At 41.2% G+C, this 256,220-nt stretch overlaps 2 protein-coding genes across 5 annotated transcripts; both read right to left on the bottom strand.

Moving 5' to 3' along the window:
- Window positions 1-21,467: 21,467 nt before the first annotated feature.
- Window positions 21,468-93,577, bottom strand: Pawr (pro-apoptotic WT1 regulator). The gene is made up of 6 exons (XM_051206394.1): window positions 92,991-93,577; window positions 46,406-46,537; window positions 39,135-39,169; window positions 25,073-25,220; window positions 23,602-23,706; window positions 21,468-21,915 (listed from the first exon to the last, which is right to left on the bottom strand). Exons 1-6 carry the CDS (start codon window positions 93,504-93,506, stop codon window positions 21,829-21,831), a joined length of 1,023 nt encoding a protein of 340 aa, XP_051062351.1. The 5' UTR covers window positions 93,507-93,577; the 3' UTR covers window positions 21,468-21,828.
- A 43,432-nt stretch (window positions 93,578-137,009) lies between these two features.
- Ppp1r12a (protein phosphatase 1 regulatory subunit 12A) lies at window positions 137,010-239,202 on the bottom strand. 4 transcript variants are annotated; one of them, XM_051206430.1, is made up of 26 exons: window positions 238,906-239,202; window positions 204,638-204,768; window positions 192,127-192,245; window positions 184,035-184,194; window positions 180,533-180,677; window positions 174,416-174,490; window positions 173,742-173,830; window positions 173,438-173,595; window positions 171,547-171,671; window positions 166,030-166,245; window positions 164,480-164,574; window positions 164,115-164,219; window positions 163,073-163,240; window positions 162,498-162,674; window positions 155,414-155,504; window positions 154,418-154,618; window positions 154,015-154,186; window positions 153,073-153,194; window positions 151,909-151,974; window positions 149,512-149,528; window positions 148,250-148,385; window positions 147,480-147,584; window positions 145,091-145,138; window positions 143,202-143,232; window positions 142,418-142,468; window positions 139,358-139,460 (listed from the first exon to the last, which is right to left on the bottom strand). In XM_051206430.1, exons 1-25 carry the CDS (start codon window positions 239,140-239,142, stop codon window positions 142,437-142,439), a joined length of 3,021 nt encoding a protein of 1,006 aa, XP_051062387.1. In that variant the 5' UTR covers window positions 239,143-239,202; the 3' UTR covers window positions 139,358-139,460; window positions 142,418-142,436. The 4 variants fall into 4 exon arrangements, with proteins under 4 accessions (XP_051062386.1, XP_051062389.1, XP_051062388.1 ...); XM_051206429.1 differs by lacking the exon at window positions 143,202-143,232 and having other exon boundaries at window positions 137,010-139,460; XM_051206432.1 differs by lacking the exons at window positions 143,202-143,232; window positions 162,498-162,674 and having other exon boundaries at window positions 137,010-139,460.
- Window positions 239,203-256,220: the final 17,018 nt, after the last annotated feature.

The raw sequence follows: 256,220 nt of genomic DNA, 5'->3' as shown, positions 1-256,220 counted from the left end.
GGGAAGTGGGAGGGTGTGGGACAAAGGAGGAAGACCAAATCAATGCTTAGGAAAGGGTAGAGCATGCCCAGTGCTGGGGGGGTACAATAGGGCACACTGTCCACTGGAGGGCTGTGGCCGTTAATCCTGATGGGCTGAAGCAGTGTTTGCAGTGGTCAGTGGACGGCACTGGGGGTGGGGAATGAAAAGAGCTGACAGGCTAGAGTGTGGACTTCACCCCACAATCAACAGGAACCCTGAGGGAAGGAGACAGGCAAACAAGATCTCAGTGATTCTGCTTTGCAAAGGCAAAGTGGAGAATGGGCTGGAGGTGGGGCAAAAGCTGGGAGGGTTAGCTTGGAGGTTATTGGGCTAAATCAGAACTGGCTCTTCCCAAACTGTGAGGTAAGAGAAGTCCTTCCACGCTCCCCGTAATTCTCTGCCAACCGTAACAGCACCAGGCTCCACCAGGAAGATAGATGTGGTTTTATCGGGGCATGGTGCTGATGCTGAGGCCATAGGCACGTTTGCCAGCAAGCCCTGCTCTGGGTTCTGGCCCAGTTTGTAAGTTCAATCCCCTCTACACCCAAGTTCCCTTGTCAGACCAACATGATGACAAGGATCCCTAACATTTGCCACATAAAAAGGTCTACGACAAGGACTATGAACTTAAGAGTCAAAAGCACTCAAGTTCAAGTTCCTACCTTCCCACCGCCAAGCTCGAGCTCTAGCCTCTTTCCTTAGCTGTGAGTCATGCATGGAGCACTACACAGAGCACCTGAGAATATGTGGTTACATCAGAGCCTCAATAGAAAACTCTGCAGCAACTGGACAGTGGTGGCACACACCTTTAATCCCAGCACTCAGGAGGCAGAGGCAGGCAGGTCTCTGTGAGTTCAAGGCCAGCCTGGTCTACAGAGTGAGTTCCAGGACAACCAGGGATGTTTCACAGAGAAACCCTATCTCAAAAAACAAAACACAAAAACCTCTGCACCATTCAGGCCACTAGAATTCTAATTCTATAGTTATACAACTATATGCTTCAATGTGAACCCTGTATCAAAGAATAACTTTCTCTTTGACCTGGCACGTTCAACATTTTAGTAGCTCAAGCATGGGCATTTCAGTATCATCCTAGATGACTTGCATCCATTTCAAATACCATTTCAAAGTCAAATGCGGTTCAACTGATCCCATAAAGTTCCCAGAGCATCTCAGAAAGGCCATCAAGCCAAGCTCTTTTACTTTCAAACCAGGGGAGGCCAAAGTTCCAGGTAAAGGCTCCTAGAACTCAACATAACTCCAGGCCAGCAGACCATACAAAGAGTTTGAGGCTCCCCTCCCCCAAACAAATGGAATGTTGTCTGGAATGATAATGTGGGAAGAGAAAAACAGTCTGTGTAAACACAGCAGGCTATTTAATTTACAGAGGACCATCTTGAAAGCTACTGAGGCATTCCAGGCACAGTTGTCTTTCAGGATTTTTCTGCAGGGCTGTTGACTGGCCTTTGCCAGGATGCGGTTCCTAATGGTAAAATCGAATTCTCGTTCTGATCTAATGAAGTGAAGACAAGCCCCCAGATCTCTGGAAAGATGTAGGCGAAGAGGAAGCCATTGGTGAGATCCTTCCTTTCAAGGCTATGAAATCACAGTGACATTGTTCCTGAAGGGGATTCCCTCTGCTGGGTTCTTACCGAGGAGACTCACTCCAGAGTCTGTGACAACTGAATTTCTTCTCCTGGAAGTCAGTGTTTTGTTCTCTCTCCCTCCCTCTCTCTCCCTCTCTCTCTCTCTCTCTCACACACACACACTCTCACACACACACACAACACACACTATCACTCACACACACAGACACACACTTTCACACACATTCTCTCACACACACACAGACACACTCTCTCACACACACATACACACACACACACACTCACACACTCTCTCACACACACACTCTCTCACACACACAGACACACACTCTCACACGCATTCTCTCACACACACACTCTCTCACACACACACACTCTCTCACACACAGACACACACCCACTCACACACACTGTCACACACACACATACTCACACACACATACACTCATACTCTCTCACTCACACACACACACCCACACACACACACACACACCCTTATGGATCTTCCAGGCATCTGAAAATGTTGTTGCCCCCTCCCACATTGTCGGAGGTTAATCTGATTTATCCCCCACACCCTCAAAACACCCTTGTTAAGTATGACGATCACTGCAGTGGATTTGAAGAAGCACAAGGTGGCAGAAACACTCTAGAAATGCAGCTTCAAAGAAACCTAGGGCAACCTGAAGGGCTTGGAAGCTGGAAAAAAATCCTCTTCCGGCCCGCAAACCTGATCTGTGACATGTGAGACAAGATGCAGGATAGGGAAATGGACCATGCTGGAGTATGGATAAGTGTTTGCGTTTTCATCCTGTGCTTATTAGCTGTAACTATGCCAGACAGGCAACTTCTATCATCCTTTACATTTTATTGTAATTTTAAATTATTTAATTTAAAAATGTAATATTGTAATTTTTGCTTTGGGTTTTTTTTTTTTTTTTCCATGACAGGGTTTTTCTGTAAACAGCCCTGGCTTTTACAGATCACTCTGTAGATCAGGCTGGCCTCGGACTCACAGAGATTCCCAAGTGCAGGGATTAAAAGCGTGAGCCACCACCGTCCAGCAGTATTGTTAATTCTAAAATGGCCAAACTTTTAAAAGCAGCGGCAGGATCACATCTAACCTCAAATACCCAAGCATTGATTTCACAAAAGATCTAAGGCAGCAGCATGGGTCCATATTTGTTATGTAAAGTCCTGAACAAGCCCACTGATCAGAGTGGGAGTCATTTTAGCAACAACTTTTTTTTTTATCGGAGGTTATCAACCTTGAACGAATGAAATCGTGAACTTCTTGATTCAGAAACATAACGATACAGAATTCCTTTCTGTCAGAACAGCTTTCACCCGAGACCTGGGTCACTCTGGCCTTTGAGCTGACCTGTAACTGCTCAAACTTGCATGGTCTTATTTTACTCTCTCAAACCGGTCTCTTCGGTGGGTGTACACACCCTTTTACACACGTACACGTCATAAAATTATTTCTTAGATAACTCATCGAAATCAAAGCCAATTTACACTTTTCATAGATGGCAGCTAATGAGATTTGCTTGTGCAAAATTCACCAGAGCCATAATTCATCGGCCGCTTTTGAGTTACTAAAGCTGAAGCAGGGAGGAGCCATAAGAAATCATTTTGTCACCTGCTTCAGACAGCCAAAAACTCACCTGACAAGGACTGCGGGGATCTCAGGTAATTGAGTGGGGGACAGATGTACCCCGACCCTACATCAAATGCCGGTAAAATTGCGTATTACAAATCTTCATTTCTGTGACCTTAATTCAATTTTCTTTTAATCTGTTGGTCAATGTAGGCTCAGTTAAAAGTAATGTGAAGAAACTGTTTTGCTCTTAAATGAATGCTAAGTTTTCTCTAGTCTAAGATCAAAACACTGCCTTTTGGGAGAAGAAATTCAATTGTCAGGAACGAACGTTACCCAGACTCTGGAGTGAATCTCCTGGCTAAGAACTCAGCAGAGGGAATCCCCTTCAGGAACAATGTCACTAGGATCCCATAGCCTTGAACAGAAGGATCTCACTGATAGCTTCCTCTTTGCCCAGAAACTAGGACCAAGTTCCCATCTTGTTCAGATACTTCCAGCCAACTCAGAAAGGGGATTTCCTGGCCTCTGTGTACCTAGGTTAAGTCTGCAATGCCTCACACATCACGTGATGCAGAGAAGGCAAGGAAAGGTCACCTTAAAAGAAACCACAAGAGTTGGGTGCTCCTGATGTATCCAGCACTCCTCCTGGGAGTGCATAAAAAAATAAAGACTAGAGTTCCATCATGTGATATCAGCATTAGGACTTTTTTCTCTTTTCTTCCCTGGTTCACAAGGTCTCTGAGAAATTGAGGGTATACGTTTCCAGAGCCCTAGAAAAGATTTAAAAACATGAACTATATTAAGTACTGTGTCTTGTCTCGGAAGCATCCACATTTTAAAAGCCTGGAGATCTTGGCTTGGGAAATCTTGCAGAACTAACACTAACTCAGATGACTGGAGAAATTAATCTCGATGCCTTTGCTTTCAATCTTGTCCCCAACCTCTAGTTTAAATGTTGGCCCTAAATGTGCTTGCTGTTCTACACGAATAGCCCGTTTTTGTTTGTCTTTCTCCACTTGTGTTCTTCCCACATGGATTACACCAAGTAAGATTAGCTGAACCTAAACTGATTCCAGTCCAAGCCACACAGCCTGTGAGCGCCATTCCAAATCAAGTTTAATTTACTGACTTCCTTGGGTCACAAATGCATGGCCCTACTGGAATCCATGTCAGGGTCACAGAATGAGAGTACAATGAAGGAATGCAAAAAAAAAAAAAAAAAAAAAAAAAGAAAGAAAGAAAGAAAGAAAGAAAAAGAAAAGAAAAGCAGACTGGGAACAACCCCAGCCCAGGTCATTACTTAGGAAAGACGTTTGTTGCAGAATTTGAATGTAAAACACTAATTCTTCCCCCAAGAAATGCATCCAACAGACAGCAGCTGCACCTGAATCAATCATTCATTCATTTGTACTAGACATATTGTAAAATTTGAGGGAGATATTGTCATGGCTACTCTTTGTAACAGGAAGCAGAGGTACAAGAAATAGAAGTGAAGGCCCCTTAACCATGATCAGAGTTCTAGGAGTAGTTTAGAATTTAAGCCTTTGGGTCAGCAATGTCGCTGGGTGGGTGGAGGTGCTGCCTCAGGCTTGGCAACCTGACTTCAATCTCTGGGTCCCACAAGGTGACACTGGAGAATACATTCAGGGTGGTCCTCTAACCTTCAGAGGCACATCAAGGCACGTGCACACCAAGGGTGGGAACACTCACACATACACAAACACACACACTCACTCATACACACACACATACATACACATGTATAAGACACACTCACTCACTCATACACACACACATACATATGTATAAATACACACACACAAACAGACATATATGTACTCAAATAAACACACATATACACACACAGGTACACACCTACATATATGTACAGACATAAATAAATAAAATTTAAGTCTGTGTGTTCTTTTTACCAGGGTTTAGGGGTGCTATGTTTCCTTAAAATTCAAAACATTTTTTACTTCATCTTAATCTCTGTTTAAAAACAAAAATTAGACGCATAAGAACACCTGAATAGTCACTGCCTGAGCCCATCAGCAGGCAGGTGAGAAAATGGGGGGGGGGGGAACGATGTTAGGCACTGTTTTAGCATTACCTAGTGAGGGTACCTTGGTCTCTCAGATTGTGTCTCTTACTCACTATTATTACATGGGCAGAAAACTGTATTATAAGTTTTCTAAGCATAAGAACTCGTTAGTTATAAAATGTTTCAAATAGTGCCTAGGGTTTTTGTTGTTGTGTTAGTGTAAGGATATTTAAGCGGGGGGTGGGGGAGTGGGGGGGTGGGGGGGGCAAAGTCCCAGCTTCACATGATGTAATCTTACTAGACTCACACTCCCTGCCTCCTCTTCTAATGCTTAGAGTTTCCTCTCCAGAACACTGAGCCCACATTCAGTGAATTCCTTACATTCCTTTACTGGCATCCCTCTGAAACACGAATCCAAATTAGGTAGTCCTTTTACCTGTTACACAATAAATCGATTGTTGTGTACAGGTTTCACAGTGTATCAGTAACAAGAAGAAAGGTCAAATGTCTGATGCTATCCTAACCACACTAGGATCATTAGTGCACGGCATAGCTAACATGATCTCCTGTGACCACCCCCCCCCCCATGCAGTTCTCAGAGTCGGGCCTCGGTTAATCGTCATTTAGCTTCTAGAGGCTCAAGATTTTGTTTGTTTATAACCAGCGTTGGCTCTTTTTGTCTATTCATTCTAGAGAAACAGTAATACAGTTAAAAAAAAAAAAAAGCTGTAAAAGCCAAAAGCAATAACTAGACACCTAGACAAGCCTACTGACTCCAGGAGCATTAGTGACACAACCTTCCGTTCCAAGGCTTAGAAAGAAATGTTTGTCAATCCTGAGAGTTTGAGAGTTTCTGCATCTAACTGCAAGGTATGGGGTAAATTCAGAACAAAACCCTATTTTCATGAAACTTCTGTTGTTTGTTTTTGAGACAGGGTTTCTCTTTGTAACAGCCCTGGCTGTCCTGGAATTCTCTCTGCAGATCAGGCTGGCCTCAAACTCAGATCATCAGCCTTCCTCTTCCTCCTGAGTGCTGGGATTGAAGGCATGAGCTTCCCCTGGCTATTCATGAACTATTTTGATAGCCACTGTTACAAAACTGAAATTAGAAAAATGCATCAGTTGGTTTAAAAACAGAAAAGAGGAAGAGACATATAAGGAAAGCCCATCCATCACCGGGGCAAAACATGTTAAAGAGAAAGCACACGCACACGCATGCACACACCTTAACAAGGAAAGTCTATACAGAAAGCACCCAGGATGGTGGTACACTTGACTAGTGTGAACAAGGTCCTAGCTTCAGATACCAGAAGACAGCATAAGACAAAACACAAATCGATAGCTCTCCACAGCACAGGCACTCTCTCTCAAAGGTCTAGTCTCGGTTTCTCTGTATAGCCCTGACTTATCCTGGAACTTACTCTGTAGCGTCACAGAGATGTACCTACCTCTCCTACCTCCGTCTCCCAACTGCTGAGATTGAAGGTGTGTGCTACAACTGCCCTGCAGCTTTTTCTTTTTTAAGAAAATGTATTTATGTCCGATGGTGGTGGCACACTCCTGTAATTCCAGCAACTGGGAGGCAGAGGCTGGTGGATCTCTCTGAGTTCCACACCAGCCTGGTCTACAAGAGCTAGTTCCAGGACAGGCTCCAAAGCTACACTGAGAAACCTTGTCTCAAAAAAAAAAAAAAGTCTTTATTTATTTTATAGATGTCGGTGTTTTGCCTGTATCTATGTTTGTGTGAGGGTGTCAGGCCCTGGAGCTGGAGTTACAGGCAATTGTGAGCTGCCATGTGGGTACTAAGACTTGAACCTGAGTCCTCTGGAAAAGCAGTCAGTGCTCCCACCTGCCAAGCCATGTCTCCAGCTTGGACATGTAGTTTACACAAATGCTATATATGTGTACTTCCTGCAGACAACGTATGGAGGCTAGAATCCCTTATTCAGATGAGAGTGACTTTGAACTCATGACCCTCCTGCCTCTACATCCTGAGTGCTGGATAACAGGTGGACGGTCCTGTTCCCGGTTTATGCGGAGCTGGAGTCTAAAAGGGTTAAACCCAGGTTTTCACAGATGATCATAAGCACCCTGATTACTCCCTCAGCCCAGAAATATTTTCCTGTGCTATTGCCTCATTTGGGCACCTTTCAGCTGTTCAAAAAACATTTCCAGCTCACGTTAAATCTACATTATTTGGCAATTCCTTTCCATTCTAATTGACGTCCAAAATATTTTTAGTTAAAAAGATTCTGTCACGCACTTTTTTTTCCCCTTTTAATTTCACTCACCAGGAATGGTGGCGGTCCAATTATTGCTGAACTAAATTTAAACAAGAGACTAAACTTTATTGTATTTCACAAAAATCACAAGTAAATACAGAGTGCTTGAGATGAGCAGGGTTAGTGTGTAACCGGACTATATTCATTAGCTGTGTGAGGAAGGCGTGAAAATGGACAATATGAAATCCAGAATGTTTGAAAATACAGCACAGAGGATTTAGCCTTTGTTTAATTTCAATGATGCAAATCTACCTTCCAGTTAGGTCCTTTTTCTAAATCATAGGGTAGACACTACTTTCAAACTTGCCCAGTTCAGCAGGAAATACATTTTGTTCTGAACTCTTTTTTTTTTTTTTTTTTTTAATGTATTGTGTGGCCTTCTGCAATGAGGACATCTTTCCTCATGCCAAACATCTGCCATTGTGTTTCTGCCGTCTTGTACTTGTCCATGAAAACAGTAATCTGCTTGCTATTCAGAAAGAAGCTGGACCAGGAACCATGTGTCACTTTGATCTGCTATTTAGGACACAGTTTTTACGGGTGACAAACAAAGCAAGTCACAAGTAGAGAAAGAAACCGTCTTGTTAAAGGCCTACCTATCCCAGCTAATTCACCTGTGAGCTTAGCTGCAGCCACTCGGCTAATGACATGCCTGGGAATATATCTGTTTCATAGTCCAGACAGAGACTTCTCATGAAGGTAGCAGACCTAGGTTTTACCTGGGCGATCTGTGAGGAAGAGTAAGGTAAAATGGGGGTTCTGGGAAATGTTCGAGTAAATTAGCTGCCGACCTTTTCTTCCTAAAGGTTATTTTCCTTCCTTCCAGACTTTTCAGTCTCTTGAGTTGCTAAAATTCACAGCCGTGATGATATATACTGCATCCTTTACTAGCCAAGTTCTCATTTACTTCTGTTGAGTTTCTAAGGTTGGGCTTTTCCTAGCAGACCCAATAGTAGCTTATTTAATGCAGAAGCTCCCTCATAATCATTTTCCATTTCTGGAGAAAGAGACATTATAATGGCCTCAGCTTCCCCACTGGTACAACATACATGATGCCGTGCAGAGTAACATTGTCACAAAGTGATTACTTCATTCTTCACAGTGTTGATGAGTAAATGGTAAAGCAGCTTGTATAAGGTCACACAGCTGCCTGGGATTTGGGTTGAAGTCAGTTTGAACAGAAGTTCGTACCCAGGGTGAGTGTCATAAATTAGGATCACTCCTTCATTAATCAGTGTGTTCCTTGAGCCTCATAAAAGGGGCCCTCGAATGCAACATGGTGGCTCTTCAGAAACTGGGTATCTTTTTCTCGTATTCCTGACTAACACCCATCCTAGCACTTTTCCAATGCTTGCCTCAAAAGCTAGATCCTAAAGGATTCTCCTTCTGGTGTGTGTGTGTGTGTGTGTGTGAGAGAGAGAGAGAGAGAGAGAGAGAGAGAGAGAGAGAGAGAGAGAGAGAGACAGAGAGAGACACAGAGAGACAGAGACAGAGACAGAGAATAGGAGAATTCTGGGAAGAGGAATGCTGAGCAAGTCTCGAAGAGATGCCATGTAGCTACTGGGAAGATAGAATGCCAGGGTATTCTCCAGGAAGCCAAGACCATGTGGAGATACACAGATTAGTAGAAATGGGTTAATAATTAACAGAGAGCTAGCCAATAAGAATCCCAAGCCATAGACCAAACAGTTTATAATCAGTGTGTTTATTTGGGACGAAATGGCTGCAGGACCAGGCAGGACAGGAACTTCCATCCACACTCCCAAGGAAAGGAGCTAGTTAAGTGTTCCAGTTGTTTCCAAAAGATTCCAAGTTGGTAAGTAAATCCTGCAAACTTCATCTAATGCTCTCAAGTATGTTCTTCCCCCAGAAAGAAATCCCTAGACAGGAATGACAACAAAGGGAGAAAGTGTCTGCAATACTGTGGTTACAAAAAGAAAGAAAGAAAGAAAGAAAGAAAGAGAGAGAGAGAGAGAGAGAGAGAGAGAGAGAGAGAGAGAGGGAGGGAGGGAGGGAGGGAGGGAGGGAGGGAGGGAGGGAGGGAGGAAGGAAGGAAGGAAGGGAAGGAAAGGAAGGAAAGGAAAGGAAGGAAGAAAGAAGGAAAGAAAGGAAAGAAAGGAAGGAAGAAAGGAAAAGAAGGGAGGGAGGGAGGAAGGAAGGGAGGAAGGAAGGAAGGAAGGAAGGAAGGAAGGAAGGGAGGAAGGAAGGAAGGAAGGGTGATCAACCATGGAGAGAATATTTTTGAGGGAACCAGATACAAAGAGCTTGCCAAGCGCTGGTCTTGGTTCCGGTTCAATCGCAAAGCTCGAAAGGAAAGAAAGGCAGAACAAACGATTCGACTTTACCATAGTGGCTGTGGGGATTTTATGAACTATATAATCACAGACACTTGGAAACTCATTACAGAATTAAGAACATTCTGAAACCATCTTGGCACTCAAGCCGACCAGAATGTACTAGAATATGTAGGGCTTTGACCCTTCCTGAGGCCTTAAAAGCAACAGTCATTAAAAATAAGGCTCCTGGGCAAAAGTAAAATCCAAATTAATGGAAACAGGACTTTGTCCTTCAAACCCCTGTTCGCTCAGTTTCTCGGGATCCATGTCACTTCAGTGCCATTACCCAGAGTAGGTCCTACGGTGGTCCCAACACGAGTTCAGAGCTCACTTTTGGAAAGGACCAGAGGATTTATTTTGAGAAACAACCCCTCCTCAGCAGTTATAAAATGGTGTGGGCTAGGATTTCAAGTCCGCAGTACCTACCACAAAGGAGGTATGACAGTGCACTTCTGGTATGACATCTAAGGTATAAAATAAAAGAATTCTAGCTGGTTTTCACATCTAAAAAACAAACAAACAAAAAACCAAAACAGTGGGTGTGGTAGTTCTAATGTATTTGGCCCCCATCATCTCATAGGGAGTGGCACTATTAGGAGGTGTGGCTTTGTTGGAGTGGGCATGGCCTTGTTGGAGGAAGTGTGTCACTGTGTGGGCGGGCTTTGAGGATACTGCCCAGTGTCTCAGTCAACTTCCCGTTGCCTGCAAGATGTAGGACTCTGAGCTATTTACTCCAGTACCACATCTGCTGGCATGATGCCCTGCTCCCCACCATAATGGACTGAACCTCTGAAAGAGTAAGTGAGCCACCCCAATTAAATGTTTCCTTTATCAGTTGCCATGGGCACAGTGTCTCTTCACAGCATTTGAAACCCTAAGACAGCGGACCCTCCTTTTTCAATGGAGAGGTCATTAGTAGTAAAGGAAGGGTTTGCCAGTTTTCATGGCTAAATGGTCCCCTAGGGAAAAGCTGCGGGCCACCAGGCTTTATTCCAAGCACCTAAGAGGTTCTTAGTTTGTTAATCATCACAGCCAAGTACATGACTTGCTTCTGACCATCAGCAAACACCCCCACATCAGAACTAGCAGTGAGAATTTACCAGTCATTGTACCTCTGCTCACACACACACAAACACACACACCTGAGCACATACCCATCCACAATGAAATGAGACCTTGTTAGGTATGAACTGTGGAACCTCTAGTAAAAGCTATGCATCTGGATCAAGTTTTAATGACTGGGCAAAGCACGGCCTGGGCATCTCGCTCTCGCTCTCGCTCTGTGTGTGTGTGTGTAAGCCCTAGTGAGTATGCACGAGTGTAGATAGGGCTGTGATTGACATCAAGTATCTTCCTCAAGCCTTCTCTGTGTTTGAGATAGGTTCTCTCAAGGAACCCGGAGCTCAGTGCTTGAGCTAGGCTAGCTTGCCTGGAGCCCCAGGGATCCTCCAGTTTCCCCCTCCCTCTGCTAGGGTTTCAGGGCTCGTCACCAGGCAGGGCGTTTCTATGTGGGCTCTGGGAACTCAAATTCAGGTCCATCTCATTCTTTAAATGACAGTTTTACTTTTTTATATACCTCTTTGTCTTTTTCACTCGTAACTCAGTTACCTATACATTTTTATATAATGTGGCTGCATACTAATTTGCATGCAACTTTTAGAGTGCTTTTAACTACTGAAAATAAAACACACACACACACACACAACCCTCAACATTTCTGACCAATCTTGAGCAGATGTTTTCCAAGAAGAATGAAGCTAAGCCTAAGAATGAGAAAAATGAAGAAACGGCCAAAAACCAAAACAACCAAACACACACCTTGGATCTCGAGCTGAATCTTAAACATTGACAGCAAAAGCAGATGTTAGATAATGTTTCATCCAGTATCTTGTAGATTTCACAACTAAGAACAAGGCTAGCAAGGCTTTCATTCTCTGCAAAAGGTGTAACTCTCAATGTCACATCCTGAAAGTGACTCGCCTACGCCAGCAAACAAGCACATGCAGGAACTGGATGGATAGAGGCGTCCACTTGAGAGTACCCACTGGCTCAGGATCACACAACTCAGACATAAAAATGACTACGGCTGGATAAAACACAAAAGCTTTTAAAATAAACTCGTGACTTACCTTTGATGGTGGCCATTTGAGACTCTCTAGTCCATGATTATAAAACTGATAAATAATGGGACTGGAGAGATGGTTCAGTAGTTAAGAGCACTGGCAGCTTTTTCCCCGAGGACTTGGGTTTGATTAGCAGCGCCCTTACAACCCAGATGGATCATAACCATCTGTAACTTGTTGGCGGATCAGGTGCCCCCTTCTGGCCTCTACACGCAACTGGCACACAAGTACGCGTGGAAGTGAATGCAGGCAAAACACCCATGCACATAAAATAATTTTTTAAATGAAAGAATCAAGAGCTTCTCTCGTTGCATTTTGGGAAACCAAGTAGTTCTCGCTCTCTCTCCCTCTCTCCTCCCCCCCCCCTCTCTCTCTCTCTCACACACACACACACACACACACACACACACACACACACGTTGTTTCTTTTTGGTTTTGAAACAGTCTCACTATGTAGTACAGGCTAGCCTCAAGTCTAAGATCTTCCGCCCCACTGAAATGCTGTGAGTGTAGGCAGGGAGGGCCATTATGTCGAGCTGAAAAATTCCTCTTTAAAAGAGTTCTGATAATCACACCAGACCGCCTGAAACAGAGTACAAGCTGATCCTACATTCCAAACAGCTGGACAAAACAGCCCTACAGACTACAGCTAGGATATCTGAATCTTCTTCGAATCCCCCAAGACAGCGCCCCTTACCAGCAGGAAGTAGTTTGGAAAGAACGACGCCCAAATTCCCAAATATTGTGTATAAATGTTTGTTTTCATTTAATTGGACTTTGTTATATAAAATTAAAAAAATACTCTATATGCATAAAAAAAAATTAAAAAAAAAAAAAGAGTTCTGATAAACCAGTCAGCCTCCATCTTAGGCTTGAAACCCATTTTATAGTAAAGGCACACCAGGTTTACCCTCTTTACAAAGGAAATGTAGCTACTAAAGTAAATGGAATGATAGAATTAGAAAACAGTCCCTTCACAAAACTTAATAATCATCTGATTCCTAAAAACATTGTGGAGATGTAGGCTGGACCTAGCAGTGAGCCCTGCTGCAGGGGTAGGCTGAGGAAGGAGAATGCTAACTGAATGCTTGCCTGGGATCTCCAGGGCAACTTGCATACCTAGCCTAGCATGTGTGAGGCCTTAGGTTCGACTCCAAGGGAGGGAGGGAGATAAGGAGGGGACAGAGGGTGGACGAATGAGGTTCAAAATAGAGAAAACAGGCTAGAAACATTTGAATAAACGTTCTTTATATCTTGAAAAGACAAGCAGACATGGCTTCTCATGTGATGTATTGGGAATTGCAAGCTGTCTTTTCAGTCTAATAAACAGAAAAATAGGGGTATGTTAGATCGTATCAGAAAGATCCAAACAGCCAAATCCTGACTGTAGGGAATTCTCCAAAGCCAATTATCCAAGGACTTCCATTTAAAAAAAGTGGCTTTAAATGGAATGTGAGACTGATTACTAGGTTAAAAGAGACTTAGCTATACCAAATGCAACACGTGACTCTCAAAGCAGATCCTTACCAGAAAAAGCCAAGAGGCAAAGGACCCTTTCTTTTTCCTTTAGTATCCGAAGGAAATCTGAACACACAATATTGGATTGTGGGACAGCCCGCCACAGTAGACTTGTCAGGTGTCTGGAGTTTAACTGAAGGACTGCAGAGCACTGAATTCAGTATGGACTTCAGCTGAGGCTGCCTTCTTGCTGGCTTCACAGCGGCAAGCAATGAACAGAGCATGAACACAGCAGGCCCAACCCTCGAGGCACGAGGCTCATCAACGGAAAGCTCCTTGAGCTGGAGGATTCTCCATCCATTTTAAGAACGTCTTAACAGAACCCTTCCACCAATTAGCCCTACATCTTCTCCAGCTCCCTCCTAATTTTCATGAGGAAAGTTTTCTTCTCATAAATCCGACATGACCATTTCTCCAAGAACCCCACCAAAATACGTATGAAAGCCACACTCATTTTATTGCCATGGCAATACTGTGGTGGTTGTTATTTATTTTTTAGTTCTCAGTACAGGAAAGCCAGAAGGAAACGTTTATAGGAAAACAGACTTTGAAAACCCCAGGGAAAAGTGGGTAGATGGTAAAATAAGATCAGTTCAGGCTCAGATTTCCTGTACTTGTTGTGTATGTGTGTTGCCTAAAGGTAGATGTGACCGATGCTAGAAACAGCTAAGGTTGTCAAAACCAAGGGACATCTGAGAAATGGTCGCAACCAGGAGCCTGAGATATAAAGACAGAATGTGTAATGTGCAGTCTGGAGTAGGTCTTGAAACACACATGCTTTCTCTCTCTCTCTCTCTCTCTCTCTCTCTCTCTCTCTCTCTCTCTTTCTCTCTCTCTCTCTCTCTCTCACACACACACACACACACACACACGGAAACAATGAAGAAATGGGAATTAACTCATCAGTATTGGTTCATTATGAACAATATGCAATATGAAATGTAAGATGCAATATGGGAAGGACACAGGACTTAATAATTCTCTGTGAAACTTTAATTCTCTAAAGCTAAACATGTACAAAAGCTTTTTTTTTCTTCTCCAAATCTTTTTTTGTTGGTGATGGTAGCATGAAATCTTTAATCCCAGTATTTGTGGGGCAGAGGTAGGTGGATCTCTGTGAATTCAGTGACACCCTGATCTGCCTAAAGAGTCCCAGGTCAGTCAATGATTAAACATAGTAATACCCTCTAAAAATATAATACTTTTTTTTTAACTTAAAAGCTTATTTAAAAACATCATGTTTAAGAAACTAATGACCCCAAATTGAGTTTCTCTTTATTCACAGGAATGCCAACTGTGTATCTGTCACCAATAAGCCATTGGCTAGAAAGTGCCACTTAAGCCTGGGTGGTGGTTGTACACGGCTTTAATCCCAGCACTCCCGAGGCAGAGGCAGGCAGATCTCTGTGAGTTTGAGGCCACCCTGGTCTACAGAGTGAGTTTCAGGACAGCCAGGGCTGTTACACAGAGAAACACAGTCTTGGTGGGGGAAGGGATGACATTTGATTTTTCTGAAGAAAATTTGAAACTTTATAGACTCTTTGAGAATCCCCATAGTGTCTGCATTGCATGTACAAAACAGAAACAAAACCCAGCACCCATGAAACACTTACTTATTTGTTTCAATCAAGTTTTACAATTTGATAAAAATTCATGCTTGTTACTACAACAACCTTCAGGAAATAATCGTCAAGAAAGACAACAACCAGGGCTGGAGACATGGCTCAGAGGTTAAGAGCACTGGTTGGTTGTTCTTCCAGAGGTCCTGAGTTCAATTCCCATGATGGCTTGAAACCATCCCTAATGAGATCTGGTGTCCTCTTCTGGCCTGCAGGGATACATGCAGACAGAACACTGTATACATAATAAGTATGTAATCTAAAAAAGAAAAGAGAGAGAGAACAACCAAGATTCTGTCGATTTCTTGGACTTGTGATGGTACCTGATTTCAAACGATAACACTATACTTAAGTTAAGAGGGCACGAGATGCTCTTAAAGCCCGTGCTAGGATTTCCTGATTTATCAATAAAAGCAACAAAGACCAAAATTCACACTGTTCTCTTTAGACAATACGTCTAAAACAAAAACCAACATAAAGAGAAATCTTTGCTTTGACTGAAACATGGCGATGCATTTCAGTGACTTACAGATTTCACCTGCCAGGGTTACCTGAAGCCTTGACAATTACCCTCTGAGTTTCTGATTCAGGTGTTGTATGGGGTCAAAGACTTGTATTCCTATAGGTTCCTAACTAAGCAAGATTAACGCCTGACAGATGAGAGAACACAGGAGAACCCTGAGACCACAGGCTAAACACTTCATAGGGCGGTGAGTACAGCCTCGAGGTCCAGGTGTTTACAGCTCACAATGTCCTGCAGTCAAATAAATGCAGGAGCTTGGTGAGATCTGCAAATTTACCTCTGAAGCATGGAGCACACTGGGACGAGAGACGGACGGATGGACGGACGGACACACACACGTTGCCGAAGCCATCAGAAGCTAAAGCATTCTGATCTTGAAGGGGTTAGAAGAGGTGACGGCCTGTGAGCACCGCCGTCTATAAGGTCTCACACTCATTCCATGAGAATGTCTGATGCCCTCGGTGATCTCAGTAGGTAGCTGACCCTGAACTGGAGTGACACCACCATCATACTTTGCACTACTACTGCTATTCACCGGCTATGAACATCTGCTCCATGTCCCACGGAAGGCGAAGCCAGCTAATGGTTGCTAACGAGTGTTTTCTATCAGAAGTGATTTTCCGATTCCTCCCTGTGGATTCCTTACCTTTGCTTATATCTATCCACTACAAAAACAGTAAAAGAAACCTGATACCTTCCTATTCACTTTTCTTAACAATTTCCGTCTATAAAGTTAAAATGCCCAAGGACAGCTTGCTTCTACCTCAGGTTAACCACAAGAGACAGTTCAGATTTTAGAGGGAGGAAAAACATTTCTCTGGCTAGAAGCCTGTAACAAAAATATGTGCTGTTTATGCTCCCCGCCCCCGAATGTCTAAGTAAGAATAGCAATTATTTTTTGAGGTCCTCTTGTAAGGATTCAGGCATTATGCTGGTCTGTCCCTGTCACCTGGCAGAATGCATTCAGGCAATACCCTGGTCAGCCCAGGGTTCCATGGTTGCATAGCAGGTGCAAAGGACCCCTTTAACAGAAAGACCCCTCCCCATTTAAGCTTTCTTTCTGTTCTCTTTCCCACGGTTCCCCTGGAGCAGACAGGATTTCTCCTGTCTCCCTCTTCTCTTCTGTCCTCTCTCCCTGTCTTCTTACCTCTCTCTCCTTCCCCCTCCCTCCCCTTTCTAATAAAACTTCTCACTTAAGGTCTGCCTGCCTGGCATGTTTGTCCCTTCTCCTGGGTCACCCTCGCCTGCTATGGAATCTGCCAAGGTTCACCACAGGCTTTATCATAACAGCACATTTTAACATAAAAAAAAAAAAAAAAAAAAAAAAAAGCAGCCATCCAGAGGATCTGATACCCTTACACCAATGCACATTAAGTTAAAAAAAAAAAAAAAAAGAATTAAAAAAGCAAACTTAACAATAACTTTTATTTTTTTCACGGCTATAAAATAATAGCTCGATCATTTCTACTGACTCACTGATCCCCCCCCCCCCAATCGGCTGCATTCTTAACACAGGGTGCCTTTCCCTAGTTTAAAGACATTACCATCTGCAGCATAGCCCATTAGCAGGGTACTTAGCATGGAAATTTTCTGTGATGGTGAAAGCGTTTGTAGCCCGAGATTAAGAAAAGGTTTTGTGGGGCTGGAGAGATGGCTGCTCTTCCAGAGGGGCTGGAGAGATGGCTGCTCTTCCAGAGGGCCGGGGGTTCAATTCCCAGCACCCACATGGCAGCTGCATTTCCAGAGGATCTGACAATGCACATAAAATAAACTTAGATAAATTATTTTAAAAAGGAAAAGTTTTGTGTTCTAGCTTTCTTTTTAGCCCAATTGGGGAGGGGGAGGCTGCAAAGGCCATTATAACCAGTCCCATGTTTAACATGAAGGTTTAACACCATAAATTTTTTTCTGAGAGGCAACGAAAGATAAAATGTGGGGAACGGAGGAGTCCTCACCTCAGCAGCTGACTAATGTGCGCATGTACGCTGAGTCTGCAACGGAATAGCCCGGAGTTCTCATGAAATCTAGGAAGAAGGTTTCCGTTTCCATTCAGATTACGAGAGCTGTGAATCTGAAGGAGCTTGGAGGGAGGAAAGAGAATGGAAAAATGCTGGCATTGTCATAATCTCGGAAACAAAAAGTAAGATTGGGTTTTTGCACAGACTTTCTCAATGTGCTAATTAGAGGGATATGTTCTTACAGGAGACATTAGCAAACCCCGTGACAAGCGTGTCCGCCCACTTGCTAGAAATGTATTACTGAGATTAGCCGGGAGTTCTCAGCGGAGAGAGGGCTGCTTAGCCTGTGCAGGTGTACAAAGAATGACACCTTAGCTAAAAGGTTATGTAAACCATTTGCTGGGAAAACAAAGGTTATATACTTTTACATTCCCAAACCCTATTATCTGTTAGAAGCTATTTGAGATCTGGAATTCTTCGAACATCACCAGATTGGATTAGTAACAATTCCAACTCTGAGTTAAGAAATCGTTTTTCTGTAGGTTTTTTTTTTCTTTAATTTTAAAAGTATTTTTCATTTTACATACTAACTCCAGTTCCTCCTTGCCCCCCCCCCCACTCCTCCTTAGATGGGGGGAGGAGACCTTCTTTGGGGAGTCAACAAAGTCCGGCATACCAAATTGAGGTAGGACCGAGCCCCTCTGCACCCTGTAGTTTTAAAACACAAAAGCATTTTCAGGCACAATTGGACCCACACACACCTTTTCACACTTCAGTCAAAATGAATAAAAACATAAAACAAGAAGCCCCATCATTAAATGAATCCTGATCTTAACACTGCTATTTCTTATTGCTTCTTCTTAAGTAATACAAAGATTTTTAAAGCACCATTATTGTTCCGGTGCAAGCTGATGAGGGTATCGCATAACTTCTAAATAAATTCCTGGAGGGGATTCCACTAATGGCATAGAAGGGAAACAATCAGCCAGCGTTGAAAAGGAGATGAAAATGTACTTTTTATTGAGGAGTCTTTTTTTTTTGCTGATTCTGTCACGGTCAAGCCCACACAATGGGGCTGTCTAAAGCTGTCCACACAACACTTCTTACTTAATCCAGATAATTTTCACCAACATTTGGGTTCAGAACTCCTGATCTTAACCACACAGCAAATCTTAGCTGTCTTGTGACTTCTGCTGGTAACAATGGCCGTTTGGTTTTTATATTTAGGGAAAAACAAAAACACACGAGAATAAAATCCCCTCATAGCAAAGGCAAAATTTTCAAGGAGTAAGTTGACAAAACAAAACAACACAACAGTAACAAAACAAAACAGAGCAAACCATATACTCAATTTGGCATGCAGAAGGGAAAACCAAAATAAAATGGGGCAATCAATCAATGTCCATCGAGTGGTTGTCCTTAACGTTTAATTACCAGAGTGACTGACAACGTATGAATGAATGAAAGGTTATATAGATGACAGCATACAAGTTTGAATATAACCAACCAATTCCATTCGAAGATAACCAACACTTTTGTATGTGACATACATTGAATTCTTTTTACTTTATGACATTTCTTAATGATCTTTTCCTAACTTGTAATTACATTAAAACAGGGTAATGTTGCAGCAAATGAAACAGTCCCTACCAACTAGACCTACCAGACAAGAGCTGGACAGTGGTCTACTCTGGAACCAGCCATTTAGAAGGGACAGATTTATGCTAGCTATGGCTGTACTTCACGCTACTGGTACACACTACATGGAGTATACTTGGCTAATTGGAAGAGTTAGCAGATGACCACTTAAATGTCTGCTTGAAATGCATATGAAAATTTTAATACAAAATAGACTTATATCTCACTGCTAGGCTCGGGATCAGGGTGAAGATGTAACTCTAACATGTTAGGATATATAGCTAAGCAAAATAAAATCAAATAAATAAAAATTTTAAAAAGGCCTAGTAGGGGGATCATGACTTTGAGGCTGGCCTACGTGACAGAATGAGTTCCCAAGCCAGCCTGAGCTATAAAAGGGAGACCTTAAAAATTCAAAACAAAAGATGAATATGGGCTCAGGTTTTCTTAGTGGTTCCTTTTATTATTTTTACATTTAGTGTGAATGTGTCTCTGTGTGTAGTTTACATGACTCATTAGAAGACATACAGAAGTCATGAGGGTAACTGACGGGAGTGGGTCTTCTACCACCACGTAGGTTCTGGAGTTTGAAGCCTGAGGCTTGCCAGTGTTGGGGGAGGAGCTTTTACCAGGTGGGCCATTGCAGGCCCTGGTTCAAGTCTTCAAGCACAGAATGACAGTGTCGCCATCTACACATCTAAGAGCAAGTGAACAGCACAGAGAGCAGAGGCACTTTGGCAGGGGCTGACCAGACCAAAGTCTAAACTACGCCTCTCCCGGTTCCTCAAGTGGTTCTGATGGTCAATCCCAAACTTCTCAAGTGAGGGGTTAGAGAGACACGTGTGTCGAAATGCAGAGATTTCTAGAAGGCAGTATCTTAAAATGGATCACTACTCCTCCATGCTTCCCGCAATTGTCTTATCGTCCCTGTTTTTCCAGCAGTGGATAAATGAATGGATTTGTTAAGTGGAAAAAATAAAGTCAGCAGGGCACCCAACGGGGGCTTTACCATGTTCAAGTTCTGAATGCTAAGGAACAGGCTATCTACCTGAAATTACCTATCCAGAGTGCCTGCTGGGTTCAGTCCCCAGAACCTCTAAAACGAGGGAAGAAAAGGGGAAAGATTCAACTACAAGGTGTCCGTGTGTTAAGGGAAGGTAAGGGGTCTTAATACAGAAACACAACACAAGACAACCATAAATACTAAGGACATTTAACAGAAGACAACTTTATTTTATAAATTTTCAAATTAAGTCGTGTTAGAATTTTCAGTGTTAGGAAGCAGTAGCCCTTGGGACATGGGACTATTCTCTCATAAAGAAAGGCCAAATCCCAGTGTTTCTCCAACTCAGGAATCAGCTGAGCTATTCTGCATAACAAATGTACACATATTTTAAGTGTGGAAAAATTTTGGTTCTGATTTTGAACATGGTATTAAAAGCATCAATTTTCTTCTTTAACATTGAAACTATACACAACTTAAGGCCAGAAGAATACACAACTTTTTAAATATCCCACATTTACTAATAAACTCTAGAGCAATAAAAAAACGAAAACAAACAAACAAACAAAAAACCCGATAGATAGTACCTACATAAGAAACTATACATTACAGGGCCCCATGGGAATAGAGGAGATATCTGGAGACTTTGCAAGCCTGAGCTCTTGGGGCCTTCTTATCAGCTCAGGGTGAGGCACTGTGGGTGGGGGGCAGAGAGGGGACACTGTCCAAGACCAGTTTCTGCTCTTTGCAAATTACTTAAGAAAATCTGCTATGTCATTTTATTAGAAAGATACCAGTGTGTCAGTTTCTTAGATCACATTGCTTTTTCATGATAAAAACTCATTTAAAAAAAAAGAGAAACTATACATTAACTGCTTTTCCGAAGTAATTGAAGTTTTCAAATATTCAAACACAGAAGAGTAAATTTTCATTTACTATAACACAGTTTCAAGTATTCTCTTAAGTTTATATTTAGCCAGCTAGAACATATTATGTAACTCTGTAAAATAGATTTCCTTTTCAAAGATTACTGCTATACAAAAATAGTGTGTCTACTACTACTGGAAATCATCTGAGTGGAAAGAGAAGGTGAGGACAGCTTACTCTTTGTGAGTAAGCATTGACACACAGAAGGCTGCACACATTAGGAATAAGGCATTTGTAGGCAATTCCCCCAAGTATTTGAATTTCATGTAAACAAAGACTGTGCTTATTCCTTTAGGGAGAATATGTACTGACAGAGATAAAATATATGCAAATGGCTGTTACTCTGAACCAAAGATTACTGAGATATCACACACAAAACCAAGAGGCGTTACCTGTATCATTTGATAACTAATGTATTAACTATCATTTGTGAAATACAAGGCTGATGCCTTTTTAAAACTAATAGGGGAAAAGCGTTAATTTTGAAAACCAATATCCATCTGGTGTCTGGAAATAAATATACAGTTATCTCAATGTATTGCATCACAGGAACATCATCTTTGCCTTAGCCATGACATTCACAATCAGTAGTTTAAAAACAGCGTACTCCACACAGAATCTTGGGTCTTCTACCTCGTCAGCTGTCCCACAACTTTCAAAAGAGTTTTATTTTCTTGCTTTAATTGTTCATTTTCATCTTCTATGTCATCTAGGTCCTGGGGGAATGGGAGAAAGCAACACTTTAGAAATACTGGAAAATATTCTAAAGGAGAGTTGAAATAAACATAAAACATAAAGATAACTCAGTTACTCAATTAATGTTTAAGTACTAAGTTCTAAAACTGACACCAGATATGCCCTCGACATTACTTGAACAGGCGTTGTTTTCAAAAATAGCCAGAGGTCAAGTTTCTAAAATGGTGAATCTAGACACACACACACACACACACACACAGAGAGAGAGAGAGAGAGAGAGAGAGAGAGAGAGAGAGAGAGAGAGAGAGAAATGTGTTAGAATTGTAGCCACAAATACATAACTATGGTTTTAGTACTGAGCATATGGCTAAGTTTTAGTTATGAGAAATGTCACTTGAAGGAAACACAACCATGTAAAGTCTTATCTTTGCAATTTATAATATTAAAAATTGACAAAATCCAACTACATGGCAAGTGCCACATGGCTGCAGGATTGTCGTGAACTTACACTTCGTGGTTGGACTACCAGGCAGATGACCAAAATGTTAGCAAAGTTAAAATTTGCACTTATTCACAGACTGAATAAGGACAAGAAACAAGTCTGTTCAAACTATTATAAAAATAAGATTAAAAAAAAAATCACAACTGAGATCTGCCTAAATTTAAAATTAAATAAAGGCAGTACCCTTGGAAAAGGCTCCTAAAATTAAAACTGTTAGAAACACACTCATGAATCATGACTAAATTATAAACTTAGGCAGGGAAGAGATTTTTCTGATTATTTTTAATGCTCTTGGTGTCTGAGACAGCACAAACACACCATGGACATCACAAATATTTGCCAAGCCTCTTAAACTGAATTCCAGCACAAATAAAGACATGCTTATAGTAGGATCAAGATGAAAGACTACATAAGACCCAAGTCAAATACTGGCTCAGCCGCCGCCGCCATACATACTTGAGCAAGTTAACTGGGGTGCTCTGTGCTCACGTACAACTTGAAATCACTGCCTTTGAGCTGCATCAGAAGAGGCCGACACTGGAGACCCTCCATTTGTGTGGCATATGGGATCACACCCGTGCCACTGCCCAGCAGAGGCAAGCACTGTACCATTCATTTTGTGTAGGAGCTGAGACTGGATTGCAAACTCTTCTTTCGCCTCTTAAAAAGCACAGCAGTGGGTTCTCATCTCACCACAATCACCTTAGTAGATGCTCTGGCTGGGGCAGCAAGGACATTCTAGGGCTGAGCTCAAAAAAAGAAGAGCTCCAAACTGAACACTTCAGAGCTTCGAACCTCAACCCAGAGCTGGGAAAAGTCCTAGTATCATCTGGAGAACTGTCGAGGATACACAGCTTATGGAACGAAAAACGGTAGATCTCACCACTAATGACTATCTTATTAACCAAAGAGCAAACCAGGGCAACAGACAGGCTCTTCACTTTTACACGCTTTCATCCAATTACTCAAAAAACAAGACAAACAAAAACCCCAAACTTTGCACCTGGTGGTGATGGTGGTGGTGTATGCCTTTAATCCCAGCATTCGGGAGGCAGAGGCAGGGGGATCTCTGAGTTTAAGATCAGCCTGGCCTACAGAATGAGATCCAGGACAGCTAGGGCTACACAGAGAAACCCTGTCTCGAACAATCATAGATAAATAAATAAATAGAACAAACCTGGCATTCAAATGCAGAAATACTTACTCTATTTAACAAATCAATCTCTTCCTTGAGTTTTCCGATCATTTCTTCTTTATCTTGCATGAGTCTCATGAGCCTAAGGTTTTCTTGCCTTTCTCTTACTACTTCCTGGTGAATAAAATCACAAAGCATTAACCAGGAACAGGTTGGTCACAGTATTTTTAAATGGCCAACACCCATCAACAGCAGCGCAAGGCTGCAAATGCTGGCCCCTTTCAGCCACAACGGACACTGGAGACACGGCCGGCCATGACAGGCCACTGTCCCTCTGTCAGAGAAGGACGGCGTCTGCATATGTTTTGAAAGAACAGTATCGAAGACTTTGTGAATTAAAGAGGGAACGGTGTATTTGCCGCTGTTCTTATTTTTTCCTTTAAAAGAGATTCTGCTCAGGGGGATGGTGGACCTTACTTAGGGTTGCAGTCAGGAGTCTGAGGCAGAGGGATAACTGGAGCTTAGGAGTTCAGAGCTACCCTAACCCTGCTAAAAATGAAACGGTGGGGGTGGACGTAGAGGCATTTTCTTTAGGGTGTAGTTACTGGAGAGATGCCCATGAGCCTGTAAGTGGCCCCAAAGAAACTCCGTGCGAGCATCTCTCGCATGCACGCACGGGCTTATTATTTCTTATAACTGCCAGGCCTTTGCTTAGCTTGTTTCTACACAGCTTTTCTTACGTCTGTATATCTTACTTTCACTCTTACTCCATGGCTGGCCGGGCAGCTGGCCCCTGATATCCTCTATCTTGCTCCTCCTCTCCCAGATTTATTATCCTGTCTGCCTGCCAGCCCCACCCATTCTGGCTTCTGCCTCGCTATTGGCAGGTCAGTTCTTTATGAGACAGGCAAAGAATCACAGCTTCACAGAGCTAAACAAACGCAGCACAGACAAAAGCAACACATCTTTTTTTATCATTAAACAAATGTTCCACAGCATAAGTAAAAGTAACACACCTCAAAATAATATTCTACTTCAGATCGATGCCTGAGATTTTGGGGTTCATAGCTTTGGGGCAACGTTCATTCCAACTGATGCCAAAACATCTGCAAGTTTGTCTTATTCTTACATAAAAATGGCCAAACAGGGTCCTAACTCAGAATCGCTGAAAGGTTACAAATAACAACCCATTGGATGATGCAGCTCACAGGAAATACCAGGGCAGACACCTGAGCCCTCAGAACCCTGCAATTCACACAGTCAGAGTCGACAGAATAGCAACGGCTACTTTTTTGAAGAGTTCAAGAAGTTGGCCCATTTCTGAAGTTTGGCTATCACAAGCGGACAGAAAAGCATTAAGGAAACAGGGAAATACCTAGCCACCCGGATCTAGGAGCAAATGCATAGGATGCAGTAAAAGTTGCTCCTGGAGTAGAACCTGCTAGTGTCCTCCTCTCCTTTTTGGGGGCATAATGCCACGAAACCAACAGAGGAATGCTAAGACACCTTAATTTTATTTTGAATAATTAGTGACTCATACCTTCTCGAGATCTTCAATTCTCTTCTCCAGTGCGCTACTGGAGGCGAAATTCCCTGCAGCATTTGCGTCTCTGTTGTGTCTGTTGAAGCCACTTCTGTCTGGTCGGGGGTACCTACTTGAGACATCGTCTTCCGAGGCTGTGGTTGTGCTGTGGGAATAAAAGTCAGTATTTCGTAAACAACCCTAGCACTCTGAAAGAAAAATTCCTCTTCAGCCTGAACAATTAGCACTCCCTGAGGACTCGAGGTTAGAACTCATTACAGCTGCAGGATTTAATCCTCATTCTAACACAATGGGGAACAAAGTATTAAAGCACATGAATTCTTTCAGCGAATACCCAAGTGACTGTTCGTGTCACGGACTATTCTTGGTACTGAAGATGTCGATAGCAACCACAAACACATGCTGTCCTGCCAACAAGGAATGCCACCAGGTACAATACAGTAATATGACCAGCACTTTTAGGTCAAGGCTAGACACACTAGGAACCAGAACAGAATGGATCTCCTAGACCACCTACGGTGAAAATTGACTTCTCTTTATATTTTATTGTTTGGTTTTTTGACATAGGGCTCTGTGTAGTCCTGGCTGTCCTCAAACTCACGGAGATCCTGTCTCCTGAGTGTTGAGATTAAAGGCATACACTACCATAGCCTGGCTTATGTTTTCTTTTTAAAAGTGCCTTTTATTTTTAAAGTTCAGTGTCTCGTTAAATTCCAAAACACAACCTCAAAATATAATTGGAACAGAAAAAAACAGTTGCATATTTCCGAGTTTGCATACAGGCAACTACTTAAACACTGTTAACTCACTGTTCATGCTGCAAACTTAGCCAGCACTTCCTCAAACTAAATACTAGCTTACAGCTGACCAACAGCACTGTCGATATTTAAAGTATCTCGTGCAACAAGCTTTGTTTTGCTCTCTGTATTGTCTCCATCTACATAAAAATTACCAAACTTTGTGACTTAAGGAAACATACATTCACTGCCTCAAATCTTCTGTGTCTCGGGAATTTGGAAGCAGCTTAGGAGGTAATTAAGACTGAGGGTCTCCTGTGAGCCTTCTGTAAAGATGTTGGCCAGTGCTACAGATATCTGAAGGCTTGACTGAGCCTTGACTTGGCCTCCAAGCACACTCAGGCATCAATGGGCAAATGGATTCAGTGCCTCTCTGGCTACAGGCCAGAAGCCTCAATTCCTCCCTGTGTAGGGCCTTCTAGTGGGCTACTTAACATATGGCAGCAGGATTCTAGGGAGGACTGACTTAGGATCCAGGCCAGAAGCTGCAGTGTTTGCCACACCCTAGTCTCAAGATGGCATCCCATCAACTTCTGCCCTCCTTTTAAAAGCATATGGATTATTCTGCTGTAACACTGACAGAGAGGATCACACAGGCCTAAGTACCGGAGGGAGGGCTTGTCAGGCCAGCTTGAAGGCTAGTTACTACATTCATTGATTATGTATACTAAATTACATTAGTATACTGTAAGTCTACAGCAAAACACTTTGTTTCGATAGCACTTAGAAACTAGCCCCATAGAAGCATGTTGACAAAAATAATTTAAAGCAACTCCAGAAAGCTCAGAATAATCATTCTTTAAAAACATTAGCTGGGCCAGGCACTTAGCGCACACCTTTAATCCCAGCGCTTGGGAGGCAGAGGCAGGTGGAACTGAGTGAGTTTGAGGCCAGCCTGGTCTACAGAGCAAGTTCCAGGACAGCCAGGATTACACAAAGAGACTCTGTGGTGACACTTTATGATCTACTAAAGCTTGCCTGAAGATCAGAAATCAGAGTTCTCCGGGCTGAGGGGAACATAAAGCGGGAGGAGACAGGAACTCATTGCAGTCTAAAAGGGGTCTGAGGTTTGGTGGAGATCAGGGCAGTCTGGAGATGCAATCTGAGGACAGGATCACCCTTTTGGTCTGAGCATTGGTTGAGGTGAGAACTCTCTAGTGGCTGGCCGCTTTGAATCTCTGATCTTCAGGCAAGCGTTGCTAGATCATAAGGAAAACACTACCACAAAAGTCTATTGGGGGGGGGGAGATCCAAAACAACCAAAAAACATTAATCAAAAGTCTACAGCCTATTTTTAATTTTTTGTTTTCAATATTTCACTAGTGGCCACCTGAAATATTTTATATGCAAAATCATTGTAAAATAGTCTTCATAGGACAAATGGGCTCCTGGTGTATGAACTTGCCAGGCATATGTCTTTTCATCCTATTTAGGGGATCTGGCAGTAATTCTCAGATGTGTGCAATGCCACAGCAACCACTGACTTGGTTGATTATTCTCACTTACTGTGAACCCATGACGGCAAGCTATAGAAACTTCACCCTATAATTTCTACCTTTTGTTTCTTTCTTTGATCTTATCTGTCAATGAAAAACATCAGACATTCCTTCCTTGCACAAAAGGTTAAGATAATTAAAAAAAGAGACAAGCGGGGTGGGGGGGGGGGAGGTGTGCCAGCAGCCAAGTAAGTCTAAGGCATGTATTTATAAAGCTGGCGGCCAAACTACGCTCTTATCTTGCAAAAACAGCCAAAGTTCACCCCGACGTTCAAATACTTCTGATGAAATTTTCCCTTTGAAAGCCAATGCATAAGCACTCGGCATACAAGAGTTGATTAGCCTGAGTGATAAGATCGACCCCGAGCTAACAGTTTTCAGGGGTCTCAGATTTGAAGCATTAGTGTTCATTCCCCAGTGCACTAGTGGACCACTGTGAACTCAGTTGATGGAGTTGGGCTAACGCAGGGAGGTTTGCTCAAAGAGGAAGGTAGCTCACAGCTTACACTCTGCTGCATGCTCCGCTCCGGCATCTTTCAGGAACGAGTACTGCATCATAATCACTGTGAATTATTACAAAAGCAAAGCAAGGGGGTGGAGAGATGGCTTGACTGTTAGGAGCACTCACTGGCTTGCTCTTCCAGAGGTTCTGAGTTTGATCCCCCAGCAACCACATGGCGGCTCACAACCACCCGAAGTGAGATCTGGTGCCCTCTTCTGGCCTGCAGGTGTAAATGCAGGAGGACACACCACACAACAAAAGCAGAGCAAAACTGCAAACTTCATGTAGCCCTTTAAAACTCACGTATTTTACAGCAAGCTGGGTCTACCAGCAACGGAAACTGAAAAACAATGTGTTCCATGTTGTGGCAACAATCAATGCGTTCATCAGTCTATGGGAGTGCTTATGTGTCTGAGACCTGAGTGCTCTTGAATGCTGTCTTGTTCCGTGCAACTTCCCATGGTTCCTTTACCAATCTATGCCCTATACACAGATCAGTTTAGGGTTACAAATGCACAATTATAGAAGCCAGAGGACAGGATCGAGTGTCATTCCTTAAGCACCGTCGCATTTATTTATTTATTTACTTACTTACTTATTTCGTTTTTAAGTTGAGATGGGGTCTCCTCATTTGCCCAAAGCTCACTAAACAGCCCTCCCAACCCATCTCCGCTTCCACAGCACAGGGATGACAATGGCAGGCTCAGGCTGCCATAGCTGATTTTTTTAATGTGGGCTCTGAGGATCAAACTCAGGTCCCTGAAATTTAGGGCAGAGCCATTCCTCCAGGCCTGTCCTGTTTTAACATGGGCAAGCAGAAGAAAGGCTTGGTAAGAAACTCACAAAATACTAATTAATGGTTACAATAATCCTGAATGCCTTTTTTTTTTTTTTTTATGATGAAGCCAACTACATTCTATCAATCAATTTCTCTTGAGCTCATTTATGTCCTGCATTCAAACACCATCTAAATTTTCATGCGTACCCTGTTTCATTAGCCAGTGTGTTCGCGAGCAATGCCCTCTGGGCTTAGTACTCCTCTATCATCAGGGCAAAGACTGAACTCAGTTACACCGAGAAATGACACCTCTCAAGCAAACTCCTCAAGACTGGTCCTGTATCTCTTTGGAATGACCTCTGCTGTCATGGTTCAATTTTCTGCTGCTACTGTCACAATAGGAAAAGTGACTGACCTCGTCCAAAAAAGTTCTGGAAAGCTTGCTTGGTTGTTAGTAAATTAGAATCCAAGATAAACAAAAGTCTCCCAAAATTTAGCAAACATTTTAAAAAGCAGAAACTTAAAATGATGAAAATACAATTTTAATTTATTTTAGTAGTCACTTTTGTAGAATTCACATTGTTTTATTTATGGAACACAAATCCGACTAACATTAACACAGAGTTTTTAAGCATAATAAATGCTCACACCTTCCTCAATTCTTACACATTTTTCTTTTGAGTTATAAATGCCTGATATAAAGGTACTATATGCTTGAACAGCTTCTATGTGCCCAACTAACAGGCAACTTCCCATGGTCCTTGTAGCAATCTAACTCTGCAAATATGACAAATCTATACCCTCTGCAAAGATATGAACAGTGCACCCTCTGCAGAGATGTGAACAGTGTACCCTCTGCAGAGATGTGAACAGTGCACCCTTCACAGAGATGTGAACAGTGTACCCTTCACAGAGATGTGAACAGTGTACCCTTCACAGAGATGTGAACAGTGCACCCTTCACAGAGATGTGAACAGTGTACCCTTCACAGAGATGTGAACAGTGTACCCTATGCATGGATCTGTCCAACAGCATGAACTTGGAGGCAAGGATGACCACACAAAATGCAACTCAGGATGTTAATGCTTCCCCTAGAATTCTTCCATTGGTTGTCCTGGATTAAAACAAACTGTAGCAACACTATGCTACAATGTTTAAATTATATTCACAAGAATCAGAGCTAGTATCCCATTTGAGAAGCAGGACAGCCCAATAAGGCTAAAACATAAAATGTAACCAGAAGATAAGAAGATAGGAAAGCAAGCAGAAAACCTGATAGCTATTTCATAGAAGAATTCAAGCTAATACAAATTTTAAAAGTCTCCATACTGGAAGGCATGTTCACTTACCACTATTTTGTGTGATTTGTGATGATCATATAAAAGTAGTAAATATTATCTGTTTTGCCAAAATATAGAATACAAAGACTTGAAAAAGACTAAAATTTGTCTTATTCATTTATGCTACAAATATCCATTCTTACAGGAAATTATATGCTTCTTCCTAAGGACCTAATTTAACAAGGATTTAATACCTCATGATACATTGACTTGTAGCTTTGCCTTTAATGGCTATTTCAGAAGTACAAAATCTGGAAATGTCTTACTTAAAATCTCAAAATCATTTTTAGTTCCTGAGAAGAGACTTACTTTGTGTTATTTTACCAGGTGACCAACCACATGTCATCTCTGCACTTAGGCCACTTTACTAGTAGTAAAGCCCAAGCTCCGGCTGACTTAACCTATTTTGCGATCATGAGCTAAACTAGGTAAGTTATAAACCCATTAAACAGACAGTCTAACCTCAATATTGTGCAACGGGGAAAAAGTGAACGAAGAACCTCGCTTTCTGCCATAGGACAAGGGGTTCAAGATAGAATGCCTAAACAGCCAAGCACAGGACTGGCTGTAAAATAGCAAATGGCTGCTCCCCCCCCCCCCGCCCCGAGAAAAAGGTAAGTATAATCAGGATGGGGTTAACACCCTTAATCCACGCTCCTGAAGGAGGCTGAGTCTGCTACTTGGGGCCTGGAGTTTGAGTCCAGCCTAGGCAGTATAGTGAAACCCCAACTAAAAGCAAAACTAAACCAATAAATTAATTTACTCAGAGTAAACAGAGATTGTTGCAAGGAACACCTGCACCCTGACTGATAACTTGTACACAAACCCACTCGGGAAAGCGCTGACTTAGGCCCAGCTAAAGCTAACAGGGGCTGGGAATGCAGCGCAGCAGTGGAATCCTGACCTCACACATATAAGGGCCCAAGTTCAACGCCCAGCACCCAACACAAACAAGGGTAACGGGAAGCTATTAAAGCAAGAAAGGGAACCAAATCCCTTTTCTAAAACACACGATGGCTCAGCGAAGGCAGCACAGGCCAGCAGTTAGGGTTGGGTACCGTGGTCATCCTAGGAGGCTATGGCGGCAGAGGGATGAACAGCCCACAGCTGATCTCAAGAAGGGTTGCACAAGCAGGTGAGGTGAGGTAATGAGAAATCAACAATACAGCAATACAGCAGTCCTAGCATGTCCGAGGCCCTGGGTTCACGCACTGCCTAAGCCCTCATGCATGTACTACCGACATGTGCTGCTTAACAGTCACTGCTGAACACGCTGAGCTTAGCGTGCTTCTCGGGCACCTAACACTTGACGGCGTCTTCTAGTACATCTGATTGCTAACCAATGCAAATAAACACAGAGAGAGAAGGACAAAGGAGGCTGGGGTGGGCAGAAAGTCGAGACAGGACTGCATTTATGAAACCGTGCGACAATACAGAAGAACACTGAAACCATGTTAAAGGGTCCTTACATACTTTCCTCTTCTGTTTTATTTCTTTATTGCACTCTGTCTGCATGTATCACTTCAGACCAGCAGAGGGCACCACATCTCATTACAGATGGCTGTGAGCCACCATGTGGGTGCTGGGAATTGAACTCAGGACCTCTGGAAGAGCAGCCTGTGCTCTTAACTTCTGAGCCATCTCTTCAGGCCCTCTTTTTAAAGTCCAAATTTTCAGTACTAACCACAGATATCCCAGAAGAAATGACTTGACAAACATAACGTTAAAACAGGGCCTTCTCTTAGTGGTTCGGGGTTTGCTCCAAGAACGAGCTTAATTAAAAGGACGTGTTGGAAAGAGGATGGAAGACAGCTGAATAAAGCCAGCGCACACCATTTTCCTCACAGGAGAATCTTAACACCCCAGGGAGCATGAGCAAGGGGGAATGACAAGAAACCCAGGGAGACCAGGGATGGCATCATCTCGTGTAATAAATACGGTGCACTATAAACGTGACTCTTGCCGCAAGCCAGGGCTAACTCTGGGAACCTCTATTGTCATGGCGCACTCCGGTTCCAACAACGAAAGAGTCTCTCAGTCCTCACCGGCTCTGAATCCAATCTGCAGGAGTGCCTGATTGTCTAGGCACACTAATTCACAGAAAGAAAGGACACAGCCGGGACCTCTCTCCTACTGCTTAAGAAGAGTCCAAATTCCCACACAGCAGGCAGCCGTCTGAAGAATGGAGCCGCCGCGGCCACTGTCTCTTGTCATCGCTGGACTCTCACAAATACTTTGACACACTTGCAGAGAAAGCTGCAGTCTCACGGACCTGGCTAGATCGGTTACAGAGCTGTGACCCTACAACACAAGTCTATGTGACACCCGTACCTCCAGATGAGATAAGCCAGCTCGAGCCAGGTGCGCTGGCAAGCCTAGGCCTAAAGCTTTATCTCCTCCAACCTCCTTCTACTCGGTGCTTCTGGCTGCAGTCTTCGGCACTCCTGACATGCCCCATCGGGATACCGACACCATTACTTTTGATCATATCGTGCGTGGGGCCTGAAAGCATACTCCCCGGCATCGGCGCTTACTTCTGCAAGGTCCTAGACGTACCTCCTCCTCCACGGCCATGTCCCAACTATCAGCGCTCACCTTTGCACGCTTGTCCTTCAGCAGGACCTGTGGCTGCACACGCTGGGTGCCCCTGTCCACCACAGGGCTGCACTAACGACTGTCTCCACAAACGGCTGCAGTTTAGACGGTCCAGGCAATGATAACACTGACTGGAGGAAACACATATGGAGGCTACACTTCTACACTGACAGCCAAAGCCAGGACATCTATCTAAATAACCCCTACAACTCATATAAAGGTAAACGCTTCTCCCTGGAAAACCTACTGGATACAACTGAAAGAAGATGCCACAGCAGCTGTGCAGACAACACAGGGAACACAGGACACATGGGAAAAAAAATGCAGGGAAACATTTATCCAATAGAACAGACCAACTCTAGGACACCGGTTCTCAGCCTGTGGGCCACAAGCCCTTTGGGTCAAATGACCCTTTCATAAGGACTGTGTATCAAATGTCCTGGATATCAGATATTTACATTACGATTCATAACAGTAACAACATTAAAGTTATGAAGTAGCAACAAAAATAACTTTATGGTTGGGGGTGACCACAGCGTGAGGAACTGTGTTAAAGAGTCGCAGCACTAGGAAGGCTGAGAGACACTGGGATAAAGGGAGAGCCTAACATGAAAGAAATCTGTTAAGTTCTTGAAAAGAAATAATTCAAAAATAATGATCCCCAAGTGAGATACAAGAGAACATAAGTAAATAATTCAACACGTGAAGGACACAGCCATGATATCAATGAGAAGTTCAACAGAGATAAGAACCATAAAAAAGAAACCGAGAAACTTAATCATTAATCAATGAAAGGGTCACAAGACAGACAGACAGACAGACACACACACACACACACACACACACACACACACACACAGAGGGGCAGTGGAGATGAAGCAGGATGAGGGCAGATGTTAAGCAAAATGCACTACAAATGTGCAAGAAACTGCCCACAAAGAAGAAAATGCAGCATTCGTATATGAGCATAAGTAATAAAAACACACTTCTGCCACTCTCGGAGAAATGAAAGGTACGGAAGGCCAGGTACAAAGGTCGATCTCAGAGATGACAGGAGAGTAGTGATCACTAGAGGATGGGGGGACACGGAGGCTACTTACTGCATGTGAACATATGGTTACATAGAAGGAACTTGCTATGGCATTCGGGATCACAGTAGGAGAATTTAGTCCACACTTGTTTATGACATACTTCAAAATAAATATGAGTACAGAAATTTCTAAAATAGAAAGATAATAGACTTAAGGGACTGATATCCCAATTGCCCTAATTTGATCATTATACTATACCCATGCAGTGATTACATTACTCTGTAAATATGAACAAATAAACATCAATTAAAAAAAAATAAAACTACGTTTTAGAAGCTTCTCTTAACTGTTAAGACCCTTGAATGTTGGGCGTGTCAATACATACATGAAACCCTATGCATGTATAAAAGCAAAGAATAACTGCTGAACAATTAAATTTGCTCTCTGGCCCTCAGACATACTAGATTTGAAAGAAATGCGGCCATAACCATGAAGGCCTGTGGTACTTGATTCTGTTGCCAAAGTTAGCTCTTTATCCTAAAACAGAAATGTTTTCAATCTACTTTGTGGGACGGATATGCACAATGGAAAATATTCAGGATAAAAAAAATTGTTTCATGAACTCCAAAAGGCTTGTGATGTTCTCATTAGGAATGTTAACACAAACCTAAGATCCAAAGAGAGCTGTCTACTCTTGGCCACAAAGATATAAAATACGATGTTCAGTAAAGGGAAAATAATAAGTAGGATCATCACAGATAAAATAGCACCCTTTACTGGAAGTTTTCCCCCTTCTGGGAATTTTCACATCTTCTGTGGAAAGATGAGAGGGTGCCGCTGTGTTCAGGAAAACAACACTGTTATTCTAAAGCTATCATGAGAACAAGATTGGTAGCATTAAGAGATCACAGTCAGAGGAATTTTCCACTAATACAGACATTTGAAAGCTCAGCAAAGGGACGAAATACAAGACTCATGAGTAAAATCCTACTAAACAATGGGTATCAAACATTCAGAGGTGTTAGAGGATCATGACCTTCTAAGTTACCACGGAGCAACCGCACACTGCTGGATTGGACGTCCCTCCAGGTCCCACAATCTTCCATATTCTTCCCCTTCCTTTAAATGCACGCACACACAAATAAAACTCAAACTCTATTAAACACCCAGACTCTATTAAAACTGTAAGAAACGGTAAAAAAAGGAACCGCTTGCCACAGCCCCATCTCAAAGTCCTGACTGTCTTTCCAGACTTTTTTTTGGTTTTACAAGACAGGGTTTCTCTGTAGCTTTGGAGGCTGTCCTGGAACTTGCCCTGTAGACAAGGCTCGAACTCAGAGATCCACCTGCCTCTGCCTCTTGAGTCCTGGGATTAAAGGTGTGCATCAGCATGGCCTGGTCATTTCTTTCCTTCCTTCCTTTCTTCCTTTACTCAAAAGATTTTCTCCAGTTTATCTCTGTCCAGTTTCTCTTACCCCCCAAGCTCCTATGTTGACTGCTGGGTTTGAGAGAACCAGAATGAGAGGTAACCTATGTAGTGACAACTAAGGATGCCAGTAAGGGTCAATTTATCCCTACATCACTTCCAGTCTGAAATGTATAAATCTAAGAGTATCTTGGGGCTGGATGAATGGCTCTGTGGTTAAGAGCACTTGTTATTCTTGCAGAGGACACAAATTTGGTTCCCAGCATCCACATGGCAGCTCACAACCATTTAAGTCCAGTTCTGCGGGGTCTCCAGCCCTCTCCTGACCTTTGCTGGCACCAGGCACATATACAGGCACACACAAAGTAAGATATTAAAATCTTTAAGTGTTTTCCCAGAGATATTAAATCTGATACATTTGTGTATCAAGAGAAGTCTTGCCAGGTGGTGGTGGCAGTGGCGCACACCTTTGATCCCAGCACTTGAGAGAGACAGAGGCAGGAGGATCTCAGTGAGTTCAAGGCCAGCCTGGCCTACAGAGTGAGTTCTCGGACAGCCAGAACTGTTACACAGAGAAACCCTGTCTGAAGCCCCTCCAACGCCCTGCAAAACAACAACAACAAAAAGTAGTTTACATAACGAAACAGCTAACACTGTTAGCTGCTCCGAACCAGGGAGTGGCTATGTAACTGTGAGAATGAAAAGCCTTCCTTACTACCTGTTGGTTGAACTCTACATCCAAAGGACGAAAGCAGCACCACACAACCCCACCCTTGCTGAGTCCCTCAAGGGCCTGCCTTCCTTCTGTAAATGTAGCCAACGTACTAGAACCCTAACCAAGCACACAGGCTACTGACAGACCTGCACACCGGGAAAAGGGAAACACACAGACCCCCTACTGCGTCATCTTTCCCACACTGAATATCAGAGATGTCACGGTCTTCATCTCCAGACGTGAAACTGAAAATGGAAAACCCACAAGACACTTTTCTAGATGGACAGGGTTCCAAGCATTCTCGACATTCGTAAGAGAAAGGGAGTGTGCAGTGCAAGAGATGAGTGCGCAGAGCCAGAGCCTGGAAACCCCGAGAGACTTCTCAGGCATTGCCAGCTGAATGTCTGCACAAGTCATTTCGTTTACAGAGAAGACCGACTAACACGTGATCGAAGCGTTTATCTTTTAGGCCATTCCTCATTCGTGTCGGCCCCATTTGTCAAGAGACACCCATCTTCTGAGCGTTGCTACAACGTGCTGACAGATTAGTGAAAGTAATGGTCTGCTGACAGACCTTGTGAGATAGTCCTGGGAGATAAAGAGTGGACCATTTCAGAGACACGCTCTCAGCTCTACGCTGTACTTCTTCGACTATCCTAAAATAGGGTGCCCACAGCTCAATGAGAAATTATTACACGTCTACATCTCTTCATTTACTCATTCAAGCCGTTTCTCACTAAGCAGCTCAGGCTAGCCTCAAATGCACCACTTCCCTTGTCTTCCCAGGTGATTTGGATATTTAAAAGCATTCTCTAGGAAATATTAACCAGGGCTAGATCTTTGAAAGCTCAGAAGTAACAGAACACATGCTTTAGGTTACGAAAATAAAAGTGCTAAGTGGACGAACATGTCACATGGAAAAATAACGGTTTCCTACCTTAAAAATAGAAAAATACATACCCCGGGAAACAATTTCCTACTAATTTAACACAACAATTTTGTAACAGCTTTGGAAAGGACTGTTTATTTTTGTTACTGTTTTGTGTGTGTGTGTGCGCATGCTCACATCTCTGTTGTCTGTGTTTATCTCTGTGTGTGTGTGTTTGTGTATACATGTTGTGTCAGGGTGGTTTTGCATCTGTGTTGTATTGCCTATGTGTGTGAGTGCGCTTGTGTTGTGCATGCCTCTGTGTGTGTGTGTGTGTGTGTGTGTGTGTGTGTGTGTGTGTGTGTGTGTAAGTGCAATACCCATGGAGGCCAGAAGAGGGTGACAGAGCTGCAGCTACCAGCAACTGTGAGTTGCTTGATGTAGTGCTAGGAATTGAACTGCAATCCTCTGCTAAAGCAGACCTCACTCTGAACTGCGGGGCCATGTTCCCAGCCCCTTGATGAGAATTTATGGGGGTGGGGAGGAAGTTTTCCTTCACTGAATTCAATTCAAGAACACAAATATAAAAGTACTGTTTGTAATTTAAATTTTGATTAGAAAAATATGTATAACACAGTTGATAAATTATCAAATTTTATCTTAGTTTCCCCAACAAACAAAGCAATGATGGTAATTTTTGTTATTTTGAAAATATGTCTGTGACTAGTTCATGTCAAAGTTAATCTCAGCATTGTTTCTGGCAAAAGAGAATTTATTCTTTTTGGATTAATCTAGTCATGGCAAATAAAAGCTGCTCAGCACGCTATTAAAGAGGCATGTTTCCTTATTTATACGCACATAAAGACTGTGCAGACATGAAAATAAAATCAACATCTTGTTCAGTTCCTGCCACAATGGCCTCTCATCCTTCCCTTACCATAGGTCCCAGCAAAGACAAAAACACAATCACATTTTACTTTTTACTTGGTATTAAAACTGAGAGTTCTTATTAGTAAATGTCTTACATTTTAACAAATGAATAGGCAAAAACAAAGTCATATACATGTAAGCCTTGGCGGATGACCTTGTGTATTTAGTGAGTGTATGAGTTGGACTGAGACCATCTGAACTCTAATCTGATATATGCTTCTCAACTGGGTTTGTAGTCTCAGGAAGCTCTTCTACCTTTTAAGCCCTGCTTCCTTTATAAAATACATGTAGATGGGGGGCTGGAGATGGCTCAGTGGTTAAGAGTACTGGCCGCTCTTCCAAAGGTCCTAAGTTCAATTCCCAACAACCACATAGCGGCTCACAACCGTAAATGAGACCTGGTGTCTTCTTCTGGCCGGCAGGGATACAATCAGACAGAACACTGTATACACAATAAATAAATAAGTCTTTTAAAAAAGCACTATAGATATTTTATCTACTTTACAAGCCAAGCTTGAGAGCCACATGATCGCTACATGTGAGCATCTTAACATCTCAACAAAACCCTTGTTTAAGTAGAGCACACAATCTTTGCAACCTTTGTGTCTCCACAGGGTAGAAGGTGAGATGATACAGTGTCTCAACCAGGCACAGAAGCCCTAACAACCGCTATGGAGATAACAACTCTGGGAAAGAATTAGGTTCACACGGGGTCATGGGGTAGACACCCTCACAGTGTGGTCAGTGCCCATATAAAGACAGAGAATTTGACTTCAGCTCTGTCAAAAGAACACAGCAAGATGAGCAACTGCAAACCAGGTCTTAACAAATACCACTTTCCTCAACAAATAAATAAATGCCACTGTCTGATGGGGGATGTCCTTCTGTACGCTGTGAATATATGTTTCTCTTTTTGGTTGGTGAAGAAATGCTGACTGGCCATTAGCCAGGCATGAAGAATAGGCGAGGCTACCAGACAAAGGGAATGCTGGGAAAAGGAAGGCAGGGAGGATCATGAGGGGAGAGACACCAAGTAGCCGCCGAAGGAGTAATATGCCAGTGTTACAGGTAAGCCACAGCCTCGTGGCAATACAAAGTTTAATGGGTTAATAGTTAAGAGAGAGCTAGCCAATAAGAAGCCCAAGCCATCAGCCAAACAGATTATAGTTAATATGAGCCTCTGAGTGTTTATTTGGAACTGAACGGCTATGGGACAGGCTACCAATGCCATTGCCACCACAGGATCCCCAGTTTTCTTGGTTAATATAACTAGTTTATAGCATTTTGTCGGACCCCTTGTATTGTCAGCGTGTAACTGTATGGAGGGAAACTAATTCTAAGTTTCTATTTCAGACCCATGAAGATTCACGCTGCAGTTCTGAGAGTTTGCAGGATAGGTCAGAAACAAATGGGGTTGACAGATGCTGCGTTTCTGTCTACAAGGGAATTTCTTTTGAAGAACACAGCATTAAGGTTTTGTTTTTTGGTTTTTGAAGAAAAGGTGAGTGAAAGCAGGCTCTAATTATTCAAGTCAACATTTAGACAGGCCCTAGGCTCAAGCCTGTAAGTTACAATTCTTACCTTTTGTATCTGCCTGGAACTGTTCTTGAAGGGTCCTGTAAAGGAAAATAGGAGAAATCAGCTGTGCCTGCTTCAGTACAACAACTACCGATTGCAGAAAAACACAACAGCAACCACTAAAGAACTGTGTAGAGCAACTGCAGTTGCACTAAGAGCGTGTCACAGCGCTGGTCAAACAAAAGACACCGTATTGGGCTTTTCAGCCCAACCAACCAGGTTTTAAATATGGAAATATTTTGGTTGTGAAGACAAATATGGGGTTGTAGCATGAGTATTCAAAAAACAGAATTGTTACAATTTTCTTCTTTTCTTTTTTAGTGAGGGTTTCACATAAACAAGGCTGGTCTGGAACTAGCTAGGGAGCAGGGGCAGACTTGAACATCTGACCTTCTTGCCTCTACCCCTGACCATTGAGGTAATATATGTGCACCATCATACCCAGATTACAGCAGGGGATGGAGCCCAAGCATGCTAAGCCAGCACCCTGTCCTCAGGCACCTCTCCAACCTGACAATCATTCTAATCTTAATGCTAACTCCTGTCTTTTATTACGCTCTCATTTAATAAATAAAACAGCAAAAAAAAAAAAAAAAAAAAAAAAACAAGCTGGCCTGGTGGTACACTCCTTTAATCTCAGCACTCAGAAGGCAAAGTCGGGAGGATCTCTGTGAACTTCGACCAGCCTGGCCTACAAAGTGAGTTCTAGGACATCCAGGACTACATGGGGAGACCCTGTTTCAGAAAAACAAAACAAAAACAAAAAGCGAAAAAGACCAAAGAACAAAAACAAAACCAACAAGCAAACGGGGCAAGAGGGGGGGGGGGGGCTTCAGTCCTCGGAGCACTGGCAGTTCCTTCAGGCTGGAGTCCAAATCCCAGCTTCCAACCAGCAGCTCACATTCACTTATATAATCCCAGTTCCTGGGCGCCCTCTTTTGACACTTCTACTTACACAGATACACACATACACAGAGAAATATTAACAGCTTAAAAAACCCGTAACTAAGCCGGGTGTTGGTAGTGCACGCCTTTAGCACCAACACTGGGGAAACAGAAGCAGGTGGATCTCTGTGAGTTCGAGACCAGCCTGGTCTACATGAGCTAGTTCCAGGACAGGTTCCAAAACTACAGAGAAACCCTGTCTCGACAAACAAAAATAAAACCAAAAAACCAAAAAGAAAAAAGACCTGTAACTCACCACACAGAGGTTAACGTCTTAAAACTATAGCTAAAAATAAAAAGTGAGAAACGTGCATATCACTGCAATGATCCTAAGCTACAAAAATAAAAAAAGAGGAGACAGACTGCTTAAAGTTAATATTAACTAGAGTGGAAAATTACTGTGCAAATAAGTAGTTAAGTGATAAATCTGGGCTCCTCGCATACTTCTTTAGTTTCATCTTAATAAAACACATCAAATTTAAGTGGTGAGCCCCCTTCAAACTGATAATCATGTTACATCTAAGGAAGGTTACATAATTAAAGAATTTCTGGTCTGGTTAGAAGGAAAAGATAAGCTTGCTTTCCAAGGCAACCAGTTCCACAGTGAAATACTAACAACTGACTGCCATTAACTCCATGGCGTAGCAACCCTGGCAACAGTCTGGCAAACTGTTCAGGAGGAAGAACCAAGCCACCCTCCAACCAGACCTGCTGCTCAGCAGGCAGCTGTGACTAAGGGTTCAGGTTTCTCCCAGTCCCCCAACAGGAAGCAGCAGCAATGCCCATTGTATTGTGGGATTACAGGCTATAAGAAGGGATCAATCGGCCCAACAGGCACAAAGTGCAACTTTAGAAGGCTAGCTGGGGTACAAAAACCTTTATCAGCTTTTCCCATATACATTAAATACTTCATAAATTCTCACTAAAACATCGTAAACCACTAAAAGATACTGTTAGTGTTCAGGCATTGTACTGGCCTGCCCTGGGGGTTCTGACAGGATAGGCCCTCAGCTTCAGCCACTAAGACCACCACCTGTGCACTTTAAAAGGGCCCTGCCCACCTCCCATCTTCCTTCCTTTCTCTCTGCTTCTCTACCTATTCCCCCCCCCCCCACTTCTCTGCCACTCCTGTCCACGGAGGCCAGTCTCCCCTCTCCCCTTTTCCCACTCACTGTCCCCTAATTAAAAACCCCTCCACCCAAGCTCTGTTAAATGGTGTCTTTCTCTCTGCACTGATGTTTAAAATAACAGATGCCCTCATCCCAATGTTTCATTTTTTTTTATCCCTTATTTCTTAAGTAAAATATGAGCTTTTGGAAGCTTGTTCCTGCCCCCAAATCTAGAGAAATTACTTTCTTAGCAATCTAATTTTACAAGAAAGGAAAACAAAACAAAACAAAACAAAAAAAACCCCAAGCACTCAGGAAGTTATCAGGGGTACAAAAAACCCAAATAACTGGATCCTGGAGTGTCTGGGTGGGCCTGATCCCCATGGACAATACTCAACTATTTCTGGGGAAGCCTCCCTAAAGACAACTCCACTGCCTGTTGATCCGCTGGTGTGGAGAGAGCAACAAAACCCTGGCCAGATGTGTATGACATTTCTTCCCATCTGTCATTAGAAAGGCATCCCCTAAAACAAGGGAAGGCCAGTCTTTGCTTTCATGTGCAATTAAGTAAAATAGATCCTGTTTATAAAAACATGCTTATCTTCAGAGAATAACAGGAAAGAACAGATAGGTCAACTCTAGCTACCCATGTAAGCACAACACGGGTCTTTTATAAGGGGGAGGGTGTTCATTCTTCCTCCAGGGAAGAGCACAATTCTACAAATATAAACTCTACCTTAGATCTGCATGACCACAAAAAAAAATTCCCAGGCAGAGGAGCTAACTAACTTTATAATTACTAGGGACCTTCGTTAATAACTACAAGTAATTAGTGCTAAATGGGACAAGTTCGCTCTATGTGTAAACTAATCTATGTGTGCTTGTATTTCCCTGTCTTATTGCACGTTTGCTTTCTGTCTGTTTACGCATCACAGGATCTCAACAGCCTCTGCACCTGTGAGGACTGTGCTCCTGAGTTTTCCTTATTGACCATTCTGTGTTCCAACGAAGCCAGAGCTTTATTTAAACTTAAGCCAAACAGTTTGCGCTTTGCCAACGTTTTTGCAGCTCTGCCTAGGTATTCCCCCTCCCTTTAGCAGGATAAACTATATCCCTGCAAGGAAGATTATGTCAGGAAAAGTAGGCTTGAAATCTGTTGTGTAACAGACCCGGGGCTTTCAAAGGATCTCATTACATGGTCTCTGGGACTTCCAAAACTAGGAACAAGTTCAGCAGCACTTTCTACAAGCAGTTTTAGTGCACGAGACTTTCTCTGCTTTTTTACATGTCAGCTTCTTGTAAGTAAGCATGACACAACCCAAATTGTTGGCTATGTCATCAAGTCCTTTGTAGTTAGGGACAGTTAGGAAAGGTCAGGAAAGACTAGAGCGCTTTCAGACTGAGAGAGAGTCACAGGCAGTGAGTGTAATTCTGAAGCGAATTCCTCGGCTCTGCCTTGGGACATGACTGGGACAACTAGAAAAGCTGTAAAGAGGCCTGAGTATGAGTGAAACGATGTAAGGAAGTATTCCAGAAGCACTTTTAGAAGAAAAATGTCTTCTAGGCGTCCTTGTGACTTTGTAGCAAGTCTTCGGAAACTGTTGTGGAGGAAAAAAAAAATGACTAGAGCCCTCTCAGGAACTACCACTGAGGACAAACAGATAAATCTTACAAGTACCTTAGAATATATGCAGCAAGCACGTTTCTCCTTTCTTCCTTTCTGCCTTTCTTTCTTTCTTTTTGGGGCGTGGGGTGGGGTGGGGGGTAGGGTGGGATAGGATGGGGAGTGTTTCAAGACAGGGCTGTCCTGGAACTAGCTTTGTAGACCAGGCTGGCCTTGAACACCCAGAGATCCAATTGCCTCTGCCAGCCAAGTGTTGGGATTAAAGGCGTGCACCACCGCCACCACCACCACCTATTTCATGATGGTGGAAGACAGCACATGACCCTCCTTTCGGACTAGGAGCCATACTCCAATCATGCCATCAGATTATGCAATAGAATAAAGCTTTGATGACATCAGAGTGACAATTAAACACTGCTGTGGGACATGCCACTTTTTTTTTTGAAGAACATTTAGTATGGAAAGAGAGACGGGATAGATGAATGAATGGATGGACAAACAGATATAGCTTTCATTTGTAGGTTAATTCTGAAGCTGTATGTAGAAAAGAAATAACTAGTTGCTTCCAGGAAGGGAGCCAGGTATCTGACAACTTTTTTCTTTTTTCTTTTTAACCACACAGTTATGCCTTTTGAATTTGTGCCTTCAAAAACTTAAAAGAGTAAGATTTAATAGTTGATAGAAAACAGAAGAACATAACGGAATGTAACAACCACCCCACGTACCATTTCTTCTATGTTCCCTTATTTCCTAAATTTAACCTAATTAGAAAGCGTTTACTTAAGGTATCAATGCTTTGTCAAGGCATGTATGCCTACATGCCAATAGAGGGCATCTCATCCCGCTACAGATGGCCGTGAGCCACCCTGTGGTTGTTGGGAAGAGAACTATGGACCTTTGGAAGAGCAGCCAGTGCTCTGAACCTCGGAGCCATCTCTCCAGCCCCAGAAAATGTTTACTTAAAAAAACTAGCATGACCACGTTTAAAGGCTGTATGAAGCCATAGCTAAAAATAAAGTGACTGAATCTCCATTTTTCTATTACCACTGTCGGTATTACATACAAAATTTAAACCAGAAGTAAAATATTCTAACCACTCGTAGAGCAGCTGTCAAGTCACACTCCGACTGGCATTGGCAGTCCGCTTCTAAAGGCCTGTTTCCCTGAGTCCTTTCTCTCGGTCCTATTAAAGTAAAACTAGGACTCTGTCCTTCTCCCTCCTCCCCCCCACCCCCAGTTCCTCTAGATTTCTGTGCTGTAGCTCAGGGAGATATCAACTATGAGGACAGGGCACTTCCTGTTCCCAATGCCATCTCTGATGAGTTTCACTCTCGTGCTAGGCAAACAGCCTGGCAGAGTACAATTGGAGCCACATTCCCCAGTGACTGACCAACCTTTAATCCCAATTAGTGAGAAAACAGACAGACAGACAGATAATGAAGAGAACAAGAGCCGGCCTGGGAAGAGCTCAGAGAGTTAAATGAGGAAGATGCTTCTGCGCAGCGAATCTTGAGGGCCAGCTCACCTGAGCTAGAAGCCCACGTGAGGGTGTACACACTGGACATAGCCACAGCGCCGCAGACAGAGCCTTTGTCTGTAGAAAGGAACCAGCCCTTTGTCTCCAGGCGCTGTCTGATACTGTGGTCACGTGTGTCCAGAGATGGGCAAGAACTAAACCAGGCCTAGACTTTCAATCACAATGGTGTGTTTTCTCCACCACAGAGAAAGCTAAACCTTCACGGTGTGGAAGGCATCACCAAAAGAGGGCCAGGGTTAATGTCAATTTTGTTAAAAAGAAAGAAAGAAAACAAAAGTACTAAGGCATCTAGAGTATGACCAAGCACAGTCAGTTAGGGAAGCAGTGTGGTCGGCACTGTGACAGGGCACTGTTTTACACAGAGCCACAGCGATCATTACTGACAGTAACAGCAAACTGGGGGAATGGCGGACACACACACACACACACACACACACACACACACACATGAACCGCGTCACTCGATGAGTCTCTGTGTCACTAACTTCAGCCTTAGGGAAGAGAGAGAAGTTCTGATGTACAATTCCTAACCATTTCAAAATAGTCTGCCTCCCTCTGTCAAAGGTCTTCACAACGTTGCAGAATAGCAAATATAAATGTATTTAATCTTTCCACCAATTAAGCACAGAAAGGTGTGTGATCCTCCAAGTCACACAATAATAAAATGAATTTAGAAACTCGGGACCAGGGGCAGGAGATGCCTTCAGTTGGTAGATTACTTGCCTAAAAGCATAAAGGCCTGGGTTTATTTACCAGCACACCCGTAATCTTAGCACTCAGCTGTCAGAGAAAGGAAAACCAGAGGTTCAAGGCAAGGTTGAGGTTAGAAGCCTCAACACATTAGACTTTTCTAGAGACAAGGGGGAGGGGAGAGGAGGGGGAAGGAGCAGGAAAGGGAAGACTGGAACTCTGAAAACATGACGATCTTGGGATGCAAAGTGTGTGGTGCCGGCATCGGAAGGCAGAGACAGGACGGTCACAACTTTGAGGCCAACCTGGGAGATACACAGCAAGTTCAAGGCCAGCCTAGGCTACATCAAAAGACCCTGTTCTATAAAAACAAAATCCTGGGTGTGGTGACCCGTAATTATAATCCCAGCTGTAGGGAGGCAGAGACAGGCAGACCCCTGAGGCTGACTGGCCAGGCAACCTAGCCTAGTTGGCAAGTACCAGGACAACCAAAGAGAAGTGGGCAGTATCCGGGGAATGGCATCTGAGGTGAGTTATAGCTTCTGGCCTGTGTTTGTACACACAAGTGTGGAGGAGAGAGACACAGGAGGTAAAGAGGGAGGACGAGGAGGGAAAGGCAGATAAAAACGGGGAGTGGGAGGGTGGGTAAGCGGACTTAAGGCAATCGTGGAAATTAACGAGACCAGGACAAATTATACCAATACTATTTCAAAAACATTTAACATAACTGATTCTAGAGATGACAGGCAGATATATCAGGGCCGTGGATTCTGTGTCCTGAGAAGCATTCCTCCCCCCAAAAAACACTCTACAGAGTGGTTTGTTCCATCGTCAAAGTAAGCAATCGAAGGGAAACTGCAATAAGTTTTATTTTCAGAAGTACCTTATACTATTCAGAGATGCAAAGGGTTTCTGGGAACTTAAACATGACACTATTCACAACACTGCACTCTGCATAACAATACTGTGTCACGTGTAAACAGTTGATTGGGGAAACCAAGTGAAACCTTTTCTTTTTCTATGCTTAGGACCCAAAAGTCAGTCTAGAACAGAATGGGATACTACTCAGCTCAGCCATTTCACTCTTAACTTTTCAGTAATGAAGAAGTGATTGTTTTTCTTGGTTATTTTTACACCCGATGTTACCTAAACCCTGCCAGTCAGTCAGATTATACTCTTTACTCAGGGATGGAGAGCCAAGCAGTGATCAAGTCAGTAAGTCTGCGGAGAAGAGACCGGTGGCTGAGCCCACAGGAAATGCTTGGGCCAGCCTGATGCTACCAAGACGGGCCTGGAAAAACTATTAGGAGCAGTTTAAAAGACTGCTGTTCAAATAGCCAGTGACTTCCTGGCCATTCTCAATGCTCACCTGGGACAGGTAGGAAGTGCCTGGATCCAAGAGGCTGGCGGCTTCGTTCTGGATGGTGTTCTGCTGTGTGATGGCATCTTCTCGCTTCCGTTCTTTCTGTCCGGCTTCATCATCTTCGTACTCATCTAAGCACTGAGAGAAAGGACAGTCTCCGTTTCACACCCCATAAAAGTAACAGAGTGCTTTAACTGCATTTAAAAGTACAACATCTAGCATTAAAAAAAAAAAAAAAAAAAAAAAAAAAAAAAAAAACCTGGCGGTGGCAGTGCTGAAGAGGTAGAGGCAGGTGGGCCTCTGAGCTCAAGGCCAGCCTGGTCTACCGAGCCAAGTTCTAGGACAGGCAGGGCTACACTGAGAAACCCAAATAAACCAAAAAAATCAAGCAAACAAACAAAACAAAACAAAAAAACTCCGTATGCGATCATAAATTAAGTTTATACAATAAAGATGCTCCCTTTCAGCAATATATACGCTCTATTCCTATAAACTAAATTCTCTGCTAAATCCCAACACTTTCATACTCGCACCCATGGCAACACTTTCAAAGATCTAGTTAGTAACGACAAGCTTCTCAAAGAGATGGCTCATTCGTCCTCTCCCATTCATTTAACACGGTAACCCACTATCCCTGCCTTAAACAGACACTCTGCAGAACGCTGCGCTATAAGCATGGAATTTATAATTCAGTAAGGAAGGTATGTGTGTGCCTGCATGAGTGTGTGTGAGTGTGTGTGTGTGTATTAGTGACAGGGCTATTTTCTACCTTCACACTGCCTGTAGGGCAATAAAGAAAGAATATTTTCACGTGGGAGTTAAGAAAGGCTCTGAGCAACTAGTAATTTCAAGGATGGGTATAATGTGGAAGTACACATCTGGACAAAGGGGCATTTCAGGTGGTGAGAAGGACACACTAAAGATGCTTACTAGAGGGTTACTAAAGAGCTGAATCGACAGCAGCAATTATCGATCTCCAAACCTGCTGCAAGGAAACCAAACGGAAACAACTCCCTATCCACTATGCTATTGCAAGCACTGGCTATGAGATCCTCAGAGAACACATCTAATCCAGACACTGACTCCCTTAGGTTCTCTATGAGACCCAAACACTCATCTCTGTAGGCTCATAAAGACATCAGGACACTGACTGAAGTCCAGGGTGGCATGGAGACACCACCAGGGTCTACCTGCAAGATCAGAGCAGGCCACTGTGCCAACCAAGAAGGGCCACCAGGCGATGTGGAGAGCGAACGCGGTGAAGGCGAAGGAGCTGCTAGCTTGTCAAAGGCAATTCAAAGGCGACGTGGGCCGTGAGAGACTTGGAAAGGCATCTACCTAGATGACAAGGAGTCTGGCAACAGACCAGAAGGGCAAACGAGACGGCAGAGTGCGGTTAGACCCTTCTGGAGAGCAGCAGTGTGCTTACACAGATGACTGAGCTGCGGCTCAGCGGACCAGCCGGTGAGAACTGGGGTGAGGGAAGGTATGCCCCTGTGCTACTGTTACTGTTGTAAGCCTACTGCTCTTGACTCCAAGCCAGGAGATCACTCGCTGACTTCTGCTGCGACTCACAGGTTGACCTGTAAGCAGGGTACAAGTTCAGCACACAGCTCTTGAGGTGAGGACTGGAAAGGCATATAAGATACTCTCACCTCCAAGAAACACAGACAGTAAATAACTCCGAGGAGTTTAGACAGAAAGCTGTTAAAGGACTTGGAACATCAATGCATGACCAAAACTGCTGTGTGTGTGTGTGTGTGTGTGTGTGTGTGTGTGTGTGTGTACTCCAAATTAATAAGAACAGAGAATAAAAGTGTTAAGGCTAGTTAACAAAATTGATAACCTGAGTTTAAAAAAATAAAATATAAACTCTAGGCAAAAAAAAAAGCACAATCAACAAAAGAAATCCAATACACGGTGCGACATTGCCCAGTAGTCCTAATGGGAAAAAGATTCTCTTATGAGTTTAAGGGGGAAAATCCCCAAATCCTCCTTAAACCAACCCATCGTGTTTAGTGACAAAATACCAACAATATTCAAGAGTAAAATCAGACTCAAGACAGTGGCATCCTATACCATGTTTCGTGAAGTGCTGGGTAACAAACCAGCTCTGAAGATTATGGGGCTCACGTGTTAGAAAGGAAGCAACTATCGTTGTTTTATATGATTTTTAACTATAAGCTAAAAATATTTATTACTGATAAACATGAGGAATAAATACCTTTCCAGCACAACAGCAATGCACACGTTTGCAATGCCAACACTTCAATGCACAGAAGAGGCTAAGAAGCAAGAGTAAAAGATTCTGGAAGAGGGCCAGGCATGGTGGCACACGCCGTTAGTCCCAGCACTCGGGAGGCAGAGGCAGGCGGATCTCTGTGAGTTCGAGGCCAGCCTGGTCTACAGAGCGAGAGTTCCAGGAACAAGTAATCCCATCTGTGGTCTTCTGCTTTGCTAGCAATGACGAGGCTCACTACCCAGGACCTGAGCAGTGAAAGTCCCTGAGCATGAGATGTGACATCGGGAACTCACAGGTGTACGGACAGAGAACCAAAGTTGAGGTGGGGGGTGGGGGGTTGGGGTGGGGTGGGGGATGGGTGGGGGTGGGGGTGGGGGGTTGGGGGGGTGAACTCTCTGAACACTGGATGCTCTTTGGTTCATACTTATTTCCATTTTTGAGCGCCTGCATCTGTTAACCACCCTCTCCTCTGCCACCCCCTTGGTAACTGCAGACCGCCCCCACGGCTAGCAAATTAAAAGGCTAAAGTGAAGAATCCAGGACATACTTGATAATGAATCACCAAGATGAGACAAACTGAGAAGCCAAATAAAGTTTCCCCCATTAAAACTCTGTGCCTTCTTCCCACGGTACACCCTTTACCTGACCCATTCCTTTGCACACGGCTGTACTACAGAAGGATGCACCTCACAGGCAGGCAGCTTTCGGAAGGGATTACAAACTCTCTGGAACCAGTTGGCAACCAGTCCAGATCTATCTTCTACATATATTCTACAAATCTTTGAGCTGTTTTATCTACCTGAGATAAAGATCTGAAAAACAGACATTTTAATTTGGGGCTGGGAGGATGTTTGGTGAGCAAGAGTGTGTGCTATGCAAGTTTGAGGACTCGGGTTCAAATCTCCAGCACCCATGTGCAAAGTTAGTTTTAGTCATAGGAGCAGCTGTAACCCAGGCTTCGTGAGGAGATGGAGATACGAGGATTGCTGGATCTTACTGGCTGCCAACCTAGCTTTGAGGAATACGGTGGAGAATGGCAGAAATGATCTAGATCCTTCTCTAGGCCTCCATGCACATCACACACAGAATGAATACAAATAAAGTCTCACTCTTCCCCAATTTTAAACCACCTTCGGTGCCACTGAAATCTCACTATTTCGTGACGTATACTTCACCACGGTCTAGGTCCTCACACCCGACCTCAGGACTAAACTCTAGCAAGTGCTCTACCGTGTGTTCCAACAAAAAAGAATAAACTTGAGTTGGGTAGCTCTTAAACAAGGGGCATTTCCCCTAATGACTAAATCAATCAACCCGCATTATTAAAACCCTTTAACAACACAGGGGAGAAAGAAAATGTAAACTCTTCCTCTGGGTAAACTGCTGTTCGTGTAGCACAAAGCTTCCCACAGGGGGCTCTCTGAGCAGGCGATGGGGGCCCTGCTTGGTGGTGTGCCTGCATGGCCTCATCATTTGCAGCACAGACCCTGGCCACGGCATAGCACAGTCTACGACTTATACACAATTTGGCCACTCGGGTCTGTTTGTGTAGCTAGATAGCCCTTCCTATCAATTTGTGGATGTATCTGTAAGTTCCACGGCTCTTCAAATATGTCACCAATTTCCATCCCTAACATCTTACAGGTTATCTGACAAGGATGATGATGACGACGACGATGATGACATTGATGACTGCGACTACTACAATTACTATTTTACATTTCTCTAAACACTTTAGGGAAATAATGGTTTCTATGAGCCTTGGTCAGTAGGATAAACTTTTGTCACACTTTTATTGGCTTTAGGAATCTCTTAGTACATCTCCATTTTCTTAGCCAATATCCACTCGGTTCTTATTAGTCCCATTCTGGGCATGTAAGGGGTAGAATCTTTTCCTGCTTACCTTTTCACTGTAACTGTCATACATTTTCTCCTCTGGCTTTGTGCCATGGTTTCCAACTTAAAGATCTAATCAACCACGTGTTTCCTAATTTTTGCCATCACAATTATGATTGTTATATAACGATCTTGGAATAGATTGGGCTTTCCCCAATAATAAGTCTTTTGTCATCAACAATCCAAAGCTATGAGACCGGTGGTAGACCATGAGGGCAATGGTGCCCCCCAAGAGCCCAGCACACCTCAAGTTCACCCAAGGGACCTACCTTCCTTCCTTCATCTCTCTACCCTGAATTCAAAATAGTGTCACCAAGCTGGTTGTGGTGGCAACATAGCTTTATTTAATCCTTGGGAGCTAGAGGCATGCAGGGTAAATGCAAAGCCATCCAGGTGTCTATTCAGTGAGTTCTAGGACGGCCCTGTCTCCGAAGAAAAGAAAAAAGCTATCTTTATGACATCTATTCTGACTCACTAGCGTCCCCACATCGATGTGCAAGGGACACTGTTTTCAGCATTGTGGGTTAACAGCATCTACTAACATCTGCCAGTTCCATTCTTTTCTATTCACTGCTAAGTCTTCCTTGGTCATCGTCAGCCAACTTATTTTCCCCATTTGGATTCCTCAGTATCTTTCAATTAGTGTATAAATTCTGGGCAATACTTGTTAGGGTATAACCTTGTGAAACAGGAACCATATCAGTACCTACAAAAGAGGATTGTGGTTATGTAGGTTAGCAGTGAATTCAAACTAAGAAAATCAAAAGTTCATATGGGCTATGGGTAGACTTACAGCAAACACATACAGCCGCTCACCAGACTGAGAAACTCTGAAGCGAGTGACACAGTAATTAGTAAGAGAGACAACTCCTACTCTCATTAACGTTAAGTGTAAAGTTTAACAACAGGGAACTGAGAAGTGTGGCGGGAGACTGGGGGGACACAATGTGAGTGAGCAGAGGGACCTGCGGGGCAAACAGAAGACGAAACACCTTGTAATAAAAAGCTCAAGAAGAATCCAGACCGTTAACCTAGACAACAGAGGTACAGAAAGCAGGGCGCTCTGACGGCAATCTCCATTGTCTGTGATGACTACACACTTCTGTGACGAGCAGAAACAGAAGAAGGCAGACCTATACAGGAAACCGGATAAATCCAGGAAGAGACATGAAAACAAACTAAATAAAAGGAATTTCCAAACAAATCCTGATGGGCTATGGCAGGAAGACGGCGCTAAGACTTCGGTGGTACTAACTGAAATTATATGAGTGCTATTCTCCTCTGAAAATGATCTATACTTGTATCTTATTTACTTATTCGCTTGTTAAATTACTATTTAACTGTTCGGTTTTGAGGCAGGGGGTCTTGCTATGTAGCCCAAGCTAGACTTGAATTTTAGCAAGCATCCTGCTTCGGCCTCTCCCGTGCTGGTATCACAGACATGCACCATCAGGCCAGAGTGCCTCGTTTTAGGAATGGAGGCAGAGGAAGGTCACTGCATGTCTTTTCACTGTTCAGACAGGTTACTCGGAAGCAAGCCTTGACAGGCAGGGTATTAACTATGCAATTATAATTGAACATACTTTTGTTAATGGCATTTTCCAGCAACATCTGACTCTGTTCCCACTGGCATGTCTTCCCCCTTCTAAGTTACTAACCAGTAGTCAAGATTCTAGAACAATGCTAGTTTTAGGTGAAAACCCTTTCCTCGGTGTCACACACTTCATACGCAGTATGCTATTGCCCACGGCAAACATTCCAACCCAAGCAGCCTTGGCTCAGCGTTTTCCAGTTGGGAGGAAAGTAAGCCTGGGTGTTTCATTTACAACCTAAAAAAATTCCTCAACGTGAGTCACACAGAGGAAAACACGGTAAGCACTAACACAAGGAAGGAGACATCTTAAGGGCAGCCAACAAACAATGCAATGTGTAGAAGCCAGTCCACCTTAAATGTATCTCTGTCGGCTTCTAAACCAGCACAGTGGAAAGTCAACTTGAGGCTTTGACGAGGCTACACTCCCAAAGCAGCAAGGCTCGGAGTAAGCAAAGAAAGCAAAGGCCCTAAAAATGCACTGAACTCTCAAAGTCACCATATTTAAACAGCCCAGTACACACAGCCTTCCTTTTTAATCCACTAATGAAATCTAGACCCTAACAGTTAATCTTGAACTTCCTAGTAGCTTGGACACTTGATCACCCGGTGCCTCAGTTTTCCTTGTCTCTTAAATGGCAACAACACCAGATCGCCACCCCCCCCCAATACTTTTGATGACTAAACAAAAAAATACTCAGCACTCATCAATGTTACACTGTCCTGACTGCTGTCACTGCAACCGAAGGACACTGTTGTCCGCACAGGCGTGGTAACAGCAATCCGATTACCAGCTTCAATTTCTAGAGTTGTGTTCAATGCATTTCAACTGGAAATCACCACTGTACCTCTCTGTCAAATCAATCCACCTCCTCACAGGGTGGGTTCTTCATATTGACTTGTCCTACAGTTTCAAATGTAAAATATAAAACTGAGATTCTAAGAGCAACGACTCGGTGGATTCAGCGCTTGCTGAGCAAGCATGAGAGCCTGAGTTCAGGGCCTCAGCACCAACACAAAATCTGGGTGTGGGGACACACACCTGCAACCTCGATGCTGGGAGGGGGTGGCTTGGAGGATCCTGGGAGCTTTCTGGACAATCCAGCCAAAATCAAGGACTCTAGGTTCAGACAGAAAGCCTGAAGCCTGTCTCGAAAAATAAGGTTTACGACAGGAAGACACCCAACACGGACTTCTGACCTCCACACACAATCAAAAACTCTTCCAATGTCTTCATTTTCAACAGTTTTACCCCAATGACACAGGGTCTCACGATGTCCCCAGGGCTGGCCTTCAGAGCCTCCCAACAGGCCAAGAGCAGAGAGCATGCCGTACGCCCGATTCAGCTGTTTGCACCCTCCAGAGCCCTTCTCCCATCCATGTTTGTGATCCCATGTTGTGAAAGAATCTACTGTTCTGACCCAAGGTCGAATTAGGGTCCTTCACACTCTGCTCAGCAACACCTAAAGAAAGAGGAACCTAGTAAATATAAATAGATACTCCCTAATATCCCCTAAGAGTTTAGTGTAAAAAAACAAACAAAAAACCTTAAATGACTTTAATATAAAACGTTTGCTTATTAGCTATTTCTTTCTGCTTCAGAATACAAAATAAGACCCTTCTGTACAAATAAAGGCCTTCTGAACCTACGTCCGTGTTACCCTGGGCAATTTCACTGAGGCCTCTCAGGACAAACTGGATCCGCAGCCTTTCACACACAGACACATCATGGACATGCAGAAAAGGCACTCCCAGCAATCTCCGACTGGAAATTGTCACACTCCACCAGGCTGGCTGGATACAAGTGGAAGACCTAAGTCAAGCTGGAGTTTAACATTTGCCACAGGAGCCCTCGCGCTTTACGCTAAGTCCCAGGCTCGCCAGCTTGGGTGGGAATGTTGGGGAAAATGCTAAGAACCCCCCATGTGTGGGTCACAGAGAAGGTTAGGCGGCTAGCAGAAAAGGCAGAGAGCCACATACTGACATTTCTCCAAGCCCATATGTTTTGCTGAGGATTCAAAACTATTTGGAAAAAGCCACTGGCAGGATAATTTGTGTACATAGCTGGGCAGAAGGAACAACACAGAAACCATGGGGGCTTAGCCATTACCCTGCCACCACACGGATGCTTCTGGAAACAAAACCAAATGGCTTCTGACTCCTTCGGGCAGAGTTATTGGAGAACACCATCATTTGGTAAGTATTACTCAGGAGCGATCGTTGCAGGGATGGGACTCTTGCTGGCACAGCACAAACCTCTCTCTGCCCTTTGGTTTCTCCTCAGCATCTGTTCCCTTCCTCCCGAGGAGCGCTCCTGTTCAAACCTCCTTTCAAGATCCCTCCACACCGTTATCTAGAAATGAGCAGACCTCCTCGAAGCAGTCATTCGTGCCTGCGTACTCCCACTGAGTTTAAAACAAACCACAGCTGGCCTAGAATGTAAACCTGCACTTAGCACAGAGGCGACAGCAGAGTTAAGCAAGAAAGAACAACGCCACAGGTCAAACAATCAGTTGCCCTGTCCCCACAACGGAAAGGTCCCCTCGCTCATTTGCACAGCACACCCAGTCCCTTCGACAGTTTGAAACTGTCAACTTCACACAGTCCAGAACCAAGAACTGGAGATTAGGCTGGGCTGGGGACACTCCCGTGGGGGATTATTTCCTTAGTGGGAAGACCTGCACACCGCAGGAGGCGCCATTCCCTGGGCTGCAGATCCTGGACTGTCTCCCTCCGGACAGAGCGTGAGTGAGCATGCATGCCTTATTCAGGGCTCTCTGTTCTTGACTGGTGATGAAATGTGGCCATTCTCGAAAGCTCAGGCCGCTGTGACTTCCCTGCCGTACATAGTGCAATGTAAGCTGGCATTGGGTGCCAAACAAACCCTTTCTCCCTAAAGTTGTGTTTGTCAGTCTCTTGTCACAGCAGGAAAAGAAACTAAGTCCTCAACCCTCCCCTTTCTCCCATACCTCATCCTGCAGATGCAAGGACTTGGCTATGACTGCCGAGTCCTCTCTCTGTGCCTAAGGCTTACACCCAGCCTGAGACCAAGAGCGTAACCACCGAGAACAACGTGCCTTTGCACACAGACTGTCGTAGGGAGGACAGAACCCTAGAAGAACGGGGCGCAAGGAAGCCCTGCAAGAGTGGCTGGCCAGTGGGGACTGTTGACGAGTTCAGTGTCTGCAGCTCCATCCGAGAGTGTGACTCCAGAAAGAACCAAACCGTGTGTCCTATTACACCGGCAGTGACTCAGGGTGGGGAAGAAGAAACAGAGATTTTCAGTCCAACTTTATCTACGTATAAAGTAAACCCACCACTTAATGTTGAATCTTTAGTTCGACTTATTATTCCGCAACAAACTCTCTGTGTGTCCTTTTTCGTGTTGTTTTTGTTTTTTCGAGACAGGGTTTCTCTGTCGCTTTGGAGCCTGTCCTGGAACTTGCTCTTGTAGACCAGGCTGGTCTCGAACTCACAAGGGATCTGCCTGCCTCTGCCTGCCCAAGGCGTGCGCCACCAACGCCAGGCCGTGTTCTTAATTCTGAACTGAGGCAATTAACTGACGAAGATTTTTACTGAGAATTTCATCCATGAATATAATGGGTTTTTGCTCAAGCCCACCTGGACTCCCTCCCCTCTGACCCCTCCCCAACTCCTACCGCCACAGTTGTCCCTCCCAACGTCACGGATTCTTACGGCAGTCAGCATGTACATGGATGTGGGGCCACACGTGGGAACGCGGGCAGCCTGTCGGGGACCACGTCTGAAGGAAATGTACCCCAGCAGCCACCAACTGTCAACAGCTCGAGTGACTTTGTGAGAGAGGCCCCGCCCCAATCTATCCATGTCAGAATTTTGACTGGCTGGAATTTGTGTCTGTCTTGAGTTTGCAGCCACAGTTACTGTCAGACGGTTGATGGGTCCAGAAAACTGTTTTGCAGATGTCCTCTGCTATCTGGCTCTTAATCTTTCCGCCCTGTTTTCCTCCATGACCCCTAGACCTCGTGTGGAAGGGTAAGATGCAGACGTCCCCTTCAGAGCTAAGCGGCCCTCCCCCTTCAGTCTCTTTTTCTCTGTACTCTGAATCTCTGTATTCAGAGCCATCTGATGAGAGCTGAGAACTAGACAATCGGATGAGCATGAAGATGAGTCTTTGGAAACCATTAACTGATAATTAGAAGTGCTTTAGGGAAACATTATTCAAAACAGCTAACACACAGGAAGAAGGAGAACAAAGTATAGCTATGTCACCTAGACACAGCATGGTGTTCGCAGGGGTTTGCGGGCCTAACTCTCAATCACACAGCCTCATGTGGAGGCCCTGATTACCCTCCTGTGCAGACTTGGAGGGAGGAGCCGCAGGACAGGCCCAAGTCATGAGGCTAATAAGCAATGGGGCTGTGACTGAAAGGCAGAGTAGCCTGGCTGGAACCAGCACTTACTTTCCAGACTGTGTTTACTGCTACTAGACTTGTTCCCAACTTGAGCGGAGCCACAGACACAGCAGGTGTCTTATATAATATGCCATTATGCAGACCATGAAGGAAAGCAAAACTAAAGTATAAGACAATCATCACTTACACAAACCTTCAATATACAGCTACTTGATAAAGGAAACAGTGTGAGGAAATGAATGACTCTTGAAATCTGCTGCTGTTCTCAAAAATCTATGTATACAGTAAGCAAGGCATTGAGATGTCATTCTGTAAATATGTTTCTCATACTGGTTAATGAATAAAACACTGTTGGCCAATAGGAAAGCAAGACAGGTGGGACTAGGGGACAAGGAGGAAAGAGGAAGTAGGAAGGAGGAGTCAACATGGAAGATGGAGAGAGCAGAACACTGGCGGCCTCTCTCTCTCTGGTAAGATAAGACCACATGGAAGTACTTAGATTAATAGAAATGGGTTAATAATTAAGACAGAGCTAGCTGATAAGAAACTAGTACTGGCTTTATATCTAATATATCTCGGTGTGTTATTTGGGGCTGGCGTGGTGGCGGGACAAGACCAGCGACAGGCGTAAAAACCTACTCCTTACAAGGCACAGCCTCCTAAACCTATAATCCCAGGACCGTAGAAGCAAAAGCAGGAGGCACATGAGTTCGAGGCCAGCCTGGTCTACAAAGCAGCAAGTTAGAAAGCAGCTAAGGAGACATAGTGAGACCCCCTCATGAACAAACAATTTAAAACTGAGGTCTTGGGGGTGTAGAAATTTTTAATGAGACTACCTTACCAACACAACATGTGAAATAGTTTATCCAGTACCGCCAAAACAAAATACCACAGGTATGAGGTAAACCACACACATTCATTTTCTTGCAGTTCTGAAGGCTGCAAGTCCAAGATGAAAGTGCTAGAAGGTGTGAATTCCCCTGCGGCCTCTCTCCTTGGCACGCAGAGGTCTCCCTGTGGCTGGCATGGTCTTGTCACTAAATGTTGTGTATCTCTGGGATTCATTTTCCCATTTCACCCCTTGCCCCTTCCCTCAGGACTTACAGCATACAATTCCAGGGGTACAAGATTTAGTCGATCACAACATGCAAGAGCTGCTCTTACGGGAGCCTGCGCCTAGAACATGAAACATTGTGTTTGTCCTAAGCCACTGCAGAGCCCACAGTGATGTGAAGTTATTTCTACATTAGGGTCAACTGTGCAAAAGAAAAGAGTAGTTCTTCACGGGAGACTTATGTTGGTAACGACGTGGAGTGCTTAAAATCCTTGTAGGGCTAAAGAAAATCCGTGACTGTTGGTTCTTATTCAAAAGATTACATCAGGATCAATTCCCAGCCTGCATTATGAAGTGTTTCTTCTCTACAACACCCAAGAACGAGACCGTATGTTTGCATCGCCAGGGCACTGTAAACTGATCTGCACACAGCACTTACTCAATAATTACCAGGGTGAGGAGAGAGGCAGAGGGGTGAAGGGGACTCATCCTTTTACAGTACGATACTTCATCCTTACATGTTTGGGGTCGGTACTCTGTAGGTTGACACAAAACATTATCCAAAACAGTTATGAAAATACACTGAAGTTTAAGGTGTAACATAAACCTTGACTGTTTATTGGCTCCATGCCATAGCTTAGTAGAGAGTAAGAGCACCTTCTGAATCAAACACACACACACACACACACACACACACACACACACACACACACACACACAAATGATCACGCCAATGTGGTTTGAAAGAACTGTTCATAGAACTTACTGCCAGGAGTCCACTAGAGATTTTGGGGTTTCTTAGGGTTTTGATACTAGAGGTGGAACCCTACCCTAGAATACCGTTTGAAGCTGCCTAGTTCTGCTATCTGAGCAGGCCGATTTTCTAAAAACGTGTCTCCCCAACAGAAAGATGTCTAAAACCAGAATTTACATGAAATACCTATTTCTCAGCCCTAGACATCCAGAAACCATCCTGTGTATGCTCAGCTCGGGGTTTATTTATTTATATTTGTGAGTCAAGTCTACAGAGGCAAAAGAGGGAGCAGAGGAAGATTGGGATAGCCACGGGTGCGTTCCTGCGATCCTCAACTGTGGGGGGGGGGGGGTGGAAGCATTATTTGCCAGAGTAAAAGGAGAGGCACTCAACGGTGGGAAAACACTGGCTAGTGTCAGCAGATGACGCCTGGTCCTTCCTCCTCACACACTGAAGTCAGTCTGCAGCAAATTCGAGGGCAACAGTACTACTCATCTATCGACTCACGTGTCAAGCCAGACATTAGAACCCAACAGTCATTTAGAAGGAAAACATTCCTTTGATGCAAACACGCTTATTATGTGGTTTCTCCTCTTTGTAACTGAAATTTAAGATTTGTCTAAACTGCCAAACTCCCGTTATCATCGGGTTTTAGTTTGTCTTAAGAGGACCCACAGTTCCTGGTGTCATGTCGAAAGGACAAAATAAGACTTTTACAATTGAAAAAAAAAAGATTAAAAAATAATGTCTTGGAAAAGTTAAGCTAATCTGTCTTAGTTTTAACATTTAGTGATAAATACTCTCACACAGCACTCTTTGCAAAGCCTTCTAAAGAACAGTAATGATATGCCTTTGGCACCACACCGTTCAGATCAAATTATATGCCTAACAATTGCAACCATGAAGCATTCATTTGCATACCTTCCTTCAGTGTTCAGAACTGGTGCCTTCCATTTAAAACCACTCAATGGGAGATTTAAATGGGACGCTGGATAACACTGCATGTCTTCATAGCTCAGTTGCTTTCCTGTTGCCTTTGTCAAATAACCAGTAGTTAAATAATGCCTTTCTTCAGAAAGGTAAAAAGGAAGAAGGAAAAAAAAATCCTACTACTTAAGGTCAAACAAAGCCAGCCGAGGAGTAAAGGGAGGGGGGGGGGGGGGCCGCGCTATGCACAAAGATAGGCTTATTGCTGTTTTTATCTTACTAGTAAAAATATTTTCACTTTTCCCCTCAGATTATAAACCACCAAGTCCACTTGCCCCAAGGCCAAGGTTCTGAAATAAAAGATAGAAGTTCTCAATCCTGGCACAAAGGTGCAGCAATTCACCAGCTTTTCAATTCTTTTTTTTTTTTTTTTTTTTTTTTTGGTAGGAAACAAATTTAGATACCAACTCACTAACTCATGGGAGTTATTTTAAAAAATTAGATGCTTTTATATTATAAGTGTCATGTCTTTAAAAGCCAATTTTATATGTGTGTGTGTGCATGTGTGTACATGTATATGTGTATGAGTGTATGTGCATGTGTGTGCATGTGTGTATGAGTGTGTGTGCATGTGTGAGTGTGTGAGTATGTGTGTAGTATGTGTGTGTGCATGAGTGTGTATGTGTGTCTGCATGTGCGTATGCATGTGTATGTGAGTGATGTATGCATGTGCATGTGTGTGCATGTGTGTGCATGTGTGTGCATGTGTGTATGAGTGTGTGTGCATGTGTGTGCATGTATGTGTATGAGTGTGCACGTGTGTATGTGTGTGTGCATATGTATGTGTGTGTGAGTATGTGTGTAGTATGTGTGCATGAGTATGTGTGTGTGCATGTGTGTATGCATGTGTATGTGAGTGATGTATGCATGTGTGAGTGATGTATGCATGTGTATGTGTGTGTATGTGTGTGCATGAATGTGTGTGCATGTGTATGTGTATGAGTGTGTGTGCATGTGTGTGCATGAGTGTGTATGCTTGCCAAGCAGAGATGAGGTTCCCCAAACCCGTGTGAAGGGTCGGGCATGACAGGCCTCACTGTAGTCCCACGCTGGAGTGGTGGAGAAAGGAGGGTCCCTGGGGCTTGCTGCTGGCCAGCAGAGCCTAGCAAGCAAACTCCAAGAGCATTGACAGACCCTGTCTCCAGAGTCAAGGTTAACTGTTCCTGAGGAGTCACAGTCCCTCTCTGGCCCGCCACCCACATATGCACACGCACGCGCACGCGCACACACACACACACACACGCACACACACACGCACACACGCACGCACACACACACGCGCGCAGGCACACCACATAAATGCTGCTAGAGCTGTGTTGAGGCTATTATGACTTATATATAAAGGCCTGATATTCTCATATTTTTTCACGAACAGTTCCATTCCATTTCCTCTTGGCTCAACTCAAGTTTCACTCCAGTTTTAACAGTCAAGCTCTTCTGTAGCCATCTCTGACAGAAAACCCTCCTTGTCCTGCATAGTCATCTTGCGGGGTTTGTTGTTTTTGCTGCTGTTGTTATTTATTTGTTCTTTGGTTGTTAGGATTGTTAGGAAAAATAAATAGGGTGCTTCCAGTCCCAAGCTCTTCCACAAGTTAACACAGATCTTGGTAACAACATATAGTATACCAATAACATTACTTCGTATAGAAGACTAGCAAAGCTATTAGTTTCCAACTACAGCATTTCTTCATACACTGTTAAGGCCCCCAATGACAGCATAGCACAATCTGATAATAGTGGTTCTGAGTGCAGTTTTCAGCAAACAAAGCCACACTCTGCCACCACAACCCTTAGGCAGCTCCTTCAGCCTCTGCCTCCTCAACACCAGCAGAGCCATTTCCCGTAACTACAGGTTGTAATGGTATTCAGATGGGACCGTCATTATGAAAGCCATTTGTAAAATACTACTTGTTACACCAAGAGCCGAAAGTGCACACCCTTCTCTCAAGTCACCGTACAAGAGGCACTTGTTCTGCCGCCGCCACCGCCAAAACAGCAGGGACTCTCTGCAGGGAGCCTAAGGTTCAGAAAACACGTAAGTTTAATAGCAACCATGACTATAACCAGATGAAGAAATCTCAGAACACTGAAGAACATTGTGACATATAAACCCACAGACAACAGACTGAGCCAGCAGCATAATGTAAAAAGAAAAAAAAAAACCAAAATCACACAAGGAGCTGACTCAGCAGAACAGGGGAAGTGAATTCATGACAACTAAAAATGGAAAAAACTATGTGTCAGTGGTTCAGAGAAAAGCATGCGAGAAACCGAAGCATCTTCAGTCCCCCAAGGGCAAAGGGGAAGAAGGAGTCAGAAGCTGGTGAAATGAAGACCCCCGCCCCTTCCGTCTCAGTCAAGCAACCCCACACTCCTTGTGGGAATAGTTCGCTTTTCCCCAGTGTCAGACCAAAGAGCCAGCCGCTGGGTGGAGGCACCTGCTCCTGTCCAGAAGAGGGGGAAGGAGTGAGTTCTGCAAGAAACAGAGAGAAAGTCCAGTCCGGACACAAAGCAGTGGCTTTTCCAGCCCCTTCCACTGAAAAAGAAGGTCGAGACTATCAGCTCTCCCCTCACACTTATAAGTATTTATAATGGTCTCATCCACCACAAAGACATACTGCATCCTCAAGGGGAGAGAAGTTAACTATGAGAGATGGGAGATTAGATGATCAACCTGCCCGGCACGCTACACTAATGAACAGGGAAGGTAACTCAACACATCTTCAGGTAATAGTCAAAGTTGACCGACCTTTCAATGCGTGTTTAAAAAATAACAGTCTCCTGAGCCTTTTAACACCAGGCACTGCTGCTCAGTCAGGGCTACAATTAGAGAAGGGTAAGTAAATACCAACCCAGGTGCTCTGTGAGTGGCAGCCACGAATGTCCAGGATGACACGCCTTCAAGGACAGCCACAACACTGTGCGGTCAAGGTTGAAGCCATAGACCCAAACTCCTACCAAGTTTCACGATCCCTTCAAATGTCATATTCTAGAAACTTCTTATAAGGCTTTTAAATCGTATTGTCACATCTTATGTATACAGATGTTTTGCGTGCATGTATGTATGTTCACCACGTGTGTGCTTGGTGCCGCCAGCGGAGACCGGAACTGGAAGGGCAGATTGCTATGAGCCGTGATGTGGGTGCTGAAGAGCCAGGTCCTCTGCAAGAGCAGCTGACGCTCTCAACTGCTGAGTCATCTCTCTAGCCCCACTTCTGCAAGCCTTCAAAAAGACTGAAGGATGTTGATCATTTTGGATTTACATTGACTTAAGATAGGCCAACCACAAACATTCTACCTCAGGGATATTTTCCTAGAAGGAATAAACTTTAGGAAAGTTATGTCTTTGAGCTATTGTTGCGTGATATTTGTTCATGTTCTGACACAAAAAGCTTGCTTGGAGTCAGAGGGCGGAGTTAGCCATTAACCTACCAATAGTAAGCAGAGGTCGGTCTTGGAGGACTGTAGACAGACAGGACAGGAAGAACTAAGGCGGGACGGAGAGGGATCTGGCTCTCTGAAGGAACTGAGCAGGTATGAGAGGACTTGTGGCTTCTTTGCTCCTCTGATCCTTCGGGTTCTTATATCTGACTCCTGAATTTTTATTGATAAAGGATAATTAGAGTAACACTATGCAAATTCAAATTCACTTGTTACGGGGAAGAGAGTTGAAAAAATCCCAGTGAAAATCACTACAATCAAATTCCCATTATATCTTTTCAACATTTCTAACTTCTCATCAAATGACTTCAGATTCATAGGCAAGCAAATGGCCAATAAATGAGGTTTGCTGTTTAGGAGTCTGGGCAGGGGCACCCCAGCTTTCCATTTGACAGAACAGATTTATGGTGCTCACCTTCCCCTGGCTGAGGACTCAATTACATCGCTGTTTCCTCCATGAAAAGTGGCTCACGGAAACCCCAACACTCTTTAAGCTCCCAACAGTTCTGCTATTTTGTGAAAGTCTGAAGTTACTGCAACAACAAAAAGCCAGCTACACACACATACATACACATTTCCACGCATACATACACACATACACACACCTCCTGGTTATATGTCCTACACTGCACACAGACACACACATTTCCATGCATAACACACACACACACACCTACCTACCTACCTACCTCCGGGTTATATGCTTTACCTATGGTCTGTGCTCTTCCAAACCAAAGGATGTTTAACAACTTTAAACTTAAAATTCCAGAAATCTGCCCCCCCCATGTCTGCATTATCTTAACAAGTAGGAATTTGGTAAAACTGAAGGGAGGCCAGCTCTTCATGTTTTAAGTGTGCTTTTAATTTCCCTGTGTGTGACTCAGGGCTCTAATAATGTCACTTGGGAAACAGTAGGCTCAGTGAGCATCTGGGGGGAAAAGGAATGTTTTCACGTGCTGGCTCTAGCTGAACCTTCTTTCTTAACTGGAAGACAGTCCTTGTTCCACAGAGCGATGACGGGCCTTACTGTCCCAATTGTTTCTTTGGGTAACAGTGATGGGTTAAACTACTATGCTAAGAATGTTCAACAGCTACTCTTTTTTATTGTATTATCACCTAAATCCCTACCAAGAGCAGTCAAAACGCTCAGAAAGTGAGCCCTTCAAATTGGGCACTCTGAGCCTGACCCTCATTACCTGCATTCACTCCATTTGCAAGTTAGAATACATGTGTGCTAGGGAAGAAAAGCAAGTGTGGGGCCCAATACAGCGCATTAACGCCACTCTACAAGTAACGTCCACAGTTGGAAAGAGGGAAAACTGGCTAGAAGGGTAACGGTACAAAAGTTGCACTTGAAACTTTCCCTTGTAAGCCTGGATGGACCTGGTACCAGGTCACAGTCTTCCATGTTTTAGTTCAGACCCTGTGAATGGAGCATGGTCATTGGGTTCCAGTCTAAATCAGGTCAAAAGGTCATTCCCATATATGCCAGGCATCAAAACAATAACTCAAGTGACCCCGAAAAACGCCAACAAAGAAAGGTACCGCTGCTACTGTTCAATTCTTTGGCACCTCCTGGAGGAACACAAAAGACACAGCATGGCCAGTGTTTAAAATCTGTGCTATATAAAAGGAAAGAAATAGAAGCAACCCTGTGTTCGTTCAGCAACCCACTGATGCTCGAGCCTCCCCACAAAACGTGGAAGACGACTCAGCATCAAAGAAGGAAATCCTGCCACATCACCGTAAGACTAACCTCAGAAGACACTGTTATCAAATGAAACAGGCCAGTCATAAAAGGGCAAACAGTGGACAACCCCATTTCCGCAAAGTACCTTGAGAAATCACAGCGAGAGACACACAAGGTAGAACAGTGCCTGCCAGAGTGTGGGGCTAGGAGTAAAAACACCAAGTTCTTGAGTCCATGGATCCTGAGTTTCTGGTTTGGAAAGACGCAAACAGTGTGATATCTGCACCACGAGCCTACGGGCTTACACGGGTGAATGGTACAGTCAGAGTGGCAAATTCGGACCTACGTTACGTATACTTTGCATAAACAAAAGACGAAAGCGATTAAACTTGCAAACCACTGTAAAGACGCTGAAAGTCTCAATGGTGTACACAGGATTTAAATATTTAACTCCCTAAACAATTCAAAGATACTCACTGGCTAAATGGTCCTTGTGTTACAGATTCCAAAGTGAGTGTGAGAACTTGAGCTCATTAACAAAACACTTTCCATACAAGTCACTGTAAGACTTTTGTATGAAAAGACTTCATCCAGGTTAGTGATTCTGGGGGTACATGTCTTTTCAAGAGATCCTTGGAAAGGGTTCAATCATCAAACAGATAAAAATGCACAGTGTATCACGGAGCTACTTCATTTTCCAACCACTGTATTAACCTATGCCTGAAATGAACAGTAAAAGAATGTGTGTTTGGCAACAGATGGTCCCATCAGTCACCATCTGAAGACCTTTGGCAGGGACAAGACACATTCCTGGGAGGATTTCAATTAGTTTGTAAGGGACTGAATGAAACCTGGTCCATAAACACAGGGCTGGATCTAGGATTCAACAAAGAGCTCCCTTCCAAACAACTTAACACCAGTCCATCATGAGATTTCGGGTTTTTCCACCCACCGGTAAAGGAACAAAACCATACAAAATCTGAATTCAGAACAGGTACTGGTGGTTGGCTACACATTTCTTGTTTCAACCATATCTGTCTACCATGACAGAGTACTTTAAGGCAAATTTCTACTTCCAGGCAAAAGATACAGAAAAGGTGGGGGATGGGAATGAGTGGGGAAGAGCTAGAGATCTCAGATCCAGCTCCAGTGCATTTAAAACTTAACTGTTCTCCTTGGGGGCCAGTTCTCTACTAGAAAGCAAGATAGGCTTTTGTTGCTGTTGTTTTGCAATTTCAAACTCCTTAAATGTTTTTGTTTGCCTGTCACTTTAAGACCCTGTCACTCTGCAGGCCAGGCCGGGCTGGAACTTGTACATCTTCCTGGCCCGGTCTTCCAAGTGCTGGAATTATATGCACACACCCTCACGTGGACTCTTCTGTTTGTCGGTTTGGGGGACCACACCTGAATCCTCCTCAGGCTTGTGTGGCGAGCCCTGTGCTGGCTGGGCTCCGTCCCCAGCTCCTGGCTTTCTTTGTTAAAGTATGAGAATTATACATCGGGGCTCTGGGAATTTGGCAACCCTTACTTTATGCATACAAATCCTACAGCTACTGAGTTAATAAACCACAAGAGAGTCAAACATCACTGGCAATACTGTTTCAGTGAGATGAGACCTTCCTATTAGCCACTGAGTTATCATCAGCTTAGCTCATACAGCGAATCACCTTAAACAGTTACTGAAGGGCTGGGAGCAGTGTGTAGTAGGCGAAGAGCTTACATCACAAGCTAGGGTCTGAGTGAGGGTCCTCCGAGCCCACATAAGAGCCATCACAGTGGTTCTCACTTGTCGTCTAGCTGTGAGGAGATGGGGAGGATCCCTGAAATCTGGGTAAGGTTCTAGACCAATGAGAGGTCCAGTCTCCAACAAAAGAGGGAAAAGGGGTCTGAAGAGAGAAGCTGAGGTCGCCCCTGACCTCCATCCACAGGCACACATATACCCATACCGATGTACACAAGTGTGCACGCACACAGAGCTATTGAGAATCTGAGCAAAGGAAAATAAAAAATAAATAAGCGAAAATTAACTGGCTACCCCTGAAAAGACAGAGTAAAACCAAGATTTTGGTTTAAAAACAAAACAAAAACAAAAACAAAAACAAAAAATTCTAAAGTCCCTTGATTCAAGAAATACAATATCCTACTAAATGAGTGACAATCTACCAGTGATGCCGGCATCCATTTGCTTAATACCATGTGATTTCACTTCAAATGTATCTTCAGTATAAATACTATTTCTCCAAAGGAAAAGATCAAGACATGGACTAAGCAACTCAAAGTTATGTGACTAATAATAATAATAATAATAACAAAAACAACACGTGAACAGAAATGTAACTGACCTGATTATAAAAGGAGGGGTGTATGCTTCCATAGAAGCAAGTTTCCCATCAATTCTAAGACAATGACTCCAAAGACAGCCCTTTTGTCCCCTATCCAAGAGCCATGTGTTAGTTACTCTTTACCCATGACCCAAACAAAGGTCTGCACAGCTGGCCTTCCTTGTTAGAAAACAGCTCAAAAAGTGAGTGTTCCCCAGACCCCCATGGGAAGAGGTGCTCCCCTCACCCCCATGGGAAGAGGTGCTCCCTTCATCCCCCATGGGAAGAGGTGCTCCCCTCACCCCCATGGGAAGAGGTGCTCCCCTCACCCCCATGGGAAGAGGTGCTCCCCTCACCCCCATGGGAATAGGTGCTCCCCTCACCCACCATGGGAATATGTGCTCCCCTCACCCCCATGGGAATATGTGCTCCCCTCACCCCCATGGGAAGAGGTGCTCCCCTCACCCCCATGGGAATACGTGCTCCCCTCACCCACCATGGGAAGAGGTGCTCCCCTTACCCCCCATGGGAAGAGGTGCTCCCCTCACCCCCATGGGAATATGTGCTTCCCTCACCCCCCATGGGAAGAGGGGCTGCATTCTGGGGATGACACTTAGAACCCACGCCTTCTGTTCAATAACTCTGTTCAGCATGCTGCATTGCCCCGTGTCTCTAGTGGACTCTGAGAAGAAACTTAAGGAAGCAGAAGTAATTCGATATCGAAGTCATGTTGCCCTGTATTATAGGCTTTTGACCAGATTGCCCAGAAGCATGATACAATATGAGTCAGACCCTTACCCTGGAGCTACAGTGGTCACACCTGGCAGCCTTCGCCCCCATCGCGCCCAGGCCGACTCTAATCTCTCATGACTCTCCCAACATTCAAACTTTGGAGCGGACACGAGAAAACAGCTCAGAGTATGAATATGAAGGTGAAGGGAAGGCAGAATGGTGGCGACGAGGCCAGGACAGCCCACAGAGCCTCTTCTCCAGTCAATGGAACTGACCAGCACACGCACATGAGGACACAATCCTAGGCTGAGAAAAACACCTGCAAACAGGCCTCTGTCATCGTCAAGTCTACAAAGTCCATGTCTTAGCCTGTGAAAGAAAACTCACACATATACAAAAGAAAAACTCATATTGTTTCCATTTCAAGTCAGGTTACACGACGTTATAAATGTAGCCTGCATTTATAATTATCCTGGGACCCAGAGGCTGGCCACATCTGGGAAGGAATAACCCCTAAAGAAACTTCATAAAGGCAACACAGATTAATCTCAAAACAAATGTGTTAAGTGAAGCCAAACTCAGGGGTGGAGGTTATAAACATGATGTGTAAAATGCAGGATGGCAGTCACGTAAAAGTCTAGAAAATGTAAAGGAAGCTATTGCAGTAGAACACAGGAAAACCTTAAGGGGATTGTCCCAAGAACATCTCAGCTCCAGTGACAGCTTTTATGTATGTGCTACAACTAGCCATAGTGTGCAAATAAATGCAGATTGATGTGCGCTCACTGTACCTCAATAAAAACCATAAGACACTTAGCAACGTACACACAGTTAACTACAGAACCAGAGGTGGCTGAAGTTCTTGGTTTTGGTTTTTCAAGACAGGGTTTCTCTGTAGCTTTGGAGGTTGTCCTGGCACTCACTCTGTAGACCAGGCTAGTCTCGAACTCACAGAGATCAGCCTGCCTCTGCCTCCGGAGTGCTGGGATTAAAGGCATGTGCCACCAACACCTGGCTGAAGCTCCTAATGAATACTAGGAAGCCTAAAAACAGGGATCAAAATAGGATCAATACGAAACACCCCCAACATTTAAGAAGCAACAGAGCAAAGAGATTAGAAAGGAGTCTCCGAAGAGCTAGACTTGAAACTTGGACAGCCCGGGCGCCATCTTTGAAATAAAGGAAAAGGTGCCTTGCGGGATGTGGGGTAAAAATGGAAGAGCTATTCACGGTGTCAAACATAAGGTGAGGCCCAACTTCAAAGTATGGGAAGGAGAGCTAATGGAGGCAGGGGTGATAATAGGGAAATGGACACCAACAAACAATCCTCACCCTTCATCCAATTATTTGTCGATTTTCCTAAATACTGGAAAACTGACAGGACTGGGGGAGAGGGATTAAATCCGGGACCACGCCCTTGCTGAGACTGCCCTCTCTTACCAAGCCACACATCCAGCCCTGGGGGAGGAATTTTTAGTTCATATTCAAGAGTTAAGAAAAGCTATGACTCCAAGATGCCAAAGGCCTCCTGCCCAGGTGTCCCTCTAACCTTTATGCTTATTCAACATAAACAAGAATTAATTGCCCTTAATCGAGCCTTTAAAAGAAATTAAACCAGAATCAAGGGGAGTTATTAATGCATATACTCATTAAGCATGAAGAAAAGTTCAATCTGGAGAAGCTATCTTTTCATCTAACTGTAATAGGAAACTAAATACTTGAAATCCTTCCAGGTTTTCTTTTTTTAATGAGTAACAGGGATATTTATTTTTCCTACCAGACAACCAAAGAGAGAAACAAGTTTATTTTTTAATGTCATATATGATAGTAAACACCGGCTTACATGTTGTGCCCATCACCGGTGCCTGTTACAGTATCTCCCGGGATTAAATGCAACAAGCAATCTTCAAAACACATCAGCTTCCTGCTATAGAATGCTCAACAGTTAGAGCACAAACCAGTCACTCCTTAAAGGGGACGTGGGAAAATAGCCATGTGTAATACTTCATTTTTTGTTCGTAGCCAACTTACTAAGTATCTCAAAGTGGATAGTTTTATAAAAGGTTGTCTAGTCTCTTGACTTTGAGCAACCTCTGAAAAACTATATTTAAATTCAAGGGGTTCTTTTGTTTTCTTTGTTTTGTTTTTTAACATATACATTTGGAAGCTTTAAGAACTGTCATATATTAGGGAAGACTGACTAAAATAAACAAACGTGGGAGGTCAAAAATAACCATATTTAGTCACAATGCCTGGCTGTATTTGTGCATGTCCTTAAAAACACTGCCTTTGATCTCTGTCCCCTGTCGGTAGCTAAACCTCCAATTGTACAGAGGTGACGCTAAAGAAAGGCCTCCAGCACACACACTATCCCAAACAAGCAACCTCACCGAGTAAGATTTAAATGCTAACAAAAACCAAAATGCAAGCTGTTCACAGCAGTCCCCATTTCACAGCGATGAACATTTTAACTGCAAACACTCAGAATATGTGTTGCATTCTTAAGCAACTAAATTGCTGTGTCTTGACAGAGCACATTAATAAAAGTCCATGGGTGATAAAAAGCACAGTAACTTTTTGAAAATTATTTTGCCGTATTTAGAAAAGATTTTTGTCTGTGGTCCATCCTGTTCACATTTTTTTTCCCTGATACTTGGCAAAAGAAAATATTTGGGTTTAAAGGGCTGCATACTCCCTCCCCCACCCCAAAAGGAGTTTTTACAAATTGTTCAAAAGGAGCAAAAGGAGATAAAAGGCAGTAAAGTAGGAAAGCAAGGCGCGGCCAGATGCTTGACTTGTAATTATTTTATTACACAAGGCTGAAGGGAATTACAGTAAGAAGAAAACTGAAAACACAAACAAAAACACATTGCCAGACTCCATGTTAACATGTTACCAGGGGAGATCCTGGCCACTAAAATGCACCCCAGACCCTGTGGTAAAATGGTGCTATTTAGAGCTCAGACTGAAGTCTGGCGATTTTACTCCAGGAAAATGAAATATAGGAAACAGCAAAGACAAGACTCCTGATGCTTCTTCCCAGGACGCCAGGCAAGGACAGGAGTCTGTGGTGCCCTCCTCAGAGAGAGAGACATGGACAGGAGTCTACACCGTCCTCCTCACAGAGAGAGACATGGACAGGAGTCTACACCGTCCTCCTCACAGAGAGAGACATGGACAGGAGTCTACACCGTCCTCCTCACAGAGAGAGACATGGACAGGAGTCTACACCGTCCTCCTCAGAGAGAGAGACATGGACAGGAGTCTACACCGTCCTCCTCACAGAGAGAGACATGGACAGGAGTCTACACCGTCCTCCTCAGAGAGAGAGACATGGACAACAGTCTACACCGTCCTCCTCATAGAGAGAGACATGGACAACAGTCTACACCGTCCTCCTCACAGAGAGAGACATGGACTGGAGTCTACACCGTCCTCCTCACAGAGAGAGACATGGACTGGAGTCTACACCGTCCTCCTCACAGAGAGAGACATGGACAGGAGTCTACACCGTCCTCCTCAGAGAGAGAGACATGGACAACAGTCTACACCGTCCTCCTCATAGAGAGAGACATGGACAGGAGTCTACACCGTCCTCCTCAGAGAGAGAGACATGGACAGGAGTCTACACCGTCCTCCTCACAGAGAGAGACATGGACAGGAGTCTACACCGTCCTCCTCACAGAGAGAGACATGGACAACAGTCTACACCGTCCTCCTCAGAGAGAGAGACATGGACAACAGTCTACACCGTCCTCCTCACAGAGAGAGACATGGACAGGAGTCTACACCGTCCTCCTCACAGAGAGAGACATGGACAGGAGTCTACACCGTCCTCCTCACAGAGAGAGACATGGACAGGAGTCTACACCGTCCTCCTCACAGAGAGAGACATGGACAGGAGTCTTTGTAGCCCTTCCCCAATCAACTCAAAAGTAGGAAGCAGCGAACACACGGAATCATGACGTTACCCATCATGGGTGGCAACAGACTCACTCAGGGAGCGCAGGTGCAGGAAGCGTGAACAACAGAAGCAGAACACAAAGATGTCACACCTCCTAAGGGTGACACGCATGAACCCACGACCGCCACCGGCACCTCTCTCCCCCTGGCAACCCCAGAGCCCTTCCCGCTGCTACAGACTGGCAGAAGAGCCGGTACCCACTTCTTGAATACGGCATGCACCAACAGTGCCTGGAAAGTTTGCTGAAAGAAGTAGTTCTGGGGCGCGGCCAGAGAATTGACATGTCTACTGAGTTCCCAGGTGATGATATGTTGGAAGCAACACACTGAGACACGCAGTTGTATACTATAATCTGCATCCAACTCATGACCACTGACTAATGTCTGTCTTCTCTGAGCACAGGGACTCTATTACATACACGAGTGAGTAGAGGAGAAAGAGGGAGGAAAACACAAAAATGCCAAAGGCATAATACTTTAGGCCCTGGAATTGTAAAAGTCAGTTCTATTTAACTCATCTATTGAGCTTGGTTTCTTTGCTTTCTATACCCAAACCCTGCCGGTTCAGACCACTTTATTACACTACCCAGGAACACAACACAGCACCCCGATTTGCAGAAGCACAGTATTAATAGAGTCCTACTGTAGGAGCCGAGGGTTACCCCACTTGCCCAAGGCCAGATAACTTGCTGGAATGCTGGGGGCTATGGTTTTTTGGGAAATAACAAGCCACTCCTTTGCTTCCCAAAACAAGTTTGTTTACACTGGATGTGCTTGGATGGATGTGGGTGGGAGGTATGGAGGCAGGGAATGCATCCGGGTATATGCCTGCTCCTGAGTGGACCTGATAGGAAATTTGGTTAGTCCTATTTATGATTTTACCTTTCTTTCTTTTTTCTTTTTTTCCATTGTTGTTGTTGTTTTTGTTTTTTTTGGTCTTTTGACACAGGTTTTCTCTGTGTAGCTTTGTAGACCAGGTTGGCCTCGAACTCACAAAGGTCCACCTACCTCTGGGATCAAAAGCATGTACCACCATCTGGCTGGTTTTACCTCTTTAAGCTTTTGCAAATATGTGTGACTCGGCACTATTTCCTGAGAAGTCAGGAATGGACCTGGCCAGAGTCCATCATGTTGGCCAGTATTTAATTAAAGCTGGCTTCAAAGATGGCTCCAAACTGTGGAACTGGATTTTCTCTCGAGACTCCTGGATTTAACCCTACAGCACTGAAGGTATTGAGAAAGTGAAGGAATAGGCCACAAGAGTAACAAGACCTACACCATGACACCCAACTTGAGTGTGTGTCTTAGGATATAGAATTATACCCTCTCCTGCCTATAAGTAATTCCACAGTCTGAAAAGCACTGGTTTACATAATAACCCTGTGACATAACATTTAATCTCTTTCTACAGCTAGCAAAAATGAGGTTCATATGATCAAATTTGTACAATGGGTTTGTATTGTATAATAACAAATGGTTGTTTTTCTCTCCAAAAGCACATCCTTCTAAGAGTATCACACTGTATAGGTCTGGCTGGCCTGGAATTCACTAAGTACACCGGGCTGGCCTCCAACTTACAGAAATCTGCCTGCCTCTGCCTCCAGAGTGCTAGAATTAAAGGTGTGTGCTACCACACCCAGCCTATGAAAAGCCACTATAATAGCTAACATTTACTGAAATTTTTCTACCACTCTATCTTTAAAATATATACGTAGATGGGAGGCAGAGGCAGGTAGATCTTTGCATTCAAGGCCAGCCTGGTCTACAAAGTTCCAGGATAGCCATGGCTACACAAAAATAAACAAACAAATAAATATATATATGCCCATAGCTTTTGCCAAGCAAACCACTTGTGACAAGATCATGTATTTTTGCTGCTTTGTGACATGGTATATTTCACTATCCAGATTGCCTTTCCCTTCCACATAGCCCTCCTCATCTACTGTCAAAGCACCAAAAAGCTGTGTTCACTATGGCTGTCCCACTGCTCAATCATTGTGGTTTCACAGAAGTACATTATTAAGGGAATGGGCATGTGCTTAGTATGCTCACGGCCCTGGAACCAATTCTTAGAGGAAAAGAGCAGCTTGTGGGAGAGGTGGGGGAGGGAGGGAAGGAGGGAAGGTCATACCTGTAATCTTAAATGTTTTAGTAGTCACATTTTAAAAGTGGGGGGGGAACCCCAAAAAAAACAAGGTGTGGTAGTCCATGGCTTTAATCCAAGCACTCAAGAGGCAGAAGTGGGCAGATCTCTGTGAGTTGGAGGCCGGCCTGGTCTACAAAGCAAGGTCCAAAGCCAGAGCAAGACTGTCTCAAAAAATTTCTAAAAAGTGAAGGAAAAAGTAAAATTACCTTTAACAGCATATTTTTACTTAACTCAATATATAAAATATTTAATGTACAATTTATAAAACATTAATAGAATTTCATATATAAAATATTTTAATGTGCAACTTATGAAATAATAATTTAATGTGCAACTTATAAAAATTAATAATAAATTTATTATTACTTTTATTTCACAGATGGCTAGTGCATGCTTTTACAGCTACGGTTCAGCTCTACTCCGGGCTCTGTGTGTCAGGTGCTGAAAGCTACATGTGGCCCGAGAATCAGATGGGAAATTCAAAAAACAAAAGTTTCAATGAACTGAAGGCTTGAAATTCCTGACATTCATGCCTGGCTAATCTGGTAAGCAATTACGACAGCAGGCCTTTATCGGCCTCCTCTTTCACTGTGTATCAGAGCAAGACTGTGAAACTGAATGCACTAGCTAAATCAGAACGCATTATCAAAGGCAAAAAACCCTGCGGGTTAAGGTTATCTGGTTAAAAAAAAAAAAAAAAAAAAGTGAAAATGTATTAATGGAGTGCCTCCTGTGTCTAACATTCATTCATAAAAACCACTGACAACCCGCTTCAGTCACTGATCCCTGAGGAGGCAAATACAAACCCAAGTAAACTGGCTTCCACAATGGGAAGTGGCTGGGAGGGTTCTGTGACTGATGGAGTCCTTTGGTCATGAACCCAGACAATATTCCTCTGGCCGACACTACCTGCCACCCTACCCGTTCTGACCGATCTTGGAGGGGACAATGTGCTGGCTACAAGTCCCTCTTGCTGTCTTCCAGGCAGCTCTGACGTCATTTAGATTCAAACTCTCACTTTTCCTTCAATGAGTTCTCAATCCCTTCAATATATTTGAGTTAATCTTCCTCCACCCTACCTCCCCTCGCCGCTGCTTCCGAGTTTAACATACTCTTTTAGCCCCCCCCCCCATTTTGTTATTGTTTCTTAAGACAGGGTTTCTCTGTGTAACAGACCCCTCCCTTTGTAGACCAGGCTGGCCTCAAACGCACAGAGATCCACCTGCGTCGTCATCCAAGTGCTTGGATTAATGGCGTGCGCCACTCGGTTTTTTGTCTGTCTGTTTAAATGTATATGAGTGCTCTATCTGCATGCATGCCTGCACGCTTTTATATCTTGCTATAACCCACATTGGTATCTCACCACCGCCTCCCCGAGTTTAACGGCACTCTGCAGCTTTTCTATCTAAGCTTCCTCCCTGGGGGATCTCTGTATTCTCACATGGTTTAAATCACATCATTAGTTCTTGAAGGACATCCCCGCAGTCCCCACAGTATTAGCTGGGAACATGTCAGGTATGCACATTCCCAAGTGCACATCGGTGCTTCCTGAAAGGGAAACGGCCTGGGTCTACCTAACCATGTGCAGCAGCCCCGACTGGTGATGCTTCCGTCTGAGCACGGTCGGAACCACTACCACCCACTAATGAGCTTGGAACCCTCCATCCATGTCTGACCCCTCCCCTCAGCTACACCTGACACATCCAGGACGTTCAGAAAGCATTTGCTCCCCCCCCCCTTTTTTTTTTTTAACAAGATGGGATTATACACACACAATTAATACAAAGAATACAAGCACAGGGAAAAAAATCTGCTTGTAAGATCTTATATTTCCACTTCTGAGTATGGTTTTATACTTTAAAATGGTTTTAATGTACATATGTATGTCTGTCTGTGTATAGGTATGAGTGCAGGGCCCCTCAGAGGCCAGGAGAGGGTGTCATGGCCTCTGCAGCCATAATTAAAGGTGCTCACAGACATGGGTGCTGGGAGCCAAACTAAGATCCTTGGTAAGAGCATAAATACTAGTAGCCGCTGAGCCATCTCTCCAACCCTTACATATATTATTTTTAACTTGCAAAAGATTCAAAACTCAAAAAAAAAAAAAACCCACAAAATATAAAAAAGAAAATGTCTCTGGAAGGATATTTAAAATGGTATAGAAATGGTGTTTGAGTAGCTATGTTTGAGATCTCAGATTATTCTGAATTATTATTATTTCTTTAGAACATCAACATTTTAAATGTAATTTTAAAAATAAAGTCCTAAGTGGGGTTCAAGGTCAGAGTACCTTTTTTGGAGCAGGGTCTCACGGGTATCTCTGGCTCCTAATCCTCAAGCCTCCTCCTCCTGAGGCATGCTCCACCAAGCCTGGCTTCGGCAGTGTTGAAGGCTGAACCAGTGTTTCTGGGACGTTAGACAAGTACTCTACCAATTGCACCACACCTCTGCTCCCAGAGTACTTCTTTTAAAGCTCCAACGTATAGGAAAAGGGGAGGGAGGGAGGGAGGGTGGGGGAGAGAGGGAGGGCCAACCTAAAAGCTGATAACCATAGTAACACGTAAGCATTGGCCAATTCTCACCAGCTGTCAGTCACTTACATGAGACAGTGATCCTTCAATTTCCAGCTCAGAAGGAGGGGTAGTTCCCAAACCCTTTTCCCCCAAAGTCTAGAAAATGTATACTTTGGGCCTTGAATGATAACCCTTGTTCCATACGCCAATAAATATGAAATGGACTAAAAACAATGTAAGAAAAAAATCTAATCTCTCCTCCAATTTAAGACATCTTTCCAGGAAATGATTACACTATTCACAGGGTCCTAAAAAAAAGAACTCTAAGTTTGTGTGTTTGAGACAAGGTCTCCTCCTGCCTCAGCTTCCCAGTGCGGAGATTACAGACATAAAGAGCCATAAACCAGCTTCACCTTTTTTTTTTTTCAAGGAAGTTTTATAAATACAGAAACTATGTTAATTTCTCTTATTTGCCAACATCTAACTTGGAACATTCTTCAGTCCACAACCATGCTATTAACTCCTTATCTCTGAAGCAATTTTCACCAGGTCCAAAAACAACAGAGAGTAAGCCGAACTGGAAAAGATTTATTTTGCTGACAGATTATTATGCTTGGTCTGGTTCCCTCCCATCCTTCAACTCGTATACTTCCCACAGCTAACCCACATTAAATAGCTATTTAAACTGCCACAGTCTTTAAGAGCTATATACAGTTAGCACAATAATCTTGTCTCATCTACTGGACCATAAAGATTCCAGAAGTCAATTAGAGCAACAATTTTTAAGTACAGGAAAACCGACTTCACATTTCCTCTCAAGTACACACCAGTAATCAATTAAGATGACCTCTTTTCATTCGTGGTTAAGGAACAAGAATTGAATTTTTATTGTGCCTAATTAATCTACTACTTACACAGCTCGGACATGCACCTCCCTCTGTCCATTTTATTCCGTTCCAAGATTTAGTCTCTGAGTTTTATCATGTATGCCTTCTTACAACTTCCTGTCTTTACTCAGGACTGCTCAAATTTGGGAAGCAATTCTGGAAGCAGATTAAACGGCTCAGACTTTTAAGACCAAACTGCAGCAAAGCTCTACGTCCTGTAACAGAGTCTGTAATTCTTTTTCCTCCTACAGAGTTAACAACAATCCATCCCATAATAAATGAGCTCTTTAAACTATGCACAGACATTATCTTGTTAATCTTTGCAACATTTCTATAAGGAAGCCGGGCGGCCACAGTGTCCAACTGCGAAGATCCTGTCCTTAGATTCCTCAAGCAAGTTTTTTACTGTGTCACTTGATACGCTACTAAAGCAAACAGCCTGCAAGATGCAGCTCCATCTTAATAATTCAAAAGGGCAGAGCAAACGGATGGGAGCTCTCAAGCAGAGTATGCTTCAATAACCTAATCCTCTTGCCTTCCTCTCCTGGTAGAACAAATCCAGGAAAGAAAGGTTCTAGCTCCCTTGAAAAAAGACCTCATCTTTCCAAGTTACATCTACATAGCTAAATGGCTAATCTAAGATCAATTTTGAACCAAAATTATGGCTATCAGAGTAGCTCCGTTTTGCAACCACTAATAAAAATGGACCCAAACCAAACAGAAGCATGGGCTAGTCACCACAGAGATTGCACAGTCCGAAACGTGAAACCATTCCCATAATACCACCATGTACCTGGCCCTCTGACCCATCCCACCCTCCCTCAGGGATGCACAAGCTGCAAAGGCTCCCTGACCTGTGATTTCACAACTCACTGAGTAGTGATGCAGATAGGCAGGGATGAAACCCAGCTGTGCTCTGCAGCTGGAGGGTAAAGACAGAAACTCAGAGCATCAGTCTTAGGTTTCTGTCTTATAGAACGGTCTTTGCAAAGATAATGTTTATGTAATTACACAGGACAGTTTATTCCCTGCTACTTCTAAATAACAGAAATGTCTAAAGTTTATCAGTCTTGTTTCTAGCAAGACAAACATTCATTTGTAGATATAATAATATACAAGTATCTGACCAAAAATATCTGAGAACCCTCAGTAATTTGTAAGAATATGAAGGGAAAGCCGGGCATTGGTGGCACATGCTTTTAATCCCAGCACTTGGGAGGCAGAGACAGGTGGAGCTCTGTGAGTTCGAGGCCAGCCTGCTCTACAGAGTGAGTTCCAGGACAGGCCCCAAAACAATACAGAGAACCCCTGCCTCGAGAAACCAAACCAACCAAACAAGCAAACAAACAAAAACCAAGACTGTGAGGGGATCCTAAAAGTGAAAAGTTTGGTGACGAGTATGCATCGGTCACTGCAGACATCACAGAAAAAGAATGGGCCAGGCCTATGGAGGAGCGAGCGAGCTTCCAACAAAAGCGATGACTGAGACTGAGCTTAAATCCAACCTGCCCTTTACAGGGAATACAACACATTCCCAGGTGCATGAAAGTTTAAGATAAATACTACAGAACAAGTGACACAGCTCCATTCAACCATCTCCACTCAACAAATAAACTGCAAAGGCAGGCAGGCAGACCTGCTGTGCACAAGACCTTATCTGGTCAATACATAAAACCACAAAACACACATGGGTATTTGAACTCCCGATGGTCCATCTTAAGGGATTATTTATATGAAACAGTGATATAATGGTTCTCATTAAGAAAAAAATAAGTATATGTCTTTCATAAAATGCACACTATTTACAAGTGAAATGGTAGGCGAGCTAGGGCCACGTGAAAACAACGGGGTTGGGGAAGTGGGGGAAATAAGATCGGTAATAAGTTACTAATTATTAAAGACAAACGGGCACATCTACATATAGATTTCCTTATACTGTCTTGTTTCCTCTGCAATAAAAGCATGGGACATTCTAATGTTCCCAGCAACAAGAAAATGCATTGCCCTGGGGTAAGCAGAAAGTTCAGCTTCCGGCCTGGGGCATTCAAGCCAGCAGGGGTTCAGGTAGGAGCTACTTCTGCTCCCGGGCTCCTGAGGGCTCTCCCTGCTCTCCTACCCTCTCAGTACCCGATGGGGAAGAACAGGGGAGAACAGAGTGGGGTGGGGGCTAAAGAGCCAGGACAGGGGTCCTGGGAATGCACTCCTCCCTCTGAAGAGACACAAACAAGCAAATCCACACAAGGCTCCCGCCTACCCGGACCACGAGAGGCAGGATTCATGCACTTTAGCCATGACCTACATATTTCAGAGACTTCCGTTTTGAGTTACTGGAGGACTAAGCCTAAAAGCTGGTGGCCCGAGGTATGCATTAAATTCCCCATACTAGAGACACTATGTAAAATGAGGAGAGGCCAATAGCCTTAATTTCAGGATTTTATTTATGCACATTGATCTTAATGAAGCTTAAAACAATCAGAGGTGCACACACTTGCAGATGTGAGCACACACACGCACACATACTCACACTCACACACACACACAATGCAGAAGCCTGGGAACTTTCTTTGTAATGACAGGACAGGAAGATAAGCCCTATTGCAGAACAGAGCCATGCCTAGTCATCCAAATTACCTATATAGTCATCACATTATATATTGATGACAGGTTCAGGTCCTATGATCCATGCAATCATGGGATTAAGTAACACAGCAACACGATAATCATCTTCATAGGTACTTTTCTCCGTCTATCCTTAGTTACGGAACTCACAAGTATTTTTTTAAATGGAACATCTAAAGACACACAGAAGAAAGAAATATACTGACTGTTATATACATTATTTATAAATAAATAACAGCTATTCTTTTCTTCATTTTCACTGGGTACTAAAGGGCAAATATCAACAGTTTTAACTTAAAGAGTACACAAGACAGCAAAAAAAAAAAAAAGGTGTTTGACATAAGACAGTGCTAATCACATTTTCTCATTTCTTCGGGGTTCTCTGTCACTTTTAAAATCGTAACACTCTTAGTTTGTATATGAGTGTTTTGTCTGCCTGCACGCCTGTGCACATCCGTATCTGGTGTCATAGGTCAGATGCAAGCATGGATGCCCAGCTGTGAGCTGCCATGTGGGTGCTGGGAACTGAACCCCGGTCCTCTGCAAGAGCAGCCAGTGCTCTTCACCACTGAGCTCTCTCTCCAGCCCCTGGTGGAGCCTTCTTTTGAACTGTGTTCCCAAGGATTACCATGGAGTCAGGTAATAAAAGCTTCAAAAGCCAAACTATCCAATCTTTTGCCAAGGAAAAACCACACATAAGCAATGAATTTTACCGCTTCATGCATTATTATGACTAATTTCTAAAAGGGCAAAACTAATGCCCACTGAAATTTTTTCATAGGAAAAAGTATACTTGCTTGTTTTTAAACTCTTGGTCAATTACATTCTTTAAAAAAAAAAAAAAAAAAAACACACACACACACACACACACACACACACACACACACAGTAACTAATCATCAACAGGCTTCCTGAGACAGCAAATATTATGTGGGATGAACCTGGATGATATCACATGGGGATCAGTTTGTGTCACACACACAGTTGACAGATCATTTCCTAACATTCAATATCAAAGCTGTAGCTCACAATTTGCAAAAGGAGCTAAGTTTCACTTTTAGTTTTAAGTAAAAAAAAAAAAAAAAACAAAACTAACAAAAATAATTACCCTCAATACTCAAAGTTAGCCAACCTACAAAGTAAATGCTTTTGTGTTCACTGGTTTAAACTGTAATTCAACAAAATGCAAAGTGATGATGGGGAATGCTCTGAAAACAAGGAGCTCTGGGTTCAACTACAGCACTACCAGAAACAAACTAACAAACAAACCTACCCCCAGAGGATCAAGACCAGTTTCCAGTCACTGAACAAGCGCTTTGCCTGTCATGACCCTGTACACATATGCATCACTCCAAGTATGTGAACCTTTCTGAGACATTGCACACTGCGAGATCACTCCCCTGAAGCCTGCTCTGTACTTTCTACCAGAACCTTTCCTCCTGAGCTCCCTCCTTTAATGGTTACACAAGGGCTCCATTGCACAAACTGAGATCTCGTTTCACAAAGGGCTTCCCTGACAGCCCCTACCTGGCTGCCTGGCTGCCGCTCTTTGCCTTCTCTCTTGCTATCTTGTTGAGGCCTCTCCAAGGAAAGCCAGATTTTCTATACGCTTTCGATCATACACACACCCTTCTATCAGAAAAAGGTTAAACGTATACATCTTCCCCCTTCTCTCTCTCACACATACACACCCCTATTTTTCTTCTGCAAAACTGCAAACACATAGGCAGTAAAGGAGATAATAAAATGTGTCCTTATTTGACCATAACTAGTTTCAATTTTAAGTCTCATCTATTTACTGACTCAACATTGCAGACACAGCTCATGTAAACACAGCAATGCATAATCAGTGAAATAATTCTTCCTAAGTACACACTAAACCACTACCACAACTAAAACTGGTCAGTACTTCCTCAATGCTGCGGAATAGCCAGTTAGGAGCTGCAGCGATGGATCAGTGGTTAAGAGCACTAGCTGCTCTTCCAGAGGGCCCAGGGTTTGATTCCCAGCAGCCACAGGTAGGCTCACAACCATCTGTAACTCCCAGTCCAGGGGATTCTGGCCTCTTGAGGGCAATGCACTCATGTGGTGCAGAGAAAGACCTAAAATAAATAATTCTTAAAAAATAAAAAATAAAAAAAGGATTTCCTCAACTACTCTGGCCAGCGCTGCATAAGCCAATTTAGTCTTATTTCTGTCCACGCAGAGCTACTGGGGGTGGGGTGGGGGGAAGGTAGGCCTTTGCCTCTGCTTGCGTGCATATCCTGCTCCCATCAGCTGGACTTTTCTTTATCCTGGCAGAACTCCTGGCAGACAAATCAAAGATCAGCCTTCCTGTACCCCTGTCCCTGTCCCTCAGGGACCCCAATAGCTGACACCCTAACAGGGCCCTCTTCTCAGAGATCTGCATTTCAGCCCACGGGCCTCCGAACAAGCCTCTAAATGTTTATTACGCTTTAACTTTGTCCCCAGTAGAGGCGCAGAACCTTTAACCCTGGTTTGCACTGCTAAAAGCTGGAACTGTGTCCTCCAGCCACTGGTTCATGTGCCAGTAAGGTCTGGCTCCTCTTTTCTGGTACATAGTCAACAACTCTGGAATTACAGTCCCTGTTAATAGTAGGAACTATTTCTCACTCATAACTGCAGACAAAAGCTGAGACTATTCTCTGGCTCTTTTCTAAGGATATATTAATATAAACAACTAAATCATTCTGATATAGATTTGATCTGCAAGGGCTGAAAATAAGAGCTAAGAGGAAGCAGAATACTGTATGTAAGAATTCTGGATTTCCACACAAGCACTCAGAAATGGATAATAAAACCTGGAGTCTGGGTTGGAGCTTGGCTATAGCGTACATGCCCTAACTCTGGGAGGCCTTAGAAACATCCCCAGCATGGAAAGAGGGGGAAAAAAAAATCAACTGAGACATCAGATGAAAAGATAATACCATCAAACCCTGACAGCATGAGTTGTAAGAGGGTGTCAGGTTTGCTCGGCTTTATTATAAAGGTGACAGCCATCCTGCTGTGTGGCTAGACTCTAGAAAAAGCACCAGAGAAGGCAGGCCATGGCCGGCAATGAAACTTCTGAAATCGGAAATTCAGAACGGCTTCACTTCTCTGGGTCCTGCTGTTAACAGCTGTCACAGGACAACAGCACACTCTCTGATGCCAGTCTCGAGATTAATGATTGAGTGAGTGTGTGCAAAGTACTCAGGACGGGGGCGGGCCACGAGGCGCACACAGGACAGGGGCGGACCCAGCTACTGTGAACACAACTCGCTCGTTCTAAATTACAAACACCTGAGCTCACCCATGTTCAAAATAATAGTCTTCGATCCACCCGGAGTGTGAGTGGTTTTTTTTTTTAATTTAAATGGTTGTCCTTGAAATTATTATAGATAATTATCAATAACCCCTCCTATGTACTCCATCCAGTCGAGGACATTATCGGACGTCAAGGACACGAGGCCGAGAGCACATCGATAAACTGCGTTTGACTACGGTGTGCTAATGGCTTCATGCAGGGTCCCCACCTCAGGAACAACCCCTCACCTCTCCCTCCGTCCGTCCCGGTCACCAAAGCCCTACAGCTCATAACTGCCTGTAACTCCAGTTTCAAGGGATCCAATACCCTCATAGAGATATAGATGCAGGCAAACCACCAGTGTACATAAAATAAGAATAAACAAATCATTTTTAAATGTTTTCTTAAAACAAACAAACTGGTTTTGGTGATGCTTACCTGTGATCCTAGTACTAGCACCTTGGGAGGGGAGGGAAGCAGATGCCCAGACCTTGCTAGCCTGCATAGTCTAGCCCCCAAAATGGCAAGTTCTGGGTTCAATAAGCAATTGTCTCAAAAAATAAGGTGGGGGGGGGAGGGTGGCTCAGCAAGTAGAAGTGCTTGGTATGTAAGCACAAGGGCTTTTAATTTAAATCACCAGCACCCACATAACAAACAGCACAGCCACATGAACCTCAGTTCAGGGACAGAGGGAGCAGGCAGATCTTGGGGCCTTGCTCTCCAGCCAGCCTAGCCAAAAACCTGGGAGCTCCCGGTTCAGTGAGAGACTGTGTCTTAGGGAACGGGCAGACCACAATAGAGCAGGGCTTCTACACCCTTCTTTGGTCTCAGTATACGAATGTGCAGGCATTCACACTCACACACAAGTGCACCCTCACAGACACGCACACTCACACACACGTGCACCCTCACAGACACGCACACTCACACGTGTGCAACCTCACAGACACGCACACTCACACACGTGCAACCTCACAGGCATGCACACACACACGTGCACCCTCACAGGCATGCACACTCACACACACGTGCAACCTCATAGACACACACACTCACACACGTGTGCAACCTCACAGACATACACACTCACACATGCACCTTCACAGACATGCACACTCACACACGTGCACCCTCACAGACATGCACACACACACACGTACAACCTCACAGACATGCACACTCACACACGTGCACCCTCACAGACACGCACACTCACACACGTGCACCCTCACAGACACGCACACTCACACACGTGCACCCTCACAGGCATGCACACTCACACACGTGCACCCTCACAGGCATGCACACTCACACACATGTGCACCCTCACAGACACGCACACTCACACACACATGCACCCTCACAGGCATGCACACTCACACGTGCAACCTCACAGACATGCACACACACACGTGCAACCTCACAGACATGCACACTCACACACACATGCACCCTCACAGACATGCACACACACACACGTGCACCCTCATAGACACGCACACTCACACACACATGCACCCTCACAGACATGCACACACACGTGTACCCTCACAGGCATGCACGCTCACACACATGTGTACCCTCACACACACATGCACACTCACAGGCATACACACATGCACACACTCACACACGTGCACACTCAGACACACACACTCATACACACATGCACACTCACACACGTGCACACTCACAGACACACACATTCATACACGTGCAACCTCACAGATACAACCATGCATCTGCACACCCGAGACAAAGTAAGCATCATTCCTAAGAAGCACGATTTGGAAGAGCACCTGAGTTCCTCCAAAAGCACAAAAGGGAAGCAGAAGAATGGAGAGCAGCTAAGAATGCGACAGAGACCTGGGTCTCACAGTCCATGGAGTCCAAACTCAAGAAACAACAGTATGCTGTAAACTCCCAAGCGACTTAGGACAGATCATATTCTGAAAACTAAAAGAAAAAGTATTAGATTTAGTTTATTTATTCACTTATTTGTGTGTCGGGGAGAGGAGAGTGTACGCTATGACATACACATGGAAGGCAGAAGATGACTTGCAAGAGTCACCTGTCTTACGTGGCCCTAGGGAGCAACCTCGGGCTCCAGACTTGGCAGAGGGCTCTCTACCATGCAAACCATCTCACTGGCCCAGGTCCAGGCCACTGAATCAGCAGGGCCCTTCACCTCCCCTCCCCTGCACTCTGCCCCTCCCAGGCCATCCACAGACCTATTTGTGCAAAGCTACATTTGTGCTGGATTCTACCCCTGAGTTTCCCTCTCTCTCTCTCTCTCTCTCTCTCTCTCTCTCTCTCTCTCTCTCTCTCTCTCTCTCTCTCTCTCCCTCTCTCTCTCCCCCTCTCCTCCCTTACCCTCCATCAAGACAGTTTCTTTGTGTAGTCTTGGGTGTCCTGGAACTCACCCTATAGACCAGGCTGGCCTCAAACTCAGAGATCCGCCCCCCACTGCCTCCTGAGTGCTGGGATTAATGGCGTGTGCCACCACCTCCCGACCAAGCTACTTTCTGACTCAGAAATTTGAAATTCTTTCTTGTACCGTGTGTCTATTTTACACTACTTTATACGTTCGTTACTCTTTGGGATATTTACCTGTTCCTGAACAAAGAATCCTCTTAGTAAGGATTTCCCATTGGACAGGTAAACTTTTTCCTTTCCAGAAACTAACGAGAGCTGTTGTATAAACAGGTATGGGCAGAGGAAGGAAGTGCGGGCTAACAATACTCACAAACAGAGTCAGTTGGATTCCTTGGCCAGCCACTGGGGTCTGTTCTCCACTCGCTTCCCACTAGATTCCCCGCACATCAAAGTTATCTCCATTAGAACAGATCCAAGGTGTTCCCGACAATGAGAACCAATTTGTGAGCGCTGCACCCAAACAGATCTGAAGTCAAGACCTAGAAAGCTCTAACAGGACAGCCTCTGGCCAAGGCCCAACTTCTCTGAATCACAAATTCCTTGTCTTGTACAATGATGGAAAAAAAAAAAAACCCACTCTGAATTAATGTGAAGAAGCAACATGGAGAAGACCCTACTCTGAGCGACACAGACAGTTACCTATGTAAAAAGCTACCATCTCCCGACTCTGGAAGAGAGGTATGCATTCTTAACCAGAGTCATCTGTCCAGCCCTCAAACTGCACTTTAAAGGGACAAATCTTAGGATGTCTTTTATTCATGTCCTCAAGCGCATCTTCTGAATGTTAATTCTGTTCTTTGTGACAGAGGCATTTATATTCTTTCTCAATACTAAAATATCCTGCCACTCCGAAAGTAATAAAAAAAATTAATCCACACATTACATAGCAAATTTCTCAAAGAAGTACTAATTTGTTTACATGCCCATAAGTCTAGTCTTGAATTATGTAAGACATTAGACATGGGTTTTCACTCTATTTCAAACTCAATTCTATCTTCAGTAAGGGTACACTTAACCCCCTAGTGTTTATTACAGATTTGAAACCGGACCCATCTACAGCATAAGCTTTCGCATCCATTCAAAAGCTAACGAACGATGACTTTCAAAACTTAATGGTCCTGTTTTTGAAATTCAACCCAAAACAATGTGGTTGAAATGTTGGGCTTGTGGTACTTGCCTATGAGCTGAGTCCTGGAGGCAGAGGCAGGAGGGTCACTGTGGATTCAAGGCCAGTATAGTCTACATGGACAGCTCCAGGGCAGCTAGGGCTACCTGTTGTCTCGGGAAAAGAGAGGAGGGAAGAAGGGAAGGCAAAACATTATTTGGATATTTCTAAAAACATCAAAGCACAATCAATTAGCAGCAAATCACATGCTAAGATCTGAACTCGGAGCTATTTCTGTTTGAAATGCAGTTCCGCCACTTTTAGAAACTGGGTATTCTTACAGATCTCCTGTGTGTGGTGCCAGGAATACTGAGGCCGATCCTACACCAGCCAGTGTCATGACTACTCCAAGTATGTAAAGAATCAACTGGTAGTCCACCAAGCCAACAGTCTAACAGGCTAGAGTATGGAACAAAGAAAATCAATTCTGCACCTAATACAAGTTTTGGTAAGAGGGCCAGAAAAACCATTAAAGAGTTTGAACTGCCAGCTATTAAAAGGTATATATAAATGCTTTCCCTTAATCATACGTAAAACACGAGTGACAGCCAAGTTCTAGTTGCGTATAAACATTAGGTATTTTTTTCTATAGTCTAGGCTGTTGACAAGCGCAGGATAAGAAGCAAAGCAGATGCATTTTGCATTAAACACACGGTATTATATAAATATTTGAAATGACACAAATTTCCAGGTAGATCAAGTTATCTCTGTTTAAGTATAAAAAAATTTTTAAGAGAGAAAAAAAGTGATTACCATTTTTTTCTATCAAGTCCATTAGACAGCAGACAGTTATGCATATGATTTACATAACTATCGGTTTTATTGAGATGGTGTCTTCCTGCAGAGGGCAGGCTGGTCTCAAACACCGGCCTCCTGCCTTTGACTCCTAAATGTGTCTGCTTACCTACCTTAATTTGTTAGACTTTCATAACAATTCTGCCAGATAACTAGTATTAGTTTCTCTTGATGAGCCATTACTGGCTCATCATTACTGGAGGCTATTCAAGTCAGCTCTCCTCCAACTTAACAGTACCACACAGAATCCCTCAAGAACATGTCAAAACACAGTCTCGGGCAACCCTTCCACCCCAGGTGCATCTGGGGAGTCTGCCCTGAAAACAGCAGTTGAGTGTCACACAGGTGGTCTGTCCCCCACCCAAGCAGCATTTTTAAAGGTATCGCTTTTAGCTAACACAGTGCAACCTTCAAGCAACCTAAAACTCCATTGTTTTCTCACACAGGTCAATACTCTCAAGTAGTTATGTAATCAAGCTTTGCCAGTCTCCGTGAAAGGTATGAAAAAACTCTAAATATTACAGTCCATTACATACCTCTAACAAACACCAAATTCTAGTATAACCTATTGGTGGCAGATGCCCAAGTTTTTTGTTTTTGTTTTTTTAATGTAGAATGAAGGAGTTCATCATTATTTCTTTTCTGTGAAACATAAGAAAGATTAGTATTAAATTACTTAAAAGTTATTACCTTGTGACAGTTTGAATGCCACTGCCCTTTACTGAGCGGACCTAGCCAACCTAGCCAACCACAGGTCCCAGACAGAGCATAAAGAAAACTCCAGGTGAGACTATATATAAAAGCACTTACAGAACACAGCCCTGGCATACAATGAAAGAACAGGACTGCCCACTCTTTCTTCTCTGCTGGGAGGCAAACCTAGGGCCTTGTGCATGCTAACAAGCACTCAAGCCATGAGCAATGGGACAGGTCCCTAGCCCCACAATGCACACTTTTAGAGAAGCCTTTCCTGGGGCATGGAGCTAGCTCTCCATGTTAAAGGAGGACAAGGGAATCTGAGAAAAGGCAGGATCCAATCTTTACCAACCGTGTCAAACGTGTAAAACATTTTGTATCGGTATTCTTACACCCTCCAGAAAAATAAGAAATGCCTTTTGGTATTCCCATTGCGTTCCAGGAGGTCTACCTTTCTGTGCGATGAATCAGGACAGACACTGCCAATGACTCAGAGAGCATTTGATGTGTGAATGGGGGCAGGGGTGTGTGTAATAAACACTGAGGTCTCTTAGAACATACGGTTTGCTATGCCCTAAACGCCACATCCTAATCTACCTGGATGTTTAAGGTTCACTAAGAAGAACACGCCCCACGCACCATTCAGCAAACACACTGAAAAACTGCTGTCTCGATGGTACTCCCATGAAAGTCTGTATTAAATGATCTATATTAAATGACCTCCAGCCTCACCTTTGAAGGCCCGAGTTCAAATTATACAGTAACAACACCATCAGGAAATACGCTAAATGATGTGAGGGTAATTCTTTAAAAATCTGGGGGTTTTTTCTTGCACACACCCATACCACAAAAACACTAAAACACCTATCAATGTTATGCAATCTGTTTTACTCAGTATACAATAACTGTCACGTTTATATCTATATAATCTTGAACCATTTGAACACTAAGCCTCTAACTTTCCACTCAATGGGGATTGAGAAGATACATAACAGGCCCGCAATGACCTTTACACACTTTAGCCAACCACTGGCCAAGTAGAAAGCTTAAATAGATATGCATTGGCTTTAAACATAAACCAAGTCTTCGTTGCTCCCTCATTCCGTAGGAAACAATCCTGTTTCTGTGGCAAGTGTCATCCAGTAGTAGCTTTGCAAATAGAGCAGACAGACAGCTGTCTCAGAAGCCCTCCCTCGATGCCTGCCTCTTCCTCCTCTGCAGAGGTGTACTGCTTAGGAACGAAGCTAACTCAACGTTCTCCCTGTGTTTCCTAAGTATACGTGGGAGTACCTTTGGGACAATGCCTGTGTTCTAGCCACTTCTGGATCCCCAGACTCTGACCCAAGGGCTCTTAACCCTGACTCACATGAGAACTTCATGGGGAGTTTATAAAAATATTAATGCCTGGGCTCCATCCCAAACCCATTAAATCACATGGGAGTGGAGGGAGGGCAGGGAGGGCCAAGAATCAGCAGGGGGAGCATTTATTTTAAGTTCTGCACATGATATCAACAGGCTTGTCAGAGGAAAGGACCACTACACTTTGACACTTCAAATACTGCATTTGTGTGCAAACATCCATGAGATCATGAGAGGGGTATACAGGTATGGAAACAAGTAGGACTCAACCCAAAAGTTCTTACCCTCGCCTGCTCCCGGCTCAACCATCTCTTCCCTTTAAATATACATATATATATCATGCCACACACACATATATATGCCAGTGAGTCACCAGCGGCAGGCTGCATCTCCATGAGCTCACAGCGGTAAGGCAGTGCTGGGTTCTCACACTTTCTTCCTAGATCCCGGCCTTGCTCTCTCCAGATCTACACTGCTTCACTCCTGTTTCGCCCAGTTTGCTCAGACCATGCAACCAACACAGGCGTAATGATCATTTGTCGGATACGGAAAACACAGATGCTAGTGGCAGGTAGGGTCCCGTGTCCTCATTGCCCAACTAGAGCTAGTCGCTAACCACACAGGAAAAGTGGAAAGTGCCAAAAGTCGGGGGGGGGGGTGCCTGGCCGGTATCTTATCCCCTGCTGGGTAGTTTTAGCTTTTAGCCCATCTCCTCCCTAAACTATCTCTCATTGATCCTGGGATGTTTGGCTATAGTCAGGTGCTATTGCAGAAATATAAATAACACACTAGACTAATAAAGTGAGTTGGTGGAAGGCAGAATGGCAGAATGAATACATCACAGGGATATTTAATGTGTACATTTTGGGGGATGGGGAGGAGAGTACTGGTTTCACTATGTATTCCCAGCTGGCCTCAACTCAACCACGTAGAGATCTCCAGGACAATCATGAATAAACTTCTTTGGGAATGCTGTGGGAATGAAGTCTCACTCAAGAGTAAACAAACAAACAAACAAAAAGACATCTTTGTTTCACTACTGACAGACTAGTAGCATCTCAAAGTTTACAAACTACAACTTCCAGAAACAGGGGTGCATGAACCCCTTCATCAAGTGGCTTTCACTACTCAAAACTTGAAGAAATGACTTGCAATTCTAAAACAGCTACAACCTAAAAGATATGAAAAGGGTTCAGCTTCAACGTTCTGCAATATATATTCTGCAACTGTTAAAACAATTAAAAAAAACAAAAAAACAAAAGACAACTGTTCTAAAATGAAGGGAAGGAGAAATATGCCTGCTAATTAGACACTGTGGTAAAATATGACTTTGTTTTGTTGGGTCCTACAGCTTGAAACAGAGCCATGGTTACCGCTAAAAGAAAGCAATCCTCAATTCCCTATTCAATAAAAAAAAAAAAAAAAAAAAAAAAGGTTCAAATTCCACAGACAGGGGAGGAAAAAAAAAATGGTACCCTGGGTTGTTTGTTTTTAAGGAAGATTAAATTTAGGAGTTGCCAACACCCAAACGAGAAACATTCCAGAGGATTCGACTCAATTGCAGTGGGGAAGCCATCTACATTCTGTGCCCTGTATTCCTCACTCAGGGAGAGGAGAGGAGGACCCACTCATAAAGGATGTTTTTCAGGCTCTCACAAGATACACCCTACTTAGTGTCCCTGTTTTCTTTTTCTTTTTCTTTTTTTAAGTAATTAAAAAAAAATAATTTTAGCACAAGCAGCCAGACCAAAAGAATGAAGTTTAACATCTGCCAACATAGTTCCCAAAATAAGACCCCGGTCAGATGAACTGTGGAAAAAAAAAAAAAAAAAAGTAAAAATGACAAGTTCTATTATTTGGACCATCCGCTGTTTTTAAAAAGAAAGCTGTGGAATGTGGTCTTTCCAAAGCCTTGTCTTCAATTCCCCCTAATCTTCATATTTTTACATTAAAAAAGAAACCTGGAAATTTGATTAACATTTTTATGAATTCCTTTGAAAGCAACTTTAATGAGGAACAGATATCTTGTACAAGTAGTAAACCAAAGAGGACAGTTGTTCTAGCTGATAAATATCTCTGAAATAGTCACATAAAAATACAAAAATACTGAGAAGTTCTGTCTTAAAAAGCAAAAAAAGAAAAAGAAAAAGAAAAATAGGCCTTTCAGAGGCATACTAGGTATGGAAATTATATCAGTACTTAAAATTATAACTCTAATACACTTAGCACAAATTATGTAAACCACAATTAAAAGTCAGTAAACTGGTGGGGTCTGGGTTAGACAATCTCTCACACACACATAATGGACACTGACTGGTCTCAAAGGGCCCATCTTCCTGCCTCAGCCTCACAAGACAGGAATGACACATATGTGCCAGGATGCCTGGCTTCTGGGGAGGTTTTGTGTTTTTCTTCTTTCTTCTTTCTTTTTTCTTTTTTCTTTTTTTGTTTGAGTGGTGCTGGAGACCAAACACTGGGCCTTAATGCATGCTAAGCAAACGGTCTCCCACTGAGCTACATTCCCAGCCCAAAGTTAGCAAATATTTTAACAGTCCCTTAATGGGCAAGGAGGCCAGGAATAAAGAAGCTGTGGGTGGAGAGTAAGAAAACGAAAAAAGAAAACTGAGTAAGATGTGGCTTTCTCGGGTGATACACAGTAGTGAAACCACTTCCCCCAAAAGGGCTGGAGCAGCTAGCTACCTTCCAGGTAGATGGAGGTGCGAAAATACACAGGGGGTGGGGGGGGGTTGGGAGGGGGGAATCCTTACACAGTATCCTAACAGTACGCCCCTTGCTGCCTGAAGAAACGTTTTTGTGGAATATCAAAACCACCCCCAAACAAAAGACCACACCTCCCACGAATGTTTCCCCCATTATTAAATACCGCGAGGAACCCCTGAGCCTCCAGCAACCCTACTGTCCAAAACTTCACTTGAGTAGGGGTAAGGGGGAGGGGTGATGTAGGCCACATCACCGACTTTTGGACACACTCATCTTTGGGGTTCCCTGCGAGGGAACGCTGCCTTGGGCATCGCCAAGGTTAAGGTGTCTTTACAGGTGCTCTCCTTGCAAACACTCCCGGGAAAGTGCAGATAAAACAACCTGATAGCCCGAGACGGACAGACGCGTGGGAAACCAGAACGCGTCATCACCTCCACGAACCGCTCTTCCTACCTGACCACCCAACCCCACGGGGGAGGGGGAGGGTCTAGGCTGGCAAAAAAAAAATCTTGGGGACACCCAAGTGTCTCCCTAAAGTCGGAACCCCGGGTTCCGAGGGAGGAGAAAAAAAAGCACGCGTCCTTCCTGGGAATCAGTTGCTCAAAGTCAAAACTGCATCAGGGGCTCCAAGAGACGGAGTGGAAGGGACCTGGGCGCCCCGGACCCGGACCCGGACCGAGGGAGCTCCCTGGTGGTGGAAGGCAATGGAGGTGCCCCAGCCAGAGCCCCGCACTGGCCCCGCAGCGACACTGCCCCGCACCGCACCGCCCCCTGCCCGCCCTGCCCCGCACCGGCCCCGCGCGCCCTGCCCCGCACCGGTCCCCGCACCGCCCTGCATCGGCCCTGCCCCGCACCGACTCTGCCCCGCACCGCCCGGCTCACCTCCGCTGCGGGGATGTTGACCACTCCGGTGGAGCGCCGTTTCTCACGCAGCTTCCTCTTCTCGATCTGCCCCTTGCCTTTCCTGGCGCTCGGGCCCGAGCTGCGCCCCTTCTCCGGGGCTCCGTCCGACTCCTCCTCGCCGCCCCGGGACGCCGGCGCCCCGGCGGCTGCAGCCGAGGTCGAGCACTCATCCTCGGGCCGCCGGGAGCCGGGAGCCGAGCGGGGCAGCGCAGACGCGGAGGCACCGAGAGCGCAGTTCAGGGCGCTGGGCCCGGGGGCGGCAGGTGCGGCGGCGGCGGCGCCCGCGGGGCCGTGGTTGCTGCTGAGCTCCGAGCCCCCGGCGGTGGCGGCCGCGGTTGGGGACGGCTGCCCCGCGGGGCACTTGGCGGCCGGGTCGCCGCCGCCCGAGCCCGAGCCGGCGGGGTTCTGCTTGGCGCGCATCTTCTCGCGCTTCGCCTTCCACTCCTCCAGGAAGTCGGTGGTGCTGCCGCCGCTCCGGTAGCCGCCGGTCGCCATGTTCCCGGAGGGGCCGGCGGGGGGCGCCCCTCGCGCCGCGCGCCCCGACTCCCGCCGCCTGCCCGGTCCGACCGAGCGACCGAGGGACCGAGGCTCTGCAGGGGGAGCACACGCGGGGGCGCGGCGTCAGGTCCCGGGGCAGCGATCGCTTCCCCCTCGGCGTCCCCCCCCACCCCGCCAGCCCCCAGGCGACTCACTCAGTGCCACGGCTCGCCTCCCTCCGCCGTGCACCCCGCCACCCTCCCGCCCACCCGGGGCCGGGACCCCCGCGCCGCTGCCACCTGCGTGCCGACCTCCCCGCGACTCCTCTCGGCTCGCGCGGGCCCGAGCCCCCGGCGCCGCGGACGCCCTGCCTCCGTTCCGGGACGGGGCATGGGGGACCCCGGGCCTCCCTCCACCCCGGCTGGAACCGGCGCGGACGTGTCCGGCGGAGGGGGACGGGGTGGGGGTGCACGGGTCCCCCCGCGGGCGACCCCGGGAGCCCCTTTACTAACCTCCGAGAAGTTTAGCGGGGACACGGCGCGCGCGGGGCGGGGATGAGGCTTGCCCAGGTGAGCAGCCGGAGCCAGCGCTCGGGACGCGCACGACCGGCCGCGCGCTGCAAGCTCGCCCGCCGGAGCTCGGTCGGGGGCTGTCCCGGGCCGGAGGGAGGGAGGGAGCCGAGCGGGACCGAAGCGGGGCGGAAAGGGCCGAGTCCCTGCGGCCACAAAGGGGTGGGAGGGGGAGGGAGCGCCGCCGAAGCCACGCCCCGCCCCGCGCCCAGGTGCGCGCCGCCCCGCCCCGCCCCGCCCCGCCGCCGCTGCGCCCCCTCCCTCCCCCTCCCTCCCCCTCCCTCCCTCCCCGGGGCGCGGCTGGGGCGCCAGTGGCTGGGACACCTCATTCTTCCAGCTCTCGGGAATCCGGGGCGGGAACGGGCCGCTCCACGCCCCTCTCCTCACCCCCCCCCCGCCGCTCCCGGGTCTCCCACCACTCTCTTCCTTTTAAGTACAAGACCGTGTTATTCTAGGGAAAGTTGTGAATTGCTGAAGGCAAGTGCCACCAGCCAGCGATGATTCAGGACCTGGCTCGCCAGGGTGGGGGAATACCCACGCGCCCCTTTCCCCTCGTCCCTCCCTTTCCAGATGCAAGGGGGTGGTGGGTGGGACACCGAAAAACCCGGCAAGCCCCTTCAAAACAGCCAGTGTCGCCCTAAGAGGGAGGTAGCTTAAAGGGAGAAGGTGATTTTTTTTTTTTTAGAATGAATTATCAAGACTTTGTTATTCTCTCAAACTTTTAACCACTTTACCGTATTTACACTTCATCCCGTGCCATCTCCACCCTGCTTATGGACGGATTTGGCTGCAAATCTCCCACCAACGTCGTAAAGCTGGATTGTCTCTCTCTGTCTCTCTCTGTCTCCCCCCCCCCCCGCGCCCATTCCCTACTATTCTCAGGGGTGAGTCCATCCTCAACAGCGTGCACTCTAAGGTCTCTAGATCCGGGGTGAATGGGCCCCCACTGATCCCTCGCATCCATGCAATGACAGAGTGAGTGCATCATTGTCAGGGGCTGTGAAATGAAGTCATCCCTTCGTTTCCTAAAAAGAGTGTGAGTCACACAGGCTGACCTAACAAACCTTTCTCATTTTGCTCAGGTGGCACACTACAGATACCTACCACAGCAATGGGGACAGGCGACAATGACTCACAGGCTCTCTGCTCCTCAGAAACAGTTCTAATCCTTGGCCTGCCATTTGGGCTGAACATGTTAACCTGGAGAACGCTTACCAAGTTGCTTGGTAAAAGGTCTCCCCTGAGACAAGACTAAAACAGACTTGTCTAGCCGGTGCAAACCGAGGTGCACCATGTAAGTCTCTCCGAATCATGGGTTTTTTGTTTTCTGAGTTTTTAAGAGTGGAAATGAACCTGGCTGTGGAAGCTCTGGTCTTTAACCCCAGCACTCAGCACTCAGGAGGTAGAGTCTATAAAGTGGCCTGGGAATTGTGGATGAAAGAGATTGTTAAGGAACAAAGCACTCCATTTTGTTATGTGAGTTGGAGTCCAGCCTGGTCTACAGGTTGAGTACTATGACAGTCAGGGATGCACAGAGAAACCTTGTCTCCAAAAACAAAAACAAAAGAGACAAAATGGACTCTGACTATAAAACTTTCGCATTTATTCATTATTTACCAGAGGGACTCTGGGAGGGACTGTAGACTATTCTGGAAAGATCATGCTCAGCCTGGATACACATACATAATTTACCACACAGATTTTTAGCATATGTTTAAATTCTCTGAAATTCAGTAGCCTTCTTTACTATAAAATCAGTAACAGTACCATATATTTTAAAGCTGTTTTAAGAGTTGACTCTGATTGTAGCATGCTTGATTCAAGGACCACTCCTGTTAATTAGATATCAAACTGTCTTGGGTTTCTGAACAGGGAGACAGAAAGAGGAAGAAGAGGAAAAAAAAAAAAAAAAAGATGAGGAAACGAATATACATTAACCTGAAAACAACAGACCTTGAATGAACAAGGGTAACATTTATGAAAAAAAAGTTTATCATTGCATCATTGCATCTCTTAGTATTAATCGGCTCTGAGTCAGGAGTGCTGGCTGGCTTGGCTTTGGGTAAGTTGCTTAACTTTTGTGCCTCTGTTTACCTGCATATAAAATGGAGATAATGATACTTCCTACATGTTAAGAGCATTGTGAAAGTTGCCTCTGGTCCTTAGATAAAAGGTAATATGTGAGAACCAGAGCAGTTTCTAGTCTATAAAGTGGCCGGGGAATCGTGGATGAAAGAGATTGTTAAGGAACAAAGCACTCCATTTTGTTATTGTTATTGCTTATTATACCTTTTGTCCTGACTTTACCATTCCCTGTATTCCCGAAGATACATTGCACAACCAGGCTTCCTCCAACATTGTGGCGAAGCATTTAAGCTGGAGTCAAGCCTGAACTGCAAGATGTTTGCATATCATCTTTATGCATAGACTTCTGAGGAAGTAATCCTCAAAGACACAGAGCTGGGTTTCTCAGCCTCCACACTATTGACATTTGGGGCTGGGTGCACCTTTGTTCTGGGGTTTGCTTCATTCATTGTAGTAGGCTTAGCATCATCTTGGACTTCAACCTTTCAGATGCCAGAAGCACCCACCAAACCTTCTGTGGCATTGCCAAATGTCCCTGGTCAACAATAAAACCCTCGGAGTTGGCCTGACATAACTCATTTTAGTGATCCACTTGTACTTAACAATAAAGGAAAATATGCTAATGCCAGCGAAAGAAGCAAGATTTTATCTGAACGTGTCAGAGTAAAGATAACATAAATAATAATCCTTATACCTTCTAGCCAGTAGACCAGCTGTATCATGAACTAGCCTATTTGTGTGTGTTGAAATAATGAAATAGTATATTGGGGAAAATGCCCATTTTTATTTCCGGGTAAATATCTCTAGAGCATATAGGTCATCCTCAAATGAAAATAATAGACAAGAATAGTAAAAGTTAAATACTTCGGTATAAGGACCCCGGCGCCGCTCGTGGGGGGCCCAAGTCCTTCTGATCGAGGCCCAGCCTGTGGACTGTGTGAGGCCAGTAGCGGCCCCCGGCACGCCGGCCCGGGTCTTCCGGGAGTCGGGTTGCTTGGGAATGCAGCCCAAGGTGGGTGGAAAAACCCGTACTTCTTACACTTTGGTTCTACAAGGGTCATAACAAAGGATGGCAAAGCTCTCCTTACCCCAACCCATTTTACAGCCATAACAATGAACTCTTAATTTTCTGATGATACAGATTTCTTGTTTATTGTTTAAATATGCTTACCTGGTTTTCTCTCATGCTAGCTAAGCATACATTTTTCTTACTCCTAAACTGTATTTGTATCATGATTCTTACTGAATACATGTACATACACTCCATGTGTGTAGGGTTATGACAGCACATTGTAACGGAGTTGTGTGGTGCACTAAGATCCCATTTCTTTCATTTTTACAACTGTATTTCCTTGTTATAAAACTATCCCTTCATGGTTAAAGCTTGCTTTTATTCTCATTTGCAATTATGATGTGTTTTTATTTGTACTGATTATAAGTTGACATCCACAGTGTTTTTATTTGTACTGATTATAAGTTGACATCCGCATTTTCCTCTTCCCCTTGCAGTTTCGCAAATTGGCTAATTTCTTGGCTCCGTCTTGCTTTTTCCTGGGAGACATGTCTCTTGGGTCTTAGATTGTGCCTGCAGTCCTGAAGTCCAAGAGTCAGAACATTCATGCTCCAACTTCTGCAGAACAGGAGTTTCAGAGCAGTCCTTTTACAGAGTCACCTAAGTCAGTGTCCTTGCTAGAAGCCCTGCAGACATCACTTGATTTTATTTCTTTGTTTTGTTTATGTTTTTCAAGACAGGGCTTCTCTGTGTAGCCTGGCTGTCCTGAAACTCACTCTTTAGACCAGGCTGGCCACGAACTCAGAGACCAGCCTGCCCCTGCCTCCCGAGTGCTGGGATTAAAGACGTTCACTACCACTTGAGTTTCAACAAACCTGGTTTGCCTAGAGGCCAGGCAGTGGTGGTACACACCTTTAATCCCAGCAGCCACACTAGTTAACCATGGAGGCTAGGTGAGTGGTGTATGCCCTTAATCCCAGCACTAGAGTGGACTATAAGACAGGAGCTCAGGGTCTTGGTCTGTATTCAGTCTGCCATCATACTGAGGTCAGGATCACCCCAGCCTTGGTAGAAGTAAGAACTCTCTAGTGGCGGGCTGCTTTGCTTTTCTGATCTTCAGCTTGAACCCCAACATCTGTCTCTGGGTTTTTATTATTTGTGCTACAACCCATCCAAACATAGAGGAAGACTCACAATAGCTGTATCCATGGGGCTTTCTGCATAGCATGGAGGTAGCTCAACAGTCCCAGAGTCTGTCCCCTCCACAGCTCCCCCTATTTTGGGGTCAGTTGATTATCAACGCTAATTTCCCATTCTCATGCCGTTTACTATAACCACAGGCTCCATGAGTAAGAGCTAAAAGGTCTTCGGTACTACACCCTCCATAACCTCTTAAAGAATAAAGGTTCCTTGACGCCAAGACCCAATCTTGTCAGAGTTGTCTTTCTGAGTGTTCATCTTCACTGTCAACAGCCCTGAAGGAATTGTCTTTGGTCACTGTTGTTAACTTCCCTCTTGCTATTCTTCTCAATGATCTTCTCTTCTTCCCACTCTACTTATGGACTTGCCACTTGTCAAAATTGTCAACAAACAAGCTTCATGTCGTCAAACCCAGCACTTACATCAAAACAAAACAAAACAAAACAAAAAAAAAAAATCCTACATAAGCCTTTCTTCATTATGTAGCATAATGGATCTTTCATCATTTCAATTTTCCTTTTTCTAACTTAATCACCAAAAGAGTTTTTATTTTCCCACCAAGTTCACCAATGCATTTTCTCGGTCTGTTTTACCCCAGTCCCCTTCTGCTTAGTCTTGAGAAGCTCGGGTCATCCCAGAACATAGTTATTGTTCTTGTTCCCATTTTCCTCAGGCAATATTCTCCCAAGATGATTCCATGGAATCTCGTGGTTTTAGAAATCACTGCCAAATTAATGCCTTAAAGTAACCTTTTCCTCCCTAAATTCCAGACTTTCATGTTCCACTTTTTCCGGGTGACATTTCCGTGCAGCTGTCCAATCATCCTGTCAAAGAGAATATGACCGAGCAAAACTCTCCATCCGCTTCTCTGCCTAGTCAAACCCCAGTGACCTCTCATTCCTGCCCTGTTGTGATAAATAGAGTAGCCATCAACCCAGATTGTTCAAGCAAAAGCCAAAAAGGCTTCCTTGGCACTTGCCTTCCCCTTACCACACAAACTCATTAGGTCATCCAATCAGCAACCATTTCAAAACTCAACCCTTAGAGCAACCAGAATGTTGCTCCAAATATAAGCAGATACAGGACTCCCTCGAGATTTCTTTCCTTGTACTTAGCCCCCAACACTTGATGTCTTCTGCTGTGCTCCGTCCATGAGAGTAGTGGTGCCGGTCAGCATCCACATGCTGCTTGTTCTACAGGGGCTTCGGCAGCTTCCACTAAGATATAAGTGGGACGCTTGGCAGAATCTTGCTACTGAGCTGGGACCTCGATGAGAACACCGGATGGGTAATGAATGCCTTGTGAAACTGTCGGCATGGTGCTATAATGGGTCCCCAAACGGTGAATTGTTTTAGACAGTTCACCTTTGGGGCTTTTTGAAACATCAAAGCCCACTCCTACTGACACACCTCCTCCAGCAAGGTCACGCCTCCTAATCCTTCCCAAATAGCTCTACCGATACTAAGCATTCAAACATATGAGCCTATAGAGGCCATTCTCATCCAAACCACCACACTTAGTTGTAGCACAAATTCTCTTTCATCCTAATAACAAAAACTCTGAGTCAGATATCAGGGGGGTGAAAGCTGAAAGGTCAGAGACACAGAGCAGCCACTAGAGCTTTCTTACCTCTACCAATGCTCAAACCAAAGTGCCCATCCTGTCCTCAGACTGCTCTCTCTTGTCTTTTCCCGCCTTCCATTCCTCTCTCTGCCCAGCCATATCACTCCTGTCTCCACCTCCATAGTGCTGGAATTAAAGGTGTGGAATCACCTTTGTGGCTAGCTCTGTGCTCTGGCTGTGTGGCTAGCTCTGTGCTCTGATCCTCAGGCAAGCTTTATTTGTTAGATCATAAACACAATATCACCACACTTAGTTTGAGCTAATTCTTTCTCTCTACTCACTCACTTTCCCTATTTGGACAGGAATGTTAATCCTATCTCTCACGGTCTTGCACGTAACTAACTTGATTCTTTTACTTCACAGCGGTTTCCATTCAACTTTGCCCTGAGACTTTGAGTAGACTTTGCACTTAGACTTTTGAGTGATGTTGGAATAGTTAAGACTCTGGGGCAATTGAGGATAGAATGAGTATTGAGTATTTTTTTTTTTTTTTTTTTTTTTTGTCTTTTGCATGAGGCTTAAAGGTTCACAATAAATATGATGGTCAGATTTGGGCTGTCCCCTTGAGAGTCATATGTTAGAGGCTAGAATTGTAGTAATGGGAAAGGCGATGGAGACTTGAGTGAAAACTCATTACTTGACATTGGACGCATACCTGTTATGAGCACTTTCCTGCCAGCCTGTTCCCACAGCTGTGTCAGCCCCAAATAACACACAGAGACTAGACATAACGCTGTTGACCTGTTACTAGTGTTTCTTATTGGCTAGCACTGTCTTAACCATTAACCCAATTCTATTAATCTAAGTATTTCCACATGGTCTTACCTTACTGGAGAGAGGGTCTGGACCTCTTCCTCTCAAGTCTCTACATCTTGACTCTCCTCTCCTACATCTCCCAGAATCCTCCTTGTCTCCTGGTCCCACCTATCTTGCTTTCCTATTGGCCAACAGGGATTTATTCATTAACCAATAAGAGAAACATATTTATAGAATGATGTCTTCCATCACATGCCCTTGCGCGTGACTGTGAAATGACACTCTCTTTGGCTTCCTGTTTAGTTCCATGGATACCTGTCTGTTTTGCACACACTCCTATGTGCCTTGAGATCCTCCCTAGCTAAATTAATGCCAATGACATGTATTTGAATACCTGCAATTTTAAGCAAAATAAATCACTTTTCCTTATAAAATTACCTTATCTCAGGTATTTTATTCTGGTCATGAAAACCTCCCAAATACAGACCTCGATTCATTTAGTCCCTGCCTTCACCACTGGCTGTAAATCAGACGACACCCTTTTGCCTTAAGGTCACCTTTATAATTAGTCTTCAAATAGCCTAACCTCATTCCTATCTTAGTGCCTGGCCATGCTTTCTTGTGATTGAGATCTCAGCTCAACTGTCACCTCCCTCTGGAAAGGCTTTTCCTGATTGCTCAGTCTGAAAAAGGCCAAAATCTACATCATAAACAGCAAACAATATTTTATAGTTCATTATACTGTCACTACTAGGAATCATCCATATGTGTTTATTGTGTCTCTTCTCTTGCTTGTTGATGTCACCGTTGGGTCCCCAAACATCAGTAATTTCTAATGAATGCCAGGTGCTCACTAGACTATAAATATTAGATACCTAATCTAAGTTATATCAAACAAGAAAATATGTCCCACTGTTTGGCAGAGAATCTGTATGAATGCAAAAAAAAATTTAGAATGTCAAATTACGACATTATAGAGTTCAGTAACATACAGTTTTTTTGTGTGTTATCCATCATTGTTAGATATTGAATAAATACTGCTGCTATGATAATACACATCTCCCTCTGCTTACAGCAAACTTAGCTTAAGCACCTCCACCATAATGTTAAAGATGAGAAGAAACTGCTGAGGCAAGTAGGGTTGTGATCAAGAACAGGAACTTAAATATACTCCACATCATGCGCACGAATTTTCAAGTCATGTGACTTTGGAGAGGGTATTTTAAGTTCTTGGTCAAGTTATTTATCCCATGGATTGTGAATATTAGATGAGATTCAGCCTCAGAATTATGCTATTGACATAACCACTAAATATACACACCAGTCCTCACACACCCACACACACACACCTGTGTGCACAAGCAAGCTTGCACACTAACACATATGCAAAGGTTCTTGCCAATGAAAACCAAATTTCAGTAAGTTGAAAGAGTGCCTTCCACCTCGAAATTCTTCAGCCAAAGAAGAAAATATAGAGGAATAAGAGATCACTGAAAACCATGCAGTGTCTTAAGACATTCTTTAACTAGACAAAGAAGTCAATCATGGAAAGACAGCCAGATGGGAGGAAAGGACTCGGTGGCCTATGGTGTAAAGAAAATTATCTGGAACCCTGGAAGAAGTATGAGAACTTATTAAGAAAAACAATATCCATTAATGTGAATATTCTACTCTTCAAATCAATAGGAAAAGATGATCAAAAAGAAATGCCCCAAATACACCAGAAGGTGTCATTTAATACTTAAAGGATTGGCATAGTCCAGGACTAAAAATGTTAAATGTGGTGTTGGGAATGGTTAATGCTGAGTTAATCATTGATCCAATGATTCTGGAGAAAACTCTGGCAAATATTTAGTGAAGACGCGATTCCCCACAACACAGTATTTGTTTCTAAGCATCTGCCCTAGAGACACCCCTGAGTGTGCTTTGCAGCATTAACAGTAACTGGAATTGTGGGGAAACTACCTATTATCCGTGGTCAGATAGACTTATAGATGATAAGTATTTCCTCCCAACACTCAGCAGGCTACAGCAGAAGGATGCTGAGTTTGCAGGCGAATCCAGACTATGTAGCAACACTCTGTTTCAAAATGGCAAGAAATAAATAAATAAATAAATAAATAAATTACAGTTTTGTTGGGCAGTGGTGGTGCACACCTTTAATTCCAGCACTTGGGAGGCAGAGGCAGGTGGATCTCTGTGACTTCAAGGGGAGGCTAGTCTACACAGTGAGTTCCAGGACAGCCAGGACTATTATACAGAGAAACCCTGTATCAAAACACAAAGTAACAATAACAACAACAACAATAATAATAGAGTAGTAGTAGTAATACTAATAGTAATAACAATAACAAGTATATTATAGTTTCTTTCTAACATAATAGGGTGTTTTATGGCACCTCAGAATTTTAAAAAACAAAACACAATTTCAGGCTGGGAATAGTTGTGCATGTCCCTAACCCCATCAGTCTGGAGGCAGAGGCATGGGGATATCTGTGAGTTTGAGGGCACCTACTCTACATACAGAATTCTTGGCCAGCCAGGGATTTACAGGAAGACCCTGTCTAGGAGAACAAAAGCAATACAAGAGGTCATACTTTCTTGCAGTGGGCTGTAGTTTGGTTCCCAGCACCTGTATCAAGTAGCTCACAACTGCCTGTCACACCAGGTCATCTGACACCCTGTTCTGTGCTGTGAGGGCACCCACTCTCACGTTCACTTACCCACACACAGTCACACTTATATACCTAATTAAAACCAATGGACACAGAAAAACATCCACTTACATAAGTTTCTAAAACACATCAACAATAACATATACTGTTGGCAGATAAGTACTTTTGCAACAACAACAAAAAAACACACAAATATATCAACATTAGTTTACTAGTTACTTCTCACAACAGATGGGGAGCAAAATGTCTAAGTGGTACAACTGCTCTTGGGCTTTGGTTTTCTCCTGAGTGGTATGCTGGGGAACAAACTTGGGGCCTTGGGCAAAGTAGGTAGGACCACTCAATGCTTCATCCCCAGTCCTGTGACATGACGCTCTTGTACAGTTTTTTTTCCCCACAATGAAAGATAGCCAAGATGAATGTTATAATCAGCTGAATCCAAGTATACATATATAAACCTTTGTATGATTTTAGGTGTATATAGTAGAATCTAAAATACAAAAATAAAAAATACTAGAATGTAAAATAAAATTTAAAGGCAAATATCTTGACTTACAATAATTTTCCATAAGGAAAGTTTGATTTTTTTTTTAAAGACCGCAACTTTAACAAGCTTGGATATGCCCCAAGTTGTCATGAAGCAACCTTAACCCCAACACACACACACACACACACACACACACACACACACACACACACACACACATATCCGCCCTCCCTGCAAGTAAAATTTCCACTTAATTGGAAAGAACATGGTGAAGCCAAGTGCTTTGGAAATATTTAAAATGGTTTGTGGCTTTGAGCAAAACAAGAGAATAGAAGCCAGGCCGGCCCAAAGTCCCTGTCCCCTTTCACATCTCTGATCTTTCCCCTGATGTCACTGATCTTGCTACTAATATCTAGAAACAGATCTCAGAGATGGTTCTTGGGCTTCTGCCTGCACAGGCAAAGAGCTGGATGGGACTTCCTGTGTCTTTTTTAGCAGACTCAATTTGTATCCTTTATTTGTGTGCTGATGCCATGGCCACTGAAAAACTACTCCAACTTTTCTAAAACATTTCTGAAACTTTTTTTTTTTTTTCTGTTATCAGGGAAAACTGCACAGAAGTCCACAGGAAGGGAACCCTAAAAACTCCTGGTTGAGCTGCTTGCTGAGGGCATTACTCCCATTGCTGAGGCTTCTGTTTCTCTCCAAAGCAGTTGGACTGGGCCAGCAGTTCTAAGGAAAGTCCTGTCTACTGCTACAGAAGCCATCAGCTTCATGAGGGCCCAGTCGGCTTCAGCTTTTCAGAGAAAGTTTGCCTAGAAAAAAAGGACACAGTGTCTCGCCTTTGCATGGGACAGATCTTCATATCTGATGGAACCTCAGTAGCAGGTGGGTGGGAAACCCTGCACAGAACACCCCAGGACTGTTTCTTTTAAACTAGACTAGTTTCTGGTCCTGAGAACTAGGGTGAATCTTCTCATCCTGGGTCTACAAAGAAAGTCATGGATGCTACTGTCCAGAGTCCAGAGTGTTTCTATGGACCAACCACCATTTTAAAAGTGTAAGTCACACACAGAATTCCCTTGCAGGAAGTACTTTCTCTGGCTGGAATCCTGGTGGGATTCTCAATAACTTCTCTGCAAGTAGAGATCTTAACCCCACCAAACGCATTCCAATATTACTTCTACTCAGCTAAACTTAAACTTAAATAATCAATACATCATCCTTTTTTTGACCAACACAACAAAAGAAACTTCAAAGCTATATCCTTCACCAAGGCATGTCCCTTTGAAGTAGTGCATAGTGAAGCTGAGTCATGAAATCATTTCTTGTTATGTGAAGTTGTACCCGCCCACATGACTCAGTACTTCTCACCATTCTCTGAAATCAACTAGACGGCAGCAATGGCATAATCCATCAGGATGAATCAAATAATTTTCTACTGTGGTTGACGTGCTTGAATTAAAATTGCTAAAGATAGTATTTCATATAATGACCATCATAGCAGGAATTAATTGGTTGTGATGCGTTGAGGTCCTTGGTGCCCATTTTAGAGACTGTGCCTAACTTAACCCTTTAGGGAGGGAAGAATCACTATTACTTGCAACACATCAGAAAAAGCAGGTAGAGAAGAGGAACAGTTAGAGCATGGTAACACAAAATATTTTGGCAAGTCTGTCTGATTCCAGAATTCATCCTTAGTTTGAGCACCAAAGGGTTAATTTTCAGCAAAATAAAACAGTGCAAATATCTCACTTTGTGTGCATTTTTTTTTGTAGGTTTTACTTGTTTTTTTTTTTTTTTTATCAAATTATAGGATTTCATATTGAATCAGTGACTAAGAATCACTGGACTAAACCCAACCACATTATTTTGGCTCATCTAAGATTGTCTGTGCACGACCATGCCTGACACAGGTGTTATGTCTGAATTATCTGTCAAACAGCACATAGTCAGGTTTGCCTCAGACGCTCACTGTCCCCTGGGACTCCACTTGGGAAATGGGGACAGATCAGCTTTGGGAAATAGTCTGGGAATGGGTTCATCAAGCTAACAGGGCTGACACCTCTGCTACTGAGGGATATCCTTCACGCGTGGTCTGCTTAGGATCATGTTTGGTCAGGCATCTTTCTGGTGAGTTTTCTTATTTCTCAAAAGGCCAATTGCTTTGAAATTTAAATTTTTTTATGCAACATATTTTGATTATATACTTTCTTTCCCCCCAACTCCTCCTTTTTCCTTCCTGCCTTCCTATCCACCCAACTTCATGCTCGCTGTCTCTCAAAAAAGAAGACAAAAACAAAACAAAAAGCATACACATAAATATGGAGTCCATTTCATGTTGGAAATAGCTTCTTGGTTAGGAATGGGACTTAGTGTCCACTTGCCTTTCTCAGCGCTGGTTTGAACCTGTGCATGCCAGTCTCTGTGAATTCATGTGTGCATTAGTTTTTGTTGTGTCTGGAAGACACTGCTTCCTTGGCTCTTGCTTTACATTCCGCTTCCTCTCCCACATGAATCCCTGAGCCTTGAGGAAACAGGCTGAACTTTTTAAGTTTGATACTTTCTCTGTGTGTGTGTGTGTGTGTGTGTGTGTGTGTGTGTGTAACAGGTTCTCTTACTGAACCTGGAGTTCATTGCTTCAGATTTTCCGGCCAGCGATCCTCGGGCCTTTTGTACTGTGGTTACGAATGTGCATGGCCATGCCTGAGCTTTACTTGAGTCCCAGAGATTAGAACCCAGGCCCTCTTGTTTGAGCAGGCAGTACCTCACCTACTATGCCATTTTGCAGCCTCCTCCAGGGCACTTTTTTGGTGACTATTTGGATATAACTTCAGTGTATTAGTAACCAATATTTTCAAAGTCCTCAGAAGGAGGCTTGTCTCCTTCATCTTCCAATAAAAATTGCTCCCAGTTTTAAGGTAATATGCGAGCCACACAGAGCAAAGGAGTACGGGTCCTTTGCTCAGGGAGCGTTGTACCAAGGTTTTCTTATAAATTGTCAATGTATTACTATTACTGCAAATTTAGCTGTAAGTCTGATTGGTTAGTCATGTTACATCAGTAACCACAGCTTCTGTACCACACACAAAAGAATGGAGTTCCCACTGAGCAATGCAGAACCATGGATTTCCTAAGGTGGGGATGGGGAAGCAGAACAATAGGGAGCTGACTGACAGTTAACATCAGCCTGTTTTGTGAGGATTAAGGCAGGGACTTCCTTATTGCTCTGACTCAGGTAGTCTGGATCTTTGAATCTTCAGGAAAAACTGGTCTGTTTTGGGATCCGCTTCCTTAAAGTCTGACTTCTGTGGCATTTAGCAGGAGCCACAGAAGACAGTGCTTTGATCTGGCCTGACCTGCTGCTGAAAGACCTCTGCTCAAAACACTGGCCGAGGCCAATTAATTTTTGTTCAAGCCAAGTTGCTGTAGGCAAGCAGACACAAAAGTGACAACTCCGCCCTCACAGAGACTGCAGTCCTGGAAACAAATGTGTAAACAGAAGCAGGTGTGTAAAGACCATCCAAGTCAAAAGACTTGTAAAAGGACAGGGCAGTTGTGGGCTCTACACAGAAATAAGAACACACTGCTGGGGGTAGCTCAGAACATGGGAAGAGCTGCTTCCCTGGGAACAAGACTCTCCGAGTAGATGAGACAGACACGGAGTGACAGTGCATCTGTAAAGAATAGGGACGGTGCTGTCCCTAGGAAGCTGGCATTGGATGGGGCAAGGCCATTAATGCCCAGGACAAGGCATAGGAGACCTTCCCACCCCAACTAGAAAACTTCTGTTTTCTTCAGTTCACTCTCTAAACCAGCTGGGATTTTGTTTTTTTAGGTTTGCTGTTGTTGTTGTTGTTGTTGTTTTCTTTTGAGACAAGGTCTCTTTATGTAATCCTGGCTCTCCTGGAACTCACTGTGTAGATGAGGATGGCCTTGAATTTACAGAGATCCACCTGCCTCTACCTCCCAAGGGTGGAGATTAAAGGTATAACCCATCATAGCCCTGCTAAACCAGCAATTAAAAAAAAAGATCTTTTTTTTTTTTTTTAAACGTGCATTGGTGTTTTGCCTGCATGTGTGCAAGGCTGTTGAATCCTTTAGAACTGGAATTATAGACAGTTGTGAGCTGCCATTCAGGTGCTGGGAATTAAGCCAGAGTCCTCTGGAAGAACAGCCAGTTCTCTTAACTGCTAAACACCCAAATGAGAAATTTTTAATGTTGATTTTAAAAGTATAGAGCACATAGAAGCTGGGCAGTGGTGGCACATACCTTTAATCCCAGGTCTCTGTGAGTTCAAGGCCACCAGGGCTACATGAGAGTGAATCAGTCTAAAAGAGAAACAGAGCTCAGGCCTTTAATCCCAGCACTAGAGAGGCATCTAAGACAGGAGCAGGGTCTCAGAGCTGGCAATTAGTCTCCAGCCATGTGTTGAGGTCAGGATCGTCCAGCTTTGGTAGAGATAAGAACTCCCTAGTAGCGTGGCTACTTTGCTTCTCTGATCTGTAGTGGCTTTATTAGATAATAAACAATGTATCACCATGTGTATATCTATGGCCTTTGTGCATAAGCTTTTACATAAAGAAAACATTGCCAATGAACCTTGCCTTTTTTCACCTTAACATAGATTTTGGGGCTCTTTCATCTTGATTCATTCTGTATTCATTTGATAAGTTCTTATGTAGTACAACCACATGGCAGACATTCATAGGTACGGAGGATACAGCATTGGACAAAATCTACAACATCGGCTTTCACGGAGCTTACATTCCAGTAAAGGTGCATCAAAGACACACAAAAGATGTACAGTGAATATAAGGACAAGTATCAAACAGTAACAAGGGAATTTTACTGATGAGAATTCCACTTTGTTGCTCCCCAACAGCTCATTGATTAATGGAGGACCCTGATCAGTAATGCAATTGTCAAATGATAAAAACAGGAAGGGGACACAATACCAATGTTGCCAGCAACACATTGACTTTCCAGCCCTTAAATGGCCCCAAACGTCCCTCATCTAATCTATCAATACTCACAATACCCTGTCCAGAGAAACTGCCCTGAGACTGTGCAAAGACTTTCACTTCCATCCCTCGAATGCCTTCAAAATAATAGATGTTAAAACAATCTGTTGTTAGGTAATGAGCATGCCCAGTGTGGTTTCCTATCAATGAAATGTTGCAATGTCTGTGGAGTAAATGAGCAGTTTTAGTTAATCTGGCATACACATCAATTTCTTTCTTCTTCTTCTTTTTTTTTTTTTTAGTTCATGGATGTGGATAGTTTCAAAATGTCCTATTACTACCAAAATGTCATGTTTATAAATTGCTGAAAATTGGATTTATACTGAAACTCTATCAACCATTATGGTTAAAATTTATTCTGTCCTCTGCAATTTATTTTCCCCCCTCTTGAAACATCACAAAGGCAACGCACACTTCTAAATCTGTTATTTATTAACATCACACATGCTGAGCTAAGAACATTTCTAATGCCCCAAATCGCTGACTTTCAGATGTTTTGGTCTCTGTTTGACTCTTCTTTGAAGTTTTGGTGGAGGAGTAGAGAGCAGAATGCATGTGGCATTCTATGCCCTACACGTGACAGGATAAGACAGAAACGTTTAATTGTCTGGGAAAGATTACTCAAAACAATCCCTTTTAGTTTAATTCTCCATCCAACTCTTTAGGTGGCCATTATATATGACCCATCACAAATAAAAGGGTCCATCCCACAAACACAAACAAGAAATAGTGAATCCTCAATTCAATCGGCTAATACTAACTGGCATTAAATGAATGAACTGCAGGATTGCAGTTTAGAATTCTACCTTACCTATCTGTGACGCTGACTCAGTAGGTTTCAACTATTGATAGTTAACTAAAACGAGATATTCCTTAAAAACAAGAAAGTGTTCATATTTACTTTCTTAAGGTCTTCAACGATTTAGAACGTCAACACAATCAAGAAATAAGATGACTAAAACACAATAAAGTTTTATGTATGGTGTGTCACATTGATGATGGCTAGTCATCAATGTTCATGCAAAATCAACAAGAACAACAACAAATGCTTAACTCCTTCATTAAGTGCAGTTGGAGAAACAGGGAACTGGAAGACTAGACCTCATCAAACACAGGACTCAGCATCAGTAGCAAATAGGTTTCAGGACAGCTTTGTCTTGACTGGCATATTAATGTCCTTATCTTGTTTCTCCCTCCTACCCCCCCCCCCGTGTGTGTGTGTGTGTGTGTGTGTGTGTGTGTGTGTGTGTGTACGCACACGCGTGCATGAATATAAATTTGTACAGAGACCAGAATTCAACTTCAGGTGTCTTTACTCTCTGCTCACTCTAGTCACCAAGCCTGGAGCTGGCTAATTTGGCTAGACTGAAGCTGGCCAGTGTTCCCCCAGGGATCCTCCAGGCTCAGCATCCTGATGCTGAGATGACAAGTGTGTACACTAGGCCTATATTTTACGCAAGTGCTCTGGATCTGAACTCAGGTCCTTGTACTCACGTGTGGCAAGCACGTTCCCAACTGAGCCATCTCCCATCCCCAGAATTTCCTTTCAGTTTTGCATTAACAATCCAAATCCTTCTCAAGGGTCAAGTAAGTTAGTTCTGTAAATCTGACCCAAAACTCTTTTAGGCTTTTTACCCAGCTGTCACAAATACTATCTGCACAGTCATTTTAGAAACAAGTACTATCCCAATGACAAGGCCCCCATGGTGCTTAAAGAAATATGTTTATGTTCCGGTTTACATCAGAGAACAGCTCTCATGCTGAAGCATTCAGCACAGGGGTTTTGGTGGTGGTGGTGGTATTTTTTGTTTTGTTTTGGTTTTTGCTTTTTGGTGTGTGCGTATGTGTGTGTGTTTCTAGACAGATCAGGGGTTGCTTTCTCACATTTTATAAGACACCGACCGGCCAGTGTTCTGGGCTCCTTCTGGTTGCCAGGGAGAGCTTTATATTCAGAGTGTGTCTGGTGGCGAAGATTTAGTAAAAGGAATGGGAAGGCAAGAAAGAAAGGAAAGCCATGGCAGCGATTAAAAGGCTCAGTCTGAAAAACCATATCCAAGGAAAGTGTAACAGCAGGGCCAGCAGTCTGCCAGTTCACACTCAAGGCCTCCTCTTTCTCTCCCTCTGGCTTTTCATCCTAGCTCATGTCCCCACAGCACACATTGCACTAAAACCTCAGAAGAAAGAAGATCTGAGTGACTTTATGGTCACAATTCAGTATTCAATTTGCTCCAGATGGTGTTCCTTAACTCAGGTCCAGCAGCTACTCCAAGGGTCAGAGGCCTCAACTATTTTGACCATAACATACAGTAATATATATATATGTATCTTATGCATACAGTTTTGATACTGCTTACCTTTAATTATAGGTTGTAGATTACGATTGTTTCTATTATTAATCAGTTCCACCCTCCCCCATTCACCATATACATTTATAAAATTGACAGTGGTGATGTTGCCCCATGGATTTGCTAACTCTCTGAGTTGTGAAACACTTGATCAGTATCTCTCAGCTTCTAATATGCATGTAAATAACCGAGGGATCCTGTTTAATATGCAAAGCCTAGGCTGAAGCATCTCAGGGGCAAAGCACAGGTTGAGCAAACACCAGGCCTTCAATCCCCAACATAAAACAAACAGCAGCAATCAAGTCCCCACCCCCTTCTCATCCCTCATGGTTGATGACTTTCTTCCAACCTGTCCAAATACGATTGTCTCCTCTGAAAATTGTTCATCTCCCCAGATTATGTTGAACCTAAGGTTTTGCCATGTGAAAAATATAGCACAGAGAAAGAAAAACAAAAACAAACCACCAAACAACACTGGCAATGAAGTAGGTCATCAAGCATAATATGTTCTCAAGTTTAGGCTTGTATTAAAAGCAGGGAAAAGTTCCGCTTAAAATTGTATTGTATTGCGGTCACTGTGTATCTGGTCACAAACCCAGGGGTCACAGCAGGCTGCCCGCTGAAACTATCATATCTTATCAACTGTAACCTTATCTTCCAGTTTGAAAACTCTTATCTGTTCTAGCCAGGGTAGATCCTTTGATGTTTAAGTGGCCTTCCACATAAAAGTTTAAAAAAAAAATTTAGACTGGGCCATAAGAGGAGGGGTCTATAGTAGTGTCCCACACCTTCATCTCCCAACCCGTCTACTTCCCTCCGTGTTTACACATTTTCCTCTACAGTATAGTTCCTCCATATTCTCTTTTTATCTGTGTTCTACCATCCCCTCTCCGTGCAATGCCCGTTACAATTCCCTTGTACAAAAAAGAGACACTGAAGAGAGTAGCCCTGCATAGCTAGATAGTGCTGATTCCATAAATATGTTAATAAACAAATCTCTAAGACCCAGGTGTGGGATATCTCTTTAGGAGTTGGTCAGGGAGGCCCCAGCTACTCCCAAAACAATACAGGCTCTTACTTGTCCACCAGAATTAGAGAATTTCTGAAGAAAACACACACTTAGGCTGAAAGAGAAAGAGAAAGTAAGCCGGAACTGAGCTGGAAATTTCCAACCTGTTGGCTAGCTCTCAAAGTCATGCGGGGTGCTATATAGGCTTCTGGAGGAAAAAAGACATTGTTGTTCTTACCTGTCTGTGAGCTCTATGAACAAAGAAGAGAGAGAGAAGGGAGGGAGGGAGGGAGGGAACAGCAAACTTCCAGAGAAAATGTATACCACAATGGCATGACTGTTATGGGAATAACCAATTCTAGTCCGATGTAACCCTGCTCCATGGAAGAGAACCCATGTCTGGTACTGTAAGCTTAGTTAACAATCCATGTCTAAGGAGCTTACAGGCCAAGTGGGGGTAACTAAATTGACATAGCATCAAACTGATTTCTACATATGTATTTTATCAACTACTTTCTAAATATGCATGTTTATATGCATAGACAAAAAGCTATTCTCAGCTCCATTCAGAGAAGCCTTTCTTTGCAGACTCAGGGCTATGCAAGATGCTAAGAATAAACTGGTGGCTTAAGACTCAGCCATAAACAAAATGTTTACACTATTGTCTCTAAGGCTCAAGGAACATTACAGATGAGGGAACAAGACACATGTAAGAGTTGGAAGATAGAGTTAAGGGCTGTGAAATGCCATCTTCTGGCCTTGACAAAACAGTTGCTGCTGTTGGTTGTTTCCACTCTTTGGCTCTTTGCTTTTTATGTTTTGGGAGGCCTGCCACCCAGCTCCCAAATAATCACACAAAGAGTTGTACTCTTTCTTAGGAACGCGGGCCTTGGCTTGGCTTGTTTCCTGCCAGCTTTTCTCTATCTGTCTGTCTGTCTGTCTGTCTGTCTGTCTGTCTGTCTATCTATCTATCTATCTAGCTATCATCTAGCTATCTATCGTCTGTCTATCTATCATCTAGCTATCTATCGTCTGTCTGTCTATCTATCTAGCTATCATCTAGCTATCTATCGTCTGTCTATCTATCTTTTGCATCTGGGCTTTTACCTTTCTCTATTTCTGTATATATCTTTTCTTTCCTTCTTATTCAATGTCTGGATGTGTGACTCGATGGCTTGCCCTTTCTTTTCTCTCTCCTTGTTCTCTTTCTTCCAGATTTCTCCTTCTATTTATCCTCTCTGCCTGCCAGCCCTGCCTACTCTTTCTCCTGCCTTGCTATTGGCTGTTCAGCTTTTTATTGGACCAATCAGATATTTTAGACAGGCAAAGTAACACGGCTTCACTGAGTTGAACAAATGCAACCTAAAAGAATGTAAACACATCTTTGCATCATTAAACAAATATTTCACAGCATAACAAATGTAACACATCTTAAAATGATATTCTACTATCTTTATTTCCTTTTCAGCTAGGGTTGGGTAATAGAAGCTGAGAAACATTCTATAGTGGTTTCTCCTTCTGCCTCTTCTGCCTTGAAAAATCACATATACTTTAAGACTCAACCCAAATATTGATTCTCCAAATATAACCTTTCTCTGATCCCCTTCATGCTCACTGCCCAAGGACCTAGTGTTTCTCTCTCTGTACTTAGCCTTCATCGTATTTCATAATTGCTAACATTTCTTCTCTGTGAGACACCAGGTCAGTGACTATACCCTATACCCTGTCACTCCCTTCAGTATATAGCATGGGCCCGACACACAAGAAGGCCCTTAGCAAATGTTTGCCAAGCATATAAACAAGCCATGGGGATATAAAAAAGAACCACCCTTAATAAATACAAGCGATGTAAAAGTTATGAAATATACATCACTTCAACTTTGAAAAACAAGTCATGGCCAAAGGACAATCTTGGTTCTCTCATGTTCCTCAGCCCCCAGAGTTAAGTTTAATGGTGAGGTATAGGGCCCCAGTTCAGGCAGGAATCAGTTAATGGTTCTGTATGTAAATTGTTCTTTTAATTCTTCTACGGCCAACGTAGATTTTTTTTTTTTTTTTTTTTTTTTTTACTTTTTCATTGTTCACTTTTCTGTATTCTGGCATCTCAAAGAGAGTCCGCATCTTGTAGGTGCTGAATACACACTGATTTATTAATGTTGAAAAGAGAGATATACATTGAAAAAATTCTATTTTTTTTTTTTAAACCTGGGTTTATTTCTTCCAAACCCGAGTAAACAGGGAAATTCAAACTCAGTCTCTAAGGCACTTCTCAATTGTGCCCTAATGCTACTACAAAATAGTTATCACTGGGCACTCTGAAGGCACATCTCTGAGTTTGAGGACAGTCTAGTCAACAGAGCGAGTTCTAGGACAGCCAGGGCTACACAGAGAAAAGAAGAAAATAAAATAAAATAAAACAACAACAGAGTCAAGATAAATACCACAGCAAATGAACAAAGTGATATTTAAAAGACACCCCAGTCAAAAAGCACTGGGTTTATGTTAGAAGAAAGCTGAAACCGAATTCCTTCTTCTGTGATACTACTCCGTGTGTGATATAATCTCATGAGTTTTGAAAGATTTGACCAATAAGAGAGAATTATATGTTTATTGAAGAATTCAAGGATGGTTAAGAAAAGACAAATATTCATACAAAACTATAAACATTTGTTCTAAAAATGTTTGAGTATTAATAAAATTTCCTATATTTTAATCTAAGAACAAAAAATAAGGTGAAATGCAGGGGTATGGCTAGAAGTTAAGGTTCATGCACACCATCTTACTGCTCTGAAGGAGTTCAGGAGATGAAGCCAGCCCTGAGCATCAGCATCAGCATCCCTGAGCATCACCATCAGTATCTCTGATCATCAGCATCAACATCCCTGAGCATCAGTACCAATATCTCTGATCATGAGCATCAGCATCTCTGAGCATCACCATCAGTATCTCTGATCAGGAGCATCAGCATCTGCATCCCTGAGCATCATCATCAGCATCCCTGAGCATCACCATCAGTATCTCTGATCATCAGCATCAGCATCCATCAGCATCAGCATCAGCCAGACATGTCACAGCACACTAGTTAAGAGAATAAAGTTTTGACTTACAAATAAACTTAAATACATTTATACTATATAGCACGTTGTTTTGGGGAAAATGTATATACTGTGGGATAACTAAGTAGAACCAGTTAACACATAAGGCTTCATATACTTATCAAGGGGCAGGGGTGGAAATGCCTAAAATCTCTTGTGTTAGCAATTCAAGAATACAATCTGCTGTCTTGCACAGCGGATCCTGTAAACTTATTCTGTCTATCTGACTGAATTTTGTGTCTTTTTTTTTTCCCCCTAAGACAGGGTTTCTCTTTGTTGCTTTGGAGACTGGCCTCGAACTCACAGAGATCCACCTTCCTCTGCTCCCCCCCCCCACCAGTGCTGGGATTAAGGTGGTGTGCTACCACCACCCAGCTGAATTTTCTGTTTTTTGACTATTTTGACTAACATTCAATTTTGTTGTTTTGGTTTTTCAAGAAGGGTCTCACTATGTAGTCCTGGCTGTTTTGGAACTCATTATATAGACCAGGCTGTCCTTGAACTCAGAGATCACCTGGTTTTGCCTCCCAAGTGCTGGGATTAAAGGTATGTGCCACTATAGCTTGAGTTAGCTCGATTTATTTTCCAACTCCAAACTGATAGGCTTTCAATCAAAGTGCTCTTATAGGATGTCTTTTGAACAGTGAGAAAAGACCAAGCTTATTTGCTAAAATATACCCAGAAATTTGAGGAGAGATATAAACAGAACACAAACTACAAGAGACTGGACCCAATAGTTTCTCAACACAGGAGAAGTCTTTATCTAGAAAGACCCACCAAGAGATCAGAAGGAAGGATGGATTGGAAGATATCATCACAGCTGTCTGTTTGATTAATGGACAGGACAACATCAGTGGTCATAGGAAAGGTGCTATTGTATACCTTGAAATGATAGAAATTGATACACCATCTTGTAACACCTCACTGGCCAGGAATGCATTTTCCCCTCAGGCCCAAGAGCTCTGAAGCTTTGAAGCCACATGAAGCATTTCATTGTCTTGTGATTCATAATGCTGGCACAGCTTACATCATATGCAATTAAAGAACAGTGCCTGTTTCCATACATCAGAGACACCAGGGAACATGAAAGCAGGTGAATCAGAGGGGGCTGCTACCCAGAGGGTCCTTCTACAAGCATTTGCTTTCATTACAGAGGAATAAGTCAGTATGACAGAGTTATGGTTTTACTATTTGATCTTACACAGAAGAATGAGTTCTAACCCAGAACCTAGCTGATTGTAGTTCAAGTCTCACTTGTAAAAATAGGCATAATATTTAGCATTTACTACATTTGGTCGCTAAAAGCATCTGCCACGTGGTTAAAAACAAAAAACAAACAAACAAACAAAAAACTATGCTTAACAATGTTCATGGAATTTGGGGGCTTATGGAATAATATTTGCTACTCAGGATGAGGCCACACATCCTTCTTAACTCATCAGGGTTCCTTGAGTAGTAATGATTACTTACCAACTTTCTAACTTACTTATTTGTGTTTTGTGTACATTGCTATTTTGCCTGCATGTATGTCCATGTGAGGGTGTCAGATCCCCTGGAACTGGAGTTACAGGACAGTTGTAAGCTGCCATGTGGGTGCTGGGAATCACACTCGGGGCCTCTGGAAGAGCAGCCAGTGCTCTTAACCACTGAGCCATCTCTCTGGCCCCTTATCAACTTCATCTTTACTGATCACCCGAGTTTTGTTCTGTTTTGTAAGGAGAAACTATTATCTCAAAGAAGGGATTAAAAAGAAGAGAAATAAGACATATTTCTGAGAAGCTAGAATGGGCATAATTTACTTATCCTACTAAGTGTAACCAAAAATATAACATCATCTATAAAACAAACTAAATAGGTGTGTGGGGGGGGGGGGAAGCAGACCAGCTGGGGACTGTGGAACTCAAGAAATATCATAGCAGCAAAGTCCTCAAGTTTTCTTCTTGTTTCCTGGATCTTAGATTGTAGGGAAGGCCATTGTACACTAATTCCATTGGCACAGACCACAGTGTAATGACACCTCCCCCCTAAAAAAGACATTTTCCCAACTGAAGGACCAGGAGAGAAACAGCCTAGGAAGGCAGAAAACTTTGAGATCATGAACGACCACAGGAAAATAAATAAATAAAAGCCTCCACTCCTATTCAAACAAGGAAAAGCCAAATAATGAAGTCACCTTAGAGCTCTCAACTGCTGGTATAAGAGAAAAATCTAGGCGGGGGGGGGGGGGGAACGACACCCCCACCCCACCCCACCCCACCCAACCCCCCCCCCCCCCCCGCAGCTAGGATTTGCATTCCCCATTAGGCAGCGATCTGCTCCCTCCCCTCCCCACTCCGTGGTGCTGGTGAGTACTGGGTTTCCTCTACCTTGTGGAAGGCTGGTGGTATCTGCCCCTCCTGCTATGGCTGCCTTTGAGGAGGCCTACTGGGGCAGGGCAAGAGCCTCACTGCTGCCTGTAGCAACAAGGCCTACAAGGAGTTGCTACTTTTGAAATATTTGCCAGGGCCTTGGAACCCACCTGGCAGCTGATAGCTCTCTCTTTCTTTTTAATTCAGATTCAGGGCTTCCTGGTATGACTGATAATTGTGTTGTTGGAGTGAGGGCATTTGAACTATTGAGTTGTTTTAGCTAGCTCCATTGCTACTATTCAAAAGAAAGAAAAAAAAAAAAAAAAAAAAAAAAAAAAAAAGGAAGATGGGTCTTGGCGTACAGTTCAATGAACTATAACAGACTTACTTGAAACAAACAAACAAAAGAACTTGCTAGAAAGTTTTGGTGAAAAAAAATACAAGCTGTGAGAAAGAATCAAGTAAAAATTTTAGAACAACATAAAAGAGTAACTTAAAGGAACCCATCTAACAGTTGAATACAAAAGACAAAAGAACCAGGAAGTTAGAACAATAGAAATTGTCTAATCTGGGAGGCTGAGGCTGGAGAGATGACTCCGTAGCTAAGAGTACTGGCTGTTCTTCCAGAGGACCCGGGTTCAATTCCCAGCACCTGTGTGGCTGCCCATAGCTGTCTGTAACTGGGCACCCTCACACAGACATACATTCACATAACATAAAAATAAATAAATCTTTTTTTAAGTTGTCTAAACAGAAGGAGAAATAGAAAAAATATGAATAGAATCATGGTTCAACATTTATGCTTTCTGCTTTCCAGAATGAGAACATACCAGAAAACCAAACAAATCAAACCAACCAACCAAACAAACAAACCAAAAACCATACCTAAAATGCTTCTACCAAAGGCCCTGCTTGCAGCTCCATGGCTAGAGGTGACCCCAAGAAACCAGAGAGAAACTGCTTCTGCCCTCTCGCGGCAGGTGTACAGAGACATGCAAAGACAAACCCAGATGGCCCTGTAAACTTTGCAAGATTTTCCATGAAATACTCTGACAGGTAAAAGATACTATCTGGAAAATCGAAATCTATGTGAGATGAAATGTGAAAGTTAGTTGAGGGATGCCATAATCTGAAAATGAGGATTATAGGCAAACATGGGGGGGGGGGAGAAGGAATAAGATTAAGGTCTCTCTCATTTCTATATGCTCTGTTCAGACTTTTACTCACTCTAGGATCAAATCGGTCAGCCTGGAGCCTCTACTGGAGAATGGGCTAAAGACCTGAGTGAGATGCCATCACGTGTTACCAAGGCAGCAAAGCAAGAAGGGACATTTGAAGGTGTATCCAAAGCTGCATGGAGTGAACAGCGAATGAGGGGGAAACACAGAGAAGCTGGAGGAGTAAGGACTCTGTATACCTGGGAAGGAACGGGGGGGGGGGGGGGGGAAGAAACGCAGGCGGGAAAGAAAACTAATGTCTCCCAAATTTTTATAAAAGATATAAACCTACAGATCCTAGAAATTAAGATAAAGTAGGATGGGCCTAAAGAAGCCAACACGATATAGCAGCATTAACTAAACTTCTGAGAATGGAGGACAGAAAAAAATCTCAAAAACCAGAGAAATGACATAGCATTTCCATTCTGTGTATCCATTAAACAGCTGACTCTGGGTTTGCCATTAGGAGTCCTAGGGTGGGGGAGGCCTAAGGAAGTGCTACAGCACTTCTTAAGTGATAAAGGCAAATACTTAGTGATTCAGAATCTGGCAAAAAAAAAAAAAAAAAAAAAAAAAGTCCCACAGAAAAAAGGAACATCAGAAGAGTTGGCTGCCAATAGAATTCTTATAGTAATTGATAAATTTAGGCTACGAGAGAAGAGTTGCTGTAACCAAGGAGAGAATATATGCCAGGAGAGATGGGAAGAGCATCACTTTGGCAGTCAAAAATGGAAGACAGCTAGGAGATTGTGGTGCACGCACGCTTTTGATCCCAGCACTCCGAGGCAGAACCAGGTGGATCTCTTGAGTTTGAGGCCAACCTGGTCTACAGAGTGAGTTCTAGGACACCCGGGGCTACCCAGCAAAACCCCATCTCAAAAAATGAAAACAAATAAACAAACACAAAAAATAAACCAAACAAACAGAAATCCCAACAAACAAACAAAAAACACAGAGAGAAACAGAAAGACATGCAGGAAAAAAAAAAAAAAAAAAAAAAAGGAGGTCACAACCTAAGCTCCATTTCCGGTGGTATGAAGGGCAGAAGCCAGTCACAAGGTAAGCCTGCAGAGGATGACCAGCCTTGGTGGTAACCAGCGGGGGTCCTATTAACAGAAGGGACCCGTCTCTCCAGCCCCCAAGGAGCTGTTTGCATCTTAACTGTAGTCATCCTAGATGTGCGTGTGCTATAACTTTGCCAACGTTACTACTGGCGTAAACTGTCTAAATGGTAGCTGGGATGCCACCATGTCCTTCCCTCCCTCCTTCCCTCTCTTCCTCTCTCCCTCCCTCCATCTCTCCCTTTCTTTCTTTTCTTCCTTTCTTCTTTTTTTTTTTTAAACAACATTTGGTTCTAGAATTTTCTGAAAATTAAAGAGTTTACTTACAAAACCCAAATAGACCAGAAGGTCTGGGTTCTGGTCTATGTGTAGGTGACTGTCTCCTGGAATTGGAATTAGGTAGCATAGCGCTACAGACTGAGCATGGAAGGCTTCAGGAACAGACAGCTTTTAGCGATTTTTCTGCTTTCCTGGTCTCTAAAATTACTACTACTAGTACTACTATTACTATCGGTTGTAATTTTGTTTTGTTTCTTGTTTGAAAGGCATTGTTCAGATATTCTCGGGGAATATTAGGTTTTTTTCTTCCTTTTGTATTTTAATATCTGAGTTAAAAATGTTGGGTGTTCGGCTTGCATGTTTGCCTGTGCATGGCGTATGTGCCAAGTGCCCATGAAAACCAGAAGAGGGCACTGGGTCCTGTGGAACTGGAATTACAGATGGTTGTGAGGGTTCATGCAAGTGCTGGAGATCATGCTTGGGTCACTGGAAGAGCAGGTAGTGCTCTCAAGGACAGAGTCATCTCTCCAGAGCCCAATTTCTCAATATATATTTTAAAATTAAAATATAATTACATCATTTCCCCTTCCATTTTCTCCTTCCAACCCCTCCCACGTTGACGGCTCTTTTCATGATTATCACATACACAAATGTATATGCACAGACACGTAAATACAACCTGCGTAAGTAAATACAGCCTGCTGAGACTTTTTATTCGAGTGCGTGATTTCAGGGCTGACCACAGGTTAGATAGATTGTGAGATAGTGATGGGAAGCAGGGCATGAGTTCCTTCCCATGTTTCCTCTTCTCCCAGCATCCTCCATTTTTATCAGAACACAAAGAACCGGGAAGCTGTGACCTATGGAAGATACTGAGGTCGTTGGCACAGGGTTCTAGAACAGAGCGAGCGCACTTCATCCCCAGGCCCACAGATTCTTTCTTTTCACTGCTCGTATGGCGTCCTATATTTTTATTGATTACCAAGATTTTCAGCTTTCAAGCGTCCCCTTAAGCATCTAGTGATTTGTCAGAGCAACAAACACCGTTCGCCGTTGCGTAAGGCATACTATTGTCCAGTCTTACTTGCCAGGTGCGCAGAAAGTGCGGCCCCGTTGAAAACAGTGGTCTGGAACAGGTTTTTTTGTTTTTTTGTTTTTTGTTTTTTTTTTTTAATCTGCGGATGCGTTTGCGAGTAAGAAACATCTTTAGTCGCCTTGGTTTTTAGCGCAGATTGGAAAAAGCCTGTTGGCACCACCTAGTGGCAACTGAGCGCTACGACCATGAGTGTTCCTTAATGCATCCATTACGGCCAGCTCTCAGCCACTTGTATAGGTTTTTAAAAATTCTCTTTCCACTAAAAAGAAAGAGTGGCTTTTGGTTCAGCTATAGCCTTATCTCCTTTCATTAAAACATTTCTTCTAGTCACAACACAGAGCCTGCAAGATGGCTAAGTAGATAAAAACACTTGCCATGCTGGCCTTCGTTTGATCTCGGGAACCAACGTAAATATAGGAGAAAACAGACCCCACAAAATTTCTCTCTGAACCTCCACATGCATGTGTCACATGTCCCTCCCATCAAACACACAATACACATAAAATAATAAGCAAAACAAAAAATTAAAAATCGTATTTAAATCAAAATTATTTGCTACACTTAATTCTGAAACCAGAATAGTAAGTTCTTACTTAGTTCTGTATGATCCTTGTGAAATTAATCACTGAGTTCCATGTACTTAAAACTATTAACTTTTTTTAATGAATTCACCATTTTGATAAAGATTTATTTCCTGAATTGGGCATTATTCTGTGAAAATGTATTTGTGGTTATGTTGAGTCTAATATGAAAAGATCTGCAGTCAGAAGCAAGTGCACAATTTAACCCTTGGGAGGTTTTAACTGTTTGAAGTTCCTTATGTATGTTCATTTCTCTTTGGGAAATAACATCAAAGAAATGATCTGATTGGAACAAACCTATCACTCCAGCCATTGAACATTTAAATACTTAATTACGCGCACATTCTCACCACCTAACAACTCTGTTTCTCTCAGGAGGGGTCATGAAGGGTGTGAATCATAAAATAATTGGTTAGCTCAAGGTGTTATTAACTGTAGAAACTGCTGGCCTTTTAAACTGACTCACTTACCATGACTATTTCCAGGACAATTATGACAATGGTGATAAGTACTGCAGTGTACACACCATCCTCAGCTCACAGGGGAAGGCGAAGGAAGCTTGACCAGTCTGTATGGGGAACCAAGATGGCCAGGCTACAGAAAACAGCCATGGGGAGGAATGAGTAGGTGACAGGAAAACAAGATGCCAGGGTGGCAAAAGGGACATCTGGGGTAATGTTTGGACAGGCTGGACAAGTGTGACTAAATGTGAACTGGAAAATGAATTCAAGGGCCTATTTACAAATTTCAAACAGAGGCTGACTACTTGAGTTTGATTCCAGGACCCACAAGGGGAGAGAACTTGAAATGTGTCCTTGACTGTCACACACATGCCATAGCAAGAATTCAATCTGTGGTAATCACTATGCTTTCACTTGAGTGAGAGTTTTGTTTGTTTTGTTTTTTTTTTTTTTTTTGACAGTGTTTCTCTGTGTAGATACTATGTCTCTTTATGTAGTCCTAGCTGACCTGAAGCTCTCTATGTAGACCAGGCTGGCTTTGAACTCACAGAGACCCACCTGCCTTTGCCTTCCGAGTGCTGTGGCCAAAGACATGCACTGGTTCATGACTAAGCTTTTAAACAAACAGGTAGAGGTGTGATTGTCAGATTGGCAGCTCAGGAGTTACCATGGAAACGTATGTATATAGCTCATTTCAAGTGTACTGGGTCAGAGATGAAGCTGATGAGTAACATAGTATCATCCATCATACTAAGAATAGTAAGTTCTTCATGTAAATAAATCCTCACCAACAGCATGAAGGTTTGCCATCTTTAAAAAAGATAGGACAGCAAAACAATCCTCAAATTTAAACAACAACAAAAAATCATAGTCCTGGATGTCCTAGAACTATGTGGGCCAGGTTGTCCTCCAACTCAGAGATCTGCCTGCCTCTGCCTTCCAAGTGCTGGGATTAAAGGTGTGCTCCACCATGCCTGGCTATCCTCACACTTCTTTAGTTCAACAGGACCTAACTGAACATAAAGAGAAGAGGGGCCAGAAGTGGGGACTTTTCCGCTGATTTCTTGAAGCTTCATGAAACAGGGTGAGCAATATACTGAACACTGTTTAGACCTGGCATTTAGGGGTGTTCCTCTTTGGTGCTGGGGATCAAATCCAGGGCTGGTGTATGCTAGGGAAGCAGCTTTCACGGTTGATGCCTGATACCTTTAGCTCACAAGTCCCTTCTCTTCCTGTGGAAGGTGGTGATTAAACGGCTTCCTATGGTCACTGAGAGAACTGTGCCATGGGCTGTGCACAGCGTTTACCAATGCCTGCCTGACAGTGGATACCATGAACAGTTCCTTCTTAATCCTGGTGAGTCAACATACCAGACATGCTTAGCAAAGCAGCCAGCCCAGGACTCAGAGTTCTTTCCCACACTCTCTGGTTTTATATGCTTTGGCAAAAAAAGCCACATGTTTTTCCCCCTCTAAACATCTTCTTTATAAAATTCTTACTACCCAGAAAATCTATTATTATGCATAATTACAACAAGTGGATGTTGCGCCTGTGGTGCATACTTTTAAATCTAATAATCACAAGACAGTGAAAACTTACTTGTTCCGTTTCAAGTTGAATTTGCAAATTTCTTAGTTCGGAGCCAACCTCATAGGACGTTCTAAAGAGAAAGGAACTATTGAATATGTGTTACAAAAATAACACTGGTACTTTTAGGCTCAGTATCAAATGTGAAATGGGGTTCTAAAGATATTTGTATATCGGGACCCATGAATATATTCCTGCTGCTATTAACATTTGCTAAGGTAAAAATAAATATTTTTTTTTTAAGGGGAGGGATTGCTCAGCAGTTAAGAACACTGACTGCTCTTCCAGAGGACCCAAGTTCAAATCCCGGTACCCCCACGGCGGCTGACAACTGTCTGTAACTCCAAGATTTGACACACATGCAGGTAGAGAACATAGACAGACAAACATGCTGGCAGAACACCTATGAACGTAAAAGAAATGGCAAAGACATGTGAGTACAAATGACAGCTATGAATGATTTTACTCAAGATCCCTGACAACTGTGTAGAACATCAGTTCTCACCTTTGGGGGTCATGACCCTGCCACAGCTGTAACATATCACATATCCTGCAATCAGATATTTACATTACGATTCATAAGAGTAGCAAAGTTACAGTTATGAAGTAGAAATGAAATGATTTTATGGTTGGGGGATCACCACATCATGAGGAGCAATATTAAAGGGTCACAGCGTTAGGAAGGTTGAGAACCACTAGCGTATACTTCCACTGGTAGTCCCTGCTGATAAGACACCCATTACAGGCTTGTCACCACCAGTGCTGGGGATGGATCCCGAGGCCTTGACTTTATTAGGCAATTAGGCAAGCATGCTATTAATTGAGCAAGACCTCTAGCCTCTTGATTTCTTTTACTATTACCACATCCAATATCACACATCACTTGTTAATGTTACATCCCTTTGACTAAGATATAAGCTTAGCTACCAAAAGTCGTGGCTTTAATTTGCTTACTCACATGAACACTAACACATTAACACATACAGTATCTCAGTTTGGGTTCTTGTTGCCGTGAAGGGACACCATGATGATGGCAACTCTTACAAAAGTAAATATTTGATTGGGGCTGGCTTTCAGTTCAGAGGTTTAATCCATTATTGTCACTGTAGGAAGCAGGGCAGCATTGCAGGCAGACATGATGCTGGAGAAGAGCTGGGAGTTTCACATTTGGATTCACAGGCTTCAGGAAGACAGCATGAGACACCGGGCCTGCCTCGAGCTTCTGAGACCTCAAAGCCCACCCACTGTGACACACATTCTCCAACAAGGCCACCCCGTCCCATGAGCCTCTTGGAGGCATTTTGATTCAAACCACCACAGAAGGGTTCGATTAAGTACTAGGAGAAAGAAGAACGCAATAAGGGGGCAGCTGGTGGAGAACTCTGGAGACAGCTCCCTAAGTTTGCACCACACTGTCTAATCACAGTGGCACTCATCTCTGCAGAAGTTGTTTTCGACCGTTCCTTCTTTCACAGGGACATATTAGAATACTCACTCTCAGAGAAAGACAAAGGAAACAAAGAGATGGTAAATCAACCAATATCCATCAAGTACTTGATTTATGCCAGCGCCTGGAAACAGAGCAGAGACCACCAGGGCTGGTGAACACTCGGAGCTCACAGTGGCGCAGGGATGTGAAGCACCGTGGTAAGTTAAGAGAGAGGCAGGCTCTGGCAGATACCTGAGGAGTGAGTCAGGTGTGCACAAAGGGAAAGGGTAGCAAGGAAACCAGGGCAGAGGGAAATGAACAAAGGTGCTTCTCTGGGCTGGACCTCTAGACTCTCCATCCTCCCAGTGCTTATAAACTAGGTGGCAAGACACGATGTGGGCTTTTGAGGTCGTTAAAATGTGTATGCACCTCTGGGCAAAAGACCACCAGTTACACTGGCGACTGTCTGTCTCTTAACAAGGAAAGGAAATACAGGAGCGTGCGCTAACATGGCCTGCTTGTCCTCAGGGAGCATGAGGTAAGGGTTGCTGGGATGTGCAATGAACTGCAACCCTGAAACAAGAGGAGAGGGAGTGGGAAGGTCTGGTGACCAATGAGGTCCTTGACAACTGAAGAGTTGATCTTGACCTTGAAGATGACCTGGAGACAATGAGAATCAATGCCGGGAACTAACCTATTTAATGACAGATTCATTGAGTGAGCATCATGGACAAAGTGTTACTTGTCTCTGTGTTCATGGGAACTGCATAAAAAGGACACATTTTTGGGTGATTAGAAAGTACCGTGGACACTCGGGCAGGAAGGTTAGCACTCGCCACGAAGGATGTTTGTAAAATGCATTTTGAAAGAATGGAGGCAGAAGGTGTTGCAGGGGACTCCTTCTCTTTGCTCACTTTCCCACTGAGTCTACACTGATAAGATGCTCCAAAGACTTACAAAGATTCTCAGCTCTCTGCAGCCTGAACTTTACTAGGTCATTAGATGTATGTGGCAAATGATGCCCAGGGAGGCCACCCTTCTCTGCTGCTCTCCACCTCACTGTTTTGTCCTCCCCAATGGATCTGGAGCTGGCGGTCTAGCCTGGCCTGCTAATGGGCTCTGGGGAACCGTCCGTCTCCATCCTCTGCCCATGGGTAACAGATGCTTGCTTTCATGCCCAGCATATTTGTGGGTGCTGGGGATCCAAACTCAGGTCCTAATTCCTGTATAGCAAGCTCCCCAGCTAGCATTTTAAGTCATGAAACATTTCATTTGTTTACAGAACTTTTGTAATGATCAGAATTACTTAAAGCACACCCTCTGGGCTTTCCCTTTGCTTTTCACGAGTAGCTTAGCTGTGTAATACAAGCTGTGTAATAATATGGCGATAAAAGATTGTAACAATAGTAAATTAGGAAGAGTGTTTTGCACGGAGAACACAGTCTGTAAACATTTGTTACACGAAGGAATAAAGTTTGCTGGTTATTTATTTTGATAAAGTGGAACAGACCCTGGGTTTTCTGATTACAATGCTCTTCCTATTGTTTTCAATTCTAATGTGATTTCCTTGACCAGCTTTGGGGAAAAGGGGATGGGGGAGGGGGGGAGAGACTCACCACAGGCACTCAGGGAATGTCTCAGGATCTGCAGTTTATCCCATCTAGGCCTGAGGCTACCACACTGACAACATTGGAATTTGAGTCACCCATTTTGTGTGCTCCAGGAAAAGAATACTTTAGAGCTACCACCCAAAAAAAAAAAAAAAAAAAAAAAAAAAACCCAAAAACCAAAACAACAACAACAACAAAAAATACCATTCCCAAATCCCCTCACTACAACTTATCCCTTTCCCTTCTTCTATGTCCCTTTCTGAGTTACATCTAAATGCATACACAGTAGTGGTACTGGTACATTATATCCACTTTAAAGCCATGCTAATTTGGAAAGTTAAAGTAAACTAAAACTATAAACAAAATATGCTCAGCTGTCTATGGCAGATGAGTTCACTACAAGGACTTTAGCAGTCATTTGAGGCTAACCCTCCGCATATGGTAGGGCTTGTTTCTTTATAATTCTCCAAGGCCTCTGCACTCTTCCATCGACATCCTGCTCTTACCCAACAGCTGACCCAAAGATGACTGGCTTCACATGAACACACCTTTTACTTTGCCTTGTACCCATCCTACAACCTGGACCAACTTTCACACCATGCTGATCTATCTGCCAAAACACAGTGTTCAGTTAAAACAAAAAAACCAAAACAAACAAAAAACCAACACATCACACATACACACACAGAAATTAAAGAAAACATATTACTTTATAAAGTGATCTCTATTCTCCTGTGCTTTGTTTTTAAATTAATGGGGGAACTGCATATTTTTATGGCATATCATGTGATATTGATATATGTGTATATTGTATAATGTTTAAATCGATCAGTGTAAAGAGACTTATCTTTCCAAATGTTGACCATTTCCTTGTAGTTAAAACATTTCTTCCAGTTATGTCAACTCTATAGGACCTTGTTGTCTGCGCCTGCCCTACCCAAGGCCCTTACTGGATGGCCTTTATTATACCGAGGAAGTTCTCTGTGTCTCTAGTCTGCTGAAAGTTTGAAACTGTGAAGAATGGCCCTTGTATTACATGAAGCATGTTTTCTTTAAAAATTTGTTTCGTAGAATGGAAATTACCTAGGTCTTAAGATTTCTCGAATCACATTTTTTTTTTGTTGTTGTTGTTTTGTTTTGGAGACAGGGTTTCTCTGTATTGCTCTGGAGCGTGTCCTGGAACTCACTCTGTAGACCAGGCTGGCTTCAAACTCACAGAGATCTACCTGCCTCTGCCTCCCAAATGCAGGGATTAAAGGCATGAGCCACCAACGAACACCCAGTCAAATCACATTTATTTTAAGGACTTTCTGACCAAAAGTTATGGACAGTTAAAAGGCTTTCAAGAATTTTTTTGAGCATTTTAATTCTGGATCCTACTTGGCCAAGAGAGAGAACTATGTGTGGGATTTGAAAGGCAGACATGAAATAACAGCTAATACTCTGGCTGCCTTTGTGGTTATAGCTGGGAGACTGCCGTGGAGCTGGTTCCCTCTAACCCACTCTCCTTCACCTTCCTTTCCCTAACTGCAGAGCATGGAGACCGGCAGCAACCACAGGCTCGCCACTGGGTAGAGCCATGCTTTCCAACCAAGCCGTCTAGGCTCTTTGGAAAATTAACTTTGGTAGCTGGGAATGCTTGGCTGTGCACTTCCCCCGACAAGCTCCTTTGGCAAACAAGCTTCAATGCACTGAAAAGGCGGGCTCATGACTTCAGTGGCTGTCACTCTGCGTGTTCACTTCTTGGTTCATTTTCCCTCACGCTTCTGAAAAGTATTACCCCTACATAAATTCCTCATTAGGAAGGTGAACTCAGCTTCCCTGATTGAACCTGATACGAATAAAATCCCATGTCCTGTGGGTCTATTCTGCTTTCTTTTCTGTCTTTAGTCTGCTGTGATTCCTTTGTATGTCCTGTTCATTTTTTTGTTGTTGCGTACTGGACAGGTGTATAGCATGTGTAATAATGCTATGCTCACAAATGAGGATGGTGCTATTTCTTCTAGAATTATTAGTTAGTTTTGTACTTCTGGCAGGGAGAAAGGGCAAGGTTGAACCATCTTACTACCGCTGAGAATTGAGCTACTCTCAGACCGCACGACAGCCTATTTGATTTCAGGTTTGGGCTTTTCTTCTGACATGGAGGCCTCTGGGATACAAAGTCAAAGCTTTGAATCTCCTGCCCTGTTCAGTTTATTGGGCTTTTTGTTTGTTTTCCCTTCATCGGATGCAAAGTATTTCTTTATTCTGGAGACTTTTGTCACACACAGGATTTCTCCTTAACTCCATGAAGGAAGGTCACCTGTCGTGAGTGAGGTCATCACACTGAGAGCGGGGGATGGGAGGGAGGCAGAGGTGACACTCCGTAGATGGTATCTTGACAAAGACCAGGATGCACCTGAACATCCACCCTTCCACTGCAGCCTCACCTGTGACTAACTTGCTCGTTTTAGGACATGATCTCACCTGCCCCCATTGGGTGGGTCCTTTCACAGGGTCCCACTGGAGCAAGGCTGCTTTTCAGGAGAGGGAAGGGAGTCAGGGCTGCATGCGACAGCGTGGATTCCTCACACCCTGGTGATGTGGTGATAACTCTTAGCTCTCACTCACAGCCATGGCATTAAAAAAAATCCAACTCTTTTTTCCCTAACATTATTGATTCTCTGGGAATTTCACATCATGCACACTTGCACCCTGATTATATTCACTTCCCAGTCCTTCCACGGCTGCCCCCAACCATAGTGACCCCCCAAAAAACCTACAAAAATAAGGTCCAATTTATGTTAGCCACATACTCACTGGAGCATGGTGGCCCGGCCCTGAAATAGAGCCCAGTCCTTCCCCTCCCGCACCCCACCAGAAGCCATCAATGGTGGAGACCACACTTGAGCATTGCCATCATACTTTAAGAGTTCTCTGATGGCTTCCCTTTTGGCTGTTACCTTTTTTTTTGGGGGGGGTTAAGGGCGGTCACACAGAAGCCTTCCATGTCCCCTCCTCTCAATCGTACACATGCAGTGTGGCCTCCTTGCTGGTCACTGGCAAGGCCTCTCTAACTCTTAGCTCTACTTCAGCTCAAATTGTTTACACTTGAAACCCAAGGCCAGCAGGGGCAGGCCCTTCAATTTTACTTTGCAACTCAATCCCCTTTCGGAAGACAGGCTGTCATCAGTTTCTGGAGAACCTTTTATACCATTGTGTCTTCCTGATTCCTACATAATGCTGATACTGTTGGCCTCAGAATACCTTTCAAAGAAATACTAATCTAGACTCATATATTAATAGGACCTATTTAAATACATCTCACCTTAATCCAAGGCAGTTAGTTATCTACAGAAACTAGCACTGATGAGAAAGATAGAAGCTGGTCAGATAGGGCAGCCACCCCAAAGCAGCAGCTCTGAGATGTTCTTGCTGGAAACCAGGTCTGCTACAACAGAGCTCTAGGTCCTCATTAGCGCATACCTTTGTCTGGACGATGTCCATGGCCACGTGACCGAAACCGAGAGACACCTGGTTGGGAAAACTGAACTGCCCAATTTATCTCCCTCCCCAGCTTCTGCCCTAAGACCTTAAAAGCCTCAGACTAGCAGTTGAATGTCACCCAATTCCTGGAGACAGCTCCTGCCACACAGGAACACAGATTTCTCTCTGTCTTAAGCTCCTCCTATGAATCTAATAAACATCCTAAAACTCACTAGTTTCATTCATGGAATTTTTGAAGAGACAAGAACCCTAAAGCCACTGCCAAAGTGCCTCTCCTGGCAGCCGAGCTTTCCGGAAACAGGCCCACCTACCACCACCAAACTCGGCAATCCTAGCAAGTCCACCCTTAAACCATGGAGTAAAAGACAGAATACTTTAGCCCTGCAGTGTGCAGTTTCCAGGATGATGGATGCACTTTGTACTGTGCAGGACACCTGACTCTTACGGAAAGTGACAGCTGTGCTAGTCTGCAAGCGACCTTAGATCTAGGTTATTGCCTCCTGCACCAGCTAAGGTAGGACTCCTTCGCCTCATTAAATGGATGGGACTGCTGTTCAGCTGTCTATCCTAAATGAAAAGACCCTTCCTGTTCTGTCGTTCTGGCACACTCACTGGATTTGTCTTTACCAGGGGTGATGGCTGCTAGAGGACGGAAGTCACGATGTTTGAAACTATTGCCGAGGAGTCAACATCTTGTATCTGTATCGTACAATCTCCTTTTGGCGATAAGCTCCTCACACCCACATTTTAAGTTTTTGTAACTTAAATTTTGGAACTCTCCATTTCCATCCTGAAGAGACGAGTGACATTTGCTCCCAGAAGGCTTCAAACTATGGTCCCGGAACCGGCACTATCAGTACCACCTAAGAACTTGATGGAAATGCAAAATCCATATCAGTGCTCATATTGTGTCTGAACAAGTTCCCTAGCAGCTTAAAGTGCTTCTGTTAGGAAGGAGGGTTCAGATAACCACTCCTGTGTGACGATGGTGACAACTGCACACACGGGTGACAGTGCTCTCTTCCGCTGGATGTACACCTCAGTAGTCCAGTTCTCAAGAACAGGGTGACAAGATCTGAACTGACAAAAATGAGCTCAAGCAGCCGAGAAGTGGCTCAGTGGCTAAGATTATGTACTATGCAAGCAGCAGGACCCGAGTTTGAATCCCCAGTCCCCAAGTAAGAAGATGGACATGCCTTCCTTCACGCACAGTGAGTCTCCAGACTCACACCGTAAACTTCTGGTTCAATGAGAAACGGTCTCAAAGTAATAACAAGGACAGTGACAGAGGAGGACACTCATATGGTGTCCTGGCCTGGTTTCTGTATGTATACACTGCCACATTCATGTGCATAAAACACAAACACGAACCCACACAAAAAAGGAAGGCAATGTAAATTAGGTCTACTGGTTAACGAGAGAAATTCTAAGAACTGGCAAGCTTCTTCACTACTTGCAATAATCAAATTCTCCTGTCTTTTGTAGTGAAGTGCTGGAGGATTGCTCAGAGCCTTGCACATGCCACTGAGCAACACCATCCTCTCTAGCTTTTCATTTCTAACGTGGCTGTTGGGATCACTGGACTTGTCCACTAGGAGACTCACGCTAGAGTTTCCTAGAGTTACTTTTACCAACTTACAACTCAATGATCTTATTAAAAACAGCTTTACAATTATGAGTTGAGAACCACAAATTCAGAGCTGGAGAGATGGCTGGCTCAGTGGTTAAGAACACTGGCTGCTCTTCTGGAGGTCCTGAGTTCAATTCCCAGCAACCACATGGTGGTTCACAACCATCTGCAATGGGATTTGATGACCTCTTCTGGCCTGCAGGCATACATGCAGCCAGAACACTGTGTGTACATAATAAACAAATCTTAAAACAAAACACACATTCTTAGGAAAAGGTATATTTCTGAGGTACAGATAGAACCCCAGTGCAAGCGCCGTGGTGATAGGTAGTGTCTAGTGTGACGCTGCTGCCCCTTGGTGTCATTTTCTCAGTTCTATGACCGTGTCAGTCTTACTGCTTTTCAATCCCGAAGGCATGTGCATCTTAAGGCCTTCGTTTCGGCTTTTCTCTGCCTGGAAATGCTTTTCAACCAGAAACTAGAACTGGTTTTTTTTTTTTTTTTTTTGCTCAGCTTTTCTTGCAACTTTAATTCTATCTATATTCTCAACGAGGTTCTTCCCCGACTAACTACTTTCCCCATCAGTTAGTTATATAAATCTTATTTTGCTGTTCATTTCCAAAGTTAACCGTACTTCTCAAATGGCACATACGTCTCATCAATCTCTCTGCTTCCACAGTTATGGTTTGACTTTTGTCCGTTTATGTCTGGATGTACCCTCACTACACAGGTGAGGGCCTGGCATGAAGTACTAACGAGAGATAATTAAATGACTGAAACAAAGTGTGCAAAAGTAAGAATATTTATTTTCATTTATCTTTTGCAACATTGGGACTAGAATCTGGGGGCTTTGTACATGCTAGGCAAGCATTCTACTGTTGAACTATACTCCCAGACCAGTGGTTTCTATTTAATAGCTTAAACAGCAGTATATGCATTTAACAGCATTCTTTTAAAAATAATTCATTTATCCGCATTTTATATACATTGGTGCTTTGCCTGCATATTTGCCTGTGTGAGGGTGTCAGATCTTTGAGCTACAGACAGCTGTAGCTGCCATGTGGGTGCTGGGAACTGAATCCAGGTCCTCCTGAAGAGCAGTCAGCGCTCTTAACCACTGAGCCACCTCTCCAGCCCCTTAAGAGCATTTTTAAAAACCTAGATGCCACTGCAGGGGGTAAAGGTCACTTTTAATGTATGTAAGGGCCTTGATTTGGTTCCCTAGAAATGGAAACGGAAACACACACACACACACACACACACACACACACGTCAGCCAAATTTTTTTATTCCGTGAAATTTATACATCATAACCAAATTTACTACTTCCTTAAAACATTTTTATTTGTCATTACCATGTATGTTTGTGTTTCTGATTTTTCTTCCACCATGGGATTCAGGGGTCAAACTGAGCCAGCTCTACCATGGCCCTTTTTTTTTTTTTTTCTTTTTAAAGATTTATTTATGTTCACAGTATTCTGTCTGCATGTACACCTGCAGGCCAGAAGAGGGCACCAGATCTCATTACAAATGGTTGTGAACCACCATGTGGTTGATGGGAATTGAACTCTGGAAGAGCAATCAGTGCTCTTAACCTCTGAGCCATCTCTCCAGCTCCACTTCCTTCTTAAAACATGCAAGAAGTACCTACTGTGTGTCAGGCACTATGCTAAATGTTGAGATTCCAATTCATAGAAAAATAAAAACAACCTGGCATACAGAAAAAATATAGTTCTCCCTCACCTTTCTGTCCTTGGTTTCAGTAAAGCAATGATTGGGTATCAGAGGGACAATGTAGCAGAGAAGACAATGCAGGGCAAGACTGAGCGGGCAGACAAGAGATCACAGGTTAAGATTCCTAGGCGGGAGGTTATTATGGGACAGTTTGACGGGAAGACTAACAAACAACCCAGCTGACCCCAGAATATTTTTAAGCAGCACATGAAACTGAAAGGCACCTAAGGTTTGTGATAAACCTAAAATTCTACCTACAAATTTAAAATGGGAAATAGTGAATAGCAATTAACAATATGGCAGGCCTGGGACTCACTATATAGACAAGGCTGGCCTTGAACTCACAGGGATTCCTACTTCTGTCTCCTGAGTGCTGCGATTTAAGGTGTGCACCGGCATGGGTGGTTAATGATGAAGTATTAGTAACTCATGATAGCCCACAGCAGCTGCCACGCCAGTTTGCATGGCAGCTCTGAAAGTCCTGCTACTATTCCTTGTGTCTCCGATGACAGCAAGCACCTGGGGCTCGTGAATAAACTCACTGGTGGAGCAGGGCCGTGTCCTTGGAGTCCTTTAGGACAGGTGTGGCAGCATGGTCTCTCTCGTCTCTCAATGGTGTTCAAGGAAGTCCTCTGAAATCCATCTCTTGGATCGTTGTTACTAGCCTCAGGACAAAAAAATTAAGAGGTTCATGGTGTATTATTTCAAAGTTCTCTTCCAATATATTCTAGTCAGAAACTGTGGCATCACAACTCCTCACCCTACAAGATATTTAACACTGATATTTATTAGTGGAAGCTGGCCTCTTCATCTAGATCTGACTGAATTCAAAGACCCATTATGTCAAAGGTTTGCAAGTCAGTTCCCTTCAAGTTTCGCAAAAATGCTGGACAGATTTTAGAGATCAGTTCAAACATGACCTGCTTAAATTGCTTTGTTTTTAGAAATTACAAACACAGAGGCAAAGTTGGAAAAACATTAAACAGGATGTATGTATGTGGCCAGAGGACAACCTAAGGTGTCACTTTCAGGGATGTCACACTTCTGTGACATGGCCTTTCTGCCCTGAAGCTCATCTGCTGGCTGGCCACAGATCTTCCTGTCTCCAACTCTCCACCTCTAAGATAACCTGAGCAGCACCATGCCTGGCTTGACATGCTTCCTCACTAAAGTTCCAGCTTGCCCTGTGGGGTTTTCACAGAACTTGTTTTCTTCATTGTTGGACAAGGCAGTATCACACTTAAAATCCAGGCCACATACACCATACTACACTGGAGTACAAGGAAAACCACTTATTAAAAGGTACAGGCCAGGTCTATCTGCTCAGGAATCCTCTGTTGCAACCCAGGAACTGTGCTGTGGTGGAACAAGGGAAAAGTCGCGATGCCATCCAACACAGCCATGCAGAGGCTGGTTCTGAGTACTACTGGGGAGAGGGCACTCTCCTGGAGTTTATGAAAATGCAATCTCTCTTTTTTTATATATTTGACATTGTACACATACAGTTACCAAGAGAAAAACATACCACTACTATCAAAATTGCCCATATTACCAAGGAATAAAGTTAGCTTCAACTGATAGCTGGAGAAAAACCTTATAGAAAGAAGACTAGGAAAAGAATCATCCCCACCCCCCCCAGGAATGTGCATTTTTTTTAAAAAGAAAATAAGCATGATTCATTACTGCCCATGGTCAGAGTCGGCATCAAAGAATCAATTAGCTGCTTGAGCATTACAACACATTACAACAGACCCACCTCCTAAATGCTATAGTCTATGTTATAGGTGTGTTACCACATTACAAATGTACGTCTGGAGTTTGCGTTCTCTCTCTCTCTGTCTCTCTCTCACACACACAACACACACAGAGTTTACTATACTTTGTAACCTGGTTATTTTGTAGGCACAAAACAGAAGTATGACATTTGTTATTTACTTAAGAGAAAAGGTGCTGCCATTTATATAGAAACTAGACAGAGATGTTTTCCAAAGCCACTATATGGATTTAGTATTGAGATGCAGTAGGAAAGTTGTATTTCTTTTTAAACCTAGTATTTCTGTATAGTACTATTTTTATGTATGTTATCCTGGATGTACAAGTATACTCAGAAGACACACTCATACAGAAGAAGACAGAGCATCACAGAAAAGACTAAGTACTAGTTACCTTTCATCCTTGTACCAGAGATTTTCACTAGGAAGATGGGACTGGGGGATATACCTGCTCACAGCACTTGCTCTGTGTTCTATGTATAAGGTCAAAGAATATCCACAAAGTCATATGGCCTTTAGAAAAGATAGTCTAGGTTAGAGAAGAATCTGGCCTTCTGTACATTTTCTTCTTGTAACAGACCCAGGGAGTCCTGGCATTGGAAGTTATGACTGTCTTAGAGAAACCAGGAAGACTAAATGGTATACAATTTATTTTCTTGCTTGCTTATTTGAGACAGGGTCACACGTAGTATATAGGCTGGCCTCGAACCTGCTGTGTACCCAAGAGTGACCTTGAATACCTGATCTTCGGGCCTCTAATGTGCAATTACTGAGACTGTAGGCATACAGCACCATGCCCGCCCAGCAATGAAAATGAAGTTTTAGGTAAAAAAACAAAGAAGCCTAATGGATGAGCAAAACTCCACTTTACTTTTCATAGCAAGACTCTTATGCTTTCCCTCTTGGTTTTCAAGATAATCTGTGTGAGAAATGTTTTTCTTCTTTTAAAAACAAGAGCAATACAGAGAATTCTGTGAACACAAATAGGCAAAGTATAGGAAATCTGGAGAACAGAATTTAGTAGTGAGTTGAATATAGGCTTACTTCAGGTCCACATGGGAAATTAAACATGAATCTTAACCACTCAGAGCTCTATTGGCAGACTGAAACTTGCACAAATCTAAGTTGGAAAATAATCTAATAGCAAAGGGAAAATTTTTAATTTCAGTGGAATAGTATCTTTGTGCATGCTCTTGAACCCGCATTTACAGCTAAGAAAAAAAGCAGAAGTTGGATTTTTAAGCACTGCAAATGTTTATGGAAATGAAATCTCATGCTACAAAGCAACTATCTTGAGTCTCAGTTACCATTATCTTTAGCTACTTGTTGTAAAAAAACTAGGTGTCAGATTCTGCATATAGATAGCTTTATGTAAAATACATAAACATTTGTCCAAATTGGTACACAGATTGCATAAATATGGCAATTAAGATCGCATTTACAGATGAGCATGTACATTGCTGTGCAAATTATCACAATATTACAATTTCAAAAAATATTCAAACTGGTATCCAAGTAAAGCAATAGTGAAAAAATATCCATGCAGAATTTAAATATCTCAGAACAAAATTTAAACTGTTTTCATTAAAAGTTCACACATTTAAAATAGTTTTATTCATTTTATTTGTATATGTCAAAATACATTTTTTTTTTTATTTCCAAAATAGTGGGTTTTGCAACTAGTTTCATGCAGAAACAAGGTCTGCTCAATACTACCAATAAAGTCAGTATCGCACAGTAGCTGTTCGATTTTAGATACAAAGAATAAATAACCTAAATACAAAACACTAAAATATTAGAAACATGTATTTAATCATTCTTCACAGGCATCCAAACTTCACAAATCTAAACCACAGCATGCCTAACTGTTGTGCACCCAGAACACGTTGCAGTCACTCAAACTCATCAGTAATCTGTGTATTTTTCCTTCCCATTAGACCACGAAATACTCTGTATTCAGACCCACCATTCATACAGTTCAAATATAACCAAAAATAAAATCCTCACACCTATCCTTGTACCTTTATAATCAAGAATCCTGAGCTTGGTAGTAAGAGTATAACCTTATGTCTTCATAAAACCAATCAAGAGAGAGAACTTACAATTCTACTTACCAAAACACCCTTCCCCAACCCCAAAGTCATCTAAAATAGGCAGTAGAACACAATGACCTTTTAAAATGAAGGGGTACAAATTCACATTTAATATAGTATACAATACACTCAATAATACAGTCAGCTACTATAAGCTTTACAATGTACAATTTATTCAAATGGCTGAACTGTTCAGTGGTTAAGGAGACAGTTATGTGCCAGGAAGATGTAATAGATTTTTTTTGCATGGTTTAATGAAAATATAAAAGGTATTTGTTCAAATAAAAGCCATTTTTACTATGGACTTGGTTTTGCTTATTTTTTTTTTTCCTTTAAAAAAGGCCACTGAAATGTATAAAAATGGTCTGAACATGATGACGGGATCAAAGTGGATGCCTCTTCACATGGCAATAACAGTGCACTTAACATTAATCACAGATTAAGTCTGCAAATGATTTCATAGCACTATTTTGGCTGGCACAACAGTTTTAGACAGCACTCAGATAAATATAGGCGTGTGAAATGTGAAGCAATTGTCTTATGCCACTTTAATATGTTTGAATACTATCAAATGAAAACGAAAGTAAGAGCACTTTACAGCAGAAAAACGTGTAAAGACAGGGCTCCATAAACCGTGTCACTGTGAAGGTCCTGACTTCCCATTGTTAGCAAGTTCTGTTTGAAACACCATTATGGAGTAGCCTACTTTGCATCAGCAGACACTTGAATTAAGAAAATAGTCAAGCATGCCATGTGGTTGTCTAAAAATCAAAACAATACACTTATTTATATATACAGCATCACTCAGTACCTGCTAAAATGAATGTGAAGATTACAGAATCTAACATCTTATACTACAATAAAAAACAAAACAAAAAGTGACCAATGAAGGCAGAAAGTAGGACTTGAAAGATCAAATCTCAACGGGCTTTAAAGCATTCATATGAGAAATAAATGCATATTGCACAAACAATGAAAGCAAATGTCCCAGTGAGCAATTCAGTTCCGGGTGGAAGGCAACACATCAGCCTAACGCGTGACAAGCTCAGAAGAGCAAAGTTTCTTTTCTGTCAATGAGAAAGGTGTGAACATACAGAGACTCTGCCACATGAAGAGCTAGAAGGAAAAGATACAAACCCAAACTCAGATGTAAAGCCAAAAGTTTAAATATTGAGAAACTAAAAACTGTGGCACATCAAAAAAAAAAAAAAAAAACAAAAAACAAAAAACAACAAATGTTGAATAACTGTCTTCTGTGAGAGCTGCAAGTTTTTGTTGACACAAAAGTATTTATGTACAACTAAGGCTTACTGGTTAAATATCTGAGGCATATCTGGCCTTGAACACTTTCTTTTTTTTATTTGCTGGAGCTGTAAACGAGTTTTCTCAGTCATTGAAAAACAGAATCTTCTCAGCAGCTGCTTTAACACGAAACAATGGTCTGGATAACCCAGGGGGTGGGGCAGAAAAAGAAACCAAACAAAACTAGAGAAGAGGGCATTTGGCAGGGTATTGGAAAACCAGTCTCCAAAGGTTCTTTCGGGCGTCCAGTGGCTGCCAGCGTGGTCCACTGCGGAGTGCGTGCAAGTCCTGCTGCTTTGCTTGTTTCTCTCCTCCTTCCTACTTGGAAAGTTTGCTTATCACTCTGATCAAGGCCCCATTTTCGTCCTTTAGCCTCTGGTTGTCTGCTTTTAAGTCTGGCAACATCTATGCAGGGGGAAAAAAATTGAAAAAGTTCCATTTAAATAAAAAAAGTGAAGCAACATTCTTCACACATGTTATGAAGCCACCACAAATGATCAAGCTTTGTCAGTTATATGTAATCTAATGTCTAAAACATATACCATGAAGGAAAAAAAAAAAAAAAACACTGTTTGTAAATCTAATTAGTTAATACATGATGGAATGAAAGTTTATCTTTCAAAATGATCAACTTCTAAACTACTTGAGTTTATGACTCACAAGCACATGTATTAGAGCAGCCGTGAAATGAAGCCCATTTTTGTTAGGATAGGATCTTAAAGTGAGTTCCTTGCATAGCTCCTGTCAACACCTAAATCAAGACATTTTGCTCTGAAGCAGGATAACACTGCCACTCCACAAAAGACCCTAACTAGAAAACTTTTACAACTCCTCTAGAGGACCCAAGTCTGATGACCTAGTACAGTGTCTGATCCCAGAGAGGTACTCATTAACTGGAAATAATCAATGTAAACAGACTAGTATTTGTTTAAAAGAAAGCAATTCAATTTTCTGTTGCTACACAGACAAAGTGAAGGAGAGGATGGGAATGTTAGAAATTACATTAACTCTCTTTTTAAAATGATTTTATTTCTTATTTTATGTGCACTGGTGTTTCTGCCCATATGTCTTGTGTGAAGGTGTTGAAACTCCTGGAGTTGCAATTAAAGACGATGGTTAGCTGCCATGTAGGTGCTGGGAATTGAACGCAGGTCCTGTGGAAGAGTAGCCGATGCTCCCCTATGTTACCTTTCTGCTAAGAGTAAACTTTATGTACTTTGGAAGGCTGGCTAGGAAATAAAATCGTTTTTATTTTGGACATTCTCTTGTCGGTTTTCAGAGTGTGTGGTGACACTGGCACATTAGGGAGAACAAAAGTGGAACTTGAAAAACTATTCGTCCAAGCCACGTGACGTTCACAGGGATCTGCATTTCTTACTACGCTCAGTGTTCTAGGGAGCCAGGGGCTGACCACGGCACTGCAATGGACAGTGAGCGAGTGAGTATAAAGGATGATGGCTCTGAGTGTAGACGATGTTACTGAAAAAGGCAGAGAACGTAGGCTTGATCTTCAACTTATATTGGATGTTTATGCTTCATAAAGGACAATAAATATTGGGTATACCTGAAGTGAAAGAAATCTGAAGGAGCTGGACAAAGGACAGACAAGTTTTTTAATCCCTAAATCATTCCCTAATTTTACTGCAGTTTATCAGTTGCAATTTACAATTAGTACTTATTTTAACATTCATTCTGAGAAGCCATGCATAATTAAACGGTTATATATGTGATAAGCTCTAGACACATGGTATTAATTTGTAGTTGTGAGCTTTACAAAAACACGCTTACTAACATAAAAACACCTGCCTGGCTCTACCAAGGAGAGATGATGAAACTACAAATTATAGGTTCACAGACTGCAGCTGCCTACAGAACCCTGAGCGTTTGGCTACCACTCTTGTCAAGGCCCTATTCTCAGTCAGCAGCCTCTCATTTAACTCTCTCACAGGTTCAATTTGGTCTATTTGGTGCAGGTTCTGCAGGAATTGGAACATAAAGAAATAGGAATAAAAAATAAGAGTACAATAAGAACACAGAGAATCATAGAAAATGAACAACAACAACAAAAAAAAAGTGACATCTTAAGGGAACACTCAAATGCATTTAGAAAGGCAAACAATTTATTCCTATAATTCCATGTCAAGCTAAACAATATATAAACAAAATCCAAGAGATTTGTTTCTACTTTTCAAAGCTACTTAAAAATAATGGTCTAATTACAAACGAATTCAGTGAAATGTTTAAAACTAGAAATGCTAACTTCAGCATAACTCTGATGTGACAAAGACATCTTCTAAAAGACAATGTGGTAACAGTTACAGTTAAGTACGCCACTGTGTCCTTTCACAGGTGACATGGAGTGAAGCCCTGTCTATTGCAGTCTCAGGTCATTACCTTCCTCTGCTAACGCTGAAGTAGGACTTCCGGACTGGCAAGTCCTCTACAACTGCATTATGTCCCCAGCCTCAGTGGCGTTGACTTTTCAAGATTTCATCTTTTCTGCCCCCTTCTGTAGCTTACCATCAAAGAAATAGTGAACTACATAAAGAGATGTGCAGAACGAATAAACCTCACTTCTTGTATGACTATTTAATTTTTTAAAAATAGCTGAATATCAGAAGTGTCATACAAATTGATTAGGAGTTCCAAACCCATGGTTGCCAGGAGTGGCACACGCCTGTAATCCTAGCACTTGAGAGGCAGATGTAGGTGGATCTCTGTGAGTTCAAAGCCAGCCTGGGCTATATAACAAGATGACACCCTGTCTTCTTGAAAAAACAAAATAAAACAAACAAACCAAACCCATGGTCATACAGATGACCCTGATCGATCTCAGTGGGTCAGAAGACAAAACAAAGAAAAAATGTAAGGAGGGAGCTAGTAAGGGGAAGAGAAGGGAGAGGTTTGATAGGGGGAGTAAGGCAGAAGGCGGCGGCAGATGAGAGTAACAAGAATGACTTCTATACAGGAATTAAACTGCCAAGAAAAAACAATAGAAAAATGATCTTGGCCTGGCAAGATGGCTCAGAGGGTAAAAGTGCTTGCCCTCAAGCCTGAGTTCTAGCTTCCCAGGATGCACATGGTGGAAGGAAAGAATGGGTGCCCCCAGAATACCTTCTGTCCTCAATGCTCATGCATGGCATGTGCAGCCAGACAAATATAAACACATAATAAATAAATATACAAGCATGAAAAATGTAACAGAAGTAGTTCAGGTTTTAATGCCTCTTCTACATTACTAGAGCCTAGACTTAGGAGGGGAGAGGGCACAGAGAACTCACAAACTGGGTCGTCAGGACTGTGAGCATGAGCAGGGGGAGCAATGCTAACCGGCCCGAGAGCCGCACAGCACGGGTACTTACTTTCAGCTCTTCTTCCATTTCAGATATTCTTCTTTCTAGAGCTCTTCGTTCCTACATCAATTTAAGGTACCAATAATTACTCAGTTATATTCCCACTGCATTTATACTGTGAAATAGTGAGACTTCAGCATTGAAGATACAATCAATAGCAGTGAACACAAAGATGTGATGCCAGTGCTGTGTAAGGAGCTTTCCAGAACTGGGAAACAATCTGAAGATCTTTGAAAATTACTTTCCACAAGCTATTTCCTGGAAGTTCTATCCTTTTAGTAAGATGTTACACAACATATTCAAATTATTATTATCATCATCATCTTAAGTTCAGATAAAACTCAGGGATAGAGTAAGCCAGTATTTAAGGCTGGGGACTATGTAGAAAAGAGCACACACAGATGCAATTATACCGCAGTGACAGAGGCGGAGAAGCAAGACACAAACGTGCCTGAGATATGCGCACTTCACAATATCAAAAGGGCCCCAGAGAAATGCATTTCCTCTACCCACAACGTTCACTGTGAATTAGTTATGCAATTCGCTTTACAGCTCTAGCTATACAGATTTAGTCATAGAGTTGATACTGTGTGTAGCATTAATGCAGTGAATATAGGAGAGCAATTAGAGCATTTATTTTAAACTTATTCCAAAGAGTGGCAGGCAAAGCCAACACACAATATATTACTGCAGTGTACTGTTTTATTTTCCCTTGTCTGATAAGCATTTCTAGAGTGTTACGCGGAAAGCAAGCAGCAGTCATTGATGAACTATAAAACTGGTTAGGTCATACCGCCCAGAAGATACTGACTCTTGCCGGTCACCTTTCAGATACAAACCATTGACATTTAGTTTAACAACACTGAAACCATTTCAATGACATTCTTTCCCAGATTAACAATTAATGTTAATATTTAGTAATGTAATACAATTACTGTAAATGTCAATGTGCTTAGAGCAGGTGCTTTTAAAAAAGGGACAGAGGCCCACTTATAAGTACCATGTTAGATCCATGTAATATTAACATGCTTAAAATTATTATACACATGTTACTTTGTAATAGACTTTCCTTCTGTCTAAGACTACAACCATGAAAAATTCACATAAACATGTACTTATCAAAACACCAGCAAATGTAGCTTTATAGTTGATCTTTACAACTTTGTGGAATGAATACACATACACACACACACACACACATATATATATATATGTACACACAAACAAATCAACTCTGGACTGGTAATACTCCCACAAACCCCAATTTTATTAGGTGTTTTCAAGATTTTAACTCAATATAGGGTAATACTAGAACACTATTCCAAACTGCCTGATCATACTAGCCCAAAGAAACTTAATTCTCAAACTGAAAACCATACATGTAAACTGTTTAGTACAGTGTCTGCCTTCTACACAGAGAATGCCAAATAAGTGTTAGCACCTCTTAACACTAACCTGTAATGTTAATTAAACTGCAATCACTAAAGTCTATTAAATAGGAGCATGTTAGCTATTTTGTAATTTATCTGCATTTGACAACCACAAACAAGGTCAGGTGAGAAGAACGGAATACAAAGGTCTGTGTATCACTAGGACAGGCATGAAATTAGCAATTACCTATACTTGACAACATCATTGATGATTTTACTTTCTTCTTGCATTAAAATTTGTGTAATAAGCACTGCCTTCATAAGAAGTGTTCTTCAAAAGTGTTGTGAAATATAAACTTTATTCTACTCCACTATGTTTTCTATATCAATTATTTATACAGGTTCAAGAACTGATCTTAGTAGTTCTAAATGTCTTAGGAACAAAATTCAGTGTTACGTAAGATATACAGCAGTAGTAACAACATGCAATAATATTAAATTTAATGAATGTGTGATTATAAACTTTTAGCAATTACTAGTTATAGCAATCTTTAAAAATGCCTCCTAATACTAATTTTTAAAATCTGGTGAAACCGTAATAAAGAGGAATGACTACACAGAACAACTCAATAAATATCACAATATCACTCAATAAATAAGACTGTAGCTTATTTTATCCTGTACCCTTTTTATGTTTTTGGTGAAAAGTCAAATTGGTAATTTAAAAAAAACATGTGGGAGTCCAGGTGTTGTGGTTCAGGCTTTTAATCCCAGCACTTGGGAGGTAGATGCAGGTGGATCTCTGTGAGCTTGAGGCTAGTCTGATCTACAAAACGAGTTTCAGAACAGCCAGAGCTGCTACACAGAGAAATCCTGTCTTGAAAAACCAAAAAGTTGGAGGAGAAAAATGTTTCCACATCAGTTGTTTCTGATGATTTATTCTTTGATGTCAAGATCGATCATAATAACAACAATGCATGTTCTCTAGACTTTGTGAGGCTAACCACTGCTCAGATGTGCTGCTATATCCTATAGGTTTTCTTTCTACCTTCTCAAGTTTTCAGACTAAAGTTAGAGATTTACTCCTATGGCCATGTCCAGATTTCTGAGCAGTAACAGTAAATGGAGAGAAATATAAACAAAATACCCCAATTAACGAATATATTGGGGTGGGGGAGAGAAAATGACACAAGGGTTTTCTATATCAACATTTCTTCTTGCTTGAAATATCCTACTGAAACAAAACAAACCCTGTCTCTGCCCATCCAAACAATACAAGGGGAAACCCTGACTCAATAAGATGGACGCTTACCCTCTTTTCCATCTCCAATAGTGACCGATCAGCAAATCTTTCTTGTCTCTGCAAAACAGAAATTTAAAAAAGCAGATGTAAATGCAATAATGACAAGGGAATGCACTTTAACTTTCCTTGGTGGATGTTACAAAAAGTAACAATTTCCAGGTGGCCTAATACAATTCAGGTGGTACAATAGGCAAATTTCAGAAAAGAAATAAAAACAGAAACAGGGTTATGTGTTGAAATGATAAACAAACAAAAGTGATATTTAAGAAATGGTCTTCATAGCTCTCAGCTTATGTATCTTCATTTTTGTCCTTAGCAGTTCTAGTTTGAGGGTGAAAACAAACAACTACAACAGCATGACAACATCCCAGCCTTCCCTCAGATGCTCGCTTCCTTCTTGACCCCTCAGCAGTGGCTAATGTGACCGACAGATTCCAGCACCCTGAATAATGTAGGCTTATTAACAGGTTCAATAGCTTTGTATGAAGCAGGCAGACAGCGCCTCAGCAGGACCTCAGAGACTCGCTTGCCTGGCTATAGAAGAGAATCAGAAATCTGTTATATTCACGGTTGCAGAAAAATACCTTTCTTGTGTTTCAGACCCAGCCTTAAGCACACACTCTTCTATAAGCTGTGCAGTGACCTCCACGTAGGACTACATCCATCCAGCTAGTAACAGTACTAGGCACATCTATACTGGATAGTAACTGACTAAAGTCTCTCCTCCTACAGAGTTTGAGTAAAGAGGATTAATCAAAACTAACCCCACAGGAAAAATTAGGTGGCAAATGACATACAGAAAAGAAGGGGCACAGAAAAGCCAGTTCAGCGGGGACACACGACTTAGCTGACTCATCATAGAGTCACATCAGATGACAGTACTGAGAAAACGTGACCAAATCCCTAGAGCAAACCCATGTTCGCTGTACTCGTCATATGCCCAAAGGCCGGGTCAGTTACCTCACAACCGTGCTGTGAAACATGCTCTTGTCTGCCTTACTTTTCTATTTATCTTCACAACAAACCCCCATCAACAGATTGCATCTGTTTAACCCTCTACAGTTCACCGGACTCTGGAATTTAGCACATCATCTGTTGTGAGTAGACAAGTACTTCCTAATACAGCACCAGTTAGAAATGAGAGGGGAAGAGACCTGGTAACAAGAACTCAACACGGAAAATGAACTTTTAGAAAGAAGCATGCAGCATTATTCAGACATGAACAGTTCTGTCAAGTTGGACTTTTAACAGCTGTTAAATAAGTTTATTTTCTTAAGTTAGTGCAGTCTACATAGCACTCTGCAAGATTTCAAATATGAAATACTACTCTTTGAACAATTTTCATTTTCTTGTTTGTTTGAAATGATGAGGCAAAGGGGGAGAAGATATACCTTTTTCTACTTGTCAAAAATAGTGTTACATGGGAAAGACCTTGAGAGACAATTCCAAGCTCCCAGGTACAAAATTATAAGCTTTGCCATCGCTAAGATGTTCCACAGAAAGAAGTTAGTTATAAAGGGGTAAACATTATCATCCTCTAGCACTACTACATCAAAGTACTTTTTAACAAGTGCTGTGTGTGTGTGTGTGTGTGTGTGTGTGTGTGTGTGAGAGAGAGAGAGAGAGAGAGAGAGAGACAGACAGAGAGACATGGGGTGGGGGGCGCACAGGCAGGCGGACACTAGTATAGAACAGGGTGTCTGTTAGACCCCTGGGGCTGGTGTTACAGGAAACTGAGATACTGGGGCATTAGGAAGTGACTGAACCTGACTCCTCTAGATTAGCAGGAAGCACCTCAATTGCTGAGCCAGGCCTTCAAATCACTTTTACTTGAACAACAAAAAATTAGTCTTTAAATTAAGAAAAAAAAAAAAAAAAAAAAAAACAAACAAAAACAAAAAAACTTTATATATATATGGCTGTTTTCCCAACATGTATGTCCATGTACCATATGCCTGAGGTGTCCACTGAGGTCAGAACAGGACATCAGATCCCCTGGAACTGGAGTTATAGCCCATTGTAAGTTACCATGTGGATGCTTGGAATAGAACTTGAGCCCAGTGGAAGAGCAGCCAGTGCTCTTAACCACTGAGCCATCTCTCCCATTTGGGAGGCTGCAGATATACCTCAGCCTCGAATGTACAAACTTCAGGGTACGATTTTCTTCATCACAAAAGACCCTGGAATTCTTTCCATATGACTATACTTCTGTATTTTTATATACTAGCAATCAGTATTTAATTAACTGTTATGTTGATTCTCTTTTATTACCAAATAAAGCATTAAAATTAATCAAACATACATGCAGAAGTGATCCTACAGAAAAATTTGATGTACATTTTTAGAGATACTAAATCATCTCTGTTATCTTGAGACTAACAAACAAAAAGGTACAAACCTGGGTAGCCTTTTCCAACTGCAACTTTAGATCCGTTAGTTCCATATTCGTATCATGTAGCTGTGCCTTTAGCTTTTCATTTTCAGCTAAAATTTGTTCATAAAGCTAGAAAAATTAAGGAAGAGATTACTTTCGTGGCTCTTTATAGAGCCCTTAATGATTATAATGTTAAAGAAGAAAAATTAATGTAGATGTGTGTTACACACTGACAATATATTTTAATTATTTAAATGGTACAAGTCATTTAGCAGTAACTTGCAAGTTTGAGGTTAGTCTGTGCTAAATACTAAGACTCTGTTGAAAGAACAAATGGAAAGATGACGAAACAAAATATGTCTGTATAAATATGTGTACTTCCCACCTTCTGACTGGCCCTTTCCAGCTCATTCCGTCTGCAGATAACAAATATAAGCCCTTGGGACTTTTCTTCTCTCTCTAAGTCATGGTTACTTACATTACCTACCATTTAGCTGTCAGAAACTAATAATAAAATAAAGCATTTCAAAATACTGATTTCAGCCGGGTGTGGTGGCACACGCCTTTAATCTCAGTACTTGGGAGGCAGAGGCAGGTAGATCTATGTGAGTTTGAAGGCAGACTGGTCCACAGAGTGAGTTCCAGGACAGCCAGGGATACTACATAAGAAAACTCTCTCAAAAACCCAAACCCAAACCAAACCCAAATGAAACCCGATTCTTTATAAGCAAGTTTTACAGAATAGTACACACACACACACACACACACACACACACACAGAGTAGCCCTAATACCTTTTTGAAGTCAGTCGAGTCATCCTTTTCTAGCCTGCTACTGTAAGGTTTCCTTTCTTCTAAGTAACTGTATGAAGCAGAGCGGCCCAGCAAGGCGTCATACCGATCACTTGATGATGTGGAACTGCTGTCATACCTGCAAACGACGAGTTGAAAACAAAAACTTTATTATAGGCGCCCACAAATTATGTCAGTACACATTTAGTCTAGAGTGCCTTGATGTTCCCAAATGGTAACAGTCTCTTTAAGTTATCAATTTTTGTGATACATGATAAACAGGAAGTTATTCTTAATTTCTGTATCTAAAAGTCAAATCTAGTTTCACACTATTTCAATTATTTAAGGTTTTAAACGACCTTTTCAGATTCTATCATAACACTTTATTATATGAATCATTTCTTTCCTTTTCTTGGTGATATATGGCAGTGTTTAAAATTAGTAACATCTTAAATTTGATGAGATAATGAATTAATTTCCTAAGTGTCAGATAATGGGTTTGACAACAGGAAGTGTGTGTTATCAGTGACTGAATTCCTTTGTTATTTGGTTCTGAATTTGGGTTACATTTTCTGATAAGTGTGACTGCTTTACATTTCAGTTCAATAGAATTATCAGCGTTTAAATTTATTCTTAGTCTCACAAGGACTTTGGTCCACAGCTGTGGCAAAAGAAATAGATCCAGATTAGAATCCAGGGTTGAGTGATTTTTAAGCTAGATGGTGAGAAAAAAAAATATATTCACTCATTCATTTTCTTTTTTTGTTTTTTTTTCCAAAAGAGGTCTCTCTGTGTAGTTCTGGCTATCCTGGAACTCAACTGTGTAGACCAGGCTGTACTCTAACCCACAGAGATCTGAGGTTAGCCTCTGCCCTGAGTGTTGGGATTAGAGGCGTGTGCTGTCACCACCTGCCATCTTAACTTTCTCTCTCTCTCTCTCTCTCTCTCTCTCTCTCTCTCTCTCTCTCTCTCTCTCTCTCTCTGTGCGTGCATGTGCTTGTGCGTCACGGCAAACATGTACAAGTGAGAAGATAACTTGAGAGAACTGGTTCTCCCAGCCCACTACGTGGGTCCTGCCTGCCCGTGATTGACACATGATGTTAGGTTAGGCAAGCATTTCACTCATTGCCTAGGTCTTCTACAATTTTTTTGATTTTTATTGTCTACTTAAGTCCATAAATCTACAAAATTCTTAAGTATCCAAGAACACATTCTTTATCAAAGCTAAAAATGAGAAAAAATATCAGGAAAAAAAATAAACATACCTAGAAACAGAATCCGTCTAGAAAATAAAAACAAAATACATATTAAATTTTATTCTGTCATTAAACTACTAATTAAAATTGAGAAAGAAAATACAACGCAACAATGATTTTTTCAGACTATTAAACGTATTCATTATCCATTCTTTCATTTTAATATGGCCACTTTTAGGGAAATTGTAAAATACAAAATCACTGTATTTTTACATGTACAAATCCATTCAATTTCATTTTGAAACATTTTCTGTTGAATTCCTGCAAAACTGAACATACATTATCTTTTAAATAGAATAAAAGTGAAAAGGACTAAGAAAAATACCCATTACGTATTATCACCCAACAGGAGAAAGTGACATAAGAAAGTTTACTCTGTGACATCTCAAAATAGCCACTGTGCTCATCATTGTTTTTAAAGACAGATGGATGTCACGTTTCCTGTACAATAGTATACAGTTCATTCTTATCATGATATGGTTTATAGGATAAAATAATCATCAATTGGGATGAAATCACTTTTTGGGAGGTGGTATTTAGTTCCTCCCTTCTATAGTATCTGATTTATATTTCTGTAAAATAACTACTCAGAATTAGTTTGTTAAGACTCTTGGGTTTGGATATTTGTAATTTTTACATGTTCTAAAATTACTGTTCCTTCAGAATTGTTTAATCTTTTTTCAGACTAACAATGGTTTACTAATACTAAAATCTATTCAAATTTCCTTTGCAAAATTAATTTTGCCCTTGCTACAGTGCTTAATATGTTTATTTTATTGACTTAAGTTTTGAGGTTTATAGAAATTTAACAATTTCAAAAAGATTTATAGTTTAAGGATATGAAATTCTAGAAACAGACAACTAAAATACATATATGCCACATTTATCATCAGTTTTGTTCAGACTAGCAGTCAGAAATCACTCAAATTATTTCTAAATAATTTTAAATCAAAACTTAAATGATTTAAATTATGTGTAATACATAGTGTTATAAATGTTCACAATGCCATGAGAGCCAACACACAACCTCCACCTCTCTCTTCCTATCCACCCCCAGTCCTGGTGAGCACAAACTGACTTTCTGTTTCATGAGTTTGGGTAAGGGGAACCATATAGTATCTGTCTGTGTGTTGCTTACTTCATTTAGCATGTCTTTGCTCCCTATTTAAATTTTTTTCCAAGATAAAAATATCTTTACAACTTTTTTAGTAATAAATTCGTGTAAATATCTATAGTATATAAACTTTATGCTTTTCCACCCATTTGTCCAATCCCTAGACAATAATATAACACCCATAATAGGAACTTATGTACATAAATTTAATCTCTCTATTTTCAATGTTTTCTTTTACAAGCAATGGTACAATGTATTCCCTATAGATTTATCTTTAAATACTTCATTTACATCCTTGGGAATATATATCTAGAAGTGGAAATATAAACTTAAAAACCTGGACATAAGGATTCTGATCTATCTATCTATCTATCTATCTATCTATCTATCTATCTATCTATCTATCAATCATCCATTCATTCATCCATCAATCATATATCTATATACTGATATCTCAATTAACATTTTAGGATGATGAAGATGATGATATCGACGCTGTATGTGTGTGGGGTACATACTTGAGGCCAACTCTTGGGAGTTGGTTGTCTTCTGTCATGTGGGCTCTAAGGATCAAACTTAGGTCACCAGGCTCATGTGGCAAGCTGAACTTCTTAACTCAGTACTAATTCACTCATTGTGCTGGCTATCTACCTACTTACCTCAAGATCAAAAGTATCTTGAGTCAAAATAGGTGTACTGGGACCTAGAAGCAATGTCCCCAGTTTCCTAGTACATGTGAACAAAGCATTTAAATAGTTTATTATTCTGGAGAGCCAACAGGAAGCTGTAACTGGATCGATGGGGCAAGGGGTGTCTTTTCAGAAGAGCTTTGATTATGTGGTGTGTGTGATTAAGGTATAATTAGAAGAAAAGCTCCTTTGGAGAATCAAGTCTAAAAATGTGACAAGAAAGTCAGAGGCATATGCTCTTTTGCTAACTTCAGGAATAAAAACCTGAGCCTATGACTCTAGATTCCTGCCACTTCCGAGTACGTTTGGCCAATATATGTTTACATTTCTTTAGTTTTACTCTTTCGTTCCTTCCTCTTTCACTTGCTCAACTCTGGAGTTTAAGTTAAAATGAACTGTACCCACACACAGTGTACAATCTGATTAGTCCCGATATTGCCATACCCCTCCTTCGGTCACTTCTAAAACACTGTCCATGTCCTATCAGCCATCCAAACCTGAATCAGCCATCAATCCCACTACCCACCCCGGGCAGATCAGTGTGCGGTGTCACTGTGAATGAATGAACGAACGAATGATACAGTGTGAGATAACGCCGCTTACCTGGGTCTCCTTCTTGTTGGAGCCATCTTCTGTGTCCGACTGCCGCTCTTGTTCATTTTCGTCACTCTAAAGCACATTGTCAAATCGAGTTATAAAAACAGACACAGATGCTCAACATTTGCTACTTCTGACTTTTTCAATTTAACATGATTTTGTGTAGAATATAACATGACACTTTTATGTATGTTCAAACTTTTCAATACTAAAAATTTTAAAGGAAACAAAATACACTTGCTCTTCCCCTCATTTTTTCTTATCATTTATACATTATTTCCCAATTTTCAAAACTAAGGCATTTTTAATAGTTTTTGCCTATAGTCCAGAAACTGAAAGTTACACTTCTGACATAAGAGTGCTTTAAGGAAAAGGTTTATAATTTCCCAAAAACTTATTCTCTCTCTCTCTCTCTCTCTCCCCCTCTCCCTCTCTCTCTGTGTGTTTGTGTGTATGTATGTACGTACGTACGTACGTATGTATGTATGTTTTTCCAGACAGGGTTTCTCTGTGTAGCCCTGGCCATCCTGGAACTCATGGAGATCCACCTGCCTCTGCCTCCCAAGTGCTGGGATTTAAGGCGTGTGCCACCACAGCCTGGCTGTGGCCTTCTGTTTCTTCAGTGGAGAAATGCATACAATTTAGAGATTCATTTTTTTTTATAGTCATGAAAGCAAATGTATTGCTACATGTAACAGCACAGATGTACGTCAAAAACAGAACACAGTTGTACTCAAATGTGCTTACCAGTTGACTTTAAAAACGACGATGATAAAGACTGAGAGTATGGGGACTTTGTATCGCCATGTTTATGCTATCATGGAGCCATACATTCATTAACGTTTCTGGATAAACATCATACTCTAATAAAAAGAGTTTTGGACTGAAGTTGTATCTCTCTGCCAAAGCATTTGTTTGCCTAGAATGTTTGTTGTCCCAATTTGACTCTCAGCTTTGTGAAGAAATTACTAAAATATGTTAAAAATAGAACAAATATTAAGAGACTACATTTATTCAGGTTAAGTGTGTGTGTGAGACTGTTTATAAAGCATTTTAAAATTTAATAATGGGACTAATGATTTAAACATATATACTCTCAGGAATATGGCAGTTCTGAGCAAGCCCTGGGAAGGTTAAGTATACTATCAAGTGCTTTTAACAGGTTCTTACATCTTGTGTCCAAAAGGAAACTCCAGTAGACCGCCTTTTTTCTCTAGGTCTCCGTCGCTCTCTGATTGATTTAGCTTGTGATTTATCTTCACCTTCTTTCTCCTCTTCTTTCTTCTCTCCCTCTATTATGGATTACATAGACCACATGATTACAGCTTATCCTGACAATGTTTTTCCAAACATATGTCAAAACAATTCTAGGGCTGGCTAGATGGTTCAGAGGGTAAATACGACAGCTGCCAAGCCAAGGGACCCACGTGCTGGAAGGAGAGAACAGACCCTGACAATTTGTCCTCTGACTTCCACAGGTGGGCCACCATGGATCTGTCCTCGGTCAGAACACACAAAATAAATAAATGTTAAAAAAAAAAAAATAAAGGTCACGCCCCAATTCTAAGTTAGCCTCTTCAGTGAAGCCTACATTTCTCCAATTAAAAATAATTTTTATCTCCATCAGTACACCTCCAGTGTACACTTGACATAAGCATGCATTTCAATCTCTTGTTAAGGCACATTTATTGGTCATGAGAGCAAATTATCTCTTACTTTCTTGCTGTCCAAAATAAAAACGTTTCCCAAAGACGCAATATTTGCAAGCAGAAAACAAGGGGATTGATGGGAAGAACAGGGCTCTGGTGTGATAGCAATTTATACCCCGCACTACTAACGTGAGAGGAAGCAAGCAGACACAAACAAATGGGCTCAGGGCAGGAATCCCTATCAGCCGCTGCTCTGCCACTGTCTTCTGTTTCTTCACTTTCCCATCCTAATGGCACCTTTCGTTAAAAACAAATCAATAAAAACATGATTTCTGTTTTCCCCCTGCAAATGGCTCCCATACTACAACACTACAGGGGCCTTTGAATACACGGAACACGACTGCTTGCACTGTCTCTGTTCAATCAGTTTAAGATGGTCTTGAAAGAAAAAGTGATTCCTTACCTCTTTCGTTTTCTTTTGTTAATCCCCGGGAGTAGGCGGAAGTTATACCTACAAGGCTGTTTGGCCGGTTTAGCTGACTTGAAGCATAGAGTGAACTGCTCACAGTGGAAAGTGAAGAGGATGATGGAGTGGAGGAGCAGGAGGTTGATACTGGTCTGTAACGTATGTACGTCTGTGAAACATTAAAGATAAAACCCGCTGGAAACAGTAATCACAGCAAAGACATACAGGACAAATGTTGACTTCAAAGAACAAGTACTCCTCTCATCATGCTGAAGCCATTCGGATGATAGCCCAGGCCTTTCACGCACCTCACACGGTTTACTAAGCCGCACATCTCAGCACACTCAGAACCCTAACAACCATTCGACACTAGACTCAGCTGTGCTGCCCAAAGCATTACCTCATCGTATGTTCTGGAATACTTTTGTTTATATTCATCTTCTCTAGATGTTTCTGACTCCTTCTTTTCTTCTTGCTTCTCTTTATCCTGCTTTTCTTTTTCCTCTTTTTCTTTCTCTTCATTTTCTTGTTCTCTGGTTCTTGTAGAACGACTTCTTCCTATGGTTTTTTCAGCTTCCTGAAGATCAGTCAGTGTTACGCCCTGCATAGATGGTGAGATAAAGTAAAGGTCATTTAAAAAGAACACTTTACAAGCTGATAAACCAAATATGAATGTAATTTTAATATGGGAGATCGCACTCATTTTACAAACAGTAACAATGATAGAAACTGTTTTCAGGTTAGACCATTGAAAACAAGCTAAATGATAAAAATAGCTTAAGACCAAGCAAATGTAATGCTTCGAAAGGCAAGTACTGGGAAGGTTCAACAGCTGAATGCACACACTGCTGTGGAGTTGCAACTGTAGGAAGATGTCTATCATAATCAGAACAGTGAGCAGGAAGTAAGATAGGGGCCAGTCTGAGAGGCAGTGCTCTAGTATTTGCTGTCTCCTATACTGAACACCACGCCTATTCTCCACTCCTTCTCCTCCACATATTCATAAGACTTTAACAGTTATAAGGCATCATATGGCCATAGTGGTGCATGCCTTTAACCTCAGCACCTGTGAGGTAGAGGCAGGAGGATCTCTGTGTAGCCTGAAACCCTGTCTTGAAAAATAAACGACACTAACAAGTATCATGTGACTAATTCATTTAACACCTATGAATACTATGAATAACACCTAGGAATAGAGGATTAAAAACACACTCAAAGAGACAAAGGACATAACTAATTAGATGTAATGTGATACCAAAGGTGTAACCTTATATATAAAAGCTATGGAAGGATAAATACAACAACCTTTATTCTGAATGTTCATACAGAAAAGTAAAAATCAAAGGGCATGTATTAATTATCTATATGTTCTTTATATCATACACATTAAATATACCTGTGTTGACCTTCTAGACTGTCTTGCTTGTCTAGACCTTGCTTTTCTTTGGGATTCGGACTCTTCGTCCCTAACAGGAGTGAGGTATGACCTATAGTAATAAATAAAAATTGTTAGATAATCAATATTTATAAATAGAAATAGCCATCGATGTTTGTGATTAAAACAGGCAAGCATAGTGTTTAGTGGGTTAAAAAAAGAATCTTTAGAAAATGTCTGTACTTACTTTGAATTTCATTAATGCAATATGACTTTAATTTTTATTATATGTGTATGGGTGTTTTGCCTTCATGTATGTCTGTACTACTTGCCTGCCTAATGCCCACAAAGCCAATGTATCCCCTGGGAAGAGAGTTACAGATGACTATCAACAGTCACGTGGGTTCTGACAACCCAATCCAGGCCCTCTAGAAGAACAACCCAACCCTGAGAAAGCTCTTCAGCCCATGATTTCTTTCTAGACAAGAACGAGTTATACTTAATATAGCATGTTGATTTTTTTCCTTGTTGTATTTAATGGTATAGCTTAATTTAAAAATGATGTAACCTAACTTTTAAAAAGAAATTAGAGAACTGATGAGTATGTCTTGTTCTACTGGAAGAAACAAGCATTTCATTATCAAAGGGCTAGTTCACAGATATGGAGAGGGTGGATCAAACCTCCACTGAGAAGAAGCTGATTCCATATTACTTCTCTAGGGCCCCACAAATCCATTTAGTAGTACTGTCCATTTAATGGACCAAGTTCTAGCATTTTTTATTACATAAAGGAGGGGGATTACATTTTCTACACCCAGAATATTTTTAAGTACATCTTCCTTTCCAAATCCAACTCCAAATTCCTTAAGAAATCCCTTTGGGCCCGTTTTGTTTGTTGTAACATTCTTAGGTAATATGTGAAGATGTATGACTTAAAGTTTCTACTGCAAATGTCAGAACAGTTGTATTGAGATGGGGACTTTTACCCTTCAAAACTCTGGCTCAGAGAAACTAGGAGCACATACTCAAACTCTTTAGAATCGTCCAGTTTCTGTTTTCTTTCCCCCAGAGTTGTTTAGAGGGCTCCCATTCCTTTCAAACACACGGAAAGGCATTTATTACCGTCCACACTTCTGATTGTTTCTCAAGTCTGCCTAAGAGTAGAAGACCTATGATTCACTGTTCTTAGCATCCATTTCTTCAGACAAGACAAACTGTTTGTCCTTAGTGCCTTTGATCTCTGCAGTTGGGTAAACTTCGTGATCTGACTCAGCGTGAGAAGGCTGCCTTTCTTTGTCAGTTCTACTATGATTACAACAACCGAGAGCAACTCAGGACAGCTCAAAAATGGCACTTTCCCCTTGAGTGGGACACTTAGCAAATTTACAGAAAGGTGAAATTACACCCCAGCAATTATTCTGACTTAAAACTGTTTTATGGCCTCTGTATTATCTAATTTTATATCAACTTGACACAAGTTGGTCATTTGGAGAGGGAAGCTCAATTGAGAAAATGTTCCTACTAGACTGGGCTGTGGACAAGCCTGTGGTGCATTTTCTCCATGGATGATGGATGTGAAATGGCCAAGGTCGCGTGGGCCGGGTAAGCCAAGGAGAGCAGGCCAATCAGCAATGTCCTCCATGCTTTCCCAGAGGCTCCCACTCCCTCCCACTCCAGGTTGCTGCCCTGAGTCTCTGACCTAACTAAGGTCCCTGGATGGTGGACTACAAGTTGTGAGCTGAAATAAACCTTTGCCTCAAGTTGCTTTTGATCATGGTGTTTTGTCACAGGAACAGAATTTCTACCTACGACTGCCTGATTTCAGGACATACTGTGTAGCTTCATCTGGTTGAGTATCACATCTTGGGCAGAAAGATGGAACTCTGTTTTTTACCTCTTACCATCTGTATTCTCGACAGTTTTCACCTTGACATTACTAAAATCTCAGAAGACGTTTGTCTGCTGTCACAGCACTAGGCATTTCTCCTGTGACTGAGGCATTTCCCAGAACAATGCCTTCTTAGTGAATGAATCTCACCAAATTGTTCCTTCTGACCTAAATTCACAATTCCAAATTTTAATTATTTTTTTAAAATCTTGTTTAAAAGTGCACAACTTTAGTATGTTCTTCTAAAAGTGGAGGCAGGGAAAAAAATCAATAAACATGACATTTGTCTATCAACTTTTCCTTGGCTTGAATTTTTTTTTACACTGGCAACTGAGGTTCTATTACACACAGTTTCATCAGCACCACACCAAAGTGAACTATGTGTAAATGAGTGCATTTGGAACCTGACGTCCCTTCATTCACTGTGCCACACTAGGCTTGGTATGTCCCATTCTACCACTGTTTTACAATTCTCCTTCTATCAACTACAAATTTTCCTGGTTTTTACTCACATGTAACAGATACTTCTAATTTTTCCATTAACAATTACACAAAGTTTTCTGTTAAGGGATTTGAAAGGAAGAAGAGAAAACTCAGTAATTTCTTGTACTAAAATTTAAAACATTCTGGTGTATCAAAAGGGTTTAATGTTATAGCCTTCTCTAGGACAATACATGTAAAGAACTGTATTGTAGTGAAGGAAGTAACATGTATTCACTAAAATTAATTTAAATAAAGAACCACCTCCCCTTTTTGAGTGTGTGTGACATCTCCTAAATGTCCACTGCTCCTCAGCCTGGAAAATACAGCGAATCCTTTCATTCATTCATTCAGCACTTATTTTTTAACATGTGGGTTTTTCTTCTTTTTTTTTTTTGTGGATTCTACCAGATAAATAGAAAAGATAAAATCTTAAGTGAGAACTTGTCTACTTAATCAAAATCAGGGTTTTGAATTCAGCTCTGTATGAAAAATTCACTCGATTCTTTTTTTGTCTCCTGTGTTAGGTGTGTGCTCTGGCTGTGTGTATGTGTATGCATGTTTGGAGGGAAACGACATGTTTGGATGTGTATGTATGTATGTGTAGGCCTGAGGTTGACACCAGCAGCCTTTCTCATTTGTGTTCCAACTCACTCATCGAAGCGGGTCCTCTCTCTTACCACAGAGCTAGCTGGCTGTATCTAACGGGCTAGCTCCCTCACCACAGCCACCTGGCATTTATATGGGTTCTGGAGATCTGGGTTCCAGTCCTCAGGCTGATGTAGCAAGTCCTCAGGCTGATGTAGCAAGCACTTTGTTCACTGATCCACCTCTCCAGGCCCATGTCACTATCTATTCTACCCTTAAGGAAAAGAGCTCTAACCTGTTCCCCTTTATTCTAATAAGCCCGGGTATTTTAAAATTCACTTCCCAATTTCCACATGTTAGTTTTTCATAAATGTTTAATATATGCAGGTTAATGAAATAAGTTACTAGTTGGAAGGGTTTGTAAAATCTGTGTACTTTAATTTTCTGTGCAATATCTGTTTCCTATTAGCATAAACTCTATTAGCATATTTACCAATACAAACTTTTTTCTTTTGTAAAGATTTTTTCTAATGATTTTACATTTTACTTTATTAATATTTATTAGCTGAAACTCTGTATTTACTTACAATACTATTTTAATTGGCCAATCAAACTATACATTTAAAAAGCCAAGTAACATCCTTCTTATTTCACATTTCAGTTTCTTCCCTTGTATAGTAAATATACTCTAAAAAAAGAGATTTATTTATTTATTGTGTGCTGGTGTTCTGTCTGTATATACTGTGTATGGGGGTGTTAGATCTACTGGAACTGGAGTTACAGACAGTTGTGAGCTGCCATGTAGGTGCTGGGAATTGAACCTGGGTCCTTTGGAAGAGACAGTGCTCTTAAGCACTGAGCCATCTGTCCAGTTCCCCAGTGAATACATTTTTGTCTTCTTTTCTTTTAACGGGGTTTTACCATACAGTCCAGACTGGCTTGGAAATCACTATATAAGCGCAGATTGGTTTTTATCTTTTGACTTTTCTGTCTCAGCCTCCTAGGTGCTAGGAAAACAGGCATGGGCCACCGTGTCTAGTTCAGAGGTACATTTGTCTTTTTGTATTTAAAGGAGAAATGGAAGAGCTAGGAAAACAGAGGAAGAGAGTAACTATCTTAAAGCAATAGTTCTGTGTGAATATGGAATTACTTGTAAAATACTTGTATGCATGTAAATTAGGGTAAATAGTAAGCACTTACCCAGAAATATCTTCCATCATATTCTACCTGTTTGACATTAGTTTTACTACATTCAAACAAAAATTAATTATCTGGGGGTTGTGCAGGTGACTTGTGGGTAAGCACATTCTTAGCTCTCTCATAAAAGCTGGGCAAGACTGCACATGCTTATAGCTCCAGCATTAAGGGCCAAGACGGGCAGATCTTGGGAGATAGGGCATTTTCACTGAAAGACTACCTCAAGAAAGCGATCAGAGAGGGATATGTGTGCACAAGTATGTAAGCACCTGCAAATACCACAGAAACATTAATCCCCCCCCACATAAATTAATGAAAAATAAGTGCACTGGTATTTTTAACTAAAAAAAAAAAAAAAGAAATTGGAAACAGTCTTGATCATCTAGGATAATTTACATGTGCTATGTAGTTTCATATTAAAGTGTGTATCTAAAGTACCTAATGTGATAAATATATTAATTTATGTTTTTTTAGTCACAATTTATTCTCTTTAATTCCTAGCACTGATGACCAAACTGAGGACCTCATACATGCTAGCAAGTATTCTGTCACTGAGCCAAATTCCCAGCCCTACCCAATATTTTTTGTCATGTTGTATGTATTTTAAGGCAAATTTGTAACTATATGCATTTCAGAACCATTGGTAGAATTTAATTAAAAGATAACTAGAAAAGCTAACAGTGTACTAAATTTTGAATTAACTATTTCATGTGGAAAAAAGTTCTGACATTAAACCCATTTCAAGGATCACTGAAACAAGAAAACTCTCTAGAAATAGGAAACAGAAATAAGGTCAAAAAACACATTTTGGCAATTTGGCAATTTCCAGCAAACTCTACAACCATAGAAGGCCTTCATGAAACTCATTTTCAAGCCAGCCTCTGCTAGGGAGGCTTATCAGAACACCTAAGAGTTTACAGAAGAGGACACGGGTGCAGGTTGCAAGGCTAAATACCAAAGGTGTTGTTAACTCCTGTGAGAGTTGACCAGATGCATCTTCCAAGGCCCATACCTTCCCACCCTGAGAATGGACTCAAGCACAGGCAAGAGGAAAGGAAACTGGAGAAATAGACAGCTCTGCATTAGGGGGCTGCAGACATAGTGACGGGAAACTGTCTGCACTGGGAAGGCAGGAGGAAGCCAGTGTGGGGCGTGATGTTGATGATCTGCACTCTCCGGAGTTCACCTCTCCCATGGAAACAGATGATGCCAGCGGGTCTTCACCTGTCACCACCACATTTCTACAGCCAAAGGGTAACTACTGCCAACACCTGAAGACAGGTAGGCAGACAGTATGGGGAACTAAGGGTCTGAAAATGAAACAAAAACCTGGAAATCCCAGGTGTGGCAGCCTCTGCAAATTCCCTACAAAGGGCCCTGGTTTTACTCATCTGTCTTTACCTAACAATCCTACCCAAGTAATTATGGTGTTATACCCAAATCACTCTTTTACAGCTCTTTTTGAAAGGTAAAACTCTGATAAGTAGTGTTAAGTATTAAAGATTATTAAAGAGATACACACAGTTTCTTATGCTGTAAGAATAATCTTTCCTCTAACAATTTGAGATTTAACTTAAAAAAAAATAACACTATTTCTATTTTATGCGCATTGGTGTTTTGTGTGCATGTGTGCATGTGTGCCTGTGTGAAGGTGTCATAAACTTTGGAACTGGAGTTACAGACAAGCGTGGGTGCTGGGTATTGAACCCTGGTCTTCTGGAAGAACAGTTGGTGTCTTAATCATTGAGCCATCTCTCTGGCCCTCGGTGTTTAATTTTTAAATTTTACCACCCTTCATTAAAATTAAGACTAATTTTAAAAACCATGCATCAATTTTCTTCCCAAATTCAATCAATAAACCTGATGATGTAAGAACTCGTTTGAAAGCTGGGTGCTAGATAACGTCCCTAGAATGCACAAGGCACTGGCTTTGAGTCCTAGCACTGAGGGGAATAGGAATGTGGGGGAACAGACTCAAACTGAATTCTGAAACAATTGACCATTTCTGAGTGCACGATGGGAGGGGGTACCATCACTGGGAATTTTGTAACTCCCTCTCCCACCCCCGAATAAAAAGAGGAAGGAGGAGGAAAGAAGGGAGAGACGGGAGATGGGGAAGGGAGTGGGGGGAGGAGGAGAAGGAAAAGAGTGGATCCAGGTCTGGTGAGTGAAACAATGGCTTCACCACTCAGCTACACTGCCAGACCAATAATCTTATGATAAAAATTAAAAACAATTTAAAATCTATCTATTCTCTTTGCAATGAACTATAAACTTTGGTATGTTGTATATAATTTCTCTAAGTATCTTTAGGTCCTCCTAACACATACACACGCGCGTGCACACACATACAAAGAAGGCAGTTGTCTGGGTCTGCCTCTGATTACAGCAAACACCAGTTCTTTCAGAGATGGGCCAACATGCCTAACAGCTAATAACCATGAGCTATGTCAGTTTACATAGGCCGGAGCTGATACATACTATCTCACTCATTAGTCTATAAGAGAAATGGTCTTGAATAAGAATGTCTCCTTTAGGATCACGTATTTGAATATTTGGTCCCCGGTTGGTGCAGCTGTTTGAGGTGGCTTTGAAGTGTGGCCTTGTTGGAGGAAGCATGTCGTTAGGAGTGGGCTCTGAGATTTCAGCGTGGCCTGCTCTTTCCAGTGCTTCCTTCACCCTGCTCTGGTCACACCTGCCTGCTGTCTTCGCCCTACTGTTGTGGACTCTTAAACTCTTGGAACCATAAGCAAAAACAAAACAAAAAACAAAACCAAAAGAACCTTCTATGAGTTGCACTGATCATAGTGCTTTATCACAGGAACAGAAAAATGACTGATATACTTATCACATTTCTGAGAATAACAAAACAAAACAAACAAGCAAAGAACACGAAATACCAAAAACCAGGCAAGCACATGAGCAGGACTAGTTGTCAGGACCTTTACACACCTGCGTCTCTCCCTGACCTCTGATGTGGAGGGAACAGTGCCAGCAGTAGTTGTAGTCAGCGTTGTGGTAGAAGCTGCAGCATTTACAACAGTTGGAGCAACAGGAATGGTCACTGCAGTAGGAGCACTGTCCTTTTCTTTCTCAGTACTATCCTCAGCCCACAAACGATTTGAGGTACTATAGCATCATAAGCAGCAACACAAAAAGAGAAAAGGAAAACAGCTAAACAACGAAAGCAATTTCTAGAAGCTGAAAACATGTGACAACAGGGATGGATTTTTTAAAAAACACAAGATGAGACTTCTTGCAATTAGCAATCAGAAAGCTCAACCAGACCGGTCAGAGAAAATTTATTTTAAGCAATGTAATTCAAGACGTTAAGTTTTTTTTTTTTTTTTTTTTCTTTCTTTCTTCCCCAGACATGCATAATCGCTTGTTTTGGAACCAATTTTGGCTTAAGAATAATTTTAACAAGGTAAATAAAAAAATCCAGAGCCCACATTCTTCTACACAACAAGGCATGCACGTACATAAGCACACAGTAGACCGGGACACAGACTGTCTCCGTGACTCACCTGCTCTGTGTGCCTGTGGAGGGAGGCCCCGTGGGACTCTTTGCAGTACTGCTTGTGCTGGAAAGCAGGCTTTTCTGAAGCCCAGCTGCAGAGGTAACTGTTGGTGTTGATGTGGTGCTTGGAACACTAGAACTAATCAAATCATCTTGTCTTCTACCAAAGGAGCAACTAAAGGAAAGAGTCATTTCTCTATAGCATGTGTCTGTATGTGTATTCTATAGTCAATATCGTATACATCACACAATTTCACACACTAGGAAACAAACTGTGTTCCTAATCATAACCACCAGCTCCAGCACCAAGAGTTGCATCTACAACTTGCTAGAGTATACATTAATTTCACCAATTTGAGAGTGTAGAATTTTATGCCTCCTCCAAATACCTTCAATAACAGTCAATATTGTATACTTTTAGAATGTGCTAGACCTGGTCATGCCAGGCTGGTCCTAACAAAAGCGTGGAATGGATCCATTTAAGGAAAATTAGGCACTTGACACTCATGAAGAAGTATTTAGCCATGGGTTAGAATCTTGGGAGTGAACCATCTCTACATCACATGTGCTGACATTTCCTTTCTCAGTTGAGAAAGAAGTTCTTTTTTTAGTTTAGATCAGTTCTCTTCTTTTTGCCGAGAACTGAAGTAGAAGTTTCCTATTCTCCAAAACAGCAATACCAAGATTCTAAATGGAAATGTTTCCATAGCTCTGAGTTCTAGTCTAAACAGAAATGTTCCAGATCATAGACAATGGCTAAATCAATTACGACATTGGCCCATTTCAACTGACTTAGTCAATCAAGAAGTTCCTCAGAAGTGTTAGAATCCAAAGGATACTTCACTGTATAGTACATTTAATTAAATATATATGCAGAGGATAAGTTAGAGCAAACCCACACCATCTTTAAATATACGCTGTGTCTCTACATTAAAATTTAACACAAAAACCAAGATATGACAGTTAAAAAGAGATCTGCATAACTGATGTTAAATTGAGGGCTGTTTTTATAAGAACACAGAAAAGCCACTAACAAACTACATTATTACCTTCTATGGTAAGTGGATCCTTCATTGATTGAACTATTTTTTTTAAGGTCATCTTCCCATTTTCTTCTCGTGTAAGAGCTACTTGTTCGCAGACTTGAAGAGTCTCTGTGAAAAGAGCAGCCTTCAGATTCTGGGGTATTCAGTATTAGTGCATTGTCATAGTTTGCAACTTTTCCTCTTTCTCTGGCTCAGCAGCAATGCCCCCCTCACCATCTATGAACACACTCATCCTTATCACTCAGGACTCCAGTGTTCTGCCAGGGCACTGTATTATCTTTTCCTGAAATCCCCGTCCCATGTTAGTGCAGTCCCCACTGACTAGCACCAATGGTAGGTGACAAAGACCCTGCCCCCATCGTTCATACCTGTTCTCTTTCTCTTCAATGTCAGATGTACTGGCTAGTCGCCTCGGGATTGTGGGAGCGACATATGCAAGTCTTGTTCCTTTACTATCTTTCTCCTGACAACAGAAAATCATCATGTGTGAAAAACATTGTGTGTTGAAAATGTTAAGAAAAGGTTTTCAATAATGTATACGTATACGACCACACAACTTACTATTCAGTATTTTCATAGTTTAGTTCCTGAACTTTAAAACTGATACAGATCAATTAGGTGCTACAAAAGCAACGAGAAATAGCTGGCTTAACCAGTTTTCTCTTCATTTCACTTAGGTTAAAATTATAGAATTTACTATAAGGAAGAAAATTCCTTATTAATGACTTTTTCTAAGATTTCCATAAAGCTAAAGGCAGTATAATTTAAGTTAAAATACATTTTTTTTTTTTTTTTTTGCTTTTGAAGAACCAAGGTTCAAATATAGTTCAACTAGGAGTCATTTGTTCTATAAGCAGTTTACAACTATGATAATCTATGGTTTAAAGTACGGACACTGAAAAGAAACATTATCTAAATCATATCACTTCAATATGTGGGTGTTGAGTATACAGGGTCAGTGACATCCACACACTACTGGTATACTTGGAAAAAATGAGCAATAAAGTTACAAAAAAGCAAAAACACTGAAGTGAGCAGAAAGGAAATTTCATACTAGAATGTGTAACACAAGGTAACTCAGAGAAAGAAAACTGTACTGAAAAAAAACCTAAAAGTCCAATCACAAAGAATTCATCAAGAAAACCCATTTGCTGCAATATAAATGCTGTCTTTCAAAATCTAATTAAAACTGATCATTAAGACAAAGATACTTATATCAGATCAGAAAGCTGGACTACCAACTGTAGATAATTTATGACAGTAACTTGACCACCACACTGACATGCTAGAAAAAGATTTTTTTTTTTTTTTTTTTTTTTTTTTTTTTTGAGACAGGGTTTCTTTATATTGCATTGGAGCCTGTCCTGGAATTGGCTCTGTAGACCAGGCCTCGAACTCACAGAGACCCGCCTGCCTCTGCCTCCTGAGTGCTGGGATTAAAGGCATGCACCACTACCCCGGCTTAAAAATCTGTGTTCTTTATTCAGTAATAAATTAGATTCTGGGGGCTAGAGAGATGGCTAAGTGGTCAATACTACTCAATGCTCTGCAGAGGACCTGCATTTGGGTCCTAGCACCTACACAGCTGATCTACAACCATCTGTCACTCCAGTCCCAGGGAATCCAACATCCTCTCCTGACTTCTGTATCAGACACCTATGTGATGCACACACACAGGGGCAGGCAAAACACCCATGCATATCAAATGAAATAAATCTTAAAAAATTACTGAAAAGAACTTGCAAAAACTTAGTGTTCTCTCCAAATGTAATGTTTTAAGCAAACACAACTGACCTTCCTGACACTCACAAGGCATTCTTTATCCCCAGGATCTGATGATGACTAGTAGAAAACTGATCTGATCAGAAGAGTTTATGTTCCCAGAAAGAGCAGTTAACATTTATTGAAGCCAGATTACCTTTTCTTTATTATCCAAAGAGGACGAAAGCCTGGGACTGGAAGCTGAGCGTATCACACCTGCAGTGTCTTTTTCCTTCTGGGCCTCCTTAGATGCGGTGATTTCCGCCAGGGCACCATAGCTGCCAGTCTTTCTCAGTCCTAACCTCCAGGACGCAGGAGACTCATCTTTTCTTTCTTCTTCTTTGGGAGAAATTTTTGTAGTTGAAGTTGGAAACTGTTTTTATTTCATAAAGGACAAGAAAAAGAAGTTATCAAAACCAGTCCAGTTTGGGAATAATTAGTTTACAGATAATGTCTAAACTTTTAAGTCGCAGTTTCAGGAGAAAACACATTTACTAAGGTTAATGTCTTAAGGCAAAAATATAAAAATCGAAACCTTAAAGAGTAAACAGACTACCTTTGCAGAGGTTAGCTTTATAAAACCACACTACACACTTCATATCACACGGAAAATTATGATGCAGATACAGAAAAAAAAAAAAAAAAAAAAAAAAAAAAAGAGCACACTGTAAGGACTTAAACCATGCATCTCTTGAATCAACACCCATATGAAGCTTGTTATGCTGTACCCAATATACATTCTTGCACATAGGAATGCCTCACCATGGGTTTTTCGCCCTTACTGGGCACCAGCACAACGCCAGTTTTGCGCAAGCCCTGCCTCCATGATGCAGGATCTACTGAGTCCCCAGGCATGAGAGAAGCAATGAAATCAAACTAAAGCCAATTAAAACAAGACAGGTCAAGAGGTATAGACTGAAAGTATGAAAACAGAAAAGGAAGGTTAAAAGGAAAACAGCAACAACATTTCTTTCCTACATTTCCACTCTATAATAAACTAAACTAATGCCCAGTAACCTGTGTGATGACCTAAACTTTGAAAGCCACCAAAACAAGTTCTGGTTTCACCAAGAGGTAATTGGGAAGAATCTAATAAAGAAATTTCCAAAGCAGCTAATGGCACACAGAGCAATACTAAATATGAGTGAACAAATTACTGCATGCGAATTTTGCTTTCAGTGATTTACAGACGCCATGTCAAAATTTTTCTAAATACATTTAGTTCCACAATATTTTAAATATCATGACTTTAAATTTACTGTTTAACTTTCCCAATGAACAGTAATTTCAACATTTAAGTTAAAAAAATTTTATACATACATAATTACTCTTTCAGGGTTTTTCAACAATACTAAAAATACATTAGTTATCTTTAAATAGACCACTGTATCAACTTCAACTCATCAATTCAAGAATTTTAATGTTCAATGTGCAGAGAGAAGATAACAAATATAACAAGGTATGGTTAATTAAAAAGAAAAATCTTTTTCATTCGTGGTCAAAATTTACTAAAACTGCAGGTTAACAGAGCTTTAGTTACAGTGACAAAATTCTTCTGGTGTGTCTTGTAACTAATTAGTTCACATTTCTCCAAATGCACATTGAATTATTTCAGGATATGAAACAAAGAAACAAGAACTCTAAGGAGAAATACAGCAACATCTCCTGGACACCACGTGATCCTATTTGTGCCTAAATACTTAACAAATGAGAAAAGCAGTGATTAGCTACCCCTGCCCGCCCCTTCTCTTTTGACACAGCGCCCCTGTACGTGACCCAGCCTGACTCTGAGCCCGCCCTATCTCAGCCTCTCTAGTGCTGCGATTCTAAGAGTATGCCACTATGCTTGGCTACAAACAACTATGTATTTTGGCAACATACAGACATACATGCATGCACACCAAGTGTAAGACTTTGGTGATATTCTATGAAGTGTGTTAGGTATTGAAAGAAATGCTTACTGATTTTTGTGTTAAAGGCCTACCCTTTAGGTTTTGCAAAACACTGATCACAAATGAATGAATGTGCCTATGCTTCAATAAAAGTCTATTTTGGGGCAATGGAATTTGAATGTGTCACAAAGTAGTGTATTAGAGATTTTCCCCAAGTATTTAAAAATGTTAAAACCATTCTCTGCTTGTTTACTATGTAAAATCAAGCAGTGGACTGCCACTGGATTAGCATTCATATTTTGTTAACCCCTGCTCCATCTGCATTTCCTGCAAAATCACATATTTCCCCCAATCAAGACAAAGCAAACAGACAGCAGGTAACATTTACTTGTAAGCACGGGCCAACATTTAACAAACGTGTGCTCCAGTCTAGCTCTAAGCTAAGTTCTGTGTATGAGACATCTTACTTTAACACTATATGCACACAATGAGATGTTAATATTGCTCTTTTAGACTGCACACGACCAGAGCAGTAATACCACTTTTGAAAATGACATTGCTATATTTTAACAATTGATAAATCTCCATTTTACACATCCAGGATTTGAATCCAGATAGTCCAGATGTTTGAAAGTATGAAGGAACCTATTGAAATACTTAACTACACCTACCCAGTTGAAATTTTCTTCTTTTGTTCTTATAACAGGACACCACATGTCCACTTTCTTACTCTTCAGACCACTTCTGTTTCTTTCTGGCTAACAACCTGCCTCTGCTTACTCTTTCAACAGAAGTAAGAGTCTGCTCCTAGATAGACTTCCTTTCATTTAGTAAGCTTATTCTAAAATTTGTGATTCTCTAGTCCAGTCTAACCTTTTAAATTCCTAGTCTTAAATTTCTTTTTGTGTCCCCCCCTTCTCTCCCCCGGTTTTTCTGTGTAACAACTTTGTTGTCCCACAATTCACTTTGTAGACTAAGCTGGCCTCGAATCACAGAGATCTCTCTGTGGCTGACTCCCAAGTGTTGGGATTAAAAGTGTGTGCCACCACGGCCAACTCTTTAGTCTTAAATTTCTTATTTAAAAAGTACCCCTCCTCATGTATGTGCATGTGCATGCATGTACGGAGGTCAGAGAACAACTTATGGGACTTAGTTTTCCTTCCACATTTATCTTCAGCTAAAATTACCTTGTATACTAAAATACTATGAGTGACATTTAATAGTGTGTTGTTTGCTTCCATATGTGACCTATTCCTTGGTGTGAGTACACACATAAAATTCATTGCTAGGCTCTGAAAGACAAAGCTGGACAGCCCAAGCCAACTTTGTGTCAATATTAAAAGCAGAGGAGTTATTTGAAACCTAAATTAGAATTCGACTGAAAATCTTTTAAGATGCACTTACAAATTCATTCACAAATAAATTTGCATTTCTTGAGTCTATTTATATGTAAACCCTTAAAAAAGCTTAAAAAACACTAAATGCTAAATTAAAGTAGATAAAAGTCTAAATATTGTTATATACAAGTTATATACCATATTGTAAGACTCTTGTATCATCAAAAATATTTAGACTTTGAGTACATTATGTATTGTCAAAAGTGGTTATAAAATCTTAAGAATAAAAAATGTAAACAGTATTATGTTCAAGGTAAGTTACATAAGATTTTCAAATATATAAATTACAGATGTATATGTTTAGCTCAGTTTACTTACAGAATCAAGATTAAGACTTGAATTAAGCCTTTTTCTCTTTACAGGAATGAAATTATTTTTACACTAAGCTTACACAGATATAAGTTACACAGATAACTTTCAGTTAGTGCAGTAGGTGTGAGCTGAGAAGTGAGCTGGCTAAGACTAAGGCTATGCTTGAGAAGGAAAACTGAACACAAGAAGCCTACTGCAACTTTTTTTTTTTAAACATCTTTATGAAAGGAGTTGGTTAGTCAAATTATCAAAAAAGATATTGCTAATTTATTGCACAGATATGGGAACTTGAAATAATACTATGGTCTTAATAGACAATAAATCAAAACATCTAAACGAAAGACAAACAACTTAGTATTCACAGAAGCACATGACAGGTCTAGAAGTAAAACAGAATATAGTTCAGTTAACGTTTGCCAATGCTAGTCATAAGCTGGTATTAGTCTTCAAGGATAAGAGCATTTCATGTCAAGAATAAGTAAACAGGCCATATGAACTTGAGTTCTAAGAAATCAAGAAACCCTGAGTTCTAGTGTGAGGAAACAACTCACTCCAGTAGCTTTCTGATGTTCTAACTACACACCAGTGACAGCTATATGTTTCCAGCTTTTCTTAGGCTAAGTTTTATTTTTTTCTTTCCCCACTATAGGGGACTAAACCTAGGTTTCATAAATTTTAGACAAATACTCTACTACTAAGTTACAGCCCCATCACTCACAGTGTTAGATTATGCAGGTTAAAAATTTCCCATATATACAATTTTAAAAAATGAAAACTTTACATTTTAACCAACTTGCATGATACTGATAGTAGTGAGTAGAAACACAGTGGGGATTTAAAATCAGTCTTCAAATCCCTTCAATCCAAACCCTGCCAGACTGCAACAGGACAACAAGCCTCAAGATGGGTACAACCACCAAACACAATGTCCAATTTCTACCCGGACTTGTGGTGTGCACACACAACTCAGTAGGATACTACACAATCTGGAAAACTGCACACACACACATAATAATTAGCAAAGATTACATAATTCACAGATCATATACTGTGTATTATATCTAAGTTAACTCTCTTATGAGCATGATTATTTTACTGTGGAAACGAAGGACAATGTGCTGTACCTAGAAGACACAACCTGACATACTCGGGAAAATTTAACGGTGACTGCAATGCATACATGTTTAAATATTCTGGAGAAAAATAATGTATACATATTCAGAAAGGCACACATGCACTCACTAAAGGAAGGGACAGTGTTGAGGACAACCCTTTATGAAGAGAGCAGAAAGTTAAGGACAGCAGAGCAAAACCTTGTCATCACGGTGTTAAAGGAAGAGCAGCACATCACGGGGAAACCGCTCCGGTGTAGAATGCAGTGGGGTGGAAGGAACGAAGCCAACATTTGGGATTATCCTTCATCACCAGCCATGCTCTTGTCTCTCAACTCATTTTTACAGCATTAAATTTTGCTTATCTTTTTTTGTTTGGTAAGAAAGACAGTAACTTGCCCATAATGAAAACAAGTAACGAAGGCAGAAGTCTGGTTTTCTAATATACTCTTACTGGCATATGACAGTGGCATGCCAAGTACCTTGTATGAGTTGGAAAAAAGTAAAATCTAGGTTATTGTTTTTCCCCTGACTTGTGGGCCTTCACTGACTTTTCATGCTGTGCTTTCCAAGTGAGTAATTACCAGTACGCACCTTTAGATAAGAGACAAAAGATACAAAGCTTGAGTTTCTCCAAAGAAAAGCTTAACAGAAATAAAAATTACCATGACTGCCAATTTTAGTATTATAAAAGCTTTGGATTTCCTGCCATACTTTATTAAACTATTCAGTATAGTACCAACTTTCTATCACTTGTAAAGATAAAAATAAAAACAACAACAACAACAAAAAAACAAAAAACAAAACCCTATGACACAGTTCAGAGGAAATTACACATTAAGAGCCAAAAAATATGGTATGTTTTGAAATGACTATAAACACTGCCAACTATTTGAACAAGTTACTCAAAATGGTACGTAAACAGAATAAATTTATGTTTCATAACAGAGTCTTGGCTTACCTTTTTAGTAGGTGACGTAGGGGTCCCCTGACTGGAAGACAGAGTAGGTGTCGTAACAGCTGCAGGAGCTGCTTGTGTGCTGGAAGTGTGGGCATTAGATACAGAAGCCATTGGTTTTGCCTTATCTATTAAAAACAAATAAAAAATTGAGAGTTAAGAGTCTATAGGAACTAGGTTCCCGTGACTCTTTCCTTCCTTCTCTCTCCCCCTCTCTCTGTGTGTGTGTGTGTGTGTATTTAATGGTCCTGGGAGTACATGTTCATATATGTGTGTATGCAGAGGCACAAAGTCAACATTTGCAGTTTCTCAGTGAAGCTGAAAAAAACTGCAGCTACTCTAAGTAGCTGGTTTGCCGAGGAACCTCTGTCTCTGCCTCCTGAAGGTTGGCATCCCAAATAGCCAGTATATCTGCCTGGCTTCTGGTCCTTGTGCTTCATCTATTGAACTATCTCTCCAGGTCACCAGGGAGGTTGGAAAGGAGTTTCTAGAAATCTACCTTTATGGATGTGGAACTTTAACATTAAAAAAAAAACCAAACAAACGAAGGCACAAATAGGACAAACTAGAGCAGCGGTTCTCAGCCTGTGGGTTGCAACCACTGGAAATCACCTATGTCCAACATCCAACAGCCTTAGGAACTAAAATTCCACTCAGCAGCAAAATTAGTTAGGAAGGAGTAATAAAAATAAATCTATGGTTTGGGATTCCTAAGACCATCAAAATATGTGTTTTGTGATGATCGTGACCCACAGAGTGAGAATTGCTGAACTAGAGGGAGAAATCTTAGGTAACATTTAAAATCTGAATGCTTTGCAGTATTAGTAAAAAGCCTACAACAGCCACTAATTTTTAATGGATAAATAACTATTATTCAAGATCATTGTTCCAGTAAATCTAAAAAAAAAAAAAAAATAATAATTTTGACAATTTATAGTCATGTCAATATGGCTAAGTGTCCTAGAGAATATGACTTTCTTGTTCTGAAGTTAAATATGCACAATTTCAATTCTAGAAGTAATATACTTCTATGGTGTCATTCAAATATAACCACTGTCCCTATGTTTCAAGTACTGCTGTAGGTACTGGAGATGAATCAACCAATGAAAGTGTCAAATATCTTAATTATATGGAGTTTTCATTCATGACAAATAATGAATCCATGTGCAACCATTCAGCTTATTAGGTAAACATTATCAATATTATGACCTTGTGTCATAATAGAGAAGTTACATACTACTTGAGTATACTATACAAGAGTACAGACACAAACTAAAAGATTATTGAAAGAAACCTCATGATTGCCTTTTGGGAAGGAAGAAAAGGAAAGGTAGATGTTAAAGGAAGCTGTTTGAAATACTTAATTATACTAAAAAGAAAGTTTGAAATATGATTGAGCTTCAAGAGCTATTATATCTGAAGTCTTGCTCATTAGAGTGTGTTTTTATATTACATTTTGCTGTATCCTCAAATTTCTGAAAACGAACCAATTACTCAATAGCCTCAGAGGAAAGTAACTGGTCTCAGCAGTCCCCCTCTCCTTGTCTATTTAGGGAGAAGTTGGGAAGTTGACAGAGCCAGCCTTCTAGGCTAATGAATCACAGGAATCAGTAGATGTGTTCTTACTGCTGGGAAGCCGCTCATACTCTATCTGTACCATTCTATAGGATACTGGAACACTCTAAAAAGCCTCCATATCTTCTTCAAATTGAAACACACATCAGCAAGAGGCAGAGGTGAGCCATTGCCTTCCGACAGGCAGACACAATTCACAAGTCACCAAGACAGGTATTAAGTAGCAAGTCTGTACAAAAGCCTATAATGAAGCCTATCTTGTGTTACTGCAGACTGCAAGAACAGTACAAATGTAACTAATGTATGCTTCTCATCTCACCAGCTTCCCCTTCCGACTCGGAGTCGTCCTCCTCATCTTCCTCGCTGGAGCAGCTCGACTCATCCTTCTTTCCTTCGTCCTCCTCATCAGCCTTTTCTTGTTCCAGAGACTCGATGCGAGATGCATTTTTCTCTGGCTCAATAATCAGCGTCTCTTTGCTATGGAAGAAAAAGCAACTTCAACTGATTGTGAACACAAAAGGTTCTAACACATTATTTTCCCCCAGATTCCAAAAGTAGCTCCAGTGGCCACTGGGTTATTCCACTCAAGACAGAAACAAACCCTCCCTTCACCGTTTACTCACTTTTTAAAAGTCTTCTGTGGTTGATTATTTTCCATATTTGCTGTTGACTCGATTAGTGGAGATTTCTTATCCCGTTTCTCACTATGGAGCTTCATCCACAAAGAAGGGTAACATTAATTAGCAAAGAACAGAGTATAAATAAAGAGAATGAAGTTATAATAAATAATATTTTAAAAAGACCAATTTTAACTTCAAAGAAAAAGCTTGAAAATTACTTGGAAATTTAAATAAAACATAACAAACCCCAGTAACCAGCAATATCACCAAGAAAATATCAATTCTTGAATCTTCAGCTTACAGAAATCAAGTTCACTGTTTAGTTATGGTTGCTGACAGTAACTTACTTAGACTCTATCTCCTAGTTATGAAATATCCTGCTTGTTTGGAGCCTTCTATTACAAACCCTGTTTATAGTCACACCTTTTACGTATATTGTCTTTGAAATTAGAAAAACATGTTATACATACTCATTTTGTAAAAGGCAAGATACAGAAACAGGCAACCAACCATATGGTTAACTCTACTGGCACCACCTCTACGATTCTAGCCCAGTGTCATTTTGTGATTACTAAGAGAAACTTTAAAACAGTAGGAAATAGCCCCAGAACACCTCAACTGCTTGAAATTCAAAGCTAGGGATAATTCATTAAGAAATTGTCAGTGATCAAACATACCAGGCTTTGTTTCTTTTGCAACTCTTCTAGATATCCTAAAATGTCTTCATCTGCTACATCAAAGGCTGTTTGGCCCTAGACAGGAAATGAGCAGTAAAAATTCAATAAATCATAAGTTTTGATAAATATAGATAAATAATAATTCTGAATTATTACAGAGAAATCTAGATAGTTGTATGTGCACACACACATTTCATGTTTATTAGGTATATATGCACATGTGTGAGCATACATGTGGAAGTTAGAGGGCAACATCGGATCTGTTCCCTACCCCTTTCTTATAGACAAGGGTCTCTTATGGGCCTGGAACTCACCAAGTAAGCTAGGCTGGGTCAGGAAGCCCCAGGGATGCCCATCTCTTCTCCCCAGCACTGAAAGTAAAAGCTCAGACTACAACAACCAGATTTTTATATGGGTTCTGAGGATTGAACTCAGATCTTAAGACTTGAATCTTAAGTATTTCAGTGACTAAACTCTCTAGTCCCTGGAAACAATGTATACCTAGATCTCCAAGGATACATGAGAAATTCATGTGAGAGAATAGCAGAACAGAATACCTTCTGCATTTTTTAGTATCAGAATGATTCAATGTTGTTGAGTGTATTTACAGCTGTACCTTCACCATTAAAATTTTAGACAACTTTCACCACCTTCAAAAGACTAAGTATATTCTTTAGTGTCTCCCTACCTTTTCCCATTTTTTCTAACCAAGGCAACCACTAACCTACCTTGTATCTATATATTTGCTTCTGCTAAACATTTTACATGAATTGAACTATACAATACTCCTTTAGATGGGTGTCTTTTACTTCTAAGTAATAACAAGTATTACTAGTTCATTCCCCTTTACTGAAACACACAATTCCATGGCATGATGTACACATTTTACTAATCTAAACCAACAATGGTTCTTTGCTTTGGTTTCCTGCCTATGCTAACAAGCACTACTTGCATGAAGAGCAGGACTGCTCCTACAGAGAACCCAGGTTCCTTGCCATCGCACTGGGTGACTGCCTGTTCTGGTAGATAGAGACTCAAGTGCATCTGTACTCAAGTGTATACTCATGGATGCATACGCATACAAATAATTAAAGTAACAACAAATAAGTTTTTAAAAATTAGGCACTGCTTTTAAGACTGATGCACAGGGTGTGTGTGTGTGTGTGCGTGTGTGTGTGTGTGTGTGTGTGCGTGTGCACGGGGCAATTTCCATGTCAAAGGGAAATTAATCAGTCACGTGGTATAACTCTAGGTATTGAGGACTTTTAATTTGATTATTTCCTAAAAATTAAATACGTTTGTGTGTACATGTATGTGCATGTGTGTGCGTATGAAGCAGCCACAAGTATGCTTAGTTTTAAAATTAGTTCAAAGGAACACTTGTCAGTCTATTTTTATTCCCTGTGGAAAATACTCAAGTTTTGAAGAGTCAGCTTCCTCTACCAAACCTGGGGGTGAAGCCCTAACGTCTCCCCTGCCTCATTTCACTTGTAAGAGTAGAAACTAAGAATTAAGCTGACTTAAAAAGCAGAAAATCCCAAACCAGAATCTGTTATAAAATAAAATAACTGGTTCAGAATTTCAAGGCAGAAATCTTGGTTTTGATATATTGTATTCTCTGTACAATTACCTCTATATTTTAATGAAATTTGTATTTTTAAAATCTATGTCCTTATGTTCAAACAACTCATGGAGTTCTTAAACTTACCAGCCCTTATGAATAAAATCCAATCATGATTTTTTGAATTATAATTAATTATTATAGCAGCTAAATGAAAAGGGGTTCTTTTACTAACCAAGGAATTTCTCTTTTTAATAGTTAGAAACCATGTTACCTTACTAATCTTTCTTTTCATTTTCTCCCTTGATTAATGAGTCTACTTTGCAAACAGCAGCTGATAGAGAATGAAAACTACAGTAAAATGTGGGCTATAAACAAAGAAAACATTTCAATTTAAGAAGCATCCCACCAGCACCTACCAACAAGCATTAGTAACATAACCACGAGCTTGCTTCATGCAATCTGTAAGACACTAAGTAGCCTAATGAGAGTCTGAACATTATGAGGCTTGTGCCTGTCACCACGTCCCACTGCCTTTCCTAACAGAGCACAAGCACAGGAAGGCACGTGGCTTAATCAGGCGAAACAACTGCACACAACTAAGGACACAGCGAGGAGATGGGGGAAGAACGAACTTGTCAAATCAAAAGAACAAAGCAAGTTGCCTGACAAATCAGTTCAATACACCTGCAGATCTATCAAGACCAGGCTTTGACTCTAACGTCACAGTCTATTCTTTTTTTTTCTTTCTTTCTCACTTGTTCTTAATGAATTGCTTTTGCAATGATGTCTTTAAGTCTTTGGAACTATCAGTGAAGTAGTTCCAAAAATTGTTACAAACTTCAGTATTTAGATGGGAAAGCTTGAGTGGGTCTGGCCAGGGTCATGAAGGGTACGGGGACAGAATCCAGGCCTGTACTGCTGCAGTGAATGATGTAACTTCACAGCAAGTAAGAATGAGCTCAGGCAGGGTTATGACGGAAAATAAATACCTGTGCCGTTAGTAGCAGAGATACTTAAACCTGTACGACATCAAGCTAATAACATGTTCTAATCATTATGCCTTAACAGAAATTCCAATAAAATTATTACCCTTGCTATTAAACAAGAGACAATAAGTACATTCTAATAAAAGAATTATTTTAATAAGCCAATAAAGCAAAATAAACTGTTATATTTAAAAATCAATATTAAGAGTTAAAATAGCCGGGCGTTGGTGGAGCATGCCTTTAATCCCAGCACTCAGGAGGCAAAGGCAGGTGGATCTCTGCGAGTTCGAGAACAGCCTGGTCTACAAGAGCTAGTTCCAGGACAGGTTCCAAAGCTACACTGAGAAACACAATCCTGAAAAAGGGTTAAAATAAATGTTCCAGTTTGCAGACAAGTTAAAAAGTTGAGAAAAAAATTTCTATTTACTCTTAGAATATCATTTCCATGTAGAAGACTTTTATACTTTATGAGTTGTACATTTTCTACATTTTCACATATCACATTTTTATTTTTTAAAAAACTCTTTCAATGTGTATGGTATGTACATGTGTATGCACATTGGTACGTGTGTGGGCCCTAAATCATGTTCTCTATTGTTAATTCACGTAAATACTCACAGTACTTTAAGAGCATTTACTTGATGTTTTAAAGAAAACAAGTACTAATAAATGGGGCCTGGGAGAGATGGCTCAGAGGTTAAGAGCTCTTACTACTCTAATAGGGAAACAAGTTTAATTCCCAGAGCCCACATGGTGACTCACAACCATCCACAGCTCCAATTCCAGAAAGATCCAACTTCGTCTAGCCTTCTTGGACACTTTCCATACATGGTGCAGAAATACATGCAAGCACATAAATTAAAAATAAATCATAAAAAGCACTAATGGAAGAAATGAAATGATGTGATAAATTCATATAGCAGCCTTACACATCATCCCAAAATGTTATGATCTAACTGAACATATGCCAGGCACAGAGGCTCACATCTATGATCTTGGCACTACAAAGTCTATGGTTAAAGAATCAACAGTTTGAGGTCACTATAGAGCGAGTTGAGGATAACCTTGAACTAGTATAGAAAGTATTTTCCCGGGGGGGGGGGGGGGAAAGGATCCTGGATTGGTACCACATGTCTTTAATCCTAGCATTTGGGAAGCAGAGGCAGGCATATCTCTGTGAGTTCAAGGCCAGCCTGGTCTAAACAGTGAGTTCCAGGACAGCCAGGGCTATGTAGAGACCCTGTTTCAAAAAGTCTGTTTCAAAAAGCCTAATGGGATAGGAAAAATAAACAGATACAGCAAGACATACTATTTTTAAGAGTTATCAGTAAAAACAAAACAAAACAAAAAACAGGTGGCTCAGCAGTTAAAAATACTCATAGCCAAGCCGGGCTGTGGTGGCAGACACTAAGGAGGCAGAGACAGGTGGATCTCTGTGAGTTTGAGGCCAGCCTGATCTACAGAGTGAGTTCTAGGATAGCCAGTGCTACTGAGAGAAATCCTGTCTCAAAAAACTAAAACTAAACCAAAACAAAAAAGTACTTGCTGGCTGGGTTTCGTTCCAGAGGATTCAACAGACTTTTCTGATCTGTGCAGGTACCAGGCACATGTGTGGTGCACATACAACATGCAGGCAAAATACTTACACACATATAAACAAATGAAAACAAACAAACAGAGAAGACAGCTTGACCACATAGGAAAGTTAGGTAACTTTAGAAGTTTTAAATAAACCTAGAATTCTACCTTTTTATGTCTATTAAAATGTTTTTAAAATCTTGCATTTTCAAAAGAAAATTTCATGTTTTAATATTTTATAAAAGAAATATTTTTACAAATAAGAGAAAAAAATTGTAGAGAAACTTAACAAAAACACAGAGAAAGGAAGAGACAGAGACAGAGAGACAGCGAGAGAGAGAGCGAGAGAACCTTCAAGTGAGGCTTTAGGAAAATTACTCGACTTCTCTGAGCACATTCCTCCATGTGCAGACACGACATGTGGGGTTGGTGAAAGGATAACATCGGATAATACACATGCAAAGGGCAGGACACTATAGAATAAGGGACTTAGCTCAAAATTATTTAAAGAGCCACTAACATAATGGAATAAAGAAATATGAGATCAAATTTATGAAGACAAAAGAAGTGGCTGTAATAGTAATGAGAAAGCTCAATGTTATGAAATAAAATGGTTTTATTTTCAGTCTCTCCAAGCATATTTATCAATTATACCTAAGAAGATTATTATAGACCAAATGAAAAACTAAATTCTTCTCATATACTTTATGTATTGCATATGTCTTACAGAATACCAATCCAGCCAGAGAAACATAGCATGTTCATACTCAGAAGTTATATAAACTTTTGGAAAACTGCTTCAATTAAAAAAACTTTCTTTCACAGAGTACAAGCTGATCCTACATTCCAAACAGCTGGACAAAACAGCCCTACAGACTACAGCTAGGATATCTGAATCTTCTTCGAATCCCCCATGACAGCACCCCCTTACCAGCAGGAAGTAGTTTGGAAAGAAAGACGCCCAAATTCCCAAATATTGTGTATAAATGTTTGTTTTCATTTAATTGGACTTTGTTATATAAAATTAAATAAAAAAAAAAAACTTTCTTTCTAGTCTTTTCTGGGAGTCACCATTACTAAATAAACTAATTATCAGCACTTCCCATGTAGGTGAGTGGCCTGTAAGAATACTGGAAGTCAGAATGCAGACCAGAGCTCAGCTAACAGACTGAACAAACTTTAAGCTTTCAACTGTGAGATGTGGAAAAAGCTGTTTATCAACATAGAGTAGGACACTAACTAGCAAGAATACTGTTTTTGTTGACAAAATGGTACTATTTGAAAGGGAAAAATGATCTAAGAAACCTGGTAACTTGGATCTGCATGATTTTGTAAAACATATGATGTATACAGCATTTATTTCTTCTCTCGTTTCTTTTATCCAGTTACAGATGATTAGGTAAGTCATTTACCCACTGAACTGTTTTCTTGTAACTGCTGTACCTCAATAATCATGTGTCACTATCCACTGTCATGTAACTACTGTAAGCAAGTTAGATTATCATCAGCCAGCTGGGGCAGTGGAAGCCTGTAATCTCAGTATATGGAGGTGGAGGCAGGGGGTCAGTTCAACACAAACCTCAGCTCCAGACAGAATCCAAGGTCAGCCTTATGTGAGACCCTGTCTCAAAACAAACAAGCCCAAGCCCAAGGGCGATCAGCCAAAAAGAATGAGAAACACCTTGTACACTGTTCCAACATCTACTGGCAAACATTTACATAATTTCTTAACTTAAGAATACCTAATGGTATAGTAGCTATACAAGTACTCAAATGTACATGATTGACAATATGGTCACTCAAGGAATCTTAGCTACCTTTTCTGCAGAACAGTGCATAAATACCTCATTTGGAAGCTCAAACAACTTAAATGTTAATAAATGAACTAATGATGGACAGCAGATAAAGTTAACATAATTCATAATCTCCAATTATCATGTTGAGGTTATAATTTTGTTTCTAGTGTTAAAATATGTTTAAAAGGCCTACCACTTTGTTGACCATCTCCATATCACACAGATTGTCCACTAAAATTCGACATGCTTCTTCTTTACCCCAATGAGCTGCAGCATGAAGAGGTGTCCAGCCATCATAATCTTTAATATTAACATCATAGCCTGCCTGTATTAAAAGTCTAAAGAAATTACAGTGAATTAGATAATCATTAAAATCTAGAAATTAGCAAACATGACCAATAGCCTTCTATCATGCAATTTAGCCACCATTTGCAATGTAATTCTTTTCAGACTTCCAATTCCTCCTCCCCTTAATGAATTAACTATGGCAAATAGAAAGTAATTACAGAAGACACTCTTGAGTCATTGCCACAATGAGGTTTTAATTAATTCTGATCATCTTAACTCTTACAGTTTGATATGAAACTGATTAATTCTTGTTAGTATCACTTACAAATGAAAATTTTCACTGAAAAGCCCAGTTTTAAAAGTCAGATTAAGCACAATAGATCAATCTGTACATGAAGCTTATTTACTGCAAGATCTATCTTTAGATGTCCAGATGATACATCATCTCAGGCCAAGTGTGGCCTAAAAATATACCAGAGTCCAAGAAGCTTATTTTGTAATGCTCAGTTGCTTTGCATTTGAGGAAATGGTTTATGGAAGCTTTGTGAACCTTTATGATCTGCTACGAAAAATTTCAAAAGAAACTGATAATCTGTTAGGAACAAACAAAGCGAAACATGTTTCAAGAATATTGAGTCATATTCTGCAGCAGCAGAAAGCAGATATCCCAGTCACTAACAAGCTGTAAAATAGGAATACATGTTAACACAATGCAAAGAGTTACATAAATTAGCATGCCCTCTAACTGCACAGTGACATCACCCTTTGCTTGTTCAGAAATTATGTTCTCATACTGCACCTGTAAGATGCACATAGCACAGCCACACACACAGGCAGAGATAATCAGAGCTCTAATATACTTTTACCTGACTCTCCAAGGTGGTGAGCTTGACAAGGGCTTCTTTTCACCTACAGGAGGTGGCAGTGACAACTAATATATAATCACCTCTATTTTCTGCTAAGAAGTGATGGTTATACATACGAAAATGTTCAGACCTGTAATCACTGCACTTAGGTGGCTGAGGCTGCCAGCCTGGGTTACAGAGTGAGATCGTGAAAAACAAGCCAAAACACAAGAAATTTAAACCAGCCTATTTATTAATATCTAACTATTGCAGCTATCCTAAAAACCTGCTTCAAAAAAATATTCTCCAGATCAACTGCAGTACTATTGAATCAGCTCATTAGAGCTCTGTCTATCCAAAAATGCTTTGCTGGTTTTGAAACTACCCTGCTATATATGACAAGCCAATGGTGAACATGTCTCATGTGCCATTATGTCTGCTGGCCTACCTGGCTATCTATATTCATCCATTTCTAATTTTACATACAGGATAAGTGTACAAAATTAATCCTTATTAGAATACTCCTATATGGTTCTTGTATTATTGCCGGCTCTTGTTGACAGACTGGTATTTAAAAACAATGATCTAAAGAACAGGGTAACAGATGTAAACAGATCTCCATTACTGTATGCATGATCAGAATTTACATTAATAGAGGGAAAAGTAACACTAGACTATTAGATAATAAAAACATACCCTTACTAGGAAATAAGGAAATAAGAACTTTAACATTAATCCCTCCAGTACCAGAAAATCAAATATTTGGGAGTGGGTGTAGAGGAAGACTTCAGCAGGAAAATACATCTTCAACAAACACAGCTATCTAAATGTGCCAGGTCCTATGAGGACACTTAGAAAAAAACAGAGGAAGGGAGAGGGAGGGAGGGAGAGAAAACAAACAAAAATTAAAAGAATAAAGAAGAGGAATAAAGAAAAAGAAAAGCACCGGTGAAATGGGAAGAGGAAAAGCAGCCCCACAGACAGGTTCTGTGGAGTTGCAGTGGCAGGAGAGGAGGAAAGGCACCAAAGAAACTCAAAGAAGCTGTACATGTTGATAGGGAGAGAAAGAAGAACACTTCATCTGGAATACATTTCTTCTTTTTATTACTCGGCTTACTTATTTATCTAAGTACCAAACACACCCACACAAACAACCCCAACACTACAGACCACAGCACATATACAAATACACACACACACACACACACACACACACTCACACTCACAAACAACCCCCAACAGTACAGACCATAGCACATAAACAAATACACACACACCAAACCACAGTGCACACACAAGCACACACACAAAGAAGAATATAAAGGGAGGATATTTTTCCAAGGTGACACTGATGATTAGTTTTACTTTACTAAGTTTTAACAATACTAGAGATTTTGACAACTTCATGAGGAGAAATTTCACCTACAAATCTAATTTTTAATTTAATACTATTTCTTCATTTGATTTTAACATTTCATAATAACCCTAGCATTCTTTCTATACGACAAAGGAATTCTCACTTGTGTTTTAACTGCTACAGAGTCTTCCATGGGAACTATGTACCATGACTTACTTAGTGTTACTACAAATTATGCTGTCAGCATATGCCATTCTTAAGTGTGTGTGACTATCTGTAGAAAAATTCCCACAGGTAGAACTACTAAGGTAAACAATAATTATTATTTGGTTGGTAACTCACTACATTCATCACTTATTAATGAGTTGGAAAAAAATAGAGAAAAGTTTTAGACTAGAAAGAACAGGTAAAGTTGGGCAATGGTGGCACACACCCTTAATGCTAGCTAGCACTTGGAAGACAGAGGTAGGCAGATCTCTGTGAGTTTGAAGCCAGCCGTGGTTTACAAAGTGAGTGCCAGGACAGGTGCCAAAGCTACACAGAGAAACCCTGTCTCGAAAACAAACAAACAAACAAACAAAAACCCCCAAAACAAACAAACAAACAAACAAACAAAAAACCACACTAACCACTTTTCTATTCTAAGAGAGACCTATATCACTGTAGGCGAAACTAAAATTGCCCAGAAATCTGGGAAGGGCTCCTTTATTGTTTTTATTAAGAGGAAGTCAGACAGACAGACAACTCTCTTTCTCTCACATGAAGGAACTCTGTTGCAAGGAAATTAGCCAATCAGCATACCGTCTTAGTTACTGATGTTTATGAATTATTTGATATTATAGTGTTAGCAAACTGAATTTTGTTTTCTATAGTCAAAAGAAAGTTAGCATGTTTTTAATGTCAACATCTAGTCAATATGGGAATCTCCAATGGCTAGTAACTTATCAGCCTCACATATAACATATAATGGTTGGCTGGCACTTAAATCCATTTTATGAGAAAACTATAACGGAGAACAGAAATACTGAAAATTTGAGAAAGAACTTTATAAATAAAAGCAATTCTATTCAAGGTCATCTTTTTTCCTCCTGAGAACAAATATTTATCTAGTCTGCTTCAAAATAATATTTGCACATACTTTAAGAAAATGAGTAACAAAATAAAGACAAATGAAGTCTAGAAACTCTATAAAAAGTAATACCTACTTTAAAACTTCTGTGTAACCTTTGGCAGCTGCCACGTGGAGCGCAGTGCCACCAGATTTTGCATGCCGGACGTCACTGATGTGACCACTGTTTAACCACTGCCTCGCATCTCTAAGCATTATCCGTTCTTCTTCTTTTCGAGCTGCTTCTATGTCAACACCTTTTAGGGAAAAAGCATATATATATTATTTTCACTTTTCTTACTGGAGAATAGTCTTCCTATTTCTACAAAGTGAAATAAAATGTAAAAAAATGCTTAAATGAAAACTAACAAACCATGGTTCTGGAAAATGGCTGCTCATTATTTAATAAAGGGATGTGAAATACCCTTTCACAGAGATATTTTATTAGCCTTCTCAGACAATTATTTATCTTTTCCCCCCACAATATTATTCTGGTTATGTTTTGTTCTCTGAGACGGGGTGTTACTCTCTACCCTTGCAAGTCTGTAATTAGCTTTGTAGACCAGGCCGACCTTGAACTCACAAAGACTAAGTTCTGGGATAAAGGCCTGGTAATTACTTTATCTTTTCTGATTACTTCTGCTTTTCATTCATTCATTTGTTTGTTTGTTTATTTGTTTTTCGAGACAGGGTTTCTCTGTGTAGCTTTGGAGCCTGACCTGGAACTCAGAGATCTGCCTGCCTCTGCCTCCCCAGTGTTAGGATTACAGGCATGCGCCACCAACACTCAGCTACTTCTGCTTCCTAATTTCAAGCATTTACCAAGGTACAGCATTCCTTGTTCAAAATAAAATGGTTTTGAACAATCAGATATGAACAATTCTCATGTACATACATGTATGTGTTCTGAACTCTACCCAAGTCTACCTTGTGGAGGGGTGTAAGCACCAAGCCCTAAACTGTCTTCTCATTCTCTAAACACCCTATGCTTTTCAGCATAGAATATTCTCCACACCATTAGTACTATCTAAGTTACAGGGAAAGGCTTTCAAAGCGATAAAAGGAGGATAAATATAAAAATGAGTAAGATTTTCTCGTTCCAATCATCAAAGAACTCTACACCTTGAGGGAAAAATTAAATTAGTAAAGATAACAGTGAAATTCTTAAATGATCTTATGTTGTCTAATGGCTTCAATTAATAGCTAATTAATAAGTGAGATGCATGACAATTTATTTATAAACAATAAATAAGCACTGTACTCCAGAAGAGTGAGCTTATCAAAAGTAAAGATATTCCCTTATTTTATAATGCCATCATCATCTGGCAGAATACAGGAAATAAGCTTAGAGGTAAGGAAATAGTTTCTAAAGGAACACATAAATGAATAAAAAATAAATAACAACTCTTTAGCTAATATATTTTCATAATCGATATCCACGTAATAGCTGTCTGGTTAGGATCTTTCCTTCCACCCATCCATCCACCCACCGACCCACCCATCCATCTATCCACCCTCCTCTTCAACCAGGTTATGTACTGAGTGCCTACTATAAGTCAGGTATTGTATAAGAAGTGAAGCTGCTTTTAGTTATAAGGGGGAAAATGGTGTATCTGTGGAAAAAAATAAAGCGGGACAAAATGACTGAGATTAATGAGGAAGAGCTATTCGGCAGGCTGGTAAAGGATAGCCTCGTTTGTTCTTAATTTTTTTTTTTTTTTTTTTTTTTTAGTGTAACTAATGTTTAGTTCATTAAAAAATTAAAACAAAACAAAGCTATCAAAAAGTCATGTAATTTATGTTTATAGACCTGTTTTAAAACTTCAGAGCTTTGATAAACTGACCAGTGATGCCGAGAAATCCCTAACTGATTTGGCTGTTAGTATGATAGGTTAAGAATCAGTCTGCACCCAGACTGGCTGAGTTGTACCTCTCGATTTGGTACTCACTAGCTGTATTACCTTGGGAAGACCCTACACACTCTGCTTCAGATTATTCATTCATGACATGAGATAATGGTAGTACTTACCTCACAAGGTTATTTGGGGAGAAAAAAAAATATGTTTTAGATCAGGAATAAACACAAAGATGTAAGCAACTAGCACTAGCTCTAAAACTCTGATTCTGCTGTTCTTTTATTACCTTACCTTTTAAGAGAAATAACATCTTACTATCTATTTAACAGGTCTTTCACTATAGTTGTAACACTTTTAAACAATGCAATAGAAGATAAAACTAAGGATGATATATTAAAGTGATCAGACTAACAGCTGTCACAGCAAGTTACAAAAAAGAAAAATAAATAAATAAAAGGCAGCCAAGTCTCTCAGGAATAATAAAATAGCTATTTGATTAGGTAACATTAAAAAACTTATCTGTGCCTGACACTCAGAAGGCAGAGGCTTTTGATCTCTGAGTTTGAGACCAGCCTGGTCTATGGAGTGAGTTCCAAGACAGCCAGGGCTACACAGAGAATCTCTGTCTCAAATACACAAACAAAACAAAACAAAAAACCAAAAACCTGACCTGTACTCTTTTAGTTTAAAAAAGAATAACAACAAAAACCACATGAAATATGAAGCAAAAATTCTTTTAGCTTCTGTTCAATCATTACTAATTTCAAAGGGAATTTACTTAAGGCCTAGCTAGCTACTAGTCAAATATAGTAGAATACAAAGGCAAAAGGCAGAGATGGGAGCATCTAGAATTTAAGGTCAGATTGGGCTTCACATCAAGTGAGCTATATAACAAGATTCCCGTCTTATAAAAAAAAAAAAAGGTCAAGGGACCATTTAACAACTTTAAGTGGGGCTGGAGAGATGGCTCAGCTGTTACATGGTGTAATCCCACTGCAAAACCCCACAGCCAGGCAGCCTTGCTAACCTGTTTGGTGAGTTCAGGCCAGTCAAAGACGCTGGTTGACAGTGCCTAAGATACAACACCTTGAGGTTGTGCTCTGCCTCTATGTTTGTGAACACATGTAAGTGAATCTGCACACATGTGCACTCTCAAACACATATTTAATATCTTCAAGTTTTGTATATATAATAGAGTAATTTACACAAAGTATGGTGGTATACATCTACAATTTCAGTCCCCAGGAATCTTAGGGAGAAGAATGCTGAATTTGAGGTTAGCTTGGGATACAGAGGAAGACATTGAAGGCAGAAAGAGATAATTCAAGAAATTCTATCTCAGCTAGAGATATGTTTAAGGGGGCTCTACTGAAATTATTAAAATGTTACCTTTCCCTTAATTGTTTCTTTAGAATTAAGCTATTTTATATGAACATACATTGTCGTTATAAGGATAAAATGAACACGAGAAATAAAGTGTTCTTTCTAGAACACACTCAATAATACAGTGTTACAGTGACTGGATGTAAACTTGGGGTATCTTTTAAAAGTTTTTTGATATGTCTGTGTAAGTGTTTGCTCTGTTTGAGGGGTGCTTTGGGAGGCAGTTGGAGTTACGGGTTCTGAGAACAGAACTCGGTCAGGCCTCTAGATGAGTAGCGAGTGCCTTTAACCTGCTGAGCCATCTCTCAAGCCCCAAATTCAACCTATCTTGTCACACTTGGGACCAAATTACTCTGTTATTATTTTTTTTCTGCATGAACCTGGCCAGCAACCAAGCTTCAGTTCCTCATCTGCAAAACGGGATTAATAGTAGTTATACATGAACACCACAGAACAGCTGATGATAAAAAGAAAAACTGTGCATGAAGTACGACAATCAGTTTCTGCACCAACATGCTTTTTCTGTGCCACCACTGTGGTTTCTTTGTTCTTTCTCCTGTCATTTATCTGCTTATTTCCAGAATTCCCCATCCACCTACCTACGGTTCTAGATTGGGACTTCTAGATCCATCACTTCCATCAATGCACCAAACAGTGTCACCTAAGATCATTGAGCATACTTCAAACCTAGGGCGTTCCAAAGTAAACTCATAAAAGTCCCAGAATCCGTTTCTGCCTCCTCCCATTTTCCTTTGTAACCCTATGTAATCATCACTTCTTTGACTGCAAACTTCAGTGAGTTGCTTTAATTAATACTTCCACTTCTTATTCAATTTTCAAACTGTTGTCACTTTATCTCCACAGTTTCTAAACAAAGTCCCACCTTTTCCATCTCAAAAAACTAACCTTTGGTCCTATCATTTTCACTCAGATTAATTTGAGAATTAAAGGAGCTTCACATCTCTCATGCCTCCAAAACAAATATTCTTTGACATTTGGCTTCAGCCCATCTTTTCAAGACTCACCTTTGACTAATCACATCTTTGACTTATTGTTTATATTCCAGTAGTCATCAATGCTCTATATAAACCACAGATCCAATTTCTTTACTCTGTACATATCCCATTTGTCCAAGCAAACTGCCTCCAAATGGCATCCCTCTGAAATGTTCCCTAGCCATGGCAGTTAATCTTAGGACATGTTATTCTACCTCACTCCCCCTACCCCCTGCCACAAACCTGTGATGCTCAAATGTTTGCCATTTTTCTTAGACTGAAATCATTGAAAAATAAAAGATTATCTAGTCCTCTTGTTGATGATCTATCTATCACATCTGTTAGTACATTAATCAATAATACTGAATGTATTATTACAATTAAAACTGGCTTTGCTTCAGCTATACTAGCAACTAACTTCTTTCTTCTTTTTAATGTTTTAAATTTCAGACAGGATAGAACACAGGCTGGTCTGGAATTCATGTTCTAGGTTCCTGCTGTGTCATCCTGGGTCCTGGCAGGATAGACCTGTACTATGAAGCCCATTTGTACCTATACCTACTGTCCATAATAACTGCTAATGTTAAATAAATAGCAGCATGAAAAGACTTATCACTGTTGGCAGAGAATTACAGCTTTCCATCTGAACACTCATCACAGAGAAATGGATGATACATTTTTCTTAAAAGCATGCGGCAACACACATGTGTAATCCCAGTACTCAGGAGCCAGAGGCAGGATCGTAAGCCTGAAACAACCTGGGCCACAGGGCAGGCCCTTATCTCAAAGAAGCAAACCAACAACCAACAGAAAGGTTATTTATTATGCATCTCTTCTTTCAGGTTCCTCAGCTCTAGAAAATTCACTGGGGGAGACGCTCCCCCAGAGCAGGGCACCTACAGCTTTTCTGTGTGTTCCTGTTTTATAACTGAGCTCTAATGTGTGCTATTTTTTCCTGGGCTCTGGCTGCCTTTTGTACTCCTCTAGTCCTACTTCAGCTGTTTAAATTATTTCCTTAGACATGGAATAAGCCTACATGCCCTTCAACAGATGAATGGAGATGGAAAATGTGGCATATATACACAATGGATTTTATTTAGCTGTACTGAACAGCGATGTTATGAAATTTACAAGGAAGGCGGCAGATCTGGAAATTATGTTAAGCTTTGAGCACCCTAGAATCAGAACAGCAAATGCCACATGTTCTCTCTCACATGTAATATGTACAGGTATGGGTCATGACACCTTAAGAGGGAGGGGAGAGAGGCGTTTTAAGGAGGAGATATGGGGAAGGGAACAGAATAAATATCAGAAGAGTGCGAGCAAACTGTATGGAAAGCCGCAAGGAAACCTACTGCTTTGTGTTTTAATTAACATATAGCCTCTCAGTTTTGATGACTATTTGTTCTCAACAAACTGGAAGTCACATGGAAGTCTAATCATAAGGAACAAGAAGATTCCATTTTCCAGAGTTGTACCTGTTTGTATTCCTTTGTAATCTTTATCTTGTACTTTCCGAAGAACCATACTTTAGCATAAGCCAACTCTTTAAAACAGTCTCCCATATCTTTCCTCAATTATTTAACTTTAGTATGACAGTTTTGATAATACCTATATGATCATAGCCTAAGTGTGGAAACCATACATAGTATAATTTTATAAAGACATATTTTAAATTTGAAACGTAAATGTTGATGGCAAATTACACATCAAAGTTGTCATCCTGAATCTTTTGTTTGTTTTCTGATCTGCAGCAGTGAGAACTAAGCTCAGCATTTTGATATACTCAGTGAACACTATCACTGATACACTTTTCATTTCCCTTTTGACTTAAAATTACTTTTTAATTCCAGGATAACTGACACAAAGCAGACATTCTGTGTGCAATTGGGAAAGTTTTAACAGACATACATACTTATTGAATCATTACCACAATCAAGCTAAAGAACAAAAGTTTATCACACTTATTCACGTTCACTATACTTATCCTTCTCGCCACTGTCCATCTTACCCAATACTAGACCACCTCATCTGCAGCTTAGCTTGTACTGTGAGAACTTTGTAAAATGGAATCACACAGCACAGATTCTATCTAGCTTCTCTCCTTCCCCACCACTAATATGTGACCGTGCTATATGAACTCTGACCTTCCTTTTATATACATAAACTGAAATGTTCTATTTAGTTATCTGAAAAAAGTTGTCAACCTATTCTAATTTATAAAAAGCCTGGAGCCACTGTAATAGAGAAATAAAATAACAGTTTATGATATAACATGTGTATCACCTCCAAAGCACATAGGCAACGCCTTTGAAGACCTGATAGTTACATACTTTCATCATTTATAATGTGTAAGTTTAAACATAAGAAAAGTTACCTGGCCATTGCTGGAAATTTCCATTATCTTATAATCTTTCTTACATATACAGAGTGCATCTTGAAACAGTGTGGCATGTCTTTTCAACTTAAGGAAGGTTAGGAATTTGATAGGAACTTGAAAATATACTATATACCAAGACTAGTGATTTGTGGGCGAGATCCTGTTCTCATGTTGCTAGACAGCAACAGCAAGCTGCAGGTCCTAGCCATATACCCACATAGGGCCATCTTAACCAATTTTAGCATGTATTCCGTACGTGAAGTATATTAGCAGCTATACAATGAACTCCTTCATCTTACCAGACTGAAATTCTATGTCCACTAAACAACTCTTTGAAGTACCCTCCTCTCAGACCTTGTTCAGCATCTTTCTCCTCTTCCTTTCTTCTCGGGACAGTTATCCCAAGGTACCCATGTGGGCTAGGAACTCAAAATCCTTCCACATCTGTCTCTTAATTACTAGTTTCACAGGAATGTGCCCACACCTGGCTCTACTTCCTCCACAACTATGACTGACTATTCTGGGTACATCATATAGATGGAACTGAATTATACAGTTCTTGTCCTTTCGTTTATGGCTTATGTTACTCCACATAATCTCTTCAAGGTTTACTAGCATAAGTGAGAAGGTCCTTCCTTCTTAACTTCTAAGAACTTCTAAGAACAGCCCTACCCATTAGCAACCATTCCCTATCACGAAGAGATACACCTGTCCATCTCCATCTTGGATATCTAATAGGCAAAACAAACTCAGCATGTTTAAATGGACTTCTGATCTTCTTCTAAAACATACTTCTCACAATCTTCCTATCTCAAACAGAAATTTAATTCATTCAATTGCTCATTTAAAGAACTTGGGACTCTTCCTTTCTACATACATACTTTATCTTATCATTCAATATTACTCTTGGCTAAGCTATCAAACTATACTCACAATCCTGTGATGTAGACATAATGACAAACCCTTACAATAAAAGTATTCAGGAGACTGAGGCAAAGGAATTGCTGCAAGTTGAAGGTCAGTCTAGGATACACAGCAAAACCCTGTTTCACTCCCCCATTACTACATACATGCGAGTGCACATACACACATCTAATCACAGACCCATGCCTGCTTTTTCTTTTTGTTCAGCTTTGAATACATCAGGCACCTTCTCACCCTTACATTCATTGCTTCCTCCGTCTAGAATGCTCGTTTCCTGGAGTCACACTCAGAGCTTGCTCAAATGCTCCAGTCAGTAGGCATTTGTGGCCACCTTGTTCAAATTCGCAAGGTGACACATCTACCTTGTACACCCCTTTGCCTGCCACTTCACTCAGAAGGTATTCTCTATACTTTTATGGCCCAAGTGTTATTATACATACTCAATTTTTACAGCATTATAAAGAGAGAGAAGGATTACTTTTTTTTCTCAAATAGAACAATCCTATACACAGTCACTAAAACAACTATTAAAATTTATTCAAGTATGATTGTCCTTCAATGGCAATAGGTACTTTTACCAGGAAAGTCATGAGTGATATCCTTTCTAGCATAATTCTAAGCACGCTCCCTTTGTATTGCTTTTTACATTACCTTGCCGATTGACCTCATTCTGAAGTAGCTCTTCCATTGCCTCCTCCTCTGCAATATCTAAAGGTGTGTCTCCTTCACTATTGACAGCTCCTACATGTGCTCCTTGACCAATGAGAAACCTGTAAAATCAAAAGAGGGAGAGCTAAAGGAATACTGCTGAAATGAAACATTATGCATCCAATGAGTAAAGTTCTTATGTCAGGGCAGCAACAGGAACAAAAATAATAAATATTCACGCACATTATTAAACAAAAATTATCACAGGAATTTTTATGATTCTAAAATTGTCTACATACATACTTGCTTTATTGACAAAAGCATAAGAAAGCCTTTCACAGCATCATCTTGGACTGCCTCCACAGACACTCCCAGTTTTCCCATGTGTACTGGTTCTAACGAGCTTCACATTCCCAGTATCAGCTCTATGAGAGGTGGGTTTTATCTTGTTGGGCTTTCCCCTCACTATATGACTGGCCTGGAACCCTGAGACCTGCCTCACCTTTCCAGCTAATACAATGTCAAGTATGTTCCACTATAATGAAGGAAGAGTTTAATAATTATCATTTAATAATAAGTAATAATATTTACGGTGTAATAATAGTCTGGAATAGAATTCAGTAGGCTCCATGGAAGTCTACTGACTTAGACTGATTGAGGGAGGCTAAGAAATGAGGATTGCTACAAGTTCAAGGCCAGCTTGGGCTACAGTGAGACCCTGTCTTAAAAAACTCATGAAGACTAGAGTGAGTGAGTTGGCTCAGCAGTTAGCAGAAACTAATTATACAGAGGACTCGAGTTTGGTTCCCAGCACCGATGTGAGGCAGCTCAAAATCACCTGTAACTAGCTAGCTCCAGGGGATCATATGTCCTCTCCTGGCCTTGAAGGATACCAGTATTCAGTACATACTCACATATGGACACAAGTAATTAAAAATAACGTACATCTTGAGGGTTAGGAGGGATGGCTAAGAGTTAAGAGCACTGTCTGCTCTTCCAGAGGACCCAAGTTTGCTTCCCAGCATCTACGTGGTGTCTCAGAACCACATGAACTCTACTAGGGAATCTGATGACCTCTTCTAGCCTCTAGGAACACCAGACATATATGTAGTACACAGCTATAAATATAGGGAAAACATTCAAACTGGAAAAGAAAAAGAAAGAAAAAAAAAGAAAGAAAAAAAAAAGAAAAAATAGTATTTAATGCCAGTGATTATTTTGAAATTTATAATAATCACCAGGACAAACACTAATTATGTTAAAACAAACAGAAACACAACTACAATAAATCTTGGTCTATTATTTTGGCAAATGCATTCTAATGTTTACACTTGTGTATTTTATGCAACTACAATTTGTTTTTAAGAAAACACATTAGTTCTCAAACCTGACAAAAGGATCTCGATGCAGAAAGAGTATTAATTCTTTTCATTGTATTAGATGCATACCTCCCAGAATCATTTACTTATTAACACCCCTCATGTCATATTCAACTTAAACCTTTAAACAGCTCAACTAGAAAGTATGAACATCCTTCAATGATTTACTGCTGCCTTCTCATATAATGTCATTCTGTAACACACTTTTGTTTTCTTGTTTTCCATCTACATTTGGGCCTTTTCTCTGATGGGATAACCCCTCTGTAAGACGTGTTTCTGTCCTTCCTCACCTGTCTAAGGCACCTTCTGATTGGTTTAATAAAGAGCTGAATGGCCAGTAGCTAGGCAGGAAGGGGAGAGGTGGGACTTCCAGGAAGAGACAGGAACTCTGGGAAAGAATCCAAGGCAGAGGATTTGCCAGCCAGGTGCTGTGTAAGTGAGTGTTACAGTACAGAAGTGAGGTAATGAGCCACACAGCAGATAGGAGACGGATGCAAATGGATTCATTTACAAGTTTTGTTTGTCTGTCTGTTTAATGAAATGCTAGGGATCAAACCAGGCCCATGAGCATAGTAGGCATGTGTATACAGTCCTAGGTTCCTTAGTCAAATGCAAGTCTACAATGGGGAAGGGGGAAAGACACTCATTTTATGGCCCTCCCCTTACCATCATGTTCCTTCCTTCCTTAGGGATAAGCACTGTCAACAGCACACAAAAATCTTGTAATACTTTTGCTATGAATTTATGTGTATGTATAAATATAGCTAATATGTAAAACAAAATTAACAAAATACTCCAATTGAACTGGAATATAATTCTTCCTAATAACTTAAAAATATACCCACAGTATATTAAGATCATGTCTTTATTTAATACCCTTTTAATGGACATGCTCTTAAATGTTACTTGAGAATACCAAACTTTAAAAAAAAAAATTGCTGGAACAATACCATGTCTTTGCTTTAATTTGTATTCCTAATTACACAGGAAGCTGAAAGTGTCTACTGGTATTTGTACTTTCCCTTTTGTGAAACATGTTTATATATTTTGCTTATATGTTTAAGTTAGTCAATAATTTAAAAATTATGTATGGGCTGTCTAGTCTGCTAAATCCCAGCAATCTAATAATAAACATGGACTTTCCTTCAGAGAGCTTCATACTAGCAAGAACCTGTAATCCCAGAGGCTGAAGCAAGAAGATGGCAAGTCCCATCCAGTCTTGGCTACATAGCAAAACCCTGTCTTAAACAAAGAAAAAACAATATCAACAAAAAGTGAAACTGTGTTTAGTCTTAGAATGATGTGTTATTTAAACAATAAGATGAATATGCCTTATCCAAAATGCATAGGACTAGAAGTATTATGAATTATTATATATTTGGGAGTATATAATTTGCCTATACCTAATAAAGTATCATGACAATGGGCCTTAAGGCTAAACACAAACAACAATGATATCATACTTTCAGTATACCTGTGCTTTGACTTGGCTGGAATATGAGGTCAGGTGTGAATTTTGCACCTGTATCAGAGGTTTGTTTTTTGTTTTGTTTTGTTAACAGAGAATTTTGAATTTTAGATTTTCAGATTAGGACTGTTCAACCTATATAGTAAGAAAACTGACAGGAAATCAAGAAAAGATTATCTGATGAATGTATACTTTCATTTCAACAAAATGAAACACACACACACACACACAAAGTAAAGAAAGACTATATATACTGTATGGTTAATGGAGACTAAGCCTAAGCAGTACATTTAGGAAAGATCTACATCAGTTGCTTTGGGTATGAATGGGTAAAGATTCTTTTGTTATACAAGCTTTCTTAATAAGTTTGCTTTTAAAATAAAACATTAACATATCAGTCTGTACCCTACTATCTTAAACTTAAAATAATCCAAAACTTTTTATAACTTCTATAAAGAGGGATTACACTGGAGGCATGCAGCTTTAACATATGTAACAGAGTTTCTTAACTATCACAAACAGATGGTTCTAAGGAAGAAACGATGTCAGAAACTGCTTTGTTTTAAAGACAGTATATGAGTCAATCTGCTAAGCAAACCTCAGAGACTATATTAAAAATGCTTCTTCTTTTGGGATGTTGGAAGTCACTCAAAGGACATAAAGACTGAAAACCCAGTACACACCTCAGAGCAACTGAAGGGTTCGAAGGGCGAGCTTTATGAAGCACAATTTCAAAGAAAGCAAATAATCCAAAAGCATACAAACATGACAGATGTCCTGAGAAACGAAAGAAAGCCAAGTTCTGAAACTGCTGGAAAAGCTAAAAGTCTAGGAAGCATGTATTCATGTGTTCAGCACACACTTGATAAAACTGTGTGGTATTCTAGAATTATCATTTATAACTGTAACTAACCATTTAAAAAGGGCATACAAAATTAAACAGGATCTCATGGCATCAATTTTTATCTATGGCTCAAAGCTGGATGGGCAGAGAAAAAGCACCACGCTCTATGATCTGCAGAATCTGAGCTCAACGCTCACCTCTAAAATCTGATTGACATTCCTTAGTTTTCCTTGCCCTTTTTTTTTGGTAAAGTCTCTAGTTAGTTTCAGCAATAACCACGGTGATCCCACCCTTCATTTCCTGAGGCTTTTGTGTTCACACTCAAACACTGGTCCTAACAAAGCAAAAGGAAGTCAAGAATAGATGGTGCAGCATTATTCAGCTAAACTGTAACAATCTTCAGCACAGAGAACAGCACTATGAAAAAAAAAAAAGCCTCTGTGCTAAAAATAAACCTGCATTAAAAATGTTATGCAAAGAAAACAATGAATTAGAAGGATGGCATCGTAGACTTGATGAAATCCAGGTTGCACATTATCAAATTCTATTCTGGTTGCTACTGGACCTTTCACACTGGTACCTCAAAGGAAAGTAACCCAAACAAACTTTCTAAACTTAAATAAACTTAACCATATAATCCTCCCAATTATAAAGGCAAGGAAGAACACTCTGGGCTGAAAATGCAGACTTGAAAAGCGAGATTATCTTGACTCAAACACTAGTTTTGTCATTTCCTATATGGGACTTTCCTCTGACTTGGTTTCCTCATTTATTAAGTAAAACTTAATAATGTATCATTCTTCATTAGAATCTAAATTTCACAGTTCAAAACATAATACAGAATCAGTTACATATTCATCAATTTGAGGCAGCATTCTATAACAAAACTCAGTATTTCTATAAAAAGATTTATAATTATGTGGGGATAAGACAACCACTTACGGTCATGTTTTATTGTACCCTAGGACTACACCAAATGTGATTTATGTTCAAGTATTGAGCATGGTGAAAAGGCATAGTCAACACCAGGCAGATGCCAGCTATTACTGTCACCACTACAACTATCTTTTAGTTTTCCCACCTACTTAAACACCTTAGGCCAGTGACTCTCTGAATCTCACTGCCACTCCCTAGCTCTCTTGTTCCCCCTCTCTACTCTGTCAAAGACCGCCTACCTAACAAAACAGACTAAATGTGTACCCACCAAAGCACACTCAGTGTCACAGGGATCTCTGCACACTGTATCTGATACTCTGTCCACTAAAGTTTCTTTATGAAAAAACCAGTCCAAAAAAGCCCCTCCCCCAAACCCTAGTGGGTCATAACATACAACACACATATAAAACACATTTCCTTCCACAACAAATAGATAAATTATAATAATTTACTTATCCTATATAAAAGACCAAGCCTTTTCTTTGGATGTTTCTAATAGTTTTATGTCTGTGGTGTTATTCTTACATACACCCCACCAGAAATGCTTTAGCTATGCATTCAAAGCAGATATTTCTATTAACAAGGAAAGCAATCTGTATACGTAATCTAGTTGTTTTTCCTTCCCATCTTTCAGTTGTCTCATCAGCATCTACTTATGTGGAAGTAGAATGTGCCTTTGAGTCTCTCCCAAGAATTCAACTTAGTTATTATAGCAAAATTTCATTTCTAGCATATTTCATCTACTTGGGACTATACAAATAAATTACATAATGAGAATAGGCTGTAGCTGGCCAAGAACACATAACTAACTTTTGACAAATTGGCAATCTGAGCATGGGATCTGCTCTGGGCTGAGGCTGGTATACAAGTGACTGACATTCACTGGTTAAAAAGGGCTTTTGCCTTTGCCAGCAGGAATCAATGGCCGAGGGCTTCTCAGTTAGGGCTGGGATCCCGATGTCCACTTCCCTTCAGGACTGAGACTCCATCTGGCTTGAACTTGTATAGGTCTGAGCCCTATGGCCAGGGGAAGTTGGACAACACACATACAAAAACATGAATGTTATTTTTATTGAATTTTTCCTTTGGCTTTTTTTTTTTCTCTTGATTGATTTTCATTCACTTCTGGGTGGATTTTTGTTTTTGTTTAGTGAGGAGGGAAGGAGAACATAAAGACGAAGCTATGAAGTTGGGTGGTGTCTTAGTTAAGGGTTTTCTTTGCTGTGGGAGAGACACCATGACCATGGCAATTCTTTTCAAAGCCTGACTCCACAGTGACATACTTCCTCTAACAACTCCACACCCCCTAAGAGTGTCGCTCCATATGATCCAAGCACTCAAACACAGAAGTCTATGGGACCATACGTGTTCAAAACACCATAGGTGGGTAGGATCTAGGAGAAGTTGGAGGAGAAAAACATGATCAAATTATATTGCATAATTTTTAAAAAACTGAAAAATTTAAAAATACCAATACAGGAGCTGGATGCTGGTGATGCACACCTTTAATCTCAGCACTTGGGAGGCAGACTCAGGCTGATCTCTGTGTGTTTGAGGCCAGCATGGTCTACAAAGCTAAACAGAGAAACCCTGTCTAGAAAAACAAAAGTGCAAAAAGAAACAAACAAAAACATTGAATTTTAGACAGAGGGAATAAGCAGACCATATAGGAAGATGTCTACCTAGTCTAGAGGCTCAGCAAGGAGACCATAATAGGTACCTAGAAAAGGGGCCAAAGCAGAGCCAGACTGTCAAGGTGGCAAACAAATCAGACTCTTATAGGTTAATATCTTTCTACCCTGAACCCAATATAAATAAATGCACCAGAGGCTCTGATAAGACCGTGATGTCCCCAACTTAAGGTGCTGTAACAGCATCCTGCCAGCTACATGGAGAAAACAGATGGAGAGAAGATTTGACAGTATGACACAGGAACTATAATAAGCCAGTAGGAAACAACAGTGCCTAGGATCAGAGTGAATAAAGAAGGCGGTAAAAAAGTCGTTAGACAGTGGACGTATTTAGCTGGTGAGCCAACAAAAATCTTGAAGTTTTCAGTAGAGTTTATGGATCAAAGTTATAAAGAGGAAAGGCCAAGCCATAACTAAACCACCATGGACATCTTAACACAGCCTTAAATAGCCACGCCTTTAATGATCAAGTGACAATGACGTTTTTCCATGTGCTATAAATAAGACCATGGAAAATGTATCTGATGTAATGCTACAAACCTTTTGAGATATGAAATCTTTACTACTACTTCATAAAAGAAAATACATTAGTATATAATCAATCAGGCTATATTCTATGAAACCATTCATGGGTAAACTAATATGGGGTTAATTTTTTTATATTATTACTAAACACTTCTATGGCTAATCAAGGCATTCCTTAGGCATTTACAGTGGAAGCTTAAACAGGCAACATAGCAACGAAAGTAAAATACAAAGAATCGCTTCAACAACTACAACACTAATGAAGTCACTCCAAATAATTTTTAAAATAAACATAGTAATCCCTATATTTCCCGAGAATTAAAACAAAACAAAACAACAACAACAACAACAACAACAAAAAAAAACAGCTGCCAAGATTAAAGGTGTGATTATTTAAACAATGTTCACTGGTTAATTAAGTGGAACAGGTAAAACTGTGACATGTATGGCCACATACACAAAACAAGCACCTATCTCTATACCCAAATGTGACTTCCAGAACAGCTCATCTTTTTTAAAATATAGAGTGGAGGAATATTTGTGAAAGTCTGTCACTTATCTATAAAGGGGGAGGATTACTTATTTTCACTAATACTTAGATTTAAAAATCCAATTAGGATATTAATAGAAAACATTTTTATAAATAGCTATCTATAAGGTACTGGAGGAAATTAAATGGTTAGAATGCGGTATTTTCAAAAAAAAAATAAATAAATAAAAGAAAGAAAAAAAGAAAGCTAAACTGAAACAATGAAGCAAAAAGTACTTTCAACTTGGTACCATCACCAAGAGCAAAGAATTCTCCCAGCTAGGTAAAGGGCGCGTGTCTACATCTGAGGCTGCGGGTGCAGCGTTATTAGTTTGAGGCCGGCCTAAGCTATGTCAAGTATCAGGCCAGCCCAGGTAGTATAATGAAATCCACCTCAAAACCAAAACCAAAAACTACTCAATGAATGCGCAAGTAGAATACCAAACAAAACAAAACAAAAAACCAAAACACTGTTACCAGTAGTGAACAATCAGTATACTACAGACAAAGCTGTTAGGTTGCTCCTATAATGTCTGGGAATAAAGAATGAACTAAAGAATAACACTTCTACTAATTATGAACTGAGAAATTACCAAGCCAGTAGTAATGTACACTCTTAAACACATTACAAAAGAGTAGGGCTTCTTTAAGAATCATGGCATAATTTGTTAACCAAGTAAAGGCAGCTTCACAGGCCGAATGAAGCAGATCAAATACTCAAATGTATGAGCTTCAAAAGATGCTACACTTGAAAAGTAATCAGTTCTTACTTAGGGTTTCTCAAGGGACTACCCAGTATGTTAAAAATCAATATGGTAAAACAGTAAACCAAGGAGAGGAAGTAATTTGGGCATAAGTAGAAATTACAGACATCAAAGTCTTCTAGTCTGTAGATGATGTGGTTCTAAAGAAGATCAAGACTCTACCAGAAAACTTAAAATCTGACAAAGTATCAGCAGAATAGCAAGATATAAATATCAACATAAAAACACCAGCAGCTTTATCATAGGCTAATAACAAACATTTCAGAAAGAAAACTTCCACAACTGCCTCCAAAAAATTTAAGTACAAACCCACACACAGACAACTCAATAATACCCTGAACTACAATGTAGCAACCCTAACAAAGGAAGTGAAAGGACTCTACAATGAAAACTGCACAACAGTTGTGAAGGAAATTGAAAGAGACACCAGAAGATGGAAAAATTTGCCATGTTCACAGACAAATACTACCAAAACCAATCTATGGATTTTTACACAATTCATCAAAATCTCAAGGCTATTCACTATGAGAGAGAGAGAGAGACAGACAGACAGACAGACAGACAGACAGAGAGAGAGAGAGAGAGAGAGAGAGAGAGAGAGAGAGAGAGAGAGAGAGAACCCTTAATATTCACACAGAAGCACAAAAGACCCTCGACAGTCAAAGTACTGCTGAGCAAAAGCACAATGCTGGAGAAATCAGCATGCCATGTTGCAAATCATATTACAGAGCCACAGGAGAGCAATCATGAAGCAGACACAAGACCAGTGGAGTATTAGAGTCAAGCTGATGTAAACACGGACAGCCACCTGACTTGTAAAAATACACCAAGAAATATACACTGGAAACAGTTTCTTCAACAAACCGTGGTGATGGTGAAATTGTGTATCTATACATAGAGAATGTACCTGGATCAACTGCATACGGGTCAAAGACCTAATACTCTGAACTGCTGAATGAAAACAGCAGGGGCAATATTTAAGAAATGGGAACAGGAAAATTTTCAGGACTCCAGTTTCAGGAAACAATGCCAATAACTAACACACAGAATTTCATCAAACTAGAAAGCTTCTGTTTAGCAAAGGAAATTACTCAAGTGAAGAGACAGCCTACAGAATGGGAGAAAAATGTTGCTAGCTTGTATTTTTGACATAATTAATATTAAGAACACACAAGTACTTAAAAATACAAAAAAAAAGGAGAAAAATCAAACAACTCAATCAATAAATGGGATAACGAAATGGGATAAGTTCTCAAAAGATAAAGTACAAATGCCAGAAAACATTTAAAATGTTCATTCTCACTACAAGAAATGTACCATCAAAGAAATACAAACCAAAACTACCCTATCTCATCTCAGTTATAATGGCAGTCATTAACAAAACAACTGATACCAAATCGTGGCGAGGATGTGACAAAAGAGAACCCTGATATGCTGCTGGTCAGAATTTAAACTAGCCACTATGGAAGTCAGAAAAAAAATCTTTTCCAAAATAGATCTTAAAATGTATCTACCATTTAACCCTGTTATACCACCAACTTCTGGGCATTTGTGCAAAGGATCCCACGTCAAGTGTGCTGGCTAGTTTTATGTCAATTTGACACAAGTTAGTGTCATCTAGGAAGAGGGAGTTTCAGTTGAGAAAATGCCCCCATCACAATGGCCTGTAGGCAACCCTGTGGAACACTCTTAATTAGTGACTGATTGGAGAGGGCCCAGCTCATTGTGGGCAACACTACCCCGGGCAGATGGTCCTGGGTTGTATAAGAAAGCAAGCTGAACAAGCCATGAGCGAGCAAACCTGTAAGTGGTACTCCTCCATGGCCTGTTTCAGTCCCTGTCTCCAGATTCCCATCTTGAGTTCCTGCCCTGATTGTCCTCAATCATGACCTGAGATTTGTAAGCTGAAAAGGCCTTTCCTCCCCAAGTTGCTTTTGGTCGTGGTGTTTTATCACAACAATAGAAATCCTACCAGATACATCGCTATATCGAAGAGATACAGGTACATTGATGTTTACTGTAGTACTATTTACAACAGCCAAGTTTTGGTCCTACCTAGGTGTCAATCAACAAAAAATAGACAAAGAAACTGTGATAAATATATACAATGGAATTTTTTTCAGACATAAAGAAGGGTCTCCTGTGAACTATGAAGAAGGTAGTTTTTACACTTGACCCATTTTTATTTAAGCTCTGAGATGTGGATGCATGAAGCCACAATTCTGGAACTGAGGTAATAATCTTTTGAACAAAGAAGAGACATGGCTAAGAATAAAATCTGTAACTGGGACATTCAGAAGGAAAACCTGAAAGATTACAAGTCCTTGCTGATAAAATTAAATAGTTTAATAATTCTGAATGAACGAATGAATGAAAGCAAGCCCATTCTTCCAAACTATATACAATTGCATATGACAAACACACTTGCTGATTAAATCATTTTAAGTTTTGAATTCTGTTCATGTAACTGAAAACATCCCAAATGACTCAGTAGGTTTATGACTCAACTCAACCAAATCCATGCAAGGCAAAAATATAGAACCATTATTATTACCATTTCAAATTTAAAAAGATGGTGTTTCATTATCTAGGAGGAAAACAAAAAGATAACTATCAAAAGCTAATACCACCTTTCTTATGTGCCATATACTGTGCTTGACAGGCTACCATAGCTAAACCTTACAACAACCTATGAAATATTAATTCCAGTTTATAGAGAAAATGAAAACTCAGAAAAATGAACCTGCCAAAACAACAAGCCTCAGTAGTGGATAAAGATGCATGTGTAATCCATATCAGCTGACTCAAAGCCTAAGTGCCTAACCTTTATGTTATCTCTGAAGAACAATTGACAGCAACCTCGTTTTTTCTGTTAAGAGTTCTGAGTCCTGTACTAAGCACGAAAAGGAATTAAAGATGTTAAAAACTACAGAACCATTATTTGAATTTTAAATAGCCGATGCTTTGCAATAGCAAAATGGCCTCTCAGTTGGTGCGGAGACAGCTCAGTGCAGTGTCTGCCTTAATAACTTTGACCGAAAATACAGCTTAAAAAAAAAAAAAAAAAGAAAAGAAAAGAAAAGAAAACAAAACAGTCAGGTGTGGTGACCTATGACTCTAATCCTAGTGCTGAGGGTGTGGAGCTGTGGAGCTCTCTGCACCTTGATGGCCAGCCAGCTTCATCTACTCAATTGAGTTCCAGACTAGTGAGATACTCTGCCTCAAAACTACAGTAGACAGTGTCTGATAAACGACACAGAAGCTGTCCTCTGTCCTACCTACCTCTACACACACACACACACACACACACACACACACACACACACTCACACACACACACACTCACACACACACACACATCTGCACTCACACGCAAACACCTCACACACATATATCAAGACTTCCTTAGCATACAGATTAAAACCGAACAAGCCCAGGTCTCAGAAAGAAGAAACAATGTTCTACAGATTAGTGCAGTTGTGTCAAACATGAAACAAAGCTGAAGTAACAGAGATCTCCCAGTTTCTAGGCCAGGCCCACTTTTTATTACACTATATTGTTTCCCCTTGAAACATGTATGTCCAATTCTCATACACACGGAAGAGATCAGAAAACAAAGTGAGACACACAATGAAGGCTTACTAAAAGTTACAATAGTCCCCTGCCTGAGGCTCCTTGTTCTGTAGTTGCGACGCTGCTGCCAACTATGGTCTGCAAACGGTAGGTTTTTTTCTTTTTCATTCTTTCACATAGCTTTTATGAAAGCATATTAAAAGTGCTCTACTTTCATAGTTATTGTTCATATTATTGTGCTCAAGTTATAGCCAGTATTTAGTACTTGATAAACTCGAATATAAAAAATGGATTATACAATGGTATGCATAGCATTAAAAAGTAATTTAATGAAAACACTTTTAATGTATCTGCATTCCCATATTAAATGTTTGAACAAAGTACTCATACATAAAAAGCATTGGGAATACAGTGACTCTCACTAAATCTTCTAGGAAATGATCTTAAGAAAAGCTAATGAAGTAAACTGGAGAATTAAGTATCATTCTCCCTCAGTAACTCAGTTAAGAACAGTTCCTTCTGACAATTCATGATTACACACTAGATAACACTGCTAAATACGAACCCCACATCACTCAGCCAGACTATAGCTATGCACAAAACAAATGGACAATGTATACATTACTGATGTGAATACAAAATTCAAAAGGCCCCAGCAGTGAGAAACCCAATATTTGGATGTGTAGAGTTGTCTGTTTTCTTTCCGGGAAAGAATTTTTAAGAATTAAGGTAACAAGGATTTTTTTTTTTTTAAGAGAATGTGTTTTTAATATTGGCATAAAACTTAAAGGCAGAACTGGCTTACTCTGCAATGTCAAGATATCCACAGGAAGCGGCTGCATGGAGTGGTATCCAGCCTTCGTTGTCAGGTTGATTGATATTTGCTCCATTTTCCACCAGAAACTTCACCATATCAACATTGTCATCAATGCAAGCCTGAAAACAAAATAGAAAGCATGACTAGAAAAAAATTGAATCAACAGTCTGAAATTCATGTCAACAGAATAAAATTCCTGCTTTATCTTAAAATATATCCTCTTTAAATTAATCTGTAACAATCATGATTATACAGCCATCAAACAGAACAATGATACTAACTAGATTCTAAGAGTCCTCCCTGAAATACATGTAATAGTATTGCATGCAACTACTCTTCATGCAAACCCAAGTAAAACCCACTAAAACGTAACAAAACACACCATAAATAAACAAACAAACAAACTAAGCCCCACATGCTGGCACACACCTGCTGTCCCAACATCAGGAAGACAGGTAAGTGGAAGCCAACAAGTTTGAGGCCAGCCTGATTTACAGTGAGTTCCAAGACAACCAGGGTTACATAGCAAGGGCCTGCCTCAACAAAACAGAACATATATATATTTAACAATCAACATATTATAACTAAGTACTAATACCTTTACTATAGCAGTGATTTCCAAAAGGTGGTCTATTAGGAGATTAGGGAATGGGAAGGAGCCAAGATTCTTTTAGGAAATCACCAAAATATTTTCAAAATAACATCAAAATATTATTTCCCCTTGCACTTTGTGACAAGTACATTTGGGAATGCAAAAGCAGTAATAGTGATAAAAATAGATGTGTCTTATACACAAATCAAGGCAGTGGTGAGCAGAACAAGTTACCTTAGTAGCAGTCATTGTACTGACTTTTTAAAAGCCATTTTGAATTATAAGTGCCCTTGATAAGACAGTGGAAAATGTAAATTACATCAAATCTCAACTCTGGAATGCATGGTTGTCTAATGCTCTATGGAATAAAGTAGAAGTATATGTTAAAGCACTTTTCTGGACATGTCAGGTGTCTTGAGAAGCTTGTTATAACACACTTTTCCAGTGAGTATTAGTTTTCCCTAAAGGACAAGCTACAGTAAGTATATGGTGAATTTGATTTCTGGAAAGACAATCTACCACTTCAAGAACAGCAATTAATATGGAAAAGATGTATAATTAATACATCACCAATGTGACATTCAAATTTTTAAAAGAAAATAATTTTCATTTTAAAATATTCTATATGCATATCATTAGTGTGCGCATGTAGGTGTGCACACATGAGTGTGCGGGGAGGTCAGAGGCTGTTTCTGTGAGGTAAGTTCTTTCCTTCCACCTCTACATGGGCTCCAGATAGCCCTCAGTCCATGAGTCTTGTAGGACAAGCAATTTACTTGTTGTGGTATCTCATGGGCCAGAAAATATTTTTTTCTAAGTTAATGCAATTTTATTTGATATTTTAAATACTCATTTCTAACATATTACTCCGTAAATATTAATGTAACCTATAAGAACTCACTGACTCTTCAAAACTTAAGAGTAAATGAGGAAGCCTGGGGAAGGGGCTAGAGAGATGGCTGGGTGGTTAAGTGGACCCCTGTTGTTCTCCCTGAGAAACCAGGCTCAGTTAGCAGTACCCACACGTGATGGCTCACAATTGCCTGAAACTTCAGTCCAGGGAAACCCAATCCCATAATCCTTCACTGGAAAACTGAGAGATAAGAGCACCATGTATAAAGCCAACCAAAGGGAGATCCTGTCCTAAACAAGCATCACCACGAACAACAACAAAAATTACCTAACTAGTTCTCAACCAAAGTATCTGCTTATATTTAGGAAAATAAACTACTTTCTGGGAAGGAAAACACCCTCAAGTTCATTAAGGCCCCAAAGTGACAGCACACGATCTGCTTTTGAGTAGTCAATGATTCCAACAGTAGCTACCAGTGTTGCATCACCAAAGACAAAATAATGCAGGGGCACTCACTAGTGGACCAGTGAGCTGTTACATAGGTCTCTTCCTCCCAAAGGAGACCACACCAGGCCTGCATTCCAAGTGTTAGGCCTTCCTTTTGAAAGTCTGAGGTAGTGGAGCAGGGCATTTAAAAAAAAAAAAAAAAACCCATTGAATTCTCTTCACTTTTCAACCTTTGTTAATTCCCATAATCTCCAACACAGTATTGTAATTATCACCAATACAAAACTACTCAACGAATGCGTATAATACAAACACAATTAATTAAGGTTTTAAAGATAAATCAATCAAACAGGGAAAGGTTCTTTATAAAAGGATACACCATGCTCCTGCACTAACAGCAGGTTCAATGTAACAGCAGTGAGAAACAGAAGGAAACATTGTGGATTCAAGATGACAACTGAAAGTGTACAGAATTTTAAAGCAGAGGAAATGCCCAATCCCATCAGGATCTCAAAATGATCACCAGAAGCAATACTTCATCCTTTAATTCTAGCTATGGCAGCAACAGCGAATAACAAGGGTGGAACTATATAAAGAAAATATAAGTGTCTTAAAAAAAAGGCCGGGGGGGGGGGGTGACGACAAGGCCACACTTTGTAGTGCTGGCTGGCCTAAAACTTCCTAAGTACTAAATTCTAGTACTAAAGTCTATTCAGAGGCCCACCTGCCTCTGCCTCCTGGGATTAAAGGCTTATGTTGAAATCTGAGAAACTATATATAGGGTTTAATGAAAATTAAGGGTAAGAGGCAAGGAAAAGGCACTAATGGGAATGAAAACTAGAGTTTCAAGGTGTAGACAGAGGGGGAAATATGGTGATTTTATTTATTCTGAATAAGTGAGTTTAGGTATCTGAACATCTGTCTAACCTGCAAACTTTCAGCTTTGGCAATGGCTGGGAAATTACCTACCCTGAGTTAATTACTTAAAATAATGAGAGCTGAGGGGTGAAATGACACAATTACCTCTTAAAACAAACAAACAAAATAATGGAATCTGAAATCACTGAAAAATGAAGGAAAGTCGATTGTAAAACTCATAGGAAGTATGCTGTGGACTAATCCTTTTGTTCACTGTATGCATTACTTCAGTGATTAATGATAAAGAGTTGACTGGCTGATGGCTAGGCAGGATTTTGGGGCACAGTAGACACTGAAAAGGGCGAAGTCTGAGGAGTGGCAAGGAGGATCCACGAGACAAGGAGCAAGCAGGGTGAGCAGTGCATAGATGAGGTGAACGAGCCTCAAGGAGGCTCACAGATGGCTAGAAATGGCTAGTTGTTAGAGCTGGCCAGTAATAAGCCTAAGCTACTGACTGAGCATTTATAATTAATACAAAGTCTCTGTGTATTTGGGAGCAGGCTGGCAGGATGGCAAAGCCCACCTGGAGAAGTAAATATGATCAGCATGCTCTGCTTAGGATGAAGCCACCTATGGCATTTTATTCGAATAGCAAAGCAAAATGTTTTAAATGAATATAAAAAACTTACAAATGAAAACCTATCACACCAAAATTCACCTGACCCAAAGTCTATACATCTCAATAAACTTCTATACAGCTAGATTAGCCATTTGAGATAGAATCTCATTTTCCTATAGAAGACTGTATACCTGAGTTTACAGTAAAAAACACCTGGCCACAATCCTTGTGTACAACAAACAATATGAAGCAGAACATGACAAAGAAAAGGGCGAGTAGGATCCCGAATAGTCTCAGTTGCCTTCTTATGAAAATTTAAAGTTTCTTCATTTGAAGGATACTTGACGAAAAAAATAGTATATAGGAAGTTTCTATTTTACAATAAACGAGGCTCTGTTGTTTTAAAATATGTATACGTTTAACTCAGTATTACACAAAATAGTACAAATATATAAAGTAGTTAATGCTAAATCTGCTTAGTTCATAAACTGTAATATTTTAATATGAATTAACACTAAAAGCATTATCACAAGCTTGTATTACATCTGCATCCCAAATTCATGTTGTAAACTGTTCAAACTGTTCTCCTGAGCATTCATGAACCTGGCAAGGCATTCTCATTAAAAAAAAAAAAAAAAACAAAAAAAACAAAATGTTGTTGCTAGAAGAATCAAAAGTTAACACATGCAACACATTAAGAGACACATGACTTGCAGACTTAAAATACTTGACTAAATTTGGTCCGTTATTGAGCCATACAAGGTAAGAAACAGAATGAATCAAATATATTTCCAAAATCTTAACAGACATGGTTTAAATTTTCATGGGCTGCACATCCTAAGCAATTATCAATAGTATATGGCTACTGATCTTCATCCTTTAATTCTAGGTGCAGGCAGCACATTACCTTAGCTGCAAACCAACTCAACAAACTGGTTCCAGTGCATTTCCGTTTTCACTGTCTCACATGTGTGCGTGGAAAAGATTGTGAGGTTTGCATAAAGGGGTTACACACACGGGGGTGGGGGAGAGACAGAGAGACAGAGAGAGGGGGAGAGAGCTTAAAGCAGAGCCCAAGACTGAAAGATAAATTTTGTATTGAGCCTGTTTAGATTGATAATTCTTAAACTGTATTTCTAGAATATGTCAAAACCAGTGTGTTTAGCAACTATACAGTTTAATAGAGTAAAATCATAACTACAAAAACAATAGTGTTTAGGCTCTAATACTGTCATATTCCTTTTCAGAGTGTTTTTGTTAAAAGCACCCTGTAGAGGCAGACGGTCTGAGAGTCACCTCCCTGGGTACTCCACCTGCTGCAACAGAGCTTCTGGAAAATGAAGGTAACAACAGTATCCAGCAACTCAAAAGTTTACTATGAGAGGCACATGAATTAACAGCACAAAGCAATACTTGTTAAATGGTTAGGCTATTATTTTTCCTATAGCTACTCACTACAGTGCTAAATCCTCCCACTTAATTTTTTTTTCATTTTAGAATTTTTAACCTAAGAATAAGTATTTTCCCTCTTTAAATTATAAAGCAATGTTAAATGGTGAAAAAGTGTCATATATTTCTTTTAGTACCACTGTGGTGAAAGTCCCACCTACAGATGATTTCTAAATTTTAAATGATGCACGAAGAGTATCATAGGCACGCAGCCTTCCATGAGCTTAGTCATGCAAATCAGATAAGATGCAAAAGGCAGAGCAACTAGAAAATAGTAGTTGCATATAAATGTAATTATAGCTATTTTGTGTGAAATTTTAATTGCCTACAATAATTAAAATGCTTATGCCTAATCATTAGTCCCGGTTATTGGCACATAAAAGACAATGTGAAAACTTAAACTCTGTATGACTCTTACAGGGAACAAAGCTGTACTGATGGAAACAACAACCTGTGGGCACACTAGGAAACATGTGACACACTTGTTGAGATGTCAGTCTGTTGTAAACGGAACTGAAATGTCAGTGTCCAAATCATGGTTCCATTCTATTTTAAAGTACAGCGAGACATTTCAAAAGAGGAATTAAAAGTGTGAGTTAGCTGATAAATAAATAAATAAATAAATAAATAAATAAATAAATAAATAAATAAATCAAGCAGTGCTCTTACACCAAAGTAACAAGCACCATTCTCCTGCACTAAGGATTGGCAAGTAACTAGAATGAGAATGTACAGAGCCATCTACTATACCTAGTTATGGAAGCAAGGAGGACTTCCTTCCATACTGTAGGAAGTTTAAGTTTCCCATTTTCTATTGCCCCACCATTAAAGCAGGTATATGAAACACAGCCTGCCCTTTAAAAGGCATACATCCAAATGACAAAATGACCAGAGCAATCCAAAACAGATCCAGAAGTAACCCCTTGTTTCAGAAAAGGAAAAGGTCAGCTTACGTCTGTGTTAATAGTGTCTTTTCTTTGACAGTAGGAAAGCCACTATATATGTATTAACTAAATGAACCAGAGATGGCAAACACAGACTATTAAAAAAATAAAATGACAAAATATTTTGCAAAAAATTAAATTTCTATGGAGAAAAATTTAATTTAAGCACTGCTCAAGCATTCACCCAATACTAAGTATTTGAATGAGAACACCTCAAAACTGGAAACAAATATGCAAAGATTAAAACATGTTCCAATCCACTTACAATAAGTTTCCTTCCCTTTATTCATAAAGATCTAGAAAGCACAAGTTAAACATAAATTTTTAGAGTCATACTTTTCATTTAGGGACTAAGAAGGAGAACATTTCTTCTGAATTTTAAAATTCTTAGAACTATGAAAGGATTCAATTCCAGCATGATTCTCTCACTAATAGTTTTACTAACTGCACACTCTGTGCAATCTATAGCACTATGCATTCTGTAGAGACAACGACCAGCACTAGAGGGCACATTCTCCTTCATTTCCTTTGCATGGTGGCTGCTCCCTAAGTACATAATAAACAGGAGACGAGAACCAAAACACTAGCCTCCTTAATAAGTAGGCACTAAAGATACGGTGTGTAAATATGTACATAATATTATGTTTAGCACTATGAGACAGACATCCTGCCTTATTACAGCTTCATATATTTACAGCCTTTTCTCTCATCTATGGTTCCTGAAAGACAAAACAGTCTATTCATTACATAGAACCTAAAAATGTTATTTCAATGATACACTTGAAAAGGGACCCCCCCCCAAAAAAAAACAAAAACCATTTACTTCTGTGTCTAAGACAGTATGTGACTAGAGACAAGTTAAAGCAAACTTCTGGAGCAAAATAAATCCTATGCTGGGTCTCAATACTATTGGAACTCTAGAGAAAGGAAGCAACTGTAAGTAGCTATTTCTGATAAGTCTGAGGTTAGCATTTATGATTACAAACTCAAGATGTAGTAATCCACAGCCTTAGCTTTAAGAGAGGAAATAAAAGTATCTACTATGTTATCCAAGCAAATGAAAAGAAAAACAAAACAGGCTGCAGAAAAATATGTATACAGTAGGTCTGGTGAAACTGGCCCCATCTACTTGGGAGGCTGAGGCAAGAGGACCCTAAGTTTAAGGCCTATGTGGGATGTATTGTGTTCTAGACCAGGCTGGGGTAAGCTACTAAAGCCTGTCTCAGAATGGGGACTGGGAATACAGACTTACTAGCATTCATTAGGCTCAGAGTTCAATTCTTAGCCCACCCCCAAAATTACACATCAAGATGCAATTCTTGCCACTGATCTGACAGATGAAAATAAGTCAGAATACATACGAAATTATTAACAGACATCTTTAAGTCACTGTATCTTCTAGTGAGGACATTAGCATTCTTATGGCTTTCCAAAACAAACATCATAGTTTCTAACATCTAGTAGCTTCTAAATGAAATTCTTCGATGTTCAGCAAGCCAGGAAGTCAGAGAGAGAACATGGTTTCTCCACCAATTCAACAGTTTTTGAGTGTCCAGAATGTTGACTGCTAGAATACAATGCTGTAAAACACAGACTACATTCCTGCACTCACATACCATACTTTATAGTCTTACAGGAAGAAGCATAATTAAATATAAAATAAAGAGCTATTGTAAATTGTATGGACTAAAGTACTAACCTCAATTTGGAGGCATAACTGTGGGAAATAAAATCTCTCTGAACAGCCCCAGAATTTCCACCCTAGAGTTCTTAAATCTCTTCTATAAAATAAAATTTTACTTGCTTTATAAGCATTGTTGCCCAGGCAGCTGATCTAAAGGAACGGTTAACAAGGCACAAACAGTATATTTAAAACATACTTAGAAAAAAAAAAAAAAAAAGCTTATGTCACAGAAAAGACTGAGAATCTCCAAAATGGAAACAACAAATAAGAACAGGGGCTGGACATGGTTAAGAGTACCAATTGTTCTTTCAGTGGACCCAGGTTCAATTCCCCAAACCCACATGGCAGTTCACAACTGGCTGTCACTCCAGTTCCAGGGAATCCTATGCCCTCTCGGGGAATCCTCAGCCACCAAGACACACACAGTGCACAGACATACATGTATCTCACAATACCCATACAGATAAAAACAACAATAAAAAGAATTAGAAACGGAAGCATTATCCTAAAGAGAAGGAAATAAATAGACCAAGTGTAGCGTTCTATGCAAACAAAGAAATGGGAACAAAACTAAACAAGACCTTTAAGGAGGTTAAGTGCTTCCTAGCGGTGATGGCAAAGCTGAGGTCACACTTCACTGAACCTACCTCCCAAATAAACACTAACTTTTCTGTACCACTTCTGAATATGCTACAAACTAAGTGCTTCACACGCATTAACTAAATTATCTCCATAGCAACCCAGTATTTAAGAACTATCTATTATCATATCAGCATTTAATAGCTGATAACTAGGAAGACTGGGTTTATAACTCACAAGTCTGGTTCTACCACCTGTGTCTCTATCCAGCAGGCTATACAACTGATGAAACAGCTGCAGCACAAGGTACAATAACATCCCTAAATACGTGGTCCTAGCTGTTATCAAATGCTCATGCCCTATCTTGTCAATGCAACTGCACTCTAGAAACTTATTCTGTAGTTTTGTAGATATGTGCACAAAATTATCCATGAAAACCTGGTAAGTTTAAATACCTTCAAATAATTAATTCAGGCTGTCAACTTGACAAAGCCCTAAAGAGACCTGGGAAGTGAATCTCAATTGAGGAATTACTTCCATCCAAATGCCCTGCAGGCACTGCCTTAGTTGCTAAATGATGTGGGAGGGGCCACATGAGCAGTCCACCACAAGCAGGACCATACCTAGGTGTAGGGCACATAAAGAATGTAGCCAAGCAAGCCAGTTACAGCATTCCTCCAAGGACTTTGCTTCAGCTCCCACCTCCAGGTTCCTGCCTTGGTTTCCCCCTCAACTATGGATTGTGCTCTGTATGACAAATTCTTTCCTCCCCAAGTCGCTCTTTCATGTTATTTATCTCAGCCAACAGAGAACCAAACTAGAACACAGCCTAACTGTCATCAATGAAGAACTAATCTATGAAGTAATATGGAGTAAATGTATGGGTATTATACCAAGTGAAAGGTAACATGAGTAAAGTTTCTAACGAGTGTTAAAAATAAAACCAAAGTAACTGATACATATTTATATACAAACTGTTCACATATTACAAATTATGCCTTAAAAATACCAATTACAGTAGGGTATGGCTAGAGTGACTGCAGGCTACATAAGGTGGTAGACCTTTCATAGGCAGGAAAGGCTTTTATGGCAATATAATGAGCTGCACCTTCTTTCTGTGTTCCTCAGCTACTTAAAGGTTGCTCACTTAAGTGAGCCAGTGATCCCAACATACAAAGAACCATGAAGAAAAGCTTATGTGGTGGCGGATACCCTAGATTACTGGGAGATAGAGGCAAGGAAATCAGGAACTCAGAGACATCAATGGCTACACAGTGAGTTTGAGGCTACATGAGACTGTCTAAACAATTCAAAAGATGAGCTGGAAGATACATATGCTGTGTTTCTGCTGGTTTATATTCCTTGTACTATTAGCTTGCCATTTAGTACAATTCTATATGAAGTCAAACTTTGTATCTGAGTGTTCTTGCATCTGGAAGTCTAAGCCCAAGGCATGGGCAGATTCAGTAACTGGTGAGGCTTCGGTACCTGGCATTTGTGTAGCTATAGCCTCATATACTGGGAGGGCAAATAAATCCCTCTGAAACTCTTTTACGGTTAAAATCGTCCTATTACAGGGTTTCCTTAGTCTATCCTCTCACTACTAAAGGAACTAGTTTGGCTAAACAGAAAATAACAAGGTCTGGGAACATATGCCTGTAATCCCATCACTTGGGAGATGGAGGCAGGGAGATCAGGAAGGCAAAGTCACCCTCAGCTGCATAGCATGTCTGAACCCCGTCTGGCCTCATGTGATCTTGTCACAAGAAGAAAAAAAGCCACAAAGAAGACCAAAAGGGTTTCTGTAGGAAGGTTCTGAAGTGTTTCCCGATTGATGGCAATTATGGATAATCAATATTTAATGGGAATTACTGTTGCATTTTTAGCATCAATCATAGAATCTAGATCAATGTTAAAAAATGGCTACGCTTTCATTATAAGCCTGCCCAAAACACATACTACCTAAAAATGAATTTAAAAACACCACTGTGCAGAAACTTATCCGTATTACTATGTAGTAAGTGAGCTTAACACTGCTCTGTCAACCCTGAATCTCTGATACGGACAATATCAATAATGAATTAAAATTCAATGTGGGCGGAGAAAACTTTACACCACTTTATAAACTGCCAGCTACACAGAGATTAATTATTATTATCTAACCACACAATAATTACATTGCAAATCTGGGGAGAATTCTCCCATTAAAAAGTTTACACAGGTTTCTCTGGTAGAAAGTCAGACATTACAAAATTCTGCTAAGATAACTAAAGTGCTGAAAACACAACAAAAGCACATTCTGAGGCTCTGTTAAGGGCTGGCTATGGCTTGAGTATCCTCCTCATGAGTGCCTGCTGGGGAGTAGCACCTTTAACAAGGTATGCGGGCTGTACTCACTGCCCTCCAACAAGACTAAGGCAATTCTCTTTCACAAAGCCCTCTAACTGGAGGTTCAAGGGAACAAATAGTTGAAGGGACGGGGAAACTGCCACTGAGATCTTCCAATCTCTTCAGTCCTAAGAATGAAGTAAGGGAGTTTAGAACTTGGTAGCTTCTCTGGAGGAAGACAAAGGATGTCCATTCTTGGGGTTCACTAGGTAATAGTTAAAGCACTGGCATAACCTCCAAATTGCTCAATTTCACCTTCTGTTAGACCTCAGCATTTATTTTAACATCTTCTCCAGCTTGGATAAACATTTGCTGGGATAACATACCTGTCCTACCATACTTATGTAACAGTGCTGTTTATTTTCTCCTATTATTTCTCTATTCTTTTTTCCCTTGTCAGTCTCTACTATACTATGAACCCTCAAAATCAAGGTCCCTCCCTTAGTTGTCACTGTACTAATAGACCGTATTCAAATACTGAATAGCAGGAGCCTGCAGAATGGTACAGCTTCACCAGTAGGACTCAATATATAATTGAGTAGCTGGCAATCTTTGCTACTCATATCTCACCATGATCACAGAATGAGTGTGTGTGTGTGTATGTGCGTGTGTGTGTGTGTGTGTGTGTGTGTGTGTGGTGTGTATGTATCTAGCTTACTATGAGAGATAGGTTAATTATAAAGTCTCTAATGTTAAATGAGAGAAAATATGCTTCCCTTTTCCTTAATGGCACTGTAAATCAACACTAAGAATTTTCAACAAAATATTAAGCTGCTTTGGAGCAAGAGGTATAATTAATGATATTAGAAATCACTCAGGAAAAAAAAAAACATAATTGTGAAGGGAAAATGGTAATTCTGCTAGATCTGAATAAGGAGCGCTGGATTTGAGAGAGGTTATCCAACAGTACGCTGGCTATGCTTCTGAAGGTTCACATCCTTTCCGTGCATCCTCTATTCAGAGAGCAGCAGTACCATGACAGAAAGACTGCCAAACAGCACTTCATTTTCCAGCTTTGACTGTACTGTACCATCAACAAAGTCTCTATTTCCTAGGTGTGATACATACAGATACAGCACATCCCCTTGTTTACAGTAAGACAAAATAGCCATAACTGCTTTGCAATTTTGTTTTTTAAAATCAAATTCTATAACCAATCCCATGTACCATGTTAGTGTTAGTTCTAGCACGAAGAAAACACCACAAAAGGAATTCCTTCTTAGTAAAAAGACTACTAATGCAGCACAGAAGGGTCTTGGTAATTCAGCTACTGTGGTAATAAAGGCAGCCAACACTGAAGAAAAAGTAAAAGCCAGCCTGCATTTCCCCCCCCTTTTTGGAATGGTGCCTTGCATTTTACTGAAAGTCTGAAAGCTAAGTCTTGACCATATAAGGCTCTGGGATTCCCAAGAAGAAAAACCAGAGGGTTAAGGTTAAAACTGAGAAACCTTACAAGAACGTAGGTACCGAATTACCATGAGAGAGTTCATAGATTTTATTCTGATATATCTGACAATCTCAGAAATGTGACTGGAAACTAAGAAGCAAGCAAACAAAACAAACTCACTGCATAAAGCCGAGTACATACGGATTAGTTCCGTTTCCTCTGGTGCAGCTCTTCCTTTTCTATTACATACCTCTTTTTCATGTTAACCAGGTACAAAAGTAATCTTTTCTCTACTGATTCACTCTGGCATCAAAGGTCATCTCTGATGTTAATACATCACTGATGTATGCTTCTCTAAATAATTATAAGTTTATACTTACATAGTGAAAATGATCCTGATCATGTTTCATCACGTTTCTTGGAAAATACATTTTCTTTTTAACAAGGTTTCCATTTTTTAACTTGCTTTCAGCTATTACATTTTAAAATGACCTCATAGCATCTTACATTTTACTTTCCATTCTAATTTATTTACCAAACATTAAAAAAAAAAAAAAAAAAAAAAAAAAAAAGAGCCTAAAGTAACAGAACACAGACACGGGTGAGACCATCTGATTACTAGAATATTCCTTGTGCCTAAGCACTGCGTAAATTCTTTTTTCAGTTCAGTAGTAATACCCCACCACCACTTACATTTCAGGTCATAAAGTTTCCAACACTGGAAAAAGTTTTTAGGAGAATTACAGCCTAAAACATCTAAGTATGTCAAAACTGACTACTCTGGGGGAAAAAAAAAGAAAAAGAAAGAAAAAAAAAAAAAAAAGAAAGAAAGAAAGGAAGGAAGAAAACTAAAAGCATTGGTTTTGCTTTCTTTTCGTGGAGGTAATTTAGAAATGCATGTGAAGAAATCCCTACAGAGGATTTCTAAATTCCTATGGGAGAAAACCAAAACAGTGAAAGCTCAAAGGAAGTGCACAGAGACCCTAAGCAGTACCCACCCTGCTTCCCAGCCTGTCTCTGATAGATCTTACTCTGTAGCCCATACCAAATTTTAAGTCATGATCCTCCTGCCTCAGCCACCTGCAAACTAAGGGAAAAAGAGGTCTGAAGACTGCCTCCTAATTTCCATGTTTTTATGATTAGGTGGTACATCCTACTGGTACTAGGAACACAAATGATATATAGACATATGCAGGCAAGATACCCATACACATAAAATAAAAATAATAAATCCTGAAGATAAACCCACTCACTGTCATGGGTAAATATAAAAATTGGAATTGTGCACAGTATACAATGACTCTCTTAAGAAATTCCCTGACACTTTCCCAAAGTCCCTGTACCAAGTGACAACTTCCTCCACAGAGGTGTACTAACTCTCCATACCCCCAGCATCTGACAGTGTTCTGTCACATTAGCCTTCTGATGAGATTATATTCTTCCCTTCTGGGTACAACTGGTACAGTGCCTTTTATGTCCTTCTGTATGCCATTACTTATTTATAAATCACATTAGCCACTTCCTCCTACAACATTTACAATGGTTTTATAAATCAAGCAAATTGTTAGTTTAACTGACCTATTTAGTAAAACATTTTTACTCTTTCTATTCTGAATAAGCTGAGGGAGTTGGGTTTCCTTGAAGTAATATCTATGAACTCAGGCTACAGATGACAAAGGTTTAGCAATTACCTACCAATTTTATCTTATTCTTTTTCTGATTCCTCTCTGTAAAAACCAATTACGAATTGTTGCAATGGTGTCACATCTATCACCCATCCACCCACCCATCCATTTATGTATCTATCATCCATCTGTCTACATCACAAAAGCATAAGGGAATAGGATATGGGTTGTACATTAGAATGCCTAAGACTTTTGTCTTCTTTGGTTGTTGATAATTCTACGCACCTACCACAATTTGATTACATAATTTCCCAAGTGTGTTGACAACAAATGGCAGTATATTTGAGTCCCGAACAAAGTGTCTTACAAGCACAGCTCTTAAAAGGCCAAGCATAATACTTACAAATCCATCCTAGAGAATTAGGATTCTACCCAGGATTCAGAACTATTTTCCAGGAGGAATCTTTGCATAGTGTGTAATCACTCTTTTCCCTTAAGGACACGGTATGGTGGTCTGAAAGTAATTGGCCCCTATAATCTCATAGGGAGTGCACTATTAGGAGGTGTGGCCTTGTTGGAGGAAGTGTGTCACTTGTGGGGCAGGCTTTGCGGTTTCCTGTGCTCAGAATACTGCTCAGTGTGTCAGCTGACTTCATGTTGCCTGCATGATGTAGGACCATGTCTGCCTGCATGCTGCTAAGCTCAACCTCTGAAACTGTAAGTGGACCAACCCAATTACATGTTTTCTTTATAAGAGTTGGCATGTCATGGTGACTCTTCACAGCAATGGAAACCCAACTAAGATACATGGCTTTTGGGTGAGTGCACACTGACTTTCAATAGAAGGAGGGTATCCTAAATAATCAGCAAGGCTGTACTAAATAAGCTCAATCACCAGAGTTGTCAGGTGCCACAGTACAGGGCCATCTGTCCACTAAAAATTCTTAAGTCTTGCTACTCATTACTTAATTTAATTTTGTATGTATGTCTGTGCAACACATGCATGCTTAGTACTTGCGGAGGCCAGAAGAGGGTGTCAGATCTGGACCTGGAGTTACAGAAGGTTGTGAGCCACCACACAGATACTGGGAATCAAACCCGAGTCCTCTCAAAGAGAAGCAAGTGCTCTTAACTGCTGAGCTGTCTCTCTAGACCTATAAGAAAAATTTAAATGTTCAATTCCATTCTAAGTCTTTAATATTAACTCTTTGAAATAACTCATTATGAAGAGACTCCTTCGTATCTTTAAACAGTTCCTGCATGTCTAGCAACCAGTATTCTAGGTGCTGTGTTAGGTACTAACACTATGAAGACAAAAATCAAGAACTTCTGTCTTAGTGGAAGACAATCAGGACGATAATCACAGACATGTTAGACACAGGTAGATGTATGCTTAACACAATCCAATTAAGATAAGCTTCCTGGCAGAAGCAACTACTTAGATTGATTACATAAGACAGAAAAACGGTGGCTATCCCTGAAGGAAAATGTTCATAGCAATCATGGTCAAATGCAACTTTCACACGAGAACTTTTAACTTTAAAGTTAAATAAAAGCTAGATGTGATGGCTGTGATTCTAGCACTCTGGGAAGCAAAGGCCAGACTGGGTACTCTACAGGACCCTAATCTTGAAAAGGCCAACCAAGCAAATAAAATCCATGCTATACAAGTAGTACTGTCAAGCTAATCAATTTCCCTGTCAGTAAATATGCCAAACTCCCATCAATTGTGGAATAAATTGATAACATTTAAATACTAAAAATCACCCTTATCTCCACACTCAATTAAAATAATATACAGTACAAATTAAGAATATGGTTAAACAGATTACTACTTCTAGTGGACACTTAGAGTGATACAACCCTCTGGGGCAATTTGGTAGTGCTTCAGGGATTAAAAATTCCCTTCACTTTGACAAAAGCAAATAAAAACCAGTACAGTGAATTTAAAGAAACTGTCCTTTTACTGAAAACATTTTTCTGTATCAAACCAGTCATCAAATTAATGGTATGAAAGCAAATGAGCAATAAATATTTGCTGTTTGAATGAATATGTTAGAAATACTGAAAACTGGAACAGAACTACAGGTATAAATTTTAATATTGAGGCTTATTATTTAATGATAAAATCAACAATTCTCTGAGATAAATTGTACACCATAGCAGAAGTTCATAAATACACATAGGTATATAAAGATATACACAACACACACAGGATAGTGGGCTGTAAGGAAATATGCCTATATTAACACATGGGAAAAGGTTATAGTCCTTCACAACTTCATGTAAGACAGATCACACACTTCAGTAACAAGTAATCGGGTAATAACAGCTCTGGCTTTTCACAGGTTCCCTGGGTACTTTAGCTAGAGAATATGATTGCCCTTGAGGAAAAGATATACAGAAGAAAACTAAAATGTCTTTTGATAAGATGGCTCGACACTTGTGGCTGGAAAGATGGCTCAGCAATTAAGACCACTTGTTCTTGTGAAGAGACATGTTTCATTCCCAGCACCAACATGGCATCTCAGTTATCTGTGACCTCAGTTCCAGGGGACCTGATGCTTCTGGCCTCCACAGGTACCAGGCATGCACATAGTGCACATACATTCACACAGGCAAAACACACACGCATGCACAGACACACTCACATATTCAAAATAAAAATAATTAAAAAAATAATTTTCAAAGCTTTAAAAATTATCCCGCATGTTCCTTAACATCAGGTCATATCTTTCCCTTAGCTTTGGTAGAATTCATTTGCTACTTTTTCATCAATACGATAACTAAAAATAATATTGAACTTTAGAGCTACAATCAGAGTAGGGAGAAAAAAAAGAGGTGAAAAGAAAGATGAGAAAAAGGAGCTATTTCCCAAAGCTAACAAGAACCATCGGCTAGGGGCAGGAGGTGGCTCTGGAGAAGGGCACTGACTTCATTGGGCACGTCCTCAGAAGCTGAGCTCAGCCTGCAGCGCCACACCAGGTGGGCTCTCAATTGCTCAGAACTCCATTCCCAGGGCATTCAACATCCTCTTGTGGCCCCCATGGGCCCATGCAGTGCACTGGCACACATGAATAAAAAGAAAAATTTGTAAAGGTTAAACAAAACAAAAAAATTAAATCACATATTATTTATTTTTCAGAGAAGATAAAAAATATGACATTGGTAAACAGCACATTCTTACAAAGGAGGAGCTATGTAGTTATACTAATGGTAGACTTCACCTAATTTTATTACTGTATATAAAAATATATATTATTCTTTTAAAATACTAGAAGACTAATATAGTTTACTATGGTTTAATACAACGTTCATACTTATTTTTTTCTTTTTCGGTTTTTTGAGACAGGGTTTCTCTTGTATAGTATGTAGCTGGCCTCAAACTCACAGAGATCCTCCTGCCTCTGCCTCCTGAGTGCTGGAATTTATGTGCCACCACTGTCCGGCTCATACTCATTTTTAGTGGAGTAAACTCCATTATCAAACTAAAAAGAAACCAAACTACTACTAGCTATAGTAACTTTCTTGAAGAACAGAATATTTCTTCATTAAAAAACATGTCCAAAGAGCTGGAGAGATGGCTCAGTGGTAAAAAGCACTGGCTGTTCTTCCAGAGGACCTGAGTTCAATTCCCAGCACCCACATGGAGACTCCATTTCCCAGGGAACCAACACTTTTTTTTGGCATATGCAGGCAGCAGACAGCCATATGGGGTAGAGACATACATATAAGCAAAACAGCTATAAAAAATAAAAATAAAACAATTTAAATAACTCTCAGTGTGAAACTAGGAGTTTTAAACAATACTTACTGTGTTATTATTATATAATATTACTTATAATACTAACTGGTAATTGATCTTTTTCCAATAAAAAGCTTTCTCTAAACAATACTAAGTCCTGCAGTGTCTTCAGAGTAATTAAGAAATGGCCTTCCCTGGAAATTCATTTCTACTTTCAACAGTAGCAGCCAAAGCTACACAATTATTTCCTATCTTCAGAGGGTACACTGCTTGTACATCTGTAACTGTCTCTGATAACTACCTTACCTAAACTAGGCTGTAGTTCCAGTTTATTCCAAAATAGGAAGAGAACAGTTAATAATAGAACAAAACCTTATGAATTTTTTGCTGAAACTCAGAACTGCTTTTCTGTCTAGATTTTGTTTTTATCTTCCTGTCATCCCCAGTCAAGTAAAACGTAGAAGTTCTAAACTTGGAATCAGATAATCCAAAAATAACAAACAAGCTTTTAGTAATGGAAAAACGGACAGAACGTAAGGGCAAATGCTAGCAGAAAGCAGGTATATAGTCCCATACATTTGAAGTGAAATGAAACAGCTTTCACTGAAGTTTACACAATGTGCTCTGAGAAAAGAAACATGTTAAGAGTATGATGGGACCAAACGTGCTAACATTAAGACCTGTGACATATTAGCTGTATGCAGCCCTTTAATCATTGTATGTCAGCATTCTTCAGGTTCCAGGTATGGAGGCGCAAACGCTAGTATAAAAATTAATTGCAGAGCAAAGGATCCCCTATAACTTGTACAGTACCACCCAATACCATAACCAGGAGGTTCTAGGACAGCAGAGACAGCAGAGGAAAAGCTGTGCCTTGAGAGTCCTCTGCTTCCATTCAGCAGTTTCTCGAACAGCCCTTTGGTTCAGTTTCAGGAGATAACGGACCAACTCTGGCCTATCAACTGTCCTATAATTAAACCCCAGGGACTCCTGAAGCTACCAGTGCTAGGGTCTCGTTCAAACAGTCAAGTCACTACAGAAAAGTAAGTCCAGTAGTGTTTACTCACCACGCTCACCTCTCGGCCCCACAATACAGTAGTCACAACTATACCTCACTTTGTTCACTGGGATAAGAATCCTTGCACAACTCATGCAAACTGATGCAACTGCCTAAAACGTGTTACATATTTGTAATATACATAACATTATCATACACTTGTTTATTATTAAGAATAATCGAAAACTTGACAACCCAAATGTAGCCTATCTTCCTCAATGCAAAAATAAAACTTTACACTGACAAATGTATTTATGCAGGTGAGGTTAAGAAGAAAAGTTTATAGGATGAGAAAGGATCTCTATGCCTACAAAATACTGTGCTTGTGGGTTGCCCAGAGCTCACCGGTTATCTAGTAGACTGTCTCAAAAATTAAAATGGAAATCAAGAAAGGAAAGGAAATCACTGTTAACCTCCATCTCTGCACACTTTGCTTCTCATGTCTGTTAGTGATGATTTCAAACTACATATGGCAATTTTGAAATGTAATTTTACATCAATACCATCATCTTTCATCTTATCATTTAAAATCCACTTGTATATGCTTTTAAATGTTCCTGAGCTGTGCTGATTAACATGACAGCTAGGGCAGGGTCAAAAGTAAGAACCAACGAGTCTGGATTGACACAGAACCATCTACCAACAGACTAACAGACAGTGAGTCACCCAGGTGCTAGTCTACCTGGTCCAGGCTGATATCTGTGACAGAGCTTTGTCAGGTTAATCACAAAGGCAATATGAACTCACTCAATCCTATACCAGATTATCAAACCATACTGAGATGGCGGCAATATTTCCCTTATTTGAATTTACAAATCTTGTCAAAAAAAGGAAGAAGGCAGAGCAGTGAGATGGTTCAGTGGGTAAAGTCACTTCCCCCTTAGAATCTACACAATGGAAGAAGAGAGCCAACTCCCACAAGCAGTCCTCTAACCTCTAAAGGTACACTGTGGCATAAACAAGCGCGCGCGCGCGCGCGCACACACACACACACACACACACACACGCGCACACACACACACACACACACACACACACACCATAAAAAAGGTCAACAAAACTTGTTTTTAAAAACCTCAAATGGACATCTGGTAATCAATGTGATTCCTTCCAAAATCACCTATAGCACAATGGATACTGGAATTTCACCAGTCGTTTGAAATAAATATACATATAAAACTGCACATGTTGATGCCATTCTATTGCCCTCTTCCTATTCATGCTCTAACATACAACAATTTTTATTACTTGGCAATTTTACACACATGTAATGAATGTCATCATTTTTACCCCTCATCCTCTGTCTCTCTCCTGCTCTTGCTGAAGCCCCTTTTCCCCCAGACTTCCATTCCATTTTATGTCTTTTTAAAGTGTGACGCACTGAGTTTAGTTAGTGGTCGCTTGCATGAGCACAGATGGGGGTTACCTAACGAGAGCACAGGCAATCTGTTAGGAGCACCGCCACTGAAGGAAATGGCAATCCTTCTCCCACCAACCATCAACTGTGCACTCTCTCACCTTCAGTCTCATCACAAGATTATTCTTCCAGTCTTTGTGTGTGTGGTGTAGACATGTTCAGATGTGCACACCTTACGTGTGGAGGCCAGAGGCTGACAGAGTGTGTCTTCCTTAACAGTTGAGTAACTCTCCACCTTACTTTCAAGACAAAATCTTTCCTGGAACCTGGAGTTTGCAGGCCTGGCAGGACAGCTGGCTAGTCAGCTCCAGGGAGCCTCTTGTCCCTGCTTCCCTGTGCTCAGGCTGCACACACACCGCCACACCCAGCTTGTTACAGTCTTTACACAGCTCCGAGGATCTGAACTCGGGCTGAACTCAACAAGCATTTTCTGTCACCAGCTTAGAAAATATTCTCCAACAATTCATATCACTCTGGGCTTTGATATCCCAAACAATTTTTAGAGATCTGTGGCCATTTTTCCAATTCATTCTTAAAATGGATCTTCATCACCAAATGCTTTTTATATTCACAGTTTACACAGCAAAAAAAGTTCACTGTATGAAAATTGCCTTACGGACTTTCTTCTTTCACCTACATCTCTCCTGCTGAACTGTCTAAAGTGCTAAAGACCAAGTGATCGCCATTAAAATCTAGTGTCCCCTAAAAATGATGTCTTTTTAGTAATCAACGGTTTCTGAACTATCACCTGCCCTTTCCTCATGAAGCAGAAGGGTGAAAACAGGGCACAGTGCAGAAATAAGCACAGAGCCATCCACACCAACCCCTTAACAAACTCTATCATGCCCAAGTATCTATCTACACGTAGCCCTTACAATGTTATCAGAAGTAGTCATTTAGGCATTTCCCCCTTGTCCGAACAGGAGATTACTTTCTTTCTTCCTTTTTCTTTTTTTGCTTGTAAAACATTAAAAGATGGCATAATTAAAAACACCTATCTCTGTTAACATCTAAAGAAATTTCCCCTTTTTTGTCCTACACATTTTGTCACCAGATGGTATAACATACATACAGTGTTTCAAGTAGCCTTTTTACATTAATGTGTTTTTAGAAAGGGTAATTTACAAGCCATCAGTGCACACGCGCGCGCGTGTGCGCGCGCGCGCGCGCGCACACACACACACACACACAGAGTCAAAAGGTAGGTAGAAAAGAGAAAACAGCATAGCAGAGTTAGAATTCAATATATGGTAACTACTTCCTGGTTCATCTGGTTCATTTAAGCTGAAACAAGACTAATGAGCTTGCTCCAGGTCAAAATAGTCAACAAGACTCTGTACAAGAGGCTGGGCAGTGGTGGTGCACGCCTTTAATCCCAGCACTCCGGAGGCAGAGACAGGCCTGTGAGTTCGAACTCTATGAGTTCGACTCCAGCCTGGTGTACAGAGTGACATGCTCCAACAAAACGACACAGAGAAACCCTGCCTCAAAAAAACAAAATAAAAGGTTCTGTGCAAGAGCTGCTTTCATCATTAACTGTACAACAAAAAAATTAACCAAAAATTAAAATGTCAAAAGGAAAATTTCAGAAATTAAAAATGTCTAGAAATACTTTGGGCAAAATCATAATGGAGAACGGCCTACCCAGCTATTCTATTTCTTTGTTACGGGAAATGTTTTATGTTTCCTAAAAACACTACTGAGTAAAAGTAGAAGCTGAAGGAAGTTGTGTGCAGTTGGAGAAATCCCTAACTGGATGATTCTTAGGAAAACCTAACATGATTATTGACTGTTCTCTTACCTGCCCTTACTCCTGAGCTTATTTTCACTGTGCATAATCAGCTGAGGAAGTACCCACAGTCACTACAATCACTCCATCACACTTTCCATGTAACTTTTCTATGTTACTCACAACACATCCCTCAAAACACCTGCTCCAAATACCTCTCAGCAATCATAAAGTATCCTGAAACTGAAATGTATCGAAGAGTTAAAGAGAGAATTTATTTTAGTCATATGAATTCTTGTGGCTTTTTTTTATACATATGCAATTTGTTTTATTTGGTCACCCAATTTTCAGCAAACGGAGAAGACCTCAGAGAATAGACTGAGTACAACCCCTCCCCCGACTCAATATACCACACAGTTAGGGACATATACAATGCTCATCTGCTTTAGAACAACAACCACATACCCTTTAGAAAGAACACTGGTCACTCACCTGCAATCCCTTGTTTCTTGTCTGGCTGCTCAGGTACCCTTATATACTCCCCTCTTTAGATGAGCAGTGAGCACAGGGTATAGACCCTCATTTACATAGTAAGACACACATCAGACCCAGGCCACACAGATCTTTGGCTTTTACTTGCCCAGGACAATCCCCCTACTTTTAGTACCTACCAATTCCTTGTCTTAACTATATCTTTAACCAATCTATTTTCTAACCCAACTGCTATAAGCTTGCTAGTTAAAGTTCCAAAGCTCCTCAGCTTTGGAAACCACATTTCCCTGCCTCTGGCCTTACCTTTTCTCAGTGCACTGTCCGTTTCTATTCACCATCAGGCCTCTGTAAATGCTACTCTCTCCCCAGTAGTCACCCAAACACCTCTCTCATTCTCAACCTGTGGTAACTTGGGTCCACCAATCAGCAACTCAAACAAGAAGTCCTGACTCTTGTGTGGACGTGCCTCCACACTACTCTGAGTACTACATCCCAGGTCACTACACACAACGGAGAGAAATTTATGACTGCTTACATGTCCACCTATCCACTCTAGCGGATAGCAAGCTGTGCAAAGGCAACATGGGCCATCTTGTTTGTTATTAACTAGACCAAATAATGCCAAGTTTAGCTAAGCTTTGGGATTGCCAACGCCTCACTTCTTAGTAGTAAATAAACAATTCTGCTTTAAAATGTAGCCATTTACTTAAACAGAATTCTAGATTTAATATATATATATATATATATAGTGTAGAACTGCTAGGCCATATAAAGGTGTGTGTGTGTTTGTGTGTGTGCGCGCATGCGCTCACACGCACGTGCACTGAAGAGCGTCTGGAACTGTGGTGGCTAGTTTTATGTCAACTTGACACAAGGCAGAGTCATTGGGGAAGAACTGAGGGAATGCCTCTTTAAGACAGGTCTATAGGCAAGTCTGCAGTGCATTTTCTTAATTAGAGACTAATGAGAGAGGGCTCTTGCCAATGAGGATGGCACCACCTCTGGGCAGGTGGTCATGGGTGTTGTAGAAAGCCAACCCAGCAAATAAAAAAACAGCATTTCTCTACGACTTCTCCATCAGTTTGGGTTTTCAGGTCCCTGCCCTGGCTTTACTCAGTGACAACATAACAAGCTTAAGGTCAAACAATCCTTCTCCTCTCTTATCTTTTGGTAATGATGTTTTATCACAGCCATAGAAACCCTAACCAAGACCAGAACAGACTATATACATACCCTTAGTATTTGTTAAATGAATAAAAACAACACGCAGCTGGAAGTACTTTTTCAGGTATGAAACCGTTGGGGAAGAATGACTATGGAGGAGGAGAAAAGAAAAGAGAAGAAGGCTGTGAGATTTTTAGCTTGTAAGCTGAAGAAGGATGGTGTAAAAATAGGCCATGGACAACGTAAAAAGGGCTGGGACTACAACAATGAAAGAAACAAGAAAAACAGGCACAGAAGTCTCAGGAACATTTGTCCTGAGGGACAGGTTCAAAAGTGTTTAGGACATAAATTAAATCAATTAACAAATTACCCATTACTCAAATAGGTTTTTCTGTTTTTCAATTCTCAGCTAAGTCCTTAAAAACAACAATCTAACCCTGTACCTTTTCAGTTGCTGAACTATTATCATTTCTTAACAGCAAACTGGACACTCAATGATTAGTAAAGTATCAAACACATGATGATCTAATATTTGCTACACGAAGAAGTTAACCTCTAATTTAAATGGTTAATGGCATTACACAAATATAGACTGTTAACATTTTAATAACATATTGCAAACTTCTAAAACATCAAAATTAAATCTTTTTTAAAATGCACTTCTTTTTAAGTTAATTATTGATTTATTTTTATGTGTATGAATGTTTTGCCTGCATGAAGTTTGCCTGGGGCCTGTAGAGGACAGAAGAGAACCCTGGGACTGTAGTTACAGACAGCTCTGAGTTGCCATGCAGGCCTTGGGAATTGAACTCTGGTCCTCTAGAAGAGCAGCAGTACTCTCAACTTAACCACTGAGCCATCCCTCCAGGGCCCTAAAATTAAATCTAAAACTAAAGGAATGAAGTGAGTCAGGGACGTGGCTATGGGTAAAAGCACCTGCCTTGCAAATGTGAGGTCCTGAGTTACAATCCCCAGAACTCGTGCAAAAGCCAGATATGTAACATGAACCTCTGAAATACCAGTGTTCCTAAGAGGACCTGGCAGGCAGAAACAAAAGAATCCCTGGAAACTCACAGGGATTTAATTAGCTTGGCACGTTTAGTGGGAAAGCAAGAGTCTCCGTCCCAAACGAGGTGGAAGACGCAAGCACCAACATCCAAAGCTATCCTATGACTTCTATAGGTACATCTGGGCATGTGTGTGCCACATTCATTCTCATTCTCTCTCTCTCTCTCTCTCTCTCTCTCTCTCTCTCTCTCTCTCTCTCTCTTTCCCCTCCCTCCCTCCCTGTCATCCTTTCTCTTTTCCAACCACTTCTCTCAGTGAATACAACAAATTATACACGTTCACAGAGTAATGACACAATAATATTCCTATGGGTGACTTATGGAGGATGACATTACCCCATGAGTTTAACAGATGTGTCATCTGCTGTCAGTGTTCAAGGTCAGTTTTCATTATTTCATATGCCAGATGCTTCCCTGAAAAAGGTCTTCTAAAAATAAGTACAAAAACAATACAAAATTTTGAACAAAACAAAACTTTAGGTGACATTTTTGGAAACAATTCACAGGATAAAATATAATGAGTTAAGATGAGCATCTGCATGCTATATCATGCAAAAGTGGAAAAGATACTAAATGTTCATCAAATTAGAAAGATAAATTTAGGCACACAAAGTGAAAACCCATATAGCCATTAAATGTAAACTGTGTGATTAACAATGATGATGCGTAATTTTAAAAAACAGATTATGTACCAGAAAACTAAGTATAATCCCATTTATAGGCAATCACATACTTGCATTAAAGTGAGTTAGTTTACTAGACTTTAAGGTGCTATTTTCAACCCTGTACCTTTGATTAGCACTAAACATCTATTTTTCCTATGTAGTTTTAATTACCTAGGCATTTCTATTTGCAACAACAAGTATTTGTAACAACAAGCATAAATGTAAACAATGCTAAGAAATAAAAAGGAGATAGAGGCTGAGGCAGAAGGATCGGGATTTCAAGGCCAGCCTGGACTACATGAAACCTTGTCTCCAAAGCAAGCAACAACAACAAAAACAAGTGCAGAAAGCACTGAAATCTTAATAATCATTTATACATTTTCATATCTAAGATAAACACACTGAGATTAGACATTTTAGTGTGAAAATGACAGCTGAAAGAAGTAAGTCACAATAGACATTTTCAAAGGAAAAGACAGATGCTCTGCCCAATGTACTTTGGAAGGATACAGAAATTGCTGAACATGAGATCTGTTCAAAACTTTTAAAAAATACTACAGATTAATTAACATGCCTTTAACAAAATACAGCATTCAAATCTGGATACAGCTGCATCAAAACTTTTGTTAGGAACAAACACATACAAACAAATATTCATGCTGCCAGGTACTGTTTTTATGGTATGATAGGACAGTTGCACACACGAACCTTGGAAGCTACACTGCATGCACATGGCCTGTACAAGATCAACCCAGACAAAAATCTCATGGATGAGGAAGGGATGTCACCAAGTCTCAATTCTAGCTGAAGAGCTACTGACAACTGATAGCTGCCTGAGGACAGATAAATCAGGGTTTTTTAGGGATGAGGCCTCCACACCTATTGGCAGCACTAAGCAAACTTGGTGGGTTTCAAAAACAGAACATATGGAATTGGGAAGGAATAGGGATGGATTAGGGGAGGAGTTGGAATAAAGAGAATGGAGAGATGCATTTGATCAAAAAACTCTACATGAGTGTATGAAATTCTCAAGTAATAAATGTTTTAAAATAAGCTTTGTAGAAAATAGTTATAGATACTATTTATTAATGATACCATGCTTATTATCACAATCTTATCTTATGTACCAGATACAACTCCATGTGAACAACATTTTCAAAACGCAACTTTCCTGGATATAATTTAACACAGAGGATATTCATAAAAACGTTCGAGAGCTGATGATTCTCCAAGAATCTACAAGTGTTCCAAAGCACAGATATTTCCATTTCTGTATTATATACTTTTATATATTATATAAATATAAAACATCAAGGTAAGGACAATTCACGAATGTCCATGCAAACCTGTATACTTCAACAATTACTTCATGAAGAATCCCTTTCCTACATGGCTACCAAACTTGAAGAAGGCATCAATTCATACCTCATCGAATCCAATCTCCTTTGTATTATCTAACGCTGCAGACAGTGACACTTTGTACATCTTGAATTCTTGTAGGAGGCCACGTTAAACCAAAACACAACCAGGTCAATATGGGGTAATAAGTCAAGCTACAGCTTTCTATCAGGTGAGGCTCTATCCACAGACTTCCCCTCTCAATGCACATGACATACTTAAATAGGTTACTAGAGAGGTGACAGCTGAGAGCAGCTTTCACTGCCTTCCATGGCTTCTAGAGGGTGTCGTTTCAGAAATGCCTATATGATACATGACAATGTGGAATGTCTCCACCCATGAGAGAATGTTTGAGTCAAGTGGGCACTGAGGACAGTAAGGCAGAAGTGAGGCCTGCCTCTTTATGGCTTAGCCAGCTCAGCAATGAAAAGATAAGCACCCAATACAAGTGAGGTCAGGAGATTCTGGCATATGAGGGCTCCATAAAGACACTCACAAGAGACTCTGTAATTAGCACCACTACAATGTATGGACTACTTTCATCGCCATGCTACCAAGGAGCCCTTTCCTAAATGGGCACCAAGGGTTTGTTTAAAGATACTCATTTTAAACTAAGTTACACAAACTTTAGTAATCAGTAATATATCCCACTTTGAAGAAAACCTAAAATACAGATTATTGTACTGTAATAATGGCTACTTAAATGTCAGTTGTTGGCATATGCTGTTTTGATACCAGGCTCCCCTCCCCCCCTTGAGACAGGAGCTCCCACTGCTGTCCTGGAACTCAACATGTAGACAGACCAGGCTGGCCTCAAACTCCCCAGAGGTAGGCCTCTTTTGCCTCCCAAGTGCAGGGATTAAAGGTATGTGCCACAACACCCTGCCTCTCATACAATTTTAATGCTGTAAATACTGTCATAGTTGCCCAGGAAAATTATGGGTTTGTTTTCTATGAACCCTGCTGTTAAAAATTACAATATTCAGTTTTAAAAAAAATAAGACACTGTGCACCTACTGGAATATAATGCAGATAAGAAAAGTTAAGAAAAATGTCTATGTAAAAGATTTTCTATTTTGTCTGAAGGCACACTTCTAACAGGTAATATATAAAAGGGTAAAAATACGGTTTAGAAAGTGCAAAGAATCACTGTGTACTTCGGTGGTCAAGACCACTTACACTTTGTGCTTTGAGCAGTGCCTTAATAAAAATAAGCTGGGAAACATTCCAGGAGAACAAGAAGCACAGAGGCTTATGGGAACATCTAATGTGAAATCAATGGTCCCAAAGGCTTTAACCAATCGCCCAAAGCCCTTCAAACAAACTCCTTGCTTCCCTCTGTGTATGCAGTGCTTAAACTCTGATGACACAGAATGCCACCATGCCCTAGGAAAAGCAGAACACAGGGCAGAGTCACGGCTTCTGGTCAGCTTCACTACAACTGTACTTTCACCAAGCACAAGAACATCTGTCAATCTCTTGATCATTTTCTAGATTAACAGATGAATCTCAACTGCCCTTTATTTTGACGCTGCATCAATCTGTCATTAAAATATTCCATTCTTTTATGAAACGATGACACTACCAGTGACCAAACTACTTGTTTTAAATTCTCTGATGGACCAAAGGGGGAAAATGTATTAATAAGTGACTGAAATAAATATGGTCATGTACATAAAATCCAGAGATTCAATAATGGGGTATAAATAAATACTTCACATTCTTAATCAAAACAAAAATATTCATTCTTTTCAAACTGAGACCTGAACTGTAACTTGGCTACACTTTGTAAATTAATTCATGGAGTACATGGCTTGATGTTCTTATTCATAAGAGGCAAATCAAGCACAACACGAAAGTCATTTTTCATGTAGCTCAGAAGCCACACTTCGTGTCCTGATTAAAAGTATCAATGATCATTGCTCACAAGTAAACTGAAGAAATTATGCTGCATAGTGATGACAAGTTGAGATTATTTTTTTCTTTTGACACAGGACTTTACTATGCAGCCCTGGCCATCCTGAAACAGAGATCCACCTGCCTCTTCCTCCCATAGTGCTAGGATTAAAGGCTGGTGTCACCGTGTCCAGCTGAGATTGTCTTCTTTACTATCTCAGATATGATTCTGCCTATAACTTGTCTCCAAAAACAGAATACACTGAGGTATAAAAATCAATGTAAATAAGTACATACCGAATGCAGTAATACATACAAATTGTTACTAGAAGAAAAATTAATTCTATATTCTGGAAAAAGGGAGTATTTCTGTAGTAATTTCCTTTATAAATTATAAAAAAACAAACAAACAAACCCCCACATGATCAAGTAGTATTTAATTAATGATCAGAAAAACCATCTTGGCAAGTCCTAAAATTTAGGGCAATTTTGAATTCTAGATTAATTTAAATGTAAAACTACTGCATCAAAAGCTCTCAAGTGTTACTTATAACAAAAGATTAAAGGAAAAAAAATGTACCCACACAGAGAAAACTCTCAAATACGAGACAATACAATCACAGAAAGATTGAAGTGTTTCTTCTTCAGACTTAAACTAGGACACTGGGTATGGTGGCACACTTTTAACCCTAGCACTCAGGAGGCAGAGGCAGGAAGATTTCTGGGAGTCTGAGGCCAGCCTCATCTATGTAGCAAGCTCTAGCAGGACTACACAGAGAGAGAAACTGTGTTTAAAAAAAGAAACAGGTACCTAGACTAAAGCGTGGGCTCTGCACTCAAGAGTTGCTTTAGAATTCCAGTCATTCATTCATTATGTTAGCAACCTTGAGCACAGGAAGGCAGCTGTGAGAATTAAAGTGATAATGTTTCTTCTAAAATGCTGGTAAGTCATGACTACCAACCCTAACTTAAAGGAACTGCTAGAGGTCTTCAAAAGAAAGGTATAAATAAAAGATGCCTATTATTAAACAGTCTCAAAGCAATGAAAATAGCACCTATAGCACCTTTAGGAAGTGTCAGGAAATAGCATTATAGTGGAAATAAAATAATGTTTTGTCCTTATGCCTAAAAAAAGGTTTCTAAAAGTCCTGTCTTTTAGACTCTGCAATGTGTTTCTGTCACTGGTAGAGCACAGAGGAGAACATGACATGTAAGAGAGAGGGGTGGCAAAGCTTCCTCCGCTCTACCCAGCGCTTCTATCTGGTTACACCAGAAAATGCTCAGTCACAGACTGCAATCACACTGAAGCTAAAGCGAGAGAGCGAGAGAGTCTTGGTTATGACACTTCAAAGTCAGATCACAGAACTGCTGCCAGGAAGCACGAAGCCAGCAGCTGCGGAGAAGGCCGTCTACCAGCAGCAGGGTAGTTGCTGATCTGTACCAGCACACCCCATATATGGCTAGATTGCCCATTTACTCCTGGGAAGTAAGGGCCCAGCTTGGGCTTGGCGATTTGTTTAATAAACTTAAAAAAAATGGATTTTGGAGGATTTCAATAGGAAGTCTAATGGGCCATCAACATAAAGTATCATAGCTTTTCTAAAGGTGAGCAAGCAGAAAAATAATTTCATGTACACTTTAAACAGAACCTTTAGTATTTTTATAACTGATCCAAAACCTTAACATTACATCGTAATAATAAAAGGAAAAAGTTACAAACTATAAATGTATACAGTTTAAAGCAGACTGTTCATATGTAGCACCTCAACTATTCCGCAGCAACTAACTCAAAATTAACCGCTTCTAGTATCTCTAACACTTTGCTTCTTAAGGAAAAGCTACACTACACCCTTCCTACATTTTACAAAGAAGCTTTCAACGGGTCCCTTACGATAAAACTTGTATTTAAGAACAAAATGATTTAATATTAAGCTTATCTATAAGTCTGTCTAGTTGGATAAAAGGGGGTATTACTCAAAATTATAAAAGAACCCAGTTTAACCTTGGGTTTCACTATAGAATCTACCTCAGATTCTTATTAAGTTGTTAACTAATGGCTCAACAGAATGTATTTTCTCCACTTAAAACTGAAGAAGGTCTAGGACTTTTAATGGAATGGGATGATACTTAGAAATATTTTAAATCTCAAAAGAAAATGTACAAACATCCATTTCCAAGTTTTCCAAGTATTTCATAAAAACACAAATTCTATAATATTGGACCAATATTCTAAAAACATGGATATACATGCTTCAAATGTGTGTGTGTATCACAGTATACAAATAACCGTAAGACTTATTCATGAAAGGAAATATAATATACAATTCAGTAAAATTCTTTTAGTAAGTCAGCACCTGAAAACATAATGGGTCCTGATTCTTTTAAGTTTGGGGAAATGAGCTCCCAGATACTATCCAGCAATAAGTATTTTAATAACAAAGATGGACAGAATATGAGTACAGCGAGTCCTTTAAAAGAGCACATGTGTCTCTGCTACCACAGTTATACAAAGAAAGATTCCTTCTGGTTGGCAGTTGGATGGAACCTTAAAGAAAACTAATTTGGGCTAGTAAAGAAAGGGAGGATATTCTAGCAGAGGAAAAAGAGACTGAAATTAAAAAAAAAAAAAGCAAAGCTCCATTTCCAATGAAAATAAGTTAACCAATTCCAGTTATCAAGCATAGGCTAATGACTATGTTTTAAACCTGTATTAGTTAAGAGGTCAGACACAACACAGAATTGTTAGATCATCTGAAATCAGTATTATCCTAAACTAAACCATACATCACACACACACACACAGAGAGACAGAGACAGATGGGAACACAAATTGTTACTATAATACCAGGATAAAAATATAAGTGCACGGAAAAGGAAAAGAACTAATACAAAGATAATTCTGAAGAAAGGACAGGTGACTGCCTGGACATATGTACATAGAGAGATGAGTAAACTGTAACAATAATGTCTAAATTTATCTTGAGCCTGATGACATGGTTAACAGAAAGAGAGGTGTCAATATAAAGCAGTGCTTAGTGAGGAGTGGTGGTTTTAGCCTGAATTGTAAGCTGGAATTCATGGTGATTTATAACTAAAGATGAATATTCAGAATGCATAAAAAGCATTCTACATAATCTCAAGACATGAAAATATAAACAAGTGGCAAAAACAGTATAACTCAATCACAATTTTTTTTTTTTTTTCTGAACAGAATCCCTTAAAGAAATGTCTTGTGAAAACAAAGTAGCTGTCAACCTATGGCAAAGAAACAGATCAGAATATATGTGACTACTTAACGATACATATTTTTAACTAAAATTACAATATGTAGTTATATTTCATTTTTTAAGAGAAAGCTGGGTGCTGAGCTGGGTGCTGTAAAAGAATTGAAACTGAAAACTGACTTGAAAACCATTGGCACAAAGAATAAGTTAAGATGTTGAGATTAAAATCAAAAGGCTAACCTCAAAATTGTCACTCTTGCATTTTAGGCACATCAGTAAAGACCAGCAAAGGGCATTCTACACATAACCCATAAATCTTGAAAATGTTCACAAAGCATGCTAAAACACAGATATAATCACAGACTATACATAAACTCTGCAGGTGAGTAATTGCCAGCTAACGAGACTGAAATTGTACTCTAGACTTCAGGTTTAGAGGGGAAAAAAAAAAAAAAGGGGTCAGATAACAGCACCATACATCTGAAAGAGGAAGGCCAACTAGAGACCAGGACAGAAGTTTGCTTTCTCTCTATTTCTCTATTTGGATGGCATTTCTGTAGCTAGTGATAAAGAGCAGTAGCTGGATTTCTTTCATTGCTTCCAATGAGAGCTCATTCAAACAATAAATACAAACCATTTATAAATGTAAGGAAAATGCAGGTGTTAAATGTAGTTGTGGGTTGTGAAGTACCCAGAACTTCTCTCCTGTAAACAAAAACTTGAGCTATTTTATCCAAACTAAAAAGGTGAGTGAATATTCGAATAGACTAAAGAGAAATTAGGCTGGTCAAATATTTTGGTTATGTTTTATATTTTGGTTGTGAGCCTAACCTTTAAAGCCTGGGCCATCTCTCCAGCCCTATTTCAGTTATTTTGTGATCTTTTGAGTATTGAAATATTCAACTAGTCAGTTATGCAAATGGCATAGCTCAGAAATTTCCCCTTATGTGCCTGTCAACACAAACAAAACCCTCAACAATAAGGACTATAAATGAGTGCACTCACCAAACCAACCACCAAGTTCAGTTACTCAGGAAAGTATCAGTGGGTCCAGCTTTCTTATAGAAGTGAAAACTAAAAAACAAATCTTTCAAAGCCGATTCCATGTATTTTCTACTGTCTAAACAGCTTTTGCAATATTTAAAAAAAGAGAGAATTGCCCTCTTCCTCCAAGCTAGTACAATTCTCCACATAGAGTAACATATTTCTACTTGGCAGTGTTAGAAAACACACTGATATTAACCATTTATCCAAGTATTCTGACATACAGTAACAGTGTTTCAGAAATAATTCACACTGAAACTCGCAAGGACATTTGAAAGGAGACTAAGATTGTTTTTGGTTTTTTTCATTTTATATAATTACATTTTTTAATGCCAAAGCTGCTTGTCAAAATCATGCTTTGTGATCTTGAATTATACTTTGCTTTAAGCTTTGGGCAAATGACGTTTGCATTACACTAGAGATACCAAGCTGTATTTTTCACAGGGTGCCACTCTGAATTCCAGATCTGTCCTGCAAATTGTCAGTCATTTCAACCCTTCCAGCCAGCTCTGTAAACAAAGGCTAAACGCCAAGTGTGATATGAGAGCTTGATTAAATAAAACTTAAAATGGTCATCACTTACTAAAGCAGGAAGCAATATAAGGAAAATATACCATTCCTTTCTAAAAGGTATAAAGTTAAGAGTCACAAAATGTAAAGTTCAGATACAAAGTGTGAAGCCTTAAATTTCAACCACCCAAACAAGTTTTTACCACAGTATTAATCAAAATAAAGCTGATTTTCCACACACACAACCAGGACGAGTTTGAGTTAGCCAGAAAAGTCTTTTTCATTGTCAATTTTGTTGCTTAATATGAAAATATAAAGATTCTATGCCATAGCACCTATTACTAGCACTTGAAACTTGCTTTCCAAGCAGGACTCCGAGGGTTTTGTTGCTTTTGGCTTGTTAAAGGCAAAGCAACATTATCTCTGGATTGCCAATAGTTTCTCCTTATTTGGCTAACACTGAGAGATCCCAATCGGACTACTATAAAACTTTAACATGCACAGAGCATCCATTTTGAGAAAAGATTGTGATTAGCTTTCTTTTTTTTTCTGCCCCCACCCCAAAAGAAAACAAAAACAAAACAAAGCTTGGCAACTGTCTTTGAAGAGTGCAGTGTTTATCCTTCTCTTTCTAGCCCTGGTGCACACACTCCTGGAGCCAGAGCTCAGGGAATCTGTGACACTGCGACAAACTCTTCGAGTACAGGAATCCATACATTTCAGTGGAGAGGTGGGCAAGCCCACTTGGGAAGGCTCCCTTACCCGGTAACACTACCACCCCCTCCCTCTCTTTCAGCCTGTGCAGATTAGCTAATTCAACACCCAGTTTCCCCCTCCCCAGTGACCAAGAGTAATAAAGGAGAAAACAGGAAATCGCTCGCTCAGGGCACCGGGGCTATGGTTCTTGATTACTATTATTATCATATCATCATCATCATCATCATCACCATTTGTGATCAATCCCTAAAAAGTACCCCCAAACCAACGTCCACCTCCAGGCTAAAGGGGGTCCATCTGCCCAAGGCACCCTGCTAGTGGTTTTCAACTACTACCCCACCCCCCAAAAACACACACACACAAAAACCAGTGTAGCACTGACACCGGGCCTCGGCACAACCCATCACACACACACACACACTCCGGCTCGTCTTGACCCACGGGTGGCGGACACACGTCCACAAATGGCCCATCAGGACTCCAGGAAACCAGCCGGCCGGGCCTGGAGCCGGCCCCGTCCGCCGCAGCAGGGACGCCTCCCGCCGGCACCCCCGGGCCTGGGGACGGGCGACCTCTTGGAGAGGCCCGGGGGCTCGAGCGGGCGGGCGGGCGAGCACGGCCGGCGTGGGCCCGGGGTGGGGGCTGGGGCCGGGGCCGGGGCCGGGGCGGGCGTGCGAGCGGCCGGGAGGGCGGAGGGCGCACAGACCTGGTGCAGGGCGGTGAGCCCGTCCACATTGGCGTAGTTGATGTCGGCGCCGCGGTGCAGCAGCTTGAGGACCTCGTCCGTGTCCCCGCTGGAGCAGGCGGCCAGGAAGACGGCGCCATCGTCGAACTTCACCTTGGTCTTCTGCCGCTTCACCACGGGGGGCTCGAGGTCCGTCTCCGAGCCGATCCAGCGCTTCAGCTGCTCGTTCCGCTTCTGCTTCGCGTCCGCCATCTTCATCCCCGTCTGCTGCCGCCGGCTCCTTCTTCTTCTTCTTCTGACCGCGAGCGGGGGCAGGGGACGCGGCGGCGGCGGCGGAGAGAACGGCCCGGAGCCGAGCTGCGAGCCGGGCCGGGCCGGGCCGCGGAGGAGGAGGAGGCGCTCGAGACTTCCAGTATCCCACAGAGCACTGGGGCGAGCGCGGCGGGGCTGGAGCTGCTCTCTTCCTCACACAGACGCCCGCCCGCCCGCTCGCCCGCCCCCGGCGCGGCAGTCAGTCACTCAGTCCGCCCGTCCCGTCCTCCCGTCCCGCCCGTCCGCCCGGCGCGGCGTAACTTCGCGAGATCGCGCGCCCCCCCCCTCCGCGCGCGGCCAGTGCGCACGCGCGTCCCGCCTAGGCTCCTCCCACTCCCCGCCCTCAGGCCCCGCCCGGCCCAGGAAGAGAGCGGCGGCGGCGGCGGCGGGAGGAGGGGAAGCGAGCGGGTGTGGCTGCGGCTGTGACTGCGCGGGCTGGGATGGGACGGTGCTGGAAGGGAGGGAGGAGGCCGGGAAGGGAAGGTTGTCCTGCGGGACCCGGGGCCCCGACCGGCCGCAGGGAGGGAGGGAGGGAGGGAGGGAGGGAGGGAGGGAGGGAGGGAGGGAGGGAGGGAGGGGCGGGTGGCACCGGGCTTGAGCCGCCTCCCCCGGGCTGCGCGGTGCTGCGCGTCTGCCCAGGGCGCAGGGCTCTCCTATTGGCTGTGTGATTTGAACGCAGTGCACACGGGTCGAGCTTCAGGGGCCTGGGGGTGCTCGGGGGACCCGGGAGCGAGGGCGTGGTGACAGCGGGGTGTGAGCCGTCCCTACCGCCCCGGTGGCGGGGACCGAGGGGCTCGCCCACGGGCGGGGGTGGCGGGCGCCCGGGGCGGGGCGGGTGTAGGTGACCTACGGTAATTGCGGTCGGTCGCTTCCTGCTGACACCCGCAGCAGAAATGTCTTTCCTCTTAGGCTCGCTTGTTTTGTTTTGTTTTGGTTTTTTTCCCCCTTCTGTCTCTTTAAACCTGTTTTGATTCCTCTTCCTTATGGCTTTCTCTCTCTCTCTCTCTCTCTCTCTCTCTCTCTCTCTCTCTCTCTCTCTCTGTGTGTGTGTGTGTGTGTCAGTTTGTGTGTGGCACTGCCCAGGAGGTTAGCTCAGCCCTGTTAACTGGTCCTGACCTTTTAAGGGATTTATGGTTCCAGCTCCATTGCTTTCTATGGAGTAAAGAGCCCGGGCCGCGTCTAGAATTGAAAAGGAATGAGGATAAAGGCCATTAATTCGACCAATACTTATCGAATACCTGTCTAGTAAGTCGCGACTTCCAAGGCACTGAAAATGCAACACATTGAATTTCTCTGAACGCATTTTGTAAATTCACGTGCTGCAAAAGGCATTATCATAAAACAGTGTTTAACTTTGCCTTTTCCAAACACCGCCTCCCCCCCCCCACTTCAGGTCTATAATAAGTCATAAAACTGTACCACTGAATATTTGGGGGTTCTCTAGAGTCTACAGTCGGAGATCCCCCGCACAAAAGAAAACAATTTCAATTCTGGGTCAGGCTTGCAAGAGGTTGTCCATCTCTGTGGCCCCCCTCCCCTCTCCTACTGGCGATATTACAGTGAAAACTCATTTTCTTATTCTCATTATGTTGCCTTTCTTAGACTACATTAGAATAATTGAGTAAAATCTGCTTGGGGAATCGCCTTCCTTATAAGACTGAATATTCTGAACTTCAATTTTAGGAATTTTAATAGAATGTAAGACAGAATAAAAATACTTCCTTTACAACACAAAACGAGCGTGCCCGCACATGAAATGCCCTAGTGTGTCTTCATAAAATGTGCCGAGGATTGTAGCATCGGACCTTCACATAACAATGCTAATAATGGTGTTGGGTAGTGAATTTTCTCAACACAAAATTATAAAAGTCCTCTGTACATAACGCAGCCTTTAAAATAAAGGAAAAAGAATTGAGGATAGCCTTGTCAGCTCCTCTATCTACCTAGAAAGACTTTTCCTTGTTTTCTGAGAACATTCTGGTCTATTTATTAGCTCTTAAAAATACTCTTGGAGCTAGGCAGTGGTGGCACACGCCTTTGATCCCAGCACTAGGTTGGCAGAGACAGGCGAATCTCTGAGTTTGAGGCCAGCCTGGTCTACAGAGCCAGTTCTGGGACAGCTAGAGCTGTTACACAGAGAACCCCTGTTTCATCAAAACAAAACAAACAAACAAACAAATGCTCTTGGAATATACATTGCTCTTTCAAGTTCTCTCTTGGGCAAGAAGGACTTGATGGGAGGTATACCATTCCTGACCCAAGCACTTATTTCAGGATATAAAAATAATACAAAAACCCACACAAAAGTTTATTGATAAAACCTAAGTTTAATTACTCAATGCTATAAATTAAAAAAATAAACAGAAACCTCAAACCTTGGGCTGTTAACTTGTTCAAACTTCACAAAATTTAGCTTTCCTTACTCCATAACTTCTAAGGTCAGGCAGTTCTTCCAATTGCCACCTGCTCTGTCTTTTTAGGGTGTGTGTGTGTGTGTGTGTGTGTGTGTGTGTGTGTGTGTGTGTGTTGTATACCTATAGTTAACTCAAAAATGAACATAACTTTTTAGTAGCGCATACAGAAGGCAGACGTATCTAATATTATCATAATTAGTGATTGATCTAAACAGAAGTTGAAGAAACACAACTCTCTCCATCTCCTGAAGACCTATACACGTTAGAACCAGAGATGGAAGCACACGTGTTTGAGGACCTAGAAAAATGTTTACAGTTGGCTAATGTAAAATACTGAGTCCTAACCAAAGAGTTGACCAGAGTCAACAACGAACCCCCTGAACTTGTGGTCTACACTTAAGCTCATCTCTAGTTCTGGATCACAGCACCTAAAATCTTTTGTCTCTGTACAAAGTTAGTGAGACTCACGCCTTGGCCCAACGGTTCCTTGTACTACACTATGATTGTCAGCTTCCTGCTAACTTATGCTCCATCGGGTTTTATCCCAAAGACCTATCCTTAGCAAACTACAAGTAGTAACTACTATTTCCACGAACCAACTACATTGGTTCCCCCAAACCTGGAAATCCAGCGACTATCTGACAGTTATACAGAATGTAGGCCATTAATGTGATTGCAACTAGCATATGAGGTGGCTAGAAACCTATTGGGAATACACTTACGTGCTGTTAGATTTCAATTAAAACAACATTCCTGAATTCATGAATTCTAGTTGCTGAATGCATAAAGTCCCCTGCCATGGATGAGCTTACACTCGAGGACTACCCATGGCACTACAGAGCCTTAAATCAAAGGCAAACGTGTGTGTGTGTGTGTGTGTGTGTGTGTGTGTGTGTGTGTGTGTGTGTGTGATGGAAAATGAACACGTTTCATATTGAGCCACCCACAGGAATGCATTTTTTGCTATGTCTTGGCCACAGGCTGAGATGCAGTTGAGAGCACCTCGGAGCAACCTCTACAGGAAGTCTTGAGGAAGGTAATGATACTCAAACTAGTCGTTGGAATAGAGATTGGCTAAGCACAAACGTGACAGCACATGTTGGGGGAGGGGAGCATGGAGTGACTTTCATAAAAGCAGGAAAAGAACAGTCAGGGTCAGAGCACACAACCACCACAGGCTCCAAAGCAGAGTAGCCCGGTCACCTGAAGTGTTCTATACAAAGCAGTTTCTCACAATGCTGGAGATGACTCAGGGTGTGTGTGTGCATGTGTGTTCGTGTACAGGCAGCCTGGGTAAATGTAAAAGCTTTATTTATGGAACACCTTCTCCCTTGGTAAGCATTCATACAAGACTTCTTGATGTTAGTGAAATCAATTAATCACTGACATAAACTGAGAATATATTTGCCAATGAGGCTTAAAGTATGACCTGTTTCATTTTAAAAGAAAATCCTCAAAGACTGAAAAGTCATCAGTGCAGTGAAAGACCCTGGTATTGGTACACTTGAATGGGCATTGCCTTCTTCTGTTTGGAAGTCTGGTGCGGATGGTAGCCGGAGATGCAGTGGAAAGCTAATGGATGATAACGGTTGTGTGTCTTCTGCATCCTCCTACTCCCTCCTCTTTCTTTTCTTTCTTTGCTCTTTTCTCCATTCCGATAGAATCTTGGAACATTAGAAGTGTCCCATTGGATTTTCCCATTTGTATTACAGCCAAATGCTTTGAGTGCACTAAATGACCCAAAGATTCTTGTAAACTTACAAGATACATTTACTTCTTCTTTTGTTTTTTTTTTTTTTTTTTTTTTTTTTTTTTTTTTGTTTTGAGATTTGAGACAGGGTTTCTCTGTGAAATAGTCCTGGCTCTCCTGGAACTCACTCTGTAGATCAGGCTGGCCTCAAACTCACAGACATCTGCCTGCCTCTGCCTACCTCTGCCTCCCTAAGTGCTGGGATTAAAGGTGTGTGCCACCACCACCCAGCTCAAGGTACATTTATTTCTATCGTGTCAAATGAATAATTGAGGACTTAGAGCACCCTGCTAAGGAATGATGGTAACATGATTAGAAATTATTCACAACTATTTGAGATCTGTGGGCTGTCACTCAAGGTGGGAAAGGTTGGTAAAGTATGCCTGACATTCTAGCACATGGAAGGCTGTGACAGAAAGATCATGAATTCAAGGGTGACATGGACATAGAAAGACATTACCTATCTCAAAACCACATCAAAGAAACAATTACTGTAGGCTGAAGGGACAGTCTGGCAGTATAGTACTTGCTTAGACTATGTCAGGATCAGGGGCCAATATCCAGTGCTACACAAATCAAAAGCAACAACAACAAAAATGTATTAAAAGACCTGGTAAAATAGATACAAATTAATCTCTAATAAACATATGTGAGTACACATATGTTTGAGTGCGTGTATGCATGCGCGTGTGCACGCGCATACACACACTAATACATAGCAGACATCTGTTTTTGTTTCTCTAAATTTCACTTGCCTGGCATCACTTATACTTTCTATTAATAGTAGGATATATGTCTACTTGCACAGAATCTGATGATATTCATTAAGGTTCTTTGGCTATCACATACATGGACTAAATGGGGTTCTTGATCGTAAATAACAAACGTTGACACTGCCTTCATTTTCTGCTGCTGTATGACACATGGCCACAGAGATGAAGGCTTAAAACTAGACAGATTTAAACCCATGGTGTCCCTGGGCCAGGAATATATGTGATACATCAGTAGCAGCATCCTCTGGTCAGCATGGTAGGAAGCTGAGATCAGGATGCTGGCAGGTGTATTCTCTCTGATGTTTCCAAGCTCACCGGTTGTTGGTATTATGTTTCATGTGGAACTGTGGTCCTATTTTCTTGCTGGCTACCACCCAGCCACAAGCTGTTCCCAAGTTTCTGTTGTGTGGCTTCTTCCATTAGACAACTAACAACAACAGACCTGCAGGAAAAATCTGGGGGAAGGATCCAGCCTCTGTTTTTAGATCTTTCCTTCAAATTCAAGTCCATTTGAGATAATCTCCCTTCTTTCCCATTTAGTTAGTCATTGTTAAAATGTACACTGAAATTTTATCAGCTATACTTATTTTTTTGGTGACACTTAGAGGTGTGATTCACAACTTCTTGCTTTCCAGACAAGCATGATAACACAGAGATGCATCCCCATCCCAGTCATTTTGATGTATCCATTGCTACCCTCTGTTCCCAGAAGTTACTCACCTTGCAAGGTGGAAAGTCAACATACTGAACAGAATTCTATTCCTTGTTCCCTCCAGTCCTGAGAAACGATGCCTCTTGTTTATGAGAGTTTCACTACTGAGTACTTCATAAATAGAATTACATAGCATCTATCCTTTTGTGAACAGTTTATTTCCCCTAGCAAAATGTCTCCAGATTGTATCCATATTATAACATGTGTCAGAATTGCCTTCTGCATACGGATATGGATATTTGACCTATCTTTTTACCCACTGACATCATTAGGTTGCTTCTACATTTAGGCCAATGTTATAAATAATTATGAGTATAAATATCTATTTGAGTATGTGATCTCATTTCTTTGATATATACACTCAGGAGTGGGATTTCTGGATCATATGGCTGGCTATTCCTGCTTTAATTTGTAAAAGGCCACCACACAATTTAGTGCTCAAAACCATTTTATACTCCAACCATTCAAAATGTTTTACTTTCCCACCACCCTAATTTTCAAGTTAGGGCCCTGGGCTTCATGCTTAGCAAATGTTCTACTACTGAGTATGCCCTCTGCCCGAGAAATATTTTTCAATAACTAAGAAGCAGCAGGTTTGGGACATTAATTGCATTGGTCAAAGTTCTTTCTTTTGGTTTGTGTAATATAACCTTATTATAGAGCTGGTATACTCACCAGAGATAAGAATTTCAGGGACCAACTTTGAATTCTATTTACTGTACTTTTACAGGCAAAAAAAAAAAAAATATGCAGAGGATAATGACTGGCTTCAGAGTTAGTGTGAAGGTTGCTAATTAGCCACTATAATCAGTAGAAAAAAATGTGAGGAAGATTAATATCAAACAGATCACCCTGTGTGAAAATCCTGAGGAATGGCATTGTTGGTGCCAGTGCTGATGTTGTCAAAGATAGTAAAAAAAAATTAAATAAAATAAAAACCCACTGTACCCAGCCCCTACGGAGTTCCTGTCTCCAAGTATTCACCTTATATATATCTTGTCTGTCTTGCCCTGTATAGATAGGTACAGCAAATATAATAATCAGTTGCTTCCAAGATGAAGAAACAAAGCACATCATGATGTCAGCCTTGGCTCTTTGTCACTTTGGTGAATCACTGTCCTTTAGAGTGAGTGTTCTGCTGTCATGTCTCTGGAGACGGGCAACCTCACAGGGATGCTCACTTAGTGAAGCACTAAAGCCTCCATCTTAAATGTGTGAGCCTTCCTAAAAGCAGACTATCTAGCCCTTCAGGGAAATGATTACGGCTGTGATTGCTAGTGAGTTTAGAAAATGTTTGTTCTTATTTACTTGTTTGTTGTCTCTAGGAGTTTTGAATAAAGATGAGCACAGTGCAGAGACTTGTTTGGCGAAACTGTTACCACCTCGTCCTTTGCAAACAGATCGCTGGTTCTACTGTTGCAGATGAAGCTTGCTGACCCTTCCATTATGGCTACCAAGAGCAAACATGAGCTATTTTACGTGTCTACATTTTCTCCAGTCCAAAGTTCTCGGCATGGATGCCCAGTTAAAGACCAAGTAAAGAAGAAATTCCTAATGGATGCCATTGTCCTTCCAAAATCCCTGAAATTATTACAGACATTATTCTCCAAAATGTTGGGTAACAAAAGGTGAACAAATTATATACCTCTATATAAAGCGATTAGATAGGTTCTTTTTAGCATTATCAAAGTCAATTTCTACTCTAGGGTCTGTAGTGACTGATTTCTGTTTGTGTTTGTTTTTACACTCTCTCAACTCACATACACCATTTTGGGAGACACTCATTCTTCCAATACATTCAGTTTTGCTAACAGCCAGAGACAGTTTCTATGATGAGAGCAAGTGACATCTAGTAAGTCTAGTCTGTCTGATCCCTCTCATTCTTGCTCATTCTCTTCTCTCTCTCTCTTCTCTCTTCTTTCTTGAACCTGGATTGTTCCTCCTACTTATTCTCTCTCCCTACCAGCCCTGCCTCCCTGCTCCTGCCTAGCTATTGGCCATTCAGATTTTTATTAGACCAATCAGGTGCCTTAGACAAGCGAGGCAATGCATATTTACATCATTAAACAAATGCAGCATAAACAAAATGTAACACGTTTGCCTAGTTAATGTAACATTCCACAACATAAACAAATGTAACACATCACTAGGTAGTTAGAGTAATATTCCACAACAGGTATTCTGATATTTACTATTCTTTCAGTTTTTCTGTTTGAGCTTACTTATCTCCAGGGCAGAGGATAACCACAAATCCTAAAACACATTAGGCAAAGTGCTCTACCTTTGAGCTATATACCCAACCCCTGAAAACTCGTTTTCCTTTCCCTTCTTTGTGTGTGTGTGTGTGTGTGTGTGTGTGCGCGCGCGCGCGCGCGCGCGCGTGTGTATGTTGTATGTATATGTCTGTATGTGTGTTTGCATATGCATAGTTACGTTTGCTTGCACAGGTGCTTGTATATATGTGTGTGTCGTGTGGGTACTATTTACTTTCCTGTAGCTGTGGTAAAATTTCAGACAAAAAGCAAGTTAAGGGCCAGACACGGTGACCCACACCTTTAATCCCAACACTGGAGGAGGCAGACCTCTGAATTCTGAGTTCAAGGCTAGCCTGGTCTATATAGCAAGTTCCAGAGCAGCCAACTCCAGGTAGTGATACCCTGTCTCAAACAAAACAAAATAAATAAACAAACAGGCAGACAAGTTGAGGATGAAAGGGTTTATTTTGCCTTATGCTTCCAGATGGATAGAGTCATCATGGTTGGCTGATCTTTTAGTTGACAGAAGTGTCAACTTGACACTGCCCAGGTTATTAGAGGGGTACCTCTCTCAGCTTAGCCTCTGGGCACGTCAGTGGAGCATTTTACTGATTGTTAATTGATCTAGAAGGACCCAAGGCACTATAGTCAGGTTGGGCACTTGTAGTCAGGTTGGGCAGGCCTCTCTAAAACAGGTAGGTGTTTGTGAGACTAGGAGCAAGCCAGTAAGCAGCATTCCTCCATGGTTTCTGCTTTAAGCTTCTATCTTGACTTTCTTTCTTGTCTTCCCTGGACCATGGAAGATGACACAAACCCTGTCTTCCCCATGTTGCTTTTGGTCACTGTGTTCTTCACAGCCAACTGAAAAGTAAACTGTAACAGAGGAGAAGGCATGTTAACAGCCTGGGAAAGCATGGCAGCAGGGACCCTCCCAGGCTCTCTTCTCACAGGTTGGAGGTGTGGTCTTGCCCCGGGGACTGAGCTATTCCTACTGAGCTGAGGCTTCTCTTTAATGATACTAACCTGCATAACAATTGAAGCCTGCTTTCCAGCACATGACTTGACTGCCTTCTTAAGCATCACAGGGCTCTGCACTATCTATTGCTTCTTTTCACTGTAGACCTGTGGAAGTGTAGTCAGTAACAACTGTTCTGCAGACTCAGTGTTAATGCTGTCTAGAAATCCATTCCACCAAACAAATTAACCCATTGCTTTTTTTTTTTTTTTTTTTTTTTTTTTTTTAATTCAGCCTCAGGGAAATGGACAGGATATGGCCAGGTTCTTTGCCAAAATATCCTATGAGCTATCTTTTTTTTTTTTTTTTCTAATAGCACCCTTGTCTTCCTCTCTAACCTCATGAGCCATGCATCCATTCTCTCAGCATTTTTATCTTCCTTATTCTCGCTAGAATGATCTATTAAGCTCTGCCTCTAGCATTAACTGCTTTTCTCTCTCAAAGTTCCCCAGTTAAGTAGTCTGGAGGCATAAAAGTCATTCGCCAGGGTTTTCACAGCACACCCTACTCTTGTACCATCACGTCCCTGTCACTATTAGAAGATTCACCTGACAAAAGTCAAGTCAGAGAAGAAAGTTTTATTTTGATTCATAGTCCCAGAGAGATAGAGCCCACCCACCGTGTCAGGGAGGCATAGCTGTGGGAACCCAAGGCTGGAAGATCCCATTTTTATCCAGACGCCACAAGCAGAGAGAAGGCACCGGAAGTGAGATGGGGGCTATACAGCCCCAAAGCCTTCGCCCAGGATATCCTTCCACTGGCAAAGCACTGCTTTCTAAAGGTCCCATAACCCCCTAAACAGCGCCGAGAGTATTCAAAGCACGAGCCTAAGGGAGACATCCCTCTTCCAAACCACTACACTGTACACAGAGGGCTGAAGTCGAGGCTGGGAACTTTTCCCCCACTGGCTCCCCAGTTTCTTCTTCTTCTTCTTCTTCTTCTTCTTTTTTTTTTTTTTTTTTTTTTTTTTTAAGACAAGGTCTGTCAGTCAAACCTAGGACTCACCAACATGGCTATGCAGCTTCCTCTGGGGATTCCTTGTCCCTACTCTCAGATATTGGCATTATGGGTGGGCTGCCATATCCATTCTGCACTTATGTATGTCCTGTAGGTCTGAATTCTGGTCCTCCTGTTTTTGAAGCAAAGTGTATTAACCTCTAAGATGTATTTCCAGCCTCTCTCCCTCCCCCACATGGAATTTAATGGGGACACCATGTTACACTTCCCTAATGGTACACATCATAGCCCAAGACGCACTTGGAATGCAGGTAAAGCTATATTTAGTCATCACAATGACTGTAGCACACTACTGGGATATGGTGGGGAGGCTATAGGAATTCTAAATAATGTGAAATATATCAGGATTCTCCGAACAACCACGAGTTAACTTTCCCCAAATGCCAATGGCCCCCCTGACGTATGGCCCCCTCTGCTTACTTTCACTGTGTCCCCTTTCAAATCAAATTTCATTCTCCAATCACCACCATTCCTTAGAAACCGGCCGGTCTTACCAGGACCAATGCTGATAATGTGACTGCAAAACGTAAAAGGTATTTGTTAGTATTTAGCCATGGTAATAGCCTGTTTTGGAGTGTTCTCGTCATCTTCCGTGAGATGAGGAGAAACCACAATCTTGCAGTTTTCCTCACAGCTTTCATTGTCTCTAGATGCCTCTGCTGAGCACTCAGTTTTCTCTGCCAATGCCTGGTTTACATGATTTCCTATCTAGCGGACTTACCTTACTATCTATGTAGTTTTTCTTAGATCCCCCCCCCCCCACTTCAAGTTCAGATATAACGGTTAACTTCCATATAGCTTCTATATATTATCTTGAGTGGATCCGGCATCCCCCAACATGTTCTTGCTTTTCCTCCTCCCATCTTCGTTAGGCACAGTGCTTTCAAGTCCCATTTGGCATCTATTTCAGGGGAAGGGGGGGGGTGAGGAGGAAAGGTCTGAGTGGCTTCTTGGGGAAGAGGACACGTTCATGCAGTCATTTATCATGGGGGAATTGGCTGAGGTGTTTGGAGAATACGCCATGTCTGCCAAAGAATGGGAGTAAAACACAAAATCAGGGAAAACAATTAAACACTCACATGGTTTCTGACAGGGGAGGGCTGGCAAGAGAGATGTTCGGAAAGGTGGGTAAGAAAAGAATTATACGAAGTCTTTTTCTACCATGCTTAGTAATTTGAATTCAATTCTATCAGGCCCTAGTCCACTAACTGATTATGTTCAGGTTTCCTCAATTGTTTTATTTGGCTCATATCGTGCTTAAAATATCCGAACTATCAACATTTAAAATCATAAATTTTATTTGCTTCTCCTTTTAGCTAAGATCAAGTGTAAAATCAGCAAATTTCATGTAAAAACCAGAACTTTCACCCAAATTTATTTCATCTTTAATTATTATATTTTTTGTTGTGAGCCTAGCCTTTTAATGGCTGAGCCACCTCTCCAGCCCTCATTTATTTATTTATTTATTTATTTATTTTTATTTAATTTTATATAACAAAGTCCAATTAAATGAAAACAAACATTTATACACAATATTTGGGAATTTGGGCGTCGTTCTTTCCAAACTACTTCCTGCTGGTAAGGGGCGCTGTCTTAGGGGATTCGAAGAAGATTCAGATATCCTAGCTGTAGTCTGTAGGGCTGTTTTGTCCAGCTGTTTGGAATGTAGGATCAGCTTGTACTCTGTTTCAGGCGGTCTGGCGTGATCAAACCACATTAGTCTGGAAGGAATCCACATCTTTTCATTTTCTGTGGAAACAAAAATAGAAATACTTTTCCCCAGTAACTTGTTCTTCAAGTTAAATTTTGGAGTCAAAGCGTTTTTTTTTTTTTTTTTTTTTTTTTTTTTTTTTATTTTACATGTCGATCCCAGTTCCCTCTCCCTCCCTCCCTCCCTCCCTCCCCCTCCCCGCCCCTCCCCTCCCTCCTTCCCTCCCTTTTGCCCTCTCTGCCCTCTCCCAAGCACTCTAAACACCCTCCCCTCCCAACCCCCCACCACAATACCATATGTAGGGGAATGCCATCCAGTTGGGGTCATGTAGATCTGACAGGTCCTGTGAAGTAGGGACTAGGGCTTCTCTCCTATCTCTAGAATAATCCAGCCCTCATTTTTAATTTTTACATATATATATATATATATATGCATATATATGTGCTCACATGTCAATATCATCTACTGAGTCTGAAATTCTCAAAAGAAAAAAAAAAGAGAAAAACTATTGAAACTGTTGAAACAAACAAACAAACAAACCAGAACTTCTGGCCTCTCCTGCACATCTGTGAGCCTTGAGTCCTTGGCCTGCATTTTACAGTCTCTTGCATTTTACAGCCTGTGTTGTTAATTCCCTGCATTGGTCCCTATCTGATCTGCTACGTTTCATGTCACTCTTGCCTCCTGTTCAGCTGTAGTGGGCTTTGGCAATTGCTATTTTGGTTTTGGGCAACAAGGAGCCATTTAAGACCTCTTAGCAGAAAAGTAATATAATCAAATATCTGCATCAAATAAGATCATTCCGGAAGAAGAAAACTAGAGGTCAAATTCTGGGAAACGGAGGGGAAAAAAAATGCTCTAAAAACATGCATCTGGAAATTCGGTTAGCAACAGTAGACAAAGTCTAGGGACGCACATTTCCGATGCCATTTTTGTGACAATGGGTGGCTCATAGGAGGCAGGATTGCAGCAGATGTACCCAGATGACCAGTGAAGACAGCCTCAGCGAGGTCAAGGACAGGACAGATGGACAGGAGGGGCAAGAAATCAGTTAAGCTTAATGGTTGATGGTTGCTAAATGCTAAAACCAGAAAGGTCATGCCGTCATTCCTGAGTGGAGGATGGATGGCTGGCTCTGGTTTTATCGGAGGGCTTCATTGTGCACGCTGCCTGTGGACAGATCAGTTCCGTATTTGTTGTAAAGAGTTCCTTCTCAGTGTTCATTAGGTGGACTGTCACACTTGCTAGGAACTAAAACTTGTTGATTCCCGAGAAAACGCTAAGAATCTAAGTACATGCAAAATGGAAAGGAAGTTTAAGGAGAACTCTGAGCTGGCCGAGGACGTGGTCTTCATAAACGGGCTTTGGGAAACCACCGTGTTGCTTGTTTCAAGCTTGCTGTGCTGAGCACTCTGAAAGAAAGCTCAGTTTGATATGTTTCTCTGGGATGAGTTGCCTGATTTTCACTAATTCACACTAATTTTCAAATTACGAAGCTCTCTGTTTGCCCTGAGCATTCTCCACATATTGCTAGTCTCTCTTAAATTTAGTTTTCCATTTAAAAAAGTGTTCCATTTTCTTTTTAGTCACTAGTGTAGTGGGCTAATATTTTCTTCTTTTGCCTTTCAGGTTTTAGACACTTTTAGTTTTCTATAAATATCTGGCATCCATTAAATATTCAATTTATCACAACTATCGTACATATCTTACTTTTGACTCATTCTCTCTCACACACACTATACTTTTTGAGACTTTTCTTTTTGTTTTAATTTACTTCCAAATTAATCCCTTTGAATGTTGTCTTTACTGACCTTATTTTTATTACTGTAAGTAAAATTATGCAACTATGTCATTCTTTCATGTCTATTTAGTAACTACTGTGTCACTACTAGAGTCTAACAATATAAAAGTTCTGTGTTTCATTAATACTCAAAAATTGAAAAAATGCTAATAGGGTATAGGATTATATTTGACACACGTTTATAGATACGTAAAATGTGAATATATTGAGATTTTAAGTGAGAATGACTTCAGTTTTTTAAAGTAGGAAAACAGGCAAGATATTTATGTCTGAGAAAGTAAATAATTTCTACACTGCTTTTAGCATAGTTAAGCACAAACCTTGGCTTGGTTAAGTCTCTTTCTCTTGACACGAGATCTCTATGTATACCAAACTGACCTGAAACTAACAGTTCAGCCTGCCCCTGCTTCCTGAGGATAAAGGCATGCACCACCATGACTAGCTTCCTCCCTTTCGCTCAGATTTATTTTATTTAACGTATTTTCCTGTGTGTGTGTGTGTGTGTGTGTGTGTGTGTGTGTATGTGTATCTATGAATGTATGTCACAAATGTGTTAGGAGGCCAGAAGAGGTGATACCCTTGGATCTAGAATTACAGGGTGTTGAGTTACATGACATGGGTGCTGTGAACTAAATTCCAGTCATCTGAAGAGCAATGCATGCTCTCAATGGTGAGGTTCTCTTCCTGGACCCCATTCATGTCTTCACTTTCGTGGAAACCACGAAACCTCTCAGGAAGAGGATTAGTAGTCACCTTGTCATTGGAGTAATTGGTTCTGATAGGAAGGAGAGCGTGGGAAGCTCTCCTATGGCACAGTTCTTGTACAGCTGGAGTTGTTTTTCTTCTAATTTCCATCACAGTTCAGCACTACTTCACTTCTAGAGTTGACCATTGACATAGTGTAGTTTATTTATGAAGACGTCTCACATGCTAAGTGAATGCTGAAGACAAATATTTCCTCTTGCTTGGACAAGAGAGATAAAGGAATAGAATGGATGAACTCTAAACTGCCATTTTCCAGTGAGTTCTCATCTTGATGGTGGTTTGAAGAAGAATGTCCCTCACAGGATCATTTATTGAATGCTTTCACAGTGGCATAATTTCAGGGTTAAAAGGTATGGCCTTGTTGGGGTAGGTGTGGCCTTTGTTGGAGGAAGTGTATCACTGGGGGGAGGTGGGCTTTGGGGGTTCAAATGCTCAAGCCAGGGCCAGTCTCTCTCTCTTCCTGCTGCCTACAGATTCAGACATGAAATTCTCAGATACTTTCTCCAACGCCATGTTTGTCTTCCTGTCACCAAGCTTCCCAACACCATGATAATGACTAAACCTCTAAAACTGTAAGCATGTCCCAGTTAATGTTTTCTTTTATAAGAGGTGCTGTGGTCATGGGGTCTCTTCACAGCAACAAAACATTGACTATGACAGTGGTAAGAATTGATTAATTTTATAAAACTAAAACTAAGAAGTTAAATGTACTGTGTTTAAAGAGCACTTCATTATCAAAAGAGACAAGAACAGACCACTTAATGTTCCAAGATGTCAATGTACCCAGAATCATGTCACATTCATATTTGAATGATGCTCTTCCTGTTATAATATTAAACATATAATAAATAATAATCTTCAGTATAACCCAGTTTTGCTTGTTCTTTTTTTCTGAAAATTTGACCAAACTGGTACAAAATAAGAGCAATAATCAATTCTGATTGTCAACATGATTAGATTAAGACATGTGGAGTAGCTCTGTTCTGTGGTGCCTCCTAGTCAGTCAACTCGTCAAGATGGAGACCTCCTTCCCAGCCACAGGCTGGCAGAAACTCAGGAAATAGTGAATGTAAGCTTCATACTTGTCATGAGAAGCTCATAGCCACAGACATTGCTACTGAAGCTCCAGGTGAAGAGTCAAAGGGTTATATGGTCCAAGATGTGATGAGAATGACAAACAAGGTATTCCTATGAAGCAAGGACCTGACCCATGCCGGAGTGTGCCCGCTATTGAGTAAGAAGTAGTGACACCAGTGTAGATGACCACCAACCTCCTCAATGGTCCCTCGCATGATTCTTAATTCCTCATGTTCACATTGTTGTAAACCACTCATGCCCTTGAAAAAGCCTTATAGACATAACCAATAGAAAACCAAGGATATACAGAGTCATTTCCTACTCTGGTCACAAAAGCAGTAGGGTTTCTGTTCTGTCCTCTCAGGATTACATGTTTGCTTTAGGGCAGTGGTTCTTATCCTTCCTAATGCTGCAACCCTTTAATACAGTTCCTCATGTTGTGGTGACCCCAACCATAGAATTGTTTTCATCGATACTTCATAACTGTAATTTTATAGAGGAGTCATATCTCAGTTGCTAAGAATATCGGGAAAATGTGTTTTCTGATTGTCATGATCCATAGGTTGAGAATCTCCTCAGTCCTAGGAAGATGTTCACATAGCAAGAAACTGCCACACACCAGAAGACACTATTATAAGAAGATCTTCCAGCCCAAGAAAAGCCTTTATATAACTGGGTGTTGATTGTGACCAGGCAGACTTAGAGCTGGAGTCAGCTATCTAAGTTGTTCTTAATGTTCTGACCTGTAGACACGATAAAATAAGAAATGTCTAGTGTTGCTTTCAGCTGCTAAGTGTTAAAAGGAATGGTTTATTTATGAAACAATATGTCAATTATTTATTTGTTTTTCTAAAATATATTCAGATTCCAATATTGTAAATCATACTATATTTATAGAATTGTAAGGTAGAATTTTAAGCTCAGTGATACAAGCAAATTGCAATATGTAGACTTGTATACAGTGGTCAATTGGTATGATGACTTGGGAATAAAAAAAAAAAGAACCTGTTTATTTGTAGAGCCAAGTCCTAGTCAAAAGAGCTTGAAGAAAACATTATTAAAACAGACAAGAAGAAGGAGAAGGAGGAGGAGGAGAAATCACAGAAATCATATTCAAGGTTTTTTCTAGGTCCTGAGGAATTAGAAATTTGGTAAGATGGTGTGTTAGTTTTCTATTACTACAGCAAAAATATTTAGAGGCAGCCATCCATCCAAGTAACAACATTGAAAGCTTTTATTGGCTTGCCTTACGTTTTAGAGGATTCAGCTTATCACCCACTGGTCCTACTGGTTTGGGTCTAGGGCAAGGCAAAGCAGCAAGACACAAGGTATGTTGTAGAGTGAGCTGCTTGCCTCACTGTGGCTGGGAGCATAGAAAGGAGTAGGGTGTCTCTGAAGGGGATAGTTGGAACCATTCCCCTCATGTACACGATCAGATTCTCCCCGACAGCTCACCTCTTAGTGGCTACTCCACTCCCAGTAACCCCAAGGTGGGGACTAAGGTTTCAACACTCAGGCCTTTGAGGATCATCTGATGTCCAAATCATGGGATAAATCATATTTCCCCGTATCTTCTCTTTCATTCTGTCTCTAAATCGCTACGCCCATCCGTGTGCCTTATTTCTCTTCCTCCACCTCGCTGTAGCCTCTATGCCCTGTCTCTTTCTGTGTTGATGTTCCCCAGCCTCACTCCTGTCTCCCCTTCTCGCGTTCTCTTCCTTCCTTCCCTGTCCC

This window comes from Phodopus roborovskii, unplaced genomic scaffold (genome assembly GCF_943737965.1).
Source record: "Phodopus roborovskii unplaced genomic scaffold, PHOROB, whole genome shotgun sequence".
NCBI lineage: Eukaryota > Metazoa > Chordata > Mammalia > Rodentia > Cricetidae > Phodopus > Phodopus roborovskii.
The sequence above is the reverse complement of the archived record's forward strand: the minus strand, read 5'-3'. Positions and strand labels throughout refer to the sequence as shown.

Coding starts and splice junctions, on each gene's coding strand:
- Pawr (XM_051206394.1), bottom strand. CDS start 93,506: ATGGCGACCGGCGGCTACCGGAGCGGCGGCAGCACCACCGACTTCCTG. Junction 23,707..25,072: donor GAATTGAAGATCTCGAGAAG/GTATGAGTCACT, acceptor TTTATTCACCAG/GAAGTAGTAAGAGAAAGGCA. Junction 21,916..23,601: donor AGATTGATTTGTTAAATAGA/GTAAGTATTTCT, acceptor CCATTCCCCCAG/GACCTAGATGACATAGAAGA.
- Ppp1r12a (XM_051206429.1), bottom strand. CDS start 239,142: ATGAAGATGGCGGACGCGAAGCAGAAGCGGAACGAGCAGCTGAAGCGC. Junction 173,596..173,741: donor CCACAGAAGACTTTTAAAAA/GTGAGTAAACGG, acceptor TTTCTTCCATAG/CAAAGAGACGCTGATTATTG. Junction 164,220..164,479: donor ATTGAAGAGAAAGAGAACAG/GTATGAACGATG, acceptor CTCTTTTCACAG/AGACTCTTCAAGTCTGCGAA.